The sequence below is a fragment of the Diceros bicornis genome, chromosome 3, assembly GCF_020826845.1.
Source record: "Diceros bicornis minor isolate mBicDic1 chromosome 3, mDicBic1.mat.cur, whole genome shotgun sequence".
Taxonomy (NCBI): Eukaryota; Metazoa; Chordata; class Mammalia; order Perissodactyla; family Rhinocerotidae; genus Diceros; species Diceros bicornis.
Genome location: NC_080742.1, coordinates 59,466,843 through 59,755,200, shown reverse-complemented (window position 1 = coordinate 59,755,200; position 288,358 = coordinate 59,466,843). Strand labels below are relative to the sequence as shown.

The window sequence follows — 288,358 nt, the reverse complement described above, 5'->3', positions numbered from 1 at the left end:
CATAGCAACTCTATTCGTAATAGCTCAAAGCTGGAAGCTGTCCAGATGTCTATCAACAGGAGAAAGCATAAACATGTGAAATACTATTCAGCAATATAAAAGAGACTACTAGAGCCGGCTTGGTGGTGTAGTGGTTAAGTGCGCACGCTCCACTTGGGCGGCCCAGGGTTCGCAAGTTCAGATCCTGGGTGCAGACCTATGCACCGCTCATCAAACCATGCTGTGGCAGGTGTCCCACATATAAAGTAGAGGAAGATGGGCACAGATGTTAGCCCAGGGCCAATCTTCCTCAGCAAAAATAGGAGGATTGGCAACAGATGTTAGCTCAGGACTAATCTTCCTCACCAAAAAAAAAAAAAAGAGAGAGAGAGAGAGAGACTACTGACACACACAACAAGAATGAGCCTCAAAATCATTATGCTGCCTAAAGAAGCCTTATACAAAAGAACATACGTTGTGTAATTCATATATGTGTGTGTGTGTATGTGTGTGTGTATATATATATATATGAAATTCTGGAACAGGAAAAACTAATCTATGATGAAAAAATTCAGAAAAGTGTTTGCCTGGAGTGGGGGAAACTGGATAGGGACATGAAAGAACTTTCTGGAGTGATGGCTCTATCCTGATGAAAGTTTGTATTACACGGATGCATGCACTTATCAAAACTCATGAAGGAACACAGATTTGTGCACTTCACTGTACGTAAATTTTAGGGACAGATGGGAAGCTAGATGTGTAAATGCACGAATGTCTGTATCTGCTATTTATTTTCATAAAAATAAGTTAAGGGGGATTTTTTTAAGTACCTTAAGCATGACATATAGATATATGTACACTATAGAATCATTCTTCCAACAAATCTTGAAAGTCTATAAAAGGTCACTGGAAGAATCCATTAAAATGTTACACAGTTTATTATGACTTGTAATATTTTTATGGACATATAAAAAGAGTTGTGTCCATGCAATTGCTAAGCTATTGGTTTCATTACGAGAGAGAAACATCAAAGAAAAAAAGACTATAAGCTCCTAAACTTTAGAGTATAAGTAGGATTATAATTTGGAAGAGGGAAGGACATAAGGGAAAAGAGAAAAATGATAATTAGGATGCAAAAAAGGAACATGGCTCATGAGTTACCTTGAAAGCACAATTTTAAAATATAATTATCTTAATTCATTCCCATCCTGAGAAAATGTACAGAATAAAGCCAATGGTTCTTCCCTGGCCTGCTGACGACTTGATTAAACCAAGTGACTTCTGAGGTCCCCATTCAAAGGGGCAGAATCCCTTTATGGGAGGCTGGGCTGGTGCAAAATTTGCAAAAGGAAGAACAAGACATTAATTAGACGTTGGATTATATTGCAGACAATGTCAAGGCTGATTAGCTGTGTGGACAGAGTGCACAACAAGAATCTTCAACCACTGGAAGATCTGACGTTTGGAGAGCTGACTGTTAGCTCATCAGCTCTGCAGCCCCACTCTCTCCCAGTCATGCGAGGCTGCTCTGTGAAGGTGCTGGGAAGGGCTTTATCTCCATCCATCACAGTGAACTATTTCACTATGTTGTCATATTCTTTCTCACGGACTCCAAGAAAAAAAAAGGACTAGTGCAGAATATGAGTGAAAAATCAAAAGTTGAAGTCAAAGTGTTTGTATTATTTTAGAATATTTAATATTTTTAATAAACATGGGAAGCAATGTAATATTTTGTGTTTTAGAAAAGTCAGGCCAAGCTTTGAATGTTGCCTCTGCTATGTGACCTTGGGAAAGTTACTTAACCACTCTGACCCTCAGGTTCCCATACTCATATATCCTTATATTGAACATAGGACATCTGAAGGAATTAAATGAGATAGCATATGTAAAGCACCTAATATAGATCCATAATACTTTATCTGCATTCCCAAAATCCAAAAAGCTCCTACAACCAAAGCTTTGTTTCCCAACTCATTTGGAGGCAAAACCTGACCTGCCCCCTGGCATGAGGCATTTTGTCTTTATCCCACTTAATGTGACCATTCATGTTTCTCTGCAGAAATATTAATGTTTTGATTATGAGGAGTTGCCTTAGACCCTCCTGGAGTATTACATAATATATGGTATATACACAATATTAGCTTTATAAATTCAGAACATTCTGAATTCCAAAGCACATCTGATCCCAAGAATTTCAGATAAGGGGCTGTGAACCTATATGACACCCTTACTTTATTATTACTTTATAAATTCCCCATTCCCACTTCATGGCATATCAAGACCTCCCATGTATGGATTCAATTCATGTTAAAAGAGTTTATGTGAGTTGATTATGGTGGCTGTTAAGTGGATTATATGCTATCAGTGAATTTGGGGTCGTCTTCCAAAAGAGAAGCAGAGTTTCTGAGCAAAGCACTCTGCTCCCTCCAGACAGCCCTTGAGTCTCCAGGACCCAGAGTTTAATGAGGAAAAGTTACGACCACTTTTGTTCAGAAGACACCATTGGAAATGTGAGAGGAGTCGAGGAAGGAGAGACAAGGGAATGGTCATACCCTTCGCTCGATTCCACCAGGAAAACCGAGAAGACAGACAAGCGACTTCCACTTTGTCCCCAGCTTAGGTGCAAACAGCCCAACGAGAGGAAGCATCTTGATGAGCTGGTGCATGCATTAAAGGGGGCAGCTTCTGAGCAAGTTTTAATATTAAATGGTTTGTCTATAATGCAGCAGATGGCAAGCAAATGGAAATTTTGAAAGATCTGACTTGTAGAAACTGGTCTTTAAAATGTGAGTACGATTACAGGAAATAAGTAGCTCTCTATTTCAGGCTGCTTAATTCTTTGGCATAAATTGTTCTGAAGGATGTTATACACTTATACTCATTTTTAACTACATATAAAGCTGAATTAATAATAAAAACCTTAATTTAGTTAAGAGCAAAAGTAACCAATCTTCAATGTCTCTCAAACACCCCTTGAGAGGATATGAAGCAACTTGGCACAACCTACCAGAGAAGTATTGGCGCCATCTGCTGGTAAAACTGGAAACTACAACTGTACATGCACCACTTTTGGCTGTTAAAAACGCAGTCCTTAAACTGAAAGAGGTTATCAATTGACAAGGCAGCGTTATTTCCTCGGGTGCTGACCTCCTTCCAGAATTTCTATAATCAACCCTGCAAATTCACACTAGTAGACTGAGATATTCATCAAGTTTATGTTAAAAGAAAGCATAAATAAAAAAGTTTTATAAAAAAACTGTCTTATAAGAATTAAAACATACACACACACACACACATATATATACACACACACTCCTAGGTTCCCGACATTCAATACTTTTAATCCTTCCATTCTGCCTCATAAAACTTTAAATAGCATTTAATTGTATTAAGTAAATAATTTTGAGTATTTACTCAATAATTTTGAGACAAACATTTTGAGTAATCATTCTAAGCATTGAAATGTTTTCTTTGGGTTAGACGTGAGAATCAGGGAGATCTGAAAAGCTGTGGCAATCGTGGCAATAAACAAAGACCAACCAAATGAGAATAGGCCAAGGCTATTTATTCAGGGATTGCTATAGCAAGGAAGTGTGGGAAATAAAATTGACCACCCTGAAATATATCTCTTTACCTTGATTATTTTCTCTGGCAGACATTTGACCTCCCCCAAACTGCCTAAAGAATTTAACACGGAAGACCTGTTCCAGGAAGGAGCCACTATCATATGATGGCTGTAATATAATGTAAAATAGATGTTACAATAGGAAAGGCACCACAAGCCCCTCTTATCAAATATTCTGTCTTTCCCCAGCCACATTCTCTAGGTGGCCCTGCAAAGAGTTGTCAGACAAACATTTACATTTATAAGGGAAATCTCCATTCGTAAAGGTATCTCCCTCTCTGTACTACGAAGGGAGGGGGATGACCTCACCTCTAGAAACTTATCGGTATGGAAGTAGAGGACTTAAATCTGCATACCCTTGATTACTGTGATTTCTGTCTTCCTTCTGTCTCCCTCCCCTCCCTCAACATCCTCCTTTGTCTTTAGCTGAAGATGGTATTTAAGATGAGAATCTCTGTCATTTTGTTGAGAAACTCAGTTTCCCTGGTTTCTCCCATGTATACATGTTATTAAACTTGGTATTATTTTCTCCTGCTAACCTGTCTTTTAATTATTGGGCCGGCCATAAGAACATTAAGAGAAAGGGCGGAGGGGGATTCTCCCTCTTCCCCGACAGGAGTCAGCCACCATCCCACTCGTGTTGGCAGAGACTCAAAGGTGGAGGGGTCGGTGGGGGAAATCCCCTTTCTTTCCTTCTTGTGTTCTTGTGTCAGGACTAATAGTAAAATTGACACAAGACCAGATTAACAGGAAAAAAAAACAGTTTAATACGTATGTATTGGAGACCAAAAAGAAACGATGCTTGGTGAGTGAACAAAACAGGCAGTATATATGTCTTTTACACAAAGAAACATAAATTTGTAAAGAATTGACAGGACAAAGAAACATAGGTTTAGGGTACATAATTAGTGAGGAATTTAAGCAGAGTTTAGGCTTGAGGTTGTAAATTTGCAAGGTTTGTTTATGCAGATTTCTCAGCCTTGAATCCCCCAGCTCTGGTGATAAGGATGCAGGGAGAGCACCTTTCACAGGGGAATTTATTTCCTGCTTTCAGGGGAGCAGAGACAGGAAGGTCAGAACACCTTCCTGTCTTCTGCTTCTCAAGTAACCCTAATTTTACATAATTAATATGCTATTGTGGGATATTCTGGGGTGGCCTCCTCTGCCTGACACAGGCAGAGGAGTGGGAAAGCTTTATGGTGGACAAAAGGGAAGACTTCAGGTCTGCCCTGGTGGGAGGCTGTCGGCATGAGGAAGCTGTTGGGGACTAACCAGAGCATCCTATGTGATCAGTTAGGGGTGCATATTTAGCTTTCTCAACTTGGTTCTAAATTGGAATTGGGGACAAAAATTAGGGAAGCAGTCAGTTATGAATCAAGTCCTGGTTGTTTGGGGCCGATTGTTACCAGTGTTATTGTTTGGCTTCCTGGACCAGTTACTAGAGATTGTGGCCTGACATCCTACAAGTCTGACTCACAGATAGCAAGCTGGCTTCCTGGACAGATTACTGTAGATAATGGGTGCGGTTTCTCGTCTGGTTGCTGCAGATTGTGGGTCAGGGTTCTACTTTTATACGTAGTCTCCCCATCACTCATTTGTGTATTCAGTCTCTCACACCAAAGGCAACAACCAGGAAGCAGATCTCGAGAAGCAGAAGCTCTGTCAACCGTCTGTCCTCCGTCAACTCCTCTCTATATCCCCACTTGGTGCTGGTAAGCGGACAAGAGTCTGGAGTCTGTTAGAGGTCTGCTCTTGATCCTTCTCTGAGGCAGTGAAGAATGATGTGACGAACTAAGGAGAAAGCAGCAAATAGAATGTAGAGTAAAATATAAAATTTTTAAATGTGCAAAATAGCATAAAAATGAGCCCCCCAAGTCTTACTATCACCGAGAGCAGATAACATCCCTCTTCACACCATCCCTGTTAAAATTCTAACTTCTCTGAGACACTTAACCGAGGAGACCTGAACCCACTTCCCGCCTCAGAGTGGGGAAACTCACAGGTCCCTGAGGAGAAAGGGATTCATCAGGCCAAACCTGCTCCTACTGACCCCGCCCCTTGCTCCCTCAAGCCTTGGAGAACCTGGTCATTGTCCTGAGTTTCTTGGCCTCAGTGGCTCCCTATGGGCTGCTCCCAGAAGCCTCTGCCCAGGAGTGGGGCGTGGACCCCTCCAGAGGCCTGGGCTGGCCAGGGCAGTGACCAGAGATCTCAGATCTCCCCCACAGAGTCTTGTACTACCCTCTTCCCTCAGCCCCCCAGATACTCCTTCTGGGCCCATGGGTGCCAAATGGAAGTAGCTAATCCCCTCAAAATTGGTTTTCTGGGGAACAGGGGAGTTCTTTAAGTCCATGTTTCTCAGTCAAAAAGGCTGTGAAGAGTCTTTTAGAATCCCCCAGAGCAGCTCCTCTCCTATGTAAGTACATGAATTTATTCCAATATTCAGTCATGCTCTGTGTTTGTTGCTGCAGAAGAATGAAAAACGAAGGAGACTACTTGTGTTCTCAGAGCTTTTTCCTAAAGCACCCAACCCCACCTCATTCTGAGAGGATAACCAGGCCCTGATGTTTTCTTGCCTCAGGCGTTTTAGGGTTCCAGGAGAAGCTGCTTGGAGACCCTCTCATCTGGCCTCCTTAGGAGACCCTCTCATCTGGCCTCCTTAGGAGACCACGCTTGAGCCTCTGGGTGGGGAGGAGGTGGGGGGACCTTTGAGGAGGGAAGAAGTGGGGCAGGACACCAGGGAAGAAGTTCCCAGAACTGAAAGGCAAAGCAAGTGTACAATGCAGTCATGGTGCGCCCAAGAGCCCAGCCCTGCTGGGACCCGGGCGAGGACAGAGATTCCTTACCAGGCCAGCCCACCACTGGTAGAGCCACCCTGGTTGGCACAGGTGGTCATTTCATTGAATGAGAGAGTTCCAGGGCTCCAAGTACATTTTGGAAATCAGTTTTATCTTATTATGCATATATTTTTTCTTTAGAGAAATAAAAATAGAACATATTTCATTAACTTTTAGAAAAATAGGAATAAATTATATGTATTTCATTTTAAAAGTATAAATGAAAAACACATACCTATATTTTTAATAGGTAATACATTTACAGAGTTGAAAAATTAAAATAACATACAAAGATATATAATCTTGCTCCCATTCTCAAATAGACACAAGTAATCATTTCTAGTTATTGTTTTCAATCTTTCTTTTTGCAAGCACAAGCAACAATGAATCTATAGTCTTATTTTCTCCCACTCTTTTCTGTAGCTTGCTCTTGCACTCGACAATGAATGTCGTAAAATCTTTCCACATCAGTTCATAGAGAACCACCACATCTTCTTTTACAGCTGCCTAATATTCCATTGTATGGATGTATTCTAATTTCTTTATTTAACCCCTCACTGATGGGCATTTGTGTTGTTTTCTATTGTTGCTTCAAAATTGCATTGTACATATTTTATTTTGCAATTGTGCAAATTCATCCATAGAATAAATTCCCAGAAATGGAACTGCTGAGCCAAAGAGTACACATTTATAATTTTGACAGGTGTTGCCAGCTTGCCCCATGAAGGGTGTACTAATTTGCATTTTCACCAGCAATGCAACCATATGCAGGATCCAGGACAAAGTACAATGAAGACCTAAATATCATTTATATAAAAGTGTATGTAAAACTTAGAAATTAAGCTAACAAGCTGCTAAACAAAGTATGTATGTTCTATTCTAACGCTGTGATAAATACACCTTCATGAGGACCCGGAAGTCCAGGTTTGAATTTAGAAATCGTGGATTCCTCAGAGTTCCATGTCAGACTGTGATGAGCAGCCTCTGGCCAGGAGCTGCCCCCCCCCCCCATCTCTGTCTCAGTCCCACCTGGGGGGCCTTGTGCTCATACATGTAGACGCACCAGCCCATACCCCCAAGCTTTTTTCGCATCCTCCTATGAACAGCCACCCCTCAGGGTCAGGGGAGCATGGACAGCATCATCGACTCTTGAGAGAATGATTGGGGGAGAGGCCTGCACAGCCCCCGGAAGCAGACTCTGGCCGTTTAGGCAGAGGATTCTGAAGACCCGGATGCTGAGAGCACAGTCTAGAGGGGAGACGCAGGCTCCGGTGAGCATGTCCCCTTGTCCTCGCAGAGGAGATGCACAGTTGGAGGTGGGCCAGAGCAAGAAGAGGCAGGGGTCTAAATCTTGGAACCCAAAGAAGGAGCCTTATTGTCTGGGAAGCCACTTTCTTGAGTCTTTGTAAAAAAGCACATTTCCTACTATCCTCTTTTCCCACTTCCTAACAGCCTCTTATCCGCAAATTCTGGAGCAGGATTTTGAACACTCCCTTGGTTAAGAGAGGTATCTGTCTTCTTCAAAGGCCTGCCCAGGAATAGAATAGAAACATTAGAGGCTCCCCTTCAGGCAGTGTCCAAAGTCAGATTCGTAATATCTTAGCAACAGTCGCAAACTTTCTTTATATAAATCTGTAGCAAAAGTGAAGTTAATGTCCCAATTTCAAATAGCCTGTCCCAGTGGTAAACCAGTTGTCTGGATTTTTGGTTCCACCAATGTGATCATTGTATGTGTTTGTATTGGGCATCAGGAATAAGTCTGGGATCTCATTATGCCTTAAGACAAATGTGGGTTATAAACTACAGCTTTAAGAAGGAAGGAAGGAAGGAAGGAAGGAAGGAAGGGAGGGAGGGAGGGAGGGAGGGAGGGAGGGAGGAAGGAAGGAAGGAAGGGAGGAAAGGAGGAAGGATGGAGGGAGGGAGGGAGAGAAGGAGAGGGGTGCAGGGAGAAAACCCTCTCTGGTAGTTTTTTGTTATTTACCTTTTATAAATTAATTCCCACTAGCCAGTAATTCTTCGTCAAGGTCAGCAATGACAGTATCTTCCAACCCTGTTGTGTTATACATTTGAAAAAATGTCAAGAGCCGCCTGGAGATGATGTCCCTATTTTGTTGTTGAATCTATCATTTAACTCTTCAGCTATTCTTGGTGCTGTTCTGAGACAAACATCAGAATTCAAGAGTTAGCTTTATGACAAGGCCATAGAGTCTTTCCTAAAATATTTCCAGCCAGTGAGCTCAATACATTCTTTTTCTTAAAAACTGAATTTCTTGTATGCAATCTTATTGTGACAAAGGAAAAAATGGTAAAATTAAAATTCAGATGGAGTCCTTTTATCTAACACAATCAATTAATTGAAAAAGTCAATTAGAGTAAGAAAGCATTATAAAAGATTGCACACACATCTCAAATATTCATTTTCATTCATCAAATGTATTATAATGACGAGGCCTTTTCTTTGAGCAGATGTCTTCAAAATGAGTTATACTTCCTTCTTCCCTACATAAATAACCAGCATGCAATGTTCAGGTCTCTAAAGAAAACCAAAATTTAAAGACACTTGTGAAGCAATCTCAGAGCAATGTCCTTCTAGATTTCTATTATTTTCCTCTTTTCTGCTTAGTATGACAGCAATTTCTTTATAGAATCTCTCATAGTTCTCATAGAAAAAAATTCCCTTTTCACACTTTCAGTATATGTAATATTTAACTATGTCATTTACAATAACATTTACAAATGATATGATCAGATTTGGGAACAAACAACGTTGACTCTTCTGCCATTTGCTGGTGGAAGCAGAAATGCATACACACATTGGAGAACAGCCTACTGGCATTTGGATGGTTATTTGTCAATAGTTTTTACCAAGAGAATGAGTGAATTAATATAATGAGATGGTTAAGTGAGGCTCATAGTCTATGATGCACACGTGCGCACGCACACACACATACGCGCGCGCGCACACACACACACTTGATTTCTTGGAAGTGTGGGTTCCAAGGAAGACACTTTTTGTTTTGCTGAGAAGGGGTGGTTTACGGGGATGCAAATGAAAGAAGCCAAGAGGGCTAGAGGGTTTTGCTGTTTAACAAATTAACCCAAACTAAGCAACTTGAAGCCACATCCATTTATTACCCCACTGTTTCAGTGGATCAAGAGTTCAGGTTGGCTTAGCTGGTTTAGGGTTTCAGAGGCTGCATCAAGGGGCCAGCCAGGTTATGTTCCTTCCTGGAACTTGGGGTCTTCGTCCAAGCTAGTGTGGGTGTTGGCAGAATTCAGTTCTTCATGGTTATAGAATTGAGGGCCTCAGCTCCTGGAGGACTCCTCATTTTCCTGCCGTGTGGCCCTCTCCATTGACAGTTCACATGATAGCAGCTTGCTTCTTTGAGGCCAGTAGGAGAGTCTCTCTTTCCAATCTGCTAAAACAGAGTCTTAGATAATGAAACATAATCGTGGGAATGACCTCCCATCACCCTTGTCATATAACATAACCTAATTAAGGGAGTGACACCCCATCACATTTGCCATGTTCTATTCGTTAGAAGAAAGTCACAGGTTCCTCCCACACTCACCCAGAGAGGAGACTACACTCATGGGTGTAATTCGTTGGGGGTCACCTTAGGGTGTGTCTGCCATGGGAGGGTAGAGAGGTGAGAGGAGCAGATGGGGACTGGGGCTGGTGGGGACTGGGAGACAGTGAGTTGGGAGAGAGACAAACAGAAAATTCAGGCAGCTAGCTAAGAGTCTGGGACTTTGGGGAGACAGAGAAATTTACAGGGCACATTCTGGCAATTTGGCATGATAATCCCCTCCATTCTGTCTCTAGGAATATTCAATAAAAATCTACATTGTTCTTCAAAGATTTTGGAATCAGGTTTGGGTTACTGTTTTTCTTTGTTTCTGTTAGTTTACTAAAAGCTAATTCTCAAACTGATAAAAACCTACTTCTCTTATTAATAGAAAACATAAGGCAAAGTTTTACTTGACTATTTACTGAGGGAATCAACAAACAAAAGAGCTGGCAAGAAGAGCATTTGAGAAACGGGGATATAATAGCCAGTGAGAAATGAATGCAGAACCGAGACTGTCAACTTAGATATAAAACTGATTAACTTTCTCTAGAGCAGTAACACCGTGATATTTGGGGTTATGCTCTATCAGGTCAAACAAACACACACACAAACACCTTATCAGCTTTCTATAAGTTAACTTCTAACTTTATGGGGCAGTTAAATGGATGGACCCTCATCAGTTGTGGCCAGTTGGCCAAAGCAAGTTACATTCCCCAAAAGTCTTACCAGAAAATAGCATAATATATTAAAATAAAAATGGTCCAGTTATATTTTGGTTAAATATTTCGCCACTTATACAGCACAGAGATTAGGAGACACTTAATAATGCTTTTAAACTGAAGAATGTGTTTAGTTTAGTATTATTACCAGATTATAAATAATGAAACTCAGGTTCAAATATGTTAACATTGGCAGCAGTCGGATATTCCAGCTCTGGATTGTCTTTCCACTATAGCAGAGAAAACTATTCAGGTAAACACTATTTGTCTAATATAGGAAGATATCCACTTTTGTCCTTGGAATTTCAACTAATTAGAAATTTAATGAGTTGCTACAAGAGCATAAGACTTTTGGGGTAGTAATCACGTAGCATTTCAGGTCATTTTTCTTAGCAGATGTGAAGGCTTTTCACGGCTTTATCTTTGCATAAGAAAGTTGATGACAGAGTTCCTGAAGGTTTTGAACTGGCATGTATATTACTTGTCAACAACGGTAACATATCCCTTATGGCATAGGAAAGAAAACTGTACAGAGTGTAACAAGAATGGTGTCAGTACCTCTACCTTCTTCCTTAAAGAAAACATTAGCTCTCTCATTATGTGTCTGAACTTACCCGAGACTTAGAAATAGGTAAGAAAGGCTACAGGGTGCTTGTTCAGTGCCGTGCTGGGCTTCACTTCCTATTGACCAGGTTATTTCACAAATCTGTGGGGCAGAGGTTAATTTGTAGGTTTTCGTCCAATGGAGATGAAAATAATTTATGTTCAGTAGAACAGATAACCCCAAGGTTATAGTTTATTGCCCTGTTGGACATTAACCAGTTTTGTATCTAACCCAGCAATCTTACCCAAACACTGCCTCTAAATACCTTACTTCTTGAGTGCTCTTTAAACCGGTTTTAGTATCTTACCGGTTCCCTGATTAATTAGTGAGTTACAGAAAACATTTGACACGTGTTCATTTCATATTTATGTGAGAGTCATGATTTTTCCTTTTTGAAGCTTAGACTTTATCAGCCACCATGTCTCCGGTGGAAAGTAAGAGATGGAATGACTACCAATTTGGGAACAAAAACACCTAGATTCTGTCACTTACTAGCCGTGTGATCTTCAGCAAATCATGCAAACTCCCTGAGACTCAGCTTCCTCATCTGTTCAGTGGGAATAATAGTGGTGCCTTCTTTGCAGGGATGCTGAGAGGATGAAACGAGGGCACAGAACAGGCTCAGCAAGTGAATTTCCTTGTCCCCAAGTGAGGGTTTACTGACAGCTCTTAAGCTTTTGTAACAAAAGCTGCTGGTTTCGGTGAAAGGGAGCTGGTAATAGGATTCCTCAGAGGTTTTGAATTTGAGAACTGAAGCTTAGAACAGGCCTTTTACCCTCAGAAGTAAGTTTCATCCAAAAGAATCAGGTTGTACAGTAGATCTGTAGAGGTAAAAATGTGGACCTTTAGACTTTTCAAATTTCTGCCTGGGAGTTCTTTTTGTTTGTTTTTTTTTTAGTTAAGCAAGAGAACAGTAATCTGCGTCTTTACTTGAGTAACTTAAACAGAAACTTAATCCAATCAGAGCAGAAGATAAATTCAACAGGAATCACCATCTACTCCCTACCATCTCTCCAGCCTGCAACCATTCTATACTGTAACTGAAATGTTTGTGTATTGTATTTTTTCATTTGTACTTTACACTTAGTAAAATGAACTGAATTCTTTCTTTCACTTTCTCATCTCAGTCTATTTGATATAACAACTGCAGTGAGACTCTCTCCCGGCCAGATGCTGGGCTGGCGCTGGGAACAGGCATGAAGACGCCCGGCACCTGGCCTGAAGGAACTCTCAGCTGGTGGTCAGACACTGCTCAGCATTTTAAAACACAAAGACATGGTGGCTGCAAACACTTTTCTACCTCAGAATTAGTACCTTTTCATAAAGAAGCTCAAAGCTACCAGGCAATAAAGCCCAGAATGTGGCGCCTGTGACAATGTCACCTTCTTCAGGGCCAGAGACACTGATTCTAAGCCATAAGCACAATCGGACAGGAATCTGTCATCAGCTTTCTTTCACAAATGGACTATGAGGTTGTGAAAAGCCTTTCAGCTTTTACTTCAAAAGGCACTGAGCAACATAATAGTTTGAGGGCTCTCAGGACACACCAACAGATTGTGGCCACAGCTTATCTTCCTCAGGAACTTTTTTGTGTTAAGGAAATGTGGTTGGAAACATAAAGTAATGAAAGCTAAATTCCCTCACAATTGAACAAAGTGTGTTTAGGTATCCAGATTATTCTCTCTATATAGCCATTCTCATTCCTTCTTCTACATGTGACTCTGAAGAGAAAAGAAATTTCAATTCTAAAGCACAGACATTTGTCTTCAACAACCCCTGGCAAATATAGAGGATTGTGTGAAGTCCCTGCAGAGCAAAGACCACATCATAGGCAACAGGACATCACCAGCCCCAGCCCGGGGCTCACACCCAACAGCTGTTCAGTAGGGGTTTGTTAAGTGAATGAAGAAAACATTGCCAACTCTTTTCAGTAGAGAGGTTAAGTCAGAGAATTATTTTAAGTAGAGTACCAACCACCCAGTTTTGCCCGGGACAGAGGGCTCTCCCAGGACTTTTAATGGTAAAACCAGGACAGTCCTCGGCCAACCAGGACAAGTTGGTCATCCTACTTAAGGCTTTCCAGAACTATCCAGGAGTCAACATTATGGCTCAGATGTCTTTGAATTGATTCGGTGGAATTTAGTCAAATCACAGTATTTTAAGAACAAAGCAAATATTTCCCTACATTAAGTCAACAAAATTCAGGTACCCTTGTTATTCACTTTGTAACACTGCTCCTTAGCAGTCTTTCTTCCTCTCCCAACCCCAGCCGATGCTGAAGGGCTTCTTCTAAGCCACACAAACTCTCGGGCTGAAAACACTTAGGAAATCTACCTTTAGTGCTCTCTTGTCAATGTAAAACACAATTTGAAAATCCAGAATACGTGAAGAGTGAAAAAATGATATCTGCAATTCACTTTCAAATAATCAGCCAGAAAAAAAATATATATGTTTCTCTAGATATTGATTTAGCTTTAAATATATATAGGTATTTGGATAAAGCAACTATGACAAAATGTTAACTATTGAATCTCAGCGGTAGATTGAGTGCTACTAAGTGGTAAATTGATTGTAACATTCTTTCAACTTTTCTGTATTTTTGAAAATTTTTTTAAATTAAAAAGTTGGAGGGGCTGGCCCAGTGGTATAGTGTTTAAGTGCGCATGCTCTGCTTCGGTGGCCTGGGGTTCTCGCGTTCGGATCCCGGGCGCACACCTACACACCACTTGTCAAGCCATGCTGTGGCGGCGTCCCATATAAAGTAGAGGAAGATGGGCACAGATGTTAGCCCAGGGCCAATCTTCCTCAGCCGAAAGAAGAGGATTGGCCTCGGACGTTAGCTCAGGGCTAATCTTCCTCACAAAAAAAAAAAAAAAGAGAGAGAGAGAAATAAATAAATAAAATTTAAAAAGTTGGAGGCTGGGGAAAGAATGAACCTGAACAATAGACTATTTTCAGCAAACTCCTAGGAATTTCCACTAAAGGTCTTATTTTCCTACATTTACTTTGACACAGTGATTTCAAATCTTTGCTTGTATGCAAAGATTGTGTGCACGTTTTCCAAGCAGGAGACACTTCCACAGATAAAGGGTGGAGGCAAGGCATAGTATTTAGATAGTTTTGGTAGATGCCAATGTGTTGAGGACCTGGGGTTTGGAGTCTATGGCCGTGGATACTATTATAACATTCAACAAAACAATGTGCTTCACTTTTGCTTCCACAGCAGTGGTGGCAGCAACAACATAGGAGAGCAATCCAAGACCTTGGGTTGTCATCGTCACAAGTATTCTTCTCCCTTTCAGAGGTGGCAATAACAAGATCAAAGGAGGGAAAGGGAAGCTGTTGGTATGTATGTCTGGCTTAGGTTTGGCAACATATAACAGAAAACCCAAGGTAACAATGGCTTAAATCCACAAAGGTTTATTATCTTAAATAAAAGAAGTTCAGAGATAGTCAGTCTAAGAAGGTATGCTGGCATCATTCAGCTATCAGGGACCTACGTTTATTTTATCTTTATGCTTCATTATGCTCAGGACACGGCCTCTAGTCTCTTGATCCAACACAGCTGCTATTGTTCCAGTCATCATGTCTTTACTCCAAGGATCCAGAAGGAGAAAAACATTTCCCTAGTTGTCTGTCCCTTTTAATGTGTCTTACATATCATCAACCAGAACTAAGTCATAAGGCCGTATCTAGATCCAAGGGAGGTTAGGAACGGTAGTCTTAAATTTAGCTGAGCACATTGTATCCCCTTACGACCCCCCGCCCAGTTATGTAGTGGTTCTGATGTAAAAAGGGAGATTGGTGTTGGTAGGCATCTAGCAGTGTATATTACCATGGGTTCAGCTGCCCAGGAGATAAGCCAGTGGTCCCTCAGAAAGATCCTCTAAGCATTATCCTGGCGTGTACTCTTCTACTTGGCTGGGGCTCTGTGGTGCGTATACTGGCTCAGCTCCCCATGCTGCCCACGCCCCACTCACAAGGCCTGGGGAAGTCAAGGTAGGAGGCCAAGTGAAACGAGGAAGGATGCTTGCCTGAGGCAGCTTAGCCAGAGGAAAGAGTCAGAATTACTGCCCACAGAAGCCAATAGACACAAGTATTAAACCCAAAGAGGGGCCGAGATAAAAATGGAAGAAAAAGCAGCAAACACAGTATTTTAGAAGGTCAGCTGCAGGGCAGAATAAGGACCTAGGAAATGGTCAAATGTGATTCATAGTGTCAAATGGCAAATACACTCTGGAGCTTCCCATCAGGCAGTCTAAGGTGTTTCCTGAGCAAATGTGCCGCTTAAAGGAGTGATGCAGGGCCAGAAATTTGGGAGAGGGGTGGAGAGTGTGCATTTCAAAGGCAATGGGAAATAGTTACTGGTGCCAGATGCTGATAACTAAAAATCCACCCTATAAATGCCACCTGTATGGCTGCAAGAGTGGATCTTGCACTTTTGAACTAAAGTTCAAAACTCCCTGAAAAATATAGGTCTTTATGCTGTTATCAAACACTTCTACTTGAATGTGAATGAAGTCACTGAGAGCTATTTCGTGGAGTGCAGGAGAGAGATTATCAGGACACTGGGCACCAGAGAGGAGAGGTAACAAATGCAGAAGCTGAGGGCAGAACTAGATCAAGGGGCAAGCCAGTCTGGGTGCTGCCCAGGGTGCCAACCCATATGGGCACCAAGATATCACTGGAATAGGAGGAAACATTGTGCCAACTAGCTCAGAGTTCTACATGTAGTTCCTTGCTTTATTGGGAAGGGTCCTGCTCTCACCAACTCCCCCAAAGTAGAAGTGGACATTTGAAAAGCCATCCTCCTATAGGCCAATCGCATGGTGTCGCTTTCAGCCTCTCCGTCAGTGATGGAACATGGATAAGTTGACAGTCCTACGATGAGGACAAAGTCAACTGAAGCTCTGGCACCTGGTAATTTTTGACGTGGTGCTGTTGACAAGGAATGAGGGTTCTGCTTTACTGTATATATTGTAACCGTCTCATGTGCCTCCCAAAACATTGTCCAATTCAGCAAAGAATAAAATTGAAGGAAAACAAGATCTACCAAAAAAATGAAAAACATTTGCCATTGTAAAAATCAGAGAAATGTTTTTGACATATTTTAATAAAACTTTACAACTATATTTATTTGTTAGCCTTTATCATCAGTGAACATGAATAACGCTATAGAGTTATGAGTGGTGGAAAAATTGTGAAATACACATTTCTAAGAAAGTTAAAATATTATGTTACATTTAGGCTAAATAATAAGCCCTTAATTTGAAAGAAAAACATATATAATTTTTTTTTTTTTGAGGAAAATTAGCCCTGAGCTAACATCCATTGCCAATCCTCCTCTTTTTTGCTGAAGAAGGTTGGCCCTGGGCTAACATCTGTGCCCATCTTCCTCTACTTTATATGGGACGCCACCATAGCATGGCTTGATAAGCGGTGAGCATGTCCGCGCCTGGGATCTGAACCCTAGGCTGCCCAAGCGGAGCACGAGAACTTAACCACCATGCCACTGGGCCGGCCCTGACACATATATAATTTTTTTAACAGAAAATCTGTTTCTTCCCTCCAACCACCAACTAAATAAATATCAAGCAAACATAGAAAGTCCATTGGTTTGGAGGAGTGCCATATTCCTAGCCTGCCTTGGGCACCACGTGTCTACGTCTAGCCCTAGCTCACAATATCTACTTCCCAATTTTTGTTTTTTCAGTGAGGAAGATTCACCCTGAGCTAACATCTGTTGCCAATCTTCCTCTTTTTTTTCGCTTGAGGAAGATTAGCCCTGAGCTAACATCTGTGCCAATCTTTCTCTACTTTTTATGTGGGTTGCTGCCACAGCATGGCTGATGAGTGGTGTAGGTCCACACCCAGGATCTGAATCCTCGAACTCAGGCCACCAAAGCAGAGTGCACTGAACTTAACCACTATGCCACCGGGCCAGCCTCTACTTCCCAATATTTTTTTTCTTTTAGTTTTGGGTGAATGCATTTTATGCCTTCATTCAACAAGCATATATCGAATGTTGACTACATGTCAGGTTCTGTCCTAAGCACTCTCAAATACTGTCACATTGTATCTTTACAGCAAAGCTATCAGGATGTTTACAAATGAGAAAATGAAATTCATTTCAGAAGCTGAGTGACTCCCCAGACTCCCAAACACAATATTAGTCAATTTAATGAATTGATTTTTTTTTTTCCCTCACCACATTTCAAAAAGTATTTAAGCCTTTTCATTTAAAAATAAAACCCTACATATAATATGTGGAGTTTCTGATTAATGCTGGTGTATTGGACATGTGTTTCCCTCGGCTCTCTCCTGGAGGCCCACTAAAATAACAGCAATGGAGTTGTGTTAAAAAGACACACAGTTACATAGTCAAAGTGAATGGGAGAAGAAACAGCAGCAACAGCGTGTGGAAAGTGGTAAAAAGCAGCTGACTTGGTCAGCTGAAGATAGCCAAGAGCCAGACCACGGAGAGGAAGCCCAGAACAACCTGAATTGCCTCACAGAACTTCACAAAATCTCAGAAACAAGCAGCACCAGGCACCTCTGAAACTGATGGTAAAATCAGAGTTGAAAACAGGAGGATGGCTTGAAAATCTACAAAGCAGCAGTTGATCCCCTCCCCAGCCTCAGAAAAATGGTATCGGTTTATTTTCAAAAAATGGTAAGCTGGGAGGACTCTGCCCCAGAACACCAGGCAGAGCTGAGGTTTGAGGTACTACAGTGGAAACAAGAGGATTCAGGAAGGCTGTCCACCAAATCTAGAAACCCCCCAATGGTATCTCCCCCGCTGGCAACCAGGTCCTCCACTGAGAGACTGGGACATTCTTCTCTGGGGATTCTAACCGGTCCTAGAAAAAATCCCATATACGCTGACACTGTAGGTCTCCCAGTGAAATGTCCCACCTGATGATGCCACACAGAGTTTGCAGTCAGCTTTAGTCTCTCATTCATAAACACAGACAAAGAGCCACAGAGTGATAGTGAACACTTGGGGAAGGTCTCTAACATGAAAAAAGAGAGTCCAAAACTAACAAACAGAAGAAAGAAACTTAGAGGAAACAAAATTCAGGGGGAAGAAAATTTCAGAAAAAAAATCTCACTAAGATCTTCAAAGGAAGAAAAGATATTGTCCACAGGTCCCAAGAATAGAATGCTGTAAAAAGGGAATATTGGGAGACCAAGAGAGTTGCAATATACACTTGAGGAGTATGGTAAACAGACTTCCAAAAATGTCCCCACAAGATCCCCACCCCTTAGTTATACAAACACTAACTAGGTACTTCTCTAGGTACTACTGTGAAGGGACTTTACAAGCGGAATTAAGGTTACTAACCAGCTGATCTTAAAAGAGGGAGATGAACCTGGATTACCAAGTGGGGCCCAATGTAATTACATGAGCCCTTAATTACAGAAGAGGAATGCAAAAGATTGAGTCAGAGAGATTTGAGGTGGGAGAGGGCTCTGCAATGTAGGGGCCTTGGCTAAGGACACTACCTGAGAAAGGCTTCTATGTGCTCATGGAAAGCATGAGAAGGAATGCAGGCAGCCTCTAGGAGCAAAGGTCCTGACAGCTAGCAAGGAAACAGGGACTTTGGTCCTACAACCACAAGGAACTAGATTCTGCCACCGACCTGAATGAGCTTGGAAGCAGATCCTTCCCTGAGCCTTCAGATAAGAACTCCCAACCAGCCAACACCTTGATTTCCACCTTGTGAGACACTAAGCTAAGACCCACTGAGCCACACTGTGCTGGGACTTCTGACTCCTGGAAACTGTGAGATAACAAATAGATGCTGTTCTAAACCTCTAAGTTTGTGGTGATTTGTTATGACAGCGATAGAAAACTAATACATTGAGGGCCGGCCCCGTGGCTTGGCGGTTAAGTGCACGCGCTCCACTGCTGGCAGCCCAGGTTTGGATCCCGGGCGCGCACCGACGCACCGCTTCCCTGGCCATGCTGAGGCTGTGTCCCACATACAGCAACTAGAAAGATGTGCAGCTGTCACATACAACTATCAACTGGGGCTTTGGGGGAAAAAAAAAATAAATAAAATTATAAAAAAAAAAAAAAGAAAACTAATACATTGAGATCTTTCACAAAAAAGAACTTAAGAATAAAGAAAAGAAAAACCAGAGTCAAGAGATGCCATGAGAGGACTGACCCAGAAGGTCCAAAACCTAAACAAAGTCATTCAACGAACAGGGAACTCAAAAATTCTAACACAAGAGAGGAGATTATCCAAGAAACAATCAGAAGAAAATGTCCTGCATTGAAGGACATGAGTCCCCACATTACAAATGCCCAACAGTGGATATAAAAAGACTCCACAAAGACTCATCATTTTCCTGAGGTTTCAGAACACTGGGACAAGGGAGAAGACCCAAGAAAGCTTCCAGAGAGAAAAAACAAGTCAAATCAAAAGATCAAGAATCAGAATGGCTTTGGACTTCACAACTGAAATGCTGGAACCTAGAAGCCAATGGAGCAAAGTCTTCAAGAGTCTAAGCAAAAACTATGTCTAGGCTAGAATTCTATCACTGGCCAAATCGCCAGGTAAGTGTGATGGTGGACTAATGACATTGTCAGACAGGTTAGCTCTCACAAATGTGCCTCCCAGCATCTTTCTCAGATGCTCCACAAAAACCAGGACTTCAACCAAGGGAGAGGAAGAGACAGGATACAGGAGCCATGGGAGGGAGACTGGGGAGACAGGAAGTGCTGGTCTTATAATAGACATTGTAGAAATATCAGACCCTTAAAATTTGATGAAAAGAAAATTTGAAAAATACACATATTTCAAAAATATAAAAATAAATGAGGGAATGGATTGAAGAAAATAATCTGGGTAAACTTAGTACTCTCAAATGCATACTGTCTGGCCTCCATGAACTCCAAGAGCTGGGCCACTAATTTGGCTCCATTCCTCCAAGATGCTGAGATGATAGAGCTACACAATCAGTTACAAGATTTAGAGTGTCCCCAGGACAAACACACCACAGCTGTTGAACAGAAATACAGCTTTTCCTAATACCTGAGACGAATCTCTCCTGTGAGCCCTCATTAAAAAGGACACTGTATAATGTTGTAGTTGGTGTCCTTGAAAGCATCCCAAATACATATGCAACAGTAAATTTCACATTGCTCTTTCTTATCATGTCTATCAAAACAGGCAGATGGCAAAAAATGGAAACACAATTTAGTACAAGTCCCAGAGCCAAAAGTACGTGCTCCAAGGGTAACATTTAGAAATGCATGTCCTCTAATCAGTCCTCAATGGATATTTCTTCTCACAGTCCAGGTTTGTTTGTTTTTTCTTGCATCTCCATATTTGGGGTTTAGAAACATGAGGCAGATAAGACAAACTCAGGTAGGCAAAGGGTCTGAGATTCTTTACCCTAGTTTCAGGCTAACCAATTAGCCTGTCACAGTTTCATGGATGCTGACAGAAGACACAGATTCCTGGGTTAGAGCAATAACAGTGGTCAGAGTATTATCGTCTGTGCTGGCTCCCCAAGCCACAGTTCCCATAGGGCAATGCAGAGGGCCAGATGGTACCTGCACATACATACTCTGGGTTGCATTACAGGAGAGGAACCTTGAGCTTAGAACCTGCACCTTTTGTAATGAGCAGCATGTCTGCCTTTTGCTCTGGAGAAAGACACTATCTCCATCTTCCAAGGTTGTAAGCAAACCTGCTCTTTCTCCAGAAGCAGACATTTTATCTTCCAAGGCTGTGCACTCTATAAACATCTTTGAAAAAAATCCTTGAATTTTCTAAGAATCAATGTTCTTTGTGCCATATCATGTGCATAGGGTCTTCAGTCCATTCTGTTTTCAACAACAACATCATTTACCAGCATGTCGGGCCACCACCTGGTTCTAACATGAGATCCAGAGATTCCCTACTGAATATCTTCCACGGCACTGGCCTTGGTAATCTTCTCAAAACATCTACCTGCCTTTGGAACAGCAACCTCCCAGACCCATATATATCACACCAAAGTGTGGGGATATCTCAAGACCCGTGGCTTTGCACCACCTCTCCCTCATAGCCTTGAGGAAATGAAAGAACACACGGAGGCTGCATTTCAACTGGACAGTGACACACTACAAAGTCAAAGGGGTCAATCGGACCCTGGGCTGATGTGTGCTGTGACATAGAGGGAGCATCCAGAGCATTTGTAAGATCATAGAAATAACTGATGGTTCCTTTCAAATCAGCTGTAATCTCTGTTCATATGTAACCCAAGTTACTGAGCAATAAATTTTTGGAAGTATTCTACTTCAAATATATATATATGTATACACACACACACACAGACACCCTGATTCTTCACTCCTAGATACTTTACCATGGTTTCCTAAGAATAAGGACCATCTCCTATATAACCACAATACCATTATCAAGCCTTAAAAAATTAACAATAATCTCATAATATCATCAAATATTCTCTCCATATTCATATTTCCCCCAAAGTGGGAAACATTTAATCTTCATTTGATATTTGATATCCTTCTCTATTGTTTGAATCTTTTAATATATGAGTGCCTTTCTTTTATACAACAAAAATTTAGTTAAGAAAGAGAGAAAAAACATAAGAGGTAACTAAAAAATTTCCCTTGTGGCCTGATCATGTGTACTGGTATTTAGTTTCCCACATAGGAACAAATGAATTTTGAGGGAAGGCACAGCAGCCTTAAATGACTACCCATCAAGAGGAGAGATATGTCCAGTGGTATGCTGAAACATTGTGGCCGGGGATTGGGGATCTGATTTTTTGATTCAGAACATTTTCCAAGTTCCATGGTGTAAATATTCCCACTATGGTGGATTTCAAGCTACCAGTTTGACGTCATTGAACACGGAGTTGGGAAGAAATGTATGCAATTGCCAATAGGAGTTGACTCTGGCATATCACAAATATGCCCCCAAAGACTCCTCTCTTTCAGATTGAACCTCAAATGCAGGAACTGTGGAATTTGACAGTGCTAGAGTGAGTTTAAGGAAGAAAAGAAAGGAGGTATGAAAGAAGCTAATTCTAGGAAGCTAATTTCTGATTAAGTGGGGCAAAAGTCTCCCTCTTCCTTTGAACATTTTTACCCTATGAAATTTCTATTCAAATTCTCTCTCTCTTTGATGTGTGTTGATCTTGTAAGAATCAGTCAGGTTGAACTCAGACTGTTAGAGTGGTAGGATATTATCATAAGCTCAGTGGTCATCTATAGTTTGCTCGTCATATAAAATTGAGATAAATTTGGCTCCAGCCACATGTCTTTGGTGCACCCAATACTCTAAAGATTTGTGCATATTTCCAGAGGCTTTTGTATTCTGGGCACCCATTGGCCCAATTTCCTGCCCTTGCTAGGCTCTCAATTTCCCTTTCTTCTCACTCGAAGTAGTTCTCTTTGCTTTTCTCCTAGTTGACCTGGATGCAGAATTCAGTCCCTTTTCCTTGATTTCTACCTAATCCACAGAAGGAAGGGAGGAAGGAGAAGAAGAAAGAAAGAAGGAAAAAGAGGAGGAAGGGAGAGAAGGAAGGAAAGAGAAAATGAAGCAATGGGGAAGGGAGGGAAGAAGGAAGAGGGGAAGAGGAGAAAGATTGAGTCAACTTGATCAACATTACACAGGGCTGGAGGGAGAGTCCGTCAGATGTCCTGCATTAGAAACCTCTCATTGGCCAACCTTCTCAGGTCTAACTGCTATTTATTTCAGTTTCTCACCCACACCTATGCTTCAATTCCTGTCTATGCTATGTAGTTTAACACCCTCTTGGTTATTGTTTTCTACAAACTCAGGCCCTTAAGGGCCTCACCTTTTAGGATTACTTTCCCCCACCACAGAAAACCCAAAATAACATTGTCATAAACAAGATATGTTTACTTCTGCCTCACCATAAAAATCTGGAGATTTGTAGCCCAGGACTGGTATGGTAAATAACTTTGATCCACAAAATCATCAGGGACCCAGATCTCCACACCCTAGGCCTGGCTCGCTTCCTGAAGCTGTAAGATGATGGTAGCTGGAGGGAGGATGGAGCACAGGAGCTCAAAGGGCATGTGCCAAGTGTCTCTTAAGGAGGTTCTCAAAAGCTGCTACAAACCTTGTGCTTAGGGGGCTGGCCCAGTGGCGTCATGGGTAAGTTCACACACTCTGCTTCAGCGGCCCTGGGTTCACAGGTTTGGACCCGGGGCACAGACCTACACACCATTCATCAAGCCATGCTGCGGCAGCATCCATATACAAAATAGAGGAAGATGGGCACAGATGTTAGCTCAGGGCTAATCTTCCTCAGCAAAAAGAGGAAGATTGGCAACAGATGTCAGCTAAAGGCTTATCTTCCTCACCAAAAACAAACAAAAAAAAACAAACAAAAAACTTTTGCTTACATCTCATTAGCCAGAACTCAGTCACATGGTCACTCTGACCTACAGGGGAGGCTGGGAAATGTAGTCTTTATTCTGAGCAGCTGCTTAGTGCTCTATAGCTGTGGAAAGAGGGGATCGCTACAGTCCCTGCCACATCTTTCAAGGCATTTTTCAAAACAAGGACATCTGCTACCCCAGAGGAATTCTGGGCCACTGCTAAAATACACTTTTTAACCTTGCTCCACTGGAATTCTGAGTAAAGACCCTTACAGATCTCTTAGCGTTGCCTGCTAATTTTACAAGCAAGATATACAAAGCCTACAGAGGGTGATTTATCCCAGATTACATTCAAATTAGTGATAGATTTTAATTGGTTTAATGCACAAGCATTTGGTAAACACTTACTGAGCACCAGCTGTGTACCGTGCACCATGTTCAGTGTGATTGTCTCCTCACTTAATGAGCAATGTCTAGTTGTTTCCATTAAGGGACTCACAACTGCATGCCTCAGGTCAAGCTACATAAAGGATTTTTCACATCACAAAACCTTCAGAGTTTTGTTTTCATTTTACACATCAGGAAGCCAGAGGTTCAGAGTAACACAATAGTTTGAAAAAAGAATTAAATTGTAGAAAAGGAGCACATATCCAAGTCTTTCTTTATATTCCTCACTTGGTGTTCTGCGCCAAAGTGTGTTCTTCCATTATGTTATTCTTTTCTCAACTGACTAACAAAACGTGAATGATTTGATCAATTTGTGTTTTTCCTTTGGTTTTTTTTTGTTTTTTTGTTTTTTTTTTTTTTTTGTGAGGAGATCAGCCCTGACCTAACATCCGCCAATCCTCCTCTTTTTTTTTTTTTTTTTTTTTGCTGAGGAAGACAGTCCTGGGCTAACATCGGTGCCCATCTTCCTCCACTTTATATGGGACGCCGCCACAGCATGGCTTACCAAGCAGTGCGTCGGTGCGCGCCCGGGATCCGAACCAGCGAACCCCGGGCCGCCGCAGCGGAGCGCGCGCACTTAACCGCTTGCGCCACCGGGCCGGCCCCTCCTTTGGTTTTTATTCTCAGAAGATTTCCTTTGTTTTTTTTTGGCTGAGGAAGATTCACCCTGAGCTAAGATCTGTTGCCCATCTTCCTCTTTTTGCTTGAGGAAGATTCGACCTGAGCTAACCTTTGTGCCAATCTGCCTCTATTTTGCATGTGGGTCACCACCACAGCATGGCCACCGACGAGTGGTGTAGGTCCGTGCCCAGGAACCGAACCCAGGCTGCCAAAGCAGAGCGTGCTGAACTTAACCACTAGGCCATGGGGCTGGCCCCTCAGAAGATTTCTCATATAAGATATCCTGCATTCCTAAATGTTTTTGTTTGATTGGTACAGTTGAAGTTCTTGTACTTCTTTCTCATCAACTTGAAAATTTGCTTTGATGTTGACTACACTGTTTGGGGTTTCCTATTATTCTAAGATTTTGTTACAACTTTCCAATACAATCTGTAACCACATGACGGGAAGATGCTCTCCCTATAATGCTTATTTCAAATGCACTGTGGGAAACAGAGTCAAGCAAACTGGACCTTGTTTATCAGTCCCAAGGGGCACATAATATTTCTAAGAACTGAGCAAAATAATAGGCAGTATGGAGCATCTACAATATGCCCATAATATTAAATTTCCTATCCCCTCTAAGTCTTCATCTTTCCAGCCTGGAGTATCACATTTTATTAAACCTCTTATACTAAACCTCTGAATCTTGTGAAGTACATGTTATTTTTTTAAATTACTTCTCTTGCATAAAAAAATAAACTTTTTGGAAGCAAGCAGATTAAGTCCATTTTACACATCCCTTTATAGAAGTAAAATTTGTTTTAACTTCTCAAGGAAGTCTTGAAAATACAAAAAGATGTTATATTTAGTGCAGGCAATTCTAAAATTAAACAGGAGTATTAGTGTTATTTTCTCTGTGATAAAACTTCAATAAATGCCATAAAGTGTGATTTTTTGCCAAGGGAATTTCCAGGCACTTTCAAATTCCCAGCAACCTCTATCTTCAGAGAGAAAGAGTAGAAAGTTTATTGTTGGGAAGACAGCTAGCTTAATGAGATTTATCTCTGTCCCTTTCCAGACCTTCTTGGGTAGCTAATTCCACAATAAACAATCACTGTCACTTATTAGGAATTTACTCTTTGCCTTTTTACTGGTAGGAGGCCTTAACGTTGATTGTCTTACTTAACGCACCCAACAGATTTTGTGGTAAGTACTAGCATATTCAATTTGTAGCTGAAGAATGCACAGGTAATAAAGGAGCTGATCGTAGATGCAACCACCATAACTGAGCATTAATATCCCTAACATATAATCTTATAAATCATATAATCTTATAAATCAAATAATAAGGACAATTGAAAAATGGACAAAGGACACAAATACGAAATTCACAAATGAAGCAATACATAGGACCAATAAACACGTGGAAAGATATTCAACCTCACTAGACTCTACCCAAATTGCCTAAGTAATTAAAAAGAATTCATCAGCTTTGGGACATTTCTTGATAGAACTGACTAAAGAAAAAAAAATTTATTCCACAAAAGAAAGGATCATTTAAATTAACATAATTAAACCCCACAAGATGTACTTGAGAACTGTGGAAATTACAGACTGTTAAAACTCAACCAGTGGAACCAAGATGGAATAAATATATTTCTTTCTATTCCTCCCTCTAAGTACAGCCAAAACCCAGGTCATTATATATAAAATAAATATCAGAGAACTCTGAAAGGTGGAAAGAAAAAGGAAGCCCATCTAGAGAACTTGAGACCCAGGGAACAACATGATGGTGAGTTCTCTGGATTTTCTTTTTGTGTGAATATTCTGAACTGGATGCTGGAGAAGCTGGCAACCCAAAAATGCCAATGGCAGCAAAGAAAACCGTGCTATCTCTAGCCAAAGGATCAGAAAAGGGGCAGCCTAGCAAGACAGAAAACTTTCAGATAATAACTGCCCTACCCCAGCCAAATGCCCCAGGAAAAAACATTGCCCCACCACCATCCATGTCAGCAAAGGCCAAGTGGGGAGCCTGGACTTCTACCCTTGATCAGCTGTGAAGAGCTGCCCTTACTGTGTCAATAGAGTCCACGTAGGGAGCCTGGACAACAAAAGGTCTAATATTTATGTAATTGGAGTTCAGGAAGAAGAGAAGAAAGAAGTATTTGAAGAAATAATGGCTAAACATTTCCCAAATGTGGCAAGAAACATAAACCCACAGATTCAAGCTTAGTGAACTCCACACAGAATAAACCTAAAGAAATTTATGCCAAGATACATCATAATCAACTTCTGAAAATTAAAAACAAAAATAGATTTTGACTTTGAGATCTACCAGTTCAACCACTTCCAACAAACTGAAAGAACAGTCACCTTTTTTCTCTTAAAGTAAGGTGTTTCTCTCACCCCTTGACCCTTCATATCTCTCTTTCTTATGGGGTTCTTTCCAGAAGAAAGTAATAAAAATACCATTTGAATGCCCCTAGAGTGGAGTTTCTCAGCCTATTTAAATCTAATGGTAAATGTAAAAAGCTTTTTAAATGTAACTTGAAGTTCAAAATAAACTCGCAAGTCTAAAAGACAAAAAATAATAGTAATAATAATTAAAAGACAAACATCTCAATCATCTACTTACCATAGTAATGTGTAGAATGAGTGAATATGTGAAAAAGCCACATAATTTGCCACAGTGCGACTTGGTTTCTACTAGTGGAAATCATGCCTCTGAAACGTATTTCTTAATCAGTAAGCAAAAGAATCCTTTCACCTTCTGGGAAGTTTTAGACAAAATTCCATAATAAAAACTATTTTTAGATCCCAGGAAAAAAATTATCTATTATGGTGTTGGAAGCTGGTGGGACACTTTCCAAATAATCCTAGGTCAAAATGTATTAAAACTATACTTATAGACTATTTAGAAAAAAACAACAATGAAAATATTTTATAGGAATGAGTAAATTTGTACATAAATGGAATTCCTAAATTAAATTCTTTCATTGTTAAACATGAACTAATTAAATTATGAACTGTCCATTTCATGAGTTAGAAAGAGAACAAGAAAACAAACCCAAGGAAGAAAGGAGAGGAGAAAGAACTTAATGAAGATAAAAAGAAAAAATTAATTGGTTAAAAACTGAAAAACAATAGAATTTTTCAAAGCAGAGGTTCTTTGAAAAGCTTGATAAAACTGATAAAAAAGTCTATGGCAAAGCTAATCAAGAAAAAAGCAGAGAGAACCCAAAAACACACAGGAGAAAGGGTTATAAGAAAAAAAAATATATATATATATATATATTTTTTTTTTTTTGTGAGGAAGATCAGCCCTGAGCTAACATCCGTGCTAATCCTCCTCTTTTTGCTGAGGAAGACAGGCTCTGAGCTAACACCTACTGCCAATCCTCCTCCTTTTTTTTCCCCACAGCCCCAGTAGATAGTTGTATGTCATAGTTGCACATCCTTCTAGTTGCTGTATGTGGGATGTGGCCTCAGCATGGCCGGAGAAGTGGTGCCTCAGTGCGTGCCCAGGATCCGAACCCGGGCCTCTAGTAGCGGAGCGCACGCACTTAACCGCTAAGCCATGGGGCCGGCCCAGAAAAAATATATTTTTAAAAATTGTAAAATAGAAGGTGCAGTTTTACATTTAAAAGCTTAAAAACATGAATAAGTTTCTAGAGACAGATCAATTACCAAATCTCTTTAAGAAGTAGAAAAATTATATTGACAAAAAACCATGGAAGAAATTGAAAAATCGTAGCCAAATTGGTAGGCAGCTTCTAAAATGGCTCCCAGCAAGCCCCTCCTGTTGAGTGCAGGCTTGAACTAGTGATTGCGTCTAATAAACAGAATATAGCAAAAGCGATGGGACGTCACTTCCAAGATTTGATTGCAAAAGACAGTGACTTCTGCCTTGCTCGCACTCTCTCTCAGGTTCTTCTCACTTGCTCACTGTTGAAGCTGCCATTTGGTGAGCTGCCCTGTGGAGAGGCCCATGTGGTAAGGTATTGCAGGCAGCCACCGATTAAGAGCCAGTAAGGAACTGAGGCCCTCAGTCCCACAAGGTGCGAGGAACTGAATCCTTCCAACAACAAGGTGAGTGAGCTGGAAGGGGGTCCTTCCCTAATAGAGCCTTGGGGTGGACCCAGGGCTGACACACTGACTGCAGCCTTGTGAGAGACCCTCAGCCACAGCACCCGGTTAAACTGTGTCCAGATTTCTGACCCACAGTAACTGTGAGATGGTAAACGTTGTTGTCATTTTAGGCCACTAAATTTGGAGTAATTCATTATCCAGCAACAGATAACTAACACACAAACTGTCTCCAAAAATTGTACCAGGCCTAGGCTGTTTTATGGACAAGGCTTTAAAATCTTCAAGTAGATGAATTCCATGCTATCTAAACTTTTCCAGGGCCAGCCCCGTGGCTTGGCGGTTGGGTCCGTGCGCTCTGCTGCTGGTGGCCAGGGTTCGGATCCCGGGCGCGCGCCATCGCACTGCTTCTCCGGCCATGCTGAGGCCATGTCCCACATGCAGCAACTAGAAGGATGTGCAACTATGACATACAGCTATCCACTGGGGCTTTGGGGGAAAAATAAATAAATAAATAAAATTATAAAAAAAAAAAAAAAAAAAAGCTTTTCCAGAGTGTAGAAGAGAGCTGGCATTAACATTTATGAATCAGTAAGGTCCACAATTTTCCTTTTGGGAGGAATGTCAGATTTTTATATCAGGGTTATGAATTTGGGAGCTGGCCATAGAAAAAGAGGGATATTAGGAAATTTTCTTTACATAACAAAAAATAAATATCTATCTCAAACAAGTAGTTAACATTTATTTAACAGTGAAATACCAGAGCATTCTCATTAACATCAGACATGCCTGTTATCACCACTATTACCTTACATTGTTCTGGAAGAACAAAAATAGAAAGTATGGTATAAATACCGGAAAGGTGGAGACCTAATTATCATTATTTGAAGCTTGTTTCTCTGAAAACCAAAAAGAAGCAACTGAAAAATTATTATAACTAATAAAGTAATTCAGTAAGTCAACTAGTATTTATAGACAGCAAATCTTCAAAAGCAAAACTATAAAAGTACTGGAGAAAATAGTCGACATAAATTTGGCAAGTATATAAATGTAGATAAACAGTTAAAGACATGAGAAAACATGAGTTCTCGGAGGAAGGAAAAGAGCAATGAAAACACGAACACCACGCTGTCTGAAGGAAAGGCACACTCGCTACTCAATATGCCCTCGACTGAGACCCCCAGGGTTCTCCTTCTCCAGGATGTTGTGACAGTGAAATAAGAATGAAAGCTCGGCGCTTGGGAGGTATTGCCATGTATCCCGGACATTCCTGACTCTCCCTTTGGAAAACATCTTCAGGATCTGCACAGCCTGATGCCCTAGATCAGTGGGCTTCAAACTGGGGCAAGGATATGCCTATGAGCACATGAGGATTTTGCAAAGGGCACACCCCCTTGGATAGTTTTAGGGAAACCATTCCACCATCCTCATCTTCAAGGAGGCAAAACTGCCTCAAGGAGGCAACCTCTCCCTTCAAAAGAAGCAACTGCCTCTGAGATGTTCTCCTGTCCCACAGCCACCCTCTTTCACAATTGCCCTTCTCCTACTTTACTCTGTAAAGTAGGAGCCATGCTTTTCTCTCTCTACGGTCCTTTTTCTGATATGTAAAAACTTCCCCATACTGAAAGAAAAGGGATAATTCAAATAGCAGTTTTCCTGGATTCGCAATGCAGAATAACAAATCCTTTTGCAAGTCAGGCGGCTTTCATTTCTTTGCTTTCAACAAAAGTAAAGGAGTTAGAAGCAGTGGCAGGGCCTGCTGGTGGTCCCTGAAAGTGGGAGTGGGGGTATAGAGTCTCTTATGGTGTAGATTCTTTTTAAGGTATAAACTCTGTTAGGGTTTAGAGACAGCTGCCCTAGATGCCTTCGCAGGGTCTCCTTGTCTGCTATGGTTGGTCGTGCTCTGGCTTCATATTTGAAACAGTTGTAATCGTTCCACATTACAGTCGCCCTGGCCTCCACGTGGTTCCCGCTAGCCAGCATATTTTATGAACTAGGAGTAGGGCCTACAGATGAATCCACGGCTATCTATTCCTGCATGATTGAATAGTTTGGGTACCCCATTTCTTCAATACTTACTCACAAAGTTTCCATGATGAATGCTGACTGCTGGGATGGGGTCTGGACTCCACCTATCATCTGGTCCTATCACCCTTCATCCTGCTCCACAAATTCATCCTCCCCCATCTCTTACACTTGGCACTACCCTCAGGTCCTCCATCATCTTCGGCTCTTCCCCATCAGTGTAGTAGCATACTCATTTCCTCATCCACGAATATCCTTCCCTCAATATTTTCCTTCAATTATTCTCCCATTGTGCCTTTCCCTTCTCAGTCCAACATCCTGTAATCTTTACTCAGTCATCCACTCAGTTTCATTCTGATTTTAATTTTTAAAGTGCTCATAAGTCCATGTGCATCAGCAATATGAAAATATTCTCACTGTAAACATATCAAATATTCTAGAAATAGAGTAAAAAATTAAAGCATTCCTCCACCCAACACTGCTCCCAATCTCTTTCCACTGCCCTTTCCTATATAAAATTTGGTGTGGTTCCATCCACACTTATTTGATCTAGATATTTACATGCATATATGTTACACACATAGTTTCATATTGCGTGGCATATCCTTTTTTTCCATAAGTTGTCCTGGAAAATTTTTGCAATTATATATATAGTTTCCTTTTCTTCTTGAAAATTGCATGGTGTTTTGTAGAAAGTGTGTCATAATTTCCTAATAATGGGTTTGCAGATTATTTATTAATTCTCTGCCCTGTTGATGGACTTTCAGGTTATTTCTATTTTTTCCTTTTAAAAACAGTATTGCAATGATCATCCTTTTACGTATATCTTTGCTCACCTGCAAGTTCATCTGAGGAGAGTGGGGAGGAAGGAGTTAAAGTAGCTGGCCTTTAGTTCTGGGGAAGAAAGAAGGCAGGTGACACATCTAAATTCCTTGTAAATGTGCTGAAAACAGGACCTCCTGGTAAATAGACGAATGATATTTACTAGATCTTTTATCTCTGGAATGCTCTTAGTAGGATTTGGCCGGTTAAGGATTGGTTATGGTAAATAAACAGACTATATGGATTTGTGAGGCATGACTCTTGAGAGAAAGTCACACAAGCTATATAACTATAGAGGGTATAAAATGGCACTATTTCCTCACCCAAAGGCTCCCTGCTGTGTGAGATGTCCCACGAACCTCATGTGAGATCTTGTCTATTACTCTGGGCCACAGAGCGTGTCCAGCATAGGAATGAAAGACCGGGAAGGCAGGCAGGTGTTGCAGACTTCTCTGATTCGCCAGGGCCTTGATTGCTCGTGTCCTTGAAATCATGAGTAAAGCTTTCTGTGGATAAGATCTCTGACGCTGTGAGTCGCATTGACAGTCTGATCCTGTGTGTTAGCACAGAGATTACTGGAGGTTGCCAGCTGCCATTCAAGGAGGCTGTATCAGTTTCTATTCTCACCAAGAGTACGAGTTTGTTTCTAAGCAGCGTTGACTCTAGTTTCACCAATCCGAGGGCCAAAAACCCACTGCCATTTAAGTTTGTATTTTTCTATTTATTAGTATTATTTTTACATGTTTGTTGGCTTTGGATTTGCGTATGTGTGTGTGATGCATTATGTGCCCCTCTTTTTTAGGTTAAATTTTCTTCTTATTGAGAAACATCATAGTGTAATGGGGAAGTATGTGGATTCTGGAGTAGAGTGTCTGGGTTTAAATTCTGGTCTGTCACTTGCTAAGTATGTGGCCTCATAAAAGTTACCTAAGTTTTAGTTTCCTCATTCAATGTCTATTTCATAAGGTCATGTGAAGATTATATGAGATAACCCATGCAAAACACCAAGAATATCGCTGGTACATAGTAAATGCTCAAACAATGATAGCCAGTCATAGGAGCTCTTCATATATTTTGTGCACTGATTATGTTGTGAATATTTTCTCCTAGTCTGTTGCTTATGTTTTGAATTTATAGACATTTATCAGGCAGGAATTTTTTTTTTTTTTGTGAGCAAGATCAGCCCTGAGCTAACATCCATTGCCAATCCTCTTCTCTTTGCTGAGGAAGACTGGCCCTGGGCTAACATCCGCGCCCATCTTCCTCTACATTATATGGGATGCCACCACAGCATGGCTTGACAAGCAGTGCGTAGGTGCATACCTGGGATCTGAACCTGCGAACCCCGCACCACCTAAGCGGAACACGCACACTTAGCTGCTATGCCACCAGGCTGGCCTCCGAAGCAGGAAATATTTTATGTGATCAAATCTGTCATTCTTTTGCTCTGTGGATTTTGTTGTAGCCTGATTTTTTTATCTGAACCATTTTATTGAATAGACCACTCCAAATGTCAGTTCACGTTTTCTTTAACCGGCCTTATGTTTTGTGGTCAGAATCTGAAGATTCTTCTCTGGTCTCACCAGATATCACTCTTGTACTTCTTTCATGGAAGACAATCATTAGCCACTCCTTTTCACTTTTACCCTAAAGAACACGTTTATTTTGTTCTTGCTTCTCCTTCCACATCATACTCCTCCTGGATAATCTTATCCATTCTAATGGTTTCAACAATCCCCTCTAGGCAGGTGACACTAAAATCTTCAGAGCAGTATTTTTCACTGTTTACGAGGTATTTCTAACTTGATGTTCCACGATCTCTTTAAATTAAATTTCTTCTAAAACTTAACTTTATATACCCTCTATATATACCAAGAAGGAATGATCGCTAAGGGATACTATTGTGCTTTCTTTATTTAACTTACAACAAACAGTATGTATGGAATATCTTTATGAACAAAAGAATATAAATATGTCTATGTAATATGCACAGAATCTCTCTAGGAGGATACACAAAAACTGGAAAAAGTGGTTGTGACAAGGGGAGAGGACATACTGTTCACTTTAACTTCTTTGTGCCTTTTGAATTCTGTACCAAGATATGTAATGCCTATTCAAAAATAAGTGCAAGTCTATAAATAAATGAAAGGAACCCTCTCAATCCCATCAAACCTATTCCCTGTTTTGGCTGGTGATGGCACTCATTCACTCAGTCTCTGCTAAGCACTTGAGCATCATCCTCCATCTCCTCAAATGCACATTCCAGTACCGTATTCTGTTGAAATGCCTCAGAAATGGATCCTTCATCCACCTACTCACTCAACAGCGACTCTAAGAACACACAGTAAGCTGAATACTGGGCTAGAGATAAAAAGGTGAATGAGATACTGTCAGCACAATACCCTCAAGAAGCCCCACAGCCCCGGGAGGCACAGCAGCCACACCACACATTTAAACAGCATTTCTTAAATAACTGATTCTTTAAGCCATTTGCAAGTATTTATTCGGGTGAGATCATAAAATATATTTTTATAATACACATAAGAAAAAACACATTTGAATGAATAAAAAATAAAACGACAGGAGGTGACAGAATTTAGTGTTCATAAAGGAAATCATTGATAACTTTAACAATTCAGGGAAGAAATTCAAAGTGTACTTAAAAGTTGAGACCATGCTTTACAATATTCTATAATAAAAAATGAAGTATTAGGCTTTTAAAGGTAATACATGAATTAGTTTTTCAAATGATTTCATAATGGGTTTCTAGACAGTCGTACGTGGACATGAAAAAAAAGACAAAAACTTTGGCAAGCAAAGTATTAGTCTGTAGCAGCTTGGTAAAGTTTACTTTTTTTATATAAAGACTCTTCAATTTACATTTGTTCTTATTACAGGAGCAAAAAGAACTATTATGCCAAGTATATTTGAGGAGTCTGTAAGCTATATAGCAAAAATAATTATTTAAAAAGGCCTGTATTCTATGAAAATGTGCACCACAAGCAACTATAGTAACTGAGTAAATGTAAACCATGTGATTATTAACACTTCTAAACGAAACATTTAACTCCCAAATCTCACACAATATCCCCTATGTCCATATCTTGTTTAAAGGCAGCCTCAAGCTTTTAAACTAATGTACATTTGCTATTTGAAAATGTTCTTACCTCCATTACTAAAAATGTTTCTGTAAAGTCCCTTAGAAATTTTTTCAGTCTTCTAGTAACAAGATATGTCATGATCAATAAATGATCACAACCTGTAGAAAAAAGCATTGAGGCCAGAGGAAGGATGACCAAGTTGGAGGTTTCTATCTCCAACCGTGTAAGACCTTTCTACTTTGAGACCCACAGCTCCAAGAAGACAACTCAAAATTTCTTACTTCTAAAAAAATATTGTATCATGAAAAATTGAATAATTAGATTTCTAAGAAAATGAGGCTTTTAAATTAAGATTTAGCAAAATCAACTATAATGAACATTCTTCCAATCATTTATGAATAACAGAAATCAGTTGAAGTTTACATATAAAAGATATAAATACTGCATAATATGTAGTGAATATTGGCACATACCCTTTCGTATTTAAAGCATAAAATGCAATTAAGCAAATCTGATGCTCTTAAGATACATTTATGACATAGCTCAAAAACCTCTACATGGCATGGAAACTTCCCACAGTTTAAGGCTTTACAATAGGTTTATAGCAAGCATCAGGTTGCCAGAGGCGAATATCAACAAGAATTTGATTGAGTTTTTGCATCCAGAGATCCCGCTCTTCCTTGGTATCTGCAGACAGCCAGTTCCTACAGGAAAAAACAAAAGGTCAGGATGCTCTCCCCCGGTTCCATACTTCCCTGTACTTTTGCTGTGGGGGGTGGGGAAGGTGGGGAGCCTAAGCAAACCAGTAAAATGAGTTACTCTTTACCATCTTTTAACGGATGTTAATCAAATGTCCCATAGTGAGGTGCTTCTTCAATTATGATAAAGGAAAATTATCGCCACTGGTTAGTTAGCTGAATCATAACTCACACTGATTACAATTGGTAAATTATGGAGTTTCCAAACCAAAGATGCTAACTGTCTTGTACAGGTGGTCTGGCCTGGGCAATCTGGTGGTATGGGACACCCACTGAGTGTGGGTCACTTCCTAGCAAAAGCGAGCACACCACAGGCCTGAATCTGGGAGCTCCCCACGTCCCTCAGACTTGGGCTCCCTAAGAGCTGGAATCACAGGCTCATGGAACTTCACCTGGCTTAACAGGCAATATTAGTTTGTACTGTCTTCCATTATTTTTGTTCTACCATGTTAGCAGAACTTGGTATTTACAATAAATTATCTAAAGATCCTAAGACTTGGTCTATCCTAACCTCTCTGTCTATATCAGAAATCTCTTCTTTGCATCTATATTTAGCTACAAGCTGAATAACTAGTTGATGGGGCAGGCGAAGGTAGGAAGGTGAGAGGGGGAATTCCCTAACTCACAAGCCAGATCATTCTTCTAGGGAACAGCCAATTGTTAAAAGGTCTTTATATGGTACTCATTCTGCATCTTTATAATTTCTCCTCATTGGTACTAGAAATGGTATAAGCATGAATGAGGAGTGAGTTGATCATCTATTAGTCAATGGAGAGAACACAATACTTACAATAATAATAGTGACCATTTGTTGAGCTCAGTCCATGTGCTCGACACTGAGCTAAGTGTGTCTACTCATTAATCTCTACTGGCACTCTGTGGAGTTTATTTTTCCCTTTCGACAAAGGAAAATTCAGAGGGCCAGAAAAGTTAAGGAACTTGCCATGGTTACATTTGGTAAGTCATCGAGTTAGATTTAAACCTAGGTCTGTTGATTTCACAGCTCCACTGTATAACACTGCCTCCCCATGTGATGGAACATTTCTAGTTCAAATGTGTAGTGTATATTTCAAAGTAGGCAGTGTTGATCAGAAGAGAAATCTTGCATAATGAAGAAGGGGAAGATAGCAAGTGTGGTTAGTAGAAATAAAGATACATTAAATTAAGATAAAAGGTATAGGTCAAAAAGGCCCTGTGGAGAAACAGATAAATGAGGCAAAGGAGAATGCAGAACTGTAAAATGTTTATATTCTGCAAAATATATGATCAAAAAAGTGAAATAAGTTTTAAGAAGCGACCAAGCAAAGCTAAAGACTGAGCCAAAAATGAATTGAGAATGCACCACTCTCAAATGCTTGGATAAAGAAGTGTCCGCTCAAACCATGATAATGTTATAATGAGAAAAACTATAAGCAAATGAAGTACAGAGTAATTAGAGCAACACGTGATCTAGGTATTTCTACCACAGAAGGTCGAAGGAGAAGTCTGGGAGGGTTTATGTAGCAGGTAAAGGATAAGACTATAGGAAAAATGTGAGTAATGTTTAAAAGAATGGGCCATCGTGGTCAGGAACTACTTGGGTACTGAATTTTCATCAATTTGGGTTGATTCCCTGCTGACAGTGGCCACGGTCAGGGCAGCTATCAAACAAAATGACTGTAAATCCACTTTGCCTCTCCTGATCTGTCTGATGCCACTGCTGCATAGAAGGCCCCCTAAAGGAAAGGAATGGATGAGTTCAACTGGGTTAATCTGGAAGTAACCTAGACATCAAGAATTTCTAAAGAATGGGTCCCCTACCTAGTTGTTTTAAAACAAATTGGTAGTATGTGGGCAATTCTGTTCTATTTTAATATAGTGTCTCTTGGCTGTAGCTTTCTGATATTTCCGCATCAGAAACTCATGAAGTCAGTTCTATGCATCTCTCTGTCTGCAATATCCAGCAACAGCCTGATTAATAGAGACTTTGTCAAATTCTAACTTTTATGCCTAATCACAACTTTGTAAATTGAAGTCAGTCTTCAAGCTTCTCTTGGGCATCCAAGCAAAAGAACCTATCTTAGACTCTTACTAGTAAGCTTTTGTGTCATATACATAAGCCTAGGGTTAACAAAAAAGTGACACTCTCAATAGTTTATTCGGTTAATTTCCAACCAGAAATTTGTGGAGTAGAATGAGATTATTTTTGTAAGTCACCTGATTAACTGAGGGCATTTTTGGAATGGAAAGGAAGGGATGTATAAAATATCTTTAAACAATAAATGACTTTTCTATTACACAGGAAATCTTCAAACTTAACCCAAAGTTTATTAGCTAACTGCTTTGAAAATGGCTACACTGTGAGTATATTGGAAAACATGATTAGCTAAGACAAAACTTGAATGTTACGCTTTTCTTAACTATATTTAGTTATTATAGATTGTTCTCTTACTGCTGTGTGTGTGTTTTGTTTTCTCATGAAAACTGTACCATCTTCAAAGGCAAGGACCATCTCTGATATTTTTTACCGTGGTAAGAACATAGTGGGCAATCGATTACTTAGTTGATAGAAATATTTATAACCCAATACATACTTGGTGACACAAAGTGTGTCCCTGCATTGGCTGACAAGAGTCTCTCGGTCATCTTCTCTTTGTGGTCGGACAGTAATTAATTCAAAAGTGTTGCGTCTTGCACAAAATTCTCTGTTGGCTGGTTCTATCTGACGACTGGTACAATTGGCCAGATTTATCCTTCCTATGGGATTCTTTAAAAACAAATTTTTTTTTAAATTATTGATAGAAAATAAACAAGACCATTTAAGTCAGTAAGCATTAAGGAGTATTTAAGTTAGTACAAAATTAAAATTAAAAAGCCATTAATTTAAAAGTTAAAATTTAATTACACCAGACTTAGAGAAACATATTTAATATTTATCATTGTTTCTTGCTGAACATAAAAACAGAAACCAAAAATGTCAACCGGAGCTCTTAGCCCACTTAAAAAATAAACTCTTTGCTATGGAAAACTTCAAACAGACACAAAATAAAAAGAATAGTATAATGAACTTCCATGTACCCATCAACCAGCTTCAACAATTAGAAATACATATTCAACCATCTTTCAGCTATAGCCAGCCACTTTCTCCCTGTCTATAAAGAGAAACCTAGACATCTTATTTCATCTGTAAATATTTTTTATGTATCTCTGAAAGATAAAGCCAAACAATTGCTTCAGATCGTTGGAAGTCATGCCATTCCTATGGTATGAGAGTCAAAGATAAAAATTCATGAGACTAAATGGTCCTGAAAAATGGGAAAAGGGACATTTATGGGCACAAACAGTTTAGAAACAGCCAATAAAAGCGTCAACTCCATCAGTAATTTAAAAAAGAAGTTAAAATTAAATATACCATTTTGAAACATTAGATTGGCTAAGTCTGAAAAGAAGAGTAATAATCTCTGTTGACTGATTGGAGAGGTGAGTAAATAAACTCTTATACACTGCTGTGAAAGTATAAAATGGTCTATTACTGGCAGGCAATTTGATAACAGCAATCAAAAAACATCCAAAATGGGCATATTCTGATCCTACAATTCTGCCTAAAAGAAATTTATCCTAAGCAAATATATAAGTGCACAAAGATGTTTATATAGGTGTAGTAACTATTTTTTCATAATAGTGAAAAATTTGAAATAAATTAAATGACAGTAATAGGAGACTATTTAAACAAATAATGATATTATGTCTCCAGCAAGTATGGCAGACTAAATAGTCAGAGAATCCTCCCATTACATAACCCTCCAAATACTAGATAACTGAACTTACAAGAAAGGAAAAGACACCGATGGTAAGCTAGCCTGAAACCTGCCTTCCCTTGGAGCATTTGCCAACACTAGGAACCCGCAGTCTTTGCTCATGCATGTGAAATGATATAACATGAAGCCTGGTATTTGCTTTAAAACATCCTAGCAAAACAAAAGAACAAAAAAGTATGTCTTCTGAAGACATAAATGAAACATAAAAATTAATAACTGTTGGGGGGCCGGCCTGGTGGCATAGTGGTTAAGTTTGCATGCTCTGCTTCGGCGGCCCGGGGTTTGCAGGTTCAAATTCCAGGCGCAGACCTACATACTGCTCATCAAGCTATGCTGTGGCAGCATCCCATATACAAAATAGAGGAAGATGGGCACAGATGTTAGCTCAGGACTAGTCTTCCTCAGCAAAAAAAAGAGGAAGCTTGGCAAGGGATGTTACCTCTGTGGGGGGGAGAGAAAATTACATGGGGAGCTTCAACTGGACTGATAACACAGAGGTTGATGGAAATTATTTGTTTTTTATGTCTTTTTGTCCTAAATATTTCACCAATTTTTAAATAAAATTTTAAATGGGTACAATGTAATAAAGATAGCTATTAAACACGTTATGGATGTATCTTTACTGATGTGGAAAGATGTCAGGATACATTATTAAGTAAAACTCAGGTTATAAAAAACATGATGGTTTTTGTTTAAAAAAGATTCATAAGTGGATATATAATTATTTTTATAAATTATACATTTTAAAAGTTTAGAAGGATATACAACCAAAATATGAAAAATAGTTGTCTCTGTTATGGATGATTTTACTTTTTAATTCTGCTTATTTCTGTTTTCTAGTTTAGGGATAATAAATAATCATACTTGGGCGATAACATTAAATTCTTAAAAAATGAGATACAATTTATTACACAAAATCCTGTTATCAAATTTAGAAACAAACCGAAAACCACTGTATTCCTGTGGGTGGTCTTCCTTTACTTCTTATCCCAGATTTGGGTAAATCAACTAGCTCATAAAATACAAAATTGAATTTAATGTATTTCTGAAAATGTCAATAAAAAAATTATGAAACATTCCAGGAGAAAAGAAAGACAAATACATACCTTAAGGTATTTTAAGAGTGGTTAAATCACAAGGAATGGATAAGATACATTTTTACACAAATACACACACACACACACACGCACACGCACACGCACACACACAGGTCTTGCAACAAGAACATTTTTAATGGTTTAGTAAATACACTCAAAGGGGAATTTGGGTGGCTGGTGGGGGCCAGAGGGAACACTTGCATGAAACGCTACACAAAAGTCAGTCAGGGCTTTCACCACTGACCAGTACTATTAAAATTACCTTTCGTTTCTCATCATCTGGATAAGTCCAATAAGAGATACAGTTTCCAGAAAGAACACACCATCTTCGATGCCAGGCACCAAAACCGCTAACATCTTCAAATATGGTCTGGAAAAGTCAATGAAATGCTTCAGAAACTTGACGACCAATTAAATGCTAACTCTTTACATTAAACTTCAATATGCTGACATATTTCATACCTTGAAATCTACTTGCATGATTTTCATCATGTCTTTTATCTCAGTAATGAAAATCACTGATTGCTCAAATCCAAAACTACGTAGATTTTCAACATCATACACAAGCATAAGAGAACTTTCAGATATTAACCCCAAATAAATACTGCTATCTAATTTTAGACTTTTTAAAAACGTGGTATCCCTAACCAAATGCTCCTTAAATAAGAGAAAAGTGCTTCAAGTGTTGGAGGGTAAAATGATATGAGAATATCATACCTTATATATTGAATAAACTAATGATAGCTAATGAAAAAACAAATGAATTGTTAGACATTTTAATATGGAAGGCTGGCATTTAATGTTTATTCAGGAGAACAAAACAGTATTAGAAAAGAGTCCACTCATGATCCTATGCCTTGATGGAGTACTGTGATAAACATCAGAACTCCAGTCTACTGCTGAGCCATCAAGCACACCTGGAAGTAGCATCTCCCTGCAGTCAGCTCGTTGCCAGCTCATGCCTTGGGAATGCAAGTTACATTTTAAAAAGAGGGGAAGCAGTCGTGTTGGTTAAGGAGAGGAATCTGGAATAGGTAACTAATAACGTGGTTTTTTCCATGGAAGTACTTGTACTTAAGCAGCATAAGTAGAAGCTGCTTTATCCCCCCACTATTTTTTAGTTGTAGTCATAATGGAGCCCTAACTTATATAAAAGTTCTTACTTTTAAATAAAAAAAAGAATTCCTTTAGGAACTGTTACATTGAAAAACAAAGGAAGGTAAAAATGTAACGATCCTATAGATCACGGGTTAGTAAACTGTTTCTGTAAAGAGCCAGACAGTAAAGATTTTAGACTTCATGGGCCATAGGGGTTCTGTCACAACTATTTGATTCTACTGTTGTAGTGCAAAAGCAGCCATAGACAATATGTAATGAGCTCATGTTTCAATAAAACTTTATAAAAACAAGCAGTGGGCCGTACTTTGCTGACCCTTAATATAGATAATCCAAAGGCATCTCTGTGTTTGATTTCAGAATGCCTTAAGGCTTTTCCACCTTCAAATGGCTCAACTAAGCCTTACACCAACCCAATGATAGTGGGATATACACTCTTCTAGATTCACTAATTTGTGTGAATTGAACAAAAGGTAGATTGAGTTAGCAGTGCAATCTCTGGCCATGGAGGAAAGTTACTTTGTGTGAAGAAATGTCTCCATGACAGAATGAGACCTCAAATTTATTAGCTTAATGAATTAGCTGACTCCAACCATATATCCCCTTACCCCACCTTTTTTTTTCTCCTCCCCAGTTTATCCTGTTTCCTCCCCAACACATGCGTTTTCTAGGCAACACTGCTCACAGCCACCCACGGGAAAATACAGGAATCTTGTTATTTCAATCTCAAGCCCAAAGTTAGTACAAATGACTCACCAGCTCTCTTTTGTGTTTATGTTCATCTTTTACACCATAAAGGTAAAAGACAAGAAAAAATTGATGGATAAGATAACACAAGTTTTATTACACTCTACTATCATCAGAGAGGAATAACAAGGGACAGTTTTTTCATTTTTATGGCTGAGGAAGTGGAGGGTCAAGGAAATTAAATGACAACACACAATCACAAAGCAGAACTGGAACTCTCTAGCTAATCCAGAAGGTACTTCTCTTGCTGCTCATCAGCCCATGCAGAGCTAGACCAGCACCATTTAGAATCACTTAGCAAGTTGCTCTGGTCGGTAGTCTCCTTCCTCCCAGCAGTCCCTGACACATTAGGAAGGAAAACTGAATCATGCAACTTGCATTTCAATGACTACCTCTACTTTTTATAGAGGGTAGAGGTCATGAAAAGGCATTGTTTAGACAGGGGACAGAAGTTATTCTGGGGAATCCTGAGCAATTTCTTACCACATTTCTGTAAATGTGTGTGGATGTGATAAGAATGGGCTATAGGATTCAGGACAGAGTAAACCTGAAGAGATCTAACTCCAATCTAGTTAAGAGCCCAGCTCAAAAAGTAAATAGGTCAGACAGTATATACAAATGAACTAGATGCCATAATAGTCTATCAGTTGCTAAAGGTGTCTACAATAAAATATGAAAATATTTACATTAAAAGAAAAGGTCAGTAGGCAAACACTGCCTTCAAGTCAGAAATTTATAAAAATGCTTTTTCAAGGATATCTAGTGCCATCTGCTGGATTTACATGTGAAAAAAGTTAAACTCTGATTTACAGTCACCTTGGCCACTGGGCTTTCTGTAAATCTAGCCCTTCTTTCTGTACCCTTTGACAGCAAACGCAAACTGATTTGTGATATCACTTGCATTGTTCAAATTCCTGCTTCACAAAGAAAACCAAAGCTATGAAATTTTCTCTCTTCTTGTACCACACCCAGAATCTTCTATGTATTCTACACACATGATTTTCTCCTCTGATATAACGGAAAAAGAATAATTCTGTATAAGATCAATCCCACGAACTGTGGTTTGAGTCTTATATCTTCTCACTCTCGTGACCTTGCTTCAAGTATTAAGAATTCCTTAACCCTAGTACAGGTTCCCCACTGCCTCTATCTTCAACCTCTTTGGCCCTATTAGAAGCTACTTGTTTCAATTTAAAGACTCTCAAGTCTCTCCAATCTTAATAAAATGTCAACAAAATCCTTCTTTCACCCTACAGGGCTCTGCAAGTCCCACACTGTATCTCTTTACTCCTTTGCAGCCACACCCTGTTTCAGGCTGTTGCTACCACTCTCATTCCTCACCTCCCACTCCGTTTATAACTGAAGCAGGTACCTGAGGGTTACTGTAAATATTCAGTAAGAACATGATTGCCTTTGACCTTGTTCTCAACACGTCACAGATGAAAAGAAGTTAATCTTATTAATTTGCTATTTTCTTCTTTAACCTAAGGGGTGACTCAAGGGTCACAAGGAATTATGTGCTTGTTTTGCAGAAGAAAAAGAATGTCTTTAAGGAAATTACAATCACTAAATAACCAGCTCCCAGCTGCCCCTGACACCCAGAAATCTGATTGCCCAAGGGCTCATCTGGAGTGCAAGAAACATGGAATTCCCCTTTGTTTCTCTGAAACTCCTCCTCCCAAGCCCCTTAGCTCTATAAAGACCCCCTGGCTGTCTTCTTTCATTAAGGCAGCTTTGAGAGAACCTATCCTCCCGCCTTCTCATTTTGGGCCAATTCAAATAAACCTTTCTCCATCTCCAAGCACCAGTCTCTGAGTGATTGGCTTATTGCGTATCAGGCACAGGAACTTGAGATTAAGCGGTTCAGTATCCTAACCATTTGCAGTCTAGTTTCTGCTCTCATCAAAACTAGAATGACCACCTTGTAAATATGTCCAACGGTCTCTAATGATCCTTATCTAATTTTATCACTCCCTCTTTCAGACTCTCTTCCCTTGGCAAACAGGACACTAAATTCTCCACTGCCCTCCCTGTAGTCTCCTTTGAGAGTTTTTCTTCCTAGGGCTGTGGTTTAAATGTTAGTGTTCTTCTTGGGTCGGCTTTACTCAGCTCCCCCTGTGCTTCAATTACTATCTCTATGCTGCAGATTTTCAAATCTTCATATCAACTAAAATGTCTATCTTGAGCTCCAAACCCAGATCTTTGAAACATGTGTCTACGTATCTAAAATTCAAATAGTTTAACACTTAACTCATTAAAACTTCCCACCTTGGGTGGGGATTGACTGTCAAGGGGCATGAGGAAACTTTCTGGGGTAATCTTCTATATCTTAATAGAAATTTGGGTTACACAGATGTATGCATGTGTCAAAACTTAGAGGATGTATACTTAAGATTTAGGGGAACATATTAATGTCTACAATATACTTTGAAATTCTTTCCCCAAAACATGATATTTTCAGCAATGGTTAGAGGGATGGCTAAAAGAATGGCTAAGTGATAGATATATGGTAAAGCAAGGACAGCAAAAAATGTTAAAAGCAAAATCTAGATGGTGGGTATATGAGTGTTCATTGTAAAATTCTATCAACATTGCTGTATGTTTGCAATTTTTCACAACAAAATTTTAGGGGAAAAAAATACTTTCCACCCAAACATGCACACCTGCTCCTCCCCAAGGTCCCTCAGTGGCATCACTGCCACCCAAGAAGGTGTGCAAGGCTGAGATCTGGGTGACATCCTTACTTCTGCTTTTCCACCCACTAGAGCCAAATCACTAGGGTCTGCCTTCCTTCCTTCTTCATCCCTCCATGATGGGTCCTTCTCTTCATCCAGAGTACCAGTCCCCATCACCTCTCTCACGGAGTAACGCAGTCTCCTCACTAGTCTTCTTCAAGGTCATCACTCTCCAATCCACTTTCCACATGTCAGTCAGAATGACTTTTCTAAATCCCAAATTGGATGTTATTCCTCTGCTTAAAATTCTACAAGAGTACTCTACTGGCTTCAGGATAAAGTCCAAATTCTTTAAAAACCCCTTTAACACTTGGCTCCATTTCCCCCAACCATACTTTCCTTCCCAATCATTCTCCTCATTGCCCCTCCTCCACACACACACTCAAACTCTAAGCTCCAGCTATCCTGAAATACCTGCCACTATGTAAATGTGTTATCCTTTTCGCTGGTGGGGGTGAGAGGGAAGGGCCCTCCAGGCCATTGGACATGCTCCTCTCTTTATATGGAGCACTTCTCCCTCCCCTTACCCTCTAGCTAACTTATTCAGTTAGCAGTCTACCAGTTACTGCTTCCAACAGCCTTCTTTAAGCCTTCCTACCCATACTCAAAACCTAATATCCCACCAATTTACACCCATGCACTTTATGCTTTCTCTTATTATAGTACTATATTGTACTTACCTGTTCACTTGTATTTCTCCCTGTTAAACTAAAAGTTCCTGAATAGAGGCATTATTTTTGGGGGCCTATTATATTCCAACACGAGCACAGTGATTGGCATATAACGGATGTGCAACACATCTTTACTGAACCAATTTATCACCTAAATCACATAGGCTTTCATTTCAAGTCTACATTTTACCAAATGGAAAAAAACAAAACATAGATTAAATGATCTTACTTACTAGAAAACCTCTTTCTTCAACACTTGAATTCACTTGACACTTTATTTTTAAATAAATATGACCTTCCAAAGGAGATAAAAATGGCACCTGCGAAGAAAGAGGGTAAATTATTTGCAAAACAGTTTCAAAGTGTGATTTTTCTTGATAAAACATGTATAAATCATGAATAGAAAATATTATGCCTTGAAAACACAGTATTTTCTAAAGCTGGAATATAAAATAGGTAGCCAAAAGCCACTGGTTCCTTAGCAACAAATACTTTTGAATAAATTCACTCAAGGTAGAGCTTGATAAAAACAGAACCCTTAGTCCCAAGATAACGTGATAAAGAAAACACAGATTTAAGAAGAGAATACATGTGCTTATCCATCCTCCATCAACAGAATGTATTTAATAGAAAACTGGATAAACCAATTGGTATATTAATACAATACAATATTACTCAGCAATAAAGAACAATGAACTGCAGAATGGAAAAGTTGATCCTCAAATTCATTTGGAATTGCAAAAGGCCCCAAACAACCAAAACAATCTTGAAAAAGGAAAACAAAGTTAGAAGAATCATACTTCCCAATTTCAAATTAATCCAAAGCTATAGTAATCAAAACAGTGCGGTACTGGCATAAGGGTAGACATATAGACCACAAGAATAGAATTGAGAGTCCAGAAATAAACCCATACATCTATGGCCAATTGATTTTCAACAAGGGTACCAAGACCATTCAATGAGGAAAGAACAACAAATGGTGTTGGAGAAACTGGATAGCCACATGCAAAAGAGTGAAGTTGGATCCCCACCTCATATTATATAAAAAAATTAACTCAAAATGGATCAGTGACCTAAATATGAGAGCTAAAACCATAAAACTCTTAGAAGAAAACATAGGTGTAAATCTTTAATGATCATGGATTTGGCAATGAATTCTCAGATATGATACCAAAAGCATAAGCCACAAAGGAAAAAAACAGATAAATTAGACTTCATCGAAATTAAAAGCTTTTCAGTATGGAGGTTCCTCAAAAACTTAAAAGTGGAACTACCATATAATCAAAAAATCCTCTTCTGGGAATTTATCCAAAAGAACTAAACTCAGGTTCTCAAAGGGATATTTGCACTCCCATGTTCAACATAGCATTCTTCACATTAGCCAAGAGGTGGAAACAACCTAAATGCCCATCAACAGATGAATGGATAAAGAAAATGTGGTACAGTCACCTTTCTCCTCACTTCTGAGTATGAAAACTACTCTAGGCCATCCAGATCCTGTCCTCCCCAGAGTCGGAAGTTTGTCTTCTTGGCTCTGAAACTCCCCTGTGTATGCTTCTTATGTGTCCTAACCCACAGCCCCACATCTCTACACAGCAGATCCTTGAAGTCAATTATTACGTCTTTTTCATGTTTGTTCCCATATCCTATTGCCAAATCACAGCTGATAAAAGTTTGCTAAAAGAATATTGTTTGGTCAAATAAATACCTAGAGTTCTCCCAATGAAAAAAAAGAAAATGTGGTACATACATACAATTGAATATTATTCAGCCATAAAAAAGAACGAAATCCTGTCAGATGCTGCAACATGGATGAAACTTGAGTACATTATGCTAAGTGAAATAAACAGTCACAGAAGGATTCCACTTACATAAGGTATCTAAAGTAGCCAAACACATAGAAGCAGAAAATAGAATGGTGGTTGCCAGGGGCTGGCGCGAGGGGGGAAAGAGAGAGTTGCTATTCAGTAGGTATAGAATTTCAGTCATGCCAGATGAAAAAATTCCAGAGATCTGCTGTACAACATTGTACTTATAGTTAACAATACTGTGCACTTAAAAAATTTGTTAAGAGGGTAGATCTCATGTTATGTATTATTTACCACAATAAAAAAAATTTTAAACTTTTGTGCATCAAAGCATATTATCAAGAGAGTGAAAAGACGATCTACAGAATAGGAGAAAATATTTGCAAATCATATTTCTGATAATGGTCTAGTATCCAGTATATAAAGAACTCTCATAACTCAACGATGAAAAGACAACTCATTTAAAACAATCCAAACAACCCAATTTAAAAATTAGCAAACGACTTGAACAGATATTTTTTCAAAGATATACAAATGGCCAACCAATACATAAAAAGATGCTCAGCATCAATAGTCATTAGGAAATAAACGTTAGCTTGATGATGATGATGATGACGATAATGATAATGCTAAAGATGATGATGAGGATTTCAACGGAAATCTCAAGTTGCCATAGTGCCCAAAACCATTTACTGAGGAATGCATAAAAAGGAATCTGATTATTTTATTGGAAGCACATTGTTTTGAACCAAAATGAAAATAGGTTAAATTATAAAACCAATAGTAATAAGTTATTGAAAGCAGGTTTTTTTATTGTTTGCTTTAGAGTTGAATCACTCAGTACCTATGAGATTTTTCTCATTTCTTAGATACAAGTATGTTTCAAACATTTATAATCCCAAAACTCATGCTACAGCTTATACCATGTTATGGCTGAATTGTGACCCCCACAAATTCACATGTTGAAGTCCTAACACCCCACACCACAGAGAGTGACTTTATTTGAAGAAAGAGTCTTTAAAGAGGTAATTAAGGTTAAATGACATCATTAAGGTGGGCCCTAATCCAATATGATTGGTAACCTTATAAAAAAAGATTAGGACACAGATCAGAGAAAAGACCATGTGAAGACACTGGAGGAAGACAGCCGTCTACAAGCTAAGGAGAGAGGGTTTAGAAAAAAACCAACCCTATCAATACCTTGATCTTGGACTTCTAGTCCCCAGAACTGTGAAAAAATAAATTTCTGTTGTTTAAGCCAAAAAAAAAGAGTTACTATGGAAATGTAAATCAAAACCACAATGAGGTGCCCCTTCCCACCCACTAGGATGGCTATAATCAAAAACGTGGAAAACAACAAGCACTGGCAAGGATGTGGAGACTTTGGAACCCACATTACTGGTAGGAATGTCAAACAGTGCAGGCACCATGAAAAACTGTTTGGTGGTTCTTCAAAAATTAAACAGAATTATCATATGACTCCACAATTCCTTTTCTAGATATATACTCAAAAGAACTGAAAACAGGTATTTGAACAAGTACATATACATCCAAGTTCATAGCAGCATTATTGACAATAGCCAAAAAGAAACAGCCCAAACGTCTATCAACAGATGAATGGACAAATTGTAGTATATACATATAATAGAATATTATTCAGCCATAGAAAGTAACAAAGCACTGACACACGCTACATCATACATACACACATACACACACACACACACATAAATCTACCCCATAAGAACAAAAGTCATCTGAGTAATAATTACCTGGCAGGTTATACACAAATAAAAAATAAAGTTGCCCTATAATGTACATAATATAGAGCTAATACATTTCATGATAATAATTTTCATTGAATGTTTGTGCCATTTTACTTCCAGGCAGATTTCCAAAATTAAGGACCCCACATCCAATACAAGTCTGCATTACAGAGATGGTAGAGAGATGCAAACATAGACCTGGCAGTGAAAGCCAACGTTGAAATCTATCTGAAGGAGACTTGTTTAAGTTCCATATGAAGAAGGTCTGGAACGGCCTAAATCCACACCAGATGCCATTACTGTCATGATGTGACGACTCTTCACTCCCAATCATGGCTCATTTGCTAGCTACAGAGACACACACAAAAGTATACCTAAATTCTGTCTGTTAAATTTATCCCAGTGTTGGTGGTAACAGGGATATACAGAAAGGAGTTCTACTTCCATTACGTGCTCAGAGTTCCACTTCCAATTAGGATCTGAAGGGTCACAAAAGACCACCACTTCTACTGTAATAATAAGAAAACATTGGATAAACTAAGAAAATCATCAAAAGTCATCAAAAAGCTGTGGAAGCAAAAAGATTAAATGGAAAAAATTCAGTAAGAAATGTGTCCTTGCTAGGTAAACCAAATCAGGGACCAATTCATCCCCTGGGGGCAAGGACTGGCAGAGGAGTAAGCTGGCCATAGGCAATGAATTTCGCAGGGAAAAGGAGAAACCAGTTAAGTCTTTAACAGATGAGCAGGGCTGTCGATGAGCATCTCAAGGAGCCCAGAGGTAGAGCTAAGCCCTCCCAACCTGCCAATTCCTCCTCACAAGAATTTTCCTGAGTAAGTGCTAGTACCACAAATTGAAGGCAGGTCTGGAAAGCAGAAAGAAATCTTGTAGACTTGCAGAACTTAGATCTCAAAGTTCTGCTGAAAGGTGGGGCTCAACCTCACTCTCAAGGTATTTGAAACAAGAGTTGAACCCAAAATAACTAAAACCCCATCTCAGCTCAACTTCTGATTATATCAAAGAGATTGGCCCCTAAGCCAAACTGTCTGAGAGACAAATGGGCAAGTTATTACTACCCTCTTCTGTCTCTACTACTCTTTTATAACATAACATCTGGCCTATAATTAAAAAGTTGCAAGACAAAAAAAAGTAGGAAAATGTGGCCTTTAATCAAGAGAAAACAAAACAAAACCCTGTCAATAGCAGATCCACAGATGATCTAGATGTAAGAATTATAAGACAAGGGCATTTATAATTTGTTAAAGAATTTAGAGAAAAAGATGAATAAAAATGAGTGAAAAGAGGGAGAATTTCAACACAGAAATGGAAGGTCTAAAAAAGATCCAAATGGAAATTTTAGAATTAAAAAAATGTTTGAATTGAATAATTCATTGGATGGGCTTAACAAGAAACTGGGGCACATCAGAAAAAAAGATAGGTGAATTCAAAGACTAGTAAACAGAAATGATCCAAAATGAAACACAAAGAAGAAAGAAACAAAAACCAAAAGAGTGTCATAGACCTGTAGAAAAATAGTGAACAATCTAACATACATTTAACTGGAGTCCCAGAAAAAAGAGAGAACTGGGCAGAAGAAATATTTGAAGAGATAATGGCTGAGAATTTGTCAAAATTTATGAAACACACAAACTACAGATCCATAAAGCTCTGTGAAACCCAGTATGATAAATACAAAGACAACCACACCTAGGCACTTTAGAGTCAAACTGTTAAAAATAAAAAATAAAAAAACATTAAAAGGAGAAAATTAAAAATTATGGCTGACTTCTTATCAGAAACAATTAAAGCCAGAAAACAATAAAATGACATCTTTAAAGGGGTGAAAGAAAAAAACCTGCCAACCTAGCAGTCTATACCCAATGAGAATATCCTTCAGAAATTAAGGCAAGGTAAAGACATTTTTGGATAAACAAAAGCTAAAGAATTCATTTCTGGCAGACCTATATTACAAGAAATAATAAATAAAAGTGCTTCCTGAGAAGGCAATGATCGCAGATGGAAGCCTGGATCTACAAGATGGAATGAAGCACATCAGAAATGGTAAATATAAAAGACAACTTCTAAAAATATATTTTAAAATTTCTTTTAAAAAACTGATTAAAGAAAAAGTAACAACAATGCATTGTGGGATTTATAACAAGAGTAGAAGTAAAATATGATGGGGTGGGCAAATGGAATTACACTGTTGCAAGGTTCTAAATATTATAAGGTATATGAAGTAGAATAACAGAATTTCAAGGTAGACTGTAATACGTTAAGGATGCATATTGTAATCCTTAGCAATACTGAAAAAGAATACAAGGATGTATAGCTAAAAAGCCAAAAGAGGAGAGAAAAAGGTTACCAAAATACTTAATTAATCCAGAAGAAGGCAAGAAAGGAAAAACAAAGGGACAAAAAATAGATGAGACAAATAGAAAACAAAGAACAAAATGGTAGACCAGGGGTTTGTGAACTTTTTCTGTAAAGGCCCAGACAGTTAATATTTTAGAATTTGCAGACCATACAATCTTTGTCACAACTATTCAACTCTGCCATTATAGCTTTTTAAATGCAATATTTGCTTTATCTTGGTGGTCTGGAACTGAACCCACAATATCTCTGAGGTATGCCTGTACATAAACAAGCGGGCGTGGTTGCATTTCAAATACTTTAGTTACAAAACCTGGCTGCTGAAATTTAGTTAATAATAATATATCAACATTAGTTCACTAATATTAATTGTGACAAATGTACCATACTAATATAAGATGTTAATTTAAAAAAAAAAAGAAAAAAAACAGGCTATAAGTTTGCCTTCTCTTGTGGTACACTAAAGCCAACAATATTAGTATTGCATTAAATATAAGTAGACCAAACACTCTAATGAAAAGACAAAAGATTGCCATCCTGGATAACAAAATATCACCATAAAATACATTTGTAAGACACAAATTTCACATATGGATACAGACAGGTTGAGAATAAATGATAGAAAAAGATATGACATAGAAACACTAATCCTAAGAAAGCTGTTGTGACTCTATTAATATCAGGCAAAATAGACTTTAAAATAAAGATTATCAGAGATAAAGTGAACAATTCATCAAGAAGATAAAATAGTTTTACATATTTATGCACCTAATAGCGTAGCTTTAAAATACATGAACATAAATTGACAAAATAAAAATTAAGTGCCTAAAGTGAGACTATGTAGCTCTTACTAGTTGGAAGCTTGAGGAATTTATATTTTCTTCCAAATAAAATCATGCTTTCTATCTACCACCGAAAACATTCACATAAGAAATATTTTTAAATAAATCATTCTTATCAACATATTAATATTTAGTGAAGACACCTCATGTCAAAAGTATCTTTTAAATTATAAAAGCTGCTTAAGTGTATGTGATAATTTTAAATATTTTGAATTTGAATTAAAGATTACAAATATAAGAAAAAATTCAATTGGAGAGGTTGCATCATTAGAGTAAAATGGCAACACACGTGTATTTAAAGTGATATTGACTTCTGAGTCAATATAGAAAGGAAGATGCTATTGTCTGTCATTCCTGCTGCCCAGTGAAAAAGAATGACATCCTAGTTGGAATAATCATAGTTCAGTCTAAATATGAAAGCTTTTATTGTAAGGTTAGTGTCCAACAATTTAGTCCTCCAACACAATAAAGAAAAGTTAAAGGGAGAATTTGGGGGCAAAATGTATAGATTTCAATAGACTAATTCCATGAAACAAACCACCAACTTTCTAAATTTAAAAGGCATCCATAACGTAGAATCAAAACATCATATGCCTCACTGTCGTATTTGTTATAAATTCTCTTGCCTTTTTCTTTTCCATATGGTCAGTTTTAAGCTCCTTAGGCTGTCAGTGCGAATTAATAGAATTCTGTTGTTTAGCCAAGAGAATGCTGCTGGTAAAAAGAATCTCAGAAAAATGAGAAGAAAATGTCCCCTTACTCTACAGCTGTGAAAAGTAGGCAATATTCTTGGGTAGAAGCTTTTCCTGATGAAGTGAATTGAGAATATTCACAAAAGAGTCAATGTTACTATCCCCTGTTGAGTGTGAAAATGTATGATCCTATTCTGTTTTCTGTTTAACAAAAGGGTCTTTTAAGATATCCGCACCTCAAAGATTATTGTTAAGAGCTGTAAAATGTAATCTACAACCAGGGTGACTGTGTAATTTTTCATACACTGGGATATTTCTGAGAGAGAAAGCAATACTGTTAATAATTATACTGGGCCAACAGGCTTAAACCAGGATAGCTTGGGGCACACTAGAATGCCTAGTCACTCTTCCTAGAACCTCAAAATTCTACAGTGCTAATTAGTTTTTACTTCATAACTATTTGCTCTGATATTATTTAAATTGACATCTCTACTTCCTGGAAGGTATAAATACCTATGAGGTTTCTTTAAGCCAGAGGATGAACTGTGGGATGTCCTTCTCCCTTTATCCACAAAAGTATGATAAAACCTATGACTATTTTGGATTCTCGATTCAAAGAAAAGATTTAAGAGTCTGTGACTTATTGAGATTCATAATTTAAATTCCAAGACGCCAGACTTTACGTCAGATATCTATAACTTGAAATAAAAAGGCGATCCACCATTAGTGGCATACTAAATCTGTAGAGCAAACAGCCTGGGTTAATCTCAAAACAAATTCCATTCTGAAGGGGATCTCAGAATTTGAAGAACATCTAAATTTAATTATTTTAAATATTCTCGTATCAACTACAAGTTATTGGAACAAATATCTGCTTCCTCCTGCCACTCACAAAAGTACATTTGGGACAAATTTCACATCTAAATTGTATTGTATTTGACTCAGAAAGAGAATTTAGAGAATTAGACACAACGAATTAAATTTAGTGATTTGATTCTGCACTCAATCATGTGGTGGCTATTTAAGTTACAATTTCAAAGGAATCATTAAGAGAATGGAAATATTATAATTTATTTTTAATTTGTGTGACATTTTAAGTTAAAATGGCAGCCAAAAAATTTTTCAAAAGAGCAGTCTATGTTTAACACATTGAAATCTCTTTCATTTCAGAGATTAATAAAATCTTTTACGTATGTAGAAATTGACTATGTGACAACACTGAGTAAGGAATGCAGTTCATAGAACCTCAGTTCTTACACTTATCTAATTTGCAAATTTGGTTCTAAGAATTTAAAATAAAATAAAAAATACTATCCAGCATTTTGTAAATTAGTATTTCTATATACTAACGAAATGTTTGCAAGTGATTTTAACAAGGATATTAAAAATCCTTTAAAAAAATCTTTTAAAATATGATTATATTTAGTATAATTTTAGTGTTAAATGCATTTTAGTTTGAAAATTAATAAACAAAGCATCATCTACATAGCAACATGCCTATTAGACAATTGAGACCATAACAGTTTTCAATTTTTACTTAAAACATCACCAATAGCTCTTTCAATATATGGGAGGTCAATAATATCGAATAAATTTTAGTTTTAGACATAGTTATTAATTTGGTATTTTAGTACCCAGAAAATCAATGTTGAAGTGAACCTTACAGAACTATAACATAAAAAAAGAATATAGGAAAAAAGCCCAAATACCAAACATGCATGAAAAAAATAGAGACCTTTCAAAGAAATCTTTAAAGAATTATGAGAGCAAAGAAAAAGATGCCCATCTGCAAGAGTCTAAAGAAAGAATAATTTACATAATATCCTTAATTATTCAAAATAAACAAGAAGATATAAGAGTGGTTAGTGAAACAAATACATATGGGCTAAAAATTAAAGACTGATTTTTAAGATCATTAGTTTCAAGCAAAGAAAATATGGCAACCTTTTCCTGGAACATATAGCCCAGTAGCTCTCGCTCTTTTACATCATAATTTATCTAAAACAAACAAAATAAAAGACAAAGAGAAAAAAGACCCAAGATCATTCAATTTGCTAAACTAGCTGAATTACTAAATAAAAAGTCACATGAATTTTTAAACATTAACATGTTAAAATACATTTATGCATTAACAATAATCAAAACATAGTCTGTTTTGTGTCTATCAACTAAAAGAAAAATGGTTCATAGAATTTTAAAGTTAGATTGTTTTCATCTAACCTAATGACACAGTCATGTGTCACTTAATGACAGGGATATGTTCTGAGAAATGCATCATTAGGGGATTTTGTCATTGTACTTACACAAACCTAGGTAGTATAGCCTACTACACACCTAGGCTATATGGTACTAATCTTATGGGACCACTGTGGTGTACATGGTCCGTCATTGACCAAAACTTCATTATACGGTGCACGACTGTATTCTATACTCGGAAAGCAAGACCCCAGAGAAATGAAGTGACTTGTCAACGTTAAAGAGGAAATTACTAATAGGGCAAACACTAGAAACCAGGCCTCTTAATTTTTATACTTTTACCTCTATATTCTGACTATAGAAATCTCTTATAATATTTTAAAATATCTCTCTATACAGCAGCAGTCTACCCAAGGACTAAATTTCACCTCTAGTTCTCTCACTCCTTAAAATGGTCCTGTTAGCTATTAAAAGTTTAATCATATCAGAGTATGGTGGAAAAGTATTCAATAGTGGTATTATGCAGATCTGAATTTTGAAGCTTTAAATTTGGGGAGGAAAGTATGAGAAGGAAATCCCTTAGATTCATGAGGACTTTTCTAAGAAATTAACCTATCTTTCCCTATCTTGTCAAAACCAAATCTATAAAATGTTACTCATTTCAAAATATCAGTTCAAATGGGCAAGAAACTATGTTTAAAACTGTAAGCTTAACATCTACATGCAAGACATAAATTCCTTGAGTCAGAACTGACATTTAGAATGAACAAAAAATATATCATGTAGGTACACCCATGCCTAGCTAGACATACAATTCTAAGAACATACATTTTCAGCAAAAGATTTCAAATACTTGAAAGTACTGGGGCATTTCCATTGACCTAATTTTTCTATAAATAAATAAATTTGGATTACCTTGTCCAGAGCAAATTTAGTGTTTCCTACTGAAGATAATGACAGTGTGTAAAATCCAACAAGGGCAAAGTTGCTGGTACGCACAGCATTGAGACCGCCTGGACTGGCCATAACTAAAGAAAAAGGAAATGAAGTTTATTGCAGTGTGACTTTCATAATGGGAAATAACAATTCCTCACCCACTCCAATAGAATGAAATTAAATTGCCACAGAGAAAACTGCTTCATTTTCCTCCATCTCTAAATATGGGGGGGGAATAAATCAACTTATTTCCTAATGAAAGAAAACTGTTAAGTATTTTACATTTAACTTAAGTAAGGTACAGGCATTCCTTAACATTTGGGATAGATGTGTTTTTAAAGACACAGAACCTAAAAATCTACACATAAAAAAGCAATTTTCCTATAAGACATACAAAAAGACTACATTGCTATAGTCTAGGATGACATAATCAGCAGCAGAGACTATATCTGCACAGTTCTTAGTTACTTTCTCGGGCCAAGAAGAGACCAAAAGCCCAAAGGAAGTGAGTGAAACAAGCTCAATCCTAATCCCCTTTGGAAAACCCAAGCCTAAAGCCATTCTAGAAAAGGCCTTTCCTGGCTTACTGGCACCCGGTTCACAGTGAACTAGAAAGATCCTTTTCTGACATGACACAAAGTAAGTCATGATCAGTAAAGCTAAAAAAAGTAAACTCTGCAGTGTGGATAGCACAGAACACACCTACAGAACAATAGAAGCTAGGGTGGAGAGTAATGCTACCTGCTGTAGCTGTCAAGGGACGAGGTATCATATGTGGACCGCCTGCCAGAGCTGAATAATGTGATGACTGTTGGCTGTGGTGGTATCTGACAAAGGGGCAACCAGACAGCATGCTATCCTGGCCAGTAATCTTATATGTTACGAAAAACCATATGGAAACTATTATTCAACGGAGACTCAGGTAAACACTCATAAATCAAGATGGCTATATGTATAAGTATGCAACTGATTAACTCTTTCCCTTAGTCTAGTGTCTCAAATAGTTCAAGATCCACTTACCTGAAGAATAAAGGCTGCTTTTCTAAAAAAAGGAATGAAGAAGAAATATAAGTTATTTTCTTTATTTGATACAAAGATTTAAATATTAAATACAAAACTCTTTAACACTGCAAGGACTACATTTCAGAAAACATTTTTTTTTCCTACATAAATATCAGAGATTTCCCCCCCATTAGTATATTTTAAAGACTTGCCAAGTGTTAAGGGTTTAGAAATGGTTAACCAATTCACAATCATATGTGTAAAATGAAGATTTTTCAAGGAGGCTCAATTTTTTTAAACTTCTACTTACTGTGGTTATAGATGTGAGAAGTCGCTTTGGAGTAATAGCCTAGAAGAAAAGATAACTTAGTATAATTCCCATTAAACATTTTGATTCAGAGCTTAAAACTAACTAAGCTTGAGATACTCCCACATAGAAAATAATTCTTAAATATGAATATATTATAGTTGAGTCCTTTATTAAGGCTTTATCCATACTGTCATTCCTTTCTTGCTAAAGCTAAATAAAATTCTTTTAAATGACATAGAAAAAGAACAAAAGAGCAAAGACTAGGAAGGATGGAAAATACGCTAGAGGTTCTATTCCTTACACCTGCACAGTGACCACATGCTTCTTAAGTACTGTTTAGAGGAGTTAGTGAGACAAGAGTTCAGAGGAAAGGCTTGAGAAAAGTTTAAAGAGGTAATAAAAGTTAGCTGTAAAGTAAATATAGAGAAAATAGAACTATCAAGCCTGAGCGTATCAGTAGCTTACACTTAAATCATGATCACTCACTATAAGTTTACCCTCAGTATTCATACCTATTAAACACAGTAACTAGAAATTTAGGGCATAAAAATGATCCCAAAACTTGATAAATTAAATTAAAACTGATATGATATCTATTATTTGTGATTATAATATTTTTACTGGCTTTCTTTCATTCTCACCTTGGACTTGTATGTCTTTTTCTTCTTATCAGGGCCTGTGGGTTCTTTCTTTTGCACCTACACACAACCCCAAAGCATAATTAGCTTAAAATCTGATCTTTAAGAAAAATATATTATTAGTTAGTTTAGAAAGCTTTAACTGCTTACCAAGCTGTAAACTTCAATATTTATTTCAAAGTCATTGGACACATCTTGCCTGGAAAAATAAAGCATTAAAACTATAAGAAAAATATCGTTATACCATTAAAAATGATGCCACAAATACTGTTACTCCTGAAAGTACAGAAATTCACTGTGCTTTTTTTTTTTTTAATTTTTTGTTTATTGCAGTAACATTGGTTTATAACATTGTAAAAATTTCATGTGTACGTCATTGTACTTCTATTTCTGCATAGATTACATCATGTTCACCACCAAAATACTAATTACAACCCATTCACTGTGCTTTTAACTAAAGTCAATATGTAGTCATAAAACATTAAAGATTATAAAAATTGATAAGAAGTTTATTTTTTCCTATAATAAAACTCAAATATTTTCTTTAGTATTTTATAACTCAAGATCTTCAATAATAAAAGTAATTTTTTTTCAAACTGGATTTTGACTCTAGTTTCAAAATAAATCTGTGATGCTAAATATAAATGTCTTTTCATTAAGATTGAATACTAAGTACATTGTGAGATTTTAAAGCATATATAAAAAAATCATGGTCCCGATTTTATATATATATATATATATGCATACACATATACATGTACATATATATATATTTTTTAAACACTTCACAACATTAAATACCTTTAGTCACACAGAAGAAATGTGCTACTCAACGAAAGGAAAGACTGGAAACATATAAAAGAGTTAAACCAACAAATTAAAAACTGAGTTATTGGCCCATATAAAACGAATGAACATACTGCATTTAAAAGATCATAAATGCCACCTGTATGCTTATACCGTATTAATTCTATTAAAAGAAAAATGTGTTTGAACCATCAGACCTAATTTACTTACAAAGTAAATGTAGTAGTGAATGTCAGAGCATCGCCATTAAGAGAATTTGAAGTATTTGCTAATGGTGTGGCTACTATATTTTCAGCTCCTGCTTTTAGTATAATTAAGAAATAATAATTTGCTGCATCTGCAAGAAATAATCACATTATATAATAAGTATAAGGAAAATCAGATTTAGATAATCAGCATTCTGGAAGACCAAAGGAATAAGTTAATACTACAACTAATTTACATAAAATTTATTTAAAAATTTCTAGGGCCGGCCCCGTGGCGCAGCAGTTAAGTGCGCAGGCTCTGCTGCTGGCAGCCCGGGTTCGGATCCTGGGCACGCACCGATGCACCTCTTGTCAGGCTATGCTGTGGCTCATCCCACATAAAAGTGGAGGAAGATGGGCATGGATATTAGCTCAGGGACAGTCTTCCTTGGCAAAAAGAGGAGGATTGGCATGGATGTTACCTCAGGCTGATCTTCCTCACAAAAAATAAATAAAAAAATAAAATAAAAATTTCTAAAATCAACTTTCCAGACACAAAAAGATAAGTAAGACATAAGTTGAGTCATAATCCTGGAATAAGCATCATTAAGGTCTCTTCCTATTATGTGAATTGAAATAACTTCACTCCGCACCCCTCAATTTCTGCTGACTTAGAATTTTGTCTATTAACCTCTAATTCTTTAGCTAATAGTATATACTTCTAAAGGGAAAATTACGGTTTGTTATTTCAAGACTGAGATTAAAATACTATATTTCTATGAAGGTTACTCAGAGGTAAATTCTAAGAAAAACATGAATTATTTTTTCACTATTTGTCATTAAATAACCATATATCTCAAGGTACATACTGAATTACCAATAGATTTCTGCTCAAACCTGCCAAAATCAGACAACAGCAAGAAATGGAACTTAGGTTACCTCATTCCTGCAATAATGCTCAAACTTTTAAAGATCTCCATTCTTTACCTTCCCTGTACCTCAAATTCACTCCTCACCAAGTTTAGCCCTCCACCTATGTCTAGCCCTCCTTTCCCTCACAGAGAATGTTCCACACAAAAAATTAAAGGAACCTTTAAAAAAAAAAAAAAGCATCTAAAATTTAATAAAACTTTAAGTTTGCTGTAATTACTCTGTCCTGTTTTCAGAACCTGGTGTCATATTCTCCTTTACCCACTTTGCTTATACATGATTTTTAGTAGAATACATAGTTTGGAAAAGTTTACTTATTCAATGTAGAGGGGACAAAGAGAATAAAATTTCAATAGAAGTATCTACACTGTGGTGTTCTTTACTCCCACAACCAGTAATTCAGGATTTATAGAACAAATTTCTATAATGGGGTGAATTTTAAATAGAATAAAGTAAAATAAGTTATTTTAGATGTCCCAATACTTTCCACAATAAAATTAATTAATGAAAGTCGAATGATCTGCTGTATCAGGATAACTCATCTTAGGAAAATATTTTATGTTGAAAATTATGTTTAATTAGCCTTACTTTCAGTTAGAGCCATGTTTGTTCTTGTGTGGATCAATAAGCCCATATATGAAATTTTCCCTTGGTTATTTTTATACACATATCCTCATAAAAGGAACTAAAGACCCAAGATACAAGCTTTACATCTTTATGCATGCTCTACTTATTCCCATTTATGATCTAGAAGTGATACAAATAAAAATCACCATACCTGGTTTCTGAACTGTACTGCAGACAAAATCGGCTTTTAGAGGCAAGCGGATTTCTGACAAAGTAACTGATCCTTTGGACGGGACAAACTCACTTTGGGATATGGGACCAGCCTTATTCTTCCTCTGAGGCCCTTCACTCTTCAATTTATTCAGTTCATCAATCAAAAGTGTTCTCTTCTCAGCTATGTAAAAATATGCAAGTTAATATTTCAAACATTAAAACAGCAACTGTTTCTAAAACAGACCAATTCAAGAAAATGCACTGATTGGGCAATTATACATAAGACCAAAGATGAAATCAGTAACTCTTTCTTTATACAAACAGGTGGTAGGCAGTTGGGTAAAACCATGATTGCTCATCTGTTTACCAAGTCCTTATAATTTAATACTTCAACTTTGGGTCAGTTTTCCTGTGTGGTATAATCTCTCCACCCTAATATACGCTGTCATCCATCACCACACATACACACACAATAAAATTCATACACTTTTTTTAGCTATATATAAATAGATAGGTACAGAAACAGAGTGTGTGTATATATACAAATATATGCATATATTCATTCTTGACATACTCTTCACAACTACATTTCTTCAAATGCATTCCAGTATCTTTCACGCTTTTATGCAAACTACAGCTTTTACGTAGAGTTTTCACAAATCTTGTAAGCATAAGGAACAAAAAATAGATCAACTGAAACAGATTATGAGAAAAAGCCCTTTCTCTAATATTAGAGATTTCTGAATATACTAGACAAAATGAGTTTTTCCTGGTTTGAAATTGTGTTGGAATTGTTTCGGGTGTATCACACATACTTGCAATTAGAAGCAGTCTTTCCGCTTCAGCTTCTTCTAGTGACCCTTTTCCGTGACCTTCATCAACACAACAGCTAAGAGCCTGACTAGCTTGATAGATCACCGTCTGCTGCAAATTTATCTCACTACTGAGTTCCTGGGGAAACCAATGAGAGGAGAAAAAATTCACATTTTTAATCACCATTTTTGCTTAACTAATCCAATTGGATAATTTCCCAAATTTCCAGAGTAAAGTCAAAATGTTACAGTTTCACTGTTCAAGTTTCTAGATTATGCACAAAAAACATTTAATGTGCTATAATAAACTATAAACATTCTTCCTTATGAAAAGACTTTCAACTCATACTTATTAAAATTATAATGGGGGCTATGTCCAACAAGGTAGAGATTTAGAAACTATCTGATTCATTTCATTTAAATTACATGTATGTTGTAATTTTGTAAATGTTTTCCTTAGTGTAAAAGAACCTCTAAGAGCAAAATACATTTCACCTTTCACCATCATCTAATTTATCATTATACTTTAAGGATACATATGACAAACACGTTTAAAAATAAATATTTCAGCAATATCAAACAAGATTCCAACTTTTCCAATTAAGAGGAACTTTCTCAAATTAAACTGAATTCAAGAGCAATTTACGGAGCCCCTGCACATCAGACACTGTCCTGGTCACTCAGAGTACAGAGGTGAAGGAGGCTGGGCCCTTGTCCTCAAGGAGCTCAGTCTCATGCAGGAAACATTCCAAACCCAAAATCCTTTCCACATAAGTACATACCTGCATTTTCTGTTTGATATTAACTTGACAAGAAAAGGCATTCTTTTTTTCATCCAGTTTTGAAGTAACATCTTCCTTCCGAACAATCACCTGCTTTATTGAAGGACGTTCTGTTTCTTTGAATCTTTGAGATCTATATGCATCAATGCTTCAGGAAATAAGTTTTACTCTATTAGAAATCCAGCAACACACTAAGTACTCTCCTTTATTGAATATATCAGCAGAATTTGATATTGACATTGAAACATATCAGCAATTGAACACTTCACCAGAATGGAAAATGCCAGTGGGTAAAAGAGAGGCTGACAAAAGTTATTCCAAAGTTTTATACAGATTAATTATTAATAACATTATAATTACAAATAACACAACTTGTTGTGTCACTCTAAACCATGACTCTCAGTGAGTGAATGCCTTCTAAAAACGTTCTTACCTGTAAGGAAGATCACGCTCTTCAGAACCAATGCTATCACCAGACTCAGCTCTAGGGACACGGGTTCTTTGGAATTTTCCTGGCTTTGGACTTTCATCACTTATGCTGGTGTCTTTCAATTCCAATCCAGGTGAGGAAACTAAACTCTGCAGGGAAGCACATCAGATATCAGTAGATTTCGTGGATGACATGGATTCTAAATGATAATTCTGAGGAACAGAACGAATTCTTCTCTATTGTTAGGAAATAAACATCCAATAAGTCGACTGATTCATCATAAAAACAAGGCAAACTAAAATAAGTTCCTAAAAAGTAAATGAATAAATAAAAGTTCAAAGACAGCTGAAATCTACACTTGTAGTTCTTTTTAAAAATATTTCTAGGGCCAGCCCGGTGGCATAGTGGTTAAGTGCATGCACTCTGCTGCTGGCGGCCTGGGTTAGGATCCTGGGCATACACCGACATACCACTTGTCAAGCCATGCTGTGGCGGCATCCCATATAAAAAAGTGGAGGAAGATGGGTACGGATGTTAGCCCAGGGCCAGTCTTCCTCACCAAAAAAAGAGGAGGATTGGCAGATGTTAGCCCAGGGCTGACCTTCCTCACAAAAAAAAAACATATATACATATTTCTAATTGAATCAATTTCCAAACAAAGCTGCAGTTATTCAATTTAGGGTGACAGCTAATAACAGTAGTTAGCTCTCAATAAATGTTAGTTACCTGTCTGGTGCTAAATACTAATATAGTAATACGATTTAATATTCACATCAACCCTATGGCGTGGGCACTATTTTTAACATCATTTAACAGATGAAGGAACTATAGCAAAGAGGTTAAATAGCCTGACCAAAACATCAGTAAATGGCAGAGCCAGGATTTGAGCCCAAATGTCGGCCTTTTAAGCCATGTTACAGTTTGGATTTTATCTAAGTCAACAGGAAACCACTGAAGAATTTTAAGCTCTCTTTTAAGAGAATTAACATCGGGTTTGCAAAATCCCCTCGGCTACAGAGTGCCAAATCCCCAAACACCAACTAAAACAAAGGGAGATCCCAATGCTACTTAGTTTCTGTCTACATTTAGTCTTTCCTTACCTCTGGACTTACCACACCAACTGTCTGTGCTAACGGAGCAAGCAAAGACATTGAGGAGATATTCAGTGCATCTTCCTGTTCTTCGTTGCTTTCTGCTTCTGCTTGATCCATCTCCTCTTGTCTCTTTTCCACATCTAGTTCACCTTCCTCTAGGACATCACTGAAGATGTCATTAATTACTTTTGAACTATTGATATCATCATCATCATCCACGCTCATCTCAATTTCACGTACCACTTCTGAAAAATATTTCAATAGGTGAATACTGTAATTCAGACCTTTAAGAAGTAAACGGATAGCAGAGAAGACCTAACATTCATATGCTTACTAAGTAAACAGGAAAAAATGCCCAAGAAAAGCATCTTCTAAACAAAAAGAATAATAAAATATTACCAATACATGAAACCAAAATAATTTTCAAAGTTCCAATAACACTGTCTAAGCAATGAAGGTTGGAATTATCAAAAGCTGATTCAATGCTTTGGGTTTAGGAAAGAACATTAAGTAAGAACTCAAACTGCAGGATAATAGCCAAAAGCCACAGACTTACAAAAAATATTCTTTCAAATAACTCTTTTTTCTATTGTTGAGAGCTGCCTTTTCACATGGCAGTCAATAATAATGATGTTAAATATTAACATCATTAAGGGCAGGGTTCACAAATAAGCTTCAAGGGCCTTTAATTCCCCGAACAGTACATGCAGTGTGTGGAAACAGCAGCATATTTCCTTTCCCCATGAAAGCTGAGTCATAGCCTTAATCAGATTTTCACAGGGGTTTGTGACCTAAAGATAACTGGTAACAGTACTATATCTTTGTGGAACCGAGAGTATTTCTATAGAAAAAAAAACAAAAGCACAAGATATTTTGAAATACAGAACACTGTATATTTGAAGATGTGCTTCTACCAATATATTATTTCTTATACTGTGTTCAGAGTCCATAAGAAATAAAGAATAAAAAACTAACCAGTCTGCTGCTCAACCTTTGGGTCTGATGTTACTTTTAAGGACTTTTCCTCTTCTAAAAACAATGTTATTCTCAAAGGGCTAGACTTCGTCATTTCACATTCAGTGAAATCTAAAAAAATTTCAAGAAATATCATATTAACATATATATAAGAACCTACAATTTTTCAGTTAAGGAATCTTATGTATCTTTTTTTCTAATTATGAAACTATGCATTTCAAATCTAGAAATGTATAAAGTAGAGAATCCCCCAAAACACCTGTCCTCTCTTCACTTTCCCATCTCTCTCTTCCTCTCCACCAAGAGAAAGGGGACACCACTATTACCAAGTTATTGTTTGTTCTTCCAGTCTCCCCTCTACGTATACATATGTGCATATCCTTTTGTTTTATTAGAAGGTGATCAAATTATACAGGCTGTTCTGCAATTTGTTTTTCACTTTAAAAGAAAAGTGTCAATAAAAACATTTAACACAATAGCAATAGAAGGAAACTACCTCAACATAACAAAGGCCATATATAAAAAGCACACAGCTAACACTATACTAATCGTGAAAGACTGAAAGCTTTCCCTCTAAGTTCAGGAATAAGACAAGGATGCCCACTCTCACCACTTCTATCCAACATAGCTTTGGAAGTCCTCATTAGAGCAATAGGCAATAAAATGAAATGAAAAGTATCAAAATTTGAAAATAAGAAGTAAAATTATCTCTGTTCACAGACGACATGATCTTATATATAGGAAACTCTAAAGATTTCACAAAAAAAACCTGTTAGAACTAATAAACAAATTCAGCAAAGATGCAGGATATGAAATCAACACAGAAAAATAAGTTGCATTTCTATACACTAACAAGGAATAATCTGAAAAGGAAATTAAGAAAACAATTCCAATTATAATAGCATCAAAAAGAATAAAATACTTAGGAATAAACCTAATGAAAGAGGTGACAGAACTGTATACTGAACACTATAAAACATTGCTGAAAGACATTAAAGAAGACACAAATAGATGGAAAAACATCTCAGGTTCATGGATTGGAAGACAATATCGTTAAGATGTCAATACTACCCAAAGCTATCTATAGATTCAATGCAATTCCTATCAAAATCTCAATGGTATTTTTTGGAGAAATAGAAAAGTCTACCCTAAAATTTATATGGAACTTCACAAGACCCTGGACATCCAAAATAATTTTGAAAAAGAACAAAGTTAGAAGACAGACATTTTCAAAACATATTACAAAGCTACAGTAATCAAAACAGTATGATACTAGCATAAAGACAGACGTATAAGCCAATGGAATAGAATACAGAGCTCAGAAATAAAATCTCACACATATGATCAAATGATTTTTGACAAGACTACCAAGATGATTCAACGGGGAAAAGAGAGTCTCTTCAACAAATGATGTTGCAAAAATTGGATATTCACATGCAAAAGAATGAAGTTGGATCCTTATCTGACACCTTACACAAAAATTAACTCAATATGGATTAAAGACCTAACTGTAAGACTCAAAACTATAAAACTCCTAGAATAAAACACAGAGGAAAGGTTTCATGACATTGGATTTGCTAATGATTTCTTGGATATGATACCAAAAGCCCAGGCAACAAAAGCAAAAATAGGCAAATGGGACTACATCAAACTTAAAAACATTTGTGCATCAAAGGACACAGTCAACAGAGGAGAAAAGGCAATGGGAGAATATATTTGCAAATCACGTATCTGGTAAGGGGCTAATATTCAGAAGACACAAAGAAGTCCTACAACTCAACAACAAAAATCAAATAACCTGATTAAAAAAATGGGCAAAGGACTTGAATAGACGTTTCTTCAAAGATGATCTACAAATGGCCAACAACATCCAAACGATGCTCAACATCACTAATCAGAAAAGAAATGCAAATCAAAATCATGATGGTCTATCATCTCATATCCATTCAGATTGTCACTATCAAAAAAAAAGAAAATAACAAGTATTGGCAAGGATGTGGAGAAATTGGAACATTTGTGCACTGTTGGCGAGATTATAAAATGGTGTGACTGCTATGGAAGACAGTAGGATAGTTCCTCAAAATATTAAAAATAGAACTACTATATGATCCAGCAATCCCACTTCTGGGTATATAACCAAAAGAATTAAAAACAGGGTTTCAAAGAGATATTTGCACACCCACGTTCATAGCAACACTATGCACAATAGCCAAGAGGTGGAAGCAGCCCATATGTCCACTGACAGATAATGGGTAAACAAATGTAGTATATACACACAATGGAATATTCTTCAGCCTTAAAAAGGAAAGAAATCCTGTCACATGCTACAACATGGATGAACCTTGAGGACATGATGCTAAATTAAATAAGCTAATCACAAAAAGACAAATACTTTTGTACGATTGCAAATACAAGTGTATGATTGCACTTGTATGAGGTGTCTACAGTAGTCAAATTCATAGAAACAGAAAATAGAATGATGGTTACCATGGGCTGAAGAAAGGAAGAAATGGGGAGTTATTGTTTAATGGGTATAGAGTTTCAGTTTTGCAAGATGAAAAAGTTCTAGAGATCTGTTCCACAACAATATGAATATACTAAATACTACTAAACTGTGCATTTAAAAATTGCTGGCATAGTAAATTTTAGTAATGTGTTTTTCACCACAATTTTAAAAAATATACATTTTTAACTGTCTATGATACATTAAATGTCATTACATACAAAGCTACCTTATTCTTGTAAGCAGCTACATAATATATGACTGCATATATTTATTTAAACAGTCTTCTACTGGTGGGCATTTAGGTTACTTAAATCTTATTACTATTACAAATGGAGCAACAATTAATCTCTTTGCACATACATCTTGGCACACTAGTTCTAAGAATTCAACTTAAACATTTACAGAGAAGCTGAATTAAAGAGTATGCACACTTTACAATTCAACAGATATTACTGAATTTTTCTCCAAAAAAAAGGTGTAGTAATTTACACTCTCATCAAGAGCATGAGTTCTCACTCTGGAAAGAGAACTAAGGAAGAAGCATATTGCATGGCTAGAAATGAAAAAATAAGTGGAAATGAAGAAATGAATCTATCGTTTTACAATGGAGCAGCATTTCTGCTTTCCAATCCAATTCTCAAAACTATGGTAGACCAAAAGCTACATTTTAAGTGAAGTAGAAATAGAAAGTGCTGACCTGTAGGTTTTGAACTGGAAGGTTTTGCTGGTGTTTGATTTTCTGTCACCTTTTCTGTTACTGGAAGTGATGGAGTATTTGAAACAACTTGATGTTTTTTGAGGGGAGTGTTCTGACAGTGAATTTCCTGCAAAAAGCAAATGAAGAGATAAATTTTATTTCTCAAAACTAGAGATTCTGTCTTTTTTACATGTTATTAAGTGAAACAAACAAGAGTCATTATTTTATATAAGTTTCCTCATAACAAAAAAGACAATGTACATGAAAGGACCCAGACATGTTTAGAATACAAAAAGCCCTCAGCACTAGTTCATATTCTTGGTAATTCCCAGTGTGTAAAATCTTTTTTAGAGATTAGGAGGAAAGAGAGAATGAAAACTCACATCAAAGTTCAGCTTTAGAAAAAACAATTCAAGTGAAAGCCACACATGGGGAAAAACAATTCCCCCGTGTCACTATCTCATCCCACTTCTATAAAATCTAGCGACAGTTCCTGCACCAGGAGTCCACTTACTAGTTATTCAGTGGATAAAATGCAAACAAAACAAAGGACAAAAATCAGAAGAAAAGAAAAGAGAAGGAAAAAAAATCCCTTATACTGAGTCTTTTTTAATCATTTACAAGGCTGTGGAAGAGGAACATTCAATTTTTGTTTTTGAAAAAGTTTTATGATTAAAGCAATAATTGAAATAATCAGAGTAAGAATAAGAATAACAGCAGCTAATACTTACATAGAGCCTAATATGTGCCAGCCACCTTTCTAAGCACTTCACATTATTGCCTCACTTAATCTTCCCAATAACCCTATAAATTAGGTACTGTTATCTCCATTTTACAGACAAGAAAACTGAGACACAGAGGAGTTAAGTAACTTATATACACAGCTAGTAACTGGTGGAGTCAGTTTACAAACCCAGGTATTCTTGTTCCAGAGCCAGTTCCAGACTACATTGTCTCTCAAGTTAGAAGAAGCTTTTAATGTACAAACACAAAGCAAACTACTAAATGCTGTGCTGTGGGCTGTTTCAAGGGTAGGCAAGAGGTTTGAGCAGGGGATGAAGATAGGGCAGATGCATTTCAGAAGTGAGAAGAATGGGCTGAGCATACCTTGAGAGTAAAAAGCTTCTATGCTTTGTATACAGTAGGCACTCAAACATTTGTGGAGCAAATGAAAGAATGACTATGGCGGTGATGGAAAGCAACTACACTCAATCTCAACAATTTAAATCATAGCTGTGAAAACACAATGCCAAATAAACTCACTAAGCCCCACATCCTTTTCTTGTGGATCACTGCCCAAGAATAAACGTAGTGATTAAAGGAGAAGGCTCCGGGGTCAGAAGGTCTGGTTAGAACCCCTGGTTTCACCACTTACCAGCTGTGCCATTCTTGAACAAGTGATTTACCTCCCTAAGCCTTAGTCCCTCACCCAGATAAAGGGGAATTATTGCCCAACTTACAATGTTATTGTGAAAATTAGATGATGCAATATATTTTAAAAATTACCCATGAGGGGCCTGGCATATTGTAGGCATTCAATAAATATTAACTATTGTAATAATCTTATTATTTCCACCTTTTCCATTAGTCTCATCTGCATACTGCTCGGTGCTTTCTCTCCCATAAGTCAAAGTCCCTCCTGCACTGTCCTCTCCAAAAACCCTTTAATGTGTCCAAACAGCCCTCTTCCCTGGTGAACAAACTCCCCTACATCCTCATCCTCTTCACTAAATATTCCTCCCACTTTCTAGCTCAAATAGAAACCTGGCTCTCTTGTGAAGACAGGACTTACCCTACAACCCTCTGAAACAAAAGTGGTTCTCTCCCCTAAACAGTGACAACATGAGGGACAGCCTCTTCTCCTGTCTCTACTAATGCTTCCAAGCTTTTAGTAATCCTCTTTTAAAATCTCCTGCTCCTTTGAGGCTCAAGCTTCCAGCTTCGACGGCACTCCCCATTTCATTTCTTCTCTAGTCCAAGACCTCCCATCAGCTGAGGTGATATCAGTAACCATAAATACTTTCCAAACAACATCTTAACCTCTCAGCTACATAAACACTTCAGTTCCAAAGACCTTCACCACCACTCCAATTCAGCCATCACCTGATACCTGTTTCTTCCCTGAAATTCTAAATTCAAATATCCCACTCTAACCATACCTCTAATCTCTCTACCTCTCTTACTCGGGAATTCCTACCAGACTATGTTCTCAGCCTTATGGAGACCTCTGGTCATTTGATACTTTTCTTCCTGTCGCCCCTACCTATTTTCTTACATCTCCACCCAGGTTAGACCTCATGGCCCTTCACTTCAATCATCATCTTCAACTCCCTCACCTCAACTGTACTACCATTTCTCTTGTCTGTCAAAACCCCAATACTGGAACTACTCAATTTCTCCATGTTTATTTCCAAGCTCTTTGGACATACCTAGAGAAAAACTCACAACTGTGTAGTTTGATTCCACCATAAATTTATGCTCTCACACCCCACCCAAGACTAGCCCCTAGTCTTTCTCTTCCCAAGCCAGCTCTCTCTTTCATTCTCCAGAGAGTATTTCACCTGTCACCTTCCCTTCCCTAAGGATGAACAAAACAGAAGCTATCAGACAGAAAGTCTACCAGTTTTCTGTCACCATAGCTCTAAAACTACCAGCCCCCAAACAATGCTTTCCGTCTTCCTTTTCACCACACCAGGAAACTGTCATAATCCTTTCTCTTCACTGTGCTCTAGAGTTCATCCACTCTTACCTCTTCAAAGATTTATCCCATCCCATCAATTATCACCACTTTCTCCTCTACCTTCAACCTTTTACTTTCTACTAGCTCCTTCTCATCGACTCTAAAATTGACTTAAGTCTCCTGAGAAAGAACAAAACAAACACAAACCACACTTTACTTCCTCATCTCCTTCCAGCCACCACCTCTTTTTCCCTCCCCTTTAGAACCCAACTTCTGAGGACTGCCTACACTCACTGGCTCTGCTCTTCACCCCTACTACCTGCATCTACTTCACTTGCTCTTGCCCAGTCACAACAAGCCCCTTATTTCAAAACCCAGTGGTCTCAGTCTACTCCATACTTGACAGCAAACACTTGACAATACTGACCACTCCTTCTCTCTGAAAGGTTCTTGCTTCCCTTGACTTTAGTAACACCATACTCAACTGCCTTTTCCTCCTACCTCTTCGGCTGTTCCCTCTGTGGGAACCACAGTTGAGTTTTGAGGGGAGAGATCCCCGAACTCCTTATTACTGCATTCAGAATTTTGTTTACATGCATATGTGTAACTATCTGGGGAGGAATTCCACAGGTTTATCAGAAATTATTTAGCACAAAATAGTTTAAGAACTGCTGCCCTATACTTTCCAGAAACAGAAGGAAAACTATGAGACTATGATATACTGGCAACCAAAGGAAGAAGGTGCCTCAAACAGAAGAAAGTGATCAACAATGTCAAATGTTGCTAATAGGTCAAGTTAATGCCTGGAAATTGATTACTGAAGATCACTGGTGAATTTGACAAGGGTAGTGGTCCATGGATCTGGTAGTGGAGAGAGATTAAGAGAGAAGGGAGGGGGTTGGCCAGGGGGCGTAGTGGTCAAGTTTGCGCCTCTCTGCTTCGGTGGCCCAGGGTTCACAGGTTCAGATCCCAGGCGTGGACCTACACATCACTCATCAAGCCATGCTGTGGCAGCATCCCACATACAAAAATAGAGGAAGATTGGCACAGATGTTAGTGCAGGGACAATCTTCTTCAAGCAAAAAGAGGATTGCCAACAGATGTTTGCTCAGGGCCAATCTTCCTCACCAAAAAAAAAAAGAGAGAGAGAGAGAGAAGGGAGGAGAAAATTGAAAGCACTAAGTGGAGACAACTCTTCTGGAAGAGTTTGGATGAAAAGGAAGCAAAGAAAGAGAGGGGAATAGGGAGTCAAGAAAGTTGTTTTTGTTTTAAGATGACAGATAATAACTTGATGTATGCTGATGGGAAAGATTAGCACATTCATTCCTTCCTTCAAAAAAAAATTTATTGAGCTCCTACTGTGAGCCAAGCACTAAGAACAGAAATAGAGATGGATAAGGCTCTCATAGACAGTGGTGGAAAGCAAAGTTAAAACAATTACAGGAAGATAAATATTCCAGTTGAAGTAAATGCAGGATGACATAGGTGAAAAAAAGAGGGACGCCTTGGGAAAAGGGCCAAGTAAAAATTTCCAGAGGGGATTAAACTTCGACCTATTCTTAATGAAGGAGCTCACCACAGAGATACTTCATGCAGAGAGAAAAGCAAGGCAAAGACAAGGAGATCTGAAAACATGGGTACATTTGAGAAACTGTGAATTTGTCTGTATGACAGGACTGAAGCACACACGCGGAGGAGCAGTGGGGAGGAGCCGGATTCTGAATGATGCTAGATGTCAAGCCAAGCTCTTTAGACATTTTCCTGATGATGGCTATGAGAAGCTCTCCAGGATTTTAAGCAAGTGAATACATGAATACTTGCCTTTTAAAAATACTTCTCTGGGGGCCAGCCCGGTGGCATAGTGGTTAAGTTAGCAACCTCCATTTAGGCGGCCCGGGGTTCACCGGTTCAGATCCCAGATGCAGACCTATACACCACTCGTCAAGCCATGCTGTGGTGGCATCCCACATACAAAAAATAGAGGAAGACTGGCACAGATGTTAGCTCAGGGACAATCTTCCTCAAGCAAAAAGAGGATTGGCAACAGATGTTAGCTCAGGGTCAATCCTCCTAACCAAAAAAAAAAAACATCTATATATACATATATATCTATATATATATTTTTTTCTAGCAGCAATGGGTAAGATGAACTGAAAAGAAGCCAAAGTAGAAGCAGGGTGTCCAAAACAAAGATATGTTAGTAATTAAGGTAACAGCAGAGGAAAATACAGAGGACAAGGCAGCTTGGTGACAGATTTAGAAAAGGTATCCCTGGATGTGTGTGTGTTTATATGTGTGTGTGTGCTAGGGGCCAGGAGATGGGAAGACATTGTATTAAGAGGAAGGAGCCAAGGAAGAACTCCCAGATTGCTTCAGATGACAGGGTACAGAGTAAAGCCCCAAGTGAAGACACAGACTACACGGGAAGATACTACAGCAAAGTGTAGAGAGCTCTACTAGCCAAGCAGGCCTTTGAGTTCAGGAAGAAAGAAGAGCACAGCATAGCTGAGCATCATTAGCCTTTCTGTGCTGGGCTGAAGCTAGATATAAGGATGGGGAAGAGATGTCCCAGGGCAAGTGAGAAGACAAAAGAGTTGAGATTGCAACTCTGGGAAATATGATTTGTTAAGCAAGAGAACTGACTTAAAAAAAAAAAAAAAAATCAATCGTTTCTTAAAGAATACTGGCTATTGTTTTTTTCCCTACTGCTAACCACTTTAAATATAATTCTATTATTTTTAGCTTAAAAATATATCCTATCATAGTACTTTGTACACAGTAGGAATGTAAATGAAACAGAACATCGTTTACATTTACAAGTAGGGATTTTGTTGAAGGCTGATTAATGAAATTTGATAGGAAGTAATACAGGAGTAAAGAGAAACCTGGGAGGTATTTGGTGACTGAAAAAATTATAGATAGTCTAAAACTATGGTATTTGGGGAGAGGTATACAATCATTAATGAGAAAAGTTAATTCTGAGAAACATTTTAGAACCAGATCTAAGCAGAATGTTAAAAGGAATCTGAAATCAATTGAATGATGAGAATAATTTTTTTTAATTTGATTTTAAATAGGTCATCAGTGAATATGGTAGAGTTTCACTGAAGGGGAAAATATCACGAGAGAAAAGCAGAGTTGGTGTGAACACTGAAGGAATTTATGAATGGAAAGTGGCATAGTTAATTGGAATAGGAAAATATATAAAGAATTATTTCACAGTATAGAACCACAAGTTAGATCCCAGCCCTCCTTTGGTACCAAGTTCACTTTTATATTTCTTGTTCACGTTACCTGTTTGCTTTCTAGCTGTTTGCTTCTTGAGTTTTCGCCTTTTTCTGCACTCCATAAATTGCCCTTGTCAAATCGGCCACGAAGACATGCTAGTTCTTTTTCACGTTCCTAAAACCATCAAAAACTCTATTTTACACAAGAGCCAATAGTATGTTTAAGAATAAGATTGAAACACTACTAACTTTGCTTGTCTTTAGTTTCAAGATTAAGAAATTCACAATACATGTGGAATACCAGACAATAATATTTCTAATTTGAAATAAGTGAGACAGAGAATCAAGATGCTATCTACGTCAGACAAAAAGACTGGTACCAGAATTCATAATTTGATTTCTAGCTTCTATGTTGAGACCACGTAATGAATAATGTTAAAAGAGTAGGCCATACCTTCTTGAGCTGTTGTGCTAAATGCGTAGTAGATGAAGATTCGTTTTGCTTGAATAATCTTTCTTGGATGGCCTTTGTATTTGGAGTGATAACGGGGGTTCTATGGGGTGTGCTATGAGCTGGACTTTCTTTGCTGTGTTCTTGACAACGCTCTCCAAAGCGTTCCAGGAAAGGCTTAATTCCTGCTCCTCCTACAGAAAACACACACGTTTTTGGAGGCTATTCAGAAAAACTAACAATTATGATTTCTATGGAAAAAGTTCTAAAATCCAGTACAGCTCCAAAATGCTTTGATTCTACTACTAATATTCATTCAGAAAGTAAATAGTATGAACATAGGTCAAAAAAAAATTTTTTTTTCATCATACTGTTTACTTCCATGTCCTAAAATTTATTTATGGGATTCAGTTCTTTAAGAAAAAAAAAAGAAGAACTTTTAAAACATAAAGTGAGAGGACAGTGGGAATTAGAAAACCCTTAAACTAAATAATCAGAACCTAAATGATTGGAAATTGACTGCATGGTATTAATAATATAACCTAACCACCAAGTGTCCTACACATGATAACCCAACTACTTATATTTCTACAGCCCAATTTATTTTATCTTGCTTTTAGGAAGTCTAACATATAAAAATCCAGGGATGAAGTCCTTTGTCTCTCTCAAAAAGAAAAATGAGGGATTACACTTTATCAAAGAGTGTCTTGACTTTACAGTCTTAAAATAGTACTCATTTGAAACAGGTACATTTAAATGAGGTACATTTAAAGTAGAACAAATGGGATATATATCACCTCCATCATGAGGATGCTAGGGTCCTACTACATAAAAGGAGGTTTATCTATATCAGTAATTGGCAAACATTTTCCCATAAAGAGCCAGAGAGTAAATATTTTGCGCTTTGCAGGCCCATGAGGCCATTTGTCACAACTACTCAACTCTGCATTGCAGCATGAAAGCAGCCACAGACAATAAGAGGGTGTGGCTGTGTGCCAATAAAACTTTACTTGCAAAAACAGGGGAAGGGCAGAATTTGATCCATGGCCATGGTTTGAAGAGTCCACATGTCACTTATTATCACTTCATCCCATATCTCAAACCAGATTCCATTAAGAATACAAAGAAACATGTAAAATGAATATCTCTGAGGCCTTGTCAATATATTCTGGGTGTAACCAGTAGCCAAGAATAAGAAAAACAATGCCTCTTATCTATGCCATTCTTATCTATGCTGTAAATCTTTAGAAAATTGGGAGTGACTAGTTCTATTCCACGTGTAGGTTTTGCTACTGTTTCTAGTTCTCATTTTGGCTCATCTGGAAACTGACTGCTGGTTTCTACTTACTCCATAACTAATGGATTCCCCACTCTCATCTCTCTATCTACTTCTCTTTTATGATGAACTATAGTTTCTGGAGAGATTGTATTTTCAAGAAGTTAAAATTTATTTTTAAAATAGTCTTTTCAAAAGCAAGTCTAATGAAAAAGAATATAGTTCAAAGTAAACTAGGTTACTATATATTTGAACCAGTCCTGTGTTTCTCAACCAACAGCACTGGGGGTTGGGGGGATGGGTAATGTCTGAAGGTACAAGTCACCGCAAGATAAATATGGACTTCCTAGAGCATCAATTTACTAGTAAGTAATTTTGAATTTTCTTATGTATGTACTCACACACAATATACACACATATAAATATAATTGGGAGTGAAGTCATTTTTATATATACATTCACTTCCCTTTGCTATTAGGGGTGCCTTCATAGTGAAGTTTGAGAAGACTGCTCTGCACACATGGTTACAAGAATGTTTCTCCATTATGCTCTTAAAATGTGATTTCCAGTTGTATATGCTTTGTCTGCATCAAAAAGTATAGAAGAAAGTATCCAGCATTGGTCATTCTAGAAAAAAGCATGTTTAAACTGTTAAAATGTAACAGACTTTGACCAGTAACTGGGCTAGTCTACACTAATGAATATTCATTCAATCAATTCAAGCTTGAAAAAGTCTTACTTGATACATTCAGGCATTTGCCCTGGCAAACCAACACTGTACCATTCACAATTGAATATTTAAAATGCAGAGAACAGATACACTGAAAATAGTCAGCAGTAACTTTAGATTTTTTAAAAATACATAACCTGGCGTTGTAGATTTGCCTTTAGATTGAGATTGCAGACAAATTTCTCTACTTAATTCTTCTTTGGGCCGAACTGTCTGGGATAGAGTTGACTTGCCAATTAGTTTTGATACCTCTGTTTTCAGAGGACTAACAGAAGGTTTTTGAAGTAGTTCAGGACTTGGTACCTCACACTTTTTAGCATCGGTGATGGATGTAGTAGAAGATTTCACTGGGGGAGAAGCAGCTTTCTGAAACATGATAATACTTAGGTTAAATAACAACATTCACAATATCTAAAGCAAGTCTTATAAGAAAACAATTCAAATCCTACTTGCTTGGTAGCCTTTATGTAAACTCATGAAAAAAATGTTCTTGCTCTCTAATAGATCAAACCAATTTGAAAGATTTGAAAAAAAACAATGTAGAAAATGCTATTATAACATGTAGTTTAGTCTGCATAATATATTGATGAATAATTTAGTATGAGGGATAGGGACACACACTACTTTAAAAAACAATTTCTTTCATATTATTACACTAGCACCTTTACAAATTTTAATTGTATTAGACCAAATTACATATTTTTTGTATTTTAATTAAATCAATATTAATTTAACAAAATTGTATCATATATTTGATGGCTAACTGTAATAAATTAAGTGCTTACTATGTGCCAAGCATTATGCTAAGTGATTTATGCATGTTATCTCATTTAATCCTCCCCATAACCCTTTCTTTCCCATTTCACAAATGGAAAAATAAGGTTTTACAAGATTAAGTAACTTGTCCAAAGCCACACTTCTAATTATGCGGCAAGGCTGGGATTGAATGCAGGTCTAATTCCAAAACCTGGCTCTACACTTAAAGACAAAGCTTAGGAACACAACATTCCTTTTCTTTTTTGTTTTTTTAAGATTGTTTTTAAAAACTGATGAGGTAATACATGCACAAGGTAACCTTTCAAACATTTCAAAAGAGTATACAGTGAAAGTATGGTACCCACCCTTGACAAGTGCCTTCTGGAGGGAACTATAGCTACCAGTTTTCAGAGATATTTGGTATCTTGTATTTATACACATACATAAGGCATTCTAATGGAGAAAGTAATTTTCAGTGCTCTCCCTGATGATAAGAGGCTCCATCATTCCATATTATATACTTTGGAATTGCATTAAATTAGTGTAATTTAGTGGTCAACTGCTAATTTATCTTGGGACAGGATATCAAATGTATGATTTTTACTTTCTATGAAACCAATATTCTGAAAATAAATACACTATGTATATGTTATAAAATACATACCCACACATATATATACATTATCACTCATAACAAAAAAAGGAAAGGTTTCCAAAGACCAAAATTGTATTTACTTACCACAGAGCTGGAAATTGCAACATTAATCAAAGATGCACCCACAGCACTGGAGGATGGGGCTTTATTCAAAGAGGCATCGCCATCCCTTTGGGAACAGCATGTAGCTTCCTGCTTAACACTGCTGCTATTGATCCCAGCAGATGCTCCACTTGCAGAAGAAAATTTGGATAAACAAGTGGTACCAGGCTGTTCTTGTGCACTGTTTTGCTTTGCAGATGAGTAATTTACATCATCTTCCCAGGAGCAAATAGTTGCAGCAAGGTTGGCCAGACGGCCCCTTCTCCCAACTGGAGTTGCTGAAGCATCTGAAAGGGATGGTTTGGGAGGGGAGGCAGCCTTTTCCTCTGATGGCATTGCTGAGAGGAGTGAGCCTTGAGGTACATCATCTGAAAATGTATTCAGAAAGAGTTAAAACCCATGTTCAAGAGTTAATGTATGTGCAATACCAGGATCACTCCATTCAGAATTTTTAAATGAAATTAAAAGGTTTAAGAACAAGTAAAAAGCTCTCGTATGCATGAAACTACCAAGCTGCTTAAATATGACAATATCTTTTCAAATCAGATGATACTTAATCCAAATTTTTTTAAAAACTTTGTTACACCAATTTTTTTCAATTTTTTGATGAATTATGGATGCTTTAAGATACCATATATTCAGGTTATATTTTCTGAATTAATTCATGATGTTATAACACTGCACAATTTAAGATTATGTATTCCACAGGAATTTTTTGTTTTAAAAATGGATTAGACCAGTGCTGTATAATAGAACTTTCTGCAATGATGGAGATGTTCTATGTTCATACTGTCCAATATAGTAACCGCTAGCCATATGTGGCTAATGAGCACTTGAGATTTGGCTAAGGCAACTAAGAAACTTCATTTCATTTCAACTAACTTAATTTTAAAAAGCTACATATGGCTAGTGGCTACAGTATTGGATAGCACAGGGTTAGACTAAAATGTTTTTCTGCACAGTTACTTCATTTGGAGATCAATCTCAAGTAATATTTAACTTAGAAGGATCTAGGTCTGTATGCACAAAGAGGACAAAGGGGAGTCAAAGTTCATAGCACTTTCTATTCCACAAATTCAGTCAACGGAAGAGGCATCCCTCCTATGGTCCAAGGCTTATTATACCTCTGCCTGAATTTTCAACTCTACTCCTCCAAAACCTTCTCAGGGCTCTTGCTCTAAATAACCCCTCTTCCTCTCTACAAACTTTTTCTCTGCACATAAATATGCTCAAGTCCCTCTAATCTTAAAACCAAAAACAAACATCCTCTCATTAATATATACCCCCTTTTAGCTACTGTCCCTCCTTCCCTGGACAATATTCACTCACTTCAACTCAACTCACTTCAACCCACCTTCTGCCTATACCACTGCCCTGAAGTTGCTTTCGCTACTGTCACTAGATGCCAGTACATACCTGGCAGGCTTTGTATTTCCATTTGTGACATCATCCTCTACTAGTTCTGTCTTCGTGGTCTATCCTTCATGGTCTCCTTCTAACTACCAACTACTTCCATGTGGCTATCCCACAGGCACCTCCAATAACATATTTGAAGTTGAAATTGCCCCAAACATGTTCCTCCTCCTCATGGCCTCTTCCTCCTTTCTCCCTTATCCTCCACCATCCAGTCATCAAGTCCTACAGATTCTTTCTCCTAAATCTCTCAAATCCAGCCTCTCTTCTTCACTTCCACAGGCCTGCATCTGGTGTATCTGGATTATAATATTAGCCTTCTAACTGGTCTTCCTGCTTCGAATCTCTGTACTATTCAATCCCTCCTCAATTCTGACGCCAGAGTGATCTTTCTAAAGCATCTGCCTGCTTAAACTCTCCCAGTACCTCCTCAGCGCCTCCTGGATAAATTCCAAATGCTCTGGATCCTGCTCCTTTCTTCAAATTTATCTCTTGCTTTTCTACCACATCCCTGTATACCAGAATACTGACTCTTTATACCCACACTATGTTCACGGTATTTGTACTTTTTATACATTCTGTTGCTTCTGCCTAGAACACCTCGACTGTCTGAAGCCAGCTGCCCCTCAAAGTCCAGCTTAACCACCCCGGCCTCCTCCAGAAAATCTTCCCTGACCACCGCCTTCCCAACAATACCCTTTTGCATACCTCTATCATTTTCCTTAGAATTAACACTGTCCTCTAAGTAGATGACAGTTTTATCATCATGTTTTAGGAATGGGCTTAATAGACCTCTAGCTCTTCTAACTATTCTGTCAGAAAGAAAGGTTTTAGATAAATTATATTTTAGTATAAGTCCTCAAACATTTAACTGGCTTATACCCACAGTCCTGTTTAGCATTCACTAAACCATTCATTACAAACACTTTATTCACAAGTTTCAATGCTTAAAATTAGACAGGCTATAATGCCTTAATGAGATTTATTTTCAAGGCTGAGGTAGGCATTTGTTAACATTTGCATTCAAAATGTGCCAAATCACCGCTGCAATGCTTTATGCTCTAATATTTAGGGCCTAGGTTATTCTTTTCACCATGCATTAAATCACAACCCCCTATTTTTTTTTTAAAGGAAAATTCGCATTCCACGGCCCATAGATATTTCCTACAAGACAGAAAGGAGACATCCTTCTATTCAGGTACATTTACTGGTTAGCCTCCTCAGGCATTATAAAGAAGCATTGTTAGCCCCACCCACTACTAAAATAAATAGGTATAATTGACAACATGGAACATCTGTACCCTGTTACGTGCCCAGAAAACATCAGGCAGGTCACAACAGGCAAGAGTTGAGCCCTAGAGTCGAACTACTGGGGTTTGAATTTTAGCAGCTGACTGTGGGCAGTTTTCTCAGCCTATCTGAACCGAGTTTCCTCTTCTATAACATAAAGATAAAAGTGGTATGTATCTTATAAGATTGTTGTAAGAATTAAATGCTATACTATATTAGAACAAAAAATATTTTGAATGCCTAGCACTTTTTACACAATAAGTGTTTGCTCTTGAGATTCTCATCACTGCCAGAAAGGATAATCTTAAATGCTTTGCTGTCCATTACTTATCAAAATTTCAGTTATAAGAATTGATATTTATGGAAGACAGACTGAAGTATATGTAGTCCATCCATTTCTTCAGTTTACCTGGTCTCAATTCTGGCTATGCATCAGAATTACCTACAGAGCTTTAAAAAACAAAGACAAGAGCACACCTCAGGGCTCCACTGCACTCCTGAGATTCCAATCCAATGGTCTGAGTGATTCTGACACCCAGGAAGGCTCTGAAAGCCAAAGCCAAGGAACGCTTCCTTGGGTAACGTCTAGTAGCCACAACCAGTCCACCTGCACTGTGCTAGCTCACTTTGGAACTGCTTTTACTGAACTGAGCTTGGAGCCAGGCCATCTGCCTACCTTAAGAAACCTATACAATTACCAGCTCACACAAAGTCATGTTTGAGGACACAGGGAAGAAAGTTCTCTCGGGTTTTAGTGTCAATAATGATTCTGCTTTTATCTTACCAACATTAGCCATGCACCTGATAGTGTTTCACCTCTTTGCATGGGCTGCTAGCAAGTTCAGAAGCATCTGTAGCAAGTGAAGAGGACCGTAAGGCCTGTATTTAATAAACTAACTTTACACTTCACTTCTTTGTTTTTCTTTCTCTTCACTCTGATTTCCCTATTTTTCTTGTTTTGTAAAATATTGGTATTTTTGTAAATCATCTCAAGGCTTTTTTAGTAACAAGGTAGGAGATAAATAAAATTTATCACAAAACAAATAACCCTGTTGCATGATCTGCTCTCAGGCTCGCCATCTGTTTACAAGCCCATGAAAGGCAAAGATTGGTCACTTCATCCGTTTCAGCACCTTAGCACAATAACATGCATTGCAGGTGCTCAATAAATGTTTTGAAGTTTTCTCTCTTTCCTGTTGAACAGCATTGCATACCTTAGTCACTCAAGTTTATTTAATTAGTGAATCCATGAAACAAGATTTCTTAAATACAGAGTGGAAGGTCAGCAATGCTAATAGTGCCAAGAGTATAGTTTGTTCTCTGCTGCTTTTTACTGCAAATATAAGATAATTCTGTTACAAGATCAGGCTGTTGTGATCTAGCCTAAGAACCTCATTGTCATCTACTTCAATGAGAATACAACCAACTGATAAATATACTATTGATATACAAACCTTGTGCAAGCAACGGATACTCAGGATATAGATAAATCAAAAGCATTTACCTTTCATATGTTAACTGATAAATAAAATTTTCAACAAACCAAGCTGAAACTTATTGAAACCAATTTAAGGACCATACCATCCATATAATATATACCTGTCATATCATTATTATCCCAATGGCGCCGCTGCTCTGCCAGTTTTTGCATTCGTGTTTTAACCGAGGAGGCTGCAGTTGCTTCCAGTCTTGAATTCAGCCCTCTCCTCACGCCCAGCGACCCCGGGACAGCCACAGAATCACTGGCCGCAGCTGGTGCTTGTGGCTGCGCCTGAGGAGACGGAGGACTTGGAGAACAAGGTTTTGCAGAAGCTGATTCAACTGGTTGTTCATTTTCCAAGTTAGAAACTTCTACTTCAGTGTTGTCAGAACAGCGTTTTTTTGATGGTGATGGTTTTGTACAAGATTTCTCTAGATTAAAAAGGAAGAAAAATTCAAAATTCCGTAATTTCTCACAGCATGAAAAACTTGCAGTAGGTACTTAACAGATTAATAAAACATCATGTTTCTCTAAACCTTTAAATGATTTTACTTACAAGAAATACGTAAAATTCTACTTTCAGTAACTTAAAAATCTGATATGAGAGATTTCTTTGTAAGCAAACATAATTTATGATTTAAAAAACCTAAATGAAAATAAATTCAAATAACTTTCTTGATATATATGCATAATACTTTATGTAGTCTTAAGACAACAGAAAATTCAAAGTGCAGACACAGAGAATAAGCAACGTTCTAAGGGATTTTAAAGATCATACAGCCCAATTACCTCATTTTTAGATAATAAAAATCAAGCCCAGAGAAATTAAGTTACCTGCCTAAAGTGACACAGCTGAGCTACAAATAGAAACCAGACTTTCTGTTTTGAAAATAATCTTTCATGGACAACAATTAGCAAGAGAGAAGGGCACCTGGCCTGAGGTTTAGGAGAGAGGCAGGGAACCAAAAAAGTGACTGAATTATCTGGTCAATACCAAACAAGTTCATCAGCACAAGTATTTAACAACACTTCATATTTTAAACTTCCATGAACATCTATAAAATAAATTTAAAAGTCCTAAAATAAAAAGGAGCTGTCCAAACATAAGGCATATTATTTCTACCCAGGAATGAATTTTAATTTATCTCCTGGAAAAGTAATATTTTAAAAAGTAAGAATGTAAATTCCGTATGAGGTCAGTTTCATTGGCTGTCTAACCAAGTATTCTTGTTCTGGCAGTGACCAAAGTGATATTAGTGGGAAGTCACGATTGCCCTCATCGACATCAGTCTAAATGTATATCATGAAATTTTCTAATCTTCTGTAACTCATTTACGGATCTATTTTCCATGAACTTATCTAATCATGTTTTGAAAGTATTTCTATTTTAACATGCAACACTACCTGGAAATACAGAATTCTTTATGTTTACAGTTCTTATATAAAACAGTAAATGGCTCCATTTCAGCATCAAAACATAGTTCCAACCACTGGTTTTCAAGTACATAGTACCCACTATTTGATTGTATGAACCCGTGTCTCAGTGAAAACAGAAGATCCTGGGCTGGGGCCAGGTTTCTATTTTCTTGGCTGAATACCAGATATATGTAATGCATTCCCTTCCTCTCTTCAAAATGTATAAATACACAAAAATAAATTCTCGTCCTATGGCTAGCCTCCAAATTAACTGTACGCCAGCCCCACGCCCTAATCTCTGCTTTTTTATAATATTGGTTTTGCCTTCTGTAACTCTTTTTCTATATGTATTTTAAAGTTATACTAAGGAAAAAGTATTATCTCCAGACTATTCCATACTCTCGGAAAAGACTAAGGCAGCTGGCTGGGGATGCCAAGATTTAGCAAAGAGTAAGATAAGTTTCCAAGTGAGTTTGGATTTGTGTGTGTGTGTGTGTGTGTGCGCGCGCTAGTTTTTGTTTAATTTCAAGAGTTCTATAGACTAACACCCTATACTTTAAGCCTCACCCTAGAGAGTTGGTTCAGCAGACAAAGGATAAAAAGGCTCATTAAATTTCAAGCATTCGCAAGCAGATCTGCCTTTTGTTGCCCTGTTCGTGCCAGAGACACCATCTGAACCTGGTGGTGAGCTGTTCTGGCACTGGTGGGGTAGATAAACTCCACACCACTGCGAGTATAAGTGTTCACCTGCTCCTTTATTTTTCTTCCCTTGGGGGTTTTAAGGATAACTTTGGATTGAGGAAAATAAAGTTCAACCAATTAATTTGAAATATTTGTTAAAAGAAACTCTGCTATGACCTGATAGGTTCTAGGCCTAACATAATAATCCTAAAATAGAACAGAAGGCAGATCTTTCCCCTAGAAGCTATTAAATTTGTCTCCCAAAGACTGTGGCTCTTCCGCATGCACAATGAAATAACTGGGGCTTATCACCTTTAAAAAAACGCAAATTTTGGAGCCCACTCAGGGGCGCAGTGGTTAAGTGCTCACACTCTGCTTAGGTGGCCCAGGGTTCGCAGGTTTGGATCCCAGGTGCGCACCGACGCACCGCTTGTCAGGCCATGCTGTGACGGCGTCCCATATAAAGTAAAGGAAGATGGGCACGGATGTTAGCCCAGGGCCAATCTTCCTCAGCAAAAAAGAGGAGGATTGGCATGGGATGTTAGCTCAGGGCTGGTCTTCCTTACAAAAAAAAAAAAAAAAAAAAGCAAATTTTGCTTTTCCTCACAGTCTTTTACCTTCACCACCAGATGGGGGTTGCCGGTTACTTGCTTCCGAAAGCGGCTCTCTGGCTCGCTTAGCATGAGTCATAGACCTTGGTGCCGCCGTGGGCCTCTCAGCCATTTTTCTCTGAAGATTCTCTCGCCTGGCACGGGTTCGTTCAAGCAGTTTCTACATATACAATATTTAAAACACAAGTTTAGTTCAAGGTTCACAAAACTTCAGGTATTTTCTAAAATCACCAATTGCCATGTAGGATAACAGTTAAATACACTTCAAAAGTAAAATCTTAAGTAATTAAGCCAAGATTCACCAAATGAGCACCCCAATGTCAAAATTATTACAGATGTAATATGAACATTAAAGGGGAGATAAAATGTGTAAAGTTAGCTCTATAAGATTTTAAATGGCTACAAATTTTTTTCTGCTTCCATCAAAAGGAGGAATCTATTCCCACACCCTTGAATTGGGCTGTCTTTATGATTTACTTTGACCAATAAAATGTGGCAGAAATGATACTGTGTGACTTCCAATCTCAGGCCTCAGAAGGTCTTGCAGTTTCTATTCTCCCTCCCTTAGAACACTGCCATCCTATGAAGAAGCCCAGGTTAAGCCTGCTAGAGACACAGGGCCTAACTGACAGCATCAACCACCAGATGTGTGAGCAAGACCATTTTAGACCATCCAGTCCCAGGTCACTGCAGATCACTGCCAGACCACTGCAGACTCCTGCATGACCCCAGGGGATACCAGCAGAAGCACAGCCCAGATGAGCCCAACACAAACTGCTGACCCTCCGCATCATGAGAAATAGCATGGTGGTCGTTCCAAGCACTATGGTAGGCAGAATAATGGTCCCCCAAAGATGTTCATGTCCTAATCCCGTGGACCTGTGAATATGTTACCTTACATGGCAAAAGGGACTTTGCTGGTGTGATTAAATTAAGGGTCTGGAGATGTAGACATTATCATGGATTACCTGGACCAATGTAATCACAATAGCCTTACAAAGAAAACAGAGAGGCAGGAAAGTCAGAGTCAAAGAAGATGTGACAATGGAAGCAGAGGTCGGAGTGATGTGATTGACGGCTTTGAAGATGGATGAAGGGGCCACAAGCCAAAAGCAGGTGGCCTCTAGAAGCTGGAAAAGGCAAGGAGCTTCTCCTCTAGAGCCTCCAGAAGGAACACAATCCTGCCAACACACCTTGATTTTAACCCAGTAAAATCCATCAGACTTCTGACCTACAGAAGATAATAGTATATGTGATGTTAAGCCCCGAGAATTGTAATTTATTACAGCAGCAAAACTAAAACAGCCACTAAGGTTTGGGGTGGTAGTAAACAGCAAGAGATAACTGATGTATTAGTCCTTTGGAAACATAAGACATATTCCTAAGAGAAAAAAACCTAAACAATCTTATGTATTAATTAAATACCAACCAATAAAATAAAAGTTTTAAGTTGAAATCTTAGCCATTCCATAAAACCATGAATACTATTTTGTTACCCTGAATCAACTGATGCTCCTATTTGAATCAGTATGGTAAAACACAAGACCCTGTAAAACAATTCATTCTCTTTCAAATGTGCGCAACTATAGGAGGATGCAGATTATTGGCTGGAGTTTATAAATTGCCTTGCAAACACAGATACAGTAGTTAGCAAACTAAGAAAATAAACTCCATTTGATCTTTTTAATTCCTTAATTAAAACAGAATAGCAATTCTTAAAAACTTCTCTGAGTATGCCAAAGAAGCCTGAGCTAAATTTGGAAGAAGGCACAACTTTCTTATTTAAAGTTCATTGAAAGAAGTGACACTGAATCCAAATGCTATGGCACTGAAAGGATAATGTATGAACCAAATGCCTTTCAAAACACAAGACCTTCACCCTTTAAATAAAAGTCTTCAACAAACTTAAAAGTGATATTGTTACACACAAATTCATATATGACTAATTATTTCCCCCACGATAAAACAAATCACTCCCCAGGCACAAAACTAGCCTAATTACATTCATTCATGGACATGCCCACATTCCATTCTGGTCAGTTAGAATACTTGTGAGTCAGTATATCTTCAGTTACTATGAGCAATGGGTCACAACCAAAGAACGTGGTTTTGCCATTCAAACATATACAAGTCTTCTATTGTCTACATTAGATCCAAAAATTTCAAGATTAAAAAAAATTAAACCAGATAAGCAAAAACAGTTCCCTAATCTGTAAAATAAAACTAATAAGAACCAAAGATTATTAATTTAAAAGAAGTGATGTATCTAAAGTACATAAACTCAACAGCTCAATAAATGTAAGTCACCCTGTCTTATAATAGTGTATCAGAAATTTCAGGGTTCTTTTATTTATGAGGTACATTCCTTTAAATATCACACTTCCTTCTTCAAATAGTAGAGGCATTAAAAAAAAAAAAACACTGCATAACTGCAAAATAAGATGTTCCACATGGATGAATCCAAGATAATTGAAGGTTATAGTCCCTAAGCAATTTCTGTCACATACACCTCAAATCATTTCTGACAGAAATTTTTCTAGCCAGTATTAGTGATTTTTCTGCCTTCTTAAACAGAGTAGACTCAATATAAATTAACTTATCATTTTCAATTTCCTCTAGCAGCATTCTTTCTCAAGTCAATACAGAGATTTTTATTTAATTCTAGAAAATAAGAGAAACTCCATTACAAACAATAACAGCATGTTTGTTTGTTTACTTATATCACAAGAAAAGATGCTTTACAAAGTATTTTAATTGTAGCTTTTTCTCTTAAAGGTTCCTACATAGAAAGTTCTGACTTGGCACAACTAGCTTTGGGTTTCCCTATTCTAGTCTTGGATTGGGATGACCATCGCCCATGAACAGATTTTCAAACAAAGAGGCTAACACCAGTGTTACGAATAGTAAGTTTATGGTTTTAAATTCACCTAACAACAAGTACAAGAACAATCACTAACACTTATATAGGACTTAATGTAAAATACTTTCAGTGTCTGCACACAGTAACTCGTTTTCAAAAACTTATTTGGTAGGTTCTGTTTTTACTACTGTTTCATAGATGAAAAAACTCAGGCACAGGTTAAATAATAAGCCACAGGTCACATAACTAAGTGACAAAGCAGGATTCAAACCCAGGATCCAGAGTCTGGGCTCTTAAACACTTTGCTATAAACTGTCTTTTGACTAAATCCAATTGCTCTTTTTAAGAACTTATTGTCAGCAGAACTAACTTCATACCACCAACATAACTTTTTTAATGCTATCAGCTCATATTAGATCATAATAATAAACATCTGCCTTAACTGCTTTTTTATCCATGAATCAAGATGGATTCTTTATTTCTGGTTGGTCCATGAAGAACATTATAAAGACATTACCTTGTGGACCCTGTCTAGATCCTGATTCAAACAAACAAACTGCAGAAATATGAGACACCTAGGGAAATGAATCACCTTTGGGAAAATTGAGAAAACAGTCTCTCAAATAACTTTGTGTGTTCTACGGTTCTGATAAGGAACTGTGGTTGAGAAAGTCTTGTTAACTGACTTTCAGTCTTTTTCAAATAAGGAACTGTACCAGTTCATCTCACTGTGCAAAAATGTTATGAAAGCTATAATTAAGCACCTAATGGTTGGAACCAATTCAAATAGTTCCCTCATTACCAATTAAGGAAAAGATGTCAAAGCTGTTTATTCCAACTGCAACTGATCTAACTTTTCATAATATAAACCATACGTATTAAACCTTATATATTTCTGAGCACACTCTAAAATGAAAGGTTTCTTTCAAACAAAAGTTTCTTTCAACTGAGATTTGTACTAGCTTCAGAATGACATTTTTAAGTAAAATGAAGTACAATTTTCAGCCAACTTTCAAAATGCTTTGTTCCTGTCAGTTACTTAGGAAAATACAAAGAATATTCAGAACAAAGAGGGCTAATGTTTTAAGGAATCCTATTCTAAGTTAGTAACATAAAATAATATATCCTTTTTAACTTCAGTGTAAGTGAAAAATATATGGTGCACGACCAGCGCTATTCTTTAAGCTAACATAAAAATGTGTTCTGGATTTTTGTTAGAATTTTTAAAAGTAAGGTGAACAAACTGATGTGTTTTTCCCCAAGATTGAGAATTTGAAACAAAAATAAATACTTTTGTGTTTGATAACAAGTAAACTCTAATTGTTGAACTTTTAATATTTTAGACTTAACTTACGGAATTGTAACTACATCTCCAAAAAAGAAAGTATTACTATTCTCCATACCATTTAAATTTTTAATCTAGCACCGGGACATTTTTAGGCCTACTTTGCAATAACTCAAAAATAACAGTTTGAAACTTGCACAACAACCTAAAAAAAGAGGAACTGTCCTGAAAGAAAAGGGAGCGGACACCTGGCAACACGCAACTCCTGAATATGTCAACGTACATTCTCAACAAGAAGTAAAAGCTAGAGAAATAATCGGCACAATAACAATGTAATTAATCTATAGTCAATTTCCAAAGAACAAAAGATGAGTTAAATATTGCTGTAATGTTATACTCTATAAACACACAAAAAAGGTTTATGTCTTTACTTTGGTTTTTTAAATCGTAGGCTAATAATTTTGGTTTGTACATATTCGGTTAGCACTGTTTCCTTTCAATTAAAATGTCAATCTTGGGTATGCAACTTCTTCGCTAGTTAGCTGAACAATGGAATCTGAAGGAACTATTGACTTTATAGGAACGGCTGCAATGGTTTCAGGAACTGGCTTATTTTAACGTTTTGCTGTCATTTCGTTAACAACATCCTTGAACGCACGGCTCCTCTGCGAGCCTCACGAACCCGGCAAATCACATTCTATTCCATTCCCAGGCGGCGACTGCACACACAGCACTGAGTCACTCGAGCACCCGACTCCACCCTACAAGCTATCCCGCTTTGACTCCCAGCAGGACCTGTTCTGTCAGGCCCCAACCTCACTCTCCGGGGGAACAGGGCTCCACTCCAGAGGGGCATTATAATAACCGGGGCTGACAGTTTTTTCACTACCGCCATTTAGGACAGACTCAAAACTTTCCTCCCAGAGCTACATCTGCGGGACAACATCAACAAGTAAACTGAAGACGCACCGCAGCCGCAGTGCAAGGGGCATCCGCGGCCCCCTCCCGGCTTCCCCAGCCCGAGCCCCGCGCGCACACTGCGCACGCGCGCGCACGCGCCCTCCGCCCGCTGGGCCCAGAGGTTGACAGAAGGTAGGAAGGGAGAGCGAGGGCCGAGAGGGGTGATGGCTGGCTGCGCCCGCAAGTTTTCTCACCTCCGTAAACGGGTCCATCGCCCTGGGGTTCGCGGGTCGATTGCGAGACGACGGAAACGGTGGTTCAAGTTCAGAAAAAGAAAAGAAGTGAGTCTTGGCTCAGTGTGTCACTTGGAGAAAACAAGGAGTGCGGGACGAGGGAACTCGCCCAACCTCCTCTCCTCTTCCCCTCAGCCTCCAGTGTCAGACTTGGCCTCCAGCAGCCGTTCAAATTTGAATTTCAGCGCCGGGAGCTGCGCGCATGCGCTTGGGGCGGGGAGGGGCGCGCCTCTCCCCGCCCCGGCGCTCGGTCACGTGGCTTCGCCGAGCGCGGAGGTTCCCATGGGTGGCGTTGCAGGCGGCCGGGATGGGGCGGGAAGTGCGGCGCTCTCGGCGCTTCAACTGCCTCAGGTCCCGAAGCACCACCCCCAACGCTGGCTCACCCCACCCTGTGTAAGCGGACCCCTTCGCACCCGCTGTGCTTGAGCGTTCCCGCCTTCCTTCGTTCCTAAATATAGGATTAAGAGCTCTTGAGTTTCAAATCCCGTTGGCCAATTGGCCTTGATTGCTTTCTCTCCACCCGCCCCTACTTCATATTAAGAGGAACTGCAAGGTTGGCCCGCCTGAGGGACAGGTCTGGTGGGCCCCCGGACACTTGGGGCTAATGCCCAGTGACCCTGCTAGGGCGCTGGAGGCCTTTCTCTTTCGGAAAATACAGCTAACATTATCAGACTGTGTAGGAAGAGTTTATACACAAAACTCCTCTGCTGCTTCCTATTTTAAATCCCATTCAACTACATACAATGTTAGAGCTGGAGGGATTCTGGGAAGCCCTCCACATTAATCCTTCCTTTCACAGCTGAGAGAAGGGAGACCCTAAGACGTTAAGCAACTGGTCCAGGAGAAATGAAAATCTCATTCTTAGCTCATGGTCCGCTTTCCTCCGCCAGTTCAAACTGTGTCACATGATTATTCTTGATAGATTACTCAGAATTGTAGAATACGTTACAAAGTTACTGTATCAGATTCATTTCTTATTTAGCAAGTCTGTGCTTGAGCTTGTTGTAAAGTCTAGCTTTTCCGAAAAGTCACGCCGTGGAGATTACAGAGTGATTGCCCAACGGCCGAACAAACCAAAACTATTCCTCCCAAGTAAGATGTTTCGTTATATTTAATAATGTTTCCATCTTAGCAGTCAGAAAATATTACAAAAAGTATCGCACCAATAATATCTCTAATTTGAATTTTGATGCTATAGGTTGTAATGAAAAGAATTCTGAGTATGGGGTAGGAAGAAATTGCTTGGAGTCTTGGCTCTACCAGCACCATGTGACCTTAGGCTTTAGGCGAATCATTTAACGCACTATTTTTGAAACCTTTTTGGCGAGTCATGGACTCCTTTGAAAATGGAATTAAAGCTGACCCTCTACCTAGAAAAATACCCACTCAATCATAACTTGTTTAACATAGGATTTCATGAAGTTCATGGTCACAAGGTGAACCTCTGATTTAGCCTCTTTGGATTTTAGTTTATTTATCTGTAAAACAGGAATAATCAACTGCCCTGCCTTCCTTAGAGGTGTTAGGAGGATCCGATGAAAACTTGAGAGAGATCCAAAAGTGTTCTGCAGTAAGTACTAAAGCACTATCCAAGTGTTTGGTGTATCGAACTATTACTGTTCAACTGAAAATATGCTACTTATGAAACAAAGAGAAAAGATACTTCAATTTTCAAGTACTAGACAGGAAAGAGGTGTGTGTATAGGGGAGGAGGGGAGGTGTGTTTTAAAAAACATTGGACAATGAGTCATTAGAAATTTATGAATCGGGGCCAGCCAGGTGGCATAGTAGTTAAGTTCTTGGGCTCTGCTTGGGGCAGCCCAGGGTTGGAGAGTTTGGATCCTAGGGGCGGATCTACACACCGCTCCTGAAGCCATGCTGTGGTGCCAGCCCATATACAAAGTAGAGGAAGACTGGCACAGATGTTAGCTCAGGGGCAGTCTTCCTCAAGCAAAAAGAGGAAGATGGGCACAGACTTTAGCTCAGGGACAATCTTCCTCAAGCAAAAAGAGGAAGATTGGCAACAGATGTTAGCTCAGGGCCAATCTTCCTCAAAAAAAAACCAAAATAAAACCAAGAAATTTGTACTCTGGTTGCCTTTCTGCTTTGGCCTCTGTGAGCCTTAGATTCTCTATAACTAGATTCTAGTCAAGACTAACAGAGATAAATAAAGCACTTAACACAACATAGCTACTCAAAACATTTAGTTTTTATTTCTTAACAATCTCCCTATATCTTTGGTCTTTATCCTGATAATGATGATAGCAACCACCATAAAAATAGCTACAATTTGTTAAACACTACTTTGTGCCAGAAACTGTGCTAGATACTTGAGTTTACTCTCCTAGAATATCGCAATTGTCTCCTAACATGTCTATTTCCATTCTTACCCCCCAGGTAGTTCATTCTTCAGTTTATAAAAATCTAGAATTACTTTTCTCCTTTCAAACATCACATTATGAAATATTTCCAGTTTACAAAAAAGAAGTGAATAAAACAGATAACCATGTACCCACCACCTAGCTTAAAAAATATATAATCTTATAATTGAAGTCTCCTGTTTCCCTCCTTAATTCCATTCACCTTCCATTCTCCAGGGGTAAAACTATCCTGATTTTGATGTTTATCGTTCTCATGAAATATATGTACTTTTGTTACATCTACGTATATACCCATAACAATATATAGTGTTTGACATAAATTTTATTTTCGCTATACATATCTTTCTGCAACTGTTTTTTCTTTTTGCTCAAAATTCTCTTTATGAGATTCATCCTCACTAATAGCTATAGCTGCATTTCATTCATTTTCACTGCTGTATTCCATTGCATGAATATACTTGTAATTTGTGTATCTATTATCCTATTAATGAACATTTAGTTCATTTCCAGTTTTTCATTCCAAAGATCCCGTGATGCCATGAATATTTTTACATCTCCATATACACACATGCGAAGCTTTCTCTAGAGTAATATACCTAGGAATTAAAGGATCATTTCAATAAATATATTTCAATATTATTGCCAGATATTAAAAATAAATTGCTCTTCAAAATGATTGTAAGAATTTATGCTTCGATCAGCAGTATATGAGCATGCCTGCTACTTCAGTGCTCCCTAACGATGGATACTTTTTAGATTTTGCCATTCTTGTTTGTATGCATTTCTCCTATTACTCATGAAAGTGAGCATTATTTCATGTGTTTGTTGGCCTTTTAGTTTTTCTTTTCTGTGAATTTCAACTCTATATCCATTTCCCATTTTTCTGTGTGGTTATTTGTCTTTTTATTGGCTTTTTGTTGATGGTTTACTATTTTCCAAGAAAATAATCCTTTGTTGGTTTTTTGACTTGCAAATATCTTTTCCTAGTTTATGGTCTGTCTTTTCACTTTAGGATGTCTTGGATGTACAGAAATGTTAAATATTAATGTAATTAAACATGTGTGTGTTTTCCTTTAGGATTTGTGCTTTTTATGTCTCAAGAAATCCTTCCCTACCCTGAGGTTTTAAAGATGTTCCCTGTATTTTCTTGGAAATATTTTAAAGTATGGGTTTTCATGGTTTTCTCTTTAAATTATCTGGATTGATTTTGTTTTTTATATGGACAACCAAATGTCTTAGCAGCAGTTATTTAATTATCCATCCCTTCCCCACTGACCTGTAAGGCCACTTTTGTAATAGATCAACTTTTCATGTATATGTAGGTCTATTCTGGAGCTCTTTATTCTGTTCTACTGGTCTGTTTGTCTATTCCTCTCCCAATATCGAACTGTCTTAATTTTAAGTATTGATATCTGGTAGGGCAAATTAAAAATTAACTTGGCTAATTTTGTCCCCATGTTCTTGCTTATAAATTTTAGGGTCAGATTATCAAATTCCACAAAGGAAAAAAAAGTCCTCTTGAGATTTTTAATTGGAATTATACTGAATTTGTCACATAATTTGGAGAAAATTGACATCTTTGTGATATCAAGCCTTTCCATTCGTGAACATGGTATATCTTCATTAATTTAGGCTTACTTAAATATCTTCCAGAAATGTTTATAATGTACTATTATAATGTATAATGTGTGAATAATGGACTTGTAAAGATCTTTAAACTCTTTAATTTATTCCTATGTATCTTTCTTGTTGTTGTTGTTGCTTTTATAAATGGTATCTTTTTAATTATATTTTTAAACTATCTATTACTAGTACAATATATAGGAACAAAATTGATTATTGCAAACCAACTTAAGTATCTTGTTAGTTTTAGTAAATTATTAATAGAAAGGGATCTTTTTAAAATGTAAATTATGCAGCGTCAATTCCCTGTTCAGAGCCAGTTTATGTCTTCCATTGTAATTAGAATAATATCCAGTTTCTTTATCATATCTACAAGGCCCTACATGATTTGGATCCTGCTTGCATCTCCTAATATCCTAATAGCCTCTGAATATCCCAGTACTCTCCGTTTTTGTTCACTAGGCTCCAGCCTCATAGCCCTTTTTTCTGGTCATAAGAAAATGCCCAATTCCTTCCTGCCTCAAGAACTTTCAACCTCCTGGACACTCCTCCAGATCTACCCATGTCTCACTCCTCATTAGTTGAGTCTAAGCTCTAATGTGCTACCTCCTCAAAGAAGACTTCTTAGATTAGGTGGCCACAGCCCTCCTCTCAGCCCCCCTAATCATTTTCAGTCCTATTACTCTGATTTGTTTTCTTCATTGCATTTACTACTTATATGGAATTATTTTAGTTATGTATTTATGTTTATTATCTACCTCTTCTAGAGTATAAGCTGTAGAATGGCAGGGACTTGTCTTGTTTATAGTTGTAACCCAGCACCTTCTGGGCACCCAAGTTCAGTAGATATTTGTTGAATGAATGAATGTAAGATAACTATTATTTCTGTTTTAGAGACAGAGAAACTGAGATAGAAAGAGGCTAAGTGAATGGCCTAAGACCATCACCTAATAATTTGAACCAGATCTGCCTGACTTCAAATCCTAGACTGTTTATGCTCTTGACATTTTTGCTAATTTATTTGCTTTGATCACCAAAGATACAATAATGATGTAAATATGCCCTTGAGCTATATCTAAAGTACTGAATAAAGAGCATCCATGTTTTTCTCTTGGAATTGCTTTCTCAAAAAAAAATGTTTATTAAGTTAGGAAAGAAAATAAATGTATGCTATATTCACATGATTATTAGCAATACACTTTGGCCTAAATGATGTTAACATTCTAAAAGTCATCAAAAGTGTCTTCCATAGTTATTTAAATAAAAACCACAGGGGCCGGCCCAGTGGTGCAAGTGGTTAAGTGCATGCGCTCCGCTGCATCGGTGTGGGGTGTGGGGTTCACTGGTTCCGACGCACTGCTTGTCTAGCCATGCTGTGGCAGCATCCCATATAAAGTGGAGGAAGATGGGCATGGATGTTAGCCCAGGGCCAGTCTTCCTCAGGAAAAAGAGCAGGATTGGCAGATGTTAGCTCAGGGCCGACCTTCCTCGTAAATAAATAAATACATACATACATACATACATACATACATACCACAACCTCCCAAGTTATTTAGGTAAAGACCACAGCTTATTACATTAATTTAAGAAGAGAATCAAGGCTCTGAAGCAGAGATAACTAGAGATCAAAGATGGCCCTAGAACAAATGAGTAGTATTTGTTCCTTGTAAAATCTTTCCTTTTCAACAAAGGAAATAGTAACATATCTTTTGCAGATAAAATTGTTGGAGGGCTAAAAAATACAAAAATTTGAAAACATTTACTTCAATAAGGACACTCCAAATTATATATATTTACAGTTAATTTTTCAAAATACATTTACACACATTCTCATTTCGTTCACAAAATAATACAGTGATGTAAATATTCTTATTTTTTACAGGGAGCAAAAAGGCCAAGATCTAATCATAAGGAAGTGGGAAGAAGGATTAAAGTCAAGTTCTCTGCTTCAGGTTATCTGGCTGAAGGGCCACTTCTTTTACACGTTTATTATGATGAAGAAATACGAACCATCAAAGGATGTTGTATACGTGTTACTGAAAAGGGCTATTTTATTTGTTGCTAGCTTCGCTATTAATGTGCCCCAGCATCACATTTTAATGGTCCTTAGCATCAGATTTTTTTCTTTTCTAATTTAATCAATGAAATTTTTCATATTCCAAAGTAAGAGAAAACAGATTGTGCTTTCTGCAAGTACTGTATTGTTTCTGAAAACCAATGCAACCACAGGCATATTTCCTTTATTCAATAGGCTATTCTCAAAATTTATACAACTTTGATTTCCTTTTTATCTTCTTAGGTGGTTAATAAGAGCATTAAGGGAATTCTTATTTAAAGAACCACAGTAAATCCTTTCGTAAAGAGGAAGAATTCTTTTATGTACTTATCACACTATAATTTCCATATTCATAACTTGACTTTTCCATACTTTTAGCAGTCCCATATTAAAGAAAAGTAGCTCCTAAATATTACAAAATAGCAGAAGCAGTGTTTCTTAAATTTCAAAGTCTCTTTACTGAGCATCAATAAAATACTCCCCTTAAATCTGATACGAGAAGAAGGTTCATTGTACTCCACTGATGTCTGTCGTGAACTTTATCTTCCAAACACTTCAAAAATTTCTCCTCACATACTACTTCCAGACCACGACTGTTCTACTCTCTCTTAACCCTTCCAAATTTTGGCATTTATGACACCCACTTTTGCTGTGCTCTTCCCTGCTTCTCACAGTTTGACACCATCCCGTCTTTGTCAGCACTATTCATGCTTGGCATGTAATACGCCCTCAAGAGATGTTTGCTGACGAATTCTCAGTGACCACAGTCTCCTACACCCTGACCTCACCACTCCTCAAAACTGCCAACTATACTGACCTCCTCCTCTCTTCTACTCATCTGCCACATGTATGGCCACATTTGGATGCTAATCAACACATGGAAGTGCTCCGTCTCCAAGATTTCAAACCCCAAAACTGGCCTCCTGATTGTAATCTTGAATCCCTATCTCTTCTCCACTGCTGCTCACCTCTACTAAACCTGCAAGCCCCTCAACCCCTAACCTTCAGTCCATTTTCCTTTCCCAACTTTTGGTCAAATTAAAAATGTTATAGCTTATGCTTTGTAGCCAGGCCCATGTATTAGCCCTGATCTCACACCTTGCACTTTTCTATGAGGCCACATGCTAAGTAGTTCAATCTGTTCTGAAAAGGAGCCTGAGAAAAAAGGGAATTTAAAAAATAAATAAGTAAAGCTAACAGGGATCACCTACTTCAACCCTTTAAAATAGTAGATGAGGAAACAAGAAGAATGTTACTAACCTGAGATTTCCAGAACCTGTCATTGGCCCTTCCTAGGTGTCCCACCCAAACACTGCCCAGCCTCCTTTATGCCTCACTTGCCCCCTACCCAGCCAGACCCCAGGGGAAGCCATTTCAATAACATTCTCCTTGGCCCTGTCCTTCTCGCTGCATTTAACTTGTCAATCTCTAACCTTCTATTTTTCCTGTTTTTCCTGGTTTGTTGACCATTTAGCCAATTCCATTTCAAATTTATCCCACCTAACTGGACCTTTAATGTTGCTCAGAATCCTTTTATTCTTATACATTTGAATCTTTATCAAATTCTCTACCAGTTTCCCCAACCTACCCCTTTACTCTGCAAATGACTTTACCACCCACTTTGCTTAGTGGAAAGCTCTCAAAGAACAGAACTCAATCACTTGCTGTTTCCTGAACATACCCTGCTCTTTGCTACTTCCATGGCTTTCTCACCCTGATCCCACTACCAGAATGCCCTACCAACACTTTGGATATCTAAATATGACTACAGCTGAATATCATGTCTTATAAGATTTCCCACCTAGTCCACAGTGAGGCCGTTTTCCACCTTAGTACTCAATTTGCATCACTTTATTTTGATATGATTTCAGACTTAAAGAAAATTTGCAAAATTTTTATACACATAACACAGAGAGAGAAAGAAAAAAAGTAGAACAAAGAATTCCAGGATGCCTTTCAACCAGATTCCAAATATATTAACATTTTACTACATTTGCTTTCTCTCTCTCTCTACACACACACACACACACACACACACACACACACATATACATATACACATATATTTACATGTATACATATATACTCTGAAGTATTTGGGGTAAAGAGGCATCATGTCTGTAAACTACTCTTAAACAGTTCAGGAAAAAAAAGCCATATATATATGTACACACATACATTATACATATATATGTACACACATACATTATACATATATATGTATTTATAGTTATATAGTTATGGATATATTACTCTCTCTATATGTGTTGGCTCCTCTTCCTCTGCCCCACAACTAAATGACTAAGAACTCTAAGTTTTACCCTGAGCACTCGTGTCTACATACACACACTCCTTAGGTGATGTCATCAGTCCCATGGACTTAAAATACCATCGATATACTGATGGCTCCCAAATTTATTTCTTTTCTTTTCTTTTTTTTTTTTTTTGGTGAGGAAGATTAGCGCTGAGCTAACATCTGTTGCCAATCTTCCTCTTTTTGCTTGAGGAAGATTGTCACTGAGCTAACATCTGTGCCAGTCTTCCTCCATTTTGTATGTGGGATGCTGCCACAGCATGGCTTGATGAGTGGTGTGTAGGTCCGCACTCGGGATCTGAACCTGTGAACCCCGGGCCGCTGAAGTGGAGCAGGCAAACTTAACCACTAAGCCACTGGGCCGGCCCCCCAAATTTATTTCTTTAGCATGATCTCTTCCCTGAGCTCCAAACTCTAATATCCAACCACCTATTTGAAATCTTGACTTGGACGTCTAACTGGCATATTAAACTTAACATATCAAAAATAGAATTTCCCAGGCGGGCCCCGTGGCTTAGCAGTTAAGTGCGCGTGCTCTGCTACTGGTGGCCCAGGTTCGGATCCTAGGCGCACACCAACGCACCGCTTCTCTGGCTATGCTGAGGCCGCATCCCACATACAGCAACTAGAAGGATCTGCAACTATGACATACAACTATCTACTGGGGCTTTGGGGGACGAAAAAAAAAAAAAGGAGGAGGATTGGCAATAGATGTTAGCTCAGAGCCGGTCTTCCTCAGCAAAAAGAGGAGGATTAGCATGGATGTTAGCTCAGGGCTGATCTTCCTCACAAAAAATAAATAAAAATAAAAAAAAAAAAGAATTTCCCCACTAAAACTGTTCTTCCCTAATCTCCATTTCCATAGGTGGCACCACTGTGCACCCAGTTGCTCAAGCTAAAAACCCAGAGGTCATGTTCAATTCCTTCCTCTCCTCCTACTCTATCCAGTACCCAACTTACTGGTCAACTCTGCCTCCTAATATATCCTCGGTCTTCTATCTCTCTCGCTCTCTACAGCTTCCATTCCACTCTAAGCCATCATCACCCTCACTTGGCCCACTGCAAGAGTCTCCTGTCTGGTTTCCCTGCTTCTACTGTCACCCTCTTATCCATTGTCCTCAGAGCAGTCAATGCAATCTTTTAAAAAAATAAGCCATGTATGTCACTGCCCTGTTTAAAATCCACCAGTGGCTTCTGATTACAAAGTCCAGACTTTTTTCCCTGACCCTTGCCTACCTCTGAGATCTCACTCCTACCACTTTTCCCCAGCTCGCTGGACTGCAACCATGCTGACCTTCACATAGCCCCAGGATCATGTCAAGATCATTCCCATCTAAGGGCTTTTGCCTTTGCAATTCCCTCTACCTAGAATTCTTGTCCCCCCAAATTTCCTATAGCTGACTCTTTCTTATCCTTCAAGTGTCAGCTCAAAAGTCACTTCCTCAAAGAGGCCTTTCCTGACCCCCTTACTCCAAGTCACCATCTAGCATACTTCCCTGATTTACTGTACTTCGTAGCACATATCTGTATCTGAAATTACATCGTTTGTTAACTTGATTATTGTTTGTTTCTCCTACTATAACATACATTTCAAGAGAACAGGGACTCTATCTGATTTACTCACCACCACATCCCTGATGTATGTGCTCAAGGACTGGCTGATGTATGTACATCATGTGTACGTATGTATGTATGCACTGTCAGTAATTTCACTGAGGGTAGGTGTCATGTCTTTATCATCATCTTTTTGCTTTGTATACAGTAGGAACTTAAAAAATATCTGTGGAAGGAGTAGATTAATCCATATCTTGGTTTCTTCAAAATATAACTAAGATGGGCAATATTTTTTTTATCTGATTAAAAAATATTCTTCCTCCCCCAGTCACGTACAACAAAACATCCTATCAAAAAAAAAATCAGTGTTTGCCAGGATTTTTGTGCTGTTATGACTATTTTCATTGAGGTGAAAAGGCAGAGGCAGTTTTACAAAGCATTCTTTTGTTTGACATCCACTTAATGCTTTTCATTCTTCTGAAAAAGACGTACTGGAAACATTCCATTCTCCCAATATGGACATTCTGAAAGCATTCAAACTTCACTGAAAAATTTTTTTTAAAAGCCACGGAATCAACTATTCCTTGGATTTTTTTTTTTTTTTCTTTTATGAGTCAAGGAACATTGTTTACAGCTTCCCCTGAGGCTTCTGTTAATGCTTGTTAGAATCTGGGATATTGCAATTGGAGTTGCTCTGTTCTTTTATAACTGTGGGCTGCAGATTAATTTTCCTCAATTCACATATTTTCAATGACATAGAATTTTAAATAGGAAGGAAAGTCAGAAGTATTTTCTAGAAGCTACTCTTCCCCCCATTCTTTTAAACTCTCATCTGAAATTTTAAAGTAAATATTATTTTAATGTTCTAATTCTTTTTTAGTTACTAAGATAACTTCTCCTTAAGAAATTAAACTTTTTCTCAGTTTCAAGCATCATATATACTTGATCTGCTCTCAGCAAAATGAACTTTTGCTGTAGAAAGTGAAATATAGTATTTGTCTCTCCACTAGCAATGCTTATTAGCAATCTTCCCCGGTCTTCATCATCTCTCTCTCTTCCTCTTTCTTGGCCTTTATTACCCAACTCATCCATTCAAGGTAAATGATCAGATCTGTTCTAAGTCTTGAAAAAGGAAGATGTTGATCTTTTTTTTTTAAAAAAAAAAAGATACTCTCTTATCAGAGATGTTTCAACCGACTTTTTTTTATCCAGGAACTCCATTGACTATGAATAGTTTGCCATGTGGCATGTACGTGGAATATACAGATTAACATATGAGTTAATTAAACAAACATTACTGATAAAACAATAAAAATATGAGCTCTTTATCCATAGCATAAAAATCCCACCCTACATAAAAGAACAGTATTTCTATCAAAATACCTATTTTCCTATCATTTTTGTATCTAAAATTGAATGGAAATCATCATTAAAGATATTCAGAAATCAAAATGATCCACAATACAATGCTGGTACCGGACATAAAAATAACCTTCAAAGCAAAATGAAATATAATGTTGCAGTAGGATAACTACAACGGCATTCTTGGCTATTATTGGAAAACTTAAGGAGGCAGGGGTGCATCCTTAAAGATAAATACAAATTATTAAAAGTAGCTTTAATAAATTCTTTATTTGGCAATCAGTGTTTTGAAAATGGAGTAGTAACTGATAATCACATCAATTCTTTTGTATCAATACTAATGGTTTATATAGAAACAGGTATAAAGGAAAGTTTCTCAGAAAGATGGAACTGTTCATTGTTCTGGCAGACATGTAAAAACAATGCTGACTCAAAAGCAGCCAAGTGGACAGCTGCAGATGCTGTACCCAATGGAAATACTAAGCAGGCGTAGCACAAATCAATAATTAACAAAGCAGATGAGGATGAATAATTGCATAGGTGGGAAAGGTAAAAGGAGCTGATAACAGTACTAGTTTTGTAAGAAATTAGATAAACTCTTTGTTTTCACGAATTTGTTAGCAAGAGTACTTCAATGCCTAATAGTACATGAAGAATATCTGTTAAAAATGCTTTGATTAAATTGATATGCACCTTTATATACTACTTATCACTAAGGATATTTAGAAATAAAAATGATCCACAAGAAAATATTGGTAGGGTGAACATAAAAATGATTTTAAAAGTAAAGGATGAAATAATATTCTAGGTGGGCTACTACAGGGGCATCAAACTGTTTATTTTTAGATTCTTAAGTTTAATGAAATGTTGAAGAGGGAGGTATACCTTTAGTGCATATCATTTTCTAACTTGTATTATGCATGTGTGTGTGTGTATGCATGTGAGTCTACATATATATAAAACCTTCCCCATGCACGAGTCAGTAAGTTTCTTGAGGATAAGTATCTGTCTTTTGTATACTCTAAAAGCACTAAGCCCAGTGCCTTGTATATAAATAAATACCTGTGGAATGAATAAAATAATACATCTTGGTTTCTTCAAAATATAATGAAAATGGACCATCTGATTAAGTATGTTTTAGTAAAAGCACTCAGAGTAAATTCTTTACACAGATGCTGAACCTATGGCTTGGAGACATCTTTTAGGAGTCTATTTTTTTGAGAAATACAGTTCTTAAACTGCAGTGACTTTAAAAACTAGAACTTTGCAAGGGTAATAGGTGCATTTACAGCAAACTTGGAAAGCAGGTTTTAGAGTTTTAGGTAGATCAGGAAGCTAAGGAAGCTGGGTATGTAAGGGTCATTTACAGCCTTTTTCCTGAGGACATATGTTGCAAGAATAACTGCTCTTATGAATGCAAAGGATTCATTGCTCTATACTATATCAAATACTTATCTTCCCCTGAAGATTTGTTCTTTATCTACATGCCCATTTTATATCATTCTATTTTCTTTGAGTTGTCATTGAAAATACATACTTTCTATTGTCTTATTTATTAATTTTACAAATAATTGATTGAGTCCCTACTGTGTGCCAGGCACTATTCTAGATGCTGGGAATATAGCAGTGAACAAACAAAAATCACTGCCCTTGTGGAAATTTTATTCTAGGGATAGAGACAGACCATAATCAAGATAAATCAGTAAAATATATAATAAATTAGATAATTTTAAGTGCTAAGGGAAAAAAATAATAAAGCAGAGAAAGGGGATAGAAAATCAGAGAAAGGAGTGGAATTTTAAATTGAGTGGCCAGGAAAGGCATCACTGAGAAATGACGTTTGGATTAAGTCCTGAAGGAAGTGAAGGAGTGAGTCCTGTGGACATCCAGGGAAAGAGCATTCCAGGTGGGGGAAATCCCAAATTGCAAAGGCCATGAGGTGAAAGGTGAAACAGTGCATGGCATGGTTGAGGGATATCAAGGAGGCCAGTGTGTCTGGAGGAGACCAAGAGGAAGAGTAGTGTGAGATGAGGTCAGTGAGGTGACAGGAGGCTCCATCCTAAAGAACCTCATAGCTAAGAAAGGAAGCCCTTGAAGTGTGTTTCACAGAAGAGTGACATTATCGGATTTTTTAACAGGATCATGCAGGCCACTGTGTTTTGAGAATAAAGTGCAGAGGGCAAGGGTGGAAATACAGAGATCATTTAGGAGGCTTTAGCTATAATCCAGACTAAAGATGGTGGTGGCTTGAACTGGAATAGTGGCAGTGGTGATAGTAAGAAGTGGCTGGATTCTGGATGTATTTTGAAAATAGTATTCACAGGATTTTCTGACAGAATAGGATGTGAAGTTATTCACTATTTGTGATAGTTAAATTTCCACTGTTCCCTCCTAACTCATGAAAAAGATACAAACTCGCACATGTTCTCTGTCGTTTTCAGAGTATGATATTCCTGACATAACCACCTTTCTTTTGTTCCTGAGTTTGAAAACACATTCCAACTATTTCTGTCTCTTATCTCAACCTTGAGGAAGGGTAAAGAAAAAATGTGGCTCTGAGAATTGGCAGTGCTAACACTATCTTATGAGCTCCTCCTAGACTGTAAGCTCCGCGAGACATTTCATTTTCCTTGTTACGTCCTCAAGGCCTGTCTCAGAACCTTGCACGCATGAGGCTCTCAAGAAATGTTTGTAGGATGGCATAGTCTCTACATTTCCCATGGAATAATAAACCGAAAAACAACATTCAGCCCCTATCAATGGCACAATCATAAACTAAAATTTGTGTTTTAGTACAGTATTAAGGATACTGTGCTGAGGTACTCAACTGGTAAATGTATTTGAGCTTCCTCAAATAATGAGGGTGCTCAGTATTACCAGCTCAACCTAAAGTTTTAGCTTTTTCGCACCTTGTAAATTAACTAGAGGGTGCGGGAGACTGGCTTTGCAATTCGCAGCTGGGGCTAAGTGTGATGTCACACCACCCCTCTCTCATGAAGCTACCGCAGTGTTAAGCCCTCTTAAACACCGCACAAATGTCTTTGGGGATAATCAGTCAAAATGCGTATAACCCACGAACGGAGACGCGAACCTGTCCCGGGGCCCAGCCCACAAGCCCCCACAGTGCGGGCCTGCGCTCTGCACGACGGGAGTTGTAGTTCCCTCCCCACCTCTTCCCTCGCTTCCGGCGAGCCTGGCCCCCGACGCGGGAGCGCCCCAAGCGGCGCGCGGGTTCTGTGAAGCGCGGCGCACGCGAACGGCGAGGAGCGTTTCCTAGCAACGGGGGAGCGGCAACGTCACAGCGGCGGGTTCTGAGCCGCCCAGCGGAGAGCTGCCAGTGTGCCTTCCAGCACCTGCCGGCTGCAGGGAGGGGTCTTCTCAGCGCTGAGTCCGCACGTCTTCGTCCGTCCTTACCGGCCTTACCTGCTCCAGGTCGGGGAAAGCAACCTCCCGCCGCGACCCCGCCTCTGAGGCCCGGGCCAGAGGCTAGAGGCGGCCCGGCCGGCACCCGCCCGGCCCTCGCCCCCCGCGCCCGCGGAGCCCGCCGCCCGGCGGGACGATGCTGGAGTCCATTCGCGTGACGGGTGAGCGCCGGGAAGGGCTGGCCCCAGGGCTGGCGGGTCGGCCAGTGTCCGCCCGCCCCGCTCGCGGCCGGTGTGGGGCGGGGCGGGATGCCGACCGCCCGGAGGCCGAGGTAACGGTAGGAGGTGGGCTCCGCGGGCGCTCACCCCGGCGCCCGGAGCAGTGCGGGGCGCGCTGCAGGTGCTCGGGGAAAAGGTGCGGAGGGAAGAGAGAGCGCGGCCCCTTTTCCTTTTGTCGCTTATTATCAGTAAGCGCGTGCTGTGGAATCTGGTGAAGTAAATTACAATAGGTGACTGGTCCTACAAATGTACGATCTAAACATTGTTAGATTCTATTTGAAAGCATCTTAGGTATGTGATTAGGCATTGTAGTGTACTAGGATCTGATTTTCTAGAATGTTCAGAAAAATCAGAGCTAAGCAAAAATATGTCAGTATTTATACTGTGTTTATTTGTATAAACGCTGTAAGTCAGTGAGAACCTTTTGAGGTGATGATATTAATAGATCACTTTATAGTATGTATTATACCAGGCATAAGAAATGGGTGTTTTAGACCCCAGGTCAGAAAGTTTACTTGCCTTGTATCATTTTTTAAAAATAACTATAGATATTAACCATTTAAAAATTATCTTACATAAATTAGAATAATTTCCTAGGCCATTTTCCTGGCATTTCGTTCTGTATAACATTTCTGCAAGACAGGGTTCGTGGTAGTATCCAGTACATATCGTGACTGAGAACAACGAAGAACAACGGAGGAACAGAGAAATACCTAATCCTCAAACTAGCGTCAAAATAAGGCCGGATTTTTTTTTTTTAATTTTTATTTATTTATTTTTTTCCCCAAAGCCTCAGTAGATAGTTGTATGTCATAGTTGCACATCCTTCTAGTTGCTGTATGTGGGACTCGGCCTCAGCATGGCTGGAGAAGTGGTGCGTAGATGGGCACCCGGGATCCAAACCTGGGCCACCAGCAGCGGAGCGCGCTCACCCAACCGCTAAGCCACGGGGCCGGCCCAAGGCCCGAATTTTTAACTTTAAGGCATTGTAGTACCTAATAGACCATTTTTCTGTGAATTTTTTCATTGTAAAACTAAATTCCTTTCCAATGAAAATATTTATGGTCTTAATTTTATACTATTTTAACTTCCGTGTTATAAAATGTGGAGCTGATTTTGTGCAATCGTGACATTGCTGTGATTTGACAGGAAGCATAGACAGTTACAGAATCTAAGAGGCCCTTAAATTGGCATTAGATTTTTGAAAAATGTGATTTGATATAGACGCTATTCTTTCATCTTAAAATGCAGTGAAAATATTGACAGTTACTTAAAAATACCATACTTTCTTTTTGTCTTGGAGCAGGATCTCGAAACGTGGGCACCATTAACATTGAACTAATGGATAATTCTTTGGGGAGTTGTCTTGCTTTGTAGAATGTTTAGCAACATTCCTGGCCTCCACTCACCAGATGCCAGTAGCAAACTATATCCCCATCGCCCTCCATTTAAGAACTGAGTTTTGACAACCGAAAATGTCTCCAGACATTGTCATATGTCCCCTGTAGGGTGCAAAATTACCCCCTGCTTCCCCTCATTTGAGAACCACTGCCGTGGAGAAAAATGTAGTTAGATTCTGTTAAAGTGAAGGTTATTAGATAACGATTTAGAAATAACATCAGTTAAAATAATTTCCCCGAAGCATAACAATCGTAGAGAGATTTTGATTATGATAATATTAGTATTAGAAAGTGGATATTCAGAACAACTAGTCAGCAATACAAAGGGGGTCCCCTGTTTTTCAATATGCAGAGTTAGAAATTTGAGGAGAGAGAACTTTATAAAATAGTAGACGCACTCCTCTTGCCTCAACTCCTTTCCTGTAATTTAGTGACAATACACTTATCAGTCCAACTCTGCACGTTGCATACCTTGAGGTAGATAATTTGGCAGTGAATTTCTATAATCAATAAAAATTCAAATAACTATTTGGGACAATTCAAGCCTCAAATTTACAGCCCCTTTAAAAATAACTGACCAGGTCGTTTTTCAAAATAGTTTCTCCATTTCTTTTGATAGTGCTTCACTAATTAAAACGATAGTTCTAGAACTCTGTGCCCAGCATTTCACTGACATATCAGAAAGCCCAGTTTGGACAGCCAGAAACTTTATGAAGAGAGTTTAGCTGAAAACATGCCCCCCTTTTCCCTTGCTATCGCCTCACTATTTATTAATAGCTAAGAAGCCTATGTGCTTCTGGTTAGCTGAAGAACTTGATTGTTCCTGGTGAGGATACTGATGGGACTGTGTTCATTTTTTCTTTCAGCTTTAAAATAACTATAAATGTAGAGCAAAGTGGTTGTTTTTTATTTTAGGACTGAAGCAATTACTTAAGTGTTTCTGAAATCACTTCCTATATAACATCTTTCCCACTTTTGACTTATTAGTTATGATTTAATATAATCTAAATATAACATCCTGGTGGAACTGCTGATTGGAGGAGTAAAGTAAGAAAGGTGTGTATGCTATATATGCTGTTTGAAATGGATTCAAATCAGAAAATATTTCTTTGCCTTCTCATAGCTTTTTTTTTTTTTTGGTGAAGAAGATTGGCCCTGGGCTAACATCCGTGCCCATCTTCCTCTACCTTATATGTGGGACTCCTGCCACAACATGGCTTGATAAGCAGTGTGTACGTCCATGCCTGGGATCCGAACCCACGAACCCTGGGCCACTGAAGCGGAGTGCGTGAACTTAACCACTACGCCACTGAGCCGGTGCCCTTCTCATAGCTTTTTAAAGAAGATAGTTTATTATACTAAAGCCACTAAAATGTTGATTCTAGAATGTAGAATTAACTATTTAATGTTAAATTTACCTTGGAAATCAAAATTTAATGATTCTAAATACTTGCCCATTTACATCATTCCATGGAGTATTTCTGTAGGAGCAGAATATAATATTGAATATAATAATGAGGCTGATAGTCAACACATGCTGCTTACTACAGGCCAGCACTGTTCTCAGCACTTCACATACATTAACTTTTTTGATCCTCACACCAAAACTATGAGGTATATAGTGTTATTATCCCATTTTACAGATGAGGAAACTACAGCACAAAAAGTTAAGTAACTTGGTCAAGGTCACAGTTACTAATAAACAGCCAAGATTCAAATCAGAGGAGTTCCATTCAAAAGCCCATGTTCTCAACCACTAGGAAAGTCAGAACACTGTTACAATGACTATGTGCTGAGTTAAGCCACAAAATTCAACGTGAAGATCTCATTTAACATCAATAGTGCATCATCTGATAGTTTACTCAAAGTGTTGTTTTTTAAGTTTTTGTCACAGCCAAGTCTGTAAATAATTTTTGCCTAGAAAGATCATATTTTACTTGACTGTAAAATTGTTGTCTTCAAAATAAGAAAGAAGACATCTAGCTCATTCAGAGAGTAACAAAACGCTGTCAGAAGCCATATAACATAAGGTTATGTTAATGTACGATTTCCTATTGCCCATATTTTATATGTGATATAAGTATTTAATGCGTCATCTAGAAATGAAGCTCTGTTGTCACCAAAATGAATGTGTAAAAATACTGGAGACAAAAGTCTTCTTAAGGCCAGTGTTTGGGCATATGGGATGAATACACTTAGGCACAAAGGTCCTGTTTGTCCTACAGCAGTAGGCACCTGCCATTAAAACTTGTTTTCAACATCATTCATTGGTTCTTTTATGAAAAATCATACCATCTGGTGACTGATTTTTCCCTTACCTTCAGGTGTTCAAATCCTGTATCTTCTCTCTCCTCTAAGATATTCTCTTCCCTTGGCTACCTCTCTGGCCATCCTTTCATAAGCAGGGCAGTGAGTGAGCAAAAACAAACACAGATATATACCATAATGGGGCTTATAATTTCAGTGTTGGGGAAGGCCATTATACAAACAAATGTAAAATTGCAACCATGACAAGTGCTTCAAAGAACCTTCCAGAGAAAAGGTTTCCTGAACAAGTGATATTTGAACTGAAGGATAAGAAGGAATTAATCTAACCAAGAGAGAAAGGAAGGACTCTCCAAACATATAGGGAACAGCGTGTGAAGAGGTGTTGTGTCTGGAGAGAGAACGGTGAGTGTGAGGGAATGACAAAATGAAAGGAAGCTAGAGTGGTCTGATTAAGGGGGAACGTTATGCTAGGTGAGACCAGAGATGCAGAGTACTTGACCATGAGTGACTTTGTATGCCGTGGTTAGGAGTTTTGTCTTCGTCCTCAGTGGAAAGCCATGGGGAAGTTTGTTTTCTAGCATGTTCGCTGTTGTTTTAGATGATGTTTAATGCTGTTTCTTTTACCACAACCGTCATTTTCTGGCATTAGAGAATACCCTGCATGTTTCTAACTGTGAAAAAAAAAAAAATAGCACACGATAGTTTCTGACCAAAACCCAGCAGTGTCACGTTATTAGAATCATTGTTACTAATAACACTGAAGTGCTCCTAACTGGGACTGTGACATTTTTAGAAATCATGAAGTACAATCAAGTTTCTCAATTCCTGAATGACATTAGCAGTGCCTTTTCATCTCTTTTTTTTTTTCACTTACAGTTGAGAAACTGTATTGGGTAATGTTGAATTTAGAGATATTATAATTAATAGATTATCTGTTACAATGCAGACAAATTGGGCAATAAATGTTTTAAAGATACTGATTTTTATATACCATTTAAAAAATTAGAATGTAGCTTACATTCAATGAAGTGCATAAGTCTTAAATGTGCAGCCTGATGAATTTGTACATGTATAATCACTGCCCAGAACAAGATATAGAACATTTCTAGCACTCAATACCATGGTACCTCATCCCAGGTTATAACCCCTCCCTCAAAGGTAATCACTATTCTGGCTTCTAATACCGTTAAGTTAGTTTTGCCTGGTTTGGGACTACATATAAATAGAATGATACAGTATGTACTCTTTTGATCTAGTTTTGTTTGCTCAATGTTGTCTGTAAGATTCATTTATATTGTGGCTTGTAACCTCAGTTTGTTCTTTTTCATTGCAATAGAGTATTCTGTTGTTTGAACATACCACAATTTATTCACCCTTTCCAATGATAGATGTATCATTTGAGTTTTAAGTGATGATGAACTACTTGATAAAATTAAAGTATTTATCTTGTTCAGGGATTAGTTTGTTGTGTTTGCCTTTTCTTCTGTTTGTAATCAAGCAACCTATCGTTTTGTGGTGTAAAATTATCCCAGGTTCTCAGGTTTCATAAGTATTAGTGAACCATATGAATTTGCCATTTTGTGAGTCAAAATTGTTTGCATGGTATTTTCCACCAGGCTTTGTTTCTGGTGATCTAATCTTCCTTTCAGCTAGGGAGCTGATAATCACTGTGAAACCTCACCTATTCACAGTTGTTTAGTGAGGAGTGTTCCCCTTTCTCTCTCATTCTTTTAGTTGGGGCACGTGAGGTACTGATGGGTTTGGTGATTAGGCTCATATTACAGAGACGACATTGAAAGAGCTGGGAATGGAAGCCAGGAATCCTGGTATCCTTTTCTCCTGTTCTAGATACAAATTTAGCTTTCATTGTGTTGGTAATTTCAGTATATTCACAAATAGGTGAATATACTGAGTATCAATTTTAATGTAATATTATTTCCCTTTTTCCCCTCAATATGGGTAATCAAGTTGGGGTGAATGATGTCTTTGATCAACAAATTATTTTTATTTACTCCAAGGTTATAGTGAAGCACATTGCTAATGGCTAAAATGTTACATTATATAATAGCTTTTAATATGAGAAAGTATGATTTTTAATTACTTTATTACTTTCCTGAGGGAAAATGAGTTATACTTACCCCAGAGAAGCCTGCTTATACTTTAAAAAAGTGTTAATTTTTCAGGAAAAGAGAGTTGGGAGAATAGGATGTTTCAAATGCAGTCTTCTTCTTGGCCTTTTATTATGTTCTTATGCATGTTTAAAAGTCATTTTTTCTTTTTTTTTTATTTATTTATTTATTTATTTTTCCCCCAAAGCCCCAGTAGATAGTTGTATGTCATAGTTGCACAGCCTTCTAGTTGCTGTATGTGGAACACAGCCTCATCGTGGCCGGAGAAGCGGTGCGTTGGTGCGCGCCCGGGATCTGAACCCAGGCCGCCAGCAGCGGAGCGCATGCACTTAGCCGCTAAGCCACGGGGCCGGCCCAAAAGTCATTATTTCTTAAACTGTAGTATTTAAAATTACAAAAGCAGTATTTTAAGTTTTCTAATACTTTTTAATACAACTGAAATAAGATTAGTGTGACTCTGAGAAATTAATTTGTATCCATCTTGTATGAGTTGTTTGAAGGACCACCTGCCCCATTTTTATGAACTTCATGGGATGTTAGCATTTGGCAGGATTGGAGTTTATTAAATAAATACACCATTGGCCCTCTCAAACTTTACTCATCAGCAGATGGAGCTTAAAAAGGACTGATGCTAAGCATCTCAGGTAGATAATTAAGAAGTGAACTGAAATGCTGCACCTCCAGGGTGGGGGAAGGGGTTCTGTCATGCACACACTGTCACTTCTCTCTCATCCTGCACTCCTCCTCGAGTGTTTTGGCAGATGGGTTAGGACTTTTTTTTTTTAGTATCCTGAAGTGTATAGGTTGTTTGGGATGGGTCAAAATCATTAATTTAGAGGTCACTCATACTTTATGACAAAACAAAAGAATTCTATGAGCTCAGCTCTTTGGTCATAGAGCTACTGAGTCTTAGGTACCAAAGAAAGCATTTTTACACTGAATATTCATCTTTTAAAAAATCAACACAATGTACATGTAATAAACCATCAAAATTAGAAATTCTTCAGAGTAGTTTTATTCATTGATTTTAATTTGATGTAACTTTTCCCCTTTTTCTTATGGCAACACTCAAGTCTGAAACCCCTGAGGAATTGGGACCTACCAGCCTTTGATGAAAGTTCATTTGTTCTGTCTACTTGTGGTCGGTCTTTAACATTTATTGAATGGCTTCTTTGTGCAGTCAACCTTCAACATGACCCTGTGCAGTCTAGCTCCTACCTCGCAACTTGTACATGTAGTAGAGATTTTATTTAGCCCCTGCAAGTGCATACTTTTGTGTTATCTTTTAGCCATCAGAATCCAGCTTCACATGTTGGCCTAGAAAATGCTAACTAGAAGGACTTTTAAGTACCTTACATATTTGGATTGTTTATTATCCACCTACATGTTTGGATTGTTTATTATCCACTTTTGACTTGGTACCGTTTCTTTACCCTAAAATCTATGATTTCAGCGCTTTAAAACTTACATTTAGGGCAGAGTTTCTCTACCTTGCCATTATTTTAGGACAAATATTTTTGTTGTAGGAGGCTGTCCTGTGCATTGAAGGATGTTTAGCATCATCCCTGGCCTCTACCCACAAGATGCCAGTAGCACCCGTCCCTACTTATGACAACCAGAATGTCTCCAGACATTGCCAAATGTCCTCTGGGGGGCAGAATTGCCCCCAGTTGAGAACCACTGGTTCAGGGTCTTCCCTGTTATATTTCCACTTCTACAGTGATCTCATAGAAATATAGAATGGTCCCAGAACTATTTAAACACCTGTTTATCTAGAATGGTTGGAGAATGGCATGTTTTAAGATCATACCATTCATTCATTCATTCATTTATTCAGGCTACCAGATCCCATGCTAGATATTGGAGAGAAAAAGATGAATAAAACATGGTCCTCATACCTCTCTTAGTACATCAGTTATTCAGATTACTTTGTCTTACTTCGGTGCCATGTCCTGTACAGAGGAAGAAAAGGTGCAGTGCTGTGCATGTACCAGACTTGAATACTGAATGTCTGTTCGTAATTGAATGAATGACCATTCTGTTATCTATTGGTCATAGAGTGAGGATGGACTCTGTAATCAGACACACCTGTGTTCAAATCACAGTTTGCCGTTTATTATTTTCTTGTCATATAACCTTGAGCAAATTACTTAACATCTCTGGGGCTTAAGTGATATATCATGTATAGTTTTTGGTGAAATCCCAAACTCATATAAATGTGTCAACAAATGGTGACTGCTATTTTATTATTGTTATTATGAATTATTACTACTTATTATAAAAAGGATACCTGAATGTCTAATCTTGAATGAGTGAATGACAAAAAATTGGAATAAAATAAATTGTCTCTTTCTTGGCAAGGCAGGCAGCTAAGTCAGCTAACATTGAAATTGCTTCCATAGCAGGAGCCAAAGGTTGAGGGCTAGAGGTGTAAGGGTCCGTGAGACTTGGAAAAGAGAACTTGTTGAGAGAATCATATTATGTCACTTTTGCAGACAGGATTTAGAAAAGCTTTATAAGCAGACTGGGTCAGAGGTCAGATTTATAGAGAGGGCTTGGGCTGGAGTCTCATTCAGATAAGCAGGATTTAAGACAAACTCAAACACTTTGTCAGTTTAAAATTGAATCTGAAAGCTCTTAAGGGTCTTCCTGAAATCTCAACATCTGTTTCTCTTCACAATGCTCTCTTCCTTCTCTGAACTCTAGGTTATTGTCTGTATCTTTTGTTTTTCACATTTAAACTTACACTACCTTGTAGTATTATTGAGATCTTCCTAGGGCTGCCTTGCCTTCAGAGCCAGATTAGAAGCTAGTTGAAGGCAGGAACAATATATTTATACAGATGTTTTTCAGAGCCATGTACCTAATTAGTAGTATTCCATGGATTTGTGGAATGAGAGAATGCGAATCAACACAGTTTTAAAGCAGTTCATGAGCAACAATATATTAAGTGATATTTACCTCTTTAAAGCACTTTGAGGTCTAAAGGCAAAGCTGAGTTCTCCTTAATTTGCCATTTGATATACAGATATCTATGTAAAAGTAGTTAGAATTTTTTTCAGACTTGGCAAGAAAAAAACTTGATTTAAATTTTAACCTGTAGCCTAGAATTAAGACAATCAACCAATTAATATTGAGTGACATTAGTAAAACATGCTTGAACATACACGTATCATTTATTTAATCTTAAAAATGGTTTTTGAGATAGGTGAGGCAGTGTTGTCCTTTTACTGATGGCTACCCTTGAATATAGTGTCAGGTTTCAAGATTGTATTGGTTTTGAAAGTGTCTTGGATTTTACTTTGATATTGGTTATACTATTGAAAACCTTATCCTTTCTATGAGATCCACATTCTTTGGTAGAGTTGAGTATTCATATTCTTTATATGTATTATCTCACATCTGTATTAGACTTTGATCATCTAAATGGTTTGAAGCTGAGGATTTTTATAAATAATTTAGCGTATATATACACTCATATAGGAGTGACAGTGTCTAGCATGACCAAAATTTAGTAATATATCCTTTTAATACTTAAAATGTCTTTTCTAAAGATTTTTGCAAAATTGTAAAGTTTACAGAACCTTCAAAATACTTTTCATATAATAAGAAATTTGCTTCATCTGGTATTTTGTTGTTTCTTTTGTTTTGATTTTGTTTATTAACAGAAAAGCTTCACTGGCCTGAGCAAGAACTTGCTAAGAAGTCTGTTCTAAATGCAGAAGAGTCATTGATCATTGATAGCAAAAGAAGCATTTCACAGTTATCTCCTGGAATCCTAAAGGACATTTTCACAACTGGAACCAGTAGTTATAATGTCCTACTACAGAGCAAAGAGGAGAGAAAGCATCATTCACAAAAACAATCTTCCTCCACCTACTCCAAAAGATGTAGAAAACCCAACAAATCTCCTAGCTCTTCTCGTAGTAAAGATCTTCGCAAGATGAAAGCCCCAGCGCCTGAGATGAGCAGTGGTACTTGGTACTGCCTAGAACGGCAGCCTGCACTTTTTCTCACTAGTTCAGTGTTGGGTCCTGTGAAGTTTACACATGATATCTCTGTTACAGGGAACAGCATCGTACTGCCACCTAAACTCAAAAACAAGGTCAAGCGATGCCATTTCTCCACTCTTCCAAAGCCAAAGCTGCAGCCTCAGCCTCAGTTGTCTAGAAGTTTTGAAAAAGGAGATGACTTTTCTGGAAAGAAATTTTGTATACTGACTGCTATAAAGCCCACAAACTTGGAGAAAGAAAAACTGAGATTCTTCAAGTCTGACTATACCTACAATCCTCAGTTTGAATATGCTAATCCTTCTCTGCCAAGTGTATTAGCCAAGCACAGCAATGCATCTGACCGATTTCTTAAGCAGGTAAAATGCCACTTCAGTAGTGTGATTTCATTTTTATGTAACTAAGACAGTTATTTGCAATCTTATAAAAAGCAAAAAAGAAGACTTTTTAAAATATTCCAATTATTTATTTGGTATAGTTAACTCACATCCAGGACATGTGAATATGTGACATGAAATCTCCAGGGAGTGGTCATAGCTTATATGTAAACTACTTTGCATTAATCAAAATCGGTAAGGAATCTATTATATAGACTGAGGCAGGAGAAAACTGTATTAGGAAAAAAGCTTCAGATTCTGGTTCTAGGCTGTCATTTGGGAGTGACAAACTTGTGGCCTGTTAGCCAGCCTACAGACAAGTGTTGTGTAGCCCACACTGTTTGTGTTTTCTGTTTGATTTGGAATGCCTTAGATGGAGCATGCAATCCCTGGTTCTGCCTATCGTGTTACATTCCCCGCTTGCTTAGGCCACTATAGGCATTTTGGGGACCTAGGCTTGATACTTGCTCATGAACTTTTTAATGCTTTACTGAAATTGTTAGTTAACATCAAATAAATATTTAAGCACTCATTTAAAGAAGAAAATAATGCAATTTAAAAAATTATATTCAAGGTTAGCAAATCATGATGTGAATGATATGAGTAACGCTTTCCAAATTGCTCATTTTAGACACTTAGCACATAGTTTTGTGTGTTCTGGAGCTTAATAAACTTCGAAATCCACTTAAGTATTTGAGAAGAAATTGGCTGATGTTTTCCTGCAGGGCATAGTGTTGAGATCATAAAGGCAGACTACATTTGGTTAAATGAACTTTGTACAGGTTTTTATAATGCATTAGATTCAACTTGGCCTTTTCCGTGATTGAAAATCTGTTTGTAGGCTGGGTAAAACTGCATGGTTCCATTTGCCCTGTAGGGCATGCCCTATTTTAGCATTTTTGCTACAATACAGTTCTTTGGACTTGTGGCCAGCAGATTTTTTGTTGTTTATTATAAATGACATGGAATCGAACCAGTCTTTTGAAGCTATCATGTAAAGCTTATTTTAAGATTAAAATAATTTTAATCTTGCTATTTATTTTCCCTTGTTAGAAGAAACCTTTTCTACTGCTTCTTTTTTTTTAATGGGCATTCACTTTTTATTTAAATGTGCTAAGATGGTACTAAACACTAATAAAAAGATCAGCTATTGGGGGCCGGCCCGGTGGTGCAAGCGGTTAAGTGCGCGCGCTCCGCTGCGGCGGCCCGGGGTTCGCTGGTTCGGATCCCGGGTGCGCACTGAAGTACTGCTTGGTAAGCCATGCTGTGGCGGCGTCCCATGTAAAGTGGAGGAAGATGGGCACCGATGTTTGCCCAGGGCCGTCTTCCTCAGCAAAAAAAAAAAAGAGGAGGATTGGCGGATGTTAGCTCAGGGCTGATCTCCTCACAAAAAAAAAAAAAAAAAAAAAAAAAAAAAAAAAAAAGATCAGCTATTCTTTTTATTCCTGTTTTGGCAGTCATTTTGTGATTCTTTTTGTGGAAATTGCAATTGATTGAACAGGACTTTCCCTCATTTAAAATAAATGATAATTATAAAAATGCTATTTGCTTTTTTACCTGTTACTACTGAAAGAGATGCCTGAGATTTATTTATCAATATTCTTTAATTTGAAGTCCTACCCAAGCCTTGCCATTTGAGAAAGAGATTTCCCACCATTAGATCAAAATGAATGTGCTCTCATTTCCCTGGAAGGCGGTTCAGAAGCAGCAGCAGCTCCACAGATTGAGGGTTGACACTGCTTGGCCTATGGCTCTACAATCTTTATTTTAACCCATTCCAGCTTGAGGAGATAAAATCTATACTTGAGTTGCTTGAGACTTCTAAATAGCACCAGCAATGCTAGCCGGCTTGTACTTCAAATGCCACCATTTGGGAGAATGCTCTCAACAAATGCCAAATGTACCCTTTAAGCCACTTTAATCAAATAAAGGAGATTCATCAGAACAAGGCCTCCATAAAATATGCTTAAATTCCTATTCAGCATCTGAGTTAATTATAACATGATGTCATACATCCTTCCCTTCCCCCGCTGTAAAGCTAAAGCAGCAGCTTCAGAGCTGGTCTCAGGACTCAGACACATGCTGCACAAAGGGACCAGCATGGCCAAGTAGCCCACTGGTCTCTGGCTTCCCACCCTCAAGGCCTTGCCAACCCTAGCTAACAGTCTTCCGAGTTTCACAGTCTGGATCCTTCTAAGATAGGCAATCTGTATTGTTGTTGGAGAGTGACTGTGGTCCTGTTTAGTGCACAGATTGTCAGAATAAGGCTAAACTTTCCAGGCACAGATAAGTCTACCACAGTGGAACCAAGGCAACGCTCAGCCTCTGGTCATTCCCAGTTGGTTGCTTCATCATTGTCAGGGTTCTAGGACTCAGTTTTTCCTGGTCCAGGCAGTAGGTTCCTCAGGAGGCACCTAAGCCCTTGAGATGGCTCATGGCCTCGAGCATGGGCTACGGGACTTGAATATAATCCCAGATGGAGCCTGCTGAACCCTGCTCAGCCTGTTGCTGGCAGCGGTGGTAGCCCGCAGCTCCCCCACACTTGGGTATGTTTAAACCTGACAGAAACTGAGAATGTCTGTTTTCTCTGGCTGTGAACCTTTACAGGAAAGTAGTGCTTCCTAGGTACTGAAGAAGGGGTCTGGGATGAGAGAATGCTGAAAGCTGTCTAGGGTCATCCTCACCAGTGGGTCAGAAGTGGATCCTTAGTGGTACTCTTGAGAGTAAACTGGCAGCCAGTGCACTTTCAGCCCTACTTCCTGGTGGCTGCCCATCCCTGGGAAACCTAGATATCAAATCTGTATGGCTTTAGACCCAGCACATTGCTTTTTTTTCTTTTTTGCTGAGGAAGATTTGCCCTGAGCTAACATCTGTTGCCAATCATCCTTTTTTGCTTGAGGAAGAATTGTCCTGAGCTAACATCTGTGCCAATATTCCTCTATTTTGTATGTGGGTTGCCGTCACAGCATGGCTGCTAATGGGTGGTGTAGGCCTGCACCTGGGAACTGAACCTGGGCCACTGAAGCGGAGCCAGCGGAACTTAACCACTAGGCCATGGGGCCAGCCTCCAGCACATTGTTGAACAAGGTTGGGGACGTAAGAGATGAGAAGGGTCTTCAGGGTGTAACGGGAATCCTTGAACTATTTTCATTATTTCCAATAGTCGAATGGAAATTATATGTTTACATGATAAAGCCAAAGGACAGCTTGAGTGACTGGTTTTCCACCTCTGGCAGGTATCATAGCTCAGTGTAAGTCCTGACTAGCTCATGCTAACTAGAAGCTCTGATTGGTAGAGTGATATTTAATAACACTGGGAAAATAAGTCAACTTTTGGCTAGATAAGATAAAGGTTGAATTATTTTCTTATTTGTTAATAAAACTGGAGCAATGGGGGTCATTAGTGGTTGGTAAATTGGGAGCTTTGTGTGAGAGAAGGAAGGCTTTGGGGTATTGGGTAGAGACCCTGGGCTGAAGCTACCCTCTGGCTGTCAAGAAAGAAAAGTTAAAGAAAGGTGTGCAAAAGTAGTTAATAGCAGGCTTGATTCTGCTGTCTTTAGAAAGGCCTGCTTGCAAGATTAGCCCTAGCCTGGCGTCTGGGAACTTGACTGGTAAACAGTTTCCTACACCGAAATAAAAGTATCCCTAAATTATAAGAGTAGCTTGCTGTGCCTGAACCATGCAAACAGTATGTTTTATGTTGAACACTTGTTTTCCTTTTGGGAGTCTGGAATTTTAGAATGTGCTAGGCATAGGGATGCTTAGGTGACCAGACCCCCATAAAAATCTTGAGCGCTGAGTCTGTAACAAGTTTCCTTGGTAGACAACTCTTTACACGTTCTTACAATTCAGTTGCTGGAGAAGTTAATTGCATCCTGTGTGACTTCACTGGGAGAGGACTCTTAAAAGCTTGCTTCTAGTTTCCTCCAGACTTTACTGGATATAAGAAATGGGGAGTGGTGGGCTTAAGTTGATCTCTTAAAGGCACTTACATTCAGATTTTACAAAAACAAGAAGAAAAAAACTCTGTTCTATTCAAATAAAACATCTCTGTGGGCTGTGTTCACTGTCAGTTTGAGATTCCTGATCAGTTACAAGGTCTGGCTTCTGATAGCTTTGTAAGAGGCCGTTGTGTTGCACAATTCCAGAGGGTGCTGTTCACAAATTGAGCCTGGGCCCTACATTTATACAATAGGGTTAATATTTACCAAAAGCATGGGGTTCTTTTTTGACATCATAGTACTTGTCTAACACTTTTTAGTTGTATTATATTTATATAGAAGGTCAAGTAAATTAGGTGTATGCTAAATTAGAAGTTTTGCATTGAGCTAGGGAAGAATGAACCAAAAAAGCGTACTTGTTTTCCATATACTTGTATTATTATGAAGTTGTTGACACTACGTTTTTTTCAGGACCTTTGCTCCTCTGTTATTCCATTAAAATTGCTTTGAAATTTAAGGGCAAAGTCACATGAACCATCAATATGTGACAATTTACAGCTAGCATTGATAGTGTGCTATAATTTGCTTGTTACTCTATATGCTGAGTACTTTACACCTATTATTGTCTTTAGTCCCCCCAAAAGGTACAATACTAGAAGTGTTACCAGTTGAAAAAACTGATCTAGAGAAGTAAAGTGACTCTCCTGACGTCACATGAACAGTAAGTTACAGAACTAGGAGCCTATCCCAAGCACTCTGCTGTCTTCCATACGATGGTAGGGGCAAACTAGCTCTCTATTTCCCTGGTGTAAATATAAATACTTCCACCACGACTGGTTTCAAGCAATGTAACATCAACTGTCTCGCAAATTAATAAAAATTTGTTCAGCTGTCACAAGCCAGTATGACCAGGCGCCAGCATACCACTGTTTCACAGAATGGTTTTAACCTGGCTTTTCTAACCCTAATGACACCCCCTGCACCCAAAGGACACCAGATCAAAAGATCCTCTCACTTTGCTGGCAAGGATTCATGTCTTTGGTAGAAGCTGAGTATAGGGACTTGAAAGATATTTTTTTGCTCTTTATCATACCTCTATGAAATATGATTATTAGTTACTGTTTTTTGAAAACTTTAAGACAAGAGTATTTGCCTTCTCCCTGTTATAGTACCCACCCTCGTGTTTCAATTACAGCTTCAATCTCAACTCATAGTACAATGTTTAATTAGTACCTTAGGAAGAGTGGCAAGGTCAAAACTAGGTCCTAGTCTATAATCTGAGTAAATAGATGAAAGAAGCAAATACAAGGGCTCTCCCAAAAGGCTATCACCATCTTATAGGTGGCTGATTTCTCTCTTCATGGTCCTCTGACTCTGCCAGGAAACAAAGCAGAAACATTCCCTCCATTACAGTTCCCATAATATATACCTTTTTTCTGTTTACCACTGTCTTCCCAATTTCATTTCACCTCTTTCCTTTCTATTTCAGGTGGAGTATATAGAATCCAGAATTGACAAGAGGGTTAAGATAAAATTATTTAAGTATCTTCAAACGAAACAAAATAATTGAAAATAGCTTTTGAAAATTCCTTCTAGAATGAAGTAGTGTATCCAGTATTTTCCTATTCCTAAGACTTTATATTTTTCAAAATAATTATTTGCAAATATAGTCAGTTTTTGATTACCCATATTAATAGAAGGAAATATTTATATGGATTAGCTAAAAGGGAAAGATTTTTCCCTACTTCCTCCCTGTTGAATAGTTCTTATCAGGGCAGCCACCTTTGCTTTCCTATTGTGACAATGCTACACCAGCCATGAGTAATCCACTAGGGTCAGTAGTAAGTAGTAAACGCAGTAATAGAAAAAGCCACAAACGGTGGCATGAAATGGAGATTGTAAAAGGAAGTGGTGTTTAAAATCAAACATGTGAGGGAAAATAAACCACTGAGTTGATTTATAAAGAAGAAAGCTTTTTGAACAATTGATTTAGTTCCAGCCATCTTGCATCATAACCTCTGGGAGAAAAGATGCACTTAGGAAAGATGAAGGATTAAGTATTGAAGAATATTAGTATAGATGAAGAACAGACATTAAAGACCTATAGTTACTAGAAGAAATGTGCATATATTTGCAAAAAATTAATGTCAAAAACGTACAATAAAATATCTTGATCATCTTTGCATCTTAGCATACCAAAGCATACATCCATAAAGATGTACTTGTTAATCTTTACAATATCTTGAGACATAACCCTCTCAGCCAATATCAAAATGGATTTTAGTGTTTATAAAAATTACTATTTTAAATAAAAGTTGTGTTAGACATTTAAATGTAACTAAGAAATTGGGGAATTGCCTTCTTTTAAAAATATTCTTTGATTTGTGATTGATTTCTAGGGATCTTGCTCTACAGGAGAGAGATGGACTCGACCTCTCAAGTTTCCTTTGCACACTGTGGTATAAAATGAGTATTTATATTTTTATTTTTGCCCCCATACTACATACTCATGTAAATATCACACAGTGTCTGCTTCATTTTCCTCATATATGTATTGAGGGAAGTAGACTAAATGATCCTTGAGAGCCCTTTCTAGGACCACACACCTCTCTCTTAGTTTCTGGCCCAGAAATACCATGGCTAACCAAATCGAGACATGTCATATTATATTTCATGTCACCTTATATATCCAGTCGTGTCATTTATTTTGTAAAAATGTTTAGCTCTTCCACACTACACAGTAATCACAGAAAAACTCAGAGTTTCCACCAGCTGTGTTAACTGAAAATTCTTTTATGTTAGATAACGGTGCTTTATTGATGCAACATAATTGGCAAATAGTTTGCTTTGTTAAAATTAATTTTCCAAGTAAGTGAAATTTGTTTCTCTAAGCACAAAAATCTAATGAAAAAATTAACCATTTCAGGGGCCGGCCCGGTGGCACAAGCAGTTGGGTGCGTGCGCTCCGCTGCGGCGGCCCAGGGTCCGCCGGTTCGGATCCCGGGCGCGCACCGACGCAGTGCTTGGCAAGCCATGCTGTGGTGGCGTCCCATATAAAGTGGAGAAAGATGGGCACGGATGTTAGCCTGGGGCCAGTCTTCCTCAGCAAAAAAAAGGAGGATTGGCAGATGTTAGCACAAGGCTGATCTCCTCACCAAAAAAAAAAAAATTAACCATTTCAATACAGTTCTTTCTACAATGTATACTCAACTTGACAACTCAGGAGAATGCTTTTCAGACTTTTCTAAGAAGATAACCTAGTAGCAGAGACATAAATAGAGTGAGGAAATCAGGGTGGGAGCAAATCTATGTTTTAAATTCATGTGAATTTTACATTATACTTCATAATGTATCTTTATTCTAGTCTAGAAAAATGTAAATTGCTTATCTTCAAGTAAAATTGATACTTGCAAAGTAAGCATGGAGCATCTTCCCACGACTCTCTGGCAACCTGTCTATTCTCCCTTGATGTGAAAAACTGAAGCTTAGTACTAAAGTTATTGTCAACAAAAAGCAGCTGTTTACATGAACAGCTCACTCTCAGGCGATTACACATTATTTATTTGTAAAATCAGCCCCTGTCACTGAAAATCCTGTAGCATCTTGATGGGAAAGCTTAGATGAGGTAGCTTCTGGGAAGGAGAGTTGAGTAGTCATCAAGAAAGACATTATACGGGCGGGCCTGGGCAAGCGGTCAAGTGTGTGCTCTCTGCTGTGGCAGCCCAGGGTTCGTCGGTTCAGATCCCGGTTGCGCACCGACGCACCGCTTGTCAGGCTATGCTGTGGCCGGCGTCCCATATAAAGTGGAAGAAGATGGGCACCGATGTTAGCCCAGGGCCAGTCTTCCTCAGCAAAAAGAGGAGGATTGGCAGATGTTAGCTCAGTGCCGCTCTTCCTCACAAAAAAAAAAAGAAAGAAAGACATTATATACCTTACAGCAAGCAAGGGTTCCGACCGGTCGGAGACTGAGAGTACAAAGTCATAATTTTATGTAATACAAGCATATTGTCTTAATAAAACATTGAGTGACATATTCTTAATTTCTTATGAAAAGATATGTTCATGAACGAAACAGTATAGTTGTGGTGGGGGTTGAGAAAGCTGAAAGAAACAGTTCATTTTTTTTAAAAGTTTTAATGTCTCTCAAAAAGCCATTTCTGAGCCAACCCTGATGGCCTAGTGTTTAAAATTCTGTGCTCCCACTGCTTTGGCAGCCTGGGTTCATTTCCCAGTTGCTCCACCCATCTTTCAGTTGCCATGCTGAGGCGGTGGCTCACGTAGAACTAGAAGGACTTACAACTAAGATATACGACCATGCACTGGGGTTTGGGGGAGGGAAAAAAAAGAGGAAGATTGGCAACAGATGTTAGCTCAGGGCGAATCTTTCAAAAAAAAAAAAAGCCATGTCCATTACAACTATATTATTTAAGAGTTAGGATATTACTTGATATTAATATATTCTACATCTACTTAACTGAGAAAACTGTTCTGTATGTGTAATTATAGTGTCCTAAAATTTTCTTTATTATTTAAAGTTAATGGAAGTTAATGGTCCCATGCTATCAAGAGTAACTTGGTAGAGTTATTGTAAAATCTCAGGGGTATTTAAAATAGAGAGAAGGAAAGGACTCTTTGACAGCAACTTTTTTTCCTGCGCTGAAACAACATAACACACAACATTCTATGGCATAGCATTGCATTTTCATTTATAGAGTTCAGATATTCAGAGTCAGTACCTCAGTGGACCAACTTCATTATGTTAGGAAATAAATTCTGATTTTCCTCTTCCTAGTTAGCAGATTTTCTATAGTTAGGGTATCTCAGGGGTCACAGATTTATAAGTCTATAGAATCTGGGCAGGGACCATATATGATTGCAGGGAGCTGACTGGGCATAGTAGCAAACGGGAAACCAGACAGCAGGTATTTAACTTGAGCTACAGTTTGGGGTTAGTGTTACCGTATCTTCAGGATTTCCAAAAGAAGGTGGATACCTGAATTTTATATGAAGTCTTCCAATTTGTCAATGTTGACGGCTAATTTAATTAAGCAAACAAAGGCTGTCCAGACCAATGAAAACCTGTTTGTGGGCCACATTCATCCCTTGGGTTGCCAGTTTGCCACCTCTGATTCACCAGGTCTATTAAGATGAGCTCTGTTTTATTGGGACCAATGATTAGCATAACAGAAAGACTTTTAAATGTGGTCCTCGGAAAACAATGTCTTGCTTTTAGAGTTTATAGGATAAATGGAATAGGTAATTCACTGTTAAGTAAAATGCATGCATGATAAATACATAAAATCTCATCGTGTTCTAAAGCAAGATGAGTGTTCATTTTCCTTTTTTGATCAACACAACTTAATTGGAAATCAAATGCCTTCACTGGTAGCAGGATGTCTTGACATAAAATTTCTGTAAGGCTAAGTTTTAATTGTACTAGCGTTAAAGGTATTTTATCTTGGTAGATTCAAACAATAAAGGGGAGGAAAAAGCAAGCCCTCTTTAAATTATACCTCTCCCTAGGTGACACGATTTTCTGTTTAGCAAATCACAAACCTTTCACAGATACCCTAAATTTACAAGATTTTTAAAAAGATTATTTTGAGTTTAGTACGTTCCATAGTAGTTTTGTGTATTAGATTGGAGAAGTGGGGTTATTTGTTAACCTAATAGCAAGGAAGAATTTCTTTCAGTCAGAGATGGAAACACCCCAATCAGATTGTATGCTCTTGGAAGAAGGTATGACCTTGATGACTCAGTGAAACAAACTTTGTTGATTTCTACTTCAAAAGTTGTCCAGTGTGCCTTCTCAGGTTCTTATCTTAACAGGGTCTTTCCTATAAAATAGCCTGAATATCAGCTTTTTCCTTGTGGGTGGTGAAAGAGGAGTCTGCGGTGCTAAGCTGTTTATAAATATCTTATCCTGGTAGCAGTTACCCTCTCGTTTTCCCACTCACCATTGTATACATCCAGCTACCCCCAACCCTCATGACACAAACACGCAGAAGGGGAAAAGGGGCCGGGGGGAGAGGGCTGCACGTGACCTCTTTCTTTGTCCTGTTGTGTTCTTTCACTTGTTCCTTCATGGAAAGCAGACTCAGTGTCTCAGATCTGCTTATTTCCTGGGTTCTGTATATGTGGAATATAATTTTTTGAAATATTTTTGTTCTTTTTATTGTAATCTGGTCATAGTCTGCAGTTTATTTTATAGAAAACTGAATATTGGCAAAAGTATTTTTGCTTGTTTTTCCTGCTCTCCACACTGCTGTCAGTGTCTTTCTAAGGTACAAATCTGATCATGTCACTTCCCTTCCTGAAAAACTTCAGGGCTCCTCATAATTCAGAATAAAGTCCAAAACCTTTAGCATGGCCTACAGGCCTTTTGTCTTTCATGATTTGGTTCATGCTTACATTTCTAAAGTCAACTCTATACTCCCACAGCATCTTGTGCAAGTTATCTATCATAGCATTTATCACACTGTTACCATCCTTAAATTTCTTTTTTTTTGTCTTCACCACTAGACTGACCTCTTTGATAAAAGTGTATTTTATTTATTGCAACTATTCCCAGAATCTAGCACAGTTTCTGGCACAAGATAAATGAGTCTCCTGGTGCCTGTCCAGCCCAGGAACTTTGTATTTCACTTTCTTTGCTTTGTATATGCTTTTGACAGTATTATTCCCTTTTGCCTGGAATGCCCTCTATTTCCTCTAGTCTCTCACTTCACTTCGATTTTCCTTTCTCTATAATCTCACAACACTTTATTCATAACTCCATCACAGTATTACTAAATTATGTTGGTTTATATGTCATCTTTGCCAGTCTAAGGGTTGCACAGGGTCTTAGATTCCTTTTTTTTTTTTTTTTTTTGTGCTGAGAAGATTCGCCCTGAGCTAATATCTGCTATCAATCCTTTTTTTGCTTGAGGAAGATTAGCCCTGAGCTAACATCTGTGCCAATCTTCCTCTATTTTTTTGTATGTAGGATACTGCCACAGCATGGCTGGTGAACGGAGTATGTCCGCGCCTGGGATCCGAACCCGCGAACCCCGGGCCGCCAAAGAGGAGCACGCAGAACTTGAACCACTCGGCCACCTGGCCGGGCCCCAGGGTCTTAGATTCTAAGATATAAAAATGAACAAAAGTTAACAGTGATTGGCAAAAAGAAGGTGACCATAAAGATGAGTGAATGAATGAATGGTCTTTATTGATGGTATGCTAGAAATTTAGTGAAACACAACAAACAATGGATCCAAATTTGTGGCTTACTTACATATTGTTTTTGGTCAGCACAGTGTTTTTTTTTTAAACAGTAGAACATAAAGATGCTCTTCTCTTGCCTTTCCCAGATGTCTTATACTCACTAGCTTTACACAGTAGTTGCTGCTTGTAGCTAAAGGTATTTGAGTCAGTGACTATTGCCCTAGTGGCCCATCAGTTTGTGGCTGCAGTACCTTAAATGGAGGCCTAATGATGTGATTGAGTAATCCAAATCTTTATATACCTAATTTGCTACTAAGAAGCAATAGCCACTGTTAAAAAATTCAATCAATGTTTGGAAGTTTGCTTTTCATTCAGAGAATCTCAAAGTACCAGAGAGAGTGTGTTTGTGTGTGTGTGTACCTCATGCTTATCTGAAGTAAGCATTTTCAAACTGTTCGGAGGAATACTGCATGAGAAAGAGGGCCATATGAGTTGGAAAACAGAAAATATTATATTCCTCCCCGAGATTCACCACACATAGTATCATAGTAAAGACTTGGAAGAGTCTTTAACTTTATTTTGGCCATGGAACCCTTTTAAAAATGATATCTTGTCAACTACTTTTTCACGAGAAACAGTTTGGAAAACACTGGCTTACGGAAAAGAACTATGTGATCTCTTAGGGATTATTCAGTATTTTCTGGGGGAGGAGTTCTAGATGTTAGAATTTGCAAAAAAGGGGAGGAATGAAGGGAGAGTTGGGATTGAATGGAGGTCAAACCTTAAATTCTAAACTTAAAACCCAGCGGTCTTCTGCTAAAACTTAAATACTATATACAGTCATATGGGAAATAGATTATAAAGCACATTCACAGTCTCTCTCTCTCTTTCCTCCTCCCCCCTCTCTCTTTTCTCCTCTGTCTCTATCTCTAATCTTGTCCTCACAACAACCCTGTGAAGTAAGTAGGGCAAAGATTTTCATCTCCATTTTGCCAGTGAAGAAACTGAACCCGAGAAAGGTAAAACGACATACCAAAGATCACACAGTCAGTAAATGGTAGGGCACTAACGTAAAACCAGATCTTCCGACCTCCAGTCTTTCCACAGTATCACCCGACTCATGACTCATATGACTCGTATCGTATTAGTGTCTCTATTGTATGTAGTTTTTCATTGAGTGAAAACTGCAGTTTAGAAGGGAGATAGTTTTTTAGCACATGACTGTTGAAGTGGCTTGTGATTGATGATAAGATTTCCAAATTGCTAAACAACAGAATCAGCAAACAAACCAAAGCAGATCATGCAACAGAATGTTGCGATTTTTCAGTAAGTTTGTTATATCATCCAAGACAACACTGAAAGTTTTATATAGAGATTTTTCATTTTCTGGGTTATGGTTTAAATGTTACATTGTGCTATTTGATTATTATTCCTTTTTAAAATAACAGTTTTATTAAAATATTATTCACATGCTATATAGTTCACCCATCTAAAGTGTACACTTCAGTGATTTTCAATATAGTTAGAAGTATGCAGCCATCCCCACTATCAAATTTGAGGACATTCATCACCCAAAAAAGGATATCCTATACCCATTAGGAATGACTCACCATTTCCCACCAAGCCCCTACGCCTATGCAACCACCAATCTACTTTCTCTCTATATAGATTTGCCTATTCTAGACATTTGGAGTCATATAATATGTGGTCCTTTGTGACTAGCTTCTTTTACTTAAACAACTGTTTTCAAGATTCATCTATGTTGTAGCATGTATCAGTACTTTTTATTGTTGGATAATATTCCATGTATGTATACATTTATTTATTACATTTTGTTTATCATTTATCAGTTACATTTAGGTTTAGGTTGTTTCTACTTTTTGGCTATTATTAATAATGCTGCTATGAACATTTGTTTACAAATTTTTGTGTGGATATGTGTTTTCAGTTATCTTGGGTATATGCCTAATAATGGATCATATGATAGTTGATCATGTGGTAGTAGAGCATATAGTAATGGGTTATGTGGGAACTCTGTGTTTAACCTTTTGAGGAAGACTATTTTCCAAAGCGACTGCACCATTTTACATTCCCACCAGCAGTGTATAGGGGTTCCAGTTTCTCCGTATCATCATCAACTCTTGTTTTGTTTCTGTTTTTATAGCCATCCTAGTGGGTTTGAAATGGTATATCATTGTGGTTTTGATTTGCATTTCTCTAATGACTAATGATTTTGGACATCTTTTCATGTGCTTATTGGCCATTTTTATATCTTCTTTGGAGAATTGTCTATTCATATCTTTTGCCCTTTTTTTTTTTGGTGAGTAAGATTGACCTTGAGCTAACATCCGTTGCCAATCTTCCTCTTTTTGCTGAGGAAGATTAGCCCTGAGCTAACATCTGTGCCCATCTTCCTCTATTTTGTATATGGGATGCTACCACAGCATGGCTTGATGAGCGGTGTAGGTCCTTGCCCGGGATCCAAACCTGTGAACGCAGGGCTGCTGAAGCAGAGTGTGTGAACTTAACCACTATGCCACCAGTCAGGCCCCTCTTTTGCCCATTTTTTTAATTAGGTTATTTGTGTTTTTATTATTGAGTTGTAGGAGTTCTTTATATATTCTAGATATGTCTCTTATCAGATATGAAATTTGCAAACATTTTCTCCCATTCTGTGAGTTGTCTTTTCATTTTCTTGATGGTGTGCTTTGAAGCACAAAAGTTTTTAATTTTGAAGTCCAACTTATCTATTTTGTTGTCGTCATTTGTAATTATCTAAGAAACCATTGCCTAATCCAGGGTCATGAAGATTTATGCCTATGCTTTCTTCTAAGAGTTTTTTTAGCTTTAGCTCTCACATTTAGGTCTTTGATCTATTTTGAGTTAATTTTTGTATATGATATGAGGTAAGGGTCCAACTTCATTCTTTTATATGTGGCTTTGCAATTGTCCCAGCACAATTTGTTGAAAAAAATTTGATTACTCTCATTGTTTTAATGGAAGAGGATAATGCTTCAAGATATGAGATGGCAGTACTATAACATTATGAAGAACATTGCTGTTCTGTTTTGTGTAGCATTATAAATGACATCCAGATCGGGAGAGAGAGAGGACCATTTCCTTCATACTGAACAGTTGCTCTTTTTGCATTTGTTTCTTCTTTGCTCTAGGTTTGAGCTCTCTGAAAATCAATTTGTTTTGATGCTTGTAAGATATACAAAGCTTTAAAATATTATCCTCTTATAAAGAGGAAAGATTCAGAAATGATTGATTTGTGAGCAGAGATAATGTATTGATTCATAAATTAGCAAAAAATATATGGTTTTTGGCCCAATATTTTAAAAAAGGCAAAAATGTGTTTGGTGGCCTATTTCAACCCATTTTTAGAAAGAAATATTATCCCACCTGATACTGTTTTTATGGAATTCAATAGTAGCTTCTATTATACCATTTTCTAACATGGTGAGGAGGAGTTGGCTGTGTAATAAAGATGGACACCAAGGAAAGGTGCAAAGTCAGATTCATGCAGACTAGGGGACTGGAACCTGGACAATAAGGATAGCTGTGTGCATATTAAGATGTTTTGGTTCCAAGAGTTTTAAAACTGATTAATGAAACTATGTAATGTCTCCTTGCTTACTGTTTATATTTGCTATTCTTAGAGTTGCAAGCAGAGAATATATTTGATGTCTATGGATAAATCAGGGCTAGATTTCCACATGGATGAGGGAAGTGGCTTCTTACTCTATGAGTAGACCTCAATGCAACCCATCACCCCTTCCCAAACATGCACATCAGCCTTTGGGTATGTCCTTCCAGGCTTCTTTGTGCCTTATTAAATTGCTTATTGCCTTTTCCTTTTTCCAAAATCGAGATCATACTCAAAATTTTTGTGGCCTGCAGTTAAGAGGTTGCATAAGGAAGCAGAAGTTGTTGTAACACAAAAATATTCACTGAGAAGTAACCTCTCAACATTCCTAATTTCTCTTTTAAAGCTGGAATTTATTCACCCATCCAACCACTGTCTCTGTCGCCATGCTGGGGGCTGTTATAACGCAGATAGATTGGAAAGTTATTCCTTGAGGTCAGTGAAAGATACTGGAGATCTGTGCGATCACTGACAAATCTGTCTCAGTTGGACCAGTTGAAAAACTGATGAAGAAAATCAATAGAGATGACAACAGGATAGGCACTTCAAAGAGGAATGATTGAACATGACAGAATATTAAGCTTCTGGAAACATCGATGTAGCTCCCATGTGGTGTTGCCACCATGGTGGTGCCATGTAAGTCAAGATGAAGTGAAGGAATGTGCTATTATATATCATTTTGATGGAAAAATTACATTCCCTCTCCCCCACAAAAATACTCCACTATTTTTATTCAGTCTTTGATGAATCTAATAATTCGTAAGTATAAAGGTTACCTAAATGTTGTTAAACTACCAAGGTTAGTTTTCTTTATATTATATTTATAGGGTACTTTTTCAGTATGAATTTCCAATTAAATCTTGTTTCCTATTCTGAATATGAATGCTTGTTATGACTATGAATACTTAATAGCCTTCTATTAGTATTATTTATTGGTGATACTAAGAACACATGTATTTAAGTTTTTCTTAATTCCCTAGACTGTTTAATATCTGCTAAAATAAATAGTAACCAGATAACCATATTTTCCTACTGCGTAAGCATACACTAGAAAAGTTAATTTTATCTGAAATTAAGTACATACTTTTAAAAACCTATAAGCACAAGTTATAGTAAAAAAATTCTTTAAATAACCTTCCTTCCCCTCTGGTAACCACCAATCTATTCTCTGTATTTGTCCTTATTGTTGTTTTTATCTTGCACATGTGAGTGAAATCATATGGTATTTGGTGTTTTCCCATCTGACTTATTTCACTTAGCATAATGCCCTCAAGGTCCATTTATGTTGTCACAAATGGCAAGATTTCATCTTTTTTATGGCTGAGTTGTATTCCATTGTATATATATACCACATCTTCTTTATCCATTCGTCTGTTGATCGGCTCTTAGGTTGTTTCCAAGTCTTGGCTATTGTGAGTAATGCTGCAATGAAGATAGGGGTGCATATATCTTTTCAAATTAGTGTTTTCACATTCTTTGGATAAATACCCAGAAGTGGAATGGGTGGATCATATGGTAGTTCTATTCTTAATTTTTTGAGGAATCTCCATACTGTTTTCCATAGTGGCTGCACCAGTTTACATTCCCACCAGCAGTGTACAAGGGTTCCCTTTTCTCCACATCCTCTGCAACACGTATTTCTTGTCTTTTTAATAATGGCCATTCTGACAGGCATGAGGTAATAGATATCTCTTTGTAGTTTTGATTTGTATTTCCCTAATAATTAGTGATGTTGAACATCTTTTCATGTGCCTGTTGGCCATCTTTGGAAAAATGTCTGTTCAGATCCTCTACCCATTTTTTAATTGAGTTGTTTGTTTTTGTTGTTGAGTTGTATGAGTTCTTTGTACATTTTTTATATTAACCCCTTATGAGATAGATGATTTGCAAATATCTTCTCCCAATTGTTAGGTTGATTTTTCGTTTTGTTGATGGTTTCCTTTGCTGTGCAGAAGCTTTTTAGTTTGATGTAGTCCCATTTGTTTATTTTTTCTTTTGTTTCTCTTTCCTGGGGAAACATGTTATTCAAAAAGATACTGCTAAGACAGACATCAAAGAGTGTACTGCCTGTGTTTTCTTCTAGGAGTTTCATGGTTTCAGGTCTTACATTCAAAACTGTTAGAAATAATAAACGAATACAGTAAAGTTGTAGGGTACAAAATCAACATACAAAAATCAATTGTATTTCTGTACACAAACAACAAAATAGCAGAAAGAGAAATCAAGAATACAATCCCATTTACAATCACAACAAAAAGAATAAAATAACCTAGGAATAAACTTAACCAAAGAGGTGAAAGACCTGTACACTGAAAACTATAAAACATTGTAGAAAGAAATTGAAAAAGACACAAAGAAATAGAAAGATATTCCGTGCTCATGGATTGGAAGAATTAACATAGTTAAAATATCCATACTTCCTAAAGTCATCTGCAGATTCAGTGCAATCCCTATCAAAATCCCAATGCTATTTTTCATGGAAATAGAACAAAGAATCTTAAAATTTGTATGGAACAACAAAAGACTCTCAATAGCCAAAGCAATCCTGAGAAAAAAGAACAAAGCTATCACACTCCCTGATTCAATCTTCAATACCACAAAGCTATAGTAATCTGTTTGATATATTGGTGACTAGTGAGCATTAGACTGGCGTATGCAAAACATCTTTGCTAATCTGCTAAGTGGGTTTTTAATGATGTGCTAATTTATTCTTTTAATTATCCTAGTTGTCATATAAGTAAATTAGCTTCTGGTGTATATGTGCTATATTCCCATTCTCTGAGAGCCGTCTCGATTTTTACCGCGCACATGAATCACCTGGGGATCTTGTTAAAATGCAGATTCTGATTCAATAGGCATGGGGCAAAATTCTGCATCTGAAACAAGCTCCCACGCATGCCAATGCTGCTGGCCTTTGACCACACTGAATAGCAAGGCTTTCAGTAACAGTTTTGGGAACAGAAGCCAGGCAAAGCCTATTGAAGCTATTTCTTGTTATACTAACTTTATGATACATGCCTAGTTTATTAATAATATGTATTTTTCCAGTGGGGTTATATATGTTGAGTTATAACTTGCAGTGTGTAAGCTTTTCTGTAGTTTTTGTGTTGGGTATGTTATCTACAATGGTGAGGTTTATAAAGAATGATAACTAACTGATGATGATGACAATGATGTGATAACTGACATGTATTGACTACTTATTATGTCTGTCTCAGACAGACACTGTGCTTTACAAAGGTTGACTAAATTTTATTGACAAAACCATGAAGTAGACATTATTATTATTCTTTCCATTTACAAATGAGGAGGCTTAGTAACAAGTTCAGTGACTTGCCCATGGTCACACAACCAGAAGGTGACAGATCCAGGACATCAACTCAGGTAGTCTGACTCTACAGCTTGTACCTTTTTGTGTGTGAGGAAGAGTAGCCCTGAGCTAACATCTGTTGCCAATCTTCCTCTTTTTGCTGAGGAAGATTGACCCTGGGCTAACATCTGTGCCCATCTTCCTCTGTTTTATATGTGGGATGCCTGCCACAGCACGGCTTGATGAGTGGTGCATAGGTCTGCACCAGGGGTCCAAACCTGCAAACCCTGGGCCGCCGAAGTGGAGCACATGAGCTTAACCACTACACCATCGGGCCGACCCCTATAGCTTGTACCTTTTTTTCTGTGTGTGTGAGGAAGATCAGCCCTGAGCTAACATCTGCCAATCCTCCTTTTTTTTTGCTGAGGAAGACTGGCCCTGGGCTAACATCCATGCCCATCTTCCTCCACTTTATATGGGACGCCTCCACAGCATGGCTTGACAAGCGGTGCATCGGTGCGCGCCCGAGATCCGAACTGGCGAACCCCGGGCCGCCGCAGCGAAGCGCACGCACTTAACTGCTTGCACCACCGGCCTGACCCTAGCTTGTACTTTTAATCTCTGTATTAGCCTGACAACAGTCCAGAAACTGTAGACTTCATATAACATGTATCTGAATTTTCTAGCTTCTTTCACAATTCATATAAGACATATTTGCATTTTCTAGCTGCTTCTCCAAAAGACCTTTGAAGAGCATTTTTATTCCTTATGTTTTCCTTTCTTGTGGCTTTCCCATAGATACTGATGATCTTTGATTTGTTACCAGTTTTTTTTAGTCTTCCTTTCTGCATATTTATGCAGAAATTTATGATGAGTGAAAAGTAGATAGTACCCTGCCCTGAATGAAAGTAATGTTGAGACTATTTTCTGCCAAATAGTAGCCCAGAAAAATATCAGATTTTATAGGATCGTCACAGAAGAATAGTTGATTCTTTTGTGTGTTCTTAAAAATTGGGGGTGTTTTTCTCTTTATCCGTATGGTCATTATAATCTAGTGACTAGTCTGGAGACATACCTTCCACTCTTGAGATCTGCTGAACCACCAAAGAAGCGAAGGAGCTCCTCTGCCTTAGCTCCCAGCCTGTCAGATGTTGACAATATTTGCACTACTTGAGCCCTTTTATCCTTTAGTGTGTTAAGGAGAAACCAATTCAGGGAAAGAGAATATTTGTAAGTACACAGGTATTTGTGAAAATGAGTGAAAGCTGTTTAGGATTAGAAAGATGTGGTACCTCAGTTGCAGTTTAATTTGGAAATCAGTCAACACAGGTCATGATAAATAAGAATATAACTGGCTTATTACTCATCTCAAAGTAATAGGAGGCTATTTACTTTCATTATCTCTGTTTCTTTTACAGTCCATCAATATTATGGAACTGACTCTACAGAAATATGGAAGTTATGAAAAATTTGAACAGGCCACTGGTGGTAGCCTGCTATCTAAAACTCGAATCTGGAGTCATGTTAGGAAGTACATGATGAAAGAAGGCTGCATGGGTGAGGTATGCATCGTGAGTGGACACGAGGAGTTGACTGTTGGCATTTTAACTCTCAGTCAGTGCCCTGTGGTTTTTCCTGCAGGTTTTGTTTTCCCAACCCTATTTTACTTATTAAATTTGTCACCCAGATTTCTCATTGAATACTATAAGTCTAAGTTTCTGTTGCATAGAATTGTTGTGTTCACTTTCTGTTTTTCTTCTTTTCTTACTACTATTTCTGTATAGTTTGTGGGATTATGTGAATTGTTTTATGAAAATTATTAGTGAAGAGATTTGCCCCTAGTGGCCTCTCTTATTAGTAGCCAGTTCCTAGTATTCAGTCTCCAAATAAGCTGTAGCCCAGCAGTGAGCAGAACTCTGGCTCATGTATCTTCCTTTGCATCTTTTAGCCAGGAGACTATATTTGAGAGCACAGTGGAGGCACAACTTCAGTCCTCTGTGACTTCCTCAGCACAGCCGTCTACTTTCCCTTCAATCCAGTAAAGGTTCCTGAGTTCCCACGGTCTCCAAATTTGGAAGGGTCAAAAGTGATTGGCTCTGCATTTCATCTTCTTGGTTTCTGGAAGAGTCAGGGTGGTGTAAACAAAAGAAAAAGTATTAATTTATGAGTCCATTGTTTTCTGTGAAAGCTTTTTTTCCTCCTGCCTTTACATTTCGTTTTATATATATGTATTTTTCCTCTTGCTCCTTAGATTGTAGTTCATCTCACTGAGGACCTGCTTTCCCGAGCTTCAATGACAGTGGTAAATGGGTGTCCCACGCTGACCATCAATGTTTCCACTGCACGGGAGCACTGGCTGGAGGGAATGCTGAGGCATGAAATAGGTGGGGGCAACCCTTCTCCATTTGTTCATTTGTAATATCAGAAATTAACTTCAAAGAAATATTCTTTTATAATGTTTTTTTCTTAGTATTATTTGGCAAGAAGTAATGAAATTGTTAGGTTTCACTTGAACTAAAGCTAAGATATTAATGTCTCATTTCAAATGAGATTTTTTAGGGCACTGCCTAGCTGTATTAAGCTTGGAAAGTCATTTAACTCCTCTGGATTTCAGTTCCCCCTCCTTAAACTGAGGGAATTGAATTAAGTGATCTCTGAGATTCTTTTCAAGTATCAAGTTTGTGATTCCTCCCTTTAAAAAAATAAACTGCTGGGGCTGGCCCTGTGGCACAAGTGGTTGAGTGCGCGCGCTCCGCTGCGGTTGCCCGTGGTTCTCCCGTTCAGATCCCGGGTGCGCATCGACGCACCGCTTGTCAAGCCATGCTGTTTTGGCTGGTGTCCCATATAAAGTGGAGGAGGATGGGCACGGATGTTAGCCCAGGGCCAGGCTTCCTCAGCAAAAACAGGAGGATTGGCAGATGTTAGCTCAGGGCTGATCTTTCTCACAAAAAAAAAAAAAAAAAAAAAATTGCTATAAAAGTTATACCTTTTCTAATGAGACATTTGATCCTTCTGAAAGCAGTGTACTCCTTCAAACCAAAAGGCTTTAGGGTCAGGTCATTTCTGCTTTGTTTTGATTTGTAGGTACACATCAATTTGGTTTTAGAACAGTCGATAGAATCTGGTTTTGGATAAAAATTAAAACGAGAATGGCATTTCTTGTTTTTCATGTGCCTTTACTTCTCCATAGGCACACATTATTTTCGAGGTATTAACAACCTTCAGCAGCCGTGGAATAGTTGGACTGGTCGTAAAAAACATGAGCTAAAGCCAAACAATCCCACAGAGGAAGGACTGGCAAGTATTCACAGTGTTCTGTTTAGAAAAGACCCCTTTTTATGGAGGGCTGCCCTCCTCTACTACACTGTTTATCGAGCCAGCCAAATGTCTTTTTGCGAACTCTTTAAAGATATTGGAAAGTTTGTCAAGGACCCCAATACAAGATGGGATTATTGTGTACGAGCCAAGAGAGGATGGACTGATACTTCCCAACCAGGTGAGTGTCCCTTCACTATAGGTTTTCTGACTTATTGGGTAGTTGTCTATTGATTTTGGTTACATCCTAGTCCACCAATCAGAGATTTCACTCACCTATGAAAAATTAAACCTTTCTTACTAGAGGTTAGTGCTAGTTTTCCCAAACCACATTTTGGTGGCATTATTTTATCCCATTTCATTTTGAAAAATTTCAAATGTACAGAAACAGGAAAATAATGATAAAATAAACATTCATATACCCTTCCTCTAGATACACCAATTGTTAACATTTTGCCATTTTTGCTCCCTCTCTCTGACTTTAAAAGCAGCTTTATTGAAATATAGTTCACATGACATACAAGTAACCCATTAAAAATGTACAGTTAGTGATTTTTAGAATATTCATGGAATTGTGCAGCCATCACCACTATCTAATTCGAGAGCATTTTCATCACCCCAGAAAGAAATCCCTACCCCTTAGCAGTCATTGCGTATTCCCTCTCTCCCCTGCCACCAGCTCTAAGTAACCATGAATCTACTTTTATAGGTTTGCCTATTTTGAACATTTCATATAAATGGAATCATATAATATGTGATCCTTTGTGGCTGGCTTCTTTCACTTAGCATAATGTTTTTAAGATTCATCCGTATTGTAGCATGTATCAGTATTTCAGTTCTTTTTATTGCTGAATAATAGTATTCCATTACATGAGTGTGACACATTTTATTTATCCATTCACCAGTTAGTGTACATTTGAGTTGTTTCCACTTTTTGGCTATTATGAATAATGTTTGCTATGATCATTTGTGTACAATTTTATGTTTTTAATTTCCTTGCATAAATACTTAGGAGTGGAATTGTTGGGTCATATGGTAACTCTATGTTTAACCTTTTGAGTAACTGCCAGACTGTTTTCTAAAGTGACTGCACCATTTTACATTCCCACCAACAGTGTATGAGGGTTCCAATTTCTCAATACCCTCACCAACACTTGCTATTTTCATTTTTAAAGTTATTATAACCATCCTAGTGAGTGTGAAGTGGTTACTCATTGTGGTTTTGATTTGCATTTCCCTGATGACTAATGATGTTGAGCATCTTTTCATGTGCTTATTGACCATTTGTATATTTTCTTTGGAGAACTGTTTATTTAGATACTTTGCCCATTTTTTAATTGGGTCATTTGCCTTTTTATTATTGAGTTGTAAGAGTTCTTTGTATATTCTAGATACAAATCTCTTGTCAGATACATGATTTACAAATATTTTCTCCCATTCTGTGGGTTGTCTTTTCACTTTTTTATTAGTATTCTCTGTGACTTTTTAAAAGTAAGTTGTACGTTTCATTCCTGAAAACTTGAGCATGCAACTCCTAAGTTAGAATAAAGAATACATTCTTCTGCCTAACACAATATCATTATTACACTTAAGAAAGTGATCATTAATTCAGCAATATTAGCTAGTACACTCACCATATTTAGATTTCCCCAACTGTCCCAAAAATGTCCTTTATCTGTTTAAGAAAAAAAATCTAGATCCAGTCAGGGTTCATGCATTACTTTTGGTGGTTTTGTCTCTTTAGCATTGTTTAATATGGAGCAGTCTTCCCCACCTTTATTGTTTTTCATGATACTGACTTTTTAAAAAATCCAGGCCGCTGTTCTTAGAGAACGGCTACAGTCTGGATGTGTTTGTTTGTTTGCTCATGATTAGATTCAGGATAAACATTTTTTGACAAGAATACTACATAAGTGATAGTGGATGACATCAGGAGCCACCTAATGACAGGTTGTCTCACCATTAGAGATGCTGACTTTGATCCTCGTTTAAGGTGGAGATTGTGAGCTCTTTCCTTTGTAAAAGTACATTTTCCTTTTCTCCTTTTTAATTAATAAGTGATCTGTGAGGTGATAGATGCTGTGTGAATGTCCTGTTTTCCAACAGAGTTTCATCTAATGATTTTAGCATCCATCAGTGATCCTTGCCTGAATCTATTAATTTCAATGGGGATTCTAGCACTTTTTATTATTATTATTATTATTATTAGTTTAAAGAAAGTAGGCAAGAAGAACAATCATAGTGCATGTTGATCTTCAGAAGCAAGCAGTTCTGGTTCTAAGTAAGTACACTACTCTAAGAAAGTTTAAAAGTTTTTGTCAGCAGCTTTAAGACTTGAGATTGCCCACAGAGGCGTTTTTTTCTTTAACAAAATAAGAAGTAGATTATAAGGCAATACAAAAATGCCTTTGAAAAAAGGATAAGAATTAGGAAATATTTATTTAAAAGTCATTTTGACTTTAAGATTAGTTCAATAGATCAACAAATTTTCTTCTAAAACTATTTATTTGGAGCTTGGAAATACTTACCCCAGTGTGTGATGGTTAGGTCGGCAGCCCAGCCCACATTAACGTTTATATGTGTAGTGTAGTTGTATGGAAGTGTGGTGCCTGAGAGCCAGGACCAGGCAAGACAGGAACAGGGAGGAGGAAGACATATGTCCCCTGCTGTTCATGTCTGCAAAGCCACTCCCGGCTCAGTTTCAGATCAAAGGTGTGTCTGGCATTTCCCGTCTCCTTTTTAGATCTGCTTGCCTGTATTTTAGTGCTCTGCACCCAGATGCACAGAGCTTTCATGTTACCCTTGACACCTCATGGAGGCACATCACTTTTAGATTAGTCCTTTTTTTTCCTTCACATACGTTTTTAGAAAAACTTTTTATTATTGAAAATTTCAAATGTATACAAAAGAAGAGTGGTTAATATGCTGAACGCTCATTAAACATTACCCAATCTTAATAATTATCAACATTTTCTAACTGTGGTTCATCTGTTCTCCCAAGTTCCTGTTTTCATGTAGTATTTTAAAGCCAATTTCAGACATCATGTCCTTTTACCCATAAATACTTCAGTATGCATCTCTAACTGATTAGGACAATTTTTTTCATAATCCCTATGCTATTTGCATATCTAACAAAGTTAATAATTTCTTTATAAATCACTTTCCATATGGTAGCATTTGAGTCCATTTAATAGAGCAAAATTTTAAAAAATTTATGCAAGTTACATCATGGTGGGAGAAAGGTTTTCTTTGTAAGTAGAACACCCTTGTTTATGCTGACATCTCATGAGCTGTTCCTACTTTTCACATCTTCTTCAGATTTTTTTCTATTTATAAACCTCCATATTCTTTAAAATCCAGTTCTAATTCTTCTTTTCATAGGGAGGAATAGTATCAAAATCACCTATAGTTATTTTTAGTGGGGTAATGGGTATTATTTTTTTAAAAACCAAGAGTTTCTGAAATCCTGTGCCTCCTCCACATTGGCCCCCCTTGAGACTTAACTTCTCTACAACTATCCTCCCCCCGACACATGCCTTCATTTCATCGTGGAAATTAAGGTTATGATCAGATGGTGGGATAATTATTCATAAGAGTCATGTCTTAAATTACTACTGTTTGTTTATAATTAGGAAAAAATGCTATTTTAATAATGGGGAGTGGGGATCTAGAAAGAGGGAATTCTTACAGGGAAGCTACTAGTCTGCACATTATTCTGGTACTTCCCAAGACCTTACATTTTATGTTATGAAGATCCTCAAATAAAAATAAATGTGGCAAATTAGAATATGTTTTATACAGGAATGGTTCCTACAGTAAAGGGGATGGGTTAGTAGCTAATTACTTAGTAATTTTTTAAGCATCAGAAAGTAAACACTATTCTGGTTCCTCCAGGGTGTTTCAGTAAAGACCAGGTGTACTTGGATGGCATCCTGCAGATCCTCCGATACAGAGAGACCATTGACTTTCATCTACTGACTGCCCTGGGGAAGGTGAGTGAAACCAATGGCACATAGTCCCCAAACATACCAGGTCAACATTTCCTCCAGCTTGATTTTATGATTAAATATGACTCAGGTTCAAACTGTTTTTACTTCACTGTTGGAATAAGTTTCCTTTATGTGATAATAAAAGGGAAGAAATGTGGTTCTGTCGCAGAACCAAATTGCAAAATTTCTTTGTAGACAATAAGAGGTAAGGAAGGGAATAGGAAATTTGGGAATATATTATGTAGTTTTATTTTTATATACATCTTTTTTCTAAAGCATTTTGAAGTAAGCTGCAGCTATAACATTTACATCCTTAATACTTCAGCATGTATCTCCCAAGGATAAGGATATTCTCTGACATGACCATATGATTTTCTTAAGAAATTTATCATTGATTCAATGTAATATCTAAGAAACAGTCTACTTCATATTTCCCAGATTTGTCCCCAAAATGTCCTTGATAGTTCTTTTTTGTGACCCAGGATCCAGTCAAGATTCATGCCTTGCATTTGGTTATAATCTTTAATCTCTTTTAATCTATAATAGTCCCCCTCACACCAGTCTTTTTGTTTTTCATGACATTTTTAAGAGTCCAGGACAGTTTTCTTGAGGATTCCTACAATCTGGATTATCAGATTGTTTTCTCATAATTAGATTCAAGTTAAACACTTTTGCCAAGAATACTACTTGAGTTGTGTATTTCCCATTGCATCACATTAGAAAGCACATAATGTCATTCTCTCCCATTATTGGCGATGCTGTGTTTGATCACCTGGGTAAGTTAGTTACTGCCATGTCTCTCCATTGTAAAGGTACGTTTCCCCCATTGTATTAGTAAGTAATATGTGGGTTGATACCTATGAATGTTCTGTTCCATAACAACCTTTCAAGGAGTGGTTTTAACATCCATTGATGATCTTTGCCCAAATCAATTACTACACTGATGGTAGCAAAATAGAGATCTTTGAAATCTGTTACATTTCACTCTCCTTTTTTGTAGTATTATCATGGACTTTTTTTTGTGTGTGTGTGTGTGGAGGACTAGCCCTGAGCTAACATCCGATGCCAAGCCTCCCCTTTTTTCTTAAGGAAGAGTGGCCCTGAGCTAACATCCGTGCCCACGTTCCTCTACTTTATATGGGACACCGCCACAGCATGGCTTACCAAGTGGTGCCTTGGTGCGCGCCCGGGTTCTGAACCTGCGAACCCCAGGCCGCCGAAGCGGAGTGCGCGCACTTAACCACTTGCGCCACCAGGCCGGCCCCTGGACTTATTCTTTTTTATTCAACCCTTTCAATGGCTGCTTCTGTGTTTTTTTAAACATGTCTCCACGTTTTCTGGCAAAGTAAAATGTTCTGGGCACATCTTACACTTTTCCTACCCAAATCTGAGATTAGATATTTCTCCAAGGAAGACTTGATTCCTTTTAGTGGGAAATGATACAGGCCTATCTTGTTTTATTGTGCTTCATTTTATTGCACTTTGCAGATACTGCATTTTTTATAAGACCCTCCACTAACAAAAAGGTTACAACTCACTGAAGGCTCAGATGATGGTTAGCAATTTTTAGCAATAAAGCATTTTTTAATTAAAGTATGTATATTGTTTTTTTAGACATAATGCTATTGCACACTTAATAGACTACAGTATAGTATAAACATAACTGGTTTTTTTTTGGTGAGAAAGATTGGCCCTGAGCTAACACCTGTGCCAATCTTCCTCTATTTTGTATATGGGACGCCGCCACAGCGTGGCTTGGTGAGCAGTGTGTAGGTCCGCACCCGGGATCCGAACCGGCAAACCCTGGGCCGCCAAAGTGGAGTGTGCGAACTTAACCACTATGCCACTGGGCCAGCCCCTAAACATAACTTTTATATGCACTGGGAAACCAAAAATTTCATGTGACTCACTTTATTGCGATATTTGCTTTATGGCATTGGTCTGGAAGCAAGCCTGCAATATCTCTGAGGTATGCCTGTATTTAGAAAACAAGATCTGAGCACTAGGTGTGCTCACTGCTGCTGGGGTGCTGATGCTTCTAAACCTTTTCAATGAGCAAATCATAGATATTTGTTTTAAATCATAAGGGCATTCTAATTCAAATCAGACATCACAAGGTTCTTTCACACTTTTCCCATTCCATGTGTGTATCCCCCTTCTCTTAAAATGAGAACCTTGTTTTCCAACATCATATGTTTATTCATTGTCTCTTATAATAAACTCAGAATGGTTTAAGAATTACAAAAGCACACCAATATCAACAAGAAACCTATTTTCATTATCTTAGTGGTGTAAATACTCAATAAAGTAAATAATTTTAATAATAATAAGTAAAAAATAAATAAAACAATAAAATACAGATATAGTATGAACATGATTTCTTTATTTAAAGCCCTCTTACTGCCAGGAAGAGTGTTGATCAGAAGACAATAGTATTTAAAGCCAGCCATGTTTTGGAATTTAAACTTGCAAAGATAATTTATAGAACTTAAAAAGTTTCACCCCTGAACTTAATATAAATACTTGTGAGATTGGCCTCTTATACAAGTGAACCAAAGAGATGTGAAATTTTTAAAAATACTTACCACAATTATTCAGAATAAAAGCAAGAGAATTTAACATAAAACACAAATTATTATATTTATCAAATTAAATAGAACTAGGAATTCAATATGTAATTGTGCTGATTTTCCTAACTTAATAATATGATATTTATAATCCATCTATTTTCTTGATTCTTTTATTTAGATTTAGTCAGGAGATTTGTTTAGGTTTAGAGTCTCTCACACACATGTATTAAGTTTAGTTGTGTAAGTTCTAGACAAACTGAGTAGTTCCAACATAGAGTGTTAAATCAAATATTGACTTGTGATCTTTTTTTAATATGATCACGGTATGAGGGGGCAGATAAATACATTCTTATTTAACACAGCACAGGAAAGGAAACGACTGATTTTTGTTATTTTGCAAGTATTAAAGTAATTTGAAAAATAGTCTACATACTTAAAATTTCACTTAAGACCCAGGGAAAAAGTTGCTCTTCAAAATATAACTGGTAGTTACATTTAAAAATAAACCCATCTTCCATTTTTCAGGTCTCTTATGAAGATGTGGATCGCTTAAAAGGATTGGCAGTAACTGAAAACATGAGGGTCCCTCACTTTCTGCAGGACCATGGCCGATATATGGAACACTTAGAGAAAATCATGGAAGTGAATGAACTGACCGACAGGGAACTGAAAGATCTTATATATTAACTAGCATTCTTGCAAACACAGCTATGCTATACCTCTTGTATATTACCAATTAGGTGCATTTAGCACCAGCAGATTTATAAAAGGAGAATGGCTTTTTACATAAGTTTTCTGAACAATGATCTGCAGTATTCAGCTGAATTTTTAGGTTAAGTACAAACCTTAAACTGTTTCCCTAAAATGTTTCTATAGCCTGCAAGGGAAAGTTACTTCTATTTTCATGTGAATCTCAACAGAGTCAGATGAAAATACTACTGATGAGTGTTTTTGAAGAATCTTGGTCAAGTTGAGTGATAAACTTCTGCCTGAGCAGTAAGCACTGATCTTAGTGCTTCTGCCTGAGCCCTGAGACCAGCTCTCACCAAGAGATTCAATTCCAGTGTTGTTCAAACTCCAAAGTTATATTTTCTTTTATAAATAATGGTAATTATTCTCCTTTGAAAAATCAGTTTTTTATGCCCTCAATAAGCTAGCTATATCTAAGATTTCTTATTTCTCTTATATGTTAAGTAATGTTAAAGGGAGGAGAAAAGCAATTTGAAAAGTTTTCATTAGTTCTTTATTTTACACATTATTGTTTCACCTTATCAAGTCTTGGGAACTAAATTAGAGAATTACCTCATTTTGTCCAGTTATTCCTTAACTAAACTCTGTTTTCATTTGCTGAAATATATTGTACCCTTTCAAAATTTTAACCAAGTTTTAGGGTCTTTTCCTCTCTATTCCTTTATGTAAATGGTAAGTACAAGTTTCAGAGAGGTTTGCCTACATAAATTAAAATATTTGGGGAAGAGAGAAGCTACTCACCTTTTTATTAAATGGAGCAATGATCAGGGGACAAATAGACTGATCTAGTTCATGTAGGAGCTGGATGTTGACTGGGTAGCATCTACAATAAACTTGACCATGCTCTGAAAACTGGGCATTGCCATTTGATAAACTGGCCTTGTGATATTGGCTCAGTGTATTTTATCAAAATCTTTGACTTCATCAACCCAATAATGACATAGTTTGATTTCAAAAATGAGAGTTCTTTTTTGCTACATTTCTCCTGCAAAAAGCTTCTTCACCTAGCTTTGTAATTTATCAATTTCCATATATACTTGGATATATATACTAGGGATCAAATAGTTTTTCAAACAACTTATTTTAATGATCAGAAAGAATACTGCTGTAAATACCCCATTCAAAATCGCTACTGTAATTTCTACCCAAAGCTATCTGAGAGTTTATCTTGACCTTGATTCAGGCTTAAATATGGTGCTAACAGTGGTACATGTATACTGCAAAGCCTGGTCCACGTTCATGCTAGGAAATGATTTTAGGAAGTCTTTTGCAGGCTAGCTTACGTGATTTTTCTCTTTCACACATCTAGAAGAGCTTGCCTCAAAGAAGAATGTTGCAGCAAACAAGATATACTCTAACTGGCACCTGGCAGTTATTGCAGAGCCATGCATCTTGCCTTTGGCAGTCGCGGACCAGGCCCTTTGGAGCATTGAAGGCATCCACACGTGTGCCATGCTGGCTGGAGTGTGGCCTGCACATCTCTGTGCAGGGCTGGGGGCGTAGTGCTCCAACACTAACCAGATACCAGAAACCACTCTTGACCCCTCAAGCATTATTTCCTTATAGCAGAGTCATCCAGTTTCAGCTTTGTGTAGTGTTTTCTGACTTCATCTTCAAACTTATCAAAAGTGATTGTGAAAACAGTGTCTTATTAACCAAAATTGAAGTATAGACAGAAATGGCAGTATTTATGTCCTGTGATTTAAGCCCAAATGCCTGTAAATTCATTTGTAGACAATAACACTGCTGATCTTACGTTATGGTTTAAATATGAAGGAAAATCACAGCAGCCTTAATTTCCTATCGGTAGGATTATTTGCAGTGGTTCTCGTCCCTGAATTTTAAAATGGATAGATATTCTCTCTTTATCTGATTTGGAAAAGGAAAAACTTCTTGTCTTACTGCTTTGGTGTAAAGACAAAAAACATGAGCACTATCATTAAGTCACATGGATTATCTTAATATATTGTAAAAGTTGACAATGAACCAAAAATAGTTTCAGACTAGCAGAAATACTTAAAGAGCACTAAGCTTTAACTGTTGGGATTGAAGATTTAATTAAGGTTTATTCTGTTTCCTGAAATAGCATTAAGGTCAGTTTGGTCCCCTAAAATAAAAGTTTTAATAAATAAAAAATTATAGCAGCAGTACTTAGGAGAATAGTTAAAGATCGTATTAATTTTAATTATAATAGTTATTTGCTATAGGCTATTGATGATTAGGATTTCATCAGTTTTCCCACTGTAATTCTAACATATAGTTATATCAATTACAAATTCTGATAAACTGTTAGGTTTTCGCACCAGATGGGATTCAAAGTAAAATTGTTTGCAAACATAAATCCATAGTCTTCATTACTTTATATTTTCACCTTTGTAAGAGTGTTTAAAATTTGTATTGTTTGTTTTGTATATCTTTGGGCATTTTGTGTCTAGCTATAATAGAAATAAATAGCACTGAGGTTCTCAAATCAAGTATGTGGATATATATGCATGCAAACTTCTGTTTTTTGAAAATCTAATCATATTTTTATTGTTGTATTTCTGACTTTTTATTGTGTGGCAGTTATTGAAAGGAACTTTGATCATGTTTGTCTTCTAGTATCCTTATTTATAGAAAAAGATTATATTTGTCACACTACACTTTTCCCCTAATTAGTTCAGCTTATATTCTCAGGGGGTGTAGGGAGAAGGGAAATGGAGAGAGGAATAATTTTGTCTTAATTTACTACCCTGTTCATTGAGTAAACTTGTATGAGAACCTATCGAGGAGCAGGATCTGTGCTGAGTGTCAGAGATCCTCTGATGAGGAAGACAAGAACTGTTCACAGTCCAGTGAGGAAGAGTATCAGAGAACCAGGTTACCGCATGGCCAGTCCCATATCCAAGAAGTGCTACCAAAAGAACGTAAACCATAGTAAATGGGCCTGCTCGTGTGTGTGAAGCACAGAGAGAAAGATCACTTGCAAAGTGGTGAGTGTTCACAATATTTTATTGCTAGTCTTTGTAACGCTTGTGTTTGGAACCTGAGCAGCTGTAGCCCAGGGGAAGGACCATGAATATGGCTGCTTGAGTCATCAAAGGCTTAGAAGAGATCCCTGGAGACCTCCAGCATGTGCACAAAGGAGCCAACTTTATTCTTAAGCATCCTGGTCTTTGAATTCAAACCTTTACTGCACTTGTGAAAGCCTTGTCAGCTGGCTATGATCTATTTTTGTTCACTCTGATTCCAATAGCTAAAGGAATTAATGTCATGAAACTAATGCCAGGATGTGAAATACCACTGTTTGTCAGCTAGCTATGGACAAATTTTAAGAATACATGAAATTTCAAGTACACAGAGGGAGGACTATGTGAAGAGGAAGCGAAAGGGTGGCCATCCGCAAGCCAAGGAGAGAGGCCTGGAACAGATCCTTCCCTTATAGCCATCAGGAGAAACCAAACCTGCCAACACCTTGATCTTGAACTTCTGGCCTTCAGAACTGAAAGGAATTGCACCTAGGGAAAGAGGACAAAGCAAAGGGAGCAGAAATTTGACCACTGAGAAGAGACTACTGAACATTCATTTCTTCCCAGCCATCCAGTTATCCTCACTAAAGTCAACCAACTTCAGAAGTGATGTCAGCAACATCGCTGAATAAGATGTCCCTCATTTGTGTGTCCCACCCCCAACACTCACAATTTGGCATCCATCCACAGACAAAAATGCCTTTGTGGAAGCTTTGGGATCCAGCACCCTACACCAAGTGACCTGGGAGGAATCTTTCCCACCCATGCATTGGGTAATAGGCATACAAACCTAGATCCCAGCTTGGACCCTGCAGTGGCCCACGAATCAGCTCCAGCCCTTCCCAGCTGCAGTCTGGAACCCCCTGGAAAACACTATCTTAGACAATCACCCATGGACAAGAGAGTCTGTGGAATTCCAGGATTCCGATGGAGAAGTTCAGCACACCATTGGAGCAAAAAAGTATTGAGTTTAGATGCATCGAAGAGGAACAGTTTGACTTTACCCTCATCACCCCTCCCCCAAGGCGGCACAGCTCAGAAGAGAGATCTTCTCAGCTTGGGATTTCTCCTCTGGGGAAAAGTGAGAGTAAGTGAGTGAGTGAGCCCACAGCTGGGGTGCTGCCAAAGAGGCCCATTTCTCTCTCAGTCCACCCAGAGTACTGAGTCATGAGCTGCATGACGGGGGTGAGAAGAGTCTGGGAGAGCAGCAGATAGGACTCTTGGCATTAAAGGGACACAGAGCCTACTAACTTCATCATGGTCTCCATTAAGAAGCTGGCCCATGAGTTATTGGGGACACCTTACCCGTGGATCTCTCTGACCCTGACTGGCCCATGGAAACCCCAATGCTCCAGCTCAACCACACACTCTCCCACCCTGTGGCTGGCTCCGTGTATGTGTTCCCTACAGCATCAAGAACAAGCTTTGGCTGATGGCTAGTGAGCACGTGTAAAGTGCCAGCCCAGATCTGTGGGCAAGGGAGAGAACACAAACTTAACCTTTAGCTCCATGCTTTGGAAAGCAAAAGGGAAGCTGTCAGCACCCAGCTTTGTGCATTGCAGAATCAAGAGAAGGCATACAAGCTTAAGAATTCTGCCACAAGAGGGAGCAAGAAGCATGGAGCAGGCATATCCACAGATGGTCTGAGAAAACTTCAGAATCTCTAGCAGGGCTGACCAAAGGTATTTCTCTTCCAAGTCCAGTTAGTAAAGACTGGAGGAGGTGACTGCTACTTCAGATACAAAGACAGCAATGCAGAACTTCAAGGAACGTGAAAAATCAAGGAAACGTGACACCACCAAAGGATTATAGTCATCTTCCAGTAACTGATCCCAAAGACAGAGAGATCTGTGATTTATCCAATAAAGAATTCAGAACAGGTGTTTTAAGGAAGCTCAGTGAGCTACAAGAATACACAATCAACAAAATCAGAAAAATAATACATGAACAAAATGAGCAGTTTAACAATGATAGAAATCATAAAAAAGGACCAAACAAATTCTGGAGTAGAAGAATGCAATGGATGAAATGAAAAATACAGTAGCATCAACATCAGAATAGATTAAGCAGAAGAAAGAATCTGTGAGTTAGAAGATGGGAACTTTGAAATTATCCAGTCAGAGGAGAACAAAGAAAAAAGAATGAGAAAGAGTGATGAAAGCCTACATGGTCTGTGGGATTCCATCAAAAGAAGCAATTTGCAAATTATTGGAGTCCCAGAAGGAGAAGAGAGTAGAAAGCTTATTTAAAGAAATAATGGCTGAGAATTTCCCAAATTTAAGGAGAAATTTGGATATCCAAGTTCATGACATTCATAGGTCACCAAACAAACTCAAAGAGATCTTCTCCATGACATGTTATAATAAAACTATCAAAAATCAAAGACAAAGAATCTTAAAAGCAGCAAGAGAAAAGCTTATAATGTACAAGGGAACCTCCATACTGTTAGCAGCAGATTTCTCAGCAGAAACCTTACAGGCCAGGAGAAAGTAGGATGATATATTCAAAGAGCTGAAAGAAAAAAACTGCCAAACAAGATACTCTGTCTGGCAAAGTTGTCCATCAGAAATGAAGGAGAGAGAGAGAAAGACTTTCCCAGATAAACAAAAGCTGAGGGAGTTCATCACCACTAAGATGTGCCTTACAAGAAATGTTTCCAATCAGCAATCCCAAGAGGATATTTTTGGTAAGTTGATTCTAGAACTCTGTTAGAAGATACATGAAAATGTTAAAAACATGTATCCTTTGACCCAAGAATTCCACATCAGGAATTTATCATATACACACACACACACACACACACACACACACACACACACTATCACATACACTTATTTATCACATGTACATATACATTGCACATGTGCAAAGATATATGTACAAGAATATTCACTGCAACACTGTAGTAACAATAGAGTAGAAACAACCTTAAAACTCATTAGCAAGGAACTATTTAAATGACATATGTTAAAACTATATAGCCTATTTAAAAATTAAATAGACCTATAAGTATCAATGCTACATTAATACTTCATCATTGTAAAATAATTATACATCATTGTAGAACAATCTCCAAAATCTATTAAGTGAAAAAAGCAGAACAGTGTTTATAGTCTTTCTAATTTTTTTTTTAAAGAGGGATGGTATGCATATGTACACATACACACACACTTGTATAGTCACAGAATATCTCTGCTAGGCTACACAAGAAACTGGTAAGAGTGGTGACATCTGAAGGGCTAGGGGTCAGGCGTGAGAAAGAGACCCATTTTTACTGTATACTCTTGTATTTGAAGTTTTTCTACCATATACACATACTGTCTTCAAAATAAATTTTTCTTGCCTTTTTGGGGCCATGTTTATTGCACTTAGTATGAGTGTTAGTAGAATCCTAGGTTTGCCCTTAATCATTGCATTTTGAAAATTTTAAAATTTCATATTGAAAAATGAAATAAAAAGGTATACAGTGAAGTCTCCTTTCTACCCATGACTGCCATGTCTACAGTTCTCCCCCACCAGAGATAACTACTATTTTCAGCTTCTTATATGTATAACTTACCAGTTTACGCATATACAACAAATACAAATATATATTCTCCTCATCCTTCATCTTTTTTTACAAAGATAGATTACTAGTATATAAACAATTCGGCACATGTTGCTATTTCTACTTAGTGACATACCTTAGAACCAGAATCACAAGCCACAAAATAAAAAATAGACTGGACATCTTTAAAATTAAATACTCTAGTGCTTCAAAGGATAGCATCAAGAAAATGAAGAGACAACCCACAGAATGGGAGAAAATTTTTGCCAATTATATATCTGATAAGGGACTTGTATCTAGAATATATAAAGAACTCTTCAATTTAAAAAAAAGAAGTGCTGAAAGGAGTTCTTCAAGCTGAATTGAAAGGGTGCTAATTAGTAACACACTGGTAAAGGTAAGTATATAGCCAAATTCAGAATACTTCAGTATTGTAATATGGTGGTGTATTAATCACATAACCCTAGTATAAAGGTTCAAGGGCATGGGTATTAAAAATAACTATAGCTACAATAATTTGTTAATGAATACACAATATAAAAAGAGGTAAATTGTGACATCAAAAATGTAAAAGTGGGAGGAGTTTTAAGGATAAGGCTTTTGTATGTGATTGAAGTTGTTATCAGTGTAAATAGACAATTATATCTATAAGATGTTTTACATAAACCTCATGGTAACCACAAAGCAAAAACCTATGGTAAATTCACAAAAAAGAGAAGGAAATCAAAGCATATCACTATGGAAAATCATCAATTCACAAAGGCAGGCAGCAAGAAAGGGAGAAAGGAACAAGGGAACTACAAAATGCTAGTAAACAATAAGATGGCATTAATAAATCCTTACATATCAATAATTACTCTAAATGTAAATAGATCAAATTCTCCAAACAAAAGGCATAGAATGGCTTGGTGGAAAAAAATGATTCAACTATGTGCCGCCTACAAGAAACTCATTTCAGCTTTAAGGACAAACATAGGCTCAAGGTGAAGGGATGGAAAAAGATATGCTGTGCAAGGGGAAACCAAAAGAGAACTGGGATAACTATACTTATATCAGACAAAATAGACTTTAAGCCAAAATGGTAACAAGAGGCAATGAAGGTCATTATATAATGATAAAGGGGTCAATTCAAGAGGATATAGCAATCATAAATATATATGCACTCAACATCAGAGCACCTAAATATATTACACAAATATTAACAGATCTGAAAAGAGAAATAGACAACAATGCAGTAATAGTAGGGGACTTCCAATATCCCACTTTCAGCAATGGATAGATCATCCAGACAGAAAATCAATAAGGAAATGTTGGACTTGAACTACAGCTTAGACAAAATTAACCATCCAACAGCAGCAGAATATATATTTTTCTCAAATGCATACAGAACATTCTCCAGGATAAAGCATATGATAGGTCACAGAACAAGTCTTTAGAAAATTTAAGAAGATTTAAGTCATACCAAGTATCTTTTCTGACCAAAATGGTATGAAACTAGAAATCAATAACAGGAGGAAAACTGGAAAATTCACAAATATATGCAAATTAACATGCTCCTGAACAACAAATGAGTCAAAGAAGAAATCAAAGGGAAATCAAAACATATCTTGAAACAAATGAAAATGGAAACACTTATGGGATGCAACAAAAGCAGTTCAAGGAGGGAAGTTTATAGTGATGAATGCCTACATTAATAAAAAAGAAATCTCATACTAACAGCCTAACTTTACACCTCAAGGAACTTGAAAAACAACAGACTAAGCCCAAAGTTAACAGAAAAAAGAAAAGAAAAAGATCAGAGCAGAAATAAAGACCAGAAAAACGATAGAAAAAAATCAACAAAACTAAGAGCTGATTTTTTGAAAAGATAAAATCGATAAATGTTTAGCTAGGCTATAAGAAAAAAGAAAAATCAAAATCGGAAATGAAAGAGACATTACAACTGATACCACAGAAATGCAACGGATCATAAGAGACTACCAACAACAATTAAATGCCAAAAAATTGGATAACCTAGAATAAATGGATAAATTTGTAGAAACATACAACCTACCAAAACTGAATAAGGAAGACATGGAAAATCTGTACAGACCAATAATGAGTAAAGAGATTGAATCAGTAATCAAAAATCTCCTAACAGAGAAAAGCCCAAGACCAGATGGTTCCCCTGATGAATTCTACCAAACATTTAAAGAAGAATTAATGCCACTCCTTCTCAAACGCTTCCAAAAAATTGAAGAGGAGGGAACATTCCCAAACTCATTCTATGAGGCCAGCATTACTCTGATACCAAAACCAGATAAAGACACTGCTAGAAAAGAACACTACAGGCCAATATCTCTGATAAATATAGATGCAAAAATTCTCAACAAGATATTAGCAAACCAAATTCATCACAACATTAAAAGGACCATACACCATGATCAAGTGGGATTTATCCCTGGGATGCAAGGATGGTTCCACATATACAAATCAATAAATGTAATACAACACATTAATAGAATGTGGTGTGTCTCCTTAGCCAAGGAGATCTATATACTTAAAAGTACAAGACTTTGATGAAAGAAATTGAAGATGACACAAATAAATAGAAAGATAGCCCATGTTCATGGATCAGAAGAATTAATATTGTTAAAATGTCCATAGTGCCCAAAGCCATCTATAGATTCAATGCAATCCCTATCAAAATTCCAATGGCACTTTTTATAGAAATAGAGGAAAAAATCCTAAGATTTGTATAGAACCACAAAAAAACCCAAATAGCCAAAGAAATCCTGAGAAAACAAAAAAGCTGGAGATATCACATTTTCTGATTTCAAACTATACTACAAAGCTATAATAATGAAAATGGTATGGTACTGGTATAAAAATAGACACATAGACCAATGGAACAGAATTGAGAGCCCAGAATACTCAATGGGGAAAGGATAGTTTCTTCAATAAATGCCATTGGGAAACTGGATATTCACATGCAGAAGAATGAAATTGGACTCCTGTCTTACACCACCCACAAAAATTAACTTGAAAATGGATTAAAGACTTAAACATAAGACTTGGAACCATAAAACTCCTAGAAGAAAACGGGAAAATCTCCTTGCTCTTGGCAACAATTTTTTGGATATGACACCAAAAGTACAAACAACAAGAGCAAAAATAAATAAGTGGGACTATATCAAACTAAAAAGCCTCTGCACAGCAAAAGAATCAACCAAATGGAAAGGCAACTTATGAAATGGGAAAAAATATTTGCAGATCGTACATCTGATAAGGGGTTAATATCCAAAATATGTAAGGAACTTATACAACTTAACAGAAAAAAAAATTTCTGATTTGAAAATGGGCTGAAGAACTAAAAAGACATTTTTCCAAAGAAGACATACAAATCGCCAACATGTACATGAAAAGATGCTCTACATCACTAATCATCAGGGATATGGAAATCAAAACCATCGTGAGATATCACCTCACACCTTTTAGAATGGCTACTATCAAAAAGACAAGCAATAACAAGTGTTGGTGAGGATGTGGAGAAAAGGGACCCCTTGAATACTGTTGGTGGGAATGTAAATCAGTACAACAAATATGGAAAACAATATGGAGATTCCTCAGAAATTAAAAATAGAACTACCGTGTGATCCAGCAATCCCCGGATATATAGTCAAAGGAAATGAAAACAGGATGTCAAATAAATATCTGCACTCCCATGTTCACTGCAGCATTATTCACAATAGCAAAGATATACACAATGGAATATTATTCAGCCATGAGAAAGAAGGAGGGCATTATGCTAAGTGAAATAAGTCAGACAAAGAGAGGCAAATATTGTATATCACTTGTATGTGGAATCTAAAAGAGCTGAACTCGTAGAAACAGAGAGTAGAATGATGGTTGCCAAAGGCTGGTGTGGGGCATGGGGAGATGTTGGTCAAAGGGCACAAACTTCCAGTTAGTTCTGGAAGATCTAATGTGCAGCATGGTGATTATAATTAACAATACTGTGTTATATACTTGGAAGCTGCTAAGAGAGTAGATCTTAAGTGTTCTCACCACAAAAAAGAAATGGTAATTATGTGAGGTGATGGAGGTGTTAACTAATCTTACTGTGATGATCATTTCATAATATGTAAGTGTATCAAATCACCATGTTGTACACCTTAAACAATTTATATGTGAATTATATCTCAATAAAGCTGGAGAAAAACAAGACAACCAACTTCACTAGTTGTGTGCGTGTGTGTGTGTGTGTGTGCACGCGCCCTGCCAAAGATATTTTATGCATGTACAGTCAAATATGTAAAAATACTCTGCTTTATTTTTAGCACAAATGGTAGATCACTACACCTATTTTTCTGTATTTTGATTTTTCCATTTAATATATCTCGGAGATTATTCTAAGAAGTGAACTCTTTAAATAAAGTTATGAGGGTTGGTTTTTTAAAAAAAATAGGTGGAATTTCGGTGGGCGATAATTTCAAGAGATTGTGGAGCTCTGGAGACTTTTTTTCCAACAGGGGGATGAGATAAACTTGAAAAAACCCCAACACTGTATATATATCAAAGTTCTTAAGAGTAGAAAATATGTGATGACCTAAGGTGTAAATATCTCAAATTTAGATAAACCAGATATTTCGTTTTCTCTCCTTTTTGAAATAACTTCTACCGTATTTACAATACTTTCCTAGTTAATTACTTTATTATCTCCAGGAAAATAAGTAGCTTGGATCTTACAGGTAAACTGACCTTCCTGGATTTAGGAAGACCGTAATTCTTTTTTGCGTTGGAAGACCTAATCCTCTTTATGGTGAGTTATCTGAGCACTAGCACGAGTTCTCCAGTGACTCTCTGCATGCCACTCCACAACTGTCCACTAGAGGGACCACGAGCTCTTCTTTTCCCTTTCAGCTCTTCTCCCTTTCAGTATTTTATTTTAGGCTGCAGGCTCTCTGGGTGACTCATCTTGCTACTTGACCCGTGGAGCTAAACCCAAACCTACACTCTGATTTTAAGCAAGCCTAACTCTTCTAGGAAAGATTTGTATATCACTTTAAAGAGCTGAAGAGAAGGAGTTACTGAAGTCTCCTAGAGGCCTATTCCAAAATCTGCTTCCTCTTCTGTCCAATTTAAGTCTCTTGCTGACAAGTTTGTCATAAAATTCCTTGAGATGAGTTGGGCTGAAAAGCAATATTCATACCCTGTGTATAAATATACAGAGTATATTATATGCTAAAGTATATTATATACTATTTACAGTCTTGAGAGATATCTTCAATAACATTTTAATGTGTTTGTTTGAAACAAGCAATATCCATGTGAGATGAGAGCAATTTGAAATTCAGATGCTATTTTATCTTACCACAGCTTCCTAACATAATTACCTAAGGCACTTCTCAGTAAAACCAATGTTTTCCTTTTAGAGACATGAGAGAAATGGAGATATTGGGGAAAGACACCAAATCCTCTCACAGAAGAGATTTCTCAGCTCAACAGCCATCAATGGCCCACAAACTGAGGTCCCCATTGTTTCTGGATACAAGCAAGACTAGGGAGTTCACCATTTCTAATCTCAAGCCTCGCCTTGCTTTGATATACAACAGCTCTGTGGCGTCTTCAGGTCCTCCGTCCCAGACCAGAGATACCCAGTAACAATGCAGCCTTCAGACCTTTTAAGCTTCTGGGCTGTCTTCAAATAAAATACTAGAAATCACACAGAGGTCTATCTCCCTCTTACCCCACCCCCGCCCAGGTAAACAGATCTCCTGTAAACTGGATTCCCGAGGGCCTTTGGGCAAACCACTGAGGTGTTTAGCGGTTAGATACGTGACTAGATTTGTCTGCGACAATTCAAGGCTTTGACAACATGAACATACTGTATGTGGAGGATGAGAATTGGGGCTCTTGCCTCCAGGTCCATCTGGAAGCTGCCTGTGAAGGCTCGCAAGTCTGATTCTCCCATGCTTTCACTGCGCCTAGCTGGCCTCAGCACCAAAACTACTCAGTCTGACTGCTGCTTTGCCAGCAGGCCCCTGAGACCCCTCTGCAAGATAAACATGAAAAGATTGGGCTTCTAAAAAATTCTGGTAATTTGGACTTGGATAAGTAAATGAGGAAGAATGATGTTCAGAAAAATTCAGAAGAAAAGTTCAAAAAAATTCCTAGAGCTCCACTTGCTTACCAGTTCTGTTAATAGTAAGGATTTACGCAACATCAGTCTTTGAAAACTGGTCTTGTGTTTGGTAATTAAAGTAGTGAGAAGATCCTTGCTGTTAGCTCCACTAGGACAGCAAGCCAAGGCCTCCGACTCTTAGTAAAACGGACATGGGGACAGTGGTTCTCTGGCTGTTTGTCAGCCTCGATCCTTCACTTGTTCAGATCCCTGTTGGTCCCCTGTGTAGATTACAAGTTACTGTCCCTGCCGAAGGAACCCCTCACCTAGTCACTGAAAGCCACACTAAAATTCTAATAAACTACCACATTTCCTGGGGCCGGCCCCGTGGCTTAGCGGTTAAGTGTGCGCGCTCTGCTGCTGGCCGCCCGGGTTCAGATCCCGGGCGCGCACCGACGCACTGCTTCCCCGGCCATGCTGAGGCCGCGTCCCACATACAGCAACTGGAAGGATGTGCAGCTATGACATACAGCTATCTACTGGGGCTTTGGGGGGAAAAATAAAAATAAATAAAATCTTTAAAAAAAAAAAAACTACCACATTTAATACTTTAGTCACCCCATCTCTGTCTGTAGTAGTATTTATAGTAGATTCAGCCACATTTCTAGGCACTCTGTTTAAACAAAGTCCCCTCCACACTGGTATTTCTCAAAGTGTGAATCTCATGGATCCAGCGGGGCCACAGGCCAGACCCCATCAGCGTTCCATCCCCAGACTCTCTGGGTTAGGCCTTAGGAACCTGCATGCCAGAAAGCTCCAAGGGCGACTCCTCCATGCACCAGCGTACAAGGCCCACTGCCCTGGAGAGAAATTCTCCTTGTTGGATAGCTCAGCCAGAAACAACACTTTGGGGCAGGAAGGGCACTGAAGGCCTGGGACACTGAGGGCCTAGTTCACAGTTTGCCTACCAGCACCCAGCAAATCTGGCATAGCCAGGCCTCATCCTGGCATTTCCCGACTCCCTGTTCTTGGGCGTTTAGAGTCCGTGAATTGGGGGGATTTTTATAGCCTGGAAAATTCATAGGATCCCTCGAAGCATAGAACAGGGATGGTGCCCCATTGGCTGAGAGGTAAAGCCATCTCTGGAATCTCTGTGTAAAACTGCCACTTCAGGATGTCTCAGAACTCATAGCGAAGAAACTACTACCGAATACACAGCGGGCCCGGCCTGGCAGCTGGACACCCTCCTCCAGCTGCAAACTCAGGCTCCGTCCACAGCAGCGGGTTTAATGCAATCACACAAGGCCAGCCGACGGCACTCCCTCATCATCCCAGTAAAACCCGAGTCCTTCATGCTCCCCACCCCCAACAATAACCATTTGATTAAATAATTCATCATAATGGAAGTCAGGGCGCTTCAACCAGTCCATCTTCCATCACTACTGATTGGAACTCCGCTTGCTAAGCAGACACTACAAGGCGCCCCAGAACTAAAAGCACCACGTGAAGCCTGCCTTGTGTGGTTTGACCCCCAAACTCAGGAGAACACAGCAGGTGGGAAATTTCTTTTGGGGCCTTTTCTCTCTCTCCTTGCCTTCTCCCTCCTACCCAGGCCGCCTGGAACCACCTCCACACAAAGAGAGGGCTCTCCAGGGACAAAGCAACATCCTCTTTTCCTGCTGCTCTCTGTAGCAGGTCTTTGAACTTCACTGCTCTTATGGACCTGAATTTTCCGTGTTACCAAGCCCAACCCGGCCACCCTGGCAGCCAGATCAGAGAAAAAGAGTGTGGCCCCTCCAGCCCCACCCCCTGGAAGGGTGAAGGGAAGAACTGGAAACACTCTGGGAAGAAAGAGCCAGAGGCCCCAGGGTACCCCAGACAGCACCTCACCTCTGCCTTCGAAGCTTGTCCTTGCTGTTCCAGGCTGCACCTGGACCCCTGGCCTGCAGTGGCTAGGGGGCCTGGCCACCCCTGGCTCTCTGCCATCTGCTCTCCTCGGTCTGTGTGCTGTTGAGGCAAGATCGACTGCCAGGTCAGCCTGAGCTACTCAGCTGCCCAAGCAGTTTCCAGAAAGCAGGAAGCCACAGCAAATCCTCCCTGGCCTGTCCCCTTTGTATTAGCTCCGCCTGCCTTTGTCAAGGCCACTTGTTTTCCTCAGCCCTCCTTATCTGCGTGACATGTCCCAGGCCAACTGCAGTCCTTATGGCAGTAAAACCTGAGTCCTTAGTGCTCCCCACCCCCAAACAATACCCATTTAATTAAATAATTCATCATAATGGAAGTCAGCAGGGCACTTAGGCGAGTCCATCTTCCAACACTGACTATTGATTGGAGCTCTGCTTGCTAAGCAGACACCATTAAGCACCCCCAGAACCCAAAGTGCCAGGTGAAAGTCAGGGTCATCCCCTCTCCCCCACTGGTGGCCTCTTTTATGCCCAGCAAACTCTCCCCAGTAAGGGTCCTCTCACCTCTGCTTTTAGGTACTTGGGTTGATTTTCAGTGGTGGTTTCATCTCCCCGCACCCCCACTGTCAGTTGGGCCCTGGCATCTGAACTCATGTCCATCTGTATGGTGTTGGTTCACACAAATGGGCCTCCTCATGCTTTGCTGGGGGCTGTCACTGTATTTTTGCCACCACTGGCCATTTCTCAGCTCTGTGTAGCAGCCAGGATTCAATGACATTGTCCAGACTAGAAAATCACCCTCATGCCCGCTGGGATGCCATATTGCCATTTCTCCATGCCATCCTTCCTGGCCGCCTTATCACCTCTGCCCGGAGATGCGGTCTGGGAACACTCCAAACCTGTTCATCCCCTCTGCACCCCAGTCGTTCTCCTAGAGAAGCTTGGGTTCCACAGAAGATCGTAGTGATGATGATAATGGTGATGATGATGATTACGTGCCAAACACGTCCAAAATTTCATTTCATCTTTATGATAATATTACAAGATAGGCAGAAATATCCCCATTTTTCAGATAAGGACACTGAGGCTCAGGGAAAGTCAAGTAACTTACCCAAAGTCACACCAATAGTACGTTCCAGATGGATTTAAACAGGAGTCTGGGCCCATAATATGCATTACATCTAAACTCTTAGTGCCACCCAGGGCTTCCCTCCCTCTCTTCCCACTAGGACCCCCAAACTTGCTGGGACCTCCAGCTCTCCCTGGGACATTCCAGGGGCCTGCTCCCCAGGGGTGCACCAATGTCAGAGGAAGAGCTCTGCTGCTCAAATGCAGATACTGCAGAGTCCGGGAGAGTCAGGGGAGGGAAGGGCAGTGGAGGGGACCCCTTGAGGTGAGAAACCAGCCCCACTGCTCAACTCCAGGACCTTCTCTCTTCTCTACTCTCCGCTCTCTCCCTGCCCCTCAGGCTCTGCCCTGGCTGACAAGGCAGCGGAGATGAGCTGTTGGAGACCCGCCCCTGTGGCCTGCACTAGCCGGTGCCTCCCCTTAGCCTATCTGCTGCTGTTCTTGGCAACAGAGCCTTCCTGGGGGAGGTGAGCACAGCCACATTCCACTGGACGTTTGGGGGCTGAGCAGTCCTCCTCCCACACCTCACACTTCTCCTTGTGGCGTACACCCCCTTCATCCCTCCCTACGCTTCATTCATTCATTTACTCCTCAAATGCTATGATGAGCCAGGTTCTGGGGATGCAGGGATGATAATCTGTATTAGTGTCCTGAGGCTGCTGTAACAAAGTATCACAAACTGGGTGTCTTAAAGCAACAGAAACTTATTGTCTCACAGCCCTGGAAGTCCAAAATCAGGGTGTCATCAGGGCGCTGCTTCCTCTGAAGCCTGTGGAATCCTTCCTTGCCTCTTCCAGCCTCTGCTGTTAACAGTCCTGGGCCTTCCTTGGCTTGTGGATGCATCACTTCAACCTCTGCCTCTGTCACCACGTGGCCTTCTCCCCATGCATGTCTGTCTCCCCCTTTTCTTATAAAGACCCCAGTCACAGTGGATGAAGGGCCCACTCTACTCCGGTGTGGCCTCATCTTACTAATTATATCTGCAATGACCCTATTTCCAAACAAGGTCACATTCTGAGGAACTGAAGATTAGGACTTCAACATATCTTTTCGAGGGACGTAATTCAACAAATAACACAAGGTAACCGGACCTCTGTTAATAAGTCACCACTGTTGTCATCATTATCGTGGTGATTATCTTCAAGACTGGGCCAGACTTATCCCAGCTTCTCTGGATGTGCACAGTCTGGCCCAGTAGGCAGGCCTGGAACAAACATATTCTGAAACGATGTGTGTCCTCATGGAGGGATGTCCCAGCTTTGATGGGAACACAGGAGACCAGTCATGGAAGGCACTGGAAGGGCAGGTTTCCCCACCAATCCCAACTCCCTAGACACTTGTCCTACAGCTGCCGGAGCTCAGCTTGTCCAAAACAGAGCTCACCATCTTTCCCCAAACCTCGTCCTTGTCCTGATTTTTTTTCCTTAACCTAACAAAGACCAAGTTCTTGGAAAACCTCAAAGTTACCTTTGTTTGTGCAGGGTGAGATGGTGCGAGAAGCCATGATGTGCCCATAGCCAGCTGGCTCTGCCACACATGCCATGTACTCCCTGTGCACCAGGCTTCATGGTTAGTGCTTTAAAACTCGACCTCAGCTGTGACTCCCAACATCCCTGATGTGGATGAAATTATTCCCCTTTATGGGTAAGTCAGCACAACAACGATTACCAAAGACAGATGTGGCTCCAGCGCCCATGGAGCTTAGTATGGTCTAGCCACTGCCCCAGTGGCTGCCCCAGCTGCTCACGGCAGAGTCAGGACCAGAACCCATGTCCTTCTGCCACTTAACACTGCCCCCTAGGGCGCACCTCTGCACTTGCTCCCCGCCCCTCCATGCCCACTGCTGCCTCACGAGTGTGACTGCCCCCTGGCTCCACTTGCTCTACAAACACTTTAGCAGAGGGAGCGTGCAGCAATAGATAACATTACAAATCCCCCATCCCTGCACTTTCCTTGCCAGGCTCCCCTGTGCACTGCTGCTGCAGCCTCATCCTCTACCTGCTTTGCACGAAGGCAGCAATGGCTCCCCAGAGCCTGCAGAACAGCCTCCCAGTTCCTTAGCCTGCCGCCTTTTAAGATTCAGCCTTTTGCTCCATTAGGCATCTCCCCATAACGCATCATAACCTCTGTTATCCCTCCACACCCTTGCCGTCACAGAACCCCCTGCCTAGAATGCCGTCTCCTACTCACCCGCTGCATCCCAAGTCCTGCCCTTTCAAGTTCCAGCTCAAGGGACACCTTCCCCACGAAGACCCCTCAGATCTGCCCCCAGGTGAAAACATACTCTCTCCTTCCTCTGATTCACTTAGCACTTTCCATCTCTGCTGTACAAGGTTTTCTGTGTTTATTCCTAATTGTAAGCCTCTCCCCTAAAGAACTTTCAAAACAAGGCCTTCAGAGTCAGACAGAGCTGAGCTGGAATCCTGACTTTGTCACTTACAACTGAGGCCCAGGCAGGTTACTTAACTGTAAAATGGGGGCGATGGCATCAGCCTCAAATCCTGGAAGAATGTCCTAAGGTAGCATGTAAGTCGAATGGCCAGGAGTGTGACCCTCACGAGGCAGGTAGTGCCCCTTCCCTTCGAGTCCCTTCCTCCGTCCTTTCAGGAGAGATCCCCCCCTCCACTCCCCTGCTCCTTCTTCGCTGGTGTGAGCCCTGGAACATGGGTCAGGCTAACATGCGCTCCTGGGGGGGCGGGGCTCTTCCTGGGAAGGATGGATGTCCCTGGGGCCTATCAGCAGTGTCAGGCAGAATGTGGGACTCTCAGATGGGCAGGAGAGCTCATGCTGTCCACTCTGTCCTCACTCTGGACCTCCTTCTAGTCGTCCAGACTACCTAAGGATCTTCCCAAGATTCAGGGGTTGCTGGCCTATGCCAGGTGGGACCGGGTAGGGAGACCCCCATCTGCCCCCACAAGCTGAAGATGAGGAAGCTCTACCTTAGGCCACATAAATCAGCTTTTATGAGTCCCTGGGTTATTTCTTTGCCCTGCTTAAGCCTTTGGTAAAGGCTGGTTTACCCGCCCCAGCCTGTGCTCAGCTGTGTGGTGGGGGGAACATTCGAGGGGTAAGTGCCCTTGAGGCCAGCGTGGCAGCAGCAGGGAGACTGGACAGAGAGCTGGATGGGAGGGTCTGGTCCTCTCACTATGGAGCACCATCTCCAGGCATCTCCAGCCTGGGAGCTCAGGGTTTGGTTTTATTAAGGGGGCCCATGGTTTTCTTACGAGCGATGGATGATGCAGGAATGAATCGCTTTGCCTGGCTGCTGTGTGAGGCTTTTCAGCGTCAGGAGGGAGTGACAAGGTTTCTAATGGCCTGGCACTCAGATCCCTGCTGGCCACCGCTGCAGAGGAGTCCCCGCTGCCTCCTCTTTCCAGACTCACCAAGAGGACAACAGAGGTCACAGGAGATCCCACACGTCCAGGTCCTTGCAGCTGCAAGAGCGCTGTGTTGGAGGGTCTTCCTGCCCCTCTCCCCCGCCCCACGCCCACGGCCTAGCCTGGTGGGGGCACAATGTGTGATGAAAGAATGAAAAGCAACCCATAGGGGCTGGACCCGTGGCGTAGCATTTAAGTGCACCTGCTCCTCTGCTGGCGGCCTGGGTTCAGATCCTGAGCGCCCACTGACGCACCGCTTGTCAGGCCGTGCTATGGCGGCGTCCCATATAAAGTAGAGGAAGATGGGTATGGATGTTAGCTCAGGGCCAATCTTCCTCACACACACACACATACAAAAGTATAAATGTCCTATTGTCTTGGGCCTTTTATCATTTATGCATTTATTTCATTGTGATTATGGAACATTTCAAACGTACACAAAAGCAGAAACAGTGTAATGAACTCCTGTTCCCCTCACCCAGCTTCAACAATTACCCACATTTTGCAAATTAAAGTGTCCTTTGGATTTCCAGCTCTACTCAATACTCATATTTACTGTGCAGGGGAAGGGGGAAGAGACAGACCATCTGTTTATTAGTTAATCTTAAAGCTTCTAGAAAACTTGAGCTTCTAGTTCTGTAAATTTTTTTGTGTGTGTGTGAGGAAGATCAGCCCTGTGCTAACATCTGCCAATCCTCCTCCTTTTTTTTTGCTGAGGAAGACCGGCCCCTGGGCTAACATCTGTGCCCATCTTCCTCCACTTTATATGGGACGCCGCCACAGTATGGCTTGCCAAGCGGTGCCTCGGTGCGCGCCCGGGATCCGAACTAGCAAACCCCGGGCCGCCGCAGCGGAGCGCACGCACTTAACCGCTTGCACCAGGCCGGCCCCTAGTTCTGTAAGTTTTATGAAAATCCTGCCTTCTGGGCCAAAGGATTGCAGGCCAAGGCTGGGGGCCAGGCCAGGCCGGGAAGAGCCCAGGAGGCCCAGCGCCCGCAGCAGACCAGGCTCCGAATGGAAAGCCCTTTGGCTCAGCTGTTTCCAAAGCCTAACGCTCTGCTGGGGAAAGGCTCCACCTTCCTCAGCTTGGCTGGGAACCGAGATTTTCAAAGGCTAAATGTGCCCACCGTTAGCCAAGTGATGATGCCACTTAAGATGCCACGTCTGAGCTCTGCTCTCACTCCCTTCTGGGAGCCTGAAGTCCGTCTGCCCGTCTCCTGTCACCTCAAACAGCAGAGGGCTGCTCCTCAGCAGCCCGCAGCTTGTCCCAACCTGGCGGCAGAGGCTGCTCCCTGCCCTGGGAGCGGACGGCTCCGACTGAGAAGGGCCACCTGGCACGAGCCCAGGCCTTGAAGAATTTCCTTACTCATCTGGCCTGAGGGTGCTGAGTCGCCATCAATTTTCCAACACAGCCACTGCCTGTTGTGATTTGTGACATCAGCTGTCCGTCTGATTCCACTAGGAAGTAACCCAGGTACCAAAAACTGGGTGACCAGGGAATGCGGGAAAGGTCCCCTTTACTGACCCAGGAGCTGCCTAGGGAAAGCAAGTGGTTGTTCTCATAACCGATGATAAGCGGGAGTGAGGGCCCAGGCCCTGGAATGTCACGGCCTTGGGGATCCCCCTGGTTCCCTCAGAGGCTGCTGGGGGCGACAAGTGGCCAAGTCTCTCTCCTAAAACAATTCAGTGAGGAAAGATGACATGGAGGGGCGGGGACAGTAGCAGGCCCCAGGGAAAGGGGGATCCCAGGGGGCTGCAGCAGAGGGGAAATCATTTAGTCCTTTTCTCTCAATTCAGTTTTGCTCATTATTATTACGAAGTATTTTTTCCTTTCTGATTACCAAAGTGATGCTTACAAGTTCATTGTAGAAAATTAAGATAAAAAAATGAAGAGGAAATGCCGTTATTCCCACCAGCCCCAATATTTGATATATAAAGTGTTGGTATTTTATACATATACAAAGAATTGGGTAGAAAGAAAGGGTAAGAACACTGGCTTGGGAGTCAGGCCAGTTTGGGTCCAGCTTCCACTCCCAATTGGCTTTCGGCAAATTGTTCATCTCTGAGACCCAGTATCCTGGGTGATAAAACGTATCTCATGGGACTGTTTGGAGAACTACATGAGAAATATTCATAAAATTTCTAATGCAATTCCTGGCATCTAGTAAGCCTGCAATAAATGCCAATTATAATTTTGTGGTTGACACATTCTTTATTGCAAAAAATTTTTTAAATATGCTCCATTATTCACCTAAGAGGTGGTGGTGCCTGCTCCACTGAAACAGAACCGGGTCAGCCAGATGCCGCCTCGCCTGGTCACCCTTGCACCAGGGACTCCTTTCAACTAGAAGAGAAAAGAAAGGACAGTGACTTAGGCCAAACCCAAGTGTGGCCCCGGGAGGCAGCGTTTGTTTGCCATCGGCCACTGTTTGCATCACACGTCCAGGACCGTTCATCCCCAGATTCGCCGGGCACAGTCGTCAACGGTCCTTTCCAGGAGAGGCACGTGCTTCTGTCAGCTCTTCTGCATCAGGATGGGGCCACGGCAGAGGGGCCCGGAGCGGGAACTCCCCGCAGTGGGAGAAAAAGGGAGACAGCAGGACCAGCAGCTCATTCCTGGGGTCCCCCTACTTTTAGGGAGCTTGGCTTTGGTTGAAAGAGCTGGCATTTCATTCTCAAACTAAAAAATCCATAGCTTCAGTATATCAGGAGGAAACCGCAGGGCTTTATCCTCGAGGGGAATAAAAGGTTTCTGTCTGGGGTCGGGGTGCAGCTCCCGGCCCAGCCCTATGGCCAATGGATCCTTCCACTTGCTTGGGTTGGGAGCAGACATGCTGAAGGCCCCACAGCCACACTGTGTGGGGCCCCCTCGACTGCTCGGACTGAAGACCCCCTCGTCCTGGGGCTCTGCGCAGACCCCTCCCTGAGGCTGTAGAACCACACATGACCACACCTCTGTCTTTAGGTTTTATTCTCAGCCTTGGCCCCCATCTTCCTTCCATTGGCCTGTCCTGTGGTGCCTGTCACCTCATTTTGGGTCATTCCCATTGTTCTGCCTGTCTTTCTGAGTACAGCTGTGTGTTTGGATGTGCCTGTGTCGGTGTGTCTATCTCCCTGGCTATCTCGGAGCTCCCTGAGGGTGGGCTTTGCCTGACCTATTATTTCCAGAGCCCGGCTGGCTGGTGCAATGCTGGCACAGCTGGGCTTGTTGTCAAACTGTTGAAATCCTTCAGTGCTGGTTGGTAACGGCTGCTCTGAGCCCCCTGGCTGTCCCTTACTGCTGGCCCAAACACCTGGGCCCCTTCCTCAGGACATCCAGACATCTAAGGGTTAAGGCCTGGCCCCACAGATGTCGCCTAGGACCCTGGCCCTAGCTTAGTCTGGTGTCTGTTCTGCCTGGTTAGTCCCACTGCCCTGTGGTTTTCAAATACTTACATCACCCCTGCTTAGTACAATGTGTGACCCACTAGAGATGACAAAGAACCATTTTTTTTTATTTGGATGGATGGCACCCAGACATTATTTGAACAACTAGGTCTGGCTTATATACAGCAAGAAATGTCTTTCCATTCTGTATGACTGAACAGCTAAGTTGATAAGGGACTGGGAGCTGCCAGACAGGGAACAGGGTTCAGCTTGCAGAGGCTCAAAGGGCTCATTCTGGAAAGGCAAGGAAGCCTGATACTCAAGAGATGAGGGCCCACCTCAGACCTCACCGACTTCCATCAATAACCCATTTTCGACTGTTACCCATCAATGTATGTAACTCGTACTTGTTTATATTTTCAATCAGGGTTTGGAGGAGAATGAGGGAGGTGGGCATGAGTAGTAATAGTGGTATAAGAAAATGTGTTCTGGAAATTAACCTCAAGGTATGTAAAGCCATACTTGCCTATAAAGTAGTCAAAGGTCTATGACGTGTCCTGCTCTCTGCTTAGCTCTGCAGGAGATAAGGTAGAAGCTGGGTTGTCCTGTGCATCGTAGGATACTTAGCAACATCCCTGGCCTCTGCCCACTAGACACCAGTTGCACTGCCACCCACAATGTGACAACCAGAAAAGGTTCCAGACATTGCCAAATGCTGCTCTCTCCCCATTGAAAACCACTGGCTTACCTCCACCAGATGTTAAGTAACAAGTCAAGACAGTGAGCAAATAAGTACCAAAGAAATCCTGTCGACAGGACCACAGGAGTCTAGAGGCAGCTGGGACTCTGGTATGGGCTGGAGGGGTTGGAGCCCGTGGGGGATGGAGGTTGGGGTGGGGCTTGGTTAGAGCTTCAGGGATGGGTAGCTTCCAGTGGATAGAAGGTTTTAGGCGGGAGTAAAAGCATAAGAAAAGTCTTAGTGTCAGCAATGAAGGAAAGCACTGGAAGGATAGTAAAGACTCTGGACTAACTGCAGATGAAGATACTTGTTTTAATTTTAAAACAACAGCATCCATGCTTTGAGTATTACACAGTCTGATGAGAAAGTCTCAGCTTCTCACTCAGTATGGTTTGGCGGTTTAGTTTTGTTTTGACACTTCTCTTGTATAATCTATCCGGCCATGTCTTTCCAGACTGAAGCATCTCCATCCTTGGGACGTCTTTCCAGGTGTGAATGAGCATTCTCTCTGGGTTAGGAACTGCATGTCCACACCATGTTTCACACTGAAAAACCAAGCCCTGGGCTTGGTGATATGCTAGTAAAGTTTAACAATCTGTTCTTGGAGGAGAGAGGGAGGGTGTCTTGATTTGTAGCCTTTGCCAATTTCCATGGCGTAAATACTCCCACCAAGGGCAATTTAAAGTTACCAGTGATTTAACAACTGGCTGCCAAATTCCTGAAAATTTAACAATGAGCTCTCATGAGCAAGTACTAGTCAGCTCCAGCCCACCACTGGCTGGATGGTTCTCTACAAGTCCTGCACGACCCTCAACCTCACAAGGTGTGCTCCAGCCACAGAAGTCTTTTTATTTGTTCAAGTATCCTAGGGTTTTCATTTCAGGAATAAGCACCATTTTTTTTTTTGTCCTAATGAAAAATTTTTGTTTTAATGGGTTATTTATCTTAAATGCGGGCTAATTTTTTCTCTAACTTGCCATACAACTTGCTGAGATGGCTTTTAATAATTATTTTTTAACAGTGTTAATAGCTATGAATTTAACTGTCTCCCTTACTAAACTGTAAGCTTTACAACAAAAGGGACCACCTTGTGAAGTGTCTGGAACATATTGGGCCTTCAGTAAATATTTGTTGGATGGAGAGCTGGACGGACGCTTCGACTTTAGATCTTTCTCTCTCTCTCTCCACCGCTTCCCTTTCTGCTTGGTTCTAACCAGTGGGCTGCCTCTCAGCAGCACAGGCAGGATGGAGAAGGCGCTGTTCAAGAAGCTCCTAGAAGGAAGCGTCCATCTCAGCCCGAGTCCCGAAGGCTCTTCGTGACGGTGCCCCACAGCCGGCCGCCTGGTCGGTAGACAGATTATACATGGAGGAGGCATCTCAGCACAGGCGATGGCTCTGCCCGAACCACCTCAGAAATTACCCCTTCAGGCCAGACTGAGCTGAGTCAGTCTGTATTTTCAGCATTTTGAACTAAAAACATCCAAGTATTTCTTTCCTGAGGGGGAATAAGTAGAAATCAAGCCCAAGAAAACCTCTCAAGAGGCAGTGACCCGGCTGGAGTAGGGCTCGTCAGCAGTTGCTCCTGAGGTCAAGTAGGGCTCAGGTTGCTGAACTTTCATGAATGAAGTGTTATGCTAACAGACCTGGTGTGGACACCGGGCAGGTGTCTTGTCTATGTGCTCACAACTCTGTTTGGCCAAACCCCTGTCCATTCACCCCCAATCCTCAATCCCTGCAACAAGGAAGCATCTCCCAGCAAACCCTGCCGCACTCAGGGCCTTCTGCACTCGGAGATACAGTGGTGGGCCACGCCAAGGCAGGAGCTTGTGTCATTCCGGATCCTTTCCTGGCTGTTCTCTCTAGGAGCGCTGACTGCAGGGTACGGCCCAGCCATTCTCACAACGTGTTGGCTCATGCATCGTGCTCTCCAGATGCTCCTTGGAAAGACTGGACGACCTAAAGTGAATGACGCACTGGGGAATGTTGGCAGTGCCTCACCGACTGTCATTTACCCAGTGGTCACCTGTCAGCTGGGCTCGGAGCAAATCCAAGGTGCATTGTGTGCCATCCCTGGGAGCTGATATATTGCGTTTCCTGCCAGTTTCTCCGCCAGGGACAGCCGTGAGCGGCAGCTTTGACCCTGAGAGCCTTGGGGTCTTTTTCAGTGAAACGCAGGGCCAGGTGACCAGTGTCCATACAACAGGTTCCACTGGGCAGGAATCCTTATGTCTGAGGACCCAACCTGACCAGTGGACCGTACAGGATTACAAACTGCTGGGAAACCACAAAGCCCATGTTCCAATTGGGTGGAACAGAGAGACTCTGGGGACAAAATGTAAGCAATAATAAATAAAAATAATCTTAAGAAATGGTGCTACTGACTGAGCTCTCATGATGTGTCAGGCGAAGGGCTCCCCCGGCCCTGTGTTTAGACATGGTGCTAAGAGCTTTATGGATGTTATTCTTTGAAACCCTCCAGCACCTCTCTGTGCCTGTGGTGTGCGAGTCTATGTCCAGCTAAGGCTGAGCAGAAGCATTGGGCAAACTCGGGCACAGAGCATGGTGGGGAAAGGGCAGCATCGGTGCCAGAAAGCCTGCCTTCCAATCAGCTCGGCCATCCCTAGCTGAGGGCCCTCGTCTCTCACCTTCCCCCTGCCTCAGTTTCCTCATCTGTAAAAGGAACACACCAATAATAATAGTACCAATTTTATTGGACTCTTCTGAGGAATAAAGCAGTTAAACGTGTAAGGTGCTCAGGAGAGTGAGGAGCCAATAAGAGTGGGCAAAGATTATTTGAAAACGGGAGCCAGTTTAAGATTAGTGAGTGGTGCTGAAGCCATTAATTCTTTTCCTCCGCAAACAAACCCTGTGGCCGCCTCAGGTGAGCTGCGTGTACCTCCCATTCCACAGAGGGCGGGGACTTAAGCCAGGCTGAGTGTGACACAAATTCTAACACCCAGGCATCTGGGTTCTCCTTCACTCCAGTGGGATGGTATCTGCAGGGGAGGAGAACTCCAACCATCAGATCCAAAGAGACAAGAGAACGACATCCCTCTGGCTTCGGAAGAACGCAGCCCTCTCTGGAGGTCCATGCCTGTTTTGCTTCCCTTGACATCTCCGGAGCAGGAGTGAGGGAGTCATAGCTTGGGCCCAATTATTTGAGGCACAGGACGGCTTCTGGCTGCCCCCCGAGTCACCCCTGCTAAGGCTGTTGATGGTAAAGGGCCGGGCTGGTGCAGCAGAACTGAGAGAGGGATGAGGGCCCTGTGGACTGGCTCCCGCGGAGAGAGGATGGGAGCTCTCGGATCACAGGATCTCTTGGGGGACAATGGGCAGGAGAGGAAGGTTCCATTGGGGTAGGAGGAGGGGCTACTGTGATGGGGAGACCCAGGGGGAATGCCAGGCCTTCAACTCCGGGCCTGGGGCCTTTCAGAGCTTCCCTAGCATTTAATTCCTTCACTCCCCCACCCTGCCAGAAACCCAGTTCAGCGTCAGGGCACTCCCCTTGGCTTGTCCAACCAAGTGGCTTCACAGTGGGGCCCTTCTCAGACAATCCTGGAAGGCAGGAGAAGGAAGAAAAGAACGAGGAAGGAGGGAAGGGAAGATTCTGGCAGAAATGCCACATTGTAGACAGAGCTGGGGTGGGGCGGGAGGAAACTCTGGAGAAGGGTAGGGTTTAGAAACAACCCAAAGAGGGGCAGATAAACTCCACACAATGGAGTATCACTCAGCAATAACAAGAAATGAGCTATGAGGCCACGCAGAGACACAGAGGAACCTTAAATGCAGCTTGCTGAGTGAAGAAGCCAATCTGAAAAGGCTACAGACTGTAGTATTCTGACTACGTGATATTCTGCAAAAGGCACAACTATGGAGCGAGTAGGAGGACCATGGTTGCCAGGGGGTGGGGGAGGATAAATAGTTGGAGCACAGAGGACTTTTAGATCAGAGAAACTACTCTGTATGTTACTGTCATGTGGATATGTGTCACTATACATTTGTCAAATCCCACGGAATGTATAAAAGCGAACCCTAATGTAAACCATGGACTTCAGTTAATAATAATGTACCAATATTGTTTTTTTTTTTAACAATTGGTGCATCTTTTATTCATAAATAAAAGCTGTACCAAGGTGTTATCTGCACATTTGTACAAAGGCTTGGACACCCTTATAAAATGCACAACAGTCAGAAAACAGAGCCCGTCGTGCCAGGAATGCCACACACACTGGCAGGCTCACCCCTGGTCTGCATTTCGCACGAAGTGCCCCCAAAGGCCCCCCACCCTGCCCGGGGTGCCCCCCAGAAAGAGCCTGGCCTGGAAACCATAAAAATCATCAATGGTAACACACGTACCACACTAATGCATGGTGTTAACAATAGGGGAAACCGTATGGGGGCAGGGGTGGGGTATGGGGGCTCTCTGTGCTTTCTGCTCAAGTTTTCTAACCTAGAACTGCTCTTAAAAATAAAGTCTATTAATTAAAGGCAATGACAAAAAACAAAGCACAACAAAAACAAAACTAAAGAAACCCAAAACAGCAAAAGCCAAGTGGGCTGCGGCTCGAGAACAGCTGGCCCTGCAACCAGGCTTCCCGAGCCGCTGCTGGACGTCAGAAGCAGAAACGCCGAGACCACCCTGCACGTGACGTGTGGCTGCTGCAACTCAGCCCCCAGCCTCTGGCTCAAACCACATGACCTTCGCAAAGGGCATTTAACTGGATTTCTTTTCCCCTCATCTCACTTAAGAAGACTTTTCTTTCCATAGTTTTAGTGCAAAAACCAATTGGCTAAAATGATTTGGGGCATCTGGCTGGTGGATGCAGGTGGAGGTTTTAAGCTTAGATGAGGCACCAAAAAAGGTCTGCTCAGCAGGGAAGCACCCTTTCTACCCACCAGGACTCTTCATTCTAATTCAGGTGTTTTCGGTCAAGACTCAGCGTCACAGGTGCCCTGCTTCCAGAGGCAGTCTGAGCCAGGGGAGAGGCGCCCCCTTGGAGGGGGCATGGTTGATGGCCCGGTCCTCTCAGAGCCCCCAGGAAAGGGCTTCCTTCCTGTGCCCACGACCAGTGATGCTCTTCGGAGCCAGCTGGCTTTTGGTGGAAAATGGGCCCCTTTCACTGCCCATCCCGCACTGGGCCCAAGTCACTGGGTTCACACTGCATAGTGACACCGGTTTCTGGGTACTGGTCCAAATCGGGGGTTCAGTGTGGAAGGAGAAATAACCCCTCAACTTCCATGGTGAACTGGAAGAACCCAGGCAATCGAGGCTCATGACTCACTGGTTCACTATCAATGCTGATACTCTCATAGCACGAGTGTTGGCAAACTAGACTGATATGGGGCATGGGCTTTGGACTGAGTTTGGATCCCGTCTATTTACTTACTGGTTGTGTGAGCCTTAGGAGGTTAAGCTCTCTGGGCCTCAGTCTCTTCAGCTGTGAAATGGGCATTATAATGGTCACAGGGGACCTACGGGAGAACTCAACTCGGCTATGGGAAGGGTGCCTAGTGGCAGTTAACACGTGCTTGTCCCCCTGTCCACATCCTCCCACAGAGGAGGACCCTCCCTCAATGCTCCCACACTTAGCTTCCAGTGGATCCAGAATCAACAGATATTCCTCAGAATCAACAGAGGAAGGCTCTGAACTGGGAATCTCATTGAAAACTGGGTGGGGAAGGAGGGAGGAAATGATATCATCCTGATAGAATTCTTGTCCAGCACAAGGGAACCTATGCTAAGTGTCCAGAGACACAAATAGTGCTCCAACGACAGAGAGTCTAGCAAAGGGGTCAGAGGATGGAGGACGGGCTGGGAGAGAGGAGATCATATAAAGATTTTATAGAGACCTCAGGGGCGTCAATAGGGGTGTGCGAGGTGTTTCTATACGGTGGGGGATGTAAAGGAGCAGGCACTCCAGGGTGGGTGCATTGCCTTCAGGACTCCATAGACCACAGCCCCACAGAGGCATCAGAAGTGGGCACAGAACATCCGCAGCTGGGGAACCCACCCCCGGGCTCTCACTGCAGCCAGGCAGGTTCATCTCTGTTTATTTTTTCAAAACAAAACTAAAAATCACCACTCAAAATATTTGAGAAGAGTGCTCAATCACAGTTAAAAGCTTTATGTAATCTGCAGTCAGAACATCACAGACCGGGGGGCAGAGACGAGAGCTTCTGGCCTTGCTCCACAGCCTGGGCAGCTGAGACGTCTCCCTCTCCTCCTTCAGCCTCCACTCCTGTTCTCTCCGTGCTGCAGCCCAGGCCGCAGCGGCCGGCCCTCGTCTGCTGAGGGGCGGCATCCACAGACGAGACCATTCAGTTCTCGACTGGGCTTCCCATCTGATCATCTGGCACCTCCCTCCCCCAACAGAGGTTCAAAACTGTTCACAAAGAAGGCAGGCAGGTCAAGGCCCGGTGCTGATGTTGTCAGGACGAAGACTGCAAGGCAGGTCCGGCTCTGCATCCTCACCTGGAAGGGCTAGTTCCCTGCCCTCCGGGGTCAGAGGCTGGAAAAACCGATTTGGTGTCATCATCGCTCATGCTTAATGTTGGCTTCAGTTCGCTCCAAGGTGACCCCGTCGCCGTTCCGAGGGCCTTCCTTCTTGTTCCAGTCCTTTTCAGTGTAAAACTCGGCGAGCACGGGGCAGTGCTCAGAAGCCACACCGCCCCAGGACCAGTTATCTGGAATCCAAGGGTTCGTGAGGCCTTCTCTCACAACAGCCCAGTGACCTGAAGGGGGAGGGAAAAGAGACCCAGAGATGAGGACAGGGGATGCATGGGGTCACAGGCTGGCAGGTGGGGGCCGACCTGCATGTCTCCAAGCTGGGGTTCCCTGACAACTCTCCTCAGCTATCTGGCTTCCTGTGCAAACAAAATGTCTTGGCCAATCTGATCTTCTGGACAAGCGAGGGTCTACCATTCAGGCATTGAATGTACCCTGAGTCCAGGCCTCCTGCCCATTCACATACCCGTCAGCCTATGGCTGACTTCCTCCCCACTATGTACCTCTTCTAATCTGACCAAAGAGGTCCAAGTGAAGGTCCTATTTCACAAAGCAAAGACAGTAAGGGGGGGAAAATAAGTTCTATAAAAAAGGGTAAAAAGAAGAAAGTCACAGAGGTTTATGAGAAAGTAAAGGTATTTTAAAAATAAAGATTCAGAAACAGATGATGCGGGAGGTACATCTGAAAAACCATGAAATCAACAGTGACAAAAGCAAGCACAGAGCAGTCAGCACTGCTGTGGCCTCAGTGAGGAGCAATGTCGCGGGGCAGCGTAAGGGCACGAGGCCTGGGTTCTGCCCCGACGACAGTTCCGTGATGGCGGCAACTCCTCCCTGCAGCCTAGATTCGACAACTTAACAGCAAGGGGACAGATGAGGTGCTCTCTCATCTCCTTCCACGGGCGCCCTCCCGGCAGCCCGGGCAGGCTGCGCCCGCCGGCAGTGCGCTTCTGCAAACTGCATCTCGCCTCCTCTGATGCTTGTCACTCCCTAAGACCCACTTTTTTTGTCCTTCAGATCCTCTCATGACACAGTCCAACAGGAAACTGGAGCCCAGAGAGGAGAAGCCGTCTGAGGATGTGAGCCCTGCCGCATGTTAGCATCTCACGAGGGCCCTCAGCACTGGTACTTTGTAAATTTTTACATGTCCTCCTGAAGTATAATATGCATCCCTTGGTACTTAGGTTCCAGGCAGGATTGAGAACCATCATTCTTGTCTTTCATCAAAGGACTCTACTGTCGCTTCCATATTTCTGACTAATTGTTTCCCAACCTGAAGTCTGTTCAGCAGGTTATCGGTTTGGGTGGTGGAGGGGAGACCTGTTTTTCAGTGCTGAGATTACTCACAGCATCCTGGTTCTTGTGGAGTCTGTCAAAGCACTTCTCCCAGCCTACCATGACACTATGTGACACATGTGCTCACCCCCCACTGCTGCTCCTCAGGGCACTGATGGCGTGTCGGTTAACCTCAGGCCCAAACACGATGCCTGCACATGACAGGGCTTGTGGAATGTTTGCTGAATGACTAAGTGTCCTTAAAATTAGGGGAAGTTATCAGCTCATCTCTGAAGTGGGGCTCTGCTAGCCTATAACCAGGTTTGCTGGGACATGCTCAGTTTGCCCTGTTGTGGATCAGCGAATGCCTTTTAATTATTTTCATACCCACTTTCCCTTTTAAAAGTCACTCTGCTTGAATGATAATTACAGGGTCACCTAAACAATAACCCTATAAACGCCCACAGAGGTAAGGTAACTCCTGACTCCTGCTCAAACCAGTCTGGAACCGTCAGTTCAGACAGGTTTCTCCCACCCCATTTCCAAACAGAAAGAACGAGTGACTTCTGCTTTACCTGTGAAAACCTTCTTTAAGCTCTTACTGATCCAAATGTTGTCCAGAGACTTTGAACCTTGAGGGTTCTTGGTGCTGATGTTGGTGAAGGTGTGCGCTGGGATCAGGTGGTGGAATTTTTCTTTCCTCAAGATATCATAGTCACTGCTATCTGGCCCCTGGCCGAAATCCCCTAAAACAATCACGTCTTTTTCTCCTGGAAGTGGAAGGAAGAAAATCAGGAATTCAGAGGTGGCGGGAAGTAAGCCCAACACTGAGCATAGCCTGCTGAAGCAGGGCTGTGATGCTCTGGTCTGACTCCCAGGGTGAAGACTGTGGCCTGGTTCTCATTCTCCCAATTTCTCCAAATTCCTTGTGCAAAATAATCCCCCAAAACTTTAAGAGTAGGTTAGTGATGCAGTTGGAAATAGGGGGGTGTGTGATGCAGAGATCACCTGTGTTCCAGCTCATGGGTCACAAATCTCTCAGCAGAAAAAGGCCTAAGGATCTTGCCCAGATATTTCACAAAAGCTCAACAAACATTTATTGAGCACAGAGAGAAGACCATGCGAAGACACAGGGAGAAGGCAGCCGTCTACAAGCCAAGGAGAGAAGCCTCAGGAGAAACCAATCCTGCTGACCCTTGATCTTGAACTCGCAGCCTCCAGAACCATGAGGAAATAAATTTCTGTTGTTGAAGCCCCCCAGTCTGTGGTATTTTGTTATGGCAGCCCTAGCAAACTAATACAGGGCCACACTGGGAAGCTTTTCTCTTTATTTTCAACATTTCTCCCCTAGTTTGGGTTACACTAGAGTAAGTGGGATAGTTATGAAGTATCTCCCAAAGCGAGCAGACATTCTGAAAGGACAGCGGACCCGGGCGAGACTCTGCGGAATTCCCATCAACCCTGCCTGACCATCGCCTCCTGTCTCCAGGTTCATCTCAGGGAACCACGTTATCATGGCAGCAGCATTTCCATCACCCCTTGCAAGGGAGGCTTTAAGGAAAGCGGTTCACAGACAAGGGCCACACGTATCTGAGACACTCAGCCAATCTTTTTCCTTGACACGAGTATGCTTCTGTGGTAATGGCTAGAGGGAAAGCTCAAGTGAAATGACACAAGCCACCAGCAGAGGGCACTGGCGCATTGCAGATGCCACCGTCCTCCAGGGGACATAAGGGACAAAAGGGGACGAGATGGAAGCCTTTCCTGCAGCTCCACTGTGTCACCAACAGAGATGTGACTGTACCCCTCAGGCTAGATTCAAACAACCTGGTACCCAAAGCAGGGTGAGAAACCTGCCTTGAGAAGCCACTTCCAACACGAAAGCCAACTTGAGAATAACATTAATAACAACTCATACCTGGCCAGTGTTCATGACCGTCCACTGAGCCCTCCCTGAGTGCCAGGCCCTCTCTGCAGGCAAGAAGCTGAGGCTCCAAGAGGCTGAACGGCTCACCCAAAGTCACCGAGCCAGCCCTCAAATCCAGGCTCTTAACAGAGAGCCAGAATGGAAGAACCACGAGGATGTGGACGGCTGTTCATCATGAAACCCCAAGGGCCTGGAACAGTACCTGGAACAGTGTCTGCTGCGTGGCGGACACTCGATAAATACGTGTGGACTAAATGGATGAATGTGGCACAAGTACCTCAGAATTAAGGTGCCGTTTAGTTTTCAAAGAAGAGAAAGATGCTACCTTTACTGAATATCAAGGAAAACTGAAGGTTATGAAAGACTGAGGCAGAAGGTTCCCATATAAAGAGGCAGGTTTTCATTTGACACAGACCTGGAAAAGTTTGGGCCAAAAAAGACAATTCTGAAACCAGGAGAGATGCTGGTGTCAAGGGTCAATAAATCCGGCTCTGCCTAACAGCTCTCTGAACAGGCACATCCAGGACTCAAACAACTCATCTTCTGTCGGTTAAATCGGTGTTGGTGATGATGTCGAGGCAGTTCTTGCCTCTGAGAATCCGCAGGTGTGCAGAGGCCTGAATTCTCCTAGAAAGCACCCACCTGGGGTGGGCTCCTCAGTCGTTCCCTCAGTTCCCAGGAGTGAGGGGACAATGCTCAGGGCTGCATCCCTCGGGGTGCCTGGATTTATAAAATGCCAGAGACAACAGCAGGCGCCAGTGCCCACTGAGGGATGGTCCTACCCGGATGTCCAGCATTACTCCGTGCCCTGTTTCACCCCTGCTGAGCTCACAGAGCAAGCCCTGGTGGGGTCCAAAAGAAGAACATTCCATCAGAGGACCGCACCACCCACTGACGTCAACAATGTGGACACACATTCCAGACCGAGGCAGAAAGGCCCAGAGTTTGCTAATCACATCGGTTCTGTTTGCTCTGATAGGAGTCTGTGGAATAAAGGCTGAGTCTCTGTTTTAGCTGAACCACCTCTGCTACTATTTGCCCTGTCGCACACTGGGCAGGCTGGAGCACCTCCTGAATCCTTGGTCTGCTGTGTCACCAGCTAACAACTGGATATTAATTACAAGCGGGGGGGACTCAGGGAACACGAGTCCGTCCCTGAACACATCAAGGCCGAGCCAGGCTGGGGGTCAATAGTCCCTTGGCAACTCGGAACAATAACCTGCCCAGGTTTTCTGACAAAAACCTGACCACTCCGTGGCTATCAGAGAAAACAGCGAGGGCCTAAGGTCATCAGAGAAGTTATGAACTGGCGTCTTTCCTTTCTGCTAGGGATCTAGAATAATAGAAATGTCCACAGGTTTTAAAAGCTATCAGTTCATCCTTTTTACTTGGTTAGAGACTAACCGTAGGTGAACAATTTCCCACAGAGTTACTCCGTGGATTGAGTATCTCAGCTCACACACCTTTCTGACTTTTTTTAGCCCAAAGACTCATAAGCTAAGTAGAAGGCTGGTCACAGCACATCCTGGTTTAAGATGTAAGTTGCATATCAATGTTCATAGCAGCACTATTCACAATAGCCAAAAGAGGGAAACAACCAAGTGTCCACTGATCGATGAATGGATAAACCAAATGTGGTACACAGATACAGTGGAACAGTATTCGGCCTTAAAAAGGAAGGAAATTCTGACACACACTACAACATGGATGAGCCATGAAGACATAATGTAAGTGAAATAAGCCAGCCACAAAAGGACAATATTGTAGGATTCCACTTAAATGGGATACCTAGAGCAGTCAAATTCATAGAGACAGAAAATGGAATGGTGGTCACCAGGGGCTGAGGGAGGGGAGACTAGGGAGTTATCATTTAATGGGCACAGAGTTTCAGTTCGGGAAGATGAAAAAGTTCCAGAGATGGACGCTGGTGGTGACTGTAAAACAATGTGAATATACTTAATGCCATTGAGTTGTACACTTAAAAATGGTTAAGTTGGTAAATTTTACCTTATGTATATTTTATTACAATAAAAAAATCTTTTTTAAATGTAAGCTTGTAGTTTGACTGAAATATTTTTTGTAGCAGAATCTTCATGAATCACCCATTGTGAGGGGATATTTAACAAAAAGCTTAGAAAGCTAGAGAATATCAGTCAAGACTCAAGAATACGGAAAAGAATTCCAGGCTCCAGCTGTAAACCCTCACCTAGAGAAGGTCAGCACTCTGACAAGCCAAGCCAAATTGAAAACATCCCAGTCCTTACAAACGCCGTGTCAATGTTTCCTTCTGGTAAACTACACACAAAAAACCTTCTGTATTGTTGGAGGCAGAGCCTGGAAAACAGAGAGCCCACCTTTCTTCTGAAGTTCTACTCTTTTCAATGTTCTCTTAATTCCTCTGGTATTTTTTGAGTCAACTCATGTCTGATGAGCTCCTACTGTGTGCTGGGTACTTCCACAGACAGTAACCGAGCCCCCTGGGCACGCTGAGAGGTTAGCGCTGTCAGTTCCCCCATCAGATGGGCTTGAAGTGGTGTGGTGACTTGTCTGAGGTCCTCCAGCGACTGAAGGGGCTGAGATTAGAATCCAGCCTTTCTGAGAGCTTCGGGCTCCTTCAGCAGGATCTGCATCCCGCCAGGGAGAAAAACTCTTGACTGCTAATCAGGACGTTCGCACTCCCCTCGTCACCAACTGTCTATCCTTCACAAGAGCACGTGCAAATCTGCAGGTGGCCCCACCACAGTGGCACAGCCAGGACAGCTCCCCAGGAGGAGCTGTCATGGGGGAGGGTGTCATCACCCCAATCCTTTCCATCAAAGAGAGGCTGAAGAGCCACAAAGCCTGTGGAACCCAAATGTGAGGCCCACAGAGACAAAGATGATACCATGCACAGGGTGGCCAGGCTTCACAAGGTGCCAGGGGTGTGATCGTCTCCTGTGCCCTCAATAGGCACGGCTGCTGCTGAGGGCCAGCCTAAGGGATGGGAGAGACGCACGGAAGAAGCAACCCCCTGCCTGCCCCGCAGAAGTAGTAGCTGTTGGCCCAGCCACAGGGAAAAGCACTTTCCTACCTTTCAGGGTTTCCTGCAAGGTCTGCGCGAAGCTAGCCACGCGGTGGCTGTCACTGTGATTCCTGCTTGGATTCTCGCCCCCTGGGAGGGTCAGGGTTGCCAGGTGAAGGTTCACCAGGGTCAAGTCATTACTTCCCACCTGGGCAACAGGAAACAAAGCAACAGGGATAGGTTTAGATGCTCAGATTTCCTGTATCCACCACCTCCAACTCAAGAGTAGCTTCATGTACAACGGTGACAACGGTAAACACAAACAAGGCCAGCTCACACCCCAGGAGATAACGCAAGGCGGTTCACCGTAAGATTTTCCCAAGGGCCCTGCAGGACAGAGATCTATCTTGTTCTATCAGCTCACCCCCTACATTACACTCCTACTCTTCCTTAGGGCCTGGAAAATTGGGCACAGCTAGAAATGTCAGGTTGGTTTTTTTTCCTTCCTTCCTCCTCCTATAAAGAAGGAGGTGGCTCTAGCTCTGGATGTTAACAAACACCTGGGCCCTTACCTATAGGGCCAGCCTGCCAACCCCCTGCCAGGACCCACTGCTAGGACCTGCCTCCTTCCCCACCCACACACGTCCCACCTGCCCTTCTGTGTTCTTTTCCCTCTGGAGCCCGCTACACCTCGATGCTCACTTTCATCTCATTTCAAACATGTCAAAAACGAAAGCTGACAACTCGACAACTATGATACACAACTATCTACCAGGGCTTTGGGTAGAAAAAAGAAAAAGAGGAAGATCGGCAACAGATGTTAGCAAAGGGCTGGTCTCCCTCAAAAAAAAAAAAAAAATTATGTATTACAAAAAAAGAGGGGGGGGCCAGCCCCACGGCGCAAGCAGTTAAGTGTGTGCTCCGCTGCGGCAGCCCGGGGTTCCCCGGTTCGGATCCCGGGCGTGCACCAACGCACCGCTTGGCAAGTCATGCTGTGGCGTCCCATATAAAGTGGAGGAAGATGGGCACGGATGTTAGCCCAGGGCCAGTGTTCCTCAGCAAAAAAAAAGAGGATTGGCAGATGTTAGCACAGGGCTGATCTTCCTCACAAAAAGTAATTAAAAAGAAAGAAAGCTGGCGGAACCCGGCAGCACAGGATGTGCCCCAGTCCTGCGTCCCCAGGGTGGGTGCTTGGCGTGCAGGTGCAGAATCGTGAAGGCAGAGCTGGTCTCCAGAGCACTGCGGCATTGCTCAGCTGCTCCGGGTTTGGCAATCCTCCCCTTCCGTTCGCCATGGCAACAAACACCAAACACTGCCAGGAGGGAGTGGGTGCAGGGGAGCCCCCAGGAAGTGGAGGGTGCTAGTTTTGTCCTACAGACGTGCCCTCAGTTTGCTATCACCACCGCCTAGCACGGTGAGCTCTCTCTGCAGGTGCGACTCTGACCGCAGAGGACCCGCCTTCAGGCCCTGGGCAGGGGAGCCCTGCCTGGGGGGAGAAGCCGCGTCTCTGTACTGTACTTGCCCGGCCTCGGGTGCGACATGAAGTGTAGCAGGCTGAGTGCCTGTCCAGGGGATTGCTTTATTTAGAGGACTTGGGCCAATAATTTGCGACACGGTAGCACTTTCCCATTGGCCATTCACAACAGCCTGCCTTTGAGAGACACTGGCTGGTTCTGGCTGTTGCCCTGCTTGGCCAAAGCCCACAGCCACTTCACATCAAAAAGGGACCCAGAGTGGTGGTAGGAGGTTTCAAAGACGACACCTGGGTGATTTACACATCGGTACCATAAGTACAATCCACAGACAGCCCCAGCTGTGTGTGTGCACACAACCCCAGCAACTCTGCAGCTGCAGTGTGTGAGGGACATGTGCTTGGGCTAGAGCCCGGCCAGAGCCAACACAGCCCCCCACACACGGGCTGGCCCAGCACCCAGCTAGCCAGGCCGCCAGAGAGAAAACGTGCTGGGGTTTGAGGCAACTCTCAGGCTCCAGAACTGCTCTGGGGCCCACAGAAAGGGGAGGGGGGCGGTCCCAAACGTCCAGCAGGTGCTTGCTAGGCTCTGCTAGGCAAGAGGCCACTCTTGCTGGACCCCGTGATTTCACAGGTGAAGTGCCACGGGGATAAGGTCAATTGACTGCTGATTGGTGATCTGTTTTGGCTGCTGGCTTCTCCTTCCTGCCGACCAGCTTCTGTTTGCTGTTAATTAACACTTCCCAAGGGCATCCAGGGGAAGCAGAGAGACAGCTCAGATCCGTCTGCTTGCTGCCCCTGACTCTGGTGAGACAGAGACTCCAAGTGCGTGAGGGTTCATCTGGAGATGTCGTTATGGGGCTGCCCTGGCCCCACAGCCCAGAAGCTTCTCCCAGACCCTCTCCAAACCCAAATGACGCGTTGATGGTCCCCCTTCTCTCTGGTAAGGAGAAGGGGCTCCTTAGAGCAGTTCTGCTGCTCTCTAATACAGCGATTCCCAAATGCCTGACCTCGTTACCCAGCGCCAGGAGGGCTGAAGCAGCACTGAAGGTGCTTCTGAACAACAGACAGTCCCGTCCCTATCCCAGAAATTCTCTATGTCTGGGGCAGGGTCCTGAATCCTGATTTGAATAAAATCTCCCTAGGTGATTCTGACGTGTGTCAGGTTTGGAAGCGGGCCACCTGATCTCCTTCCTGCCCAGATGTCGGAGTTACTGGAGCTCAAGTCCCCCCAGATCCCTCTCACTCCTGCCCTGGGCAAGTTCACCAGCCCAGGGGACCCCAGAGTACATGCTGACCCGACCCCGAGAGGGATATAACCGAGGCAAAAAGATGAGGCTCCCTGCCTCACAGTTTAGAAGGGGGCTTCTTCCTCCTTTTTAGAAGTGGACCTTCACGGTGAGTGGAGCGAGTACCTTGAACTTGGCGAGGTATGGACTGGGACCCGGGGGCCTCCTGTGCCCGTTGCCCGGCGAGCTCTCCTGCGAGGCGGCGTCTCTCAGCTCCACTCCGGCCGCTGCGTCCCACAGGAATCCCGAGAACCCAGCCCCCTGCGGGAGAAGAGGGGGCGTGAGTGTGCAGAGGGGTCTGTCTTGGGGCCGGGCTCAGCCCGAGCTGGGGGAAGAGGCGTGAGAGGCCAGGAGGAGACAGGGAGAAGCAGCAGGCTCTGGGCTCTGTCCTGAGATTACATGCACATGGGCTGCTGTGAAACAAAACTTCACCCCAAAAGCCACAGCACGTTCTTCCTTATCGTCCCCCCACATTTTCCACACTGCCAATTCCAGAGCTTTATGTGCAGCCAGGGGTGCCTGGGCTCTTCTCTTTGGGGGTGGGGTTGGAGGAAGCCCAGATTAGGCATAGAGTTATCTTTTTAATCATCTCACCCCACGAGATAGCCACTCATACCCCCATCTGCCTGACGAGGACTCAGCTGCTCAGAGAGGTTAAGTAACGTCCCTAAAATCCCACAGCTGGTAAATGGCAATGATGAGAATCAAATCTAAGACTCCAAGGGGTGAGTTTTGCTTACAACAACTGGTGCCTAGCACCTTGTAAACGCTCAATAAATATTTGCTGGATGAAGGGAGGTGGGAGCTAACAGTCCCAGCGGTTTGGAACTGGTCAAGGGCCCTCCTCAGGGGGATGGGGCCCCACACAAGGTTCTGAAGCCCCAGTGCAGAGCCCTGTGAGGGCAGGCAGGTGGGGCAGACAGACAGGGTGGTGTCGGCAGGGCCCTGGGGCCTGGTGCTAAACCTTTCCACCTCTGGCAGTCAGAGGGGCCACTATGAATCTGTCTGCTGGGGCCTTCTGGAGGGAGGAAAGGCTTCCCCTCCCACCATCCCAGCCTCTGGAGGCTCTGTTGCCTAGGCGGGATCTGCGGTGTCATCTGAGGGGCCAGCATGCTCGTTGCGAAAGAGGAAGTGACTTTACACAACTTGAGCAGCCTCTGCAGAGTCCCCAACTTCAGCTCGGGTCCCAGCCACACGCCTTGCTGGGCTTAGCACCTCGACTCAACAGGCATATGTTGAGGAGGAGAAAAGGAGTGAACAGGGGAACAGTGTTCTGCCTGCTGTGCACTTTTATATTTTACAAGGATGGACTTGCCCACTCACTGGAGAGAGGCCTAGTTTAAGAATTGGAAGATCTGGCTCTCAGTCCCACTGGAGTCAGCCGTGGGACCTCAGGCAAGCCGCTCTTTCTCTAAACCTGCTTCCTCAGGTGTAAAGGGAGGAAAATACAGTGAGCAACTTGCCCTCTCAGCTTCGGAGGGTTAATCCCCTGCCCTACTGTTTCCCAAGCAGCAGTGCCAGAGTAACCTTCCTAAGTACGGCTCAGGTCACCTGTGTAGAAACCTTAACTGGCTCCCCACTGCCTGAGGACCACTCTGGGTAGGCACCTTCCCGCTCAACGCTGCCTTTCACACCTGATCACCTATGTTCCCAGCAGGACTGGGCCTTTCTGGCCTCCACGCTTCTGTGGGTGCTGTTCCTTACCACCCTCCTGATTTCACAATCCCCCTGACTTGGGTGGGCCCCTACTCCTGAAGAACAGCTGCACCTCCGCGCGGGGCAGCGGAAGGGAATCAGGCATTAGAGCCAGAGAGAGCTAACTGGGTTTGGGCCTGAGCCCACCTCACATCAGCTGATGACTTCTGGGCAAATCGCTCCATCGTACTAGATCTCAATTTCCTCATCAGCAGACTGCCCTCCAGCTGTGGGGCGAGGACTCGAGAACTAAACAGAAGGCGCCTGGACATCAAGGCCTTGGAGAAACGGAGCTGCTGCGACCACTTTCTTCCGTTCCTCTGGGGTAGAGACTGAACACTGGTGACTTGTAGGTATAGTTTGTTAGACCCAGGCAGTGTTTAAAAGTTTTTGGATTATCTGCCCATATTTAAAATTCTGGACATTTTCACATTAAAATCCAGATATCTGCATCTTTTGAGAGACCAGGAGATTGGTCCACACTGGGCCACAACCCTCCATGCTAACAACTGGGTGGACCTGGTCCCAGCCGCAGCCTGAGATAGGCACGCACTCCCAGCACAACCTGGCCTGGCCGGCCTGCCATCTCAGGTGCACCCTGCCAGGCCCCGGCCTGTGGTCTGTAAATGAAGCATTCCAGTGCATGTTCTCTTTTTAAATTCTACAGCCACCCTGTGAGCTAAGGAAGAGGCTATTGCTCCCATTTTACAGACGAAGGAATTGAGGCTGAGAGATTTAAGTGGCTCGAACTCATGCCTCCCTGCAATCGAACACTGTTCTCCAATGGCCTTGACACCCTGATCTGGAATTGGGTAACCTGTCTTGTTCCTCCAAGAGGCTGGGAGCTCCCTGAAGCAGGGGCTCCGCCAGGCTCAGGATGGGGTCCCTCTGCGCTTGCAAAGAATAAAAACAGGCAGAGCTGGGTATCTGGATCTGTTTTTCTCATTCATGTGTATGTGGCATGTAACAGCGCCTGGGCATGTAGTAATCTTTCTAATGATTTGTTGAATGGATGACTCAAGACTGTTAAATGGACTATAAGAGCCTCGTGAACCTACATACGTGTAAAGTGCTATTAAAAAAAAAAGCAAAGTGGTATTATTATTACTTCTGTGTAGAATGAGAAGGGAGAGCCATGGCTGGAGTGGTCAACACATTTCAATTCAGCTCCATTTCCAGCTACTGTGAATGTACACCAGCTGTCACCTATAGTGACCATTTACACTCCAAAACATAAAACCCAGAGAAACAAGATTTATATCACATTTTTAAGCAGTAGCTAAAAAGAGAGCTTATTGTCAATAAATGACTAGACACTTTTAATCCAGTATACAGTTATAATTTAAAATCCCCAAATCTCAATATCACTCATATTAAGTGCTACTCATGTGTGTTTATAAGCATATTAGGTATACAAGAGATAAAAAATATAACATATGCATTTGTGGGAAAATTATGTGATGATACAGTTTCCAACTCCTGATTAACTATCAGAAGTCTATTTTAAAACCTAGGGCTGGCCCTTGGCTTAGCGGTTAAGTGCACACGCTCTGCTACTGGCGGCCCAGGTTCGGATCCCAGGTGCGCACAGACGCACTGCTTCTCTGGCCATGCTGAGGCCGCGTCCCACATACAGCAACTAGAAGGATGTGCAACTATAACATACAACTATCTACTGGGGCTTTGGGGAAAAAAAGGAGGAGGACTGGCGATAGATGTTAGCTCAGAGCCAGTCTTCCTCAGCAAAAAAAGAGGAGGATTAGCATGGATGTTAGCTCAAGGCTGATCTTCCTCACAAAAAAAAAAAAAAAACCCTAAAACTCCACAGATATTGAACATTCCAAGTGAGTAAAAACTGGTCATGAATATGATATGTAAGAGCAAAAATGTACACATACAGAGATGTACCCACAGCCATATGGGCTATACTCATGAAAGAAAATTCAAAATTAAAATCTGCTGAAAATCTCCACAGAACATTTCCATGTGCACAATTTCTACCACGGAAGCAAACACTTCAGGTATGAATTAAGCAAATCTGAAGTTTTCAGTCAATGAACAAGGGGCTCTCCACAAACATGGCAGAGGACAGAACTGTGGAGAAGGGGGTATGAGGACAGAGGACAGAAATACCCCCTTTGCTGCCTTGGCTCCAGACAGGATTTCTCCTTTCCTCCCAACACCCCAAACTCCCTTTTCCGTCTGGGCGGCCATCCATTCCTGATCTAAACATGAAACAAGAACCAGGGCATTGTGAAATGAATGGCAAAGAGCTAAAAAATGGGCAGAAATACAAAATTGCATCAAGGATGTTGGCAAAGGAAAATTTTAAATGTCTGCGATGAGGGAAAAAGGCTGTTTCAATAAAATGGAAAGAAAATCCAAGTTGTGCAGATGAGGGTACCTTCTGGAGCTGGGTCGAGGGCGTCTCGGCAACAACGGCCTTCCAGCATCCCTGGGGCCCCCTCCACTTGCGGATGTTGGGCAGGATGGGCTGGTTCAGCTCCGTGCAGAACTGCAAAGACAGAGCACAGGTCAGTGTGTGTGCCCGCCTAGAGCAGTTCCGCTGGTGGCAGCCTGAGAAGCCAGAAAACACACGATCCTGACTCATCAGCCCTATTCAGAGACTTGTCGGACTTCATCCCTGCGTTCGCAAAAACCAGGGTTTGTGAAGACTCAGACGAATAAACAAGGACCAGGAATTAAACAGCAAACTATCTACGAAACGCACAGTTATCACCCGGGGACTCAGTTCATGGAAGTCAACTCTCTTTGTAGCATTCTAGCAAATACTTCAAAACGAGTTGTCAGAATCTTTTTTTATCCTTCTAAAACCAGTGGTTTCAAGGGTTTTAAGGTCCCGCCCAGGAGGGTCTACACCAGGATCAAACTCAGAAGAAAAAAGATGAACACATGGTATCTTTTCTCCCTGGGGCTTAGCTCGGAGGTGCAAAAACCAAGGCCCAGCATCATCTTCAACGACATTGTTCACACTGGTTTTCTTCTGAGAAGAAAGCCCACTGTCATGGACGGCTTCTCCGCCCCCGCGTTTGCAGGGTGAGCTTCTTTTTGCTTACGCACATCCCACCAACATGGCGTGGGAACTGTAAAGTGACTTTATCACCAAGGCAAAATAAATTGCACAGGAAAAGTAAAATGAGGAGTCAAAAAACTACGGGCTTCAAAGTATGTGGACCAGTTCCTCTAAGTCATGCCTCAAACCCAACCCCACCTCCTGGGGTTGGTTCTTGTGAGGGGTTCCCAGAATTTGTTAGGTTTGGGCTTGGTTTTTGAGAGCCTCCCACATCTGGTACTGCCCCCTCCTGGTGACACCCTCCTGTCCCTTTGCTTCATGCACCTGGGAGCACTCCAATCATCTCCTCCTCTGCCTGCCCCTACAAGCGAGTCTTTAGCTTCCTTCTGGGCGCATCAGTGCTCTCTCTTTAATGAGCTGCCCTTAGCTAACCTTAGCCTGACAGCATCAGTTTATACCTCTATCCCCAAGGCCCCCAAATCTGTACCTGCAGCCCAGATTTCTCTCCTGAGTTTTGAACTGTAATTTCGACCACCTTTTTAACATTTCCATCTGAAGGTCTCTGTAGAACCACAAACCCAGCAGATCCCAAAGGAACATGCCATTCCCCTCCCCCACCCCCGTGAACATCTCAGTTTCCAGCATGTCCTACTTCCGGCTGCTCTGACTTTTCCTTCTCCTCCCACATCCCATCTCTCACCCAGACCATTGATTCTACTGTCACATGTGTCTGGAGTTCCCTTTTTCTGTTCTCCAGTCCCACTATGGCCTGTTTCAGGTCCCCCTTCTCTCACCTGGGTCACTGGCACTGCTTCTAAGAAGTCTCCCTGCCTCTCTGCCATTCGACCACCCTCCATCTGTCCAGTGGCTAAGTTATGATGGCCACGCTGATGCACCACCCGCCCGGTGGTTCTCAAAGTGTGGTCTGGGGCCCCGGAACATCAGCATCACCTGGGAACTTGTTAGAACTTCTCTGGCCCCATCCTAGACCTACTGGATCAGAAACTCTAGGTGAGGCCCAGATATCTGTTTCTTAACAAGCCCTCTAGGTGATTCTGAAGTCGCCCTAAGCATCTGCCCCAGATTCAGGCAGTGCTGTGGGCAGACCACCATCAGCTGGCAGCCCCCTCTGGGAACGCCTCAGCCGCAGAGAGCTGTGCCCATGCCCTCCCTGGGTGGCTCACATCCAGTGTGTGAGAGATGCCAGGGTCTAACGGTCTGGTTTTTGCCCTCACATTATTTACACCATAAAAAGGAAGGTGAGGCATAAGCAAGGACTCAACCAATCATTTCCACAGAGACAGGTGCTGTGGGGAAATGAGACTGGGCAGGGAAGGTGCGGGCCTGGAGGTCTACTGTAGACATGCACCATACTGGAGTCACGCTGCCTTCAGTCACACGGTCAAGTGTCTGCCTTTCCCAACAGCCGGAAGCCATAACGGCAGGCACTGTACCCAAGTCACCTTTACAAAGCCCACCTGGCACAGGGCACAGCCCCAGCGACACTCTCCAAGCATCTGTTGGTCAACCAGGAAACTCTAGGGAAGACCACAGTCCTCAAATCCAGAGATGACCAACAAAAGGGGGAATTTCTCCTTGGAGCTAATTATCTAAATAATTGCCTCAATTGTAACGTGACTTCGCGTTCGCCTGGGAAGTGTTCTCTCTGGGATTTGGTCATTAGGAACTTTTATCGGCTCCCCTTCCAACACTGCCCAGTGCTGAGTGCCCGTGGACACTGCTGTTCCTGATGGGGGGCTTCACCCTGGATGAATCCCCTTGGCCAGATGGTCCTGGCCGGAAGCCATCCTCAGATGGGAAATGAAGCATTCGGAAAATGCAGTCAGAATTTATCAACATAACTTTAGGGATCCAGCGAGGAAATGTATTTCACAGAGGGTCCAATTTCCTGCTGGCGAATCATTTGCTTGCTGAGTGATCATTAGAGCTGAATCCAAGAATCGTTAAAAAGGAGAGCAGCTCTCCAATGCCCATCTGGTGCTTCCCTGCTCCCCACGCAGGGGGTCCCGGACCTGCTGCTCACCCGAATCTCCTAGGATACACCCCGAGAAGATTTATTTTTAAAAAGCCCCCAGGTGATTAGCCAACCAGCCAGATTAGAGAGCCCCAGCCTCTGGGGCCCCTGGCTGTGCTGGGAGGAGCCGCAGGCAGCCAGAAACGGCATCTCTCCTAACCCTCACAAGGCCTTCAGATGCCTGAAGATGGGTGAATCTCCCCTTCACACCCCAACCCCAGGCCGGCTTACACATTCCCATTCCTGACAATGCCACTTTGAGCGGAAGGGTCAGAAGTGTGAGGACGTGGCACAGGCTGACATTGTTTTCCATGCTCACCACTCTCAAAGGTGGTCTTTTGGGACTAAGTCGTGCTAGTCAAAGTGTGATCATCAGCATCACCTGCGACTTGTTAAAAACGCAGAGTCTCAGGCCCCACCCATCTTCCTGAATTAGAATCTCAAGAGTGGGGCCTAGCAATCTGCATTTTAACAGCTCCTCTAGGTGACTCCGACACGAGTTTAAAGTTGGTATTATTGAATGAAGCAAAGACATTCTCATTTTTCTTTGCTTTACGTTTAAAAGCCTTTCCCACACAGGTAAACTCAAGAAGACCTAAGGCACCATAATTCCTGAACCCAAGGGCCGCCTGTATTCTGTGTATTTGTAGCCTTGCTCTTGATAACCTCTCAGCCCACAGAGTAGATTATCCCTCTCTGCCCTCTTCTGCAGTATTTCTTATGTTTTGGTGGACAATGAATATTTTAAGGGACCAGGGAGAAAAGTGTCCACGGCTGAAAGCATTCCAGGCCCAAATTTTGGTGATCAGCATTAGGTAAGGGATAGGTATATTCCTCTATTTATAGGACTGAAAAAAGAATCGCCAGCTTGTTAACTTAGTGGACTGTTTGCACTAACAGTTCACAAGGGGAGTACCTTTTGCATCCTTGCTACTAAGAGTGTGGTCCACGGACCAGGAACATCAACCTCACTGGGAGTCTGTTAGAAATGCAGACTCTTGGGCCCACCTCAGACCCACCGTTTTGGAATCTGCATTTTCACAGGATCTCAGGGTGATTTACAAGCTCAGTAGCATTGAAGAGCCCGCTTCAGAGCGTCCTGTCTTATACACACCATCTCTCTTACTCCCCACAACCCACAGGAGGCAAACACCTCACCAGTTATTCAGGAGCGAAGTGCAGCACAGAAAGGTTAGGCCCAAACTTGAGTTTACACTCAGGATGACACAGCTGGTAAGTGTCAGAGGGAGGGTCTGAACTGAGGTCTGTCTCCTGCCGCACCACCTCCTGGCCCGACAGGTGGAACAGGTGGAGCAGGGAAGGCTCCAAGGGGTGGGGCCAGCCTGCCTTTACTGAATCCTTAGATCCTTTCTCCCCAAAAAGTCAAAGGAAAATAAAAGCATCCTCTGAGAGCCCTCCATCTGAACTCTACTTTAGATTGTTTTATTTAGAACAGTTGGTTCTCTAATTTTCTGCTTTGCCTACATACCAGAAGGAAGAAATAAGACTCTCATAAGCAGAAGTGGCTCTCCAGGGCAGAACGGGTAGGTAGAATGGAAGGGGGAAGGTGTGTGTGACTGGAGAAGTCTCCCCTACCTGTGATCACACAACCCAAATACTACACACACACCCTGCCGTGTTTCTAAAATCCCAGGGGCTAACCCATCGCGTGCCTCCATCAGAATTACACTGCTTCTTGTTTTTGAAACCACAGATTTGCAGACTCCATACCTGACTGATCAGAATCTCTGAGGGCCAAGGTGTGCACTTCTAACAAGGTCCCCAAGCAATTTTAAACTAAAGTTTGAGAAGCTCAGACAAGGCTAGACAAGAGCTAATTTAGAACTCAGCTTTCATATTTTCAATACCTGTGGTCTGGAAAGACAGCTTTTATTATTCAAAAAAAGCAAATGCCATTTCAGCTCTCCCACCCGCCCCCCCTTGAAAGCATCTGAGTGTGGATCTTTGCAGACAACCCAGGCATGAAGGGAGGCTGGCCACAGTATGGCACACAGTAGGCATGCAACAGATGTTTGTTGAGTGAGTGACTCCAAGGGCTATCTCTTGGGATCCCACCTTACGGCTTCTCTCTCCCAGGATAAGTTACAAGAACCGCCACAGGCTGGACTTGTTTCTCTAGCTTCAGACATGGGGTAGTATCACCATTCTTTAGCACCTGCCCCACAACCAGCTGGTCATCAATGCCAAATCCACCCCCGCTTCAGCTTGGCAACAGGGGGCCTCAGAGTTAGATCTTTTAACTCCAATCCACAAGATGCACAAGGCACTGGCATTTAGGAAAGTTAAGTCCTAAAAGACTCCTTTGGTTATGTTTAGGATGTGCTGCACCTTGAGCCTACCCTGGATCACATGACTCCGCTTATCTCTGCAGAGACAAAAGGGTGGCAAGCCTTCAGACCAACTGCTTTTTGCTTGTGGACCTTTGGACTCTTTTTATTTCCTTCTACCCCTCCCCCTTCCTGAAACAAATATTCCTCAATTCATCTGGTCCTGACTGGGAAATTGAAATAGGAAAGGCGTTCCAACTTCACTTGGTGGCGTGTCCAGCCACCACCAAGCTCAGGGGTCCTTTAGTCTTCCGTGTCCAGTGAAGTTAAAACGAACCTGGGCCTCTGTGAGCTGGTTATCAAGATGTGTTGCTAGAGGTGACTGCACAGTTAGCTGGAGACTGAATATCAAGACTATCGGCCAGCATTTCCAAAGCCAGCTCCAATGGCCGCCCTGATCCTGCTTCCTGGATCGGGGGAAGGGTATGTTTTCACTTGGAACCCTCTGGGTCAAATTTCCAGAGGAAGTTACTTCACTGAGTTGGTCGTTTCTCTTGCTTTGCTGATTCTGGAGGCAAATTCTCTTTGATAATGAGTTTTCCACATGTTAACCACCAATTTCCTCTGTGCACTCAGTGGCAGCTATTGAAGACACAGTATGATATGGTGGATGAAGAAGCACAGGTGAGCGCTCCTTAAGATAACTGCCATCATAAAAGAAGAAGCACTGGCGGAGGTCACGCGAGGTCAAGACACTGAACTTTCACTTGAATATGATAGGCAACAGAGCAAATGACAGAGACAACATTTTCTGAAATGTTAATAGTAAGCAAGGGCTTATCACTGCCAGGATCTTCAAGCACACAAATGTTATGGCCAGTGTTAGAAGCCAGTACATCCGTGGTTATCCGGCAATGATCACGTGAAGAGTGAAACCAAGGAATGGTTAGTCATTAAAAAAGTCACTGTACTCTGAGAGAAAACTGAGCGATGCAAAAGCCAGACTACGTCTGAGTGTAAACTATATATCAACCATGTTTGGCCTTCTAGGTATAACAAATAAGCCTATTACAAAGTTTTTCTGGGATATTTAGATGTCAAGATGTTGATAACTTTGAAAGGTCATTGAACAGGTTCAGGATAGGCCTCCCCAGGATGTGCTCCTTTGGCATATGGAATATTCTGAGCTAAAGGCAGTCGAGATCCTGTGCATGTGAGAAACTTACCTCTCCTTTAAAGAATTTAAATATTATGGGCCTTGCCCATAATAAGAGTTATCACCAGAAATACACCTTTCTAATTACTGAACATCTGCTCTTCTTACCATCCCATAAGTTACCTTCCTCCCCTCTGAAGCCTCCCATTCCTTAGCTCGAGACGGCATATATACCTCATTTTACCTTTCTGCCTCTGAACCTCTCATGTAGGTGGAGTCTCCGACTTGCTCATGTATGTGGAGTTCCCATACGTACGAAATTAATTAAATTTGATTTTCTCCTACTAATCTGTCTCATGTCAATTTAATTCCTAGACCAGCCAGAAGAACCTGAGGGTAGAGGAAAATTCTTCCTCCCCTACACCCTACACCCCGTACCTGGTACGGGGCAGCAATACACTCCGCTCCTTTGCTCGGTTCTTAGTGGTCTTCAAGGCCGTGGCACATCTTTCCGCAGAGCAGGGGCTCAAACAGAGAATGTAACATGGACACAGAGCGAAAGCAAAGAGCCTTTCTCTCTCAATCTGTACGGAAGAGAAAAAGATTGCTCATCGGCTTATGCTCTATATTCCCACAGAGCCAGGATGAGGTGAAGCCACCTTTGCTGCAAACATAGGTATGTATCCCAGAGGGGAGACAGGTCGATGTGGGACAGAGATCAGCGTGTCTGGGGCTCCAGGGACTCTTTCAAATGCTCACAATACTGCTACAGCACTGCCTCTAAGATCCTTTCCCAGAGGCTCAGGAGTCTGTGCAGGGAGAAAAGGCAGGTCCTTCCCTCTGTCCCCTGGGGACTCAATGAGCAACTACCATTTTCCAATATTGAAAGAAACAACTGGGCTTGTTTCGTCGTAGCTTTGGAAGTTTCCTCAGAGAACCGCCTTCATTGGGAGGAAGAAGAGGAGCACGGAGGAGCTCTGGCATCCTGGGCACGTCATTTAACATCTTTGTCTCCCTGTCTGTCAAGTGAGGGGATGGGAGGAGATGACCCGGCCCAAGGGCACTTCCAGTTCTAAAACTGTATGATTCTAGAACTCTAGGAGGAGACGGTGGAGAAGAGAGGGAAAGGCAAGAGGGAGGGGTGAGAGAAGTGTAAAAATGGGAGAGGAAATACAAGATCCTCAAAACATTAGAACTCCTTTCTCTCTCTCTCTCCGTGATAATCGCTATGTGAACTCCATGAAGAAGCTGATGGCGCTGACAGGACACTGGGTAACTTTCCAAAGGCTTTGCCCTAAACAGGGAGAGGGGATTCCACCCTTCCAAAAGACTGCATCAGCTTTCCTTAATGTCCCCTAAACCCCACCTGAAGACCCCCTGATAAACTGCCTGGCATAAGAGTTTACTTTTAATAGGTAGTAATTCTAATAGGTTAAGTTTGGTTAAATCCAACAATATTAAGAAAACACAGGTGGCCAATAATCTACAACCGGGTTAGCTTCTGAATCCTGTAAAAAACAGAGCCAGAGTGGGGAAGAACGGGGAGGGGAGGGAACCAACACTTATCAAGTGCCAAGTATTTAGCAGGCACTCTTCACAGATTATCATATTTAATGCTAATGACAACCCTGTGCGGCAGGTAATAATACTCCCCTTTGACATATGAGGAAACCAGGGCTCAGAGAGTAACACGGCAAGGTCACTCACTGCCAGCAAGTGCGACAGGCAGGATGGAAACCCAGGTTGGCCAACACTAATGCTCAAATGCACCTAGGAGAGCAGGCTCAGAAAACACCAACTAAACCAACCGCACCACACACATTCCAAATGTTGGGTGCTCTGGAGCTCAAACCTGCACAACCTCCACACTGCTGCAGTCAGTTTCATCATCAATGAGCCAGGCTGCATGGTCCTGAGGACACAGTTCTCCCGGCGAGGTCAACAAGTAAGATTACAGCCTTCCTCCTGGAAGGGGCCGGGGACTGGCGGGACACGCTCGTTCCATAACACACAGCCAAGCGTTCAGAGCCTCCTATGGCAGCCCCTGCTCTAAGAACCCAGGCCCCGTCCTTCTTCACCTGTCGAGAGAAGTGATGGCTTGTAAGCCCCTTTGTCACTCGCCCATGAGCCACTTCTAGGTCAGCTCCACAAACCTGCTCTTTCCATAGAACCCGAAAGGAATTCTGGATGACTGTTCATCCTTGTTTAAATATTCTTATCGTGCTGAGGACAATAAAAAGCAAATAAGGAGACATTTCCTCAGCCCCCACAACCAGCTAATCATTAGCTGCCTTTACAGAGTCAAGGGAAGTGACACCCACATGCACTCCTGTCAACAGAACGGCTGCAGGTTCTGGTAGCGTCACCTCCACGTTCCCAAAAGTTACTCATTATGTGTTTCCTGAACAAGATGGTTAAAAATGAGCAAAGGGTGAAAAAAACCTTTCAAGGGCAATGAAAACATTTTTTGGCAAGAGTAATTGTAAAATGGAGACTAAGAGGCAGTTGAAGATCTCGTGGAGATGGAAGTGAGCTTAGGACAGGGAGGGAGACGCACGGGGCACAGAACACTTGCGGGGCGATTCTACACTCCCAGGCTGTCACCATCCTTGTCATGGTCCTCATTATCCCTTATTTCTGCCTTTCAGGGACATTTCCAAAGGTTCTTTTCTTCTCCAAAGGTTTTTGGATGCTAAGACTCTGAATCTTAGACGGGACTTAAGACTGTGATAGTAATTTTGTGGGGTTTTCCTTCTCTTTAAATTGAAGCTTATGTCCTGATATAAACACAAGCTCATTATAGGATAATTTGTAAAGTAGAGAAACACAGAAAAATTTAAGCAGAATACCACTGTGCAAAGACAACCACTGCTAACCTTTTTGGTGGATTTCCCTGTAGGCTGTTTCTTATGCATTTTATTAATATATGTATATCTGTCTAGTCATAGAGACACACACACTTTTGTGTTCTGCTTTTCCCACTTATAACTCCACCACATGATTACAAACTCTTCTAAACTCACTTCACGGGCTGGCTAACATGCTATCATATGGATACGGCATGCCATCCCCCTGGTGGTGGATGTTTTGTTGGTTGGAAGGAATTTCTGCCTTTTTAAGGCTCATTTCATTTCACTATAAACATCCTAAAATCACTGCAAAGTAGCAATAAGACCCCACCATTCTACCCTCACCTGCTCAAAATGATTTCATCCACAGGTTTAAAAAAAAATCCAAGTACGTTAGAGTTAAAAATTATGTCTTTGTTTCTGAAAGTAAATCAGGAGGTCTTTGTGTTTTTCAACACACATGCCGGTGATAAACATATGGCAGCACAGGGGTCTAGACAGCGAAAGACCAAAGACATTAAGCCCCCGAAATGTACGAACGGAAAGGAAGCGACACTTTCTTTTTTAAATCTCTGACTAACATAAGAGATGAGAGTCTTCATAAATAGTTTAGTTTCTTTCATCTCCAGATAAATAATTCTCACCTTTATCTTTTCCCTCTAGCTTTGTTTTTAATAAAATGTTTCTTTAGAGACTCTGGCCTGACATCAACCTGCACGTGATAGGACCCTCAGGTGTGTGTGAATAGGTGGGGGACCGCCAAGCCATCACTCAGTGGGAAAGTCTGCTGCCTGTCTGCTCTGGTGCCTTAAAGAAAGCCGTCCAGACTCAAGCAGCAACCACGGCTCCCATCACTCGGATTTCCCTTCTGTGGTGGAGGCCTTCCCATATTCTAAATGCTTATGTGGGGCCATGGTCATTATTTAAGGGTGAGGTTAAGAAACCAGCCTCTAGAGAAAGGCTTCCTGGATCCAAACTATGGATCTGCCATTTACCAAGAGTTTGGACTTTGGGCAAATGACTCACTGGATTTGTGCCTCAGTTTCCTCATCTGCAACAAGGGGATAAACACCGTTCCCATCTCACTGGTTTGATATTTCTAAAGCGGGAGCCCAGGGCCTGGCACACAGTGAGTCTCCTGTGTGTTCCTGTGGAAGGTATACAGATGGGGCCACTCCCTCAGGACAGCGCCACGATGAAGGATCCCCACCTTCAACTTCCCACACGTGGCAGCACAATTCCCAAAAGAGATCAGCTGAGGAAGTGGGCAGGAGGAGGGGTTGGGGCCAAGAGCCAACACACTGCATGCTGGGAGGTAGGGACCTCTAAAACAAAGCACTGAGGATATGGGTAGAGAGATGGGAAACTGTAGTTGTTAATACTCTTCTCTGGTGAGGAGGAGAATGGATTCATCCAATCATTCAATAAAAACTGAATAAGCACCAACTATGTGGGCATCCTGGGCTAGGCTCTGGAGCTATAATGGCGAGCAAAGGAGACATGGTCCCCTGCCCTCTCAAGCTTACAGTCTGGGGATGAGGGGTGTGGGGGGTGGCAATGTAGACATCATTATTTTTTTTAAATTATAGTAATGATACTATTGAGGTCATTCTAGTGCCAGGTACTTAACACGTATGAATTCATTTCATTCTCACAACCGTCTTCTAAGGTAGGTGTTATTATGATCCTCATTTGATGGATAAGAAAACAGAAGCACAGGCAGGTTAATTAACTTGCCCAAGATCACACAGCCAGCAAGAGGCAGAGCCAGCATTTGAACCCAGGCAGTCTGGCTTTAGAACCCATGCTCTACATAGAGCCTTCTTCTGTCTCTATAGGCACAGTTATTCATCAAATAATCATCCAAATGTAAAACTGTAGCTGGGACTTGTGCTACAAAGGAGTGGTTCAAGGCTCCTGTGGGCATCCATGACAGTGGAAGTGTAGGTAGGAGTGAGGGCAGTTTGACTTAGTCAGGGAAGCCTTCTCCGAAGAGGTGATGCTTGAGCTCAGAACAAGGATGAGAAGGAGTTAATTAGGCAAAGAGGAGAGAAGAGTGTTCCAGGCAGCAGGGACAGCATATGTAAAGGGTCTGTGGTGAAACAGAGCATAGGAAGTTCATAGGACAGAAATGTTAATGTGATTGCAGCACAGACGGTGAGGGCAGAATGTGTGATGAACTTAAAGGGACTGTCAGATGCCTGGCCATGCAGGACCCCACATGCCCTGAAAGGACTTTGTTCCTTATTCTGCAAGCAATCCTAAAATAAATGATAGGCATGAACAACAGATGTGCATTTCAAAAAGGCCATAAGGCTGCAGTGTAGAGTGCAGATTGCAGAAGGGCCAGACCAGCTAGGTAGCGCAGTAAGAGACGAGGATGGCTTGACGAGTGGACAGATTTGAGAGATAATTAGGAAATAAGCATAACTTGGCTCGAAGAACTGAAAACAGGTACTCAAACAAACACTATGATGTGAATGTTCAGAGCAGCTCTATTCACAATCGCCAAAAGATGGAAACAACTCAAATGCCCATCAGCTGATGAAGAGATAAACACAATGTGCTAGATCCATAAATGGAACAGTACTAAACTATAAAAAGGAAGGCTGTACTAAAACCTGCTACAGCATGGAAGGAACTCGAAAACTTTATACCAAGTGAAAAAGCAAACACAAAAGGCCACTTATTGTATGATTCCATTTATATGAAACATCCAGAATAGGCAAATCCACAGAGGTAGAAAGCAGACTGCTGATTGCCAGGTGCTGGGGAGGGAGGAATGGGGAGTGACTGCTTCATAGGTATTGGCTTTCCTTTTTGGATGATGAGAATGTCTTGAACTAGACATAGGTGATGGTTGCACAACATTGTGAATGTACTAAATGCCACTGAATTGTTCACCTTCAAATGGACTCTAAAGTGGTTAATTTTATGGTATGCGACTTTTATATTAATAACAAAAAAGTGACTTGGGTAATGGATTAGATGTTTAAGGTAAAGTAGAGGAACCACTCTTTTCATTCAACAAACACCAGGTGCTATTCGAGGCTACAGCTGTGAAGTCCGGCTGGCCCGCATGGAGACCGTCAGTCAGGCGGGGAGCGGGAGTCAGGGCCAGCCCCCGGGGAGGCCACCTCTAGACAAGGCTTATTCAGCGTTATTTCCATACGGCTACTAAGCACCTAGAAGACGAGCACACAGCCCAGTAATTCTGGGAATGTAGGCTCTCTGAAGCTCAAAAAAGACAGCTTGAAGGCAAATAAAATAAATACTTCATCTCAAATTAGGAACTAACCTTCTAATGATTAAAACTAATTATTCTAAGTGGAAGCAGGTCTGAAAATAGCAATAAGTTTTGAAGGGTTCTGTGGCTATCTTAGGAGAGTGCAGGCAAGTGGCAAGCAGACTGAAGCAGCCCAAGTCAGAGCAGAAACGCTGGGAGGGCCACGCCACGGTTTGCACAGACGCCATTCCATAGATTCTAATCTCACGTTGCTTGAGAAACATGCCAACAATGAAGGTTGAGTACGCAGAGTTTCATTGGGACTTCCTACTGAAATGCTAGTCCAAAAATTTGACCGGAAATGTCAACCATGTATGTTACCACATTTTACTTGTAAGCAAAAAGGCATCTGCCCCAAGCTTGTGAGATGACGGTAACATTTCCTTAAGACAAACCATGTTAATTTAGCCAACCATAGCTCCTCCTTTTCTAGAATCTTCTTCCCTCTTTGATAGTTTCAGGTCAACAGGTTCTAAGAAAGGGTAAGATGGATATAGATAAGGGAAACACTGTTTCTAAACCCAAATAAACCATCCCACAGCACAATTTATTCACAGGAGCATTTTTACCCCTGAGTTTCAGATATGGTAACAGAAATGGTAGGAACAGGGAAAAGAGAGATGGGAGGAGAGAGAAAACACAAAAAAGTAGGAAATGATTATTTAGGTACTTAAAGCCAAAAAAAATAACTGAGGAGCAGAACTAAGCTGACAGTTTACATTAGCTCAGCTCTCCATCCCTACCGCCCGCACGAACACCCACATATTTTCTTAAACCCCAGAGATATGTTTTCTCAGTCCATAAACACTGAAGACTAGTTCACTCTTACACTCACTTAGCCTGCAAGGCTCCCAGCACTTCCCATTCGTGTTTCTGTGAAGAACTCAGCGTTTTTTAGGAACCGTCACATTAAATAGAATTAGTACTTATGGACCCTCAGGGAAATTGTTCTGCCATTTTTCTTATAAAACGCCAGCCTTCAGCTATTCTAAATGGTGTTTATGCAGCCTGCCTTCCTCGGCAGCAATAATCTTAAAAATAAAGACTTCAAAGCTGTGGGTGAAACTATTACTGATTCATGACTTATTTTATTTTGATTTGCATTATGCCAAATCGTAGCCTTTAAAGCCTGCATATTTCCTATTTTATTTCAGGGCAAACCGCACAGATTTGATTGCTCTTTTCTGTGTGGGCAGCAAGGGATGGAGAGATCTGCAATTTTTCACTCCTAGACACATTATGGTGGCAAGAATGATAGGTGGCAGTTCATGAAACAGCATTCTCATTTGGGAGAATGTCCTGAGACTCACTGGTTCTCAATTTTCTGTGCTAATGGGAGAAATGGAAAGCCAAATCCCCAAACTCTCTTTTAGTCAACCTCCCTTCCCATCACAGAGGCACTTAAAAATAGCCAAACTGCCTGATGTTAGTTTGACAGGTTTTTCAGGTTACTTCCAATATACTGGGAGGGTGGAGAAAAAGCAAACAGAACAGAAAGAGAAGTGCTACAAAGATCAAGTTGCCCACCAGGCTAGGGCCATGTCAAGGACACCATGACAGTGTCCTGTGGGGCTCTAGCAGACCTCCCTATTAATGAGTCATAACCACAGCAGTGCCCATTTAGGAGAACACTTAGCACATGCCACGCACTGCTGCAGGCTCCTTACATGTGCTGCATAACGTGACCCACACCACGGCTCTGCGATGGAGGCATTATCCTCGCTAAGGAAACGAGGAACGTAGGGCTGGGGGGATTAAGATCACCCAGAGGGCAAACCAGGACCCAAATCCATGTCTATCTGACCCCATTAGGCTCCTCGGCTTCCCGCTGAAGCAACTACCAGGAGGGGAGTAACATGATCAAACTTGTGTTTTAGAAGAGCTACTCTGGGGGGGCCGGCCTGGTGGCGCAAGCGGTTAAGTGCGCGCGCTCCGCTGCGGCGGCCCGGGGTTCGCTGGTTCGGATCCCGGGCGCGCACCGACGCACTGCTTGGCAAGCCATGCTGTGGCGGCGTCCCATATAAAGTGGAGGAAGATGGGCACAGATGTTAGCCCAGGGCCGTCTTCCTCAGCAAAAAAAGAGGAGGATTGGCAGATGTTAGCACAGGGCTGATCTCCTCACAAAAAAAACAAAAAAAAAAACGATTAAAAAAAAGAAGAGCTACTCTGGTAACAATATAAAAGCGGGATTGAAACAAAATTAAATGACAGACCAACTAGTAATTTTATATGTTCTAATTTTTCTCTCTGCTTTCAGATTTTCTAGGAATTTCACTTTTCTAGCCATAATATAAATACTGATTAATTGGCTTGAACTTTATCCGTGTAGAAGACGTGCACACGCACATGCATGAGCACATACACACATTTAATTCTTTTTCATAAATAAAAGCTGATTAAGTGCTATAACTAAACAAATTAAGCACCAAAAACAACATTAAAAAAATGCCCCTGCCACATCCTGAAATGATGCCTAAAAATACTTGTTTCTTCTCCCTTCTTATTCACAAATATAGACACGCAAACTAAGTGCATAACAAGGATGTCTGGGTAATGAGAAACAAAATGAACAACCGATATGTAGCAATTTATTCTCCACCTAGGGGTTTCAGCCACCTGGAGAGAGGGAGGGGAGATCAAGCTTACCGGACAGGAAGATTAGCAACAATACAAAACTACAGTCTCACAATTTTGTAATCTGGGGGAAAAGGCTTCAATGCTCCCCCAGGAGCTGGTGCAAACGTTGAGATGCAGCAAAAATGCAGAACCTGTCATCTTCCCTTCTATGTTCAGCCCTTTGGCTTGTAAATTCTGGGGATCTTGCTTTACTCCTGGGCATTTTGATCCCTGTGGATCCTCAGAGCTGGACACATCAAGAAGATGCTCTGTGACTCAACAGTGCTTCTGTGGAGCCACTTAAATGAATCTCTTGACTGTCCACTTATGTAGGAAGCCACTGACAGATAACAAAGACGGTGGGTAATTTTTAAGTAACTCATGTATAGGGTGCTGCTCTGTTTTCTTCCAACCTAATTAATTCCACATGTTAAAATGAATCTGTATTTCATGGACAAGAGTTAGGAGGGACAGGCTTAGGGCAAGGGAGAGTAGGGCAGCAGCACACAGTGCGGTGGGGAAACCAAGTCTAGGATCCAGAGGGGGTCTTAGTTTATGTTCATAAGGGATGTCAGTACACTTTTCTGAATTTCTACAAAGATAGTTCAAAATCTCTGAAAGCAGGCTGGATGCTTTCCCAGAAGTCTGGAATCTTGTTAAGGCCCAAACTCACTATTTCAATGCCTTCTGAAGGTTAGCAAAAAATATTTTATCAGCTGTAGGAATTACCCATTCTAAATCGGTAGTTAACAATTTGACAGATCTCTCCACTGAATTAATTCTGGCAAAGCAAGCCTTAACGACCAGCTCAATCAGGATAATTTTCCCTGCTGAGAACATTAGCAAAAACGTTTTCAGCAACTGAGCAAAACAGTTCCACCTGCCTGCCCTTCTGTTTCATTTAAAATGATGACCTAGCCCAAACTTTGCTGAATACAAAGTCATGCTCTCAAGACATGAATGAATGAATCATTCATGAAAAGTCTCAGAATTCTCTAAAAAAGTGAATTGAAAGTTCTCTCAGTACCAACTCATTGTTAGCATTTCCTGATAAGCAAAGCATTTGAGGGTGGACCGAATAAGACAGGAAATTGCACATAATTCCTGTCACCATGGCTGTGTGAGTGTTTGTATGAGGTGGCGGCTATGTGCAACAATTTTTAAGGAATGCATGAGTTTGATTTTCTTTTTGTTGCAAAGCAAAATCGAGTCAAGAGACTAACAAGGCAGGAGGGAAGAGTGCTTAGGATATACCTGAGGGCAAGCAGAGCCTTTTCAGTATTGGAAAAATCCCAGAGCAGGCCCTCTTCCCTCTTCCAAGCCAATAAGTGGTCTGAGATAGCAGCTTTCAAACATTCTTGATCATGACTTATAGCAAGAAATAAATTTTTATGTAGCAATCTGGTACAGTCTATCTATTTGCCTGCTGACTATGTATGTATATATGTATCCATCTATCCATCCATCCATCATTCACTCATCCACCCCCACCATCCATCCATCCAACTACACAGATAATGAAACAAATGCTGGTTATAATTTACTAAATTGAGTTCATGATCTATAATTTGAGAATCAAACTCAGGTATTTCTGACGAAATAGTCCTTGGTCTTTCTAGAATAGTCATGGTGTCCTCTCCTTTTCATTCTCTCTTTGCCAAAACAATATGAAATGTTTTGTTGGACTTTATGTGGATAATACTTTAGAAGTCTCCTCAAGCAAAGTTGTGTCACTAAAGTCGGACCAGCTTTGGGACACTTAGTATGAGTCATTCTTCAGAAACCTAATAAATAAAATACCCCTTCATAAACATGGAACCCAGATATACATTCAGCTTTCAAAAGTCACTTGTTCCTAATAAGATTAAGAGCTGAATTTTCATCAGAAACAGTGGAGGCCAGAAGGCAGTGGAATGACACATTCCAAGCGCTGTCAACCAAGAATCTTATATCCAGAAAAACCATCTTTCAAAAATGAAGATGAAATATATTCCCAGAGAAACAAAACTGTGAGAACGTGTTGATAGCAGACCTTCTTTACAAGAAATACTAAAGAAAGTTCTGCAGGCTGAAAGCAAGTGACCCCAGACCAACTCAAATCCTCATGAAAAAACCATGAGAACCAGTAAAGGTAATTATGTAATTATAGAAGACAGTATAAACGTATATTTCTTCTCCTTTAGTCATGCTGTATGCAACAACATGTATATAGTTGTACTGTTGGGCCTAAAACTGTAAAAATGTAATACGGTTGATAGTAACAGCACAAAGAAGCTAGGTGGGAGTAAAAATGTATTGAAATAAGAAAATGATGCCAAATGGTGACTTGAATCCACAGGAACAAATGAAGAAAAACAGAAATGGTAAATACAAAGGTTAATGTGGCTAACTCTATAACTATATACTTGTTCTCCTTTCTTCTCTCATCCTCTTTAAAAGACATAAAAGTATATAAAGTAATAAATACAACAATGTATAAATGTATAGTTGGGTGTGTAGCATAGTTAGATGCAATATATGCAACAACAGCACAAAAAGAGGGAAGAGGGAATAGAGCTATATAGGAGTAACATTTCTATATCTCACTGGTATTAAGTTACTATAAATCTGAAATAAGTTAGCATAAATCTGATAAAACATATATGGTAAACCCTAGAGCAACCACTAAGAAAATAACCCAAAAAAGCATAGTGAAAAAAATCACTAAGGAAATTAAAATGCTACATTAGAAAATATTCATTTACTGCAAAAGAAAGCAGTAAAAGAGGAATAGAAAAAGACATAAGACACAGAAAACAAAAAATAAAATGGCAGATATAAATCCAACTATATCAATAATATCAAATGTGAATGGATTAAACAACCCAATCCAAAGGCAGAGACTGTCAAACTGGGTAAAAAACAATATCCAACGATATGCTGTGTACAAGAGATACACTTAAGATTCAAAGATTCAACTAGGTTGAAAGTAAAAGGCTGGAGAAATATACATCATGCAAACATCAACAATAAGGAAGCTGGAATGGCTACACTAATAGAAAAATGGACTTTAAAACAAAAACAGTTACTAGAGATGAAGAGGGACATTTTATAATAATGAAAGGGTCAATCGGTCAGAAATACATAACCATTATAAATACATATGCACCTAATAACCTAGCCCCAAAATACATGAAGCAAAAACTGACAGAACTGAAGGAATAAACAGACAACAACAATAGTTGAGACTTCAATACCTCACTTTCACAGAACAACTAACCAGAAGATCAACAGAAATAAAAGACAACAACAATATAAACCAAATAGACCTACAGACATTTATAGACTACTCCATCCAGCAATGGCAGAATATACATTCTTCTCAAGTGCACATGGAACATTCTCCAAAACAGACCATATGCTGGGCCGTAAAATAAACCTCAATACATTTTAAAGGACTGAAGTCAAGTAAAATATGTTCTCTGGCTACAATGCAATGATATGAAATTAGAAATGAATAACAAAAAGAATTTTGGGAAATTCACAAATAAGCAGAAATTAAACAACACACTTGTAAATAACCAATGGGTCCAAGAAGAAATAACAAGGGAAATCTAAAAATACTCTGAGATGAATGAAAATGAAGATGCAACATATCAACACTTATGTGGTTCAGCTAAACCAGTGCTTAGAGGGAAATTTGTAGCTGTAGATACTTATATCACTACAGAAGAAAGATGTCACATCAACAACCTAAGCTTCCACCTTGAGACACTGGAAAAAAAAACAGCAAACTAAACCTAAAGCAAGGAGAAAGAAAGAAGTAGTAAAGATTAGAGCAGAAATGAATGAAATAGAGGCTAAGAAACAAAGAGAAAATCAATGAAACTAAAAGTTCTTTGAAAAGCTCAACAAAAAATGAGAAACCTTTAGCTAAACTGACCAAGAAAAAAAATAGAGAAGACTCATAATATCCCCCAAAGACCTCCTGTTTGAACTTTAGCTGCCCACACAGACTGGGGAATGCCCTCTGGGGTTAAGCCATATAGATGTGGATCTCACCCAGTGCTGGTTCCTTCTTCTGAGGGTTTATACATCTCCAGTTTCTGCTTGCTTTTGGTTAATCTCAACTACCTTCAAATAGTTGTCTGCATTTTACCCAGAGTTTATAACTGTTATCTGAGGGACGATTATTCTGATATAAGCTACTCTGCCATTACCAGAACGAGAACCTCCAGATTCCCTCTCAAAGAGGAAGAAGGGCATCACAAGGAGAGAGGGAGTCAGCACAGGAAACGTTTTAACATGGACATACTATGTTTAAATCATGGACTAGACAAGTCATTTATGAGCCACCAGAAAAGGCTAGCAAAACTCTCTCTAGTAGTTGGCAATACGATTCTTAGCAAATATGGAGAGGGGTGATTTTTCAAGGCCCCCTCAACCTTGAAGCCTGAATGAAATGATCCTCCTGCCCTTGTTATAGGTTTTGCCTTGGCCTCTGCCTGAGTTTGCAATCCATATGGATATTAAAAGATTTCTCTTCCTTTCCTCTATAAATCCAGAATCAATTAGGAGACTAAGAAGTAATGAAATTTTTAGAGTTTGAAGACAAAGTATTGAACCACCAAGGAGAGTGTCCCAAGGACGACCATCACAGAGAGAAGATGGCAGTAGATTCAGTCTCCCCCAGCGGTGCAGTTCACCTAGATAAAACATGTTCCAGGCACGATTTCTTTCCTTTCCCGCTCCTAAATTCATAGCATTGTATATAAATGCCTTCAACATTTAAAAAAATATTTTCAACATAAAATCATTATGCATTCGTTATAAAAACAGAAATGGGTATACAGAAATTACCAAAACATGAATAATTGCATAGAAAATTTTAAAATTCTATGTAAAATTATTTCATAACAATTTTTAATGATAGAAAGCAAAAAATTTTTTTAAATAAAAATGCTTTCGGTTAGGTTAGAAGTTGGCTAAGGTAAGCTATGATTTATTAGAGTAACTGGTCAGGGGCTGGGCTGCTAAGAGTTAAGGAGACTTGAGGAGGGCTGAAGGCTGGCTGTGCAGAGTGAGAATTTACATTCAAAGAAAACTACAAGTACAGGAAAGAAGAGAAATAGCACAAGAGCAAAGAGGAAAGTTGGACAAGCGGCGACACATTTCAGGTTTCGGGAGACCTAATATGTCCAAAGTTACTAGTGAAGGAAATGATGCTGGAAAGAAAGGGATGAAGAATGGGAGCACAGATACATTATAAACCCGATGATCCCCTTAGAATAACCAATATGGGATCAAACCATAAATCACAGAAAGGCAACCGAAGGGATGTTGTTTCTGTGCCAGTGGGACACAGTGCTTTCTAAAACCTGACTGGACTCTGACCACATAAAGGACCCTCTCGCTGACCCTGGGCACTATGCCTCACTGGAGAGGGCTGATTTGTCCCGCTCCGAGGAACATTTCCTCACTAGGCTACCATTTTGTAGATGAGAGAAGATACTTCAACATTTGTGGGTGGAGAAATGAATCCTACCTTCACCAGGGCCCAGAGCTATGAACCTGAGGGACACCGTGGAGAAGCTTCAAGAATATGTAAATTCTCCTGGGTGTATAGGTACATATGCGCTTTTTTACATTTTGCAGGGATGAGGGCCTATAGCTCTCACTTGATAATTAAAAAGCTGATTCCAGGAACATTAAATCAATGATAAAGGAAACTTAAAATGGAAAAAAAATTACCTAATTACATTGAGTTTTTTACATTTCCTAGATGCTATGAGAACATTAGGTTAGGGCTCCCCTCCAGACGACCTGTTTTTATTTTGTTTTGTTTTTTTGCAGTGCTTATCACTGTTGTATTTAAGTAAGTATTCGTATAATTGCTAATTTTCCTCATCAATTATGTGAGCTACATGAGGGAAGGAAAGATAAATGTCTTAGTCACTGCTGTATGTGTCTTCCAGCCTAGCACAATGCCCCTGACACAAGAAAGAACTCAACAAATGCTGAAAGAATATATCTTTTTACACAATCGTAATTACAGCAGGCACAACTGCTTATTCTCTTTTTGTTAATATTATATTACATTCCTACAAGGCTAAAGGATTTATCGTTTTTAGTGGGCACACACCAGTCCATTGGGTAGATCTACGACAGACTGTTTAAACCCTCCTTGCCTAATGAGCACTGAACTGCCTTCAATGATTCATAATTACAAAGCATCTATAACATGCTTATCATTTTCCATTTTAATGGATCATTTCCTTAAGATGCACTCCTAGGAATAAGATCACTGGTCAAAGGGTATGGGCACTTCAAAGGCTAATGAAACACTGTGCATGAACGCTTACCAAAGGACTGTGCCTCGTCATTGCCCCTCCCCAGCAAGGAACGGGGACACCGGTTTTTATCACAACTTTGACATCACATGTCATTGTTTAAAAAACTTTGGTAATGTAATAAACTTAAAATGACCCCTCATTGTTTAATCTGCTTATCTTTAATAGCTAATAAAGCTAAAGGGAATGTAAAAGTCCTATTTTGGGACTCGACTTTTTGCTCACTTCCAATAAAAGCTTTTCATACAAAGAGAAAGGTAGTGGCAGCCTCTAAATGTAGATGGTATCTTATGATGATTTTAAAAGAATAAGGAGAAAATGCAGCAGCTTTTTGTTTTTTTTTTAAATGAACTATGAAGCCTGGCCCATAATTCACCAAAATGCTCCATTTTCTGACAGCTGAGGTGCTTAGGGGGGGCCCCCAGAGCCCTTTCCAGAACAGCGGTGGGGCCCAGGTGTGCAGCGGGGCTGGTGAGCGATTGGCTGCGATGACTCCTGCGGGCCTGAGCCAGACTCCACACGGGGAACGAGGGAGCCTGAGCTCCACAGGGGCCCCTGTTTCTGCTTACTGGCTCTTTCAAGGCACCCTTCTGCCCGCTGAAAGGGATTTAGCCAGGAAGGTGATTACAATGAGTTTAATTACAGTTAGACACTGATCTGGCTCAACCCACTAAAACAAACAAAAAAAAAATCTAACAGATAAATGAATACTGACCAGTCAAGATGGCGTTCAAACTAAGCTCAGATTGTGTGAATGACTAAGCATAGGAGAAAAGATAAACCAAGGGAGCTCAAGAATCTCATTCTGATATTTTTAAATGAACACAAAGCACTGTTTTTCAAAGGTATTTTTAGGGGCCAGCCCAGTGATGCAGCGGTTAAGTTTGCGCACTCTGCTGCAGCGGCCCAGGGTTCATAGGTTCAGATCCCAGGTGCAGACCTACACATCACTCATCAAGCCATGCTGTGGCGGCGACCCACATACAAAAAATAGAGGAATACTAGCACAGATGTTAGCTCAGGGACAATCTTCCTCAAGCAAAAGGAAGAAGATTGGCAACAGTGTTAGCTCAGGGTCAATCTTCCTCACAAAAAAAAAAAGAAAAGAAAATGGTACTTTTAAGTGTATTTTATAAGTTAAGATTCTTGAAGCAACTCATTTTGACACTGAGCCAATGTGAAGGGTGTGTCTGCTGCATGTTCTCCATCCTTTTGCACATTCCTCATCAGCTCTCTTCGCAGGCCCTTGAACCCCCTGCACCCCCAAGTTCCTCCACTCTTAGATGCTCCCTTGACAGTCCACATCCCAAGCCCTGAACCTCCTACTGCCTCCTCCTCCAACCCCCAGCCCTCTTTCCCGTGGACCAAACAGTGCTCATGGAGACAAACATCCAACGCCTGGATCTGTTTCAATAGAAGACCTGGGTTTCAGTTCTCCATCGCCTGGGCCAGAGACTGACCTAGGGGTCTGCTCCCACCACTGGAATACGCAGATATAGAAGCACCCATAGAATCTGCCAAAGCTGATGTCCAGATTAAAGGAGATCATGGAAGAAAGGCAGTGGCTCTGCTGAGGGGAGCCCTGGAACGGAGCCCAGTCCACTGGGGTCGGTCCTGGTTCTACCAACATCCCTGCTATGGGCCCTGGCCAAAGGGCACACTTTAACTCCCTCCTTCGGCCTCCATGTCCTGTCTGCAAAACGACAGGGTTGGATTCGATGGTTTGAAAAGTCTCCCTCAGCTCTGACATTCTGGGATTGTGTATATGCCATTCAAATGCATTTTTATAACTTTATCCCCTTTGGTATATAGTGCAATTTAGGCACAGAGTAAGCACTCAGGTGTCACACAAACTAAATTAACCGGAAATCCAAATTACAGTGAAAAACCCTCCAAAAGCATGTACTAACAGACCCAGAGCTTATGTATGTGTCTGTGTGTATGTTCAGGAAACACCATCACCAATTATAGATACAACCACTCAGCACCCTTAAGTTATTCATACACTTTACATAACAATTATTTACCTCCTATTTTCTCCCGAAAATTCCCAGGAAGCTATGAACATCGAATTCCAATGTTGTCCACCATTAGAGTTCCACTGGAAGAATCTCTGATTAGCTACTGTGTGCAAATACCAAGTTCAGTTTTTCTAGTCCCAGGCTCGCCAGTGAAATGTATACACTTTATCTCACACATAAAGCACCAAAAAGAACGTCTGCTTCACCTGTAGGAAAACTAGACTAAGAGTTGGACTTCAAAGCCGAAATTCTGGGAAAAATATCTAGCAGCAGCAGGCATGGAAAACTGGCAGGCATTCTGTCCTACACAATTTGGCAAATGGGGAGGGGTAACTCCTTTTTTAACATCTACTAATGACAACAGATTGATCTCAAGTTGGGCTTCTCAACAGAGAAAGATACAATGACGATGATGATGACAACAGAACCTAATTAGCAGTAGCAGGGATAACCTGCTCTGGTGCTTACTATACATACATAATCTCTTTTATCTCATACGTTATCTCACTTAATTCTCATAAAAAATCCCAATGAGGTAGATATCATTGCGACATGCCCCCATGTGAAAAAGAAACTGTGGCTGGACAGTAACTGCCCAAGAGGTCCCCCAGCTAGTAAACGGCAGAGCTGGAGTCAGCGCTAGTCTGTGTGCTCTCAGAGCCCGGGTTCCAGAGAACAGAGCAAGGACTATTCACTAGTTTGTGACTAATGGCTGAGTCATGGCCTGCAGACACTGGGGGAGGCCCAGGGTGGGTTGGGTCAGCCAGCGCTCTGCCCTCTGGCCTTTCCAGGGAGAAGGTGACCTCCAGGTGAAGTCAACGGCCAAACTATTGTTTGCAGCTTCGCAGGAAGCTGTTTGAAAGAGTTATTGAAAAAAGATCTTACTAAATCAAGCTGTACCAATATTTTTATTTCCTCTCATGCAATGCCACGTTTAAAGGCATTATATGGGCCTGTTTATAAAGCCTGGGAAAGAAGTCTGTGTGACTTAAGTTCAGAAAAACAAAAGCGTCCCACTCTTAAAGCAAAGAGAACAGAGAAAGTCGGATGGCGTGCGTCCTTCTTAGAGCAAGTCCCTGCTCTCGGCACCTAATGGATATTGGACAAAAAAGCCCACCTAAATCCACAACACATTTTTGGAGAAATATCACATATCCTGACATTTATGCATGTTAAGTCATCTTCTCATGGTTCTAACAGTTTTTCAAAACAAGAAATTGGTAGACAGAGTTAGATTATGAATCATTTAGTTTATAGCTTATTTTTCAAATAAATGATAAATCACTGTAACTTGTCTGGGAAATGGCTTTATGTAGCGTTAGTGGAAAAGAGAAATTCAGAGACCTGACACCCTAGGTGTCCCCAACCTCCACCCCAATCTAGTGCCCCTGACTTAGGACAAAGAGCATTTAAAGAAGTAAACACTGGAACCCTGCTGATCTATGTATGGGGGCCACCGGGCATGTGTTCACCATTCACCACTCCCCAGAAAGCACGTTTTGATGGTGAGTAGGGCAGATGAATCACGGAGGCCCCCAAACAGAGTAAGGACCACTGGAGCAAGGAATTGGAGAAAATACTAGAAAGCAGAATATAAGAAGAATTTTCCCCTTTTCACAATGTGATCAAGGACCAACTGTGAAAATGAAACCCAAGAGTTTGAGTGGGAAGGAACCATAGAGGGCAGTCATACGGATGAGGAAAGGGGCCCGGGCCTCCAAGGAAGGTCCTCTTCCAGGTCCAACAGCCAAACAGAGGCAAGGCTGGGAGTGGACCTAGGCTCTCCTACAACAGCCTCCCCAGAACCAGCTCTGTGAGCTGCAGAAGCCAGGAGAGCCTTGGCCCTTCTGAAATGGATGGGCTCTCTACCAAAGACCAGGGAAAGTACAAGTCAGGCAAATGGCTGGTGGTTTTAAACCAACATACTAAGACCACAATAAAAATGCCTAATATTAGGGAGAAAAAGCACTAGAAATCTTATTTTCTAGGAGACTCCAAAGCACTGCTACTTCTTTTTAGCCTTTTATATTACGTTTTACATAATTTGAATATTTTACTGATCAGAATTAACCTGCAAGTACCTGTGAGGGAAATGACCCTTCAGAATAGCTGCCATCTCACAAGAGAAAGGCATGGACACATTCCCACTGTTGGGACTGTCTGTCTGGAAGTGACTAGTTCCACCATGGCGGGATCTCAGGAGGTCAGTAATTGCAATACCCAAAAGCAGATGGCCATTTGAAGCCCAGCCGCAAAGACAGTCAAAGAGGTTTGAGGTTTGCAGGATGTGCCTAACTGAGGCCTTTCTTGCTGGCTCAACTATTAAATTAAATAAGACTATTTTCTTAATGAAAGGAAGAAGCAGGCAAACTAAAGATAAAAACAGGGTTCTCACAGATAGAATGATGATGTTTACTTCTTCTCTCATTGCAAAAAAAAGGAGCTTAATTGGCCACAAAAGCAAAAAGCTGACATCTCCCAGGTTCTCTATGAAGATGGACTAGTCAACAGAAGTGATGGTGGTAATAAATGATACTCCTCAGGAGAGCTTCTAGGACTGTAGCGCACACAAACTGCTGGGGGTCTTATTAGAATGCAAACTGATTCAGGGGGTCTGGGTGGGGCCTGAGATTCTGCATTTCTCACAAGCTTATGACACTGCTGGCCTGCAGACTACACTTTGAGTAGCAAAGCTCTGCAGTTTACTAGGAACTTGTCTTGGTGGTTCTCCAACTTGTCCAGGTGGATGAGAATCTGTAAGTCCTAAGGCTCTTTAGGGAACGTATCTTACTCCAGCATATAAACTGGACCAATCCTGCTGCAGAAAATGGTACTACTCCAGGTAACATACCATGTGTCACTCAAAACGCAAAAGACTACCAAGCTTGTGTCGATTGGTCGCTTCTGGACTTCTTTAGAAATGTTTGCTCCTTGCCTGGCACATAGAAAGCTCAACAAAGGCATGTAGTATGAATGAATGAATGAATGAATGAATGAATGAACGAACAAACGAACGAACAAAAGAAGGAAGAAGGAAATTGAGTAAACTTGGCTCCCAGCCAGCCCCTTGCATATTTAGGCCATCCTGTAAAGCTTTCTACTGGTCATGTATGGAGATAGGCAAACAGTACAGAACCATCATCAGACTTGGTGAGAAAGACAGAGGAGGAAGAGAAGAACAGAGAAATAACATGTGTAGCAGCTGACTTTCAGGGATCACTGAGTATCAGGCACAGTGTTAAATCTTTTATTTTTATTTTTTTACTGAAGTATAGTTGACACACACTATTGTATTAGTTTCAGGTGTACAACATAGCGATTTGACATTTATATACATTACAAAATTATCACCCTGATAAGGCTAGTACCATCGGTCATCATACAAAATTATTACAATATAGTTGACTATATTCCCTATGCTGATTTATTTATTTTATGACTGGAAATTTGTACCTCTTAATCTCCTTCACCTACTTCACCCTTCCCCCCTACTCTCCTGCCCTCTGGCAACCACCAATTTGTTCTCTGTACCTATGAGTCTGTTTCTGCTTTGTTCTGGTTTTTTTCAGATTCCACATATAAGTGAAATCATATGGTATTCTTTCTCTGTCTGGCTTATTTCACTCAGCATAATACCCTCTAGATCCATCCATGTTGTTGAAAATGGCAGGATTTCATTCTTTTTTATGGCTTAATAATATTCCATTGTGTATATATACCACACGTTCCTTCTCCATTCATCTACTGAGGACACTTAGGTCGCTTCCATATCTTGGCTATTGTAAATAATGCTGCAATGAACGTAAGAGTGCATGTATCTCTTCGAATTAGAGTTTTCGTTTTCTTCGGATAAGTACCCAGAAGTGGTATTGCTGGATTGTTTGGTAGTTCTATTTTTAATTTTTTTAGGAACCGCCATACTGTTTTCCATAGCAGTTGCACCAATTTACATTCCCACCAGCAATGCATCAGGGTTCCCTTTTCTCCACATCCTCGCCAACACTTGTTATTTGTTGTCTTTTTGGTAATAGCCATTTTGACAGGTGTGAGGTGATATCTCATTGCATTTCCCTGATGATTAGTGATCTTGAGCATTTTTTCAAGTACCTGTGGGCCATCTGTATGTCTTCTTTGGAAAAATGTCTAATTCAGGTTCTCTAACCATTTTTTAATTGCATTGTTTGTTTGTTTTTTTGATACTGAGTTGTATGAGCTCTTTATATATTTTGGATATTAACCTCTTATAGGATATATTATTTGTAAATATATTCTCCCATTCAATAGGTTGCCTTTTCACTTTGTTGATCATTTCCTTCATTGTGCAAATGCTTTTTGGTTTGATGTAGTCTCATTTGTTTATTTTTGTTTTTGTTGCTCTTGCCTGAGGAGACAGACTCAAAAACATATTGCTAAGACTGATGTGAAAGAGTTCACTATCTATATTCTCTTCTAGGAGTTTTATGGTTTCAGGTCTTACATTAAAGTCTTTAATCCATTTTGAGTTTATTTTTGTATATAGTATAAGAAAGTGGTCCAGTTCCATTCTTTTGAACGTAGCTGTCCAGTTTCCCCAACACCATTTATTGAAGAGATTATCTTTTCCTCATCGTATATTCTTGCATCCTTTGTCATAGGTTAATTGACCACATAACCGTGGGTTTATTTCTGGGCTCTCTATTCCGTTCCATTGACCTATGTGTCTGTTTTTGTGCCACTACCATACTGATTTGATTGCTATAGCTTTGTAGCAGAGTTTGAAATCAGAGAGCATGATACCTCCAGCTTTGTTCTTCTTTCTCAAGATTGCTCTGGCTATTCAAGGTCTTTTGTGGTTCCATAAAATTTTAGGATTATTTGTTATAGTTCTATCAAAAATGCCATTGGTATTTTAATAGGGACTGCATTGAATCTGTAGATTGCTTGGAACAGTATGGACATTTCAGCAATATTAATTCTTCCAATCCATGAGCATGGTATATCTTTCATTTATTTGTGTCATCTTCAATTTCCTTCATCAATGTCTTATAGTTTTCAGTGTGCACGTCTTTCACCTCCTTGGTTAAATTTATTCCTAAGTATTTTATTCTTTTTGATGTAATTGTAAATGGGATTATTTTCTCAATTTCTCTTTCTGATACTTCATTGTTAGTGTATAGAAATGCAGCTGATTTCTGTACCTTGATTTTGTATCCTGCAACTTTACTGAATTCATTAGTTCTAATAGTTTTTTGGTGGAGTCTTTAGGGTTTTCTATATATAGTATCATGTTGTCTGCAAACAGTGGTGGTTTTACTTCTTCCATTCCAATTTGGATGACTTTTATGTGTTTTTCTTGTTGACTGCTGTAGCTAGAACTTCCAACACTATGTTGAATAAGAGTGGTGAGAGTGGGCATCCTTGTCGTGTTCCTGATCTTAGAGGAAAAGCTTTCAGTTTTTCACCATTAAGTATGATGTTAGCTGTAGGTCTGTCTATATGGCCTTTATTATGTTGAGGTATGTTCCCCCTATATCCTTTGTTGAGAGTTTTTATCAAAAATGGATGTTGAATTTTGTCAAATGCTTTTTCTGCATCTATTGAAATGATCACATAATTTTTATCCTTTGTTTTGTTAACGTGGTGTATCACATGATTAATTTGTGGATACTGAATCATCCTTGCATTCCTGGAATAAATCCCACTTGATCATGGCATATGATCCCTTCAATGTGTTATTGAATTCAGTTTGCTAATATTTTGTTGAGGATTTCTGCTTCTATTGGGGATACCGGTCTGTAATTTTCTTTTTTTGTGATGTCCTTGTCTGGTTTTGGTATCAGGATAATGCTGGCCTCGTAGAATGAGTTTGGGAGCAATTCTTCCTCTACAATGTTTTGGAATAGTTTGAGAAGGATAGGTACTAACTTTTCTTTAAATGTTTGTTAGAATTCACCTGTGACGCCATCTGGGTCTGGACTTTTGTTTGTTGGGAGGTTATTGATTATTGATTCAATTTCATTACTAGTAATCAGTCTGTTCAGATTTTTTATTTCTTCCTGATTCAGTCTTGGAAGATTGTATGTTTCTAGGAATTTAGCCATTTCTTCTAGATTGTCCAATTTGTTGGCATATAATTGTAATAATCTCTTATGACCCTTTGTATTTCTGTGGTGTTGGTCTAACTTCTCTTTCACTTCTGATTTTATTTATTTGAGCCCTCTCTCTTCGTTTTTTCTTGATGAGTCTGGCTAATGGTTTATCAATTTTGTTTATCTTTTCAAAGAACCAGCTCTTAGTTTCATTGACCTTTTCTGCTGTTTTTTTTCATTTATTTCATTTATTTCACTATTTCATTTATTTCCACTCTAATCTTTATTATTTCCTTCCTTCTATTAACTTTGGGCTTTATTTGTTCTTCTTTTTCTAGTTCCTTTAGGTGTAAAGTTAGATTGTTTGAGATTTTTCTGGTTTCTTAAGATAGGCCTGTATCACTATAAACTTCCCTCTTAGAACTATAGTGTCAAGTCCTTTATATCGACTGTCTACTTAATCTTCTCAAAACCTCTGTGAATCGGGGATTATAAAGACTGCCACTTTACAGATTGGAAAACTGAAGCACAGAGAGGGTTAGTAACCTAAGATAAGCCAGTTAGGAAGAAGGAGGCAGGCTCTGGGCCCAGCTCTCTGAGCTCCACACTATATGCCCTGCTTCCTTGGCAGCCCCCTTCTCTGCTAGATTCCACAAGCAGTTAGCACCACCAAATTGGCCTAACACTCTGGCCTCTCCAAATCAGATAATAACACAGCTCTAAAGACCTAATTGATATTTTTGGTGCCTGCATTTTTATTCTACTGATACACCTTAGCACATGGGCTCCACGTGTTTACTAGCTTTGGCTGATGGTTTTTTTTATTGAGGATTGAAACCAATAACCGTAGCGAATACTGAGAAGAGAATTGCTTTTGGAGTAACTTTTTAAAAAGTTTCAAGAACATACAAAGAATCTACATATACTCCTGGACCTAATATGTTTTAATGGCTGGGTGAGTATTAAGAATTAATATAAGTAATTAAGAATTAATATGAGTTGAGTGCTTTTGCATTTAGTAAGCCCTTCTGCTCCACTAACTCATTTGGTTCTCATGTCACCTCTTTGAGGTCACGCAAGCAGCAATATTCTTGTTTCATTTGTGATGGAAATTAGGCTGAAGGGATGTTAAATTCAGAGATAGAGCTCAGACCCCTCCCTTCCCTCACATCACTGCTTGGTGCTTAAAGATTTTATTTGCTTTAGTGCCAACCAGCAGACTGACCACTAACCCAAACATTTTAAATTCTATAAATAAAACATCATTTGGGTGCTTATCTCTCTAACCACTTTCTTTTACGTTAATGTTATGGATTCTAATTAATACCCATAGCTACATACTCAGGAAGAGTCCTGAGCTACCCAGTTGAGCAACTTGCTATGAGTTGGGAGGCCTAGGGGGTGGCACGTGGCCTCCCTGGCACCCGCCCAACCTACTTCAGAGCCCATCCCACCTTATACAGAACTTGAACTCACAACCAGCAAAGGGTCCCCAGCTGCATGCTTGACTTGAACACAGAAAGCTGAGACACATTGAATATCTCTTCCAGGGCACAGCAAAACATTAGTCTGAGGTGGGGGGGTGGGGGGTAGTTTCCTAATCCTTAGAAGTAGCCTAAAAGGGGCTCAAACTCGTGAACTTGACTGTTAAATAGAAAAAGCATTGGTTTTGGAAATGGAACCATGGGCTTCAAATCCTTACTCTGCTACTTAGCTCATTTTCCTTGGGCAAGTTATGTAACCTCACTGGGCCTCAATTCTATCATCTATAAGCGCAGATAATAACACACACAAGCAGAGAGGCAGTGATGTGGCTAGCACAGAATCTGGCACGTGGGTGGAGTCCAGTGTGTGGTCTTTCGAGGCACAGAACGCCTAGTCCAGAGCACGGCCCACTGCAAGGCAAGCCTTTCCTTTCACACAACCCTGAAAGGGCCACGCAAGGTAGAGTTTGCAAGTGTTAACAGCATACGAGCAATGTGAGGAGTTTTGATTAAACTTTTGCACGGTTCAATGACTGTTAAGAACACAAAACAGACCAACTTTACAGTAAGTGCTGTCTCTGGTGACAGTCAGTTGAATTTTTCCTGTGTGTGGCACTCTGTTCTAAGCTTGTGAACGTGGGGTAGGAAGAACAAAATATTTACCTTTTCCAGGGCCTCTCTGTCAAGTAGTTCTTGCACAGCTAGAAGCTTGATGCTGTAAGAAAAAATTAAAACCATACTTGAAAACAACCCATTTCATGTTACCAAGCATCCGACAAGTCACAAGAACGAAAGTGAAATTTCAGCTTGTATTTCTGCATCATCTCCCATCTTAAGGTAACTTTTGGTTTGAAGAGAAATGACCATTTCAGAACTATTAAAAATGTTTCTAAATTGTAAAAGTGATTTTACTATATGATCCAGCAATTCCACGTCTGAGTGTATACCCAGAGTTGAAAACAGGGACTCAAACAGATATTTGCACACCCATGTTCACAGCAGCACTGTTCACAATAGCCAAAGGTGGAAACAACCCAAACATCCATCAATGAATGAATGGATAAACAAAATGTAGTATATACATAAAATGCAATATTATTCAGCCTTAAAAAGAAGGAAATTCTGGCACGTGCTACAACATAAATGAAACTTGAAGACATTATACTAAATGAAATAAGTCAGACACAAAAGGACAAATACTGCATGACTGCACTTACATGAGGCACCTAGAGTAGTCAGATTCACAGAGACAGAAAGTAGACTGGTTGCCAGGGGCTGGGAGGAAAGGGGAGTTGTTGTTTAATGGGTACAGTTTCAGTTTGAGATGAGGAAAATGTTCTGGAGATGGATGGTGGTGATGGTTGTAAAACAATGTGAATGTACTTAATGCCACTAAACTGTACATTTATAAATGGTTAAAATAGTGAATTTTCTGTTATATACATTTCACCACAAAAAATCCTAAAAGTAATTGATAGCTGCTTCATGTATGGAATCTGAATAAATTCAGAGGAATATAAAGAAGAAAATAGCTGCCCATGTTCGTGTTAACCTTCCCTGGTGTCCCTTTGATGATAACAAGCAACAGCCAAAATCACTGCTTATAAAGAGGGCCTGCGCGGCTGCTCATTTGTTAACCACACATTGACTGAGCCCTACTGTGTACGGGTGGCCGAGGATACATGATAATTATGATACCCTCCTCGGCCACGAGGAGCTCACAGCCTCGTGGAGGCCACAGTCAGACCAGAATATGATGTGCAGTGTGCTAAGTGGATGGGCCCAGACACAAAGAGGAGCTTGGCTCGCCATGGTCTAGTAGAGAACAGAGAAGGCTTCCTGGAGGAGGGGACCGGGTTAGCCCTGCCAGGGGAGGGTGCTGAGGAGACAGGTGACCCACAGAGGGACAGCAGAGGCAAAGGCACTAAGGGGAGAGAGAGGGCATAGGGTGTACAACTCGCCAGTTTCCAGTTTAGGGGCCAGAGCGCAGACTGCAGCCAGCAACTGAGATGAGAGAAGTCAGACGCGGATGCAGGTTTTACAGAGGAGGAATCTTCCCTTTCAGGACACGCTGCTTTTGAAGTGTTCACGGACACAATGAGCAGGCAGCCAAGGCTGGACTCGTCAACACACAGCACACGGGCGGGCGGAAGCAGGACAGTTCAGCGAGATGGCTCAGGGAGTGGGTCAGCTGTTGATGGGGCCATGATACTCCCTCCCCGCTCAGCTACCGTCCTATGGTCTCTGTCACTGTGCACCCTACCCCCACCAACCTACATGGGTTCTCCCGAGCAGAAACAGGCCCCACCCATACCCATGTGCCTCCCTCCAAAGGGGTTACGCCCATGATCAAGTTCCCCTGAATTTACAGAACTCTTCATAATCTCTCTGCACAACTAAGCAAGAACTGTCCAACCAACTGCAATGGTTAACTTAAAAGCAACTCCAGGAGGTGCAAGAAAAGTTTTAAAAACTTACAAGAAACTACCACCACCAACAACACTTCAGCAAACATCAAGGCTAATAGGAAAAGACTCTGGGCATTCCCTCCACTCTAATCATACTGACTCTCCTTTGTCTCTTGGACATGTTTGCTTTCGTTGCTTCTCTGGCCTGGAAGGGTCTTCCCCAAGATCTTTACAACACGGACCCCGCACATCGCATCACTCTAGTCCAAACGCAAATGCCGTCTCCTCCAAGTAACCTTCCCTGGACACCTGAGGTGAAGCAGCGTCCCTGGTCACCACATTTTATTTTCTTCAGTGCACTCACTGGTACCTTAGAGCATTTATTTGTTGGAGTGCTTTGTCTGTTTCCTCCCAACCAGTGTGGAAGCTCCTTGAGGCTGGGGGCTCAATGGTCTTCTCACTACATTTGCAGTATCTATAACTGACAGGTGGACAGCACTCAAAGAATATTTACTGACCCGCTGACAGAGCTCAGTTGCTATTACAGCTCGCCCATTCCAGCTTGGATGGGTAAAATCACTGGCCAAGCCTCAGTTTCTCCATTTGAAAAAGAATCCCTCAAATGAGATGACTGCATGTGTTTTCCCATGGTGAGAGGTGCCATGTGCATTTGCATGAGTGCCTGCCATTAATGGGATGTGCCTGGTGGCAGGTCAAAGCTCCTGGCCACCCAGCACATCCTGACTCCCAGCACATGAATCTAGACTCCAGGTTACCAATTTGGACGGCAACTTAACATGCTAAGTTAGGAATTTCCAGTTGTAGCTCAAGTCTCAGAAGCTTAAATTGTTTCCGAAATAACCACTGGAAAATATTTATATTGAAGGAAGTTTTAAAACAGTCTCTTATTTCCACCCCTCTCTACGGTTATGAAGCCCAATTCAGCACCAGATATCAGATGTCAACAAGTTAGAGAAAAGGTTTCAACACTGTTAAGATATTCAACTCCCTTTTTCTCCCTATTCACAAAGATACTACATTCAAACCACTGTAGAACATGATCTGAAAACGAACAGTCTCAGGTTCTGAATGAAAATGAAATTAAAACAACTTCAGGGCTGGCCAGGTGGCGTAGTGGTTAAGTTCGCGCGTTCCGCTTCGGCAGCTCAGGGTACTGCAGTTTGGATCCTGGGCACGGACCTACTCACTGTTCATCAAGCCACGCTGAGGTGGTGTCCCACATAGAAGAACTAGAAGGACCTACAACTAGGATATACAACTATGTACCGGGGCTTTGGAGAGAAAAAAGAAAAAGGAAAATTGGCAACAGATGTTAGCTCAGGGCCAATCTTCCTCAAAAATAAAGAAAAAACACAAAACAACTTCAGATGGCTCTTATTTAGGTCAAAACCTGAGGATGCTACTCCCTGCTTTCATTGCTTTACTTTCTTCTAGAACAGAGATGGCAAATACTTAGTATACGTATTGCTACTGTCCAATCCTCGCCACTTCTTTCCTTGGAACTTTTCCCCATTTAACTTAGATACAGCTTCAGAATCCTTCTCCACAATCCAGTGAGCCACAATCAATTTACTGAAGGTGGCATGTGAGATTAAACCAATTTAACATCTGCCCTAAAGCCAATACCAAATAGGGTTAATGTGGGGGAGGGGTGCAGGAAAAATAGAGACATTCTCACACTACTAAAACCCAGCAACACAAGACGAGACTGCTTTAGAGGAAGGGGAGAAAAGATAGAGAAGATGGAGAGAAGATGACAGGACACTCAAATTTATATGGTTTGAGTTTCAAAATGGAGACAATGCATGTTAATACAAAGCTACTGCCACAGATGCTCATAACATTGGATTTCTTCACAAAGCTGTGTTTTTTTCCCCCCTTAGAGTTGCAGTCTTTAAGAGTATTTGAGATGTTTCCTGTTATATAACTATCCTAATGTTATTTCTTACCTTATTGGAAACTCTTCAAGTCTGGAGTCTTTATTTCAGTATTTATGGTATCAGATTCTTCTAGCACATCAGATACTCCCTGGGAGGGAATTTCACACATGAAGGAGGAACAAACTTATTTATCAAACCCTCCATTTGACACCTCTAACTTCTTACCCTGGAAAGGAATCTCATCTCTCATTTTCAATCTTGGTCCTCCTTCCCTCTCTGCCTTCCTCCTTCCCTCCCTCTTGCTGTTTTTCTCTTAACTCCACAAACATACATTTGAATCCCTCCTATACATCAGAAACTGTGCCAGGCACCAGGGGGGCAAAGATGAACACATCATCACCCCTGCCCTCAAAGGCTCACAGGGGCCAGGATGCTGCTTGGGCACATGCCCAGAGAGGTGTGTCTCCCTGAGACTCTCCCAGGTTCCAACGCAGACGGGCAGAGCTGGGCTAAACAGAGCATGTCGGTCAGATGGCCTGGTGCTTGGTTGGCATCCTCTGAAAACAGCAGAGCTCCCATCAGATGGAAGCTGCAATGAACTGCAATTTCTTTTTCTGCATTCAACTTTGGGAAGAGAGGCAAATCACACAAAGGCAGCGGATAGCAGTGATTTATTTAGAAAAACGACAACTTCAAGGGCAAGTTCTGAAGTCAAGCTGGGCAACGGTGAGAAAGACGTAGAATACATGCAATTAATGTTTGCTAAATAAGCTGCAGGGAGGTAAGGTGTTGGAGGGCAGATGTCTTATTCAGCTGGAGAGCACCTGGCACAGTGAGATCTATAACGCAACTACAAGTGGCAACGGGGAAAGTGCCAGGCAGACACTGACAGTTGGGAAGAAAAGCAGCAAAGTTGAAGCAACAGAAGACAGAGGGCACCCCTGCAGACTGGGGGTAGCAGGGCTGCAGAGTGAATGAACCTCAGCGGCCCCTGAAAAGGCAGATGAGAGGTAACTCTACGGGTGCTGCAAAAGCACTTGAAGGATAAACTCCCAACTGTACAGAAACTCCCACTTCCAGAACAGATGACAGCCTACAGAGCACCAGAGTCAAGAATTCACTCTAGCTCCCTCTCTCTGAGGATTCTGGCACTGAGTGTCCACTGCATTTAATAAGTGATATAGTATAGTGCATGAGATACAGTAGCACACAATAAACGCATAAAGGATGTAATATGATGGAGCCATTGATTCACTGCATGGATAAAATATTTAAGGGTTATGCATTATGTACCAGGCACAACTGGGCGCTGGGGATACAGTGATGAGCAAACACAGCCTCTGCCTTCAAACTTCTGAGCCTAATGGAGGAACCAGGTAAGCACACCAGCCACGTGATGAGCGCTATCAAGAAGCAAACAAGGTGCCATGAGGCCCTCTGGAAGGGCATTATACAGACGCAGGAGGCTCCCTGGGAGGTGCCTTCTAAGCTGACACCTATGGGCTTACAAGGCAGAGAGGTTGGGTGGGAGCAACAGCCTGAGCAAAGGAAGAGGGGGCAGAACAAGTGTGGCACCCTCAGGGACTGCACACCGATCAGGGAACACAGGGCTGCCTGTGGGTGGCGCAGGCACTGAGAGATTATTCTGCAGAAGCAAGCAGGGCCAGGCCTGCTTAGAGGGCTTGTGAAGCCATATTAAGGAGTTTCGCCTGTAGTTCGAAGGCAAAGAGTAGCCACCGAGGATTTAGGGCAGTCGTGTGGTAGGGGGCCCAGGACACAGAAGATGCCCAATAAACGTATAAAAATGGCTCTGGTGTGGAGAATGGATTGGAGTGGGGTCAGGTTGGGGGACAAGACTGGAGGCAGTGAGACCCAAGATGGGTCCAGGTAAGAGATGGTGGAGGCTTGGGTGGGGAAATGGCATTGGGCTAATTCTAAACAGATCAGCAGCTGGCAGGACCTGATGAATAAATGGATGTGGGGGACGTAAGAGAAACATCACCTCAGCTTTCAACCTGTGAAACTGGGTGCTGAACGGACCACCTACTCAGGGAGCAAAGCAGGGTTAGAGATGGTGCATTTGGCCTTGGATATGTTGACTTTCAGGGCCTGTGGGGTCTCTGAGTGGAATGTGAATAGGCAGCTGGCTGTATCTCAGCAAGTTCTGGGCTCCAGATACGGACATCAGGAGCATGAGGATGGGTGACTGGAGGAATCAGATGACCCAGGAGACTGTGTGGAGGGAGAAGACAGCCAAGGATAGAAGCCCGGGGGCACTGACATTTAAGAGACAAGCAGAAGAAGAGGAGCCTGTCAGGGGAACAGAAAGTGAACCACCAGGAAGGTGGAAGGAAAACCCAGAGCACACCGCCCAGGGGCCAAAGGAGCGGGTGATGCAAGAAGTCAGGGGCAGCAGCAGTTCCGATTTTGAGGAATGCCAGGAAAGTTCGGGTTGGTGTTCTTGGAGACAGCGGTTTCAGGGAGTGGTGGAGACGATGCCAGGTTTCAGTGGATGGGAGGTGAACAAAGGGAAATGATGAGATTAAAATCTGGGTAGAAGATGTAGGGTGGCTTCCCACAGCACCATTTGCCAAGAAGTAGAATGCAAAGCTCAGAGGTCTTAACCGTATCAAAGTGCACGTAATGATTAAAGTGCAAATAAACAGCCCCTCCGAGGCTTCTCTCTCTTTCTCCCACTTTCCCAACCCCAACCTCCAAATGGTATAATCACAGGACCCAGTTTTCTTTCAGAGCACAGTCACCATTTGCATGATCTGGGGAAAAAAACAAAGGTCACTGAAGTTCTAAATATGCCTGGGGTAGTTTTGTTTAGTAATATAGTACTTCCACAACCTCCTCTGCAGGAAAAAAGGGGAAAGAATGTGAAGACACTCAAACTTCAGAGCACACACCAAACCCCAGAGCCTCCAACAATCCTGGTGATGAAGCTCTGTGTCCAGCGTACCAGCTCAAACCATCTCCAGGATTGGGAGCCAGGCAAGGGAGAGGAGAGGGGTTTCCACGTGCATCTTCAGCAGAGGAGATCAGAATCTCGAGACAGCAGCATAAACCTAGGGAGGGGGATGCTACAGGTAGCCTTCCAGCAAGGGAGAGACGGGGCTTTAGAGGAGATGATGGAGAGAAGGTGGAATCACAGCTAGACCTGGTGGTCATGGGCAACAGTCTAATATGTGATTAGAGAATCATATATCCCTGTGCAGGACATGGGCGCCACTTATGAAATTTCACGTGTCAATCCGGTTGTCTGAACACTTCTTCCTTCCCTTTTAAGGAAGACTCCACATTAACTTCCTCTTAGCAAAGTGAGGAAGAGTTCTCTCTTTTGATCACCAAAGTTTAGATGCCCTGGGTGTTAGATGCAGACTTGTTCTCCCTAATGCTTTATTATCTTCCACCATCAGCTCAGGGTTGGGAAAACACAGCAGACATCAGCCTCCAGATGTGAGTGGGCACGCACGCCTGGAAAGAGGACAGCCTTCCAGGGAAGGTACTGCTCGTCTCAGACATGTCCTCTACAGCATCTGATCCCATCACTGCCAAACACATGCTCACATCTCATCCCTCTCTTCCAAAATGAGGTGCTGAATTACTATGTCGGCACCAGAACAATCTGCGTGGAATTTAGCTTGGGTAACAGTTCTTGGCAGGTTTGAAAGAACTAGTCTGCAAAACAGTGGGCAGGAACCTTCTCTGATGACAGTCCTGAGGTTTTTGTTCTATTCAGGTTTTCAATTGCTTGAATCAATTACAGTAATTTCCATTTCTTAGAAAACTGTCTAATCCATTCAGATTTTCAAGTTCTGAGCACAGAATTGTACCAGTAATCACTTTTAACTTAAAAACAGCTTCTGCTTCTGTGGTTATGTCCTCTTCCTCATTCTTTGATGTATGTAGATATTTTTCCTCATTTTAAAAATTAGATTTGTGAGCAATCAGTCTAATTTGATCTTCTGAGAAAAATGAGCACTAGGATTTATCAAGTCTACCATTTTTTTCTAATTAATTAAAGTGAACATTTCTCTTCGTTAATCCTTTCTATTTGTCCTTGTTTTAAATTTCGTCACATAGCCTTCTCATGTAGCCTTGTTCTAAATTTTGTCTTGGCCACGGGGCTGGCCCCTCAAGTAACTTTTAAAGAAAGGAACATGGTTATATATTTTCCCAAGCCCTTGCTCATTTGGGAATGTCCTTCTGATTGGATTCCTACACAAAAGACACCTCAGTTAAGTATAAAATTGTTGAATTACAGGGGCTGGCCTGGTGGCGTAGCGGTTAAAGTTCACTTGCTCTGCTTCGGCAGCCCAAGGTTCACGGGTTCGGATCCTGGGTGTGGACATACATACCGCTCATCAAGCCATGCTGTGGCGGTGTCCCACATACAAAATAGAGGAAGACTGGCACAGATGTTAGCTCAGTGACAATCTTCCTCAAGCAAAAAGAGAAAGACTGGCAACAGGTGTTAGCACAGTGACGATCTTCCTCACCAAAAAAAAAAAAAATATATTGTTGGGTTACAACATAACCCCGAAAACTTTATAGATGGTTTGCCAATTTACATGATAATCAGAAGAACTTTTAATGTTTTGGATTCCCAGACCCCACATCTAGGTAGGAGTGATACGGGGCCTGAGAATATATCAGAACCAAAAAAAACTCCCAGATGTTCTAACCTTCTGACAGGTTCTGCAGAGACAGACTCCCTGTTACAGAGAGCAAGTCTAGAGTTAACTTGATTTCTGTTACTCTTTTCTCTGTTTGGATGCTTGTGAAACAGCCACACTCCCGCCCCTCTTTATCCTGTACTCTATATTCTTCCCAGGGTATGCCCAGATGTGGGCTTTTTTTCCCTGAGTTTCCTCAAAATGTGGTGAGTGAGCCCTTTACATCCATACACAGTCTCTCATCAGCTCTATGAAGTCTGATCACTGATCCCAATAATCACTAGCACCAGTAAGCTGAATGTGGGCTGACAGTTCTGTCATTCACTTTACAACCTTGTCTCTTGATCTTCTCTTTCTTTTTGGAAAATGGTATTTTCCAGAACTGTTTCTCAAGTTTTGTTTTTTTTTTCCTTCACTCACATCACTGATTTGGCTTCCCACAGCATTTGTGTTAGTTTTCTGTGGCTACTCTAAAAAATTATCACAAACTTGGTGACTTAACAGAACAGAAATTTATTCTCTCACAACTCTGGAGACAGAAGTCTAAAATCAGTGCTATTGGGCCAAAATAAAGGTGTCAGAACGGCCATATTCCCTCTGGAGGCTCTAGAGGAGGCTCTTTGCCTCTTCTAGCTTCTGGTGGCTGCGGCATTCCTTAGCTTGTGGCCACATCACTCCAATCTCTGCCTCCATGGTCACAATGCCTTCTCTTCTATAGTCAAGTCTCCCTCTGCCCATCTCTTATAAGGACACTTGTGATTGCATTTAGGGCCCACTGGGATAATCCAGATACCCTCTCCATCTCTCAAGATCCTTAACTTCATCACATCTGCCAACTTGTTTTTTCCCATATAAGGTAACATTCACAGATTCCAGGATGAGGATATGGATATCTCTGGGGGCAGAGATATCCCCCCTACCACACATTAATGCTCTTCTATACTCCTGCTAATTTGGATTTTAGATCTGCTATTGGATTTTGTTTCCTCAAAATCTTTCCTTATTTAATTCATCTTCTTTTTTTTTCTTTCTGTTGCCCTTTCATATCAACCCATCTTTCCTTTTGTTTTTACTTTTTATTTTATTTATTTATTTTTTTGTGTGAGGAAGATCAGCCCTGTGCTAACATCTGCCAATCCTCCTCTTTTTTTTTTTTTGCTGAGGAAGACTGGCCCTGGGCTAACATCTGTGCCCATCTTCCTCCACTTGACATAGGATGCTGCCACAGCATGGCTTGCTAAGCAGTGCGTGAGTGCGCACCCAGGATCCTAACCGGCAAACCCCGGGCCGCTGCAGCCGATCGCACGCACCCAACCACTTGCACCACCAGGCCAGCCCCAACCCATCTTTCCTTATATGTTTCTGTACCAAGGAGGCCATGTCTTTCTGTTGTATACTGAGGATGCCACATATTTTCCCAAAATTCTCTTTTGAAGCCTGCTGTAGATGACTGTCCAAAAGTAGACACTGTTTCTGGGTCTTCAGAGGCTGTTGCCTTTACCTTGTTCTACAGGACTTCTCCCACAAACTCTTTTTTTTGTCTTTATTCATGCTTGAATACAGAAACTTTGTCTAGACCAATGACTTTCAACAGATACTATGAGTGGACTGACGGTAGCTCCATTTTCTGTCCACCTGCGTAAAGGATGGATCTCCTTCTCAAACCTGCTGTGGGGGGGACAGGGCGAAGGGCACAGCTTTCAGCCAATTCGGAACCTTTGCTCTAGTGAGGTTCGCCTCCTCAGCGACTCTCAGTCGAGTCAAGCAGAAGACGTTCTATTTTCCAGCATGTGCAGCTCCTGCTTGCAGCACTTGGCTTTTGAGGAAGTAGATTTACTGGAACACACTGAAATCAAGCTAGTTTCCCCCTGTTTCCCATCTGGTTATATTCTGATGTTTTTCTCTCTCTACTTAGATATAGGAAAAAAAAGAGTGAGAGAGAGAGTTTTACAAAGGTCCACATCTGAGGCCTGTAGCTGAGAGTAGAAGGAAAGGCCAACCAGCTGGAATTTGCTTCACGTGCATGAGTCAGGAACTAAACAATGGAGAAGGTATAAATTACTTTCTGCCTTTTTTCAGGGTGGGAGAGTGCTTCCTCTTCAAGAACCTTCATGTTGAGCTAAATCCTGGACAGCCTCCCTCAGCCCAGCTCTATTTGTCTCATCACTATCATCAGCCAAGATTCTGGCATTTGTCCGTCCTTCTCAGTTTTTGCTGGCCTGTTTTTGTCATTTTTCTGTGTCATCATGGGTATCTCAGGGAGAAATCAGGAGGGGCTGTGAGTCACAGGACACCTGGTACCAGTCAAGCCTGTGTCTGTCTGATGTACAAGAAGATGGTTTCAGCAGCAGCCAAATGCTTCCAAAGATGGTGTCTCTGAAGGGCAGGATGATGTCTGGTCTCCTGTTTTTAGCAACTGGCTTGTTCAGCAAATGGAAAGACTAGCTCTTCATCAAACTGCAGGGTTCTGCATCCTCCATGTGGGGAAAAGTATCCAAGAGAGAATCCATTTCCCTCAGTCAGGTTCAGCTCCTCAGGGCTCCTGAATACGTGGCAGGCACCCAGATCCTGGCTCTCAGACAGACCCACAGTGTGGAATCAGGACAGCACCTTCTGGAAATCTCTTCAAGCACAAACCGCTGGCATTGCCAGAAGCAAGGAAGCCTGACTTTAACTGAAAACACTTGAAGACAATCAGACCCAAGACAGGACAGTTGAACAGTGGAAGCGAGGTTGGCTCCCAAGTGGAGACTGGGAAATGCTTTTCCACATCTGCATTTTTTTTTTCTAGCAGCAAACTGCCTACTTAATGCCACTTTTTTAGAAGGCTAAAACATTTAACCTCATCTAAGGTCTGAGGTCCCTCAGGAAAGCCCTTTAGAAAGTTAATGGCGTGGTTTAACTGCAAGAGTGTTATAAAACTACAGCAGATGGGGCCGGCCCCGTGGCTTAGTGGTTAAGTGCGTGCACTCCACTGCTGGCAGCCGAGGTTCAGATCCCGGGCGCGCACCGACGCACTGCTTCTCCGGCCATGCTGAGGCTGCGTCCCACATACAGCAACTAGAAGGATGTGCAACTGTGACATACAATTATCTACTGGGGCTTTGGGGGAAAAATAAATAAATAAATAAAATTATAAAACTACAGTAGAGCAGGCAATTTCATTCCTGGGAAGTTAGGAAGAAAAAACACAGAAACAGATTGAAATGAAGACAGAACAGAGAGAACCAACGGAGGGGAAAAAGAGGATGCCATTACCGAAGGTTTTCCAGATGTCAGGTACTCTGCTAAGCCCTGTTATGTTATTTCACTTCCTCCTCAAAGTTTCTCCTTGCAGACAGAGCTGTAACAAACTGCAGATTCCAAAGCCAAAAAGTATTCAGGGGTTGATTACATGATTTGTATGCTACAAAATTAGTTTTTCTTACTCCTGGCTTTGGGATATTTTATCCCAAGAGGCAGAAATTTTGACTCTTATTTTACAGTGTCAGAGAGATGACGGGTGGCTTGTGCAAGGTCCACATAAGCGCTAGGAATTGAATCCAAGTCTGTATGATTTACAAGCACTCGCTGCTTTTTATGCATTCAACAAATATTTACTGAGCACCCACTATGTGCCAGGCATATTTGTGGGCACCAGAGATAGAGCGATGAAAAAACAAGATCTTCACTCTCATGAAGCTTACATTCTAACAAGAGATGGGGAGCAGTGTCTGCCAGTATATGTTTAACCGCTGCCTCTAGGGGCTGCGGAGCGGGGAGTCGTAGCATTTGCCCATTTCTGTGGTGTAAATACACCCACCATGGCCCATTTCAAGCTACCAACTTGATGCGACTGAATGCAAAGATGGGAAGTGATGTGAGCCATTTCACACCAGCTCCAGCACACCACTGGTGAGGAGGGATCTGCAACAAACCAATAATCATATAATACGTAATATTTCTATTGTATATATTATGAATTAACTCTATAATAAATTATAAAATTATGTAACATGCCTAGTGGTGATGAGTTTATAAAAAATAAAGCAGGGTAAAGTAGTGAATGACCAGGTAGACATGTACTTCAGGGAGGGCCTATCCCACAAGATGACATTTGATCAGAGATTGGATTTTCTCATCCGCAAAATCAGGATAATGATTCTAACTATTTAATAGCGTCATTGTGAGGATTCAATGAAATGGCACTTCTTATAGTATACTGCCTTCTAGTATAGAGTAGGTACTCAATAAATGATAGCTATTAATATTTACCTGAATTGATATGGACATGATCTGGTACACAATTCTTATCTTCTTTAGAAATGATAAGAATATAAAGCTTTCATTCCTAAAAATCAAACTGGTATTTCAGCCACTTAAACAAGTTCTCAATGATTGACCAACATCCTGAAAATGCTCCTGTAGAGCTGCAGTTGCTGAGTTTAGACTTCACGATGCCAGACCTATCAACAGTGAAGTTGGGACCTGCAGTATCCCTGTTACAGAATAATTTGGTTAAATTCTTTAATGGTTAGTACTTTAAATCCAGATAGTTCCAGACCATTCTCCTTCAAAGTACAAAGAATATTATAAATTTTCTAGAATTGAGTCATCAATACAGTTTTTGTTCACTTTCATCCCCTAAAACTAAGAACAGAAAGATACACAGATAATAAGTAAAACATACACTATAGAACTGGCTCTTAAACACCTTCAAAGCTGTTACATTTATTCGAAATGCAAGTCCCTCTACCGAAAGATAAAGATGAAAACTCCCAAAGATAAGGCTGTATAAAATGCTGAAAAATATTAAGTATCGGGTTATTCTAAATCAAAGGCTAAAACTCTTCCCTCAAACTGAGAAAAATTATCTACTACTTTTATTACGTCTTTAAGAACTGAAGTGCAGCTATAGGTTCATTATCAGGGCAGCGGATTAAAGGAGAAGGGAAAGAACTTTCTTCTCAGCCTACCATCTGCCACGCACAGAGCCAGATGCCTCACAAACATTCTCATTTTCTCTGCCCTTCACAGGACTAAGCATTATTAGCTCTGCTCGAGAGAGGAGGACAGTAGGGCTACATTGTACAGCAAGAGCAAAGTGGTCATTCAAATCCAGGGCTCAGGGCTCTGACTGGTACCTCTTGATTTCATTCCAAACTTCCTTCCTGGTGTCGCATCCAATGGTAAAGAGATGAAGCCTTAGAACTTGGATGAGGCTCTTGTTGGTCATTCTTAATCCAAGTGGTTACGAGGATACAGGCCCAGACGTCCCTAAACTGAGAGGGTTCTCAAATTGGCACTATTTACCTCTTTAATCCAAGTGAATTGGAGACTTCTTCTTGGGACTCCCACCTTCCCCCTTAATTTTTTTCAACACACTTTCACCCAAGAAGGAGCCATCTGCCCAATACAATCAGAAAATGCTGCAAATATCATCTGAGGATAATATTTCCTTCAGGAGAAAACACTTTTCACAGCCTTCCTCCCAGTTGCTTTTCATCAGTCTTCTTTGGTTACTCCTTGGCTTTCATTGGGGGAGGTATAAGAAACAACGCGATCAAATGAGTTTTTGCATCTACTGTGGGGACAGTGTTCCCATCCTGCACGACCTCACCTGGAACCAGGTGCAGACTGTAGCTGACCCTGTTCCCCTCTGTACTTCCACTTTCCTGTGATCTTCCCTGAGCAACTCATTCAAAACCACGTGGAATGTACTTCCAGGGGCCGATCTTGTCTTATTTTCCTGTCTTCCCTTTCCATTCACTAGGCTTCCTTCCAACATTTTAATCTTTTGCATTGTATATATTTCCTTATGTGTATCAAATCCTGTGAGGAACAGAAGTAAGCAACACACACACACACACATTTTTTTAATGTGTGTTGGCCAGCTATCTGATCAATAATTAAGGGTTTTGGGGGTTTTTTTGGCCTCCATCTTTTTGTATTTTGGGATTCACAGGGGATTCCCTGTTACCTAGGTTTTTTCCTATAAATGTCCATAAGTTTAGGTTTTGCCATCTAGTTGCTGTGTCTTTTTGTTCCCTATATTTTCAAACCTTCAGGAAAATTTAGAGAACTGCACAGTGGACACCTACCCCTTGCCATCCACATTCTCTAATTGTTAGCATTTCACTATATTTGCTTTATCACGTCTGTCCATCTAACCATCCACCAATCCCTCTTTTTTTTTTTTCCTGATGGATTTCAGACTAAGCTGCAGCCCAATGATTTGGTTTCTGATGATATTTCACACAAAGGCTGGCCTCAAAGTAATTCCTCTTATTTTCAACTAGACTGCTCTCTGCAGACAGCCAGACCCCAACATGAAACTCCATCCTTGGGGGGCTCTACTGCAGATCCTGTCTTAATGCTTCTCCTCCAGGCCCTTTCTCTAGGCTCTCCCTTAAGGTTTCATTTACCGAAGCCCCCCTAACCTGGACGAAATCGCCAGTCTCCCCTCCCGCTAGTCTCCTCTGCTCCCTTCCACCGTCTAATGTTTCCATCCTAAGCCTGTCAAGCCACCATGAAATGAATATTTCTAAAGCTCACTTTACACTTGATCACATATTTTCAGCTAAGAAGAGTGATATTTTCATAATACCCAGTATAAATAATTCCTCTGGGTGCCCTTCAAAACAAAATGAGACCTGCTCTGCTCTTGGCCCCTCCAGCCCATCACCCAACTCTCAGTAACAACTAGAGTGTCATTTACGCCCAGCTAGGTTTATCGCTGCTGCTTCCAACTACTCATTGCCACGGTCTTAACAACTTAGTTACTTGTTTTATTTTTCTTGGAAAGAGTAAGAGTGATTAACTGAACAAAAGAAAAAAAATTTCTGCTTTCAGAACATACTGGAAATTAGAAAGTTATCTAACACAATACAGGGTCTGCGATTCCAACTTAAGGCTCCAGCAAAAATTCTTCATCTGGTTTCAATGCTGACCTTTCACCTCTTAGCAAGGCTCCTCTTCCTTTTAGGCCCAACAAAATTCACCTCTGGGTTTTGTCAGAGGCAACGGTCTTATTAATCAGCAAAAAGCAAACGTTCATCTCTCCTCGTTATGCAAACCAGCCAGTAAGATTCTCTGGGCTGGGCGATGTTTAAAGCAGCAATTATGAGGGCATATTTCACAGGAATCTCTTATTTATTTTTTTCAGAGAAGTCCTTTACAAAGCACATATGTATTGTAGAAAATACCAAAAAAAAAGAAACATTTAACCATAATCCTGCTCCTTAGAAATTGCCATTAATGTCTTGACATATATCCTTTTAGACTTTAAAAAAATGAATATATACATTTTATAAAATTGGAGTCATATTGTATATGCTGTTTCTATTATTTTTAAATCGCCATTAAGTTACAAATTATTGTCATTATTATTAATTGACATGATTTCATGTCATTAAGTAATATTTGATGTAATTTTAATGGAGATATATTTATAGATATAGATATAAATATACATATATGCTATATGTATAATAATCCTTGTTGGACATCAAGGCTGTTTCAAGTTTTTCACTGTTCTAATTGTCACTTTGGTTTGAAAAACGTTGAACATACTACTTTCCGCATAACTTTAACTGTTTCAAAAAACAGATTTCCAGAAGGTCAAGGGCTATGTGCATTTTTAAGATTTTAAATAACTTTTACAAAATTGCTTTGCAGATTTAGACTTCCACCAGCAATCATACAACCCACTCCCTTGCCCACCATAATTTTTGTAAATCCTCCCTAATACAATAGCTGGAAAAGGTATTACTATGCTGTTTTAAATTTAAATTTATTTGACCACTAAAGAAACTGAACATTTTACTGGCCATTTTCAATTCTTTCATCAGAGCGAGTGCATGATGGTGAGGGAGGGGAGCAGGCCCAGGGACACGGTTGCCACCACCTGAGTCACAGGGGAAGGCCCAGGGGAGCTCAGCAGCCCCATGTGGGGCAATCATACTTAATTTAGCTCAAGTTCTGGAACCTCCTCTTTCTTTCTTCTCCTTTATTAACTGGATATATTTCTCTGGAGACACTAGAACAGTATATACAGGATTTTTAGATTCCCAAATATTCTTGATATATAACTACTATCAATATTTTGACCAAAAATTTTTGCATGGGGGCCCACCAGCTGGAAGAAGTATGATTAAAGCCCACTCACTGGAGAGGGGGAAAAAAAGAGTACTTGGAAAGATGTACTCGTGGTAAACTTGAACCAGAACCGAGGACCCCATGTTCCCTGTGCCTTTGGCAGCAGAGGAAGATTTACCTATACAAGTGGGCAAAACGAGAAAGAATTTGCCATTGGACACACGTGTGCAGTTTGCAGGGAAGCCCAGAGGTCTTCCAGAAGGGGAGAGGGAGCTCCCCAGCGACATCGCAGGCACTTACCTGCTCTCGTCTCCCACCAGGAATAGCCCCAACATCAGGGAAGAGTGCTGGCTCTGGGCCCTCAGGATCTAACCACAACGCTGCACTCAACATGAACAGACTAGAACACAAATCCCAGGCAGCAAGGCCCCCAAAACATCGTGTCTACAGGCTTTCAGGAGGCGAGTGAGCATCCCACTTCAGGGACAAATGAGCACTTAGTCTTTGCCAAGAGCCTGCGATATCTGTGAAATTTCAACCCCTGGTGTCTGGAGTCAGCCTCAGATGTGCAGGGATCTGGCTGGTCTCTGGATATCCACATTACAAAGAGGAGAAAACCCAGTCTACCTCTCCAGCAATTAACATCTGCTGCTGGGTGTCCATTCGAGAGCTGCAGCTACGAGGTCAAGCCCCTTAAAAGTAAGCAGCAGCCACCACCAAGCTTTCACCTCCGGGGAACTCCAAGGTGCACTTAGGGGCTGAGTGACCTAGCGTGGTGCCTAGTCACAGCGAGCAAGGCAGCTAGTGGGCTGGGTCTGGTTTTTGTTAAGCAACAGCATCTCACCATGTCCTCAAAGCTATAGGTCCCAGACGCCACTGCTATGAATTCCAGCTGCTATGCATGAAACCGTATCCTCCAGTCTGTAATTCAGGCCCTTCTGGTGCTTCACTGTCTTCAATTTAAAACACTGAATTCAGGGAGGCCCAGAAGGTCCCCTCCTCCGGCCCCCACAGGCTGGCTCAGAACCTCATGTGTGGAGGCAGGCCAGGAAAGCTGCCTGGATTCCCAGAAGAAACTGCTAACCCCTTAATATGGAAGCCTTTGCAAGACAGGGGCCTCTAACTTTATCAGGCCAACTCTTCAAGCTCAGGGAATTCCCATGCAGGGTTCGAGCAGACAACTCCAAAAGCTCTTCCAGGAAGCAGGTAGCAGGAGAACAGACATCCCTGCTCAGTGGCTCCCACATAAATGTCAGCTGAGTGAGTTAATTTCCAATAACTACATGCTTCTATTTTTGGATTAATTTCCAACAACTGCTTGCTTGTATTTTTGGATGTAGGACGGCAGCTCTGGACCTTTATCGAGCATCATCTGGGAGAGCTGTTAAAACAGACTGCTGGGCCCCACCTCAGAGATTTCTCTTGAAGTAGGTCTGAGGTGAGCCTGAGAATTTGCATTTCTAACAAGCTGCCAGGTGAGACAGATGCTGCTCAGACAACCACACCTTGAGAATCACTGAATTAGGGTGTCTAACTAAGAATGCCATTTTCATGAAGATTTCAACACAGCCAACTTTACGTGGTACACATCCAAGATCTCCCTGACCAGACCTGTTGGTGAGAAGGGCTCTCTGGGGAGACTCCCGGTGGCTTTGTGGGGGTGCAAGATGGGACAATACAACTTTCGTTTCTCAAACAGGACAACTATTTCCTGTGGACACTGAAAAATCAAATGTCACAAACAGAGAATACTCAACCCAGCTGACCTTGAGCCATGGTGTCCAATTTGCTATATACGACCTGCTTCTCCTGATACATTTGTCCCATCCTCTTTGCTATCCCCCCTTTCACTCTGAAGAGGTGCTTCTCCTCTTCTCCAAGACCAGCTGGCCCAACTATGTTCTTGAAAGTTTGATCCCATTCCCTGCCCCCAGTACCTGCTTCCACCCCTACTCCAAAACCGCTTTCTCCATTGATCTTTCTAGAGCCCATCTTTCTCAACCTCTAACCATTGACTGGCACCGGTGCCTGTTCTCTCCTTGAAAACTCTTCTCCTGAAACTCTCCTAGACCCCCATCACCTTTTCAGAATCCTCCTTATCCACCCTACCTCCCTGGCAGGCTTACTGCATGCTTTCATTCACTCATCTGCCCAGAAAACCTGTGCCAGACAACAGTGATTAACAATAGTAGACAGGACAGACCCTGCCCTGCTCTCATGTAGCTGATAATAGAGTGGAGGCATTCCCATCAATCAACTACTTACATGAGTGGTCATTTAATTACAAATGTGTCAAGCGCTCTCAAAGAGAAGCACAGGGTGCTGAGACTGCATATGACGGTGCGGGGCTAATCTAGTCTGGGGCTGGGGCAGGGAAGGCATTGTGAGTGAAGACACACTGAAGCAGTGTCTAGGAGTGCGCCTGGCCTGGCACTTCTTTTGCGAGGGCCTTAAATGTTGGTGAACTCAAGGATCCAATCACACTTTCTCTCTGACAATGACCACCAATGACTCAAAAAACATTTCCCTCTCCAGCCCCCCACGTCTCTTCTGAACTCCAGCTCTGTATTTCCAACCTGCTGGACGCTAACTGCAATGCCTCAGAGGAACCTCAAACTCAACATGTTAAATGAGATTTCCCCAGCAAACGCTCCACATCCCATGCCCCCATCTTGGACACCATCCAATCAAAGCCCGAGTTACATTATTCTTGAACCCACCTATTCCCTGCCTCATCCACCATCTAAAAAGCTACCAACACCAGTTAATTCTATCCATTCAACCATCTCCTGAATCCATCCTTTACCATGTATTAACTTCTCCAAACACATAGCCATACTTTCTTAATTCAAGGTAAATTTTTTATTTATGATGATAAAATATATATTCATTATAGGAAATCTTGAAAGATTTCCTTACACAGAATAACAAATTAGAAAATAACCACTGATAACATACTGGCAAATTTCCACATGTGAGTGTGTCTTGCGATTAGAAATTGCAATCATTTTATGAATATATACGACAGACTGTTACAGGGATGGCCCTCAGTATTCGCCTCCTGTGTAGTCCGCTCCCACTGAGTCAGGGCTCGGCCATGTGACATGCTTTGGCCAGTGGGACATTAGTGAGCATGATGCAAATAGAGAGCCCAGGTTAAGAACTGCAGCATTAAATAATCTTAAAAAAATTCTTGTGAAAGCTATATATTTCCTGTGTGTACACACCATAATTTACTTACTATTTTCCTCTATTACTGGGTATTTAGATTTTTTTCACATTTTCTTATTTATGAATAATGAATATATTTTCACATATATCAGACGCATTTCTGATTATTTCCTTGGCTAGATTTCTGGAGTTGGCTTTACTAGGTCAAAAGATACGTGTATAGTTAAGCTTCTTCAAATTGTGTGCCAGAAAAGCTTTATCCAGCTATACTCCCACAAGCAGTTTAGGAAAGTGCCTTTCTCAACACAACTCTAGTGGGGTTACTTGTCAGGAGAAAAATCATATCTCATTTTACTTTGCATTGCTTTGATTACCAATAAGTTAAATATTGTTCCCTATATTACTTGGCTGCTTATACTTCTCTGCATGATCTGTATCTTCCCTTTGGCTAATTTTTCTATTGAGATATTAATGTTTTTTACCTATAGATTTATATAAGCAATAATTTATATATTAAAGGTTTTAAACTTTTTTCCTGTCACATGTGGCAATTTTTCTACCTTGACTTTAAATTTTGTTTCTAATACTTGTGATATATGAAAGTTAATGTTTAAAAGCAATCCAATCCACTGCTCTTTATTCTTTCTTTTTTCCCAGTGTTTTGTGCTTAGAAAGCCAACTCTTCCCTAGAAAAGAAGATATTCCCACATACTTCGTTAGTTTTTTTTTATGGTTTAACTTGAAACGTCTAATTGGAATTTCTTTTGATATCTGTTCTAAGGAGAAGATCTAAATATTTTGCATTTATCATTCACTAAATTATCCACCCCTTCTCCCCACTGATTTGTGATGCTCCATCATCACGTATTAAATTCTCAGAAATGCTAGGGTTGGCTTTTGAGATATTATTCTGTTCCTTTAATCGGTATCTCTACTCAGACACCAATCATCACTTTAATTATAATACATTTTACCATCATGCTCCCATGTATTCACTCAACAAATATTTACCAGGCCCCTATTATGTGCCAGGTACAGTTCTAGGCACTGAGGACACAGTAGTGAGCCAGGCAAAGCACTTCTCTGTCTGCTTCCCTTCCTAGTGGGAGGAATGGATGTTGAACAAGTAATAACAACACTTATTGAATACTTACTCTGTGTGCCAGGCTCTGTTAGGCACTTCATATGTCAAATTTAATCCTCACAACAGTTCCACGACATAGGCATTATTATGCCCATTTTACAGATGAGGAAAACTGACACCCAGGTGGCCACACAGCAGTAAGGGGTAAAGCCAGACATGAATGCAGGCAGTATGGTCAGAGCCACGCTCCGAATCACCACGCTGTAAATAAAGTGTATAATTCAGATAAAAACACAGGAGAGTGAATGACAGGAAAGAGTGCAATTTAGACAGGGTGGTCAGAAGAGGCTTCTCTAAGGAGATGTCATTTGAGCAGAGACCTGAATCATAAGAAGGAGCAAGTTATGAGAAAGAAAAAGTCCCACGTGGAGGCAGCAGCAAATGCAAAGGTGGGCAGGAGCCTAGAAGAAAAAGAAGCCAGTGTAGCTGGAGCTCAGTGAGCAAGAGGGCAGCGGGAGGTGAGACCTAGAGGCTGGCCACCTAGGGCCTGCAGGTCCTGGTCAAGAATGCAGATTTTATTCTAAGTGTGACCGGATGACACAATCAGATCGGATCTGATTCATCGGATCTGTTTGCTTGCTTTGTTGGTTGGTTTGTTTGTTTGTTTTGGTGAGGAAGATTAGCCGTGAGCTAACATCTGTTGCCAATCCTCCTCTTTTTGCTGAGGAAGATTGGCCCTGGGCTAACATCCGTGCCCATCTTCCTCTACTTTTTATATGTGGGACGCTGCCACAGCATGGCTTGATAAGCGGTGCATAGGTCCGTGCCTGGGATCCGAATCTGTGAACCCCGGGCCACCGAAGCGGCGTGTGCAAACTTAACCACTATGCCACTGGGCCGTCCCCCTGATTCACGTTGTAACAAGATCACTCTGGAGGGTGTGTGGGCAACAAACTGAAGGAGACATCAGTCTCCTCCCTTACGAAAAAATATCTTGGCTATTTTCAGCTGTTTATTCTTTCAAAAGAATCTTAGGATCATTGTGTCGTGTTCCTAAAAGCCCACTGGTATTTAATCAGAATCACATTACTCTATGCAAGGATTTGGAAGAGCTGTCATCTTTACAAAATATGGTATTCTCATACAGGAAACTGGTAGGATCTCTTTCCTTGTATTCAAGTCATTCAAAAATCTATGAGTAAAAATCTCGAAATTTTCTTCAAAAAGACCCAACCTGTGTTTCTGGGCCCTCATTATTACTCGCCTCAACTATTACAACCAACCACCTCCTAACTAAAACTGGGGACCTCCTTTCCCTCCATCTGCCCCCACCTCTCCACCTCCAGCTACCTCTCTGCTTTGTGAACCCTCACTGCCTACAAGATGTCCAAACAGCCTCATTGTCCTTTCCACCCTCCCCCAAGCACTCCTCCACCCATCTAAGGGGCTTTTCTTCCTCTCTGTACTTGGTGAACTCAGTCACCTCAGGGCCAAGCAACCAGCTCTTTTCTGAAAGACCCACGTGGATAATCTGAGGCCAGGTGTTATGGGTTGAATTGTGTCACCCTCCCCAAATCCATATGTTGACATCCTAACCCCCAGTACCTCAGAATGTGCCTGCAATCGGAAATAGGGTCTTTAAACAGGTAGTTAAACTAAAATGAGGCCATTAGGATGACCCTAATCCAATATGATGAGTGTCCTTATAAGAAGAGGAAATCCGGACACAGGTACAGAGGGAAGACCACGTGAAGACACATGGAAGAGAAGACAGCCATCTACAAGCCACGGAGAGAGGCCTCAGAAGAAACCAACCCTGGTGACACCTTGATCTCAGACTTTCAGCCCCCAGAACTGTAATAAAATAAAGTTCTGTTGTTTAAGACATCCAGTCTGTGGTACTTGGTTATAGCCGTCCTTTCTATATCTGCGAAATGGAGCTAAAAGCTCCAGTAAGTCATGACGAAACAGAAAGATATTTGGCCAGGATTCAGAACATCTAGCTCCTCAACCAGCCTTTTCCTGTGGCCACAGCCACCCCCCAAGTCCCAAAAGAGACAGCACCAGGCCAAAAGCACATTAATTCCTGGGCCAGGCGCAGCCCACAAACCACACACAGCCTCCTGCTAATTTGCCCTGGACATGTGCAGCCTACATGATTCCTCTGGCCTGCGGCATTCAGCGGTGACTCTTAACAGCCTCCCATTAAAACCCAGTAACAGGAAAGGATCAGAAATTCACACTAAGTTGCCAGACAACCACTGACAGCAGGAGGGGAAGAACCCCCATGCACACTCAGACATTGCTAATCAATAACAGCACGTATAATAAGCTCAGGCTTGGCCTTAATTTCCTTCTCTCGGTGTTCCAAGCAGCTCCTACTAAGGAACCAGAGCTGGCAATGAGAAAAGAAACCTCCTTGCTAGCCTGGGCCTACAAAGCAGCCTACATTTTTTGCAGAATAAGACGCTGTAACAGCTCAATGAATTAGTTTATAAGGGACAGCCGGTACAATAAAATGAGTAAATGGCCTTGAGGTAGAACAGACCTGGGATCAAAGTAGGCTGACTTTCAGCGAGTTAGAGCAAACACTTAGAGCGTGCTTACCACGTGCCCGGCACTGTTCCTAGTTTTAACATATATTACTTAATGTAACCACACAGCCCCTTGAGGTAGGTACTGTGAGTACTCCTAATTTACACATGAGGTGCAGAGTGGAAGCCCAACTTGCCCAAAGCCAGACGCCTGAGATTTGAGCCCAGACTAGCTGCAGGTCTGTGCTCTTCACCTCTGGGGCAGGGGTTCCCAAGCTTTAGGGTGCATCAGGGTCGCCTGGAGGGCTTGTTAAAACACAGATGGCTGGGCCCCTCCCCAGAGTCCTCATTCTGGAGATCGTGGGTGGGGCCTGAGAATCTGCCTTTCTAACTAGTTCCCAGGTGATGCTGATGCTGCTGGTCCAGGGACCACAGTGGGAGAACCTTGACCTATGGAAGGAAAACTGCCTCTAACGATGATAAGCTCACAGAATAGTTGTATGGGACTCACAAGCCTACACAGGAAAAGTACTTATCACAGGGGGTACAGCACAGGGGGCCCACAAATACTATTTTTCTCCCCTCTGACTCAAGTGAGTTTCAGGCATCAGCCAACAGAGAGGCAGGGCAGACCGTCTGCCTTCCTGTTTCTAAAACTCTGCCACATCCTTCCCTGAGAGCCTGGGGCAGCCTCCGCTGACTGCTCAATCCCAGGCAAAGAGCAGGCCCCCATGCCCAGCTTCTGAGTGTGAAACCACGCTGTTCTGATGCATCAGTGTGGATAAAATCTCAGCAGAGCCATGCATGAACGCGATGGGGCCTGAATTCTATCTACAGCCAAACTCTAAGAGGTACACACACTTGATTTCGTGTTTCTAAATATTAACATCCGAATTTTGCAAACTTTGCTTTGTTCTTTTAAAAGGGCCGCTATGAAGGGGATGAGAAAGGGGGAATACAGGCCCCAGTTTACTTTTAGCATAATGTCTTCCCAGTATGAGAACTTGTCAGTCTGGCAGGCCACTTTTGCTCCTGGCCAGGGTGAGCCCACCCTGTCCCGGCCCCACCAGTCACACAGGGAACCCCCTGCAACCCTAGCCTGGGGCCGCCTCTGAACTGGAGTAACCTGGTCCGGCTGGCCCAGGCCCAGGCAGACAGCTCATTTGGGTCACTAGGATTCACACTTTAAAAGGAGGAACACGCTGATGAGATAAAAATAAAAACTGCTGAGTGCAGAGGAGGCTCGCCATTCCTGGAGGGCAGCGGGCCTCCGGCAGGCATGTGGGCGCTGTCTCTTGGCCTAGTGGTGGCCTGGGGGTAGCCAAGGCCCTTTTGTGGACAAAAGACAAAAGCACAGCTCCCTGGGTTAAAATCCCTGCACTGAGATTCCAGACGGGCAGTCAGTTCACCTGGGTTAGGAACATCCAGAAATGGTGATTTCTCCCCCAAGACTCCCCAGTAACTACCATAGAAACACTGCAAACAGCACTTAAAGCACACATCCTTTCTCAACTTGAACGTAATGACAACACAGAATTGTATGCATAACATTCTTATTTCAGATCTCAAAACAGAAAATGGTAACTGGGGGCAGGAAAGGACCCTATAATTGAGGTCAGCTGATCAAGTTTCAGGGCAGGGCCCTCCTACCACTTACTCCCTTCCTTCCTGAAGATCTTGCTCAGGAACCACTTTTTCCAGATGAACAGCTGCTCCAGGCATGGCTAATCCAAACTCCTAGACTCCAGACCCCTCTCCTACTAATACCTGGTAGGATTTTAGGCAAGGGGCCTAACTTGTCTGGGCTGTAAAATGGACATACCAGGTTCAGAAGCTCTAACCCAAATGGATCATGTTCAGAATGCATCTTCCCTTCACCCCCATTTACCTGCCTAGCAAAGGGTTCCTCATTCTGTATCTTGCTACTCAAATATCCCTCCTCTGAAGAGCTTCCCCTGATGTCGAGGGCAGAATTGAGGTGTTTCTCTAGCTCCTGGCATATTCCCACCACAGTTCTCACCACAATGACACAATGATTTGTTTTTATCCCCCACTGGAATCTGAGCTCCAAGAAGGCAGGAGTCGTTTTCGAGTCAGGACCTAGCACCCAGGAGACTCTCAATCAACATTTGCCGAAGGAATGGTACCTGCCTGCCTCCCTCACCGAGTTTTAGGTGCAAAGGAGAACATACTAAAGTATCCTGTAATGGAAAAGTCCTATGAAAATGTCAAGAATTATTATCTATAACTTATTAATGTTTAAAGCTTTTTTTTTTAATGGCAGAAGAATGCTATGAGGACCCTCCATCAAATGCTACAGTGATCCCACAGGCCCAGACAGCGTCCTGGCAGCTCTCCAACCTCACTCTATAAGGAGCTGGGTGATGCAGCTTCTTGACTTGCAATACGGACTCTAGACTCTCCAATGTGGCAGCCGTGAGCCACGCACGGCTACTGGGCACTTGAAATGTGATGGGTTCGAATTGAGATGTGCTGTTAAGGGTAAAACACACACTGGATTTCGAGGAGCACACAAAAAGAATGTAAAGCATTTCATTAGTAATTTTTCTATTGATTATGCACATAAATGTTGAATGTTAATATTCTGGATATATTAGATTAAATAAAAAATATTAAAATTAACGCCACCTGTTTCATCTTACCTTTTTAAACTGTGCTATCAGAAAATTTAAAATTGCATATGTGGCTCACATTGCATTTCGACTAGACAGTGCTGTTCTAAACAGTCCACCAAGAACTGTCCTCGCTGACCCAAACCTGGAGCCCCCTGTGGTCCACTCATTTCTTGGGATTCTGATGATAAAATCTATTTCTACTAAGAGTTTCTGTCCAGGGATTTAGCCCTGTTATCACCCAGCCTTCAACTAGGCTCCTGGAGCCAGGAAACCCTCTGTGGGCGGGTCTGGGGCAGTCTGGCTGTCTCAGACGGCAGCCTGCGTGTCGTCTGGGGCCTGAATGCACACAAGCCAGCATGTGAATGGAGGACACCGCGGCCTCAATACAGCCCGTCCTGGCAGCATGAGCTCATTGTACTGGCAGATTCCTGCCCTTATTTAGGTCAGTGGCCCCATTACCCCAGAGTCTGAAGGACAGTTTCTGTGGGGTTTTGTCTTTGCCACTCTTTGCTACCCTTGTCCCCTCTTTGCAGAAAACACCACTTTGCAGAGACACTAAAACTTTAAAAAATAGCCAGAAATCTGGTTTCTGCATGCTACTCACCCTGCCATCTAGATAAAATGGCCTGCTCACTTTGGGAATTTGTTATAGTTTTCAAAAGTGAAATACCTAATCCAAAATCTAATGCCACTTCTTTTGGGGAAAAAGAATCACATTCCATGCTTTTCAGCTGCATCCCAGTTTTCCAAATCACACTTGAGACAAATACTGTCACCCTCCCCCCACAGCACTGGGACCGAGAATTGGAGAATTGGAGGGCCACTCTGGCAATGAAACTTGAAACCCTTTGCAAAGCTCAAGAGAGGCCCGAAATATTTTGCAGGCCACTCCCCCCCTCCCATGTAAAATATGGAACATGTCCTCCTCATCACAAAATAATCAAGTGGCAGGGACTTAGATATGATACAGTTTTGAAAGGAGAGGAGTCTTTGCAGAGTTTACAGTCAAAGGCTAATTTTTTTTCTATTGTTTATCTTCTAAATTATTTTATTTATACAAATAATACATGGCTGCATTCTCATTGTAAAAAAAATCCCAACAGTACAGAAGTGGGTGAGTGACAGAAAGCTCACACCACTGCCACCTCCAGGAAAGCAGCAGCCCCAGCCTCTGCTGCCCAGGCAGCCCCGTCTGTTTGCCAGGCTCAGGGCACTCAGACTTCACACTAGTCTGTTCTGGGCAGCTGAAACCCCAGAGGGCAGGACAGCCCTGAATCACATTGGGGCCCAACTTGGAGCCTCACTCAAGTGGACAAATGACCCACACCCACGCAACCCAATGAGCTTTCTGCAGGAGGCCTGCTCCCCGGGGATTTGGCCTGGGGTGTGGTCAGATTTCACCCCCTCCAAAATCTGTTCCAGCCACTAGTAAAATCCACCTATATTTACTAACACTGGTCTCCTCCTCTCTGCTCAATCAGCAAACATTTAGAGAACAAGTGCCTGTGTAGGACACTGAGCTATAAGAAGATACATGAGAAATGGCTCTGCCCACAAGGAATTTTCAGTCTAACTGGGAGACACCAAATCAAGAGACTGGAGTGACCAACAATACAAGGCAACAAAGGGCCAAGTGAGCGATCTGGGTGATGGGTCCTGAAGAGCCAGGACTAAAGACTTACTCCCTCTCCAGAACCCTTGGTCACAAGCCCCGACATTCAGCAGACATCGAATAGTCACCCTGCAGGCCACCACGAGGCCACCTCCAGACCAAACAAAGGGAACAGGAAAAGAGATAGGGAGTGGAGACTCATTCTCTAGAACAATGGGGAACATGCATCAACACTGTAAAATATGCAGACCCTTTGACCCAGCAGCAACCTATGGGAAAATAAGGGTGTGCTTAAAGATGTATGTTTATTACAGAGTTGTTTAAAATATATATTGTTTTAAAGGAAAAGCTTAAATGTCAAACAACAAAAATTAAATGGAAAGAACAACAGTACCCATCTCATAAGGCTATGTGATGATAAAATGAACTTATGTGTAAAGCTTGGAAGAGTGCCTGGCACAGAGCAAGTTCTATACAAATCTTAGTCATCATCATCATCATCGTCATCATCGCTGTCACTGTTGTTGCTGCTGTTCTTATATGAATTACAATGCCTTTATCTAATGCACCATTTTACTACTAAAAAGAGCACTTAAAAACATGGGGAAAAGACTGAAATATTGAGTGAAAAAAGTGGTTTATAAAACTACACATCAACATGATCCCAATTTTGTGCAAATAAACATTTATTCACAAGCAAAGTAAAAAGGCACTGGAAGTGCACTTGCCAAGGTACAGTACTAAGAGCAGTTATTCCAAATGGTAGTATTAAGGGTGATTTTTCTTTCAAATTAAAAAGTGAGAGAGCGGCAGCTTTTGGGCCACTGCCTAATTTTCATTAAACCAATTGGCTGGTTCCTTTTAGCTCCTGCAAACAAGGGTCCAGGGTCTATTTTTACTGCCATGTTCCCATCCCACTGCAGTTAATGATTACTCCCACAAGGCAGCTTTTTAAAATGACGATACAGTCTTTCTATAACAGCTAATTACCTCGGAGCCTTTCAGTTGAGTCTAAAAGAGAACCAGAGTTTCAAAAACACCAGCCTCTCCTGCACCAGGGTCTGGGGAAAGGATAAACCAAACTGGCTGGGTATTAATTTAGAGTTTCTGGTGGTTTCCACTTTCCTCTGCTCATCTGTTAGAAAGGCACCAGGAAAGGAAGGAAAGGACCACAGAACGGGAACAGCGACCGAGAGGTGTGGGCAAGACCTGCAGGGCTTTCCGAGCTACTTCCCGCCAGGTGCAGCCCGCTCTGCGACTGCCCGGATCCAGCCCAATGGCCACACTTCAAAGCCACTGGGCGAAGCCTGAACACTCGCCCGGGCCCTGCCACCAAGAGTGGCACCGTGATGAGCGTTATTTACCATACGTACTGCCAGGTCTCTTCCTTTTCTGGGAATTGGCAACCCAAACCCCAAACCCAACACTTGTCCTCGACATGCCAACAATGACCACCAGCATGTCCAGCCTCACCAGAGAGCAGTGGCAGTGGGGCCTGGCAGGGGGTTAATGCAGGGCAAGTACAGAAATGCAGGAAGAAGCCTACAGGGTCACTGCCTCTGCCCTACTTGCAGGAAGGCACTGGTGTGGCCGTCCTGCTTCAGACACCAGAAGGGAACCGAGGTCAGTACAAGAGCCGAGCTCTGGGCTCAGGGAGCTCTGGGTTCAAATCCCAGCTCCACTTACAAGCCACATGACCTTGGGCCCCTATTAGTCTTTCTAAGTCCCAGTGTCCAGGGCTATAAAATGGGGCTGTGGCAGTCCCACTTTGTGGGGTCCCGGTGATGGCTGAGCACAAGGTAAAGCACATGGGCTCAGTTCTCGGGCATGCTGAGCCGTTAAAGAAATGCTGGCTAAGCTCTAAAGAACCACCCGTGCAGCACCTGAGTCAAGCTGAGAGGTATTAGGTTTTGCCACAAAGCCTCCATCATTTAAAAGCAACCTGTGCTGTTGTCCATGTCCCGTGGACACCCTCGCGGCAGCTGGATGCTGCCAGCCCTCCGTGTGGAGGTCCCAGGCATGCTTGGCAGAGGCGAGTAAACAGGGCGAGAAACTGAAGTCTCCACGGAAAATAAACAACCCCTCCCCAGCAAGACCCTGGCCAGGCAACCCCATGCAGAGGCCCTCGCTGATATTCCAGGCTGTCGGCAGGATCTCAGGCCTCTGAAGTCTCCAGGGGAGAGAATTCCACACGAGGGCCTGGCCTGGAACAACGCATCCTGAAGATTATTCTAACCTGTGTTCACATTTCTCAGCTTTCACACAGACTCTCAACCAGCCCCTCACTTCACAGACACACAAGGCAAATGGCTCTCTTGGCTTGGAATCACCTTCTATGTCAAGTCCTCAAGGAGAAGACTTCTCAGACTTGAATCACGAATCACCTGGTAGAATGCAGATTCTGAGTCCGTGGGTCTGGGGTGGGGCTTGAGACTCTGCATTTCTAACAAGCTTTCAGGTGATGGCGATGCTGCAGATCGGGGGCAGCAGGGGACTGGAACCCCTTGAATGGGAATCATACAGGAAGCCAGAGCTGGCAAAAGGGCAGCTGAGGCAGGATGGATGGGGGCTCAATCCTACCTCAGGCTTCATCCTGTAAGAACCACACAGTGAGTTTCTCCTCTGTGGAACCAGCTTTCTAGACTTGGGAGTAAATGCATGTGCAGGTTTCTGAATATACCACATCAGAGGGTGCACGGCAGGGGCTGGCAGAGATAAGGGGCAGGCCAGGAGGGAAGGCTAGAAGGTGGGAAAGAAGACAAATCCCACGTTCACTGCTGGGGAAGGAAACGTTAAATGCCGTGGGTTACACATAGCGCCTCATTCATCCTCACAATAACACCCAGAGGCGGGGAGATGAGGAAACAGAGGCTCAGACAGGTAATGCGACCTGACCTGTGTCATTTGGTTAATTGTTATCAGAAGCAACATTTGAACCTAGACCAGGGCTTTCTGGCTCCAAAACCTGAGCACTTTTCTCTATACCCTGGTGTGGAAAAGACACTGGGACCCTTCACCTAGCTTCCCCAAAAGTTAACATCTTACCACACATAGTGCAGTTATCAAAATTAGGGAACTAAAAGTGACACAATACTACTGTCTACCCTACAGACCATATTCACACTTCACCAGTTGTCCACTAAGGTTCTTTTCCTGCTCCAGGATCTAATCCAGGACCCCATATTGCTTTTAGTCACCACGTATCCTTGGTCTCCTCCAATCTGGAACAGTTCCACAGTCTTGCATGACCCTGACATGTTTTAAGAGTACTGGCCAGTTATTTGTAGAATGTCTCTCAATTTTCGTTCGTTTGTTGTCTGCTCATGGTTAAATTCAGATTAGGCATTTTTGGCAAACACACAACCGAAGTGAGGTTGTACTCTCAGCGTATCCTATCAGGAGATACATGAGCTTGCCATGTCCCATCACAGTAGTGTCTGCAGGTGTCTCCACTACAAAGTTACTGCTTTTCCCTTTGTAGTTAATAAGCAGCCTGTAGGGAGACACCGGAGATCACCCAAATGTCGGAACAGGTGACTCTGGTGCAAGCCCATGTTCGAGCACCGCAGGGCTGGAGGAGCAGTGAGTAGAGACAGGACTTGAGAAACCTGGGTACATGTTTGTTAACAGCCAGCTGGCCCAACAGACAACCTGCAGAAGACTCCAGCAAATCTCCGCAACAACAGCCTCAAGCATGAACGCGGCCTGGGAAACTTGGTAATCTCGGGGACAAAAATACGCCCACAAATCAAAAAACCCCTCCATGTCAACCTCCCAACAGAAATGTTCTGAAGGGCAAACCCAGCATCCCATAGCGTCAGTGTGAGAAAACTGGAATGTGCAGGTCATGATTCCCTTAAAGTAAGCTTTCTTTTCTAGAACTGCGCTCTTAACCTGGAGCAAAACTGGGCATGCTTAAAGGAATGTGATGCAGGAGAAAATACCCACACGTCTTTGAAAAAAGCAGGAAGAATTCAAGCTCTACAAGGTAATAAATAACGACTGTCATTTATAAATGCTTGCGAAGGGCCAGGTGCTCCGTGTGTCAGGCATTAGGGCTGGTCCTCGTGACAACCCCGTACAACAGGTGAGGGAGGGAGCTCATCGCGTCACCCAGAGCCCTGGGTTCTGAGGGCTCTGATACTCACAGCTCCCCGCCCCCAGGCAAAGTGTTCCCTGGCCCCCCAGATGCTGGGGGCACCAGGGCTTCCGGAGAGAGGGTATTATTCCCAATTTAGGGAAGAAGCAGCTGGGACTCAGAGAGGATGCCATCATCCAGCCAGGAGAGGGAAAATGGGGGTCTGAACCCAGGCCTATCCAATGCCAGGCTGTGCTCACCACCTCACTTTCTCCCCAAAGGCTCTGCAAAACTGGCCCAAGGAGTCCTCGAAGTTTCAGAAGTCATGGACTTATTAATCCCAGACACTATTATTAATTATTATTAATCCCAGGCATGAGGCCTCATTTCCCATAAACCATGTCCTGCCATCTCTCAGCAAGTCCCCATCCTCCCCACTTCCAAGGGCCATGACGAGGAGTCGACTCCGACTCCTAGCGACCCTGTGTGCAGCAGAATGGAACCCTGCCCAGTCTTTTTGCGCCATCTCACCTTCTGGTGTTATATCAGACAATGCTCGGCTGCTATTCATGGGTTTTCACGGCCAATTTTTTCGGAAGTGGGTGGTGAAGTCCTTCTTCCTAGTCTGTCTTAGTCTGGAAGCTCTGCTGAAACCTGTCCACCATATGTGACCCCGCTGGTATTTGAAATACCAGTAGCATATAGTTTCCAGCACCACAGCAACACGCAGCCCCACAGTATGACAACAAACAAATGGGTGGTGTGTTTCCCTGACTGGGAAAAGAACCTGGGCCGTGGCAGTGAGAGCACCGAATCTTAACCACTAGCCTACCAGGGCTGGTTATACCAATAATCAGAAAAGTTAAAATTCTAAAGGGAGGGAAATAATGAGCTTTTCATGATAATAATGATAAACGCCCCCCTTCCTAGAAAATTCTTATCATCTAGACAGTCCCTGCACTAGAAAACCAAGGCAACTCAGTTTCCTGATACTCCAAGGAGAAACTGCTGGTGAGGGGCAGCCCCCCCGAATAAATGGGTCTGAGGCAGTATGTGCTAAGCGTTGGCAAGACACGGCAACTTCTGGAGAACTTTCTTCAGATTTCTCAGAGAGAAAAAGAGCTCCCATCTCCCATGTCCCGAGGACAAACCTGCATCTCTGGGCGAGGATTCCAGTTGAAGGCTGTAATGCAAAGCTCATGTGTCCGCTTGGGCTGGCTGGGAGAGTGCGAAATCCTGGGACCCCTAGCAATGTTTAAGGCACTCTTCCACCTTGGAGGAGCAGTGAAGAAATTCTCCTGGGCCTCCCTACAGTCCTCCCTCTCACTGTAGAGTGCTTCCTGCACATCCAGCAGGGTAACTTCATCCCACCAGCCTCACTGCTCAGGCTACAAGGCTTGGCCCCCAAAGGTGGCAGTGGATAGGCAGAGGTGGGCTCCACCCCAGTGACCAGAGCCTGCACTTGCTCAGAGAGACAGCTCTGGCTGGGGCCTCTGGGAAGGGACAACCACGACCAAAGTACCCATCAATCTTAAATCGTGCCTTGATCTAAGATAGCATTCATCTTGTTCCCACATACCGAGGAACGAAGAAATTCTAATCTTTTCAAGCTTTCTTTTTTACCTTTAGGGAAGAAAATCCTTGACATTCCAGCATTTAAGTGCTCTCCACGTTGTGTGCAGACCCAAAGGGTACCCTGCTCACCAGCACACATTTTGTCATGGTTCTTGAATTAAAACGGGAAAAGTTGCTACTAACTCAGTTCATAAAGGCATCAGGCCTCACCTGATGGCCTTCTCAGCTTCTTTTGTGAATCATTAGGAGCGGAAGCATTTTTCAGACCCAACCCTGATGTCATGGTGAGGAGCAGGTCATGGAATCACTGCCCCCAGCTGTACACTGGGCCTGGCTCTGACCCCAGCTCACTGGGTCAGGGCGGCTCTGAGTCACCTCATTTCTCCCATGAACAAATCAGACATGCTTCCCCTTGCCCTCCTCGAAGTCTGTCAAGTCTCAGTGTTCCTCCAAGAAGCCATCCCTGTCAGCCCTCTCAGCCCCATACTTCACAGAAACAGGGTAACTGCTTGTGGCACTTGGAAGTGGGGCCCTGCCTCTCGAGCCTCACTGTATCACCAGGGTCCGGCCAGCTCCCTGTAGATAGGCACGCAATAACATCTGATCACCAAGGGAATTCAGCAATGAACAAAAGAAGAAATGAGTTGGAAAGAACGGACTGCTGATCAGGAGCTCTACCTGGGGCATTATGAAGGATTAGTTTCAGAAAGATTTTAGTAGTCTCTGGGGGCATGAGTATTTGTATCTAGTAACTGGAGACCAGGTGAGGACACACCCAAATCACCACTGGAATCAACTAACAATTCCTGGCACATGCAGGGACACGTGGATTTCTGATAAAGTGCCCACATTTTGAAAATGTGTACCTCCAAACTAAAGGGCTAGGCAAGCTAGGATGAGGAGGGCCGATTTAGGACCCAATGCTCCCTCTGCCAGCCACTTCTCTCATGGCTGACCCCATAATCAATTCCACCATTCTTTCCGGGTCAGCTCAGACCTAGCCTGGGACTCCTCCACCCAGTGCACTAAGTGTACTGTCCACCTGCCCCAGAAGCATCTGGGATTCTGTCAGGGATCGCATCCCATGCTTAGTGAGTCAGACTCACTGGGATTGGGGCCAGGGAATCGGCATCTACAAAGATGCCAGGTGAACCTTCAGTAAGGGGACATTTGAGGACCAATGCTCTAGCAAGAACTAACCATCGCTTAGGGTCCATCCCACCTGCCATCCCTGGACTAGAGTAATATCCCTGGAAAGCCACACGGGGGCTTTTCTCACGAGAATAAGACCTGAGATGAGTATTTGTAAGCTCTGGGGGATTCGATTGAGAACACTCACATTTTGATGTAAGGGGATCTGGAGGTAACAAGCCACAGAAAGAAGGTGGCAGTAGGAGGGGCCAGGAGCGAAGAAATCCTGTGAGATGTCCCCGCCCTTGGAGGGTGTCACAAGGAATGGACAGGGCAGATGCCAAAAGAACTAATGGGGTGAAAATCACCAACTGAATATTCTGCCTCAGGTTGAAACTGGAATTCATTCATTGATTCATTCACTCATTCATTTATACAGTCCAGGATTTCTTCCTCCAACAAGTACTTAACATGCCTAGATCTGAACCTAAAGCATGAATTTAGCTTCACATATGTCCAAGCTGTTCCCAAGAAGGCCCTTGGGGCCTGGAAGACATGCCAGATGACATGATGTCCAGTTGCAAGTACTGAATTCAGTACTTCAGACAGTAACATCCTCTTCCCCATGTGGAACTAGAAATCCAAAGGTCCCTCATATATGAACTCAGATCTTTTTTTGACCTCACAACAGAAGTAGCCATAGTTCTTGAGGAATAAAAAGGACTCAAAACATGAAGTTCAAAGGCTACAGAAAATCAACCCAGGACTGGCGAGTCTCAGGATTGCCGGGGGCTGCCTGGCCGTGAGGACTTGAGCAGAGACAAGAGGCTCCAGGCAAAACTCTCCAAACCCCTCACATTACGTCCGAGGATTAATTTTATTGTCAGCTCTGCCACAGCACGGTGATGTGGCCCCAAGAGCCACCTAGAAGAAAGTGATGATTATTCTGGAAAAAGCCTTAAGAACAGCGTCCTGGGATGGGTGTAGCTGGTCTGCTACTGGTTACCTACTAACTGGTGGCAACTGATGGCCTGGACTCCTGCATTCCTCTTAGAAAACACAGCCCTGGGTATGTGTTAAACAAAACTGCCCCTCACAGAATGTGAAACAACACCCCACAGTGTCCAAAGGCAGGGCCTCCTGGAGGCTGTGGTCCCTGGATCTTTTCTAGATGTATGTCTCTACCAGGAGAGGGAATCTGGCCTCCAAGCACAACTCCATTGTAATGAAAAATCCAGAGCTTCGTTGGTCTTCCTGCCCCTCCTGTGCTCTTTCCGCGCCCTCTTCTGCCCTGGGGGTAGTCCCACACCTCTGAGTGGCCTCCCAAGGCCTGCATGAAGGGGTGCCTCCTTCCTGACCAGCCTCCTCTCTGCCTCATTTCCCCTGAGGCCTTCTCCCTGCACTCCAGCCATACCTTGCCTTCATTACTCTAAAAGCATCCTCTCGTCTTCTGGCTCCAGGCCTCTGTGCTTTCTCCTTCTCCAGAACTCGGCTCTCTGGCCTCTTCGTCTAACCTCTCCTGGCTGGCAGGCCAGATCTTGGCATTCATCATCAGTTCTTCTGGGCCCCTTCCCTGATACCCCGCTCACTCCAAGATTTGGTCAGCATCCTTGCTGCGAACCTCCCACTCTGTGCCCTGCTTTCCTCCCACACTGGACCAGGAGTCTCTTCAGTGTAGACACAGGCCAGGGCACAGCAGGGTCAGGCTGCGACTGCTGGGAGAGGGGCAATGAAGAGTCCGGCCGGGCTGCACCTCACCAGACGGTGGCCTCCCTCACCAATCCCCCTCCAATGACCCGAGCCCCACAGGAGACTGAGGAACAGAAGGAATCCTGTGCCACAGCCTTCCTTTCCAGCCCAGGGGCATCAGGGCAGTACGTATCCTCAGGGAGAACATGCAGCCTCACCAGCCCCCTGAACTAGGGACAGGGAAGCAGGAATTCTTCCCACTCTGATGCTTTTCATTTCTTGAGCCAGAAGATCTCTGATTTCATTCACGGAAACACAATTTAGTTCTAATGGTGGTCCAAGGAGTATCATTTCTACTCTTAGATTTTAACAACCTTTTTTTTTTTAATATAAGAGGAGCTGGGTTATATGATGATCTCTGACTTGAGTAAACCAGGTCTGTCCATATTCCCTAGTATTGAGATGCAGGCTTCCACCGGTAAGATTCTCTTGCTTGAGTCCCAGGTTTGCTCACTTTGTGAAAATACTGCAAGCCCTATACTTCTGATTTCAGTACTTTTCAGTAGGTACATAAAAATTATTCAAATTTGTTTTAAGAAAAGAGAAGGAAGGAATACATGCACATAAAGATGGATATCATCAATGCCCTAAAAATCAGAGACAAAGCAAAGTGTCAGCTACCCCAGCAAAGGCAAGCAGACAGAATTTCCTGCCAGTTCCTTCTGGTCACGCTGGTCTTCCCTCTGCCGCAGCTCAGAAATGCCTCTTGTGGAGTTCTTCCCTTGATTCACGTGACACGAGGAGTCTGCTGCATCTGTTCTTTTGCTTTCTTCCCTTTCAAAAATAACTCGTGGTTTGTGTGTTTTTACACAATACAGATTAGCTGGCTGTGGATGCGTCACTGCTCACTCACCGTCACTCCCAGCATTTAAAAATAAAAGTCGCATCTGCAATGCAAAGCTCACATGCTCCGCTTTTAGAAAATGGTGAAAGACTTGGGGACCCAGCGCCTCCTTTTAAATTCGACTCAAGCCTCCATGTGCCTGTGCAGAGCTTATAAAGATGAGGCATTTTAACCTGCAGGATTCCAACAACCTGGGAGAGTCTCGGTGCCCCAAACCTTGACCTCCCAAACCTGCCTATACATTCTCAAGGGCACGGAGCAGGGGTCATAAACAGCCTCAGGATCCCAGATGCCCAAACCAGAAAACACTGCAGTCTCTGGCCACAAACTGTCACCAGGATAAGCTCCCTCAAGCTAACAAAAAAGAGCAACCTTGAGTCACAAAATGAAGCACGTCTGGTTGGAGACCCAGTGTTGCCATCTGGATGGACAGGGCCTAAGTGGGCATCTGGTTTTAATCAGAAGTGCCCCATATTTACACTGCCTGGGATGGCTCACACTTGCCCACGGAGCTGAACCTGTCACTAATCATTCCTGCAAGAGTGCTTCTCTCTATTCTTCAGTGTGGGCTGAAAGTCTCACAGTGGAAAGCAAACAACAGTTAGCACCTGCCAGTGCCACCTCTGGTCTCAGCGATAACAGGGAGAACTTGGCAGGCCGGTGGCAGCTGCTTCCAGGCTACTTCAGTGTCCCTCTCTCCATCTCTCTGGTGTGCAGCACACACTCCCTCACACGCTTACCTATACAGCTGTGCCAGAAAGGCTTCACCCACAGCAAGGGGTCAGGGCTGAAACATCGACCTGAGGTTCTAAACTAAAGCCATCTCAGACCGACTGATCCTGGGGCCCCGTCTCCTGGTCCTGTTAACTCACTCTTGCCAGTCCAAGGACGGCTTAACGTTAGGACCAGTAACCAAGCCGCCCAAGGTAACGAGATCTGGCACAAACCAACTCTTCTCAGAGAATGTTTCCTTAACAGAAACCATGGACACTTCATAACTTGACACCAATATAGCCATTTCCAAGCACCGTCTGATTTTATACCACCTGGCCCAAAGGAGGGAACTGCAAAGTTTCTGAGTAAAAGCGAATGCGGCAATCGCTTCAAGTTCATAAACCTCTGAAGCATTTTTCTTGGGAAGAGGTCAATGACCAGAAATGACTTAGGCAAGACAGCTGGCAAGGGACCAAAATGAGGAAGCCTGAGCATTCTGGGTGTGGTGGGTGCAAGTCATGCTCCCAGCCGGCCTGGACTCAACCCCAGGAGGCAGAGGCCAGGAAGGACATGGGATGACTTCACGGTGGGCTTCTCTCCAAAAATACCCCGGTGATAATCAGGCTTCATCCCCAACTCCTCCACTTTCAAAGAGCGCGTTGTTTTACAACTGTACTCGGATTAGCACTATTTTTGTGTACCAGGCTTCCATGAGGTATCAGACTCGGAGAACTAAAATAAACCCAAAGGAACAAAGGAAGCCGATGGAAATTGCCAGATGTCTTCCTCTCCACAAATCCAAGAAGGCCAACCTGTGCCGGTCACCGCTCCCACAATTTCACCTTCAAGAGTGGGCCGTGCTTAAGGATGAAATGCGCAGCCTTTGAAAAATCAAACAAGACTCATTTCTTGGTCAAGATTATATTGATTTTTGTCTGATTACGTCACAAGAATTGAGAGTGGGAGACAGACACAGGAGCCAAATCAAGAGTCACCCCAGCTAAAAATAACGGGTAGTATTGACCGCACATTTTCTACGTGCCAGGCACGGTGCTAAAGGAGCCTTATAGGCGTTTCTCATCTACAGATCATCAAAATTAAAGAGGCTCATGTTGTTCATTTTATTTTATAGATGGGGAAACTGAGGCACAGAAAGGTTAAGTAATTTTCCTAACCTGTCAGACAGCAAGGGTCGGGCATGGGATTTGAACTAAGTCTATTTGCAGACCTCCAGTCTTACCCACAGTGTTAAATAACTTCGGCAAGGAAACGTGGATAATTAACTTCTTGGAAGCCTTCCTCCTTGGTCATCTTGGGGATGGTGGGGATGCACTTTCTTCTATCCCCAAAGCACCTAAACTGACTGGCGCTCTTTACTCATGGCACATGTTCAACAAACACCTACTGAATGGATTTCAAGATTCTCACATTCAACAAAAATCTACCTCGAAAAAACAGTATAGCCAAAGAACTTTAAAGAGATTTAGGAAAATTAATGTCCACTGATAACATAAAGAAGTTCAATATGTTATATACCATTGTTATTACACATTTAATAACGTCAGTATTAATATTTCAAGACTAAAGAATACCATTCACTGATTTTTTTTGTAGAACTTGGTCTTAAAAAAACAAAATCCCTGTTTTTCAACCAGACAAATGTTCTACCTTTCAGAACTTAGATTGGCACTCTTCTTGAAATTTCTATAAATTGGGTTAGCCAATCAGCAAACTGAGGACCACACTGTGCCCGGCGCTGGGCTAAGTCCCGCCCTCCCAGCCCCTGCAGTGGCTGTGTTCACTGTATCTCACGTCCTGGGGGGCTGGTACAATGGAAATGGTCTGACATCTCCTAATATCAACTGCAGAGGCCAGGGTGAAGGGCAGGAATGTCGCAATGGCATAGGTTACTGCATCAGACTATTCAAGATTTCCAGAGTATCTGTCAAACTGAACCCACTGATTGACACTCAACTTGTCACACATTCAACAGATATTTTTTAAATGTGGAAATCAATATTTGCTAATAAATTGTTATAAAGCATTTCCAAATATGAAATTATATAAATCCTTGATAACATTTAGCATTTTCATAATAAAACATCCGAAGTAACCAATGGGCCTCATAAGCACTCATCCACTCATTTTCCAAACATATTTAAAAATAAATATCTATAATTATCCCGTTACATATTTCAGAGCTCAACTTTTTAAAAATGCAAACCACTCATTTCAGTAGATGACTAGGAACCAGGACAAGAGAAAAAGGATGTAGAATTAACTCTTCCCATCTATTTACTGGAGATCTCACCTGAGTGAAGGAAAGGCCCTGAGTGAAATTTTGCTTTTTATTGAAGTTGATTATTGATTTACAGCCTTTAGGATCACTGGGCCCTCCTTCCCCACAGGACCCAGACGACAGCCATCCAGCCTGCCTGTCTCAGTCACAGTCACAACGCTGCTGACTGCAGCGTCCTACCTCTCAACAGTGTTGTAGGGATCGATAGCCATTACCACACAATCTACACTGACCCCAGCACAGGGCCAGCAGGTGCCAGACACACAGAATGACTGATGAAATTACATCATTATAACTGACTGACGTCGGGAAGAACAAGAAGTGCCTCTTCCTACTCATTTCTGGCCTCATTATCAAGTACAATCATTATTGCTATGTTGATTATCAAAAAAAGGACTGTTCTAAAAATCCTGCTGTAAAAATAACAGGGCTTATGAACAAAAAGAGAGAGACAGACCATTCAAGACTGATGCAAATATGTACCCAGAGAATTAACAAAGAAAGTAACAATTACAATTTTAAAAATCACCAGCACAGTTAAAAACAAGTTAAATTACTAACAAGTAGAGAAATAGGACTTGCAGATAGATATGTGTACACCCATGTTCATAGCAGCATTATTCACAATAGCCAAAAGGTGGAAACAACCCAAATGTCTACAGACAGGTGACTGGATAAACAAATCATGGTGTATACATACAGCAGAATATTATTCTGCCTTAAAAAGTAAGGAAATTCTGACACAAGCTACAACATGGATAAACCCTGAGGACACTATGCTAACTGAAACAAGCCAGTCACAAAAAGACAAATACTGTATAATTCCTCTTATATGAGGTACTTAAAAGTAGTCAAATTCATAGAGACAGAAAGTAGAATGGGGGTTGACAGGAGCTGGGAGAAGAAAGGCAGCGGGGAGTTAGCGTTTACGGAGTTTCAGTCTGGGAAGATGACAAAAGTTCTAGAGATGCATAGTGGTGATGACTGCACAACAATGTGAATGTTCTTTATGCCACTGAACTATATACTTAAAAATGGTAAATTTCATGTTATGTATGTTTTACCACAATTTTAAAAATGAAAAAAGATAGAAAACTTCACTTAAAATTCTAAAAGGTAAAGGTGGTGCGATTGAAGAGGAGGTACCGAGCAGTTGACACTGCTGAGTTGTGATGACAACCACAAAATGTACAAAGCTCAGAGAAAACTATGCAAAATCACTTCCGGAACAGAGCGCATAGCCAAAACGAACCAAGAACAAGGTGAAAGGCTCTGTGCTCTATCTCAGCTTGCAGAGTTCTGCTGGATTTGTGCATTGTTGCAAAAATATTAATACGCTGAGAACACTTGACTTCCACGTTATATTCGTATTATTCCCATATTTAAAATCATAATAGCATATGAGCTAACTTGCATTATAGAAACATGTGTTGTAGCAAAACAGTTTGGTTTTTAATATTTCCAATTATAGTTCCTAAGACTACTAAAAAATGTTCAACTTACTAAATTTTAATCAGCCCAAATTTTGCATATACCCCGCCACAGCAACGACCCGGCCTATACCTCCACCCACACAAGTATAACTCATGCATTCTTAACTGTACATTTATTTTGAGTTACTTTTAATTGCTTGCCTTGAGTCATTCTATTTCCTTTAGATCAATGCAAAAATTTAGATTTAGTCATGAAGGAAAAAACAGACAATTATCGGGTCCTTCCAGTAGGATGCTGCTATACTTTCACAATCTAATAGGAGATGCAGTGATGCATTTTTGTTGTCTTTAAATCAGCCTGACAGAACCCTCTAAGACTCCTATCGAAGGTCCGGAGTTGAGGGCAGAAGAATGGACCCTGTTTCTCCCTCTGGCAATCACACTCAGAACTTCAGGCTGATCCCATTTGGGATAAACTTTCCAAGGTCAGAAGAGCCAGCCTGCTTCAAAGTCCCTTCCCCACTGGTCATTATCACCTTTCATTGTGAACCCTAAGGAAATAAAAGACTAGACAGGTAGATTTTTGAGGAAGAGGAGGGTGAAAGAGAGAAGGAAGACAAATGGCAGGAGAAATTGGTGTGCCACTACCCAGGGGAGGGGAGGGCCCAGAGCAGTGTTCCAGTGGAGCCCGGGTGTCAAAGTCTTGGCCATGTGGCCTCTGGATCCCTGGGGAATGCAAAGCTAGGATCACACGCCGCTGATTTTCTACAAACGCCAGGAAGAAACCAAGCTGCCAAGCAAAGAAACACAGTCTCTAAAAAGGAAAAAGTAAAGGTAAATGCACTTCAAAAATCTATGTTTATAACCTAACAGCCAGTTATACTTATTCCAATGTTAAATGGTCCCTTTTGCCAGTTGGTAGAGGAATTTTCTGACTTATGCCGCATACTTTTATGCGAAAGTAAAGGCTATCTATGGAGCTCAAAAGAAACTTGATATAGAACACATGATCCCTGCAAAGCCTAACAACATGCCAAACAAACACGCTGCCACCAACACAAAGGGCACAAAGTGAAACATCAAGGCTGCTTAGGAACCGTGAGCAGACACAGAGGCATGGTTTTCCTTCCCTTACAGGAGCCATCTCCAACTCAGGATCCTAATTTCTTAGCAGTGATCTTCATGAGTTGGAAAGGGCAGCATCTTTCTAGGGTAGCAATGTCATGGGCCACGGCCCATAGAAGTCAGGGTAAGGGATCTGGGAACCCGCATGCTCACAATCACTGTTAAATCACGTCTGGCACAGGGATGCTTGATGCTAGTGTGACCAATAAAATAAAAATTCATTAATCAGCCACCAAAAGCTGGCCATCCTACTTCTAATCTACTCCCAAAAGAAATTCTTACCACATGCACAAGACACACGTACAAGAACGTTTGCAGCAGTACTGCTTGTGATGACAAAAAGCTGGAAACAATCTAAATGTCCATTAACAGTAGAAGGGATAAGTAAATTGTGGTACACCCACACAATGGAACAGTACAGCAGTAAAACTGAACAAATTACAGCTACACACACCAGCATGGATGAACCTCAGAAGCATGAGGTTGAGCGGAACAAAAAACAAGCTGCAGAGAGATACGTGGTGTGTTAGTCCATTTATAGGAAGCTCAACAATTCGTCTGTTTAGGGATACAAACATGTATGGTAAAACTCTCCAGAAAAGCAAAATAATTAGGAACACAAATTTCTGACAAGTAGTCATTTCTGCATGGGGAGGACACAAAGGGAACTTCAAAATAATGATGTTCTCTTTCCGAAGTTGAGTGGTAGGCATATGGGCGGCCACTGTGTCACTAATTCTGTATATCTTACACATATTTTGTGAAAGTTTTTGTAGCAACTCATTTTACAAAAATGCTCTCTTAAAAAGCAAAAGGAATAAAAAATCTGCTGCCTGGTTATGAAAGAGAACTGTAGAGTCATTCATGCCTCACACTGAAGGGATTACATATCTTCAGGGGAAGGAAGAAACACAGATTTGTCATTCCAGAGCTTTCTCCTGCCCTCACACAGCGCCACATCTGACATTCCCAGGGTACATCTGAATCCTGATTCTGTGACTATCATTCAGATAAGATGGACTCTGGCTTACACACTGTCTGTGAGCTGCCGAGTATATGTAATGCCTCCTCTTTCTTAGAAGTGACCAAAACCCATCAGTGGTTTGGAGCTGGCACCAGAAAACTGCAAAGTCACGGGCCATATCCAGCCTGCCACCTGTTTTTGCACAGCCGATACACTAAGAATGGTTTTGCTATTTTTTTAATGGTTGAAAAATATTAAAAGGAGAATAATATTTTATAGCATGAGACTATTATATGAAATTCAAATGTTAATGTCCATAAAGTTTTATTGGAACGCAACCACATTCATTTACGTGTTGTCTGTGGCTGCCTTCCCTCTACAACAGTGAATGAAGTAACTGCAACAGAGGTGTATGGCTCCCAAAGCCTAAAACATTTACTATCTGACCCTTTGCAGAAAAAATTTGCCAACCCTCGTCCTAGAGAAAAGTTAACAATTAAAATCAGGTCCACTACAGAAGAAACTAAGACACAAAATTTGCTTCTTTGCTTATATTCAGCTTCATTCCATAAAGAAGTTACGGCTGCTTGTGAGAACATATAATAAACTACAATATAAATTTAAAAACGAGGGCCAAGAATAATCTGGCTAGAATGAGGAGACAGGCCCAGAGAGCAAGACCAACTCTCCACAATTATCACTACTGGACTACCAATCTGTGTTTTGAGCAGCCAAAGCAGAAAGGTACACATTGTGGAAAAACTCACAGTCTGAGGAAAACAAACAAAAACCTAACAGTTATTCAGAGCAAGGCTGCTCTCCCATCAGGTGTGAAGCCGCTGCACTGACTGGCAACGTCCTGACAACATGCCCACAGTGAAAGCTAGCCGTGACAGAAGCCGAGTGCACAATTCTGAAGTACAACAGGAAAACAGCAGTTCAGTGAAGCCCTCTGTCAGGCTGGTGTACTAGGTAGATGTGCCCAGATTTTACCAAAAAGAGACCATGCTCAGACTTAGTGAGTCTTCACTATCTTCTCCTAGAAGCACAACTAGATCATGTGTTAGCCAAATACAAAACCCGTGCCAAGCAAGCCAGGTTTCAGTCCCTGTGGAGAACATGATGAAATGTGTGTGCCATCTGCACATCCTAAGACACTCAGGAACAGCCCACAGTCAGCTGCTCGAATTCGGGGAGAACAGTTATAACAAATCGGCATGTGAGCTGGCTCAAGAGTGGGGGCCTACAGACAAGGACTGGTATCCCTCTGGGCTCTCCTCTCTGAGGCCTGCCTGACCCCATCCACCTAAGCAGCCCTGACTCACCAACACCAGAGCTCTAGGGTCGCCATGGCTACCGCTGGCCATGGGGAAGGAAGAGGCAAGAGATCAAAGGTCATTGTGACCTAACCAGTAGAGCGTAACTGGAGGTGGACACCCAAAAGGGCATCCACAGACGTGAAGCAAGACTTGAAAGGGTGGAACCATCCAAGATGCTGGATTCAACTTCACGAGCACCGTTTTAGCGTCTGCATCTGCATGTTGGTCCTGTGTCCATCTGCTGAAGAGAGGGAACCTCTTTGCTTCTGTTGAACAAAGGCACAGACCAAGCTCTGAGTTGCAGATCAGGAGTTCTGATCCCGCTCTGCCCACTTCCAGCAACTTGTCCCTGGGCAAGACCACAACCTCCTTTAGCAAAGACTAAATGGAAGGTGTGTGAGAGCTCAGTGGGAATTCAGACAGGGCAAAAGCTGCTGCGACCTGTTTGGTTTTAATGACAAAAGAATAATCAGTCTGTTTATGTAACTCTACATTTAAAACCATATTATAGATATTTTTATTTGTATATATTTTTTGAAAGGTAATATATTCACATAGTTCAAAAAATCAAGATGCTACAGACACACTGAGAAATCTGGCTCCCACCCTCCGTCCCTGTCTCCCATGCGTACCCCATCACAGACTACCGCTTTATTGGATCTTTGATATCTACCCAGCATCTCTTAATGCATTTACAAGTAAATACAAATATACAGTCTTATTTTTCTCTCCCTTTCTTCCACAGAAACGTATATATTGTTCTGTTCTGTACCTCACTCTTCCCCCTTAATAATATGGAATGGAGATCTTTCCACATGAGCCTCCTCCTTCTTCTGTTACAGCTGTGGGGAGCTCCCTGTGTGGCTGGACCTGGTCTGTTACAGTGGACACGCAGGGTGCTTTCAGGCTTTGCTGTCACAAACAACGTGCAACCCTACCCAGACTCCACTCACACCTGTGCAAGTTTGTTTCTAAGATAAAATGCCAGAATCATACCATAGATTATAAGCCCACACTCCAGGCTCCTATTTTATAAATCATCTTTATTTTTGCCAATGGCTTTAGTCAACGGTGAGAAACACAAGAGATGGGAATCGGGTAGCAAAAGTCTCAGGAATCCTTGTTTTCCAGCAATATTAGAGAAGGCTTAACACTGTGTGGCAAGACTGACCTGTCCCCCTGCCCCTTCTCCTCCTCCTCCTTGTTAACACTGACAGATAAGGAGCTGGAGAAAGAACTGAGCGTATGGGATGTAAAAATAAATGTGCCTGACAAGTTTATGAAAAGGGAAGCCTTGAGTTTCATTACCGGCCGGTTTGTGGTGCTGAGGTCTCAGGGCACCAAGAGAAACTCTGGGAGTTTCCTAACCCTGCTGCCATATTTATTTATCTCCCACACCAATGTATTTCTGCATGTACTCACATTTCCCTCTAAAATGAGGGGGTGGTTGGGGGCTAAGAGCAAGAAGGATCTGTAAGACAAAGGCCAACTCAAGGTGCTTCTTACCCTGCAAAATTCTACTCACAACTTCTTTTTATGCCTCCCGTGTCAGGTTGTGTGAGATGTCAGCAGTGAAAAGATATGATGGCTTATCTTCAGAAGCTTACAAAAAAGTCATTCCTGGGATGGGCAGTTTGATTCAATAGTTGCCAAGACACGGAGATGAGCACAGGACATGAGGAGGGAGCAGTGGCAAGGAGGGGCCACCTGACCCCACACTGACTGCAGGGCCCTCCAAGTGTGGAAGGAAACAGAGGCAGCTAGGGGAAGTCAGGGCAGCGGGGTTGGCAGTGGAGTTGGGGGGGTGAGGGGTAAGGTCACAAGATAAAAAGGGCATGTGGACAGGTAACTGCTGACCACCCGGTGGACCCTGCTCAGTGGTCCTCAAACTTCTGCCTGCACCAGCATCACCAGGGAGCTTGTCCAATGCACATTTCCCAGGCCCCGCCCACAGACGTCAGATATAATAGTAGGTATTGGGTGGGCTCAAGAATCCACACCAAAAAAGCACCCCAGGTAATTCTGCAGATTATATAACCTGACTTTAGGAAACGCTGCTAAAGGCAACGGAGGTGTAGAGTGACAGGAGTGAGAAGCAGGCCTTAACTGTCCAGGTCACTCTGGAGGCAGCAAGGTGAGAGGAGGCAGGAGCCCAGGAGACAAGTAAGGGGCAGGCCCCTGCACGAGGCCAGGGGCATGATGATGGGGCTGGGGGCGAGGGCTTGCAGAGCAAGAGGCAGATTTGGGGTAGAACTGACCGGATGTATGATTGATGCCCACTATCCCAGGGGTCACGGAGCAGGGAAGGAGCCATCTGTCCAGGATCTGGCCAGCTTACCACAGGAAGGCTTTTAACCTGGGATCTGAGGAGGAGCTGGCATTAGTGAGATACCCAGGCAGACACGGGGGCACGGAGCAGCGAAGGAGCCATCTGTCCAGGATCTGGCCAGCTTACCACAGGAAGGCTTTTAACCTGGGATCTGAGGAGGAGCTGGCATTAGTGAGATACCCAGGCAGACACAGGCAGGCTCCTGAAACTATTCAAGTATTCGAAGGTAGGATATGCCCAAAATTCCTGGGAGCCACGCTGCATGTGTCCCGAGTGTGTCTGGGGTTTCTTCTGCCTCCCACCCTGGTCTAGGACAAGCTAACAGTTATGGCTACAAGCACAGAATCCCCAATATTCCAACAGCAGTGCCGGGGAGCAGCACCATGGCTCTGGTTTCTGGGAGGGGATTTTAGGCAGACCCTGCGGCCTCTCTGGACACTCTTCCTCCACTACCCCCAGAACAGGAAATGAGAGAGTGGGCAGGGCAGGAAGCAGAGAAGGAAGAAAACAGCTGTTGCCCCATCACCTTTGCCCTCCCCTGTCAATACCAATCTGGCCAAGTAGAAAAAGGTACAATGGAATGTGACATCTGGTAGTGACAAGACAGATGGGGCATCAGATAAGAGACTGTAACACCTACTGTGCAGGTGGAGAATTACCCCATGTCACTTCCTCCAGGTGTTGCACAATTGTTCTAAGCATCCTATGCCCTGCCAATTACCCTATTCCTTTATCTATGAATTTATTTTGGGTGCAAAAGAGTCTTCAGAGTCTTTCCTATTGCTCTGTAGTTCCAGAATGGAAGTGCCTTAGGTCAGAGTCCTGGAGCCATTGCTCCCTGTGCTGCGGAGCAGTGGGCCTCAACCTGCTGCTCTCAGACCCAAGTGGGGAGCTCTGGGGAAAACACCTGCACCCGGCCCCAGCCCAGGCAGCGGAAGGGCATCTCGAGGTGGAAGCGGGTGCGGGAACGTCCTTAAAGCTCCCAGGTGACTGTGAAGCACAAAGAGGAGTGAGCACCACTGTTAGGGGAAGTTCAATGGTCAGGACTCCAGGGACCAGCCCTTAGCACTTACATCTGTGTCTGTACTGTGTACATATAGGGGCTCTACCTACAATTTCCTTCAAGGAAAAGCTTTTCCTTATTTTTAAAGTCTGCTAACCACTGCATGTAGATACGTTCCTATGCAACAATAGTCCTGTTGCTACTTTTAAAATAATGCATCATCACCTCAACCATCCTTACAGCACTATCAGTATTTCTGAGCATGTAGCCCATAAATACACACACACACACACACATATATGACTTACTGATAAATTATAGAGAAGTACTAATGTAATATTATGCACATTATAAAATACAGCTAAAATAGAAATGTTAGAAGGATGAGATAAAATTCACATAAACAGAAGATCAGGGAATCGCCAGCCCCTCTGGCCAGCAGTGGTGGGGGAGGGAAAGGCTGATTACCAGGGTGGGAGGTAAACCACTGAACCCCTCAGATTAAAACTGGGACACTGCTTTATTGAAATACATTTTTAAAATACATGTGTGTAAAAAATAAAGAGGATCTCCACAGGAACAAGTTGGTTTGCGGATGAACTGAAGGTTAACGGGTAAACTCTTATTCCACACAAAGAAAGCATTTCCAACGTTAGGGTTTTAAGAGCCTCGGAGATCAGATGGAGAAAGGATCTTCCCCTTGGAAAAGTGCCATCCTGTATAATGGCAAGGCCATAATCTCTTTTTTCTAGTTTAAGTCAAACCTCTGGAAGACAAAAAGGAGTTTTCCCTTGAGCAAAGACCCAAAGCGGGAAAGGGTTCTAAGCTGAAGGCTTCTACGATTAACAGAACAGGCTCTTGGGTCAAGTGATTTCCCGGGGCAATTAAAACAGGAAGGCAAGTCAAGACTTGAGAGACACAGTTGATCTTCAAGGGTTGTTGACCTAGTGCCAGGCACCGTGCTGGAAGCTACGACCAGCATGGAGCAGGAAGGGGTGCGCTACCACATGGAGCTCATGGTGGGTACACAAGTAATTACAGTAATTACAATTCCAAAGGACTTGCTGGGGAGCCCCAAATTGAGAGGACCTCACACAAGCTCCAGGCGGGCTTCCCCAGAAGCAGCGTGGATTCTGGCACCTACAGGAAGAAAAAGGGAGGGAAGACTATTCCAGGAAGAGCGCAGATGGGGAATTGGAAGAATTCCTGAGTGGCAGGAGCATCAACGGCTGAGAGATGGCGGGAGAACTTGAGATGAGGTGGGAGACAAAGAAGGGGCCACAGTATGTGGGAGGGGGGAGTCTGGAATCTATCTAAAGCACTGTAGGGAACGACCTATAGCAGCATTTTCAGAAAGATTAGGTTTTCCTTTTAGAAGTTGCACTCTGACTGCAGCATGTGGAGAGGAGGGGTGGGAGGCTCTGCTGTAGGCCTGGGCCAGAGCCAGGCCAAGATAGAGAGGAAAGTGGTAATAGCCATGAATAACGATGATGATGATGATGATGATGATGGTGACACCAATACTAGGAACCAGGGGCTGCTATAAGTGCTTTAAACTTATGAATTCGGTTACTTGTCCCAAAGGTGCACTATCGCCCCCATTTTCCAGAAGTAGATGAGGCACAGGGAGTTTAAATGACTTAAGTCAGACACTAAATGAGGCACAAGGAGTTTAAATGACTTAAGTCAGACACTTGTTGAAAAGACTAATGAAACAAAGAGACATAAAAACTGCAGAGAAGTCAAATAAGATGTCATCTAAAGCATAGAGCAATAATTCTTTGATTGCTTTAGTGAAGTAGAACTTACATACCATAAAATCCACTCATTGCACGTGTATAATTCAATGATTTTTGGTAAATTTATAGTTGTGCAATCATCACTACAATCCAGTTTTAGAACACTTCAGTCCCCTCAAAAAATTTTCTAGTGCCCACTTGCAGTCACTCCCTCTTCTTACCTCTTGCCCCAACCACTGATGCACTCTCTGTCTCTAAAAATTTATGCAATAACATTGTAAGTCAAAATATATTTAATCATTTTTGGATTTATTATTTTTCTTCCACTTAATGACAATCAAAGAACCTAAAAGCTGCTTGATGAGAACCAGGCAGTTTTATTTTTAGGTTGTACAATTTTATACCATATGCTAATTCCCTCCCACCTCTTTTTCCTCACCAAAAATGATCTATTCTGCTTTTAGGCATAAGCAGTTTATTTAGGATTTTATTTATAACAGAATCAAACACATATCAAGTTAACATGATCTAAAGTCAAATACAATTATCTTTTTGAGATGTTACTCTGTATGCAAAATATAATGCTTTATTTCAACTAAGCTTTCATTTTTATTTTAAGGGGGTCATTACTAAGGAAAAATTATAACCTCCCCTACCGAAGTACAAACACTAACATGTGAGTATCTCCAACCCTGCTAATATTTCCCCTACACGTTCACAACTGTAAGAGTGGTACCTCCCAGCATCCAAACAGAAATAATTTTATTCAAATAGCCATCGCATAAGAGAACTTGCTGAATTCACCGGGCTCCCATGAGACCCAATTTTTTTTTACTATAAAACGAGGCCCAGGAATAAGTGACCCTACCTCTTCTTTCCTTCTCCAAATTGCACTCCCTGGCCGTGTGAGGGAGCGGATTCTCTCCAGGTCACTCCTGAAGGGATCTGCCGTCCAGGAAACGCACCAACCTCCCCCGGATCCCATCCCCAAAGGCCTTCCTCTTTAGGAAACTTCCTACCCTGGGGTCTCTGTTTAACTTCCCTGCCCTTCCCACATCCCCAACCCCAACCAATCCCGGGCTCACCCTCATCACCAGGGAGGTGGATCAGTTTGTGGCTCCTAAATTCCTCCTTTTCTCGGTACTCCCAGCAAGGGGTAGGGGCGCAGAGGGGGCCCTGGGCCTCACCTCCTTGGCCCTGCCTTCTACTCTACACACATCCCACCAGCTCCACCCACGCCACACACTCCATGGCTGAAACTGTACATGTCCCAGTCTCTGTCCCCCAGCTCTCCAGCTGCAAGAAGTCACCCACACTTCTTCAACCTCATCGGGAAGAAGCAGCCTCCCTCTCACCCCTCTGGCTTCCCCTTCCCTGACCAGCCTGGGCCCCAGCATCCAGCACTTCTACTGAAGCCAAGGAAAATCAACGAGGCCGAGACCCGGTCCCCACAGTGGTCATACCACTCTGTGCCTTCCTTATGAATGGCTCTAGAGCAGTGACTCTCAACAGGGAACAACTTTGCCTCCTGGGAGACATTCATTTGGCAATTTCTGAAGACATTTTTGGTTGTCACATCTGGAAAAGGAGGGTGCTTCTGGCATCTAGTGGGTAGAGGCCAGGGATATTGCTAAACATCCTATAATGCACAGGCCAGCCCCTAAAACCAAGAATTATCTAGCTCAAAATTCAACAGAATGTAAATCTATAACCACCTCAAAATGAAAATTTTTTTAAAAAGTCAAAATTGCCAAGGTTGAGTGACCCTGCTCTAAAGCACATCCTTCTTTACATGTGGGGGCAAATTTCAGCCCTTGCTGGTTAGTTGACTGCTAAGTTTTTTAATCTTAAAAATGGATATGTGTTTTGAAGATGACTCTGAGAGAGACATGTAACAAATGTCCTTTGATACAGGTATCCAGACTTGGGCAGGGTCTGGACACGGGCCAGACCTGGTGACCAACCACCTGGTGAAAAGCCATCAGAAGGTACAGAGAAGGCCAGGGTCTTGGAGGAAATGGATAGCACATGAAGGGCTCTGAAAACACAAACCAATGACGAACCAGTAGCAAACACCACCCTCTGCTCGTCCAGTGGCTGCCACCGCCTGGCAGTGAACAGGGCCTGGGTAACACAGGCAGGGAGGCAGTGACTGACCTGGGATCAGAAAATGTCTAGGGTGGTGGGTTTCAACTGTGCTTTGTGTAGTGGAGGCCCCTCCTAGGCCCCTAACCCCGAGTTCCCCATTTATTGGCTCTATGTGCTGTGCTTCCCCATGAGATTTCATTTAAGAAAAGGTTTCCTTGGCTAAGAAAGAGTTTTAAAACCAGTGGTCCAGGGCCTATATATCAGGGTGAATCAGTCAAGATTCTTAATTACAAGAGACAGAAACCAACACTGGCTGCTTTAAGCAGAAAGGTACTTCATTCAAAAGATATTAAGGAGCTAGGGTAGGCCAACAGGAACAGAAGGCAAACAAGCCCCAGAAGTGGGGTGACAAGGACCCCACTGCCGCAATGCCAAGCCCTTGATGTTGGAGCCTGTGCAGCCCACAGCGCCAGCCATGGACACCACTCACCGCCACAGTCACACTGTCTCTGCCATCCCAGGGACGCCATCCTGTGTAAACTGTCCCCACAGCCAGAGTGAGTGACTTATAGTCCCTGAGCTGTTAGTGCCACCATCTCCCAACTCAGAGATTAGAATAGACACACCAACCTGCAGAGCCCAGGCCCTAGCTGCAAAGGATGCTAGGAAAGACAGCCTTCGCATTTCCAGCTTTCCCTGTGGGCGGTGGACTCTGTTGCCCACCAAGTCTCATAAGGAAGGAAATTTTGCAAGCACAGAAGGGGTGGGTTGGGGGGATCTAAAAGAATGACAGTGGGATATAAAGGCTCTGGATCCTCAAGAAAGTAAAATGCACTGACAAGAGGGGGAAAGGGCCCAAGTATTATTTATATTTTTTGTATATTTTAAATGTTTCATATCAGGACTAAAGGTCCCTACTTTGACACCAAAAACAAACTTCACAGTTTGGCCTTGAACTATGCAAAAGACCAAGATCGTGGCACCTGGATCTGACCTTAGTAGCCACCAGGTCATTTGGAAACCTGGTTATAGAAAAAGAAATTTCTAATTTTCACCTGGGTTGCTTTTAGGTGAAATCAGATGCCAGGTACCATTGGGCTTGGCTGAAACTAACTACAGAGGAGAGCTCACAAATAATTAGTTAGAAGGCAGTGTACAGCCAACTGCATACAGGTCCTCCCAACTCTACCTGCTCACTGAGAAAGTGGAAGAAGCACAGAAGCAATTAACACTAAAGAGAAAGATCTATTTAAAAAGATGGGCATATTTATAACTCACACATACCCAGACACTCTGTGGGTAGGGGCAGGTACAGACATGTCTGTGGTCAGACACACAGGATCCATGGACACGTGAGAAGCAAAAAAGATTTGCAAAAACAAGACTCAATAAATGATGTTTGAACTATAAAAGATAATTCCAAGGTCTCTGATCTCACATATGACCTACAATAAAGTCTGACTCATGGCTAGAGCTGTTCTGCACAAATAAATTAATTTTAAATTTAAGCATTTATAATTTAAGGTCACTACTTCTTTTTTCGGTTTGTTTGTTTTAAGCCAGCGGCATGGTGTTTTGGCTCTTCTGCCGGGTCCACTCATATTTGTATATCTACTCATACAAGAAAGATAATCTGAGGTTAGGGTACAGTGAGAGAACTGATTTATGCTTGAAAAATACGAATCATGGAGAAAGGCAAAATGAACTAAAATTATTCAGAATGAGAATATATGGTGGAAGGAGATTGAATTGAGATCTACAAATGTATAGAGAGAGCCTCAAAGAGGTTCTCACTGGCTGGTTTTTACTTCTAGTAAAATTTAGAAAGATTTAGAAAAATGGGGCTAAATTACAAATAAAGGACGTACAGTGGGTAGAGGAAGAGTACGGTGATAAGAAGGACAGTTAAACACCGGAATGAGTAACAGAGCAAAACTACGGAACTTCAGTCTCTGGGGATTTTAAAAACAGAGAATCACAGTGTCTAAAGTTTAACCTAACAAAGAATACACAGGACGTTCATAGAAAAATATGTTAAGTTCTATTAAAAGTTCCAAAAGAAGACAATTGAAGAAATATAGATGTTCAAGGAAACAGTGACTTAATATTGCAATGACATCAAATTTTCTCAAACATCATCTATAAAGTCAATGCAATTCCAATCAAATCCCAACAGGATGTTTGATAAACTCTAAAATTTATATAGTTAGGGAAATTTTTAAGTAGAAGAACAAGGAAGGAGACTCACCTGACCAGATGCCACAGCACTGACAACAGTGTGAGAACAGCACCAGAAGCACAGGGACAGACCACTAAACTTGATGCACACATGACAAAGGTGGCAACCCAAGTCAGTGAGGAAACAATAAACTGTTTGTAGATGGTACTGGGAAAATTGAAAAAAATAAACTGGGATCTCTACCTCATACCTACACAAAAGTAAATTCCAGATAGACTAAAAACTTAAATGTGAAAGATAACTATAAAACTAAGAAGATAGAGGAAAACGTAAGAGTGAACTTGGGGTGAGATGGATTTGTTAAACAGCATCAAAAAAGGAAAATGGTAGATTTGACCTCAAAATTAAGAATTTCTGTTACATGAGGGGCACCAAAGACAAAGTTAACTGGGGGTGTTAAACTGGGAGAAGAGCTTTAAAAATCTCTGAGACCAAAAAGGGGACTGGCATCTAGAATGTGCATTAACTTTGAAAGCAACTAAAAACAACAAACAATACAAGCAATTTTAAATTTTATAAAATGGACAAAAGTTGAGAAAAGTTGTTCCCCAAAGGGGAAATCCAAATGGCTGAAAAGCATGTGCAGGCCATGCTAGCCTCCCTGGTAGCAGGGAGCCCGAGGCAGCCTGGTTTGCCATCACCTGTGGATGGATAGGTACATGTGGCACCTAGCCTTGCACATGGCCAATGACTCAGCAGAAGTCAGGAGCAAAGAACTAGCTGGAAACCATAAAAACACAAGGCTTTTGTAGATTAAAAACACTGCCTTTTTCAAAGATATATCTAAGGACGTATATTTAACACTTTGCACTGGGAATCTATGGGAGGGAGATGAATGGCAATGGGGATGAAGAAGAAAAGATGTTTTTTAAATAAAACCAAACAGAAGTGGCACCTAGTATTGATTGATGACAGGGTGTCATAAAATAAAGAGTACAATGACTCAACTCTCCACAGCTGGGTTCAAAGGAATAAGGAAATAAATAACATATATATAATTTCATTTATCTGTGATGACTTAGGCAGACTCTTGTGGAAGGTGCTCCTTCAAGGTTCTTTCCTGGCCCAGGGCCCTGTGATTTGCAGATATTGTCATGAACTATCCGAAGCTCACCTCTCATTGTAAATTCTGGCACACCGTTCGTTACATTTTGGCTTTGGATAAAAAGTGCTCAAGTTCCATCCAAAACACATAATTTAAATGTGAAAATCAGAGGATACCAAGCACTTCTCAAAGACAGTGTTAAAAGTCCCGTGCAAACAGATAGCTCCAGCCAGAATAAGGAAGCACACCAAATGGAATTCTCCAGCTTCCTTTCCAGAGAGGGGGTTTGTTTCTGTAGGATGGTGGACATTTTTTTCTATTACAAAGCAATTATTCTAGGTTAGGCCCCAGTATAATGACCCCATGACTAAGGGGCAAGGAAGAGGGGGAATACGGAATGAAAAGGGAGTCAGCACAAAGATATCTTGTATTTCATAAGCTTGGAAGCAGGTGTGAAAACAGCCCACCCAGATCTAAATAGACATTTCTCCAAAAAATATATACAAATGGCCAATAAACACATGAGAAGATGCTCACCATCATTAGTCATTAGGGAAATGCAACTCAAACCTCTAGTTAGATACCACTTCACGCCCACCAGTATGGCTATAACCAAAAAGAGACAACAACAAGTGTTGGAGAGGATGTGGAGCAATAGGTGGGAATGTAAAATGGTGCAGCCATTGTGGAAAAGTCTGGCAGTTCTTCAAAATGTTAAACATAGAATCCCCGTGACTCAGCAACTCCACTCCTAGGTATATACCCAAAGGAAATGAAAACATATGCCCATACAAAAACTTGTATACAAATGTTCATAACAGTATTATTCATAATAGCCAACAAGTAGGAACAACCCAAATGTTCATCAGCTGATGACTGGATAAAGAAAATGTGGTATGTCAATAAATGGAATATTACTCAGCCATAAAAAAAGAAATATACATGCTACAACATGGATGAACCTTGAAACATTACGCTACATCAAAGAAGCCAGACACAAAAGGCCACATATTATATAATTCCATTTATATGAAATATTCAGAATAGGCAAATCCATAGAAAGAGAAAGCAGATTAGTAGTTGCCTGGGGCTAGGAGGAGGCGAGTGACTGCTAATGGGTATGAAGTTTCCTTTTGGGGTGATGAAATGTTCTGAAATAGGGGTGAGGTTTGTACAACTTTGTGAATATACTAAAAACCACTGAACACTGTAAAGGAGTGAACTGCATGGTAAAAAAATTATATCTCAATTTTTTAAAAATCCAGTACCCCGAAGACCCACATTCCTGACCTCACTGGATGACAGAATCAGATGATTTCCTGAAGCGCCAGCTGGGACCCACTCCAGAGAGCATCCCCCAATTAAATTTGTCTTGTCATACTTTCTAGATATAAAAGGCTAGGAAACACTGTCCCCTTTCTTAATCTCCCAGTCCTATCTCCAGGTCTTATCTCCTCTGAATGTAAAAGAGTTTGGGCTCTGAGTAATTCTGCCTGGCTTTGAATTTCTGCTCCACACTCAGCAACTATGTGACTTTGGGCAAGTTTACTTAAATTCTTTCAGATAAGTTTCCTTATGTGTAAGGTGGGGATACTTTACCTATCTCACTGGGATGGTGTGAAGATTAAGTTAGTTAATGAATATAAAAGGCTTAACAATAGCACTTGTGGCAAAGTAAACAGTCAATAAATGTCAGCAGTCATTTCTTCTTTCCACAAATTCCTGAGTGTTATCGTGTTGAAACAGGGCTGTATGTACAGTCTACGAGCGCAGACGGCATCACACAGGCATTTACAACAGTGACTGTTACGGGACGGGAAACACGCGGACAGGGGAGCCCACAGCTGGGCTGCCTAACAACACAAGTCAGGGAAAGCCTGACTCGAGTTGGCTTCATAGTGGTCCCTCTGAATCTCACCTTTCCACAACAACTCTAAAGAGCACCAAATTCTAAAGGGTAGACAAACTCATGTGTCACCATTACTTGTAGCCAAGGGCAAGCAAGGAAGCTGGCAAAGTGGAGCTGCTGCCTTGGCGGGGTGCGTAGAAGGTTTCAGATCACTGCTGTTGTTTCAGGAGAAAATCAAGGAATGGCAAGTTGGAAGCAGAGAAGTTCAAGGGAAACAAATCCCAGCCCCTAAGGGCTGGTCCATACTTGCTGTGGCCCAGCAAGAAAGCAGTTCCTCTTGTCAAGCAGACTGTCACTCCAGGAACTCAAACGCAGGTTTCTCTAGCATTTACACTGTTAAATAAATACCTTGAAATTATCATCTCGCTAGGAAAAACCCAGAGGAGCAGGTTCCTCACAAATAGCCAAGAAGGAAGTCCTTGGACAGTTTTTTTTCTTTTTTTTTTGTGTGTGAGGAAGATTGGCCCTGCACTAACATCTGCCAATCCTCCTCTTTTTTTGCTGAGGAAGACTGGCCCTGGGCTAACCTCCGTGCCTATCTTCCTCCACTTTTTATACGTGGCGCCGCCACAGCATGGCTTGCGAAGCGGTGCGTCGGTGTGCGCCCGGGATCTGAATCAGGGAACCCTGGGCCACCGCAGTGGAGCGCGCTTAACCGCTTAACCGCTTGCACCACCGGGCCAGCCCCTGGACAATTTTTCTTACACCATCTTGTTATGGGCTGAAGTGTGTCCCCCAAAAGTCACATATTGAAGTCCTGATCCCCCCCAATACCTCAGAATGTGGCTGTATTTGGAGACAGGGTCTTCAACGAGGTAATTAAGGTAAAAGGAGGCCATTAGAGGGGCCCCAATCCAGTATGACTGGTGTCATTATAAGAGGAAATTTGGACACAGAAAGGTATGAAGGGAGGATCACGTGAAGACACAGGAAGATGACAGCTATCCACAAGGCAAGGAGAGAGGCCTCAGAAGAAAATCAACCCTGTTGACACCTTGATCTTGGTCTTCCAGCCTCCAGAGCTGTAAGAAAATAAATTTCTGTTGTTTAAGCCACCCACCCTGTGGTATGTTGTTATGGTAGCACTAGCAAACTAATACGCGTCTTACTTATGGCAACAACCACTTTTCCTTCTCAGAATTGAAGGTTATTTGTAGAAATAGTGATCATCTTCCCTCTCTGTGGAAAAAGCCTCAGGGTTGGAAGGGACTTTAGTGATTTAGAAGAAATGTATATATTTAAATATATAACCTTTACAAAACACTCAATCAACAAAAATACCACAGCTGTTTTGATGAAAACAAATAGTGTATTTGAAATCAGGGGTTACGGGTGAGCTTGCAGGCTTGTCTCGCACTCATCAGCCAATTTATTCCTACACCTTGCTTTGGTAGATTAATGACAAGAAATTCCTGATTTTCAGAGATTAGATAAATGGTTGCAAATGGTAACATTTGAACAAACATTTTATAATCTCAGATGCTCTTCAATTAAATTTACCCAAAAGTTAAAAGATAGAAGCAACTTTTATTTCTAAATTGAAACTAACAATATCTAACGACTACTTGCATTTTTATTTTACATGTTGGAAGTATCAAAACATAATTCAAGATTACAAATCAACTCTGAATTCAGCACGTGTACTGCAATACAATAGTCTCTAGTGCAGTTTCACATGTATGGACATGTATTTAACATTAACAAAAATCAAACTTTAAAATTAAAATCAGAAACAGTTTAAAAAGACAGTGCAGAGTTACAAACTTCAGCAGGTATTTTATAAGCTATCTAACCCAGTCTACTTGCTTAAATCCCTCCCAGCTTACAGTTATTCATGAGTTTCGTGAGAAGGCCATCTACGTCATTGAAGAAAATGCTGACTAGTATAGGTCTTAAGTCAAAAAAAAGCTCACTACTCTTTCACTTCTTTTATTTCTAAAAGTTGCAAGAGATTTTGGGGTGGGAATTGGGACAACGAACTCTTGGCCTTGTAACTAGTTGCATTTTTGAGTTAATCTTTTAGAAAAAATAATAGTGTGTCAGTAACAACCTGCAGTTACTGCCAGGGGTCTGCAATATACATATACGGCAAATACTGTAGCTAGACTACATAAGTTATATAACTCGGGCCCAGGTACTAGTGTTTTTAAAAACACACCAGATGTTCTCCTAAGCAAACTCTACTCAAGAGACCCACCAGACTGTCCCCATTCCCTTCATAAAACACACTGAGGGATGGATGCCCATGGCACACTGAGTACTCCCGGCCGCATCAACTGTGCATTTCCATTTTCAAGTGGGGCATCATGTGCTTACTCCGGCTCAGCTGTGTCCAGACTTGTTTATGTCAGCTGTACACATCACTATGGTCTCCTAAAATGTGACATCAACTGATGAAATAGGAGTGTGAGCAGAAAGAGAAGTTGTTTCTAGGAAAACTAAGACGAATGCTTGGAAAGCATCTATAAAAGCAAGTTGTTTAAAGAAACTGCTGACAAAACAGTTGTGGGCAAGACAATAGTAAAAGACTGAAAAGTCATAAAAATATAGTATAGGATCCTGCACTCAGACTGCTTTGCAAATATCCTTGCTCCACTCTGAAGAGACAAATACTAGATACACACATACACAATGATATCATTATATATCAGCATACTTATCAAACCGAGTTGGTTAAGAGAGCATCTCATCTAGTACGCAGGCTGGGCTGATGAATACAACACAAATTCATGGAAAAGCATTAGTGAACTCAAGAGTAGCTTTTTATCATCAAACTTTAGAGTCTCATTGCTTGGGTTATAATCCAAACTTCACCACTTAAAAGCTCTGTGAGGGCCAGCCCCGTGGCTTGGTGGTTAAGTGCGCGCACTCCGCTGCTGGCGGCCCGGGTTCGGATCCCAGGCGCGCACCGACATACCGCTTCTCCGGCCATGCTGAGGTCACATCCCACGTACAGCAACTAGAAGGATGTGCATCTATGACATACAACTATCTACTGGGGCTTTGGGGGAAAAATAAATAAATAAATAAATACAAAAGAAAACTGCAGGTCCTTCCGAAACACATATCAGTGCGCTGGCTTACTTTAAAAAAAAAAAAAAAAAAGCTCTGTGACTCTGGGGAAAGTTACTCAGCTTCCCTGAGCCATCTCTCTTGTATCTGTAAAAAAGGGCTAACGATGATACCCACATGTGAAGATACTTAGCCTGGGGCCTCAGCCCCAGTAATTATCAGTGTTAATTATCAGCGTTAATTATCACTGCTTTCATTCCTTAGTACAACTACTACTATCTCGTGGACATGAAAATACAACCACCATTAGGTGGGGGCAGGGACATGCAGTATTTTACTTCTTAAAATGAGTCCTCAAATTAAAAATGACTGGGAACCACTCTACTCTAAACAACTGACCAGTAAAACGACGCAGTGACCTGAAGCTGCAGAGGCCGAGCACCAAGCAAGGAAAGATGGAGCCCTGAGTCTACCAGCAGATGAGCCCAGGGCCTAATGCCAATCATCAGTACTTTGAAGCCACCAAAATTTTTACTTTTTCTCCTGTTTAAGAAAACGGAGAGAGCAAAATAATTTAAGTCAGACTGAATTTGCTTATTGAAAATATTTTCTGCAGAAGTTTTTTTTTAATAGAGTATTGGATCAGTATTGTAAAAAACAACAATCCATCCGAGACCTCCCAAGACACCATGCTTTTAGCACAAGCTGGAAAAATGAAGTACCAATTTCACCCTCCAGCTTTTGGGTGAGCAAACAGGATTCAGGTCCCTAGAACATGATAAAACCACACCCAAAAGGCACGCAGTTGCCTTAAATGGGGCAATGTGAACAACATTCTCTTGGATGAAGCACAGCATTTCATGAGTCTACAACAACCTCCAGATAAAACAATTGAAGGCCCAGCTTAACAGCTTAATCAGGTAATGGCTGAACCAAAATAGAATTCGCAGGAAACAAGCACTCGTTGGAAACACAACAAAGCAATATAGCTACGGATCTGTACTCAGTAAAGAAAACCCAGGCTTTCTTTATCCAATAGTTTGGTAGAAGGATTCAAAACTTTTCTTTATAATGAAACGTTTACTCTGAGCACATCTCCCAAGAGTTCCTATCCCACTGCAATCCAGCTGTTTGGCAGCTGTCAATCAAAACATTACAATAAGAACTGTTGTCCAGACCAGGCCTGTGTAACCAACAGGCTCAGTAAGTTTCTGAGGTTCCTAAATATTTGTTGAGGACTACAAGCCCGCAGGTAGAGCAGGGCATTTCTGTGGCATCTCCTGGATGTTTTGATGCTAGGAGTCATCAGTGTGCAATTTCTACTCAGCTGTACATTGCTACACAGAGACCATGGGGTCTGTGATGAGCACATCAAATTTTAGAGAAATGCATCATTTTATTTGTTATTGGCAGAAATTGTTATTAATGAATTCTGGGACAAAATCTTTTGTAAAGCAGGGTAATTCTGAAATAAAAATAACACACCACAAATAGCACACACCTCACTGCTATTCTCTACTCGAAGGCACCGTGGTGTGGGAGCCTGCCATGTTCCCCATCGGAACAACTCAGATTATAAGCCTGGGCGGTGGGCCAGCATGGACCCCTGTGTGTCGGGAACTGCCTACTCCCTACTCCTCACTGTCAGCTGTGTGGGGGGTACTGACTTGCAGCCTGAAGGCCACCATGCTCTCACCGCTCAGACCCCAACCTCCTCTCCAGACTAGCTCCTTCTCAATCACCTGACTTGGTCCTGTTCCCTCATCCTTCCTCTACGCTGAGGTCTCCACACACCTCTGGAGCCAGACAGACAGGTGCCAGATCCCTGTGCTTATGCTTTCCCTCCCCCACCCCCCCCCATAACACACATGGCCCTGGTAAGTATCTCCAAGCGCGTCTCCTGGCGAGACTCTGAGCTCCCTGCCAACAGGGCCGGGTCTCCCTGTGCCACTGAGCTCACCAGATAGTGGGCACAGAGCAGGTGCTCAATCAATGTTGAATTTAATTTATGCAAATGTATTTTGACAAAAATAGTTACCTAAATCCCCCAAACATGCCCTTGTTCTACATGTAATTGATACTAAAGAGTAAGTGGCCTTGTCAGATGCCCAGTCAGCACAGAGGAGAGACCACAAGGCCTCTTTCTCCATCCAAGATGGACCAAGATCCCACACTTGTCCAGAGCAAGGCAACAGGAGAGAGGAGGGGTGAAGTCAGCAAGTTGCACCACGTCGACACAATGCAGAGGCATGCGAGTCAGCCCGGGGATTTCTTAAATGTCTTGGAGCCTGTCTTCTAGGATTCCACCCGGTTAATTCCCACAACATCCAAAACATAGGCAAGTCTTTCCAGTTTTTGCTTCTAAGAGATCCTCTCCTCTCCACCCACTTCCCCTTCTCCCCTGTCACCATCCTTTTTAGCCTTGACTCTGCAACAGCCTCTCTACTCAACTCCCAGGACCCACTCCAAGCAACCCCCACAACCCCCAGCAGCCAGAACAACCTGGTAACAGGTAATTCATCCACCTCTGCTTCTAATCCTCTGTGGCCTCCTCCTGCTGTTGAAATAAGAGCCTTGGAGGCCCCACCCATTGGCGTCTGCCTCCCTCTGCAACGCCAGCCACGTGCCACTCCCGGAACTCTGGCTCTCTGTCTGGAACAAGCACTCTCTGGGCCTTTGCACTGCTGGTTCCTCTAGTGGAGCACTCTTTTCCCCAACTTTTTCCATGCCTGACTGCTTGTCACCCATCAGCTTTCAGCTAAGGCCTCAGCAGACTTCTCTTCAACTCGCCTCCATCGTCCTCCGCATTCGCCACTCTCTGTAATTATGTATCTACGTATCGACTTCTTCATCTCCCTGCCTAAAATGGAAGCTCCATAAGAGCACCGACTTTGTCTTGTTCTACACTTTAACACCAGAGCCTGACACTGAACCTGGTACCTAGTGAGAGCTCAAAAGATATCTGTTGAATGAATGAATGAATAATAAAGGAATGAATATCTCCTGGGAGAATCAATACTTTCAAACTCCCTAAATCAGATCCCAAACGGGCCCAGCTTTCTTGAAAGACAAAAGTAACATCTTCCGTTTGGTGAAATAAACCCTGTGTTGTGCTCACACCAGGACTTCCCCTTATTCACACTATCTTCTCTTATTTATCCACAGCAGTCTTATGACTGACCACCTTTCTCTCTGGAAACGACCCAGGCCTCCTTGGCTCAGAAAATCGGAACTCCTCTGGCCATAAGCCTTGTCCTTCAGAGGAACAAAAACAGGAAGGGAGCAGAGGCCTCCAGGGTCTTCACACAGTCCCAGGAGTCTAGGTGAAGCCCTAATGCCTGGCCAGCCTAAGACCCAAGACAGGGAGGAAACAGCAGGTGGGCCAGGGGTCAGTAGATGGACACAGTGTTCTGGAAGAGAGATACCTCCACTCCCCAGTCTGAAATGAGACAAATGCCTGGCTTCAAATCCTGACTCCAACATCTACATTTCTGAATGCCACACGGATGCTATTTAATCTCTCTGAACCTCAGTTTCCACAGCTGTCAAAACGGATTTCACAATTTCTACTTTAAGGGGATTGCTGGCATTTTGCCCTCAGATGTTATGTCTGCTGCATCCACTCACCCTTCAATCCCCCAGGATGAGCCTATTATTCACACAGGAAAAATACAACCAGATATCAATCACACTCAGTGAGTTTCCCCAAAAGATCTGGGTTTCCCAGACTGTTGACGCTGAGCCATACAAGCCGATTCACATTTAGTTAACTCTGTTAAATAACAGGGCCAAGCCAACTCCTGAAGTTACCATATGCATGTACACAGCAGCTATTCAATACATATTTTTCAATGAATGAATCAAACGACAGGATGGATTGTGTCCATATTGATCCTACTAATCAAGCCTGATAAACTAGTCTCTTTTTTCACAATCAGTATATGATGCCAGGCACTAATTCACTTTCTGCTTTGATACTGCAGACAGACATGTGGCAAGAAAACAAACTTAGGCCATTATAAGGCTCAAGACCTTGACACTCATGTTTCCTTCTGATGGAGGCCATGGGGAAAACGAGCAGGTGGGATGTTAAAACTCCTCATTTCTTTTGGAGATTATGGGTCAGCTCCCTTAGGGTTTATGCTTTCAGAAACCAAGGGACTTTTCAAAATAGAACAACTTCTCAGCAAAAAATAAAAAATTAAAATTAAACAATCTTCATTCCATATGTGGACTGTCACCAAATTTTGCAAGGATATTTAGCAGAAGCATTCTTCTTTTAGTCTTGCTCCATAAATACTGAACTAGGAAAAACATGGCCTAAGACTGAGATTTGGCAAAGGAACCTGATGAAACCCATCAGTTCTGTGCCACAGTGTAATGCCCCTGGAAGCTCCTGGTGATTGGATGATTATCTAACTTTCTGCTGTCCTGCCTCAGGCTTAACATGCAAAGCACGGTTTCTTGTAGCTCACACATGCCAGTCCACCAATGCAGCAGCATCTCAAGGCAAGAAAGGACTCTAACCCTTTCGAGTCCCACATAGGCACCGTTTAGTCTAAGAAAACACACCTACTAAAGCAAACCCACAGAAAGGAAAATGAAGAACCAGTTATTCCCTGTGAAAAGGAAGTGCCCAAGGGTTTCTTTTTTTTCCCTTTTTTTTCATTAGCTTCATTTAACAGACGGAAAAACTGAGACTTGGAAAGGTTGGGGAATTTCACCAATTTAACACAGAAGAGGTGGAGCTAAGTGTTGTTTTTAAATGCCTTTACCATGGACTTAATTTAAGAAAATGTGACCAGCACACAATTTGGCAAGTGCCCTTGATTAGCCAGAGCAAGGGATGCCTGAACAAGAGGCAGGATAAACGTGATATGCTTACAAAACAGCACACTTGCAAAGAGTCCAGGTCTAAAGTCAGAAGGTCCAGGTCCTACTCCTAGCTGAGTCACTGATGAGCTGTGGGAAAGAGGCAAATCATTTAACTTCTTTGCTTTTAGTTTCCTCACCCAGAGATGGAGAATCATTAATACAAGCAAGCATTATCTACTTCCCAGAGGTACTAAGGAAATCAAATGAATGTGAAAGCTGCTGGAAAATATGAAGGCATATCCAGAAGTCAGGTACCTCTTGCATTATATACATACATGTATGAAAATAAAAGCCACCCAGACAATTACCTGCTTCCATTCTTGCTCAAACTAAATAGACTTCCTCTTACTAATAAAGGGATCAATTGGAATGCAAGAGATTTTTGTGAATCAGGATGAACACACAGCTCTTGGAGAATGTGCACTGCTGTTTTGAGGACACGTGATCCACTATGTCACAGCCAGCCATCTTTTGGTGCCCTAGGACAATCACACAGGCAAATGGACCCACTCCACCTCTGCAGGGGATCAGGCCCTAAGCCTATTAATTAGTGTTTGCCAGACACTAACAAGGTGCTACGAGTGCCCAGAACACTGAACACATAGTGAACAGACAACAGGAACCACCAACCCACAGGACAACACATGTGGCCAAGTGTGAGAAACGTGACAGATGCAGGTCACCTTCCCTGGTGTTCCCTTCTACACCCTACCCGGTAGGGTTTGGGTAAGCTCTTCCAGAACTCTTGCCTGAGGACAGCAGTTAAATGTCTTCAACAAACCATCATCCCTTTAGGAAATCCAAAGAAACACCAGGACAAATCCTAGCTCCACGCTGGACGAGAGTTGCTAGCACTCTTCCTCAGTGCGCCCCTGGCTGCCCCAGGTCTGCACTCAGATGGAGCCCACTCTGAGGCTGGCTGTCTTTTGCTCACGCTCCCATTTTCTGCCCTTCACATTCATCTGTTCTGGAAGCTAAGCTCCTCAAACTCTGGCCAGAAAGAACATCATATGATTAAGTAACTACAAGGATAATCAGAACAATCAAAGAAAACATAATACCTGGAAAGCTCTGAGTGGGTTCACTGACCTTGTCAGAACGGCCAGTACAGGGGAAGGTACTTACAGAGCAACCCACAGGGACAGCTGATTGCCCGAAACATAGTACAATGGAGCTCAAACTTTAGTGTGCATCAGAACCATCCAGAGGGCGTGTGAAAACACAGAAACCCAGAGTTTCTGAGTCAGTCACTGATACTGCCCAGAGACCACACTTGAAAATCACTATCAGAGTAAACGGGCAAAGGCTGCCCAGTCTGTCATTCCCACTGGGGCAACTTCAGATCCTGATTCATCCCCCTCCACCCTTCAAACCCTTAAAGAAAACTCATGATAGGAATTAAACAGTCATCTCTCCCCTCCCCTTTCCCATACATGCACCCATGCTGCTGTGCATGAAGAGAACAATTATCAAACCATTCCTGATAAATATCTCCCAGAACTCAGTCCAGTTCTCACCTGTATACAAGATGATTTCACAAAAGGAGTGAGTTATAGTGCAAAACAGAGGACATGGCAGTGCGGGAAGAGCGCTCACAGGCTCCCCTGGTCCAATTCTCTGACCTGGTGCACGGTCCCTCGATCCTGAGTGACAAGAGCATGCCACTGGGACGGTGCAAGGGTAACGCTGTGACCTGGTTTTCTCTTCACTCATTTATCCTGATGCTCTGCCACAATGTACTGTGATTTCCTGCTGAGAACTCACTTCATGTGACCAAACTGCTGCCCCGCCAGCCTCACCAGCAACCCAGAGCAAAGAAAAGCAGCAAGTGGCCACAAATATACTGCACCTCTGGCAGGAGACAGGGCAAAAATCCCTCGAGACCAGGATCAGAGGATTTCTGACCCGGAAGGGACATTAAAAATATTTCTTTCCTTCCCAAAGCTGATTACATTATACAATACACTATTTTACTAACAGCAGGAGTTACTGCTACAATAGTACTGATGTGTTTTATGAGGGGTAAACGGAAGTTCCTACAGAGAGCAGTGATGTGAATAATGTAAACACTCTGTGGTAAGAGCCCATCCTACAAGTCTCTTCTCTTGTGGTTCAAATGGGAAAATCTGGCCAATATTCACCACACACCAGCTTGACCTTTCCTAGCTATGGGACAGGAGAGGTTACATACATTTGGGGCTGCAATTGTGGGCCTGAAAACCAACTTCAGGCTAAATAAGGAAAAAGAATGAAGAGTGATTCATTCACAGCATTTTGGTAAATATACACAGTGTATGTGTTTGCAAATACCTAGTCTTTAAGATGATTCTGCACACACAAATAGACATATTTGGTGAAACAAATGTGACTTTTCCTCCCATTAAAAAAAATCCAACCAGCTCTTTCTCCTATGCACAACTGTGCAATAGTTCCCAGGCTCTGAGTGCCTGATCTGGTGTAAACCCCACTAAGTCTGTGAGTCCAACAACATTCTCCAAAGCAGAACACCAACACAATCTCCACTTACCCCCAAATTATGAATCGATCTCAGATATACCACGTTCAAGATACGCGCCACAAGCCCAGACAGCTGTAGTCAGACAATATTCGCTGGGGCCTCAAACACGCTGATTACTCTTGCCCTCTCCCTACCCCGGCAAAAAGTCCATTCATTTGCATGCACAGATAAGGCCATGCAAGAGCTGCCTTCACACCCAACACCCTTGGTGGTTCCTGTCCTCACCTGTTTTCCAGGAGCGTCATGCACACCACCTCTCGCACCCCTGGGTTGTTGGCCTTCTCCAGCGAACAGCCCTGCAAGTTCCAGGTGGCCAGCCTCAGCACAGGCCGCCCATCCCTTGTGCCTCCAAAGGCCTCCACCGAAGGCCGAGTGGAGATAATCTGCGTGGGCCCCCCTGGCGGCAGGTCCAGGTCCTCACTCTGCAGGCTCAGGGAGGTGGGGCTGGGGTGAGGCTTGGCGGTGAAGGTCAGGCCCCCGTTGGTGTGGGTGGACGGGGGCCTGGACCTCTCGGCAAACACCTGGTGCCGTATCCTGTCCAGGAAGGCGGCATTGATACCACCCATCCTCACCAGGTCCTCAACGCTGCGGAAGGGTCCGTGCTCGCGGCGGTAGTCCACGATGCTGACGGCCATCTTCTCCGTGAGGCCTCGCACACTCATGAGCTGAGCCGGGGTGGCTGTGTTGATGTTGACACGCGGGGTGAGGGGCACGGAGGTGGCCAGGTGGTGAGGCTGCTGCTCGGCCAGCAGGTCCCGCCGCAAGGAGCTGGGAGAGTGCTGCGCGGAGCTGCCCTTGCTGCTTACGCAGATCTCGAACTTGACCTGCTCCAGCTTGGTGGCGCCCACGCCGCTGACCAGTGCCAGGTCCTCCACCTTCTTGAAGCCACCGATGTACTCGCGGTACTCCACGATGCTGCGTGCCACCGCACGCGTCACCCCAGGCAGGGTCATCAGCTCCTCCTCCGTGGCCATGTTGATGTTGAGCCGCTCCTGATTCACCAGAATGTTGCTGAAGTTGCAGGCCGCGCTGAACTTGCGGCTATGAGACAGGTCCGAGGGGTCCCGGGGGATGGAGCGGTGGCAACCCAGGGTGCTCCCCATGGCCAGTCAGGATCAGGGGCCCAGGAAGGCCTCACCACCGCAGAATAACTCTCTGTTAGAAAGGAAGCCCAGTAGACCTTACAGGCACAGAAGAGGGAAAGGTGCAGGACTCAGGGGACGAAACGGTTACCACAGACAAACACTAAGTCTCCATGCCCAGAGCGTCCAAAAGTACCTTTCACTCCGTCACCTGGAAAACAATAAACACAAAAATCGATTGAATCAGTTCATCAGTTTGCATTAGCACTCCCTACCTAGAACGGGAGTTCTTAACCAGGAGTCCTGCGCTGCTAGCTGTCTGTGAACCCCTGAACACGCACACACAATGAGTCTGGCCCATGTGGACTGTCCTCTGGAGAGGTCCAGTTTTTATCACGGTGGGGTCCAAAAAGGCTATGAGCTGCTTCTCTTGGAAAGAGACCTATCCCCGTCAGCCCATACCTCTCAACCCTCGCAGCTCTGCGGCCAGCTCCCCACTTCGCTCGCCCCTACTTGGGCGTGGGCAGAGGGAGGGCGCATCCCCCACGCCCGACACTCAGCGCCACCTGAAACTTGGGAATTCCGTCCTCGCTAGTGCCAGCGCGGAGAAAGGGTTTATCGACCCCCACCTGACCCGCCCCTGGTCCCCGCGCCCCACCTCTCGGCGGCTCCCCCGGGGCGTCCTTCTTCCACCTGCAGCCCCGAAGCCTGAGCCCGGCCCGGGACAGCGCGGGCGCCCTGCCACCAGTTGGTGCCCGCGCGAGTGCGGGTCTGGGGCCAGGCCGCGGGATCCCGCCCACGCCGCCTCGGGCCGCGCGTCCCGGCTCTTCCTGCGGGAGAAACTCTCCCAGTCTCTCTCCCACAGCCGGCAGGAGCTGCAGGGCTGCGCGGAGGCGGCACCGGCGGCGAGATCCGGCCGCCGCGGCTGCACCAAGTCTTGCGGCTGCACCAGGACTAGCCGCGTCTCCCCACTTGCGTTGCTCCAGGCAAAAGTCCTACGCCCGACTCGGACGTGGGATCCGCCAGAACCACGTCCACTGCCCAGCACCAGCGCCACGGTTCCCGCTCGCCGTCCGTGTCAAAGCCAAAGTCCCGGCCGCGCTGCCCGCGCCTCCGGCGGCACCACGGCCACGCCTCCTCCCGCGCGGGAACTCCTCCCCGGGACTCCCGATGGCACGTGGGGGCGGGGCCCGAGCGCGAGGCCGGGACCGGGAGAGCGGACCCCAGAGCGTGGGGCGTGGCCCTGGAGTGCGAGGGGCGGGGCCACGGAGAGCGGGGGCGGGGCCTGACGCGAGGGGGTGGGGTGCGGGGCCCGGGAGGGCGAGAGGCGAGGCCGTGCTACGTCGGGGCGGGCCCGAGCTCGTGGGCGCGGAGGTGGAACCTGGGAGCGCGGAGGCGGGGCCATGGCGGGAGGGGGCGTGCCCCGGGAGCGCAGAGGAGGGATTTAGGGACTGCAGGGG

The 288,358-nt window shown here is 41.7% G+C and overlaps 3 protein-coding genes across 12 annotated transcripts; 1 reads left to right on the top strand and 2 right to left on the bottom strand.

The window, feature by feature from the left end:
* Positions 1-34,178: 34,178 nt before the first annotated feature.
* ANLN (anillin, actin binding protein) lies at positions 34,179-158,882 on the bottom strand. Of its 4 annotated transcripts, XM_058528173.1 has the most exons (25): positions 90,343-90,595; positions 85,050-85,203; positions 82,455-82,766; positions 78,135-78,520; positions 76,777-77,005; positions 74,637-74,827; positions 74,250-74,357; positions 68,276-68,402; positions 65,073-65,183; positions 64,104-64,342; positions 63,007-63,152; positions 62,574-62,721; positions 61,795-61,930; positions 60,978-61,160; positions 59,295-59,421; positions 58,428-58,476; positions 58,281-58,337; positions 57,640-57,678; positions 57,348-57,369; positions 56,307-56,419; positions 55,140-55,193; positions 45,948-46,034; positions 40,708-40,815; positions 38,125-38,297; positions 34,179-35,497 (listed from the first exon to the last, which is right to left on the bottom strand). In XM_058528173.1, exons 1-25 carry the CDS (start codon positions 90,358-90,360, stop codon positions 35,374-35,376), a joined length of 3,441 nt encoding a protein of 1,146 aa, XP_058384156.1. In that variant the 5' UTR covers positions 90,361-90,595; the 3' UTR covers positions 34,179-35,373. The 4 variants fall into 4 exon arrangements, with proteins under 4 accessions (XP_058384156.1, XP_058384149.1, XP_058384166.1 ...); XM_058528166.1 differs by lacking the exons at positions 55,140-55,193; positions 90,343-90,595 and adding an exon at positions 158,772-158,882; XM_058528183.1 differs by lacking the exon at positions 55,140-55,193 and having other exon boundaries at positions 90,343-90,594.
* Positions 90,285-146,802, top strand: MATCAP2 (microtubule associated tyrosine carboxypeptidase 2). Of its 7 annotated transcripts, none has more exons than XM_058528240.1 (9): positions 105,008-105,255; positions 114,778-115,083; positions 115,177-115,478; positions 121,837-121,896; positions 135,018-135,161; positions 135,851-135,983; positions 136,790-137,095; positions 140,809-140,906; positions 143,999-146,802. In XM_058528240.1, exons 1-9 carry the CDS (start codon positions 105,231-105,233, stop codon positions 144,158-144,160), a joined length of 1,536 nt encoding a protein of 511 aa, XP_058384223.1. In that variant the 5' UTR covers positions 105,008-105,230; the 3' UTR covers positions 144,161-146,802. The 7 variants fall into 7 exon arrangements, with proteins under 7 accessions (XP_058384259.1, XP_058384250.1, XP_058384223.1 ...); XM_058528249.1 differs by having other exon boundaries at positions 114,778-115,478; positions 136,790-136,896; positions 137,009-137,095; positions 143,999-144,060; XM_058528276.1 differs by lacking the exons at positions 105,008-105,255; positions 121,837-121,896 and adding exons at positions 90,285-90,429; positions 96,268-96,337 and having other exon boundaries at positions 114,778-115,478.
* Positions 158,883-173,429: 14,547 nt separating the features above from the next.
* Positions 173,430-288,031, bottom strand: EEPD1 (endonuclease/exonuclease/phosphatase family domain containing 1). Its single transcript, XM_058528208.1, has 8 exons — positions 287,557-288,031; positions 286,042-287,109; positions 218,388-218,439; positions 186,963-187,073; positions 182,990-183,124; positions 180,173-180,311; positions 175,751-175,945; positions 173,430-174,127 (listed from the first exon to the last, which is right to left on the bottom strand). The coding sequence occupies exons 2-8, from the start codon at positions 286,917-286,919 to the stop codon at positions 173,928-173,930; spliced, it is 1,710 nt and encodes a 569-aa protein (XP_058384191.1). The 5' UTR covers positions 286,920-287,109; positions 287,557-288,031; the 3' UTR covers positions 173,430-173,927.
* Positions 288,032-288,358: the final 327 nt, after the last annotated feature.

What these genes read in the sequence shown, in the direction of transcription:
- MATCAP2 (XM_058528276.1), top strand. Translation starts at nt 90,313, where the DNA reads ATGGCTGGCTGCGCCCGCAAGTTTTCTCACCTCCGTAAACGGGTCCAT. An exon ending in AGTTCAGAAAAAGAAAAGAA is followed by an intron (nt 90,430 to 96,267) that starts GTGAGTCTTGGC and finishes TATTTTTTACAG; the next exon opens with GGAGCAAAAAGGCCAAGATC. An exon ending in GACTGATACTTCCCAACCAG is followed by an intron (nt 137,096 to 140,808) that starts GTGAGTGTCCCT and finishes TGGTTCCTCCAG; the next exon opens with GGTGTTTCAGTAAAGACCAG.
- ANLN (XM_058528166.1), bottom strand. Translation starts at nt 158,867, where the DNA reads ATGGCAGAGAGCCAGGGGTGGCCAGGCCCCCTAGCCACTGCAGGCCAG. An exon ending in AAGCAGCCTTTATTCTTCAG is followed by an intron (nt 56,420 to 57,347) that starts GTAAGTGGATCT and finishes CTTTTTCTTTAG; the next exon opens with TTATGGCCAGTCCAGGCGGT. An exon ending in CTAAATTTGCTCTGGACAAG is followed by an intron (nt 46,035 to 56,306) that starts GTAATCCAAATT and finishes CTTTCTTCGCAG; the next exon opens with GTGCCATTTTTATCTCCTTT.
- EEPD1 (XM_058528208.1), bottom strand. Translation starts at nt 286,919, where the DNA reads ATGGGGAGCACCCTGGGTTGCCACCGCTCCATCCCCCGGGACCCCTCG. An exon ending in ATGACGCTCCTGGAAAACAG is followed by an intron (nt 218,440 to 286,041) that starts GTGAGGACAGGA and finishes TTTTTCTTACAG; the next exon opens with CATCAAGCTTCTAGCTGTGC. An exon ending in ACAGAGAGGCCCTGGAAAAG is followed by an intron (nt 187,074 to 218,387) that starts GTAAATATTTTG and finishes CTGTCTTTGCAG; the next exon opens with TTCTGCACGGAGCTGAACCA.